The sequence below is a fragment of the Dermacentor silvarum genome, chromosome 10, assembly GCF_013339745.2.
Source record: "Dermacentor silvarum isolate Dsil-2018 chromosome 10, BIME_Dsil_1.4, whole genome shotgun sequence".
In the NCBI taxonomy this organism is placed as follows: Eukaryota; Metazoa; Arthropoda; class Arachnida; order Ixodida; family Ixodidae; genus Dermacentor; species Dermacentor silvarum.
The window spans coordinates 14,526,448-14,762,658 of NC_051163.1; the positions used below are offsets into that span (position 1 = coordinate 14,526,448).

General features: G+C 46.2%; 12 protein-coding genes across 20 annotated transcripts; 6 read left to right on the plus strand and 6 right to left on the minus strand.

Moving 5' to 3' along the window:
* The first annotated feature begins 447 nt into the window (after window positions 1-447).
* On the plus strand, window positions 448-22,675 carry LOC119465853 (uncharacterized). The gene is made up of 5 exons (XM_037726330.2): window positions 448-695; window positions 1,580-1,762; window positions 13,924-15,769; window positions 19,051-19,677; window positions 22,367-22,675. Exons 2-5 carry the CDS (start codon window positions 1,593-1,595, stop codon window positions 22,673-22,675), a joined length of 2,952 nt encoding a protein of 983 aa, XP_037582258.2. The 5' UTR covers window positions 448-695; window positions 1,580-1,592.
* Window positions 22,676-23,482: 807 nt separating this feature from the next.
* LOC119431353 (protein NLRC3) lies at window positions 23,483-51,562 on the plus strand. 2 transcript variants are annotated; one of them, XM_049657847.1, is made up of 3 exons: window positions 23,483-23,699; window positions 30,622-31,044; window positions 49,050-51,562. In XM_049657847.1, exons 2-3 carry the CDS (start codon window positions 30,637-30,639, stop codon window positions 50,679-50,681), a joined length of 2,040 nt encoding a protein of 679 aa, XP_049513804.1. In that variant the 5' UTR covers window positions 23,483-23,699; window positions 30,622-30,636; the 3' UTR covers window positions 50,682-51,562. The 2 variants fall into 2 exon arrangements, with proteins under 2 accessions (XP_049513804.1, XP_037554767.2); XM_037698839.2 differs by lacking the exon at window positions 49,050-51,562 and having other exon boundaries at window positions 23,561-23,699; window positions 30,622-34,766.
* LOC119466636 (uncharacterized) lies at window positions 23,497-44,213 on the plus strand. Of its 2 annotated transcripts, XM_049657848.1 has the most exons (4): window positions 23,497-23,579; window positions 37,017-37,136; window positions 37,958-38,026; window positions 42,516-44,213. In XM_049657848.1, exon 4 carries the CDS (start codon window positions 42,531-42,533, stop codon window positions 44,076-44,078), a length of 1,548 nt encoding a protein of 515 aa, XP_049513805.1. In that variant the 5' UTR covers window positions 23,497-23,579; window positions 37,017-37,136; window positions 37,958-38,026; window positions 42,516-42,530; the 3' UTR covers window positions 44,079-44,213. The 2 variants fall into 2 exon arrangements, with proteins under 2 accessions (XP_049513805.1, XP_037583083.2); XM_037727155.2 differs by lacking the exons at window positions 23,497-23,579; window positions 37,958-38,026 and having other exon boundaries at window positions 36,941-37,136.
* Window positions 51,563-64,143: 12,581 nt separating the features above from the next.
* On the minus strand, window positions 64,144-88,105 carry LOC119431115 (tRNA (guanine(6)-N2)-methyltransferase THUMP3). The gene is made up of 8 exons (XM_037698589.2): window positions 87,821-88,105; window positions 85,469-85,702; window positions 80,792-81,081; window positions 79,891-79,960; window positions 77,963-78,087; window positions 71,066-71,153; window positions 68,452-68,589; window positions 64,144-64,591 (listed from the first exon to the last, which is right to left on the minus strand). The coding sequence occupies exons 1-8, from the start codon at window positions 88,061-88,063 to the stop codon at window positions 64,481-64,483; spliced, it is 1,299 nt and encodes a 432-aa protein (XP_037554517.2). The 5' UTR covers window positions 88,064-88,105; the 3' UTR covers window positions 64,144-64,480.
* Window positions 88,106-88,683: 578 nt separating this feature from the next.
* On the plus strand, window positions 88,684-96,247 carry LOC119466283 (uncharacterized). 5 transcript variants are annotated; one of them, XR_007464144.1, is made up of 4 exons: window positions 88,684-89,047; window positions 90,634-90,744; window positions 91,114-91,290; window positions 95,505-96,247. XR_007464144.1 is itself a non-coding variant. In XM_037726760.2 (3 exons), the coding sequence occupies exons 2-3, from the start codon at window positions 91,287-91,289 to the stop codon at window positions 96,134-96,136; spliced, it is 636 nt and encodes a 211-aa protein (XP_037582688.1). In that variant the 5' UTR covers window positions 88,727-89,047; window positions 91,114-91,286; the 3' UTR covers window positions 96,137-96,247. The 5 variants fall into 5 exon arrangements, 1 of the variants encoding a protein (XP_037582688.1); XR_007464143.1 differs by lacking the exon at window positions 91,114-91,290 and having other exon boundaries at window positions 94,835-96,247; XR_007464146.1 differs by lacking the exon at window positions 91,114-91,290.
* A 6,468-nt stretch (window positions 96,248-102,715) lies between these two features.
* On the plus strand, window positions 102,716-110,850 carry LOC119466637 (uncharacterized). The gene is made up of 2 exons (XM_049657464.1): window positions 102,716-104,567; window positions 108,949-110,850. The coding sequence occupies exons 1-2, from the start codon at window positions 103,784-103,786 to the stop codon at window positions 110,667-110,669; spliced, it is 2,505 nt and encodes an 834-aa protein (XP_049513421.1). The 5' UTR covers window positions 102,716-103,783; the 3' UTR covers window positions 110,670-110,850.
* Window positions 110,851-123,307: 12,457 nt separating this feature from the next.
* LOC119431360 (uncharacterized) lies at window positions 123,308-134,825 on the minus strand. Of its 3 annotated transcripts, XM_037698847.2 has the most exons (5): window positions 134,523-134,820; window positions 133,088-133,248; window positions 132,338-132,423; window positions 127,320-127,400; window positions 123,308-123,591 (listed from the first exon to the last, which is right to left on the minus strand). In XM_037698847.2, the coding sequence occupies exons 1-5, from the start codon at window positions 134,652-134,654 to the stop codon at window positions 123,398-123,400; spliced, it is 654 nt and encodes a 217-aa protein (XP_037554775.1). In that variant the 5' UTR covers window positions 134,655-134,820; the 3' UTR covers window positions 123,308-123,397. The 3 variants fall into 3 exon arrangements, with proteins under 3 accessions (XP_037554775.1, XP_049513808.1, XP_049513807.1); XM_049657851.1 differs by lacking the exon at window positions 133,088-133,248 and having other exon boundaries at window positions 134,523-134,825; XM_049657850.1 differs by lacking the exon at window positions 127,320-127,400 and having other exon boundaries at window positions 134,523-134,821.
* A 19,144-nt stretch (window positions 134,826-153,969) lies between these two features.
* On the minus strand, window positions 153,970-175,264 carry LOC119466638 (phospholipid-transporting ATPase ABCA3-like). The gene is made up of 17 exons (XM_049657465.1): window positions 175,114-175,264; window positions 174,081-174,253; window positions 173,087-173,297; window positions 171,708-171,870; window positions 169,752-170,011; window positions 168,160-168,353; window positions 165,439-165,745; window positions 163,288-163,441; window positions 162,983-163,174; window positions 161,946-162,203; window positions 161,327-161,568; window positions 160,368-160,526; window positions 158,744-158,944; window positions 157,067-157,248; window positions 155,805-155,978; window positions 155,494-155,716; window positions 153,970-154,218 (listed from the first exon to the last, which is right to left on the minus strand). Exons 1-17 carry the CDS (start codon window positions 175,201-175,203, stop codon window positions 153,988-153,990), a joined length of 3,414 nt encoding a protein of 1,137 aa, XP_049513422.1. The 5' UTR covers window positions 175,204-175,264; the 3' UTR covers window positions 153,970-153,987.
* Window positions 175,214-178,485, minus strand: LOC125940854 (phospholipid-transporting ATPase ABCA3-like). Its single transcript, XM_049657466.1, has 4 exons — window positions 178,364-178,485; window positions 177,776-177,893; window positions 176,727-176,881; window positions 175,214-175,270 (listed from the first exon to the last, which is right to left on the minus strand). The coding sequence occupies exons 1-4, from the start codon at window positions 178,466-178,468 to the stop codon at window positions 175,214-175,216; spliced, it is 435 nt and encodes a 144-aa protein (XP_049513423.1). The 5' UTR covers window positions 178,469-178,485.
* Window positions 178,486-179,132: 647 nt separating this feature from the next.
* On the minus strand, window positions 179,133-188,597 carry LOC119466641 (phospholipid-transporting ATPase ABCA3-like). The gene is made up of 7 exons (XM_037727159.2): window positions 188,588-188,597; window positions 186,965-187,311; window positions 185,724-185,975; window positions 184,311-184,614; window positions 181,711-181,959; window positions 179,836-180,024; window positions 179,133-179,380 (listed from the first exon to the last, which is right to left on the minus strand). Exons 1-7 carry the CDS (start codon window positions 188,595-188,597, stop codon window positions 179,154-179,156), a joined length of 1,578 nt encoding a protein of 525 aa, XP_037583087.2. The 3' UTR covers window positions 179,133-179,153.
* Window positions 188,598-198,876: 10,279 nt separating this feature from the next.
* LOC125940992 (uncharacterized) lies at window positions 198,877-206,444 on the plus strand. The gene is made up of 6 exons (XM_049657849.1): window positions 198,877-199,297; window positions 200,662-200,771; window positions 201,893-201,913; window positions 204,342-204,395; window positions 205,070-205,223; window positions 206,245-206,444. The coding sequence occupies exons 1-6, from the start codon at window positions 198,996-198,998 to the stop codon at window positions 206,258-206,260; spliced, it is 657 nt and encodes a 218-aa protein (XP_049513806.1). The 5' UTR covers window positions 198,877-198,995; the 3' UTR covers window positions 206,261-206,444.
* Window positions 206,445-209,996: 3,552 nt separating this feature from the next.
* LOC125940856 (uncharacterized) lies at window positions 209,997-213,213 on the minus strand. Its single transcript, XM_049657468.1, has 4 exons — window positions 213,205-213,213; window positions 212,936-213,112; window positions 212,314-212,436; window positions 209,997-210,352 (listed from the first exon to the last, which is right to left on the minus strand). Exons 1-4 carry the CDS (start codon window positions 213,211-213,213, stop codon window positions 210,158-210,160), a joined length of 504 nt encoding a protein of 167 aa, XP_049513425.1. The 3' UTR covers window positions 209,997-210,157.
* Between the last annotated feature and the right edge of the window lie 22,998 nt (window positions 213,214-236,211).

Consider the following 236,211-nt stretch of genomic DNA (forward strand, 5'->3'; position numbering starts at 1 on the left):
TTCTCAATTCATCCACAACTAAGTTTCCTGGCAATGACACTCGCCTCTTTAACTTTTCGTGCACATTATAAAATGAAGGTAACCATAAAAGGCTGAATTCCCTGCATAGAACATCATTGCAATGGACTGTTACTAACCACAGCTGTTCAGACACCGCATCAGTCTACGTCTCTCAAGCGAGCTCGACATACGTTGCAACGACACCTGCATACGGCCGACGCCTTCAATGATTGCCACCGACGTCCTTTTCAACTTTCCCGCCACTATCGCTGAACAAATTGACACAGAAGCGAAAAAGAAAGGCCGGGTTGATTGCAGCATTGACTCCAAGATCACACGCACAACATCTCGAAGGCCATTCTGACAGCTTTACTGTTTCCGCCGCTTCCGCTAGATAGCGCCACCAATCCACGGTCACGGAGGGGGGCGGCTCTTCATTATGCGGAGTGCTGGGTTTTTACTCGCTGATTCATCGAGCATGTGCGAGCGAGTTGCCGCAGTTGCATTAGTGTTGCAGACGTTGCAGCACCTCAGTGTAACGGCTGCGCAGGCTGCTTAGTACAACCTGTGGGAGGCCGAGCGCTGGACATGTGTTCACCTGCCTGCATCTCGTAGTCGTGGAGACGCACTGCTGCGTCCAGTCGGGCATCACTTTCGAGCTTGGGCTGCAGCCGTTGTTTCGTCGTGTGTGTTTCGTAAGTGGTCGTGTCGGTGTTCTTGCTTTTCATGATCATCCCCGTGCGCGAACTGTCTTTGTCGGGAATTATCTGTGCGACTCGCGATAACCTATATCTTCATAATTGTGAGTTCGGCCTCTTTTACGTGGTGGCAGCCCGTTAATAATGCGCCACATGACTGTAGAAACGTTGTACCAACGCCGAGTGCGTTCCCTGCGACCGTGTAGAGGCTTCGACTTGCCTTGCACTTTCACACTTGAGTTATAATCACTTTACGCTTGTCTCCTGTTGTCAGCAGTCATGCCGCGCTGTTGGGTTATTATTCTTGTCTGACGTTATATCTCCTGATGAAGCTTATGCTTCTCACTTGACCGAAAAGCAGGAGGCTTCAATATACAAGCAGAAAAAAAAAGGAAGCCGAGCTGTCGCCGAGTGTAAACAACACGCGCGCGCAGTTTAAAACGCGTACGAGTGTTTGAATGCGTTAGAAAGCGCTTCGCAGATCTTCATCACAGTGAAAAAGCGATGAGCAACCCCCTTTATTTACGGCTATTGCACGGAAACAGAAATAAACGCGCAAACAAAAAGGCAAGCTTACTTCAAAACAACACGTTGCAACAGAAGCATGCAGATTGGTAAAATCTGCATGCATAAGCAACAGTAGACACGTAATCCAGCCGCGTGAAAAGCGCGCGTAATCTGATGCTTACGAACATACAGCAAGGCCTCTGATTCGATGAACTTCCTGTGTGTGAAAGAAGTGTCGCTCATCCTCATCACCCTTCTTGGACTGGGCCGGCTGGTGGATTTGTTGGTGCCGGCTTTCAGGGCTCACCTTGGCATAAACGTCTCTTCCTCTTATATTGACGGCATAAAGCACTGCGGGCCAATTTTCATTGCAGACTAGCCGATGACATGGAACCTGAGTCCACAGGGGTCGGCGGCATGGCAAGTGCAATCCAATCCCTGGATTCTACGCGGCTGCTGCTCATGGCCGAAAATTTACTTGGCAAGCTCAAATCTCGGGGCGTGGACCTACAAGCGCCCTGCAGCGACACCCTCGGCAAAACCAAGTGCTGGCTAAGGTGGCACCTGCCCGCTTTGAATGATGTTCTCTGGAAAGTCTGCATGCAGGTCGTGGAACATGCACCCGGTGTGTTCACGCTGGGCAGCGTTCAAGGCACCGATGTGGACGCGGTACGTACGGACGCCTCGTTTCTGGACGGCGGCCTCCTTTTGTACTGGCTGCTCAAGCATCACAGCTGCATCAAGCGACTTCTTCTGGTCGCCACGGCTGTTCCGCTGTGGCACTTTCCTTCACTGCTCGGCCGCGCACTCCATGCCAGCCGATGCATCGTAGAGGTTGCAGGTCTCCCTATCGACATGACAGAATCGTGGCGGGAAATGCGTCAGTGCAGGGTTCTGGCCTGCACCCTGGGAAAGCTGTCGCCTGGGTTCAGCTGCTTAGACCTGACGTCGCTAAAGCTCGACCACATCGCAGCGGAGTGCATCGCGGACGGAATTAAAAGGAGCAACCTGCGGCGCCTGTACCTGTGCGGCGAAATGTCAGCCAGTGTGACACGGAAACTCTTATCTGCCGTCAGCTCCTGCCAAAGCCTCACGTCTCTCGAGCTCACCGGTTTCAAACAGTTCTCGCGGTCCTGCGCGGTCGTGCTCGCAGCCGCCTTGAAGCGCAACAGAACGCTACGGAGACTGTTTGTGAAGTTCGTGGAGGATGACGTGGTCGGTATCATCCTCACCTCACTGAAGCACAACAAAGCGCTACAGGAGATGTCGCTCGACTATTCGCTAGACTTTACTCGTTCTACAATGTGGGACGGGCTTCAAGCACTTCGCGACAACAGGGTGCTCAAGCGCCTCAAACTTACTGACGCCTACTTTTCTAACAGCTGCGCGATGGTTATAGCTGAAGTTCTACGGCACAACAATGCGCTCGAAGAGCTTTCGCTTTCTTCAAACCAGATCAGCGACCTTGGTGCTCGAGCACTGGCTAAGACACTTCAGGAGAGCTCTTCCTTAAGGCGTCTCGACATCTCCAAGTGCCGATTGACCGCCGGTGTGGTGTCGAAGTTTGTAGAAGCAATTTCGCGTAACAGCGCGGTCGAATGCGTAGAACTCGGCAACGTCGACATTCCTGAAGAGTGGACTCCGACCGTGCCTCTCACAGCGGATGTGTTCGCTCGCTTGCACGTTTCGTGGAACGGCCGCACACTTGAGGAATGGGCTGCGTGTTTGCGACATGAAGGCCACCGCTTCCCCCGACCGTGTCTTGGCTGGAACAAAGATGCGAACTGCTCTGGCATTGTGCAGTGGTTTTCCGCAGCGTGCGTCAGTAGTGCGTCTCTCGTGGAACTGGTCATCGAGTGTCCCCGCTTAGTGGGTGCAGACTGCACTGAAGCCGTCGTCTCTTTTCTAGAGACGACACATACGCTCAAAAAGCTCATCGTGCGTCCGTTCGAGTGTAACTACGTCTTTTCCACTGCGGTTATTAAAGGTCTCGCCCGTAATAAGACTGTCTGCGAGGCCGAGTTCGACCAGACGCTCCGTGCCCACTTGGATGTGAAGGCTATTGAGGCCCTGCTGCTCGCAAATGGAACTCTACACCGTCTGAAGTTCAGGGACGACTCTCTCCCCAGCAAGGCTCCCACTTTGTTGGCACGTGCGCTGGAGAAGAACTTCGTGTTCCTGACGCTGGAATTCGAGCACCACTATGCGCGAAATGACATGTACCCAATAGTGAGTGTCCTGAACAGGAACAGGTCACTTCTAAACAGAGCAGTCGAATGTGTCCTGGACGTTGCTAGGGATGAGCAGTCGGTACGAGCCCTTCGCCTTCTCTCGGCCACCGAATCGCTTCTCGATGCAATCACTAACGTTTCGGGCAAGTCGCGCGAGGAGTGCCGGTGTTTGGTACTAGAAGCAGTGCACCACCTCAACAGTCAACCCTCTGAACTTATTGTTACGAGTGGCTTCCACGAAGTAGATGAAGACTGCGATCGGTCGAGCGCTCTAGTGTGTGTAAATAGTCTTTGTATATAAAGCTTCCGATAGATTTTACCCACTTGTCACCTCGTAATAGACTGGTAAGTTTGTTATGTCGCTATAGGACAAATGAAAGCGTGTTAGCGCCCCAACGAATATGTATATAAAAGCTAGCCTAGCCAACCACAAATCACTGTGATTATTAGCGGTGAGAGAGGAATCGCGATATTCTCGGACAGTACGGGTTCATAGTGACTAGCTGTGACAGCGCAGGCGAGACATGCTGTGCTTCGTTCGAGCTGTGGAACTTTGTAGCCGAAGCTGACCTCATGAAGCTGACCTGAAACAACACACCAAGACAAATATTCACTTGTCTTGATGTGTTCTTTTCCTTGTCGCCACGATCGCCTCAGGCCACCCTCTGCGATTACACACGTATTCATTCATTGTGGACATGAACCTTCAACACATTAGGAAAAGCTTACGTCCTAAGGTAACCAAAAATCCGACGGTTGTGATGTGCTTTCGGTTCTACTCCACAACCGTAGGTCACTTTCTATTAATTTGTGTAGAAATAATTTATTAGCCCCTTTCAGGGCATTGAGTAAGAAGAAAAAAAAAAACTCAGCCCTTCCACTGGGGTGGAGATGGAAGACCAGCGAGGCTGTACTATGGTGGGAATTATGTATTTCCAATTATGACTATTAAGATGTGATGGTGTAATTGGTGCCAACCTTTGCCGTACACCGCCATAGGGGTACGGAAAAGGTTGGCAAGTTTTTCATTAAACACGTCACCAATGCCGCGCGCGTTCGGTGTGAACGCGGGAAAAACGCCGCCGCCGTCGACAACCCTTGTACGGAACGGCTAAACGCTTAGAGAGAGTCTGCGGCACAAGCGGCAGTGGTCGGCAGGGCTGCGCGCATGCGCCGCAGTGGGAGAGCGGGCATGCACACGCACAGTCTAGGGTGCCTCCATGCCCTCCTCGCCCACCGCTCCCCTTCCACTCGGAAGTCGCGTTTGCTCTCCGCCGTGCGTTCGCTCCCCGTGAAAGCGCGCGTTCCTGGCCCTCGCGCACTTTCACTCGCACATACAGCATACGGCCAATGAGAGTATTTTTCTATTACCGGACGCGATCATCGAAGAGTGAGCCCTTAAAAGCTTCGCTGTAAATGAAATCAAGTTAAATAAAATACGAGAAGTGTGTTAGAGCAAGACTGTGGAACAAACACGACGAAATATGTGACTATTTGAAGATTATCGGCACAACTATACCAAGCAAAGTGTTAACAACTCAAACAAGAAGCATTATTACCTCACTTTACCTGTTCATATAGTGTCTTAGTGGCTCACATTATAGATAGCATCTGAATATGTAAAACCCCTTATTTCATGATTCTAATTAAGCCAAAAGTATCCTAGGGCGGGTCAAGCAAGGAACACCGCTCCTCGTCCTTTTTATACCATCTAGTAACCGCTGGCCAATGATTGCTTCATGCCCAAGAACTTAAACCCATACATTTCAGTGGGGCGCCTAAGGCAAGGATGGCGTTAGAGTGGATTGCTTACAGTGCATTAAAGATATCCTAACTAATCACCACCAGATCGTGTTTGCTAATAACAGCTCTGGATTATTTGGTGTTGTTTCAAGCGTAGCGCAACATGCCGTCTTTGGGCCTCTCCATTTTTTTAATATAATAAGGACCTGCTTAACTATTTCTCCTTGCATACGTCTCTTTGTGGACGATTGTGTGGGGTATGGCGCCATTCTAGTCCAGCAGATAGTCAAGCCCTGCAGCATTACCTGGCCAAAGTTAATGAGTGGTGCCATAACTGGCCGATGACGCTTAAGTCAGTAAAACATCGCTAATTTCCTTTCGTAGGCACTAGCAATACGAATCTCCAAGGTATCTTTTAAATGGCGACGTTATTTATTCGGTCGCATCTCTTAAATGACTGTGTATTTACATTTATCATGACCTTAACTGGTTATCTCAAGTAACAAGCACTGTTAACAAGGCTAACCGCGCTCTTGGATTTCTCAAACGTTATCTAACTTTTGCTTATCCCGAAGTAAAACTATTAGCTATAGATAACTCACATTAGGCCATGATTCATATATGCTAGCGCCCTTGAAGTGCGTTTAGAATTTGATATTGCGTGAATATCCAGGATGCAGCAGCAACGTGGCAATGTACTACACGTAGTTCCAACTTCATCTCTGCGTTAAGCAATGAAATTCAGTTTTTACTACAGCAAACAAAAGGCGAGCGTTACTTCTTCCACATACATGGAGATGCTGCTGTTCGCATTTATCCATGGTATTTAAATTAAAAACGTTTTTCACATTTGTAACACACCAGTAAACAATAAAAACCAGCTCGAAGAGCAGTTATGTACCATAGCTGTGTTCGGGTCTCACGAGGTTATGCGGCCAGGTTTCAGTGTGGTTTAATTAGAAATTCCTATTGGCAACTGCTATAAGGGTCTCACAAGCCATATACGTATACTTATTCTTTTTTTTCCCCATATAAGCGTTTACTGCAGAAACGAAAACGGCGTGTCATCAAGGACGTTGATATGATGTACGAATTGTGGGAAATAAATTCACATGTCACGTGAAGTTTTGCCGGTCTTCTCTTCCTTCTCCCCGTTCCATTTCACGCTACTTTTATCAAGCAATGCCCCAATCAGCCGAACGGTGCATTTTTATTCAACTGCCCCGTGATTCCCTCTCTGCGTGCATCCTCATGCATGCTGCTTAATTACTGCATCGAATAAACATCACAGCATGCCATGCATCCATGTCGTATTTATGCAGAGTTACTAGTACAGTGTACAAACTTCCAGTCGTGTAAAAGAGCCATGTGAACGAGAACATTTACTCCGCACAGTCGACTATGTTTATTTGAAGCGCGATCATGCATAGTGAATGGCGTGCGTCGGCAATGATTGCGCCTGCGAGCCACATCATGAACGTCCGTTCTGCCTATCTCTGCATGATGCAACATCCTGTGCTCTCATTTACGAAGCATGCTTTTACCGCGCGGAGCCCACGCATGGAGCTGCGACGGCCCCGCTCCACGCTTGCCGCGACTAGATAGAGTGACCTACCGAAACCAGTGTCGACTGCAGCAATGGCCTCCGAGATTACGGGCGCCGTTGCGATCAGTTGTGATCTCGGAAGCCTCGCTCCGTTGGAGGGGGTAGGGAGCTGTCAAACTGAACTGATTCCATCAACGTTGGTAAGCAGGGTCATATTGCGGGGTTGAAAGCGCTTGAGTGCACACGATACCGCGTGCCATTCGCGCGTGCTAATCGTTTACTGTGGTACAAATGCTGATCTCAGAGGTAACGTGTCTTCCATTGTCCCTGTACACTCTGTATGGAGCATATACAGGGGCACTCTCCTCCATGGGTTAAGGGCGACGCTGTGTTTAAACAATACTTGAAATATCCTAGGCCCTATACTGTGTTTAAAAATAATTTTCCTTAAAGACGCGCACAATCGCCAAACCAGCCCAGCCCTCATTGGACAGAGCTCCATGATCTCTACAAGCCAGCCCTCCGAGAATGCGCCGGTTGGTCTCGGAGGCATCCAGGTTGTGCCCGCTGGTATTTTTAGAATACACGTTTGAGAACGACACCCATCGGCGGTTCAGACCTAAATCGCTATGATGTAGCAATGACATACGCACGCGTATTACCGAGAACAGGCTTACAAGCGCCGATTCATCAAACATGTGCAAGCGTGTTGCGATACTTTTGTCGCGCTTCCGTGTAAGGCCGTTTCACATGGTGCGATTTTGCACTGCGATTATCGCACCGGAAGTGCGATTTCCGTCGCATGCGACGAAAATCGCAGTCGCAGGGCCGATTCTGCGATTTTCGGCTGCGACCAACCGGTTGGTCGCAGCGTCGCAACGTCGCAGCAATCGCTGCGATTTTCCCGTCGAAATTGCGCCGAGAGGTATTTCGCGGTCTGTTTTGGAAAATGGCGGCGGTCGCTCAACGCAACGTTTATAGATACTTTTTTGTCTATAAATATTGGATCAACGAGCCTCGAACAGTGCAACTAATTGAGTGGAGCCTTGGATTGCGCAATCGGTACGTACCATCAGCACCGACACGCGAACAGTGCAGATAAAAACTCGTAGGTCAGATTCGGTTCTGTGATTTCTACGAGTTTGTTGACACGCTACGTTGCTAATCTGGCGACGCTGTTTTTTAGGTTGGCTTCGGGTGCTGATAGTACGTACTTTTGCGTGATTTTCCGCTATTCACACGCGCTGCGAGTTGGTAAATACTACGAGGTGTCCCTCACGGGAAGGCATGGCCTTCGGATGTCGTCCCAATTTTCTGGTTCTGGAGACAACTCGCGATATACGAAAACGCCACAGTTTTATCGCGGTATGCTTTTACGGACGGAACAATTTAAAGAATATGCAACTACGGACAAATGCTGTGGTCAATAGGTCACGCTATACGCGCGACCATTTAGTTGCAGTCAGTTGGTTAGGGCTTTCATGCGCATTTTCCCCAATGAATGATCTCATTTCAAGGTTCTGTTACTTCCGCTGCGAGACGCAAAGCGAACGTGCAAACTGGATATCGTAATGAATGTTCTACAATAGCATATTTCGCGCTTTGACTGGGAATAAGCAGTATTGCCAATTTATTTTCGAAGCAATATTTAAACAGTTCTTTTCTCATTTTTTTGATGCATCATTTTTCTCCTGAATAAAAAAACCAATAAACCTTCAGTGTGTTGCAGACTTTGTATCCGTACTGCATCTGTGTTAACCCTCACATTAAAAGGTAATTGCACATTTCGCTTACTTCAGTGCATCGAATTACTTTTGTTTATGCTGGTTGTAACATATCGCAGTACTCTAAGAAACTACTTAGCCAAAAACATCCTTGCCTTTTCTTGCTTCTCTGCCTCTACTTCCTGTAAAACACATGCAATAATGCGAAAAGCAGGCAGACATCTGGTTTTTATAAGTAGTAGATAACACATTAAAGAAAAGCAGATCAAAATTGTGCAGTGAAGTCAGCTGGTTGCATTCCTTCCTGTGAATGATAGGATCTTTTCAAGTGTGGGTGGGTCTTGCATGTCCACAGCTCATAAAGTGTGCAGACTCATCACGAGGCGTAGGTATAGCCCATCAAGATGGAGGCAATGTTGCTAATGAGTCTGCACTTACATGTATTACTGCATAAACTCGTATAACCATATCCCATCATTACTCAATCGAGCTTGCTCAGTCATATTCACCAAAATTCTACTTATCCGAGCTTGCTCTGACTAATATTCACCAAAATTGTACTTGGCCAAGCTTGATCTGACTAATATTCACAAAGATTCTACTCAGGCAAGCTTGCACCGAGTCATATTCACCCAATATCTACTTAGCCAAGCTTGCTCCGACTTATATTCATCAAACTTCTACTCAGGTGAGCTTGCACTGAGTCATATTCACCAAAAATCTACTTGCCGAGCTTGCTTTGACTCATATTCACTAAAATTATACTTGGATCAGCTTTCCCTGACTACCACATGACAATATTCACTAAAAGTTTACTCAACTGAGCTTGCTCTTACTCGTATTCACCAAAATTCTACTCAGTCAGGCTCAAACGAACTCAGACTCACGGTTAGTTCGAAGTCTTAGTGAGCCAACGTTTGAGTGAGTTCACCGTGCTATGCATACATTACATTATGTGACCTGTGCGGTGAATAAGCAAACATTGTCTATGAGTACGTGTTGCATCGGGTGAAATAAGGAGAACTGTAAACACTGCAGTTAGTTTTCTAGAGTTCAACTGACCGTTGCGTGAAAGCTTCGCCTCATGTCGATTCAAGCAAGTGCTTTGGATCTGCATCATATCTTTTGCCAATCCTGCTGGCTGTCCTAGTCATTACTGGGCGGCCACATTTTGTACATTTCAACACAAAGTTTAATAAATGACTGTAGTGCAATATATTAAAAAAAAACGATGCTTGCATCACTGCACGTATAACAATCAGAACATGACACAAACACATGCACATAAGATGGACACAAATGATAAATACATAAACAGATGGAATCAGATAGCCACCACCTATTGAAAAAAAAAAGAAAAAGCACAGGACTACGTATAACCATTCCCCTTGCCAGGTACATGGGCTATAGGAGAAACACACGTGCAACCTAGCAGTTACCTCGAGGTAGCAGCTAGGACGCTTTTGCATTCGCAGCTGGCCACTCAAGTGTGTTCAGTGTGCACTTGTACTTAGGCACACTTTTTATTGTCTGTATCTCAAAAATTTAATGTGGCTCCTCAAAATTTTGAGGATGTTTGGATTCTGAGGCTTGCAAAGGTAAATATTTTTATTCCATTTAGGTTCAAGGTGAAGGCTCATACAAAAGATTAGAGATATTGTCAGTGCTCCTCACTTTCTCTCAGAACATAAGTGGTCTGTTATTGAGATTCTAGCAGCTTTTCAGCAGCAAGAAAGGGAATCAGCTTCCCCTGTTTTCAGCATTGGGTTAATGCAGGCAATTCAGGGAGGCATAAAGTTTTGCCAATACAATCGGTTCGGGAATACCAGATTAGACTGTACCTTGACACTTTCCTTGCACTTTCTTATTTTGGTCAAATAACCCAGTTTGAAATGGCTCCAGTTAGCATGCTCTAACATTGGTCTAATATAGGTTAAGTACATGACTAGCTTAACAGACTGGGATGCTGGCTTTCATTTCCAGGAAAGGAATCATAGCACCTGCTCCAGTTGCATATGTTTTTGGATATCAGGGGTATTCAGCCTCACTTTAAGGATAACGTGCTGAAGCAGGTAGAAGCACACGCATGCCATTAGCGGATAGTTTGGATAGCTTCTTACCTTACACTTGCCACCTAGAATACAAAATTTTAGCGTTCGATTTTGTTATTAAACAAACAAACGTACTCCTAACAAGGTATTTTAATGTTAGCCGTGTGGCTACGCGGCTGCGCTACGTACTGCAGCATATTAACTTAAGCTTCTTGATACAGATTCACAGCACACTAACAGCGCAAGAAAAAGGACGAGAAAATAGACGACGCCCATGTCTGCCAGAATGATACGATACTACGTACACTAGTGACTGCAGCTCCTAAATAAAAAAAATAAAAAAAATAAAAAAAATGTGGTGTTGGCTTTTACGCCTTTCGAAATATTCAGAGAGCACTTGTATGAACAATTACAGCACAGGCGCCGAGACGGACGAGCCAGGCTGGCGCTAAGATAAACGTTCACAACACAAATTCCATTGCACGTTCAGTAATTACACACAGATCATTTGCGGCTTTGTTCGGGGGCAGACGTGAGCGTTTGGGTTGGTGCTTGCTGCTAAGTTTGGTGCAAGAATATTGCTAGGAGCAGGAACCGCTAATGCGCAATCACGAGCACACATCCACACACACACATCCGTTTTTCAGAAGCTGACGTTAATCACGGGTAGCGCGAGGGTCTCTGCGTTGACATGACGACTCCGCTGCAGCCGAATTCCGAATACTGCATATGCGATGACAACAGCGAAAGGGGCTTGTTGATAGGTCCTCTTGTAATTTGTTTAACCGCAGGTAGAACGACACAGGCATAAAACACACACGAGACAGGACACAACGCTGAACGACCACCAGCGAACAGCTGTTTACGTCCGCCATTTCTCCTCGTATTGAACTTCACAAACCGCTGTTGCGCACTCCAAAACAAACTAAACTTTGAAGCGTTTTTAAATTAGAAAACGCACGTATTATTTGGTCCTAATAAAGAGAGGTCAATTATATTATAACGCGCGCGTCTTTTTCATTACATTAAACGAATTTATGCGGCGTGTGCGACAAAATCTGGCAGCAAGCAACTCTGGGCGTCGCATAATCGCATTGTTGACATCGCACCATGTGAAATGGCCGTTGCGAATTTCGCATCTGCGAAAATCGCAGCTGCGAAAATCGCAGTGCAAAATCGCACCATGTGAAACAGCCTTAACGGCTGGTGATCGTGCTTAGCACAGCTTGTGCAATGATAAGCGGTGAAAACGTGTGCATCTGCCTGTTTTTCGTGGTCGTGGCTACTGCGTCGTCCTGTTGAGCATCATGTTTGACCTGACCTGCAGCCGCTGTTTCGTGTGTTTAGTAAGTCGTCTAGAAGGCGTTTTGCGTTTTCACTTTTCGTGGTCATTGCCACGCACGAACTGCATTTGTCAGGAATTCCCCGTTCGGTTAGCGATAACTTGCATCCTCAGAACTGTGAGTGCGGCCTCCTTAACGTGGTGCCACCCCTTCATATTCGACTTAGCTTGAAGCGCACTGTAGACACGGGCACGTATAGGAAGTAGACAGGACAGCGCTTGTTGCCACCATCTTGTTGCCACCCCTTCACTGCAGATTTCGCACTGCCAAAGTTAGTCGACGCATACCGCCGGGCTTACAAAGGAATCGAAAGGGCATACGGTGTAAGTTTAATTGGTGGCTTGCGTGCGCAAAGCAGCTTTGGTACGCCATTGCTAAAGCTCCAGTGTCTCTAACTTTGTACACTCGATTGTTTTTCTCCGCAGTTGTGTACACCGAGTAGAGTGTGTACACCTTACACTTTCAGTTATTCCTGCCTTGCGCCTTTCTTTCCTCCTTTTCCTCCCTTGCACTTTCAGTTACGTTGACTTTACACTACACTTGTCTCCTGCCGTTAACGGTATAGCGCAGCGTTGTTGGCTTATTATAGTAGTCTGACATTATATTGCTTGATCATGTTGATGTTCTTCACTAGACCGGCAAGCATCCGAGCACAAGTCGGATGTCAACAACACGCACGCGCGTTTTGAAACGCGTGCAAATGATCGCGTTAAAAAGCGCGTCCAGGACCTACATCTTGTTGACAGAGCGTTGGATACTAATAGTAGAGAGTCTTCGATTAAGGCACGCAGTCACCTTGGTGTATCCCAGAACCTACGGTATGCTTTTTGTTTTGCTGGAACCCAAGGCTCCTTGGGGTTCCCTGATTTATCCAATGATCTACAGCAACCGCCTACATTTACGGCTGTTTTTACGCCAACAGAAATGACTAGTAAAAGTAATAGGTCGCGGTGTGAATATTCTAAACTGTCGAAAAAAACGAAACGAATATTGTCCTACTCCAATCAAATAGTCACTCTTCTGAAATGCGACTGCTTTTCATATAGTTTGCGAATACGTTACATTGGCAGCTATGCACGATCAAACATGAAACTGAAGCAAAACATCATAGCCCTTCCACTATTGTGAAGATGGAAGCCAGAGAAGCTGTGACTATGGTGGGTCTGTTGTAGTGAATATTGCCCCCCACGATGAGAATGGGCGTATCGTCGTTGGGCATCACCCGACCGAACATGTCTATCATGAACGTTCCGATTGAGAAACTCGCGTTGAAACCTGGCCGTCGCACCGGGGAAGTTGGCGCTAGCGTTGCCGAGGCGTGCACCACCGTTGTCGGGTTCCTGGAAGGAACTTTTATACTTTAATATGTCAGCAATGTGCTTGATACATGCGAAAAAAATAAGCTAATATTTCAAAATGGCCGCCGACGTCCGAGCAAGTCTCCTCCTGCAAATAATTGTTTGATGCAGCCCTGACATGCAGTAATAATTCCAGCTATTCGAAAACACTATTCGAAAAGTATTCGATATTCGGTATGGTTCGATTCACTTTTGGCACTTTTTCAATTCGTATTCGATACGGTCTCTAAAATACTACTTGCAGTCTTCTATAAGAAGTAATCCAAACTTCTCTAAAAGTTGATGTTGCAGCAAAAGCATACGGATTGGTAAAATCTATTAGACAACTTCATCCAGCATCGTGAAACACTCGAGCTATAAACAGCAACGCACCTCATTCGCTGAAGTACATCCGTGTGAAAGGAGTGTCCCTGATCCTCATAACCGATCTTTGACTGGCTGGCTGCTGGATTTGTTGGTGCCGGCTTTCAGGGCTCACCTTGGCATAAACGTCTCTTCCTCTTATATTGACGGCATAAAGCACTCCGGGCCAATTCTCATTGCAGACTCGCCGATGACATGGAACCTGCGCCCACAAGAGTCATGGAAAGTGCAATCCATTCCCTGGATTCTACGCGGCTGTTGCTCATGGCAGAAAGTCTGCGTGTCAAGCTTAAATCCCGTGGCTTGGATCTGCAAGCGCCCTGCAGCGACACCCTCGGCAAAACCAAGTGCTGGCTAAGGTGGCACCTGCCCGCTTTGAATGATGTTCTCTGGAAAGTCTTCATGCAGGTCGTGGAACATGCACCCGGTGTGTTCACGCTGAGCAGCTTTCGAGGCGCCGATGTGGACACGGTACGAACGGACGCCTCTTTGCTGGACGGCGCTCTCCTCGTGTATCGGCTGCTCGAGAACCACGGGTGCATCAAGCGCCTTGTCCTGGGCGTCACGGCGGTTCCGCTCTGGCACTTTCCTTCACTGCTCGGCCGCGCGCTGGAAGCCAGCCGAGGTCTTGTTGAGGTTGCGGGACACCCTGTCGACAAGACCGTACCATGGCGTGAAACGTGCCAGTGTAGGGTTTTGGCTCGTGCATTGGGCAAGCTGTCGCCTGGGTTCAACTGCTTAGACGTCACGTCACTGAAACTTGACCACGTAGCAGCCGAGTACATCGCCGACGGAATTACGAAGAGCAACCTGCGGCGCCTGCACCTGTGCAACGAAATGTCACCCAGTGTGACACGGAAACTGTTATCTGCCGTCAGCTCCTGCCAGAGCCTCACGTCTCTCGAGTTCAGCGGTTTCGGGGAGTTCTCGCGGTCCAGTGCAGTCGCGCTCGCAGCCGCCTTGAAGCGCAACAGAACGCTACGGAGACTGCTTGTGAAATTCATGGAGGGTGACGCCGTCGGCATTATTCTGGCGTCTATGAAGCACAACAAGACACTCCAGGAACTGTCGCTCGACTATCCGATGGACATTTCGCGTTCTACATTGTGGGACGGCCTTCAAGCGCTTCGCGCGAACAGGGTGCTCAAACGCTTCGAGCTTACCCACGCCTACTTTCCAAGCAGCTGCGCGATGGTCATAGCTGAAGTTATGAGGGACAACAATGCGCTTGAAGAGCTTTCGCTTTCTGGGAACCGGTTCGGCGACCTTGGAGCGCTAGCATTAGCTAAGACCCTTGAGGAAAGTTCGTCTTTAAGGCGTCTCGACATCTCCAAGTGCCGATTAACCGTCGGTGTCGTGTCAAGATTTGTAGAAGCGGTTTCTCAAAACAGCGCAATTGAGTGTGTACGCCTCGGCCACGTCGACATTCCTGAAGAGTGGACACCGACCTTGCCTCTTACAGAGGATGTGTTCTCTCGCTTGCAGGTTTCGTGGAACTCCCGAGCACTTGAGCGATGGGCTGCGTGTTTGCGACATGAAGACCACCGCTCCACTCGACAGTCCCTTTGCTGGACCAAAGCAGCGAACTGCTCACACATTCTGCAGTCGTTTTCCGCACCGCGTGTCAGTAGTGCGTCTCTCGTGGAACTGGTCATCGAGTGTCCCCGCTCAGTGGGTGCAGACTGCACCGAAGCTGTCGTCTCTTTCCTGGAGACCACACGTTCCCTCAAGAAACTCATCGTGCGTCCGTTCCAGTGTGACTACGTCTTTTCAACTGCGGTTATTGAGGGTCTCGCGCGTAATAAGACTGTCTGCGAGGCCGAGTTCCACCAGACGCTTCGCGCCCATCTGGACATCAAGGCTGTCGAAGCTCTGCTGCTCGCCAACAGAACCTTACACCGTCTCAAATTCAGGGACGAGTCTCTCCCCAGCAAGGCACCTATTTTGCTGGCACGTGCTTTGGAGGACAACTTCGTGTTCCTGACGCTGGAATTTGATCACCACTACACGCGAAATGACATGTACCCTGTAGTGAGCGCATTGAACAGGAACAGGTCACTTCTAAACAGAGCAGTCGAATCTGTCCTGGACGCTGCTAGGGATGAGCAGTCGGCACGAGCCCTTCGCCTTCTCTCGGCCACCGAATCGCTTCTCGATGCAGTCACTAACGTTTCGGGCAAGTCGCGCGAGGAGTGCCGGTGTTTGGTACTAGAAGCAGTGCGCCACCTCAACAGTCAACCTTCTGAACTTATTGTTACGAGTGGCTTACACGACGTAGAGGAAGACGGCGATCGGGCGAGTGGTCTATTGTGTGTGAATAGCCCTTGTATATAGAGCTTCCGCTGGTTGTAACCGCGCATGCGACTTATGCAGTATTCTAGTCGAGCTGTGCAACTGTGAATATTAGGCGTTGTGTGTTATTGTCCTAATTGTCACGATTGTTTCAGGCCATCCTGTGCGCTTAATTATCTTATTCATTGTAACATCAAGCTTCAATCAGTCGGGAAAAAATTACGCCGAAAGTGAACTATAACCAAAAAGTTGACGTTTGTGGTGTTGTTTTTTCATGCTATTCGACAACAGGGCTGCATTATTTATTTATTTGCATATAAATACTTTACTGCACCCTCTTAGGGCATTCAGTAAAGGAGGCATCGGAAGAAAAAAAACGAAAAGCGAAACGCGTATTAAAACAAGTGTACCATTAACAACACGAGATATGCGACATTTAAAGACTATAAACAAAACCAGCCAGTAAGTCATAAACATAAAATAATAAAGCTGGGAAAAGAAGCATTATAACCTCACTCTAGTGGTTCATAAATTGGTTTTAATGGGTCGCAATAAAGGCAACATCTGAAAATATCAACTCCCTTCTTTCATTATTATATATGAAGGGGACCAACATGCCGAAGTTTCTTGTAAACACTTGGGCATGTTGGTAGTACATGTTAAAATAAGCGCTGTCTTCCAGTCAGCACTGTGTGTGTCTTTTTTAGATGCGAAGCATCTTATGGTCCGGCCTATGTCACTCCCTCCATCCATCCATCCATTCGCCGTGCGGCGTACACACCCCTACTGCGCATGCGCATCCTCCTCCCCCTCCTCTCCTTGCCTCATCTCCTCTCCTCTCGGCATTCCTCCTCTCCTCTCCGACGCTCCTCTCCGCTCCGGATTGCGCAACGAATAGCAACACCTGCGGCTCCGCGCGCGATAATAGACAGCTTAAGTTTAGCGTGGTTACCGGATAGCGGGCGGACCGGAATAGCGGGATCGAAATGCGCATGCGCAGAACGCTAAACGACCCATACCGTTTACCGTGCGCACGCTATTTCTCAGAGTTAACGTTACCGTGTTAACGTGGTTTACGTAGTGTACGTAAAACATGGTGGCGGTCCCGGTCGCCCGCTTCGAATTGAATTTGGCGTTGTTTTTGTAGAATCCACTTCTTTCGTAGCAAATGACTGCGTGAACGGCTTTTGCTTAGTCTCATGTCGCTTCGCCGAGAGAGTGTTATGACTAATCTTGCCGAATTTTCGAGATCGCTTCTCATTTCGAACGCGCCTAAGCCTAACGAGAGAAACTTTCTCCGAGATGCGAGCACCACCTGTCGGTAATGTCGGGAGATAGGCGCGACAACGGCATATGGCCTCTGAGATGGGAACATTTCGGAGGCTATGGTAGACGGCTTGTACTGCTTGTCTGCTTCGCTGCAGATCGGCGGACATGGGAAGAAAAATAGAACGCGCTCCTGGCTTTCATTGCGCTGCCTCTCGCACTTTCCGGACGCACACACGCATATACTTAGGTGCCCTATGTATGCGAAATTCAAAGCGTCATGGAATAGCGTCCCGCACGTAAACTACGCTATCACGCTAAACTAAAACTCTGTTTCTGCAAAGTTCGTTTGCGGAACGGTAACGCTATTTCCCTTAACCCCGCTATTACGCTAACGTTAAACTAAAACTGTGTAATGCTAGCAGTTAGCGCGTTAAACTAAAACTGTCTAATGCGTAGCAGCTTAGGTTGCGACGGTAGGCGCTGCATACTCCGCTGGGGGGCGCCACTGTAGCTCGCGGTATAATGACGCGCGCGCACGCTCCGCTCCTCTAGCTCATTCTCCTCCCGCAACGCCGCGATGAGTGCCACGGACAGCGCCAACGCCAGTGTCAGCGCCGTGGACAGCGCCGCGGAGAAGAGGGCTCGAGCCGCTGCCACGAAACGGCAGCGGCGACAGGCCGATCCCGAACTTCGGGCTCGCGAAGCCGGTAGCTACGTACCTCAACCTAACGGAAACGACGAACTGAAAACTAATGGGAACTTGAGTCGACCCCATGGCTGCTTCACATACTGCTCAGGGTTCTCCTACGGGAAGATGGTGTAATTTTATTATTATTATTATTATTATTATTATTATTATTATTATTATTATTATTATTATTATTATTATTATTATTATTATTATTATTCCAGGACAGCAAGGGCGTGCAGCTGCTCGACGCCGCCGAAATGGAAATCCGATGCTTGGATGCTTCACGCCTCGCGACCGCAGTCGACAGGCTGCAAGGCACGCTTGGCGAGACCGGCGTGGACCTCTGCACGCCCTGCGGAAACGTAATGCACGGCGACCGTGCGGAATTCTGGATAACGCGGCGGCTGCCTGCTTTGAACGAGGTCCTGTGGACAGTCTACATGCAAGTCACAGAGCACAGTCCCGGTGCGTTCACATGACACACGGCCTGACAGCGCCTTTCTGGACGGCGCTATTTTAGTGTGCAGGCTACTTAGACACCACCGTTGCATCAGAAGACTAGAGCTCGGCGACACGGATGTGATTGTCGGTAAATTTCCGACGTTACTAAGCGACGCTATCCAGCAAAACAGTGGTCTCGTGGAAACTCGAGTGGACGTCACGAGCGAAGTGTGGAGCGTGCCGCGCGCTCGGGCGATCGTGGTTCAAGCTTTAATGAAGATTCCTACTGGGCTCGAGCGCTTGGACATGTCGGAGATGGTAACGCTGGACTACTGGACGGTAAAATGCATTGCCAATGCTATAAGAAGGGGCCTCATACGGAACTTGAAGCTGCAGAACTCTATGTCTAAGAGAGTCGCTCGCGGTTTCTTTAGTGCTGTAGCCGCTTCAACGCAGTTGAGCTCGCTTGAACTTACAGGCCGCGAATTCCCGATGTCGAGTGCTATTCTTCTTGTGAGCGCGTTGGAAAGAAACAAGACGCTGCAAAAACTTTCGATATATTCTCTCGGAAAGGGTGTGTTTGGTCTCCTTTTTTCACCGCCTCGCGCAATTCGACTCTCTCACGCAATGGTCACTCGGGCATTCGCCGTTCGACCTGCCTCCCCAACTGTGGAACTTCGAGGCATACCAGCGAAACCGGGGCCTCAAATCCCTGAAGCTCGTGAACATGCGACTCGACGACGGCTTCGCTGCGGCCATCGCGGGTTTCGTATGAGGAAACAACACCCTTCAGGAACTGCGTCTCTCCTGGAACGAGATCGGCGATCCCGGAGCTGCCGCGTTAGCTGACGCCCTGCAGCGCAACGACTGCCTCAAGCTGCTCCACCTCTACAGGTGCCCGCTGACGGCTGATGCTGTGTCCGGCTTCGTGGTGTGCCTCGCGCAGAACGCCAAGCTAGAATGCGTGCGTCCCGGGAGCGTTCAAGTTCCTGAGCAGTGGATACCGCCCGTGCCTCTCACGGCGAACCTGTGCGCGCGACTGCAGGTGGCCTGGAACACGCGTGGTCTTCAAGAGTGGTCCGCATCTCTACGGCAAGCGGGCAGCAGCTTTCCCGAGCTCCGTGTTGCCTGGACTGACGAAGTCAGCCCGCATGCCGTAATCGACTTCTTTTCCGCGGATTCCGTGAGCTTCGGCTCGCTTACGGAACTTGTAGTCTCCTCCTCGCGTACCAGTGGGACAGAGTGTGCCGACGGGATCGCGTCCCTCTTAAGGACCACGTCGCATCTCAAGAAACTTTCCGTGTGCCTCTGGGGTCAATCCGCGGCAGAGATCGTGCGTGCTCTCGCCGAGAACGAAACCGTCGGCGAGGCGGAATTTCGTTTCACGAACGTAGCCCACAAGGTCGCCAAGGAACTTAAGGTACTCGCTGGCAGAAACCGTACGCTGCACCGATTGCACTTTTGGAATCACACGCTTAATAAAGGCGCTATCCGTTCGCTCGCGCTGGCCCTGGAAAGCAATTTCGTTCTCCTGACGCTCGACTATGAACGCTATTCCGCCCACAAGCGCATGTATCCGGTACTTAATGTGCTCAACAGAAATCGATCGGTTCTCAATCGCGCAGTGGAGTGCGTGTTGAAGCGATCCGATGATGTCGAGTCGGTGCGAGCTCTTCGTCGTCTGTCGGCGTGCGATTCGCTCGTCCGTGGTACGTGTTGCTGAAACCGCCGAAAAATCTCGCGACGAATCCATGCGTCTGGTTCTGAACGCAGTGCATCGTCAGGAACATGCCTCAAATGTGCTCAATAGAACATTGTGAAATGAAATTCCTACTGCGTCCCCATTGAAGTGTGCAAAAGATGTTCCGTCCCTTCTCTGTCTGTTTCCTTCTTATCTTTCTACGTCCCTCTCCCCTAACCATCGGTGTAGGGTAGCAAACCAGATTGTAGTTCTGGTTATAACGTCCCTGCCTTTCCTTTCTTTCATTTCTCTCTTATGCAGAACACGACATCGCTGAAGAAATTTGCCCACTCCGCAACGGTACGTGTGAGATAGATTTATTAACACCTTCCTCTCCCACGGCGCGGAAACACTCAGTTTAGACCGGAAACGCTTTTTTTTTTTTTTTTCAGAACTCTGATTCCGTTTCGCATGCTGAAAGCATTGATCAACAACGGAGAAAAAGAAAACTAAGGTCAAACTTTTTCTGTTTGAATTTCGCAACCCATACCGCTGCACCGATAACTCTGATGTCACGAACATATCTGTTTTCACCAGACTATCCGAGCATGCCATTTTCTGATACAGAGCTCACTGTTCGAGCTTTATATTACTCACGCTACAGAAACGGACACTACGGAAAGCACAAAGGTAAGCAGTAGCAAGGCCCTTCTACGGTATAGATGAACCCTGGCAATAGTAGTAAATACAAACAGCAAATACAAAACATGTCGAAACAAAATTGTAAACATAAGCGCATACAAGTACATGCACATTTTCATCAGGTTGTGGCGCACAAGCTCAGTGCCAAACACTCGTTCGTCTAACACGAAAGTTATACAATTCAGGGCCGGTATTTTGTAGCGATGCCTTTAAAGTAATAATGCCTTTTCGCGCTTATCGCGCTTTGTCAGTGGTCAGAGCGACGGTCCGCTCGCGTTATCAACGTTGATATCGTGAGCGGACCGTCGCTCTGAACACTGACAAAGCGCGATAAGCGCGAAAAGGCATTATTACTTTAAAGGCATCGCTACAAAATACCGGCCCTGGAAACATTGATAGACCAGGAGACAGGATAACGCGCTTTACTTAAAAGCTACGGAGAGTTTGGCTGGTAAAATGTTCAACTACATCTATAGCGGAGCGCAAGAGCTTAATATTTCATTCTTAAGCATGCCGTACATACATACGTAATAAACTCGCGGAATTGCGACCTTTTGCTGTAAAAACCGTCAAGCTTCTCGAAGAATCTAAGCAAGGTTGAATTAGCTCACGCAGATTGGAAAAATAATGTGATTAAAGGTGTCATTATTGCAATGTGTTTCCGTTTTTGAGCCGCTTTTCTCAGCTACACACAATATAGAAGCTGTGGTTCCATCAAAAAAAAAAAGTTAATTTTTTCTTGTTTACATTGGGAATCGCACAGAAAAAATACTGGATCACACTCGATAAAGACACAGATCAAAGACACAGACCACAAGCATGTTTTAGCCGTGACAAGCAACGTGTCAAGTAAAACTGGCACTTGCGAAGCGACCCAGCCGCATGCATCATGCATATACAGTGAGGTAAACAGCCTTCACAAAACGATCCCAAGTGCGCATTACACTGCTCGAGTAGCGCCAAATAAAACGTTTGTGTGATAATACGGTTGAGCCACAGATAACAAATTCTGTGCTTTAACCCGAAGGTGTTGCGAGTGACTTTTGAAAAATTACGCGTTGGAAATAATACACATGCTCTTGCGGAAAAGACGGGTGCAAAAACAAACGGGTGGCTCCACGGTAAACGGGCGCCACGGTAAACGGGCGCCACGGTTAGTAAACTATGCTACATGTACAAAATACGCTCATCTAGCATAACAAACGTGTTGCTAGCAATGTTCTTAACGCAAGAAGCAGCAAAATTATTTATGCAGACAAAATGAAACAGCTTACCGTAATACCGAGGCCACGCGTTGAAAAGCGCGGTGGGGTGGGCATAACCAGCGGCACATGGCGCAGCATCAACGTCTCTATAGAAAAGGGACGCGTGACACAACCTTGTGGATGTATGATAAGCTGTCTACCTTCGAGGTGAAGTGGAAGCGGACATCGCTACGCTGCCTGGCGGGTGGTCGCACCCTTACTTGCTCGGCCGCGAAACGGCTCGAGTGGCCGCTCTTTACGCAAGTATGCTCCCCTATGCGAAGCGTGCGAAAGCAGTCGTGTCTTTTTTGGAATCAACAAGTTCTCTGAAGAAGACTGTCGCAAGTCCGTTCGAGTATTTCTTCGGCTTTGCGACCGGAATTCCTTAAGGCTCATTCACACTAGGCCGACGCGACACCGATTTTGGTCTGCCGACTGTTGGCGACAGCAGTTTACAGGACGATAAATGCTGTGGCCAACAGTTTAAAGGGGCGGGCGGAGGAAGGCTGTCGCCAATAGCCGGCAGACCAAAATCGGCAGACCAAAATCGGTGTCGTGTGGGCCTAGTGGGACGAGCCTTAACGGGCTCGCCCGCAACGGGTCTGTTCCGAGGGCGAATCAAGTTCCGCCAGGCCTTTCGGATCGACAACCACGTCAGGGTTCTTGAGACACTGCCGAGGGCCAACCGAGCTTCGCACCGTCTCATATTCGACGAAGACTGCATGAACAGCAAGGGACCCCCAAAGCTGGCTGGCGCTTTGGCGGACAATTTCGTCTCCCTGTCATTCTAATTTGAGCGCTATAGCGCGCGGAATGACGTGTACCCCGTACTGAGTGCTCTGAACAGGAATCAATCTCTTCTTAATCGGGCGGTGGAATTCGTGCTGAATGCTGATGCCGATGGCCAGCCTTAGTCTATTGTGCACGTGTGACTCGCTTTTTCGATGCTGTCGCTGACGCGTCTGGGAATGATTGGGACGATCGAGTGCGTGTATCTGATCCTCACAGCGGTCCAATGTCTAGACAGGCGTCAGGATGGAGAGCCTAAACCTAGCTGACATTTCGAATTCGAAAGGCGATAATAAGTGATGTAAGCCTACTTTGTAAAGAATTATCTGATGGCCCATATTTCAATCTACAAATTGTAGCCATGGAGTTCGCAAGGCTGGATCCGCTTGGAACGAATTCTCCGGATGACACCAGTTTCGAGATATTAATTCTCGAACTTTGCGGAGAAATGCATTGGCGTACCAGTTACGTTTGTGCTTCAATGCGTAAAGCGACGTTTTTTAAAGCAAGTAACTGGAACGCCAATGCATTTCTCCGCACGGTACATCATCTGCCACCCGTTATAGAATTCGTGCGTCAACGCTTGCACTACTCGCCTTGTTCAAACGAGTGTACGAATTCACAAAAGTCGCTTTTAAGATTCCCGCCAGGCGTCTGCGTCGTTCCTCTCCCGAGCGACGAGACACACCTGACGACACCAATCTCTGAGGCAATGTCACTGCGGCCACTGCTTCTCCCCGCATACGCGCGATGGCGCAACAGCATCCGCTGTTGTTTACGCTGTGGCCATGCTGTGGCTCCGGCCGCGCTGTACAAGCACAAGGCTGTCGTGTTCGGTGGCGTTGCGCACCCATCGCAGGATTGCAGTGCAAATTGTGTAAAGAGTGACGTCATGTAGCCATGTAGGTTGATCTGTGCGATGCTGAACGCTTTTCACTGCTATCTGTCTATAATCGTTTGGTACGCACGGGACCAACATCGGCCGTGTATTTCGTGCGTGGCCTCCTGCAGTTTTCGCTGAGTCTGGTCAGTATTGCCTTTTGATTGCCGTCGCTTGCTGTGCAATACAACGTCAACATGCTCTTTCGACCACGACGTTGGTGAAGAGTCCTTAATTGGTTACAACCACGATATATAGTTAGCGCTGTATGTACTTCAGCCGACGGTCGAGAATATCGTGCGTGTTTTAGTCAATAGTGGTCATAATGTCGCCCTTTAACGCTACTGCGACAATTCTGTGGCTCTGTATTATCGCAAGTGTGTTTTTCTGAATTTTATAGAAGTACTGTAGGAACTCTTATCGTGCTCGAGCTCGGCTATTTGCTTCGCGTTCCGTCGAAAAAACAACACACGAAGAGCACAAATTCGCGAGTGCCGGAGCGCTGCTGTCACGTCGATGTGGCTGGCACCGAGCAGGTGCGGCGCGCGTTTCAAATGCCTGCAAGCGACTGAACAGCACAGAGGTGGGCGAATAGTGATTTTTAAACCGAATCTAATTGTGCCAGAAACTAATCGAATCGAATATCCAATACTTTTCGAGAAAATTCGAACGATCGCTCTACAGCCTGTAAAGTATGACTACGTAATTCATGCCGCCTGCTCCACTACGCAAGTTTTCGTGTTTTCAGTCTCTGCTATGCCCGCGTTGGTTAAAACTTACCGTACTGTTGCTCCAATTCGAAAAATATTCGCATCTACGAATGGTGGCTATTCGATTCGAAAACCCAATCGAATAGGACATTATTCCTTTCTTTTTTTTAGAAAGCGTGGGATATTCGCACAACTAATAGTCAGCAGCATGTTAGAAGGCCTTTTTACATAAGTTACGATGGCGCCGTTAGGTCGTTACTGGCGATTGGGAACTTGCGTAATCTCCACACAAGAATGACGGACTGTGACTGACGAAGAGTGTGCTGTGTTATGTGCTCTCTCTCTCTCTCTCTCCTCCCAATCTTTCATTCCCCTCATCCCGCTCCCATGTGTAGGGTAGCAAACCGGTTGTGCTGAACTGGTTAACCTCCCTGCCTTTCCTTCTCCACTCTTTCCTTCCTTGCGTAATCTCAAGTCATTAATGCGCTTTAATGCATTCGGCCCGTAACGCATACGATGAAGCACTCCTACCATTAAATCGTCGACGCGTCGTAGATCTCATGGCGAAATTATTCTATGATGAGCCAGAGTGGCACTATGGGCACGTTGGTAATCCAAAACGTTAACAAGCTCGAACTGAACACGGACAAAAAAAGGCACATATATACACACACAGGCGCTGCTTAGAACAACTTATTCTCGCGATCCTGTTGCTACTTTTTATAAAACCGACATCAACGTAATTGTGCAGAAAAAAAAACACACAAAAGCGTCATTCGACTCATTCCACGCGAAACGCCCCAGGCCCCAAAAGTAGCCGTCACCGATTCTCTCTACAAAAAATTCGGCTAGTTGGTGACTGTGTGAATGAGGTCTCACCAAACCATTCTTCTCGAGGAAAAAAATGAAAAGAAAAAAAAATAGTAACATAAGCCCTATTTGGATTTTCCGGGAAAGTTGGAAATGATAGTCATGTGTGATATAGGCACAATGACAAATCTCGTTTTAGAATTTTCTACTGCAGTGGTTCTTTCATGTGACGTAATAGGTGAACACATTTATTAATTTACCGCGTTTGATAGCCTTAGTAAAAAAGCGGAAATCTTGCGGTTTCAGAACTTTTTACAGAAATTCAGTCATGCACATGTCAAAGTTAGTCATCAAGCGATCGCGAAAGCAATTGGTAGAAATTGTATTCACCCTGGCAGAAATATGTCTACCTTCTGAGCGAAGTCCCTCCAATTGCCCAGTCCACTGACTGGCCTGTTCTTTCCTCTTCTCGTTCCCACTTCGACGGCTGGCGATCAATTGGCGCTTGATCGAGACAGCAGTGCCTAAGCTCATTTTCCTCGATGACAGCTCGAGATTCACGGCTAAAGCAACTGTTATCATTCCAACTTGCGATACAGTAGTGGTGCAGGTCGAGGCATCTCTCCTTTATGCCTCTCTCACTTTCTGTTATCATTCCAGACCACACGATGGCATGGAGTCCGCGTCCAGCGATCTCGCGGTGGCTTGGAAAGCGAAATCCGATCCTTGGATTCCGTCCGGCTTTCGACAAGGTTTCGGAAGCTGCTGAACAGGCTTAAGCGTTGAAATGCGCAAGCCTTGCGGCAACATCGTGGGCAGCAAGAAATGTTGGATAACCGGCACTTCTCCGCGCTAAACGAAATTCTCTGGACAGTGTTTGTGCAGCTCATTCAACACGCTCCCGGCGTGTTAACGCTGAACTGCGTTCGGGGAGCCAATCTACCATACCCACTGACTCTTCATTTCTGGAGCCTGCCTGCTTGGTGTAATAATTGGTTTCTCAGTCATCACAGCTGCATCGAGAAACTCGTCCTAGGCCACAAGGCTGTTTTTCCGTTGCTGTACTTCCCTGCGCTGTTGAGCAAAGGGCTGTTGGCCAGCAAGGATCTCGTAGAAGTTCAAATTCATTCAGTGCAGAGATCGAAGTGCGAAACGCATAACTGTGCAGTTCTGGTATGTGTGCTGTGTCATCTGTCGCCTCGACTCGAGACCTATGATGTCATGCCGTTGGTACTCGACCCCCCCGCTGCTGTCAGCCTGGCCGGCGGAATAAGTAGCAGTAGCAGCCTGCTTTCACCTCGTACTCGGCAATGTGTCGAACGTAGTCGCACGGAAAGTATTTAGCGCTCTGGGTGCCTTTCAAAGCTATCGCCCACTCGAACTGTCATGTACTAACCAGTTAACGCTGGTGAATTCTATTCTCGCAACAGCGTTGAAGCGATACACGACGTTGCGGAACTGCGCACGACGACGCCGTCAGTACCATGCTCGAGTCACGGCGACGCAACAAGACGCTAAAGCACTCAGTTCGACTAGTCGATGGACTATTGGCACACCACTATGTGGGACGGCCTTCAGGCGCTTCGCGCTAACAAGCCCCTCAGGTGGGTGAATCAAGCTCACCGAAGTGAACTGTACTAACACCTGCGCGATAGTTATCGCAGACGTTCGAGCGAACGACACACTTCAAGAAGTTTCTCTTCACGCCAACTCTTATCAGCTACCTCGAAACTGGAGCGCTCGCTAACCTCGTGGAGCAGAACTCTTCCTTAAGGCGTCTCGACCTGTCCAACTGCAGATTGACCGTTGTTGCCGTGTTCAAGAACAAGCATGAGATAGATGGTTTTTGCGGACTGTGTCTCAGTTGTGACCATATTTAGAAGAAACTACCGCATTTACTGCATTGCGGCTTGCTCTGTAGCTTTAGGACATATTTATCTATTTCCTAGACGCAGCAAAACAATTTAAAATTTTTACTTTTTGGATAATTTGCTTTCGAAGCTTGCCAAATATCGCAATTTCTGTTGTAAACAGCCTGGCAACTACTCGCTCAAGGAAGCTAAATTTTGGATAAATTAGAGCTCAAGAAATTTACATTTAGGACGCAAAATTTCATTCATGTACCTTTATTAGTTTTAAACCGCAACTTCATAGCTTTAGTACCTTCCCGCAAAAATGGGCAAAAGTAGGACCAGAATTCTAAATGTTGCCCAATTTCCGTCGCATTATTAGGAAAACTTCGGTTGACATCATATATTGACATCAAATACCAATACCAAGATTTTTCTTCCTTGTAAAATGCAATGTATCTTATAGCTAAGCATTAAGGGAATGTTAAGCGTTTTGCGGAGCATCATACACAACTTCGTGTGTTGAAATAGCAGACATACTTTTTACGCAACGTTTATGGACAGACACTGCGCATATGCCCATTGCAAAACCAGTAGAACCCGTCAATGCTACATAGCTTGCGATATCCACGCCGCAAATTTTCACCACTCGCGGTTTTGAAGAATGCATGAATGAATGAATGAATGATGAATGAATGAATTAACTTTTATTTCCCTTTTTAAGAAAGGGCAGGGGCCGGGGGGGGGGGGGGGGGGAGAGACGGTTTTGAAGAAGAAAGTAGCCGCTCAGGCATGACAGTAAAACGAAGCCGGAATATCCTTCAATAAGTACGGCTCGAGCCACCAATACGAAGGGAACGAGCGCGCGCAGCAGCCGAGCGAGCGCCGTCCTGGCCGTGACGTCACTCGTAGAGGGCGCCACTCCAACTTCTCGCCGCTAATAGCCTGAAAGTAGAGTGTACTAGAATTGTCTAGTACACTCTACCTGAAAGCAAACCGGGCTGTAGGGTTGCCAGATTGGGCTATTAATAGCCAAATTGGGCTACTTTTTACGCGGCTTGGTGTCGAAAATTCCGAGTTGGCTACGTGGCTATATTTGGGCTATTTTTGTATTAAGGACTTCCCGGTCCCGGGGACCACGTCAGCACTGACAAAATTTACCAAAGCCGGTTTATGAAAACCCAAAGCTCATTGCTGCGAAAAAGTTATGTAGGCAATCTCGAAGGCTGTATTTTTAAGCAATGTCGGCGCTGAGTGGATGACGTTAAGTCATCGCTGCCATGTTTACAAGTCTTTCCAGGCTAACCTCTCTTTTTGTTTTGGTTTCGGCGCCATCTGCTGCCGCTTCACGTGTGGTTCAGTAAGAAAACTGTTCTCAAAACTAAGCATGGGCAAGTGGGCGAAATACAGCCGTGCATATAAGAAGGACTGGGAGAAGGACCCCTCTTTCAAAGGTAAATTTTACTTTATGCGCATATTTGGTTTTAAAAGCGTCTGGTGGTGCGTTGTTTCGGAATGGAGTAAGAAACTCGGCAAATTTCTTACTCTATTACAAAATTTCCGAAATTCATTCCGCATTCGAAGGCAACTCTTGCATCTGCAAATCATATAAAGCCATTCAAAATTTAAAATATTGCAGTTGAGAATGAGGATGCTTTAAGGTAGGGTCAAGGTATTGCGTGAGGCTCCTACATGATCACGAACTTCGGCACAGGCACGAGCGCACTTTGTACTCGCTTGTCGTCTGCCGTTATCTCAAGATCGGTATAGCCACGGCAAGGTGCGCGTTCAGGACCGCTGCCGTTACGTCCCCTCTTGCCCTTCTAGTCTTTGGAAACACACAGATATTGCCGGCCCACCGGCTTTATTAAAGAAAGGATAATCGAATGTGCTATAGGATATTTATTGCGTTTCCTTTTTGCAGAAGCAAGAACGCACGTGCGCCATTTTCACTTAGTGTGACGTAGTGACGGTAACGGAGGGTGCGCCAGCCTGGTCGAGCCGAGTGTGTTCGTGAAGAACGGCTTATCAGAGTACACGGGCTCGTTTCCTTTACTGTTGTTTGCCCCTGCGGGCTGACCACCCGTAAAATGAGTATTTTTGGAACGTGAGAATGCTTTCACTAGGCTTAACAAAAGTGGTTGTCTATGATAAAATAACAAGTAACTGAGCGAGAGGTATTTGCTTTTATTGCGATAGCAATTATATGGGCACTCCAAGCGCATTTCTACCGTGGTCGTGGCTGTGCGTCTGAAGTCCGAAAGCGGTAACATCGTCGCCGCGCGCGTACGTGTTCCCTAGTGGAATTACATTTCTTTATTCTTTTCAAGTCACACTGAAGGTAAGGTACACAGCCCCCCCCCCCCCCCCCCCTCGGAAATTTGGCAACACACGCATTCGTGCCTGCATTCACAGAAACTTACGCACACGTTTTGAGATTGCACGAATCTTGTCAGGGAATCCCTGTTTAGAAATTGCACAGTTCAACGCTTCGATACTAATACCACCTGGGTTATTGCCAGCGCCGTAATCCAGGTGGCAATTGAAACTGTAAACTTTAATTCACCTCTTCTGCTACGGGCCAGCAGGTCGTTACGTTTTTGCACTCAAAAGCGAAATGCAGTCACAACTTTCCCTTCTTCGCACGAGGAAAATGCGAGAAGGTTTCAAGTTTTCTCCAGAGTCCAGCGTGCCTCGAAGCGGCAGCATATGCCAACTCAGCGTCAAGCTGCTTCCGAGTAAAAAATACAAAATTGAGAAAGAGAAAGAGAGAGAGGGGGATAGAAATAACATGCTTATTTTATAAATCAAGCATAGGAAAGGCATCGCTATTCTAAAATGCATTGAGCTCGGGCCGCCTCTTGGGCACTCGACCGTGACCAGCCGAAGCTGATCCTAGAGCCTGGATACAGTGATATAGAAGTATTATATATAGAAGTATTCTAGTGCACTGTAGCCTGGAGCTGGCAGTATTTTGCCCGGCACTTATAGAAAAATGCCTCGAGTAAAGCGAGGCGTGAACTAAAGTTAGCTCACAACATGGTTCAGTAAATACTGATAACGTCATGAATCAATCGGAAACAAAATCCTTCAATAAGTGGTGTCCAAATCAACGTCTGAGTGGCAGCTCTCACCAGAATTCTTTACGCAGATCTTGAGGCCACTGTTGTGCTGGTTGCATACGGCGGAAGTAATCTTGAAGTCGGAAATACGCGGTGAACCATCTACACCATCAATAAGACACCTGCAGAACATCATCAAACTTTTGGCTATGTCTTTGGCTACTTTTGGGTCACAAAAAATTTGGGTCTGGCTATCGTTGGGCTACATTTTGAGATCATTTGGCTATTTTTTGTTGGGTCCATCTGGCAACCCTACCGGGCTGACGCGTGAAACCAGGCCCGAATTTTGCCTTCAATTATCTTAAAACGTCGTCTTTCTTGATAGCAGCCACTTCCTGCAGTCAAGCTTCAGTTCTCATAGCTAGTTCCGCCCCAGTAGGCACGGCAGGTCTTTCTCAAGATCATCAATTCTCACAGCAGGTAGCACCCATGTGTGCTGATTGTGAGTGACCTTTTCGTTTTGATATGGTTTTGACGCATACGATATGCTACAGTATACTGTGAACGGCATAAACGTATTTCGGCACTGACATTTCGATTACATCTTAAAGTAGACTGTCCGCATTTTCGTTTCAGAAAAGGAATGGTGGCATGGCGTCGGGACCCAGTGATCTCGGTGACATACAACGTGAAATCCCCTGCGTGGATTTCGGACGGCTCACAGCCAGGATCAAGAGCATTTCGCTGAAGTTGAAGGCCTGCGGGGTAGACCTCGAAAAGCCATGCAGCAAGACAGTGCAGAACGCGAGCCGCTGTTGGATAACGTATCACTTGCCCGCACTGAATGATTCGTTGCGAGTCGTTTCGATGCACATCTTCGAGCATGCTCCTGGCAAGTTCGCGCTGAGTTCCGTTCCGAACGTCAACACAGATTACCAGAAACTCGAGTGCACCCTTCTCGAGAGTGCCACGTTGGTGTACTCGCTGCTGAAAGAGCACCGATGCATCACGCGTCTGGACGTGGGTGATACAGCGGTTTTGTTCTGCTACTTCCCTAAGGTACTTTGCAAAGCGCTGCGGCAGAACAAAGGACTAGTGGAGGTCCGCGTTTGTCCCAGGGACGTCAGAGGTGTTTGGCGCGAAACGCACGCTTTGACCCTCCTGTCTTCCACCCTCTCAAGGTTGTCTCCGGGGCTCGATGTCTTGGACATCAACGAGCTCACGCCGACCGTCGAGTCGGTAGGAGGAATCGCCGAGGCGGTTAGAAGAGGCCGCTTGCGCCACCTCGTTATCTGGAACGGCACGGCGACCAAGATTGCGAGGAGATTGTTCCGCGCCGTCGAGTGTTCTTCCTCCTTGAGCGTCCTTGAAATCGGGGGCACCAGGAGATTACCACTATCGAACGCCACCATCTTGTCGGATGCTTTGAAGCACAACAAAACGCTGCGAAAGCTTTCCATAGAATGGTTGGGGAATGACGCTGTCGGAACGCTGCTCAAATCCCTGAAAGACAACACAACCTTGGAGGAGCTGGCACTTGTCTACTCGTACGACGAACCGAACTCCATCCTTTGGGAAGGCTTCGAGGCTCTACGTGTGAACCGTGGACTTAAGTGCCTGAAACTCGTCGACGTTAACCTAACCAGCAGCTGCGCGATAATCATCGCGGATACTCTGCGTGAGAACGACGCGCTCCAAGAAGTCTGTCTTTCCCAGAACAGGATCACCGATCTCGGAGCTGGCGCGCTAGCCAAGGCCTTGCAACAAAACTCGACTTTAAAGCGCCTGGACATCTCTGAGTGCATGTTGAGTTGGGAAGCCTTATCGAGCTTCTTAGAATCGCTCTCGCTCAACACAACGGTCGAGTACGTTCGACTCGGGCTCGTTGACGTTCCGGAAACGTGGACACCGAGTTCGCCACTTACTGCGAACCTCTGCGCTCGCCTGGATGTCAAGTGGAACACGCGTGCTCTCGAAGAATGGGCTGCGTCGCTACGACAAGGGGAACACCACTTTCAGCGACTCTTTGTTGGCTGGACTGCGGATGCCAAGTCGTCTGGCGTCGTTCACTGGTTCGACGCGGTGCGAGCGAGCGGCGTCTCAATCACAGAACTCGTCATCAACTGCCCCGGAACAGTCGCTCAAGAGTACGTCGAGACTACGGTGTCACTTCTGGAGAGCACGAGTTCCGTGAAGAAGCTTACCGTGCAGTTGACGCACCGCTCCTACAGCTACATGATCGCCATTATCCGGGGCCTTTCCCGTAACAAGAGCGTGAGCGAGGCCGCGTTCAACCAATCCCTTCATACAAACCAGGATCTCAAAGCGCTGCAAGAATTGATGCGCAAGAACCGGACCTTGCATCGTCTGGCCTTCAAGGCTCACTATCTCACAGAGCACGCCGTCCGGTCTCTGGCGCGCGCTTTAGAGGACAACTTCGTTCTTCTTGCTTTCGACTTCGACCTATCGCCTCCCGTCAGCTTGTCTCCGATCCTTAGCATCCTCGACAGGAATCAGTCGCTTCTCAATCGCGCCGTCGACTGCGTGTTGAACTCTTCCGTGGACGAGGAGTCGATACGGGCACTGCGCCTTCTCTCCGAAAAAGACTCGCTGCTCGATGCAGTTGCTGACGTTTCGGGCAAGGGACGCGATGAATGCAGGAGCCTAGTGCAGGCATCAGTTCGCCGCCTATAGAGTGCGTTGAAAAATGTGTAACGTCGCCAGTTCTGAGGCGAGGTTGTGTAGAAAATAGAGTGCCAAGTGAAAAGCGTGATCTATCTTTGGCAGCCATTCACACCACCCTGCATATAAACGCGCAGGACTTCATTTGAAGTGTCCTTTGAATTTACTTCGCCTCACTCACTGTTGCGGAAATCATGCATCACATACGTTTGCGTTTAAACAGAAAATATGTCGAATGCAACAGTAAGTCAGTAAAAGCGCGACAGAATTTCTATAGTGACTGTTGTTAGGGCTCCCACTTCCCCACGGTTTTCCTGTCAAGTGGATGTTCTCTCCTTAAAGCTTGCTGTTCGGCTACTTTGCATCTTCAGAAAAGGAATGGCTCAGAAATATGCAAGGGCGAGAAAAGGCGATGTTCGGGAGAGCCGCAAACTGTGCCAGCTGCCGAACACTCGTTACAGATAGCGGAAACGGAGCAGCCGAAAAAAATGAAATGAAATTGTCTGTTTTGTTTTTTATTTGAACTCGGCGCAGTAGCGCAGTGGCAATGGCATTGCGCGGCTGAGGTCGCGGTTTCGATCTCGCCGATTTGCATTCCGATGTGGGCGGAATGCAAGAACGCTGGTAAGTTAATTTAGGTGCACGTTATGCAAAGGGCCCCAGGTGGTTAAAAAAAAACGAGTCATTTACTACGGCGTTCCCCGCAATCAAATTGTGGTTTTTGCTTGTAGCACCCCAGAATATTTTTCTTTCCTCAGTTTCCGCTACATGATTTACAGACTATATGAGGGAACTTGTGTGGACCATCGTTATCACCGCGCGTTTTCGCGTCATGTGTTCACAATACGGTCCACGGAAGTTATAACTCGGCTTTCGCGTCCCTGGTGTAAACCCGTGGTGTAAACGAAACGAAACACTTGTGGTGCGAAGTCTGAGCAAACAGCGAAGCTGGCGGCTCTTCCCTAGTTCTAACTTGGTTCTCTCTTAGCTTTAACTTGGCCTTTTCATTAGCTTTAACTTGGTTCTCTCTCGAGCGTCGTCGTTTTCATTCACTCCTGGCACGTTGGCGCACCTCGGCGCAACCGCGCGAACTCGCTCGTGGCATTGCTCCCGCGTTCGTCGTCGTCGTCTTTGGCTCCGTTGCCGCTCATCATTCCAGCGTAGAATTTCACTTCTGTTGGGTAGTGGGACGCGCAGAGCTGCTGCCGACGCCGACCGCGTTTCCCCGCGTTCGCGCCGAACGCGCCCAGTGTCCGTCACTGCAACCGATGCCTCTTGCGGCGGACTTTCGGTTAGGTATTATTTTATTAGATGCAATCAAGCGGTAAACTATGAAAGAGTAGAACGAGGTGCATAACTTTCTTGCGCGCGGGCATAGGTTCAATAAACAAATGCGTAGTGTTTGACTCGGAACATACTCCAACTGTAGCTTCATGTTCAATTTCGACCTTTATTAAAAAATAACAGTCGTGCAAAAGCCAGAGGACAGTAAAATGAAAATAGCAGCTCATCTTATCGCTCAGATAAAAAAAAATGTCACAGTTTCGCCCTAAGGGCGAAGCAATGAATGCGATAGCAATGAATGCAACACAGCAATGTCATACGAAGTAAGGTGAGCGGCTTTGGTAGCAGTATGAATTGTAGTAAACATGAGCTAATTAAGTAAGCAGGTGTGCTGCGGCGTAAGTAGACCGACATGAAGAGAGACTCGATGACCACGAGAAGGCGCGTGTGAAACGGTGGTGTTGATGAGAAGCGCTTACCGTGGGCAGCGCGTGCGAAGGGACACACCTGTAGCGCTGCACTGCCGATCTGGGCAGCATTGCATGTGTAGCGTACGTTGGAAAATGTGGCCCGACTATTACTAACTGAATGAACAAGCGTGGTGTGAGCGCGCACAAACAAACATGAATAGATCACACTGAATGACTGCAGCCAACGACTGTCAAAACGCTGGCAGCGAGCGCATACGCCGCGCAGCGGGCGAAGGTACGTGCGGTCTATCGCTTCAACGGAAACTGAGCGGCGAATGCACGGCGCATAAAAGTCAGCGAGCCGTGTGGAGATAAGAGACTGTGCGGGCGAGCGAGCGACGAGCGCGGTTGTTGGCAGAGAAGTGCGCCCTCCCCCCTCCGCTATCTCCGGCGCTGGCTTCCCGCTTCCTTGCTTGCGCGTGGGTGATTGAGTGCGTTCGCTCTCCGAGATAGCGCGCGTCCCCGCACGCTTCCGCTCGAGCATACGGCGCGCGGCGAAGATTTTATCTATAGGGAACCTCACGGCGACGGCAGAAATCCGGTTGAAGTGTCCATATAATTGCTATCGCAATAATAAAGCAGGCGTGCGAAAACAAACCGTCCTTCACAATATGGACATTGCGCCAGTACTGCAGCGTGCACATCATCTGCCGCCCGTTACCGAACCCGTGCGTCACGCTTGCGCTGCTCGCCTTGTTCAAACGAGCGTACGAATCAGTGTTGTGTTGTACGGACGGCGCGCCTGGAACTAGTTCCTTTTGTGAGGAACGTAGGAACGTCACCGTTCCGTTGAGGGTCGGTGGCACTGTAACGGCAACTCGTTATTTTTATGAATGAACGGCAGAGGGAACGGCGTTCCTTCTGTCACGGCCACTGGATATCACTTGATTTTTTATCCAGCGGCCGTGCTTCTGTAAATGTTCCACGGCACTGTACAGACGCAATCACGTGCGCAGCACATCATGCAGGGCGGATGGGCGACCGCGTGAGGCGCAAAAAACTAACGCTTGCCTGTCACGTGACTATTGTGCATTTTCTTTCGTGAGTTCTCGGCTATATTTTTTTAATGAGTAGGCTTCAAGATTGTCACGTGACGCTCCCTCCTGTACTTTCTTTCCTCCATGTTGGCCTGTCGGACACTAACATCGAGATGTAACTCTTGCCGAGTTCAAACAAGGGTCTTTACTAAATTGCGAATATCTATTCTGGACATTTCTTTTTTCCACTCATACGCAATATTGAATCAGTATTCATTAAACGCCTATGTATTGTTCCTTTCGATGCGGATTCTTGTACAATACATTGCCCTTCAACTTTTTTTTTTTTTTTCGTAATTCACTCGAAAGTGATTACGCAAAATATGCACTCTTGTTATGAAATACGGCGTATGTGTAACTGTAAAGATGTGGTTTACTCTTGTTCTTGTCATCCGCTTTCGAGAAATTTGACAATAAATTGGTCAAAATTGACAATAAAGCCCCCCTCCCCCTCCCCCTGGCAGAGATCCTGGGTGCTCTACTGATGGAGACGGAGCTTTGGGCACCTATCCGCGGTATTCAAATTTCAAAAATTGTTTTTCAAGTTCATGACATAACAGTAGACAATAAAAACCACCTTGAAGAGCGATTATGTCCCGTTGTTGTGTTCGGGTCTCAGGAGGATATTGGTGCATGTGAGTAACTTTCGATTTGCAGATCTGAAGCGCAGTATCCATGACTGCGCATTTGAAGACCCAAGTGGAAAGTGCCTCTTGTGTTGCATTTGGAATAGACCAGCACCAAAGTTGCAGTTAGGCATGTCTGGAGTATGTCCGGTGCTGCCTGAAAAAAGTTCGTCTAGGAGCGTTTCTTTGGATTCTTTTTATCTCCATATAATCTGCCGCCGGCGATGTTCAAATTCGTATAATATACGTAGTTCGATGTTAGTTGTAAATTGCTCTATTTATTTCGCCGCAGGATTATCCGAGATCATATTATAATTTTAAAAACTCGAATGTAACGTTAATGTAACGTGATTTAAGTGCACGTTAAAGAACTCCAGGTGGTCCACATTTCCGGAGTCCCCCACTACGGCGTGCCTCATAATCAGATCGTGGTATTGGCACGTAAAACCCCATATTTTTTTATTTTTTTTTAATGTAACGACAGGTTCGAATATTAGAAGTGTAACTGGAACGCGTTCCTTTCGCATTAAAGTAACTTGTAACGGGAACTAGTTCCAAGATTGGGAAGGAACGAGCTTTCGTTCCTGTTTTAGAGCAACATGTTCAACACTGGTACTAATTCACAAAACTCGATTTTAAGCTTCCCGCCAGGCGTCCACATAGTTCCTCACCCGAGCCAACGCCTCCTAAAACTTCTAGAAGGCGTTGCCCGAGCGACCAGACACCTGGCGACACCAATCTCTGAGGCAATGCCACTGTGGCCACTGCTTCTTCCCGTGTACGCGCGATGGCGCAACCATACCCGCAGTTTCATCATCATCATGCATGCAGTTACTCTAATCCGCGCTGCAGGAGACTGTCGCGGTTGCGCACCTATCGCAGAATCTCGGTGCAAATGGTGTAAATAAGAGTGACGTCAAGTAACCATGTAGCTTGATTTGTGCGATGCTGAGCGCTTTTCATTGCTATCCGTGTATAACTGTGTGCTACGCGTGGGACTAACATCGGCTGCGTTTTTCGTGCGTGGCTTCCTGCAGTTCTCGCTTGTTCTGGTCAGTATTACTTTTGGGTTGTCATCGCTTGCTGTGCAGTACAACGTCAACATGCTCTTTCGACCACGACGTTGGCTAAGAGTTCTTGATTGGTTCCTAGCGCATTAGATAGTTAGCGCTGTATGCATATCCGCCGACAGTCGATAGTGTCGTGCGTGTTAGCGAGCGTTAACAGTGGTGTGACACTTCGGCGGATCTGCATTATCACAAGTGTGTTGTTTGAATTTTATAGAAGTACTCTAGGGACTCTTGTCGTGCTCTAATTCTGCTATTTGCTTCGAGTTCCGTGGGAAAAACAAGACCACGCTACGGTGGCTTTTTAGCCACCGTAACCACGCGAGGCACCAATCTCGCGAGTGCCGGAGCGCTGTTGTCACGTCGATGTGGCTGTCGCCGAGCAGGTGCGGCGCGCGTTTTAAATGCCTGCAAGCGACTGAACAGCATAGGGGTGTGCTATTAGGGATTTTGAAGACCGAATCGAATACGAATCGAATAGTGCCAGAAAACAATCGAATACTTTTCGAATAATGAACAGCCGTTATCACAATATCGAACGATATGTTCACATCCCAGTATTCTTAAAGTTCGCAAGTTTCTGTCATTACACAGTACGCTTTGAAATATTGCTTGTAAAAGGCACAAATGGAGCACTAGGAACAAACAAGTAGTTTCTTGCCATGCGCATGGCTTCTGAGAAAATTCGAATGATCGCCGTACAGCCTGCAAAATATGGCTACCTGACTGATGTCGCCTGTTCCACTACGCACCGTACTGTTGCTCCAATTTAATGCTTATTTGGACCAACATCGCCTGGTGAGCAGGGACAAACAATCGGCTCAGGCCCACGGCATCCTGGTCTCGGGACGCCGCCCACCTCGGACGATTTCACGGTCAGCTCATTTCTGTAAAGTTTACTCCTCCTCCTTGGCCGCACATGACGTTTTTGCGCCCAAACGTTAAGGTATTCGAAAAATATTCACATTTACGAATAGTGGCTGTTCGATTCGAAGACCCAATCGAATAGGACACTATCCTATTCGTTATTCGAAAGTTTCGAATGTTCGCACGCCCCTATAGTCAACAGCATGTTAGATGGCCTTTTCACATAAGTTACGATGGCGCCGTTCGGTAATTACTGGCGATTGTGAGCTTGAGTAATCTCAAGTCATTAAGGCGTTTTAATGCATTTGGCCCGTAACGCATACGATGAAGCACTCCTGCCATTACATCGTCGACGCGTCGTAGATTTCATGGCGAAATTATTCTATGATGAACCAGACTGGAAGTTTGGCCACGTTGGTAATTCATAACGTTTTAAAAGTTGTAATATTACATTCTGGGGTATTAGCCGCCAAAACCACGATCTGATTATGAGGCATGCCGCATAGTGGGGAACTCCTGAATAGTTTCGACCACCTTGGTTTCTTTAACGTGCATCCCATGCACAATACACGGGCGTTCTGGCATTTCGCCCCCATCGAAATGCGGCCGCCGCATCCGGGATTTGATTGCGGCTGCGGTATCATAATCTATAACGTTAAACCTGGACACGGAAGAAAAAAAAAGCACATACATACACACACAGGTGCTGCTTCCAACAACTTAATCTTGCGATGTTGTTGCTACTTTATACACAAATGACATCAGCGTAATCTGAGCAAATCAGTGCGCAGAACTGAAAAGAATACACGTCCCAGACCTCAAAAGTGACCATCGACGATTCGCTTGGACAACACTTCTGTAGTTAGCGACTGCGTGAATAGGTTTCACCAAAATATTAGTCTCGATTTTTTTTTTTTTTTTTTTTTTTTTGCGTAAACGCTCTTTGAATTTTCCGGGAAGAAGCAAACGTTGGTTAGAGGTTTTTCTTTTTTTTTTTTTTTTCTTAGTCAAGTGTGAAACTAGGTACAATGACAAATCTCGTTTTAGAATACTGTTACGACGCTTGCTTCACCGTCACTACTACGTGACAATATTATACTGGAGTGTTCTTTCGTGTGACATAATAGGTGAACACATTTATTAATTTTCCGCGTTTATTTGGCTCAGTAAAAAAAAGCGATAAATTGTGAGTTTTCAGAATATTTTTCAGAAATTCAGTCATGCACTGGTCGTCAAGTCGTCAAACCATCGCGAAAGCAACTGGTAGAAACGATATTCACCCTCGAATAAATCTGTGTACCTTCTGAGCGAAGTCCCTCCAATTGCCCAGTCAACTGACTGACCTGTTTTTTTCCTATTCTTCTCGTTCCCACTTCGACGGCTGGCGATAAATTAGCGCTTGATTGAGACAGCAGTGGCCGTAAGCTCATCTACCTCGATGACGGCGCGAGATTCACTGCTAAAGCAAAAATTAACTGTTGTCATTCCAGACTAGATGCTGGCATTGACTCCGCGTCCAGCTATCTCGGCGACTTGTGGAAAGCGAAATCCCATCCTTGGATTCCGTCCGGCTTTCGACAAGGTTTCGGAAGCTGCTGAACAATCTTAAGGCCCGAGGCGTTGAAATGCGCGAACCTTGCGGCAACATCGTGGGCAGCAAGAAATGTTGTATAACGGGGCTCTTCTCCGCCCTAAACGAAATTCTCTGGACAGTGTTTGTGCAGCTCGTGGAACACGCTCCCGGCGTGTTAACGTTGAACTGCGTTCGGGGAGCCAATCTACCATACCCACTGACTCTTCATTTCTGGAGCCTGCCTGCTTGGTGTAATAATTGGCTTCTCAGTCACCACGGCTGCATCGAGAGACTCGTCCGAGGCCCCAAGGCTGTTCCGTTGCTGTGCAAAGGTCTGTTCCCTACACTGCTGAGCAAAGGGCTGTTGACCAACACGGATCACGTAGAAGTTCAAACTCGTTCATTGTATAGATCGGAGCGTAAAACGCATGACTGTAGATTTGGCCCGTGTGCTCTGTCGTCTGTCGCCTCGACTCCAGACCTTGGATGTCATGCCGTTGGTAACCGACCACACTGCTGCCGTCGGCAATAAGTAGCAGTAGAAGCCTCCTTCGCCTCGTACTCGGCAATGTGTCGAACGTAGTCGCACGGCAAGCATTTGGCGCTCTATAGGTGCCTCTCAAAGCTTGGTGCTCACTCGAACTGTCGTGTCCCAACGAGTTATTGCGGGCGAATTCTGTTCTCGCAGCAGCGTTGAAGCGCAACACAACGTTGCGGGACTGCGCACGGCGACGCCGTCGGTACCATCCTCGAGTCACTGCGACGGAACAAGATGTTAAAACATGTGTAGTTCGACTAGTCGATGGACTATTGGCACACTACTTTGTGGGACGGCCTTCAGGCGCTTCGCGCTAACAAGTCCCTCAGGTGTCTCAAGCTAACCGAAGTGAACTGTACTAATACATGCGCCATAGTTTTTGCCGACGTTCTTCGAAAGAACGAAAAAACTTTTCTCTCACAGACGTTTATCAGCGACCTCGGAGCTCGAGCGCTCGCTAAGCTCCTGCAGCAGAACGCTTCCTTAAGGCGTCTGGACTTGTTTAACTGTAGATTGACGGTTGTGGCCGTGTATGAGTTCGTGCAAGCCCTTTTCGAAACAGCACGGTTGAGTGTGTGCATCTCGGCAGAGTTCCTATTTCCGAAGCCATGGAACCGCCGTTACCCCTCACAGCGGACGTGTTCACTCGATTGCACGTGACCTGGAACCCCCCAAACACTCGAGAGAGAGAGAGAGAGAGAGAGATTGTGGTTGTGAAGAGGAAGAGGCGCTATCGAGGAATGGTCTTCATGTCTACAGCGAGAGAACTGCCACTTCCTTTCACCCTGCGTTGCCTGATACGATGTTGCCTACTCCCAACCCATCGCGCAGTGGTTTTCTGCGGCAGCCGTGAGCAGCACATCGCTCACTGAACTCGTCGTCCATTTTCCTCCCATGGTGCATGGGACGGAGGCCGACAGAGCGCTCGTGTCTTACACAGAAGTTACAGACTCGCTAAAGAAGCTTACCGTGTTTTCACTGGCCGAGGCAGCGGAGGCCGGCTGAGGCAAGAAATAGACGCATCGATCATGTGATCAAACATGGCGGAGCCCCCGGGGAGTGCGGCGAAAAGCGTGTATAAAGAATCTGTTTTCGTTTGAATACAGATGTAATTAATTTTTATTATCGAGCAATAAAATGGTCTCGCCGGTACGTTACCGCAGTCAGTGACGTCTCGAAGTGGTGTAGGAATTCCGAGGTGCCTTTGTGACACGTACCCCCATTTCAACGACATTTTCTCGCTCGTCAAGTGCATAATTGACGTCGTCACTTCACTGTACTCCGTGTTTCGGACTCCTCAAGTGCCGAGATAAAGAGAAAGCTTTGTTTGTATTATGGTGGGGTATCACCCTTCCCTTGGCCCGCGCCGTTCTGCGAGCCCACTAAATAAGCCATGCGAAGCGACATGACGATCAGCTCACGCGCTGTCGCTCAGAATGAGCCTTTTCATGTTTGCAGAGTTTCCAGCATACTTCCGGTTATAAGCCCTCTGGAACTACACACGTTACGATAGCCTATATAATTGTAGAACTCTCCAGCTGGCACCAGTTCTGCGGTAGAGTTGGAGTGTTCTACAAGTTAACATTTATGGTTAAGTACAAAAAAAAAAAGCCCATGCATGAGCTCGACCCATGGCACACAATCTTTATATCTGAACACACCAAGAATGTGTGACATGTGACAAAATGCTTCTTTTTTCTTGGCTAACCTGACTGTCAAAAATGCAAGACAGCAAGTTTTCTAGGGTCCTGAACGCACTGCTGCCACTGATCGGAGAAAAATGACTTTGTTTACTGAAGTGAATAACTGTTTTTGACTGCACAAAGGGGAAAAAAAGAGTGGGGAAAAGAGCAGCGATGCGTACAAACGGTGAAGTGTATAGTGCAGATTACCAGTTAATACATGAAGGTTGTTTTTTTTTTTTCCCAGCGCAAGATTAGTAGAAGATATTGCATTATAGTTAAACACGCTACAACAATGCCAACAGAGTATAAGCAGAACGCAAGCGGAACACGCACAAATGGCACCAAGGAAGTGTCGAAACTGTCTGTGGCTGAGTGCCAGTACTCCGTTGAATGACAGTTCGCGCTTCTTTCAGGCAAAATGGGAACGTCCTGCGCGTTTCGTGCAGAAATGGGGGCAATATACCGTAGTCGGCGCGTTTATGGGCACACGATCGGTTGGAATAGTCAGCAGCGAAGCGCCGCAGTTTACCCGACCCAAAGCGTGCCCAATGCGTGCCGCCGACCGCCTATCCACACGTCGACGGTGCTGCGACATCCAGTTCGATTTCCGCGGCAGATACAATGCTGTGAAAAGCATGAACGCATTTCGGCACTGACATTTCCACTAAGCCTGAAAGGGTATGTCCGCGTTCTCGTTTCAGAAAAGGAACGGCGGCATGGCGTCGGGGCCCAGTGATCTCGGTGGCATCCTAAGTGAAATCCCCTGCGTGGATTTCAGACGGCTCGCAGCCAGGATCAAGAGCATTTCGGTGAAGTTTAAAGCCTGCGGTGTAGACCTCGACAAGCCGTGCAGCAAGACTGCGGAGAGCGCGAGCCGCTGCTGGATAACGGGGCATCTGCCCGCGCTGAGTGAAGTGATACGCGTCGCTTCGATGCACGTGTTCGAGCATGCTCCTGGCAAGTTCGCGATGAGCTCTTTTCCGGACGTCGACCCAGATTACCAGAACCCCGAGAGCACCCTCCTAGAAAGTGTCGCGCTAGTGTATTCGCTGCTGAAAGAGCACCGATGTATCACGCGCCTGGAGGTGGGTGATACAGCTGTTTTGTTCTGCTACTTCCCTAAGCTCGTTTGCAAAGCGCTGCGGCAGAACAAAGGACTAGTGGAGGTCCGCGTTTATCCCGGTGACGTGAAAGGTATTTGGCGCGGAGCGCACGCATTGACTATCCTATCTTCCGCCATGGCAACGCTTTATTCGGGACTCGATGTCCTGGACGTCAACGAGCTCATGCCGAGCGCCGATTCGGTAGGAGGAATAGCCGAAGCGCTCAGGAGAGGCAGCTTGCGCCGTCTCGTTATCAGGAACGGCATTTCGAGCAAGATTTCCAGGAGATTGTTCCGCGTCGTCGGGTGTTCTTCCTCTTTACGCGAGCTCGAAATCGGGTGTAACAAGAGACTGCCACTATCGAACGCCGCTATCTTGTCCGATGCGTTGAAGCGTAACAAAACGCTGCGAAAACTTTCCATAGAATGGGTGTTGGGAGAAGACGCTGTTGGAACAATACTCAAATCCTTGAAAGACAACACAACCTTGGAGGAGCTAGCACTTCTCTACTCGTACTACGAACCGAACCACGTCCTTTGGGAAGGCTTGGAGGCGCTACGGTCGAACCGTACACTCAAGTGCCTGAAGCTCGTGGAAATTAGCTTGAGCAACACGTGTGCTCTAATCGTAGCAGATATTCTGCGGGAGAATGACGCGCTTCAGGACGTCCGCCTTTCCCAGAATAAGATCACCGATATCGGAGCTGGCGCGCTTGCCAAGGCCTTGCAGCAAAACACGACTTTAAAGCGCCTGGACATCTCTGAGTGCACCTTGAGCTGGGAAGCCTTGTCGAGCTTCGTAGAATCGCTCTCGCTCAACACCACGGTCGAGTACGTTCGACTCGGGGTCGTTGACGTTCCGGAGACGTGGACACCGAGTTCGCCACTTACTGCGAACCTCTGCGCTCGCCTGGATGTCACGTGGAACACCCGTGGTCTCGAAGAATGGGCTACGTCGCTACGGCAAGGGGAGCACCACCTTCAGCGACTTTGCGTCGGCTGGACTGCGGATGCCAAGTCGTCCGGCGTCGTTCACTGGTTCGACGCGGTGCGAACGAGCGGCGTCTCGCTCACAGAACTCGTCATCAACTGCCCCGGAACAGTCGCTCAGGAATGCTGGCGACGCTGCTGTGTCTTTTCCTCGAGAGTACGTGTACCTTGAAGAAGCTTACCGTGGAGACTGTCGACCGCTCTTACGGCTACGTGACTGCCATCATCCGGGGCCTTGCCCGTAACAAGAGTGTCAGCGAGGCCAAATTTCACCAGTGCCTTCACATAGACCAGGACGTCAAAGCGCTGCAAGAACTGATGCGCACGAACCGGACCTTGCATCACCTGGCGTTCACATCTCATTATCTCAGAGAGCACGCCGTCCGGTCTCTGGCGCGCGCTTTAGAGGACAACTTCGTTCTTCTCGCTTTTGACTTCGAGTACTCGCCTAGCGTTAACATGTTTCCCATCCTCAGCATCCTCGACAGGAATCATTCGCTTCTCAATCGTGCCGTCGACTGCGTCTTGAACTCCTCTTTGGAACTGGAGTCCATACGGGCCCTGCGGCTTCTCTCCGCTAGCGACTCGCTGATCGATGTAGTTGCGGAGGTTTCGGGCAAGGGACGCGAGGAATGCAGGTGCCTAGTGCAGGAATCAGTTCGTCGCCTATAGACCTACTGCAAAATTACGAATGAATGGGGAGTTGACGTACGTCTGAAGATGGTTGGGGTCTTTGTGTCGCCGTCGACTACTGCTGTTCAGTTCGGCCGATCGCGTGTTTTGGAGAGTCACTTTTACCTACGGCGCGGAAATCTTACTAGGTTAGCGTCGAACGCAGCTATTTCGAAATATGTCTAGTCTTTATTACGAATATGTCACTTTTTCGTATTGCGCAGGCTTTCTTAAAGGCTTGGGAAAAACACTTTCGTATTGAGCAACAGAACGCTGGATCGGGAATTTTTCAGCTGAAGATAGTATACAGTTTTCTCAGTGATAAATTTGCTCTGAATATAATATGCGAGCAGTTTATTAATGAATAATAACTAATTAAGTAATTAGGCGAAATACGAAAAATTGTCTCACTTGATCCAATCGACGTAAAACAACAATTACCTTGGTTCTGCCCAATTACGTGGCACTTGCATATCTTTAAAATTTGGCACAAGTTACGCGGGACACACCGTGTGTCCCAGCTATAACGATGGCCAAAATAGTAGAATAAAAAATGGCGAAATATACATGGTGCAAGATGCAATTATATCTACGGAGTTCGTTCGTCATAAGTGTGACGATCGAACACCGCAGATGTTATAGCAGTATTTTGCCCAGTGTTTCTTACAGCGAAGCTGTCTATGGCCAGGGTTCTATGCATTTTTCGTGTCCGTCAACAGATTTGCGTGTGCAAAAACTCAGCTCCCGAATATGATGCAAAATCGCTTCATTCTAAGCAAAACCTTATACGTCTCATCACTTGGATATGCATTTTGATTAAATTAGTTATCTATAGGCACCATTTTCAAGATCAGTAGGCTCTCTTGTAGATAATAAGCGTTTCTCAAAGATTTACAGCTGTGCGGTCCGCGTCGGCCATGTCTACGTCCACACCGCCCTCTCTTTTCGTCGTTCCATGCTCGTGCGTGCGTAGTTTCCTACCGCTGTCCCGGGGTGGCGGCCCCGTCGTGCGTTGTCGGCATGGAGGAAGGCAAACAAGCTGCCGTTCTCCATTTTGAATTTCACTTCTCTCGTCGTAATGGGGAGGCCGCGTATAGCGCGCACTGCCGAGGAGCAGCGCGCCTACGAATAGCAACGGCGAGAACAGATGCGAGAATGCAGTCAGCGGCGGCGGGCGGCAAACACCGATGAAGATCGTTCCCGAGAGGCCAACCGCATGGAAGACAAAGTGGAATGGCTCATCATTTTTTTTTTCTTCCTTTCTTTCTCATAACAGCTTGGCTAGTTTGCTTGCTTGCTTGCTTGCTTGCTTGCTTGCTTGCTTGCTTGCTTTCTTGCTTGCTTGCTTCCTTCCTATGCCATGGCGCATACCCACCACGGGGGATTGGCCAAGAAGCCGGCGGTTAAAAGATGGGTTGAAATTATGCAATGAAACTGATGCTAGAGCCGCATTTTATGTTATAGGGACTTAGTGTGCTTTTTGGAAGGAGATCAAGGTAGAAGGTCATAAATTTCAATCAGTTTAATTGTAATTTTCGAAATTAATAAATAATCAATCAATAAATTAAACGTAAATTGGAATTTTGTAAAATAATAATAAACAATATATCAGTAAATTAACTTGGTATTCTCCTTGTTTCTCCGAGGAACTCGCACACGGCCCTGCATACGTTCCTGTGGACTAAAACCCAGTGTATATGCCCCGAAAGATAGAATATTTTCAGCTGTTTATAGCGATGCCTAATTTTCGGAACGGAATTTCGCTAGTGTTAGCTGAGACACCCTGTATACGCTCTCGGGGGAGGTTTCTTTTTCTTTCTTTCTTTTACATGTTCTCAGCAGTGAGTACGCCCATGCGCCACGTCAAGTGCATCAAATTTCGCTTGCTTCTTAGTTATTGGAGCGTAATTTAACCAGAGTTTACGTTGCGTCATAGTTATAGTATTGAATTACGCTATCGACGCCTCGGTATGAATTTGCGTATAGAGTTCATATCCTCAGTAAAAATATATATTTATCGGCAATGTACAAGTTCAACACCTGTTTCAATGACCTGTAGATTTTGAAAACCAAGGTTGAATAAAATTGCTTTCACGATGAGCCGTGTCTGCGTGTAGTGCCTGCGCTATGCGAAGAATAAAATACCGAAAGTTCGAAGCGATTTTGCGTGTTTTGTCTAACTTGGCGCGGCTATGTCGCATGTTATGCTCCACTACTCTCAGCTCGTCATTACCATTTCTTTTTTTTTTCTCGCTTTGATTGCCACGCGGCATAACGCCAGTATGGAACTAAATCTCAGCATGCAGGCCTGTTTCATAACGATACTGCAACAGTGACTTATAAAATGTGCTTCTTCTTCTATGTTGGGTTTTACGTGACAAAACCAGTTCTGATTATGACGCACTCTGTAGTGGAGGGCTCCGGATTAATTTTGACCACCTGGGGTTCTTAAACGTGCACTACAACGCAAGCACACGGGCGTTTTTGCATTCCGCCTCCATCTAAATGCGGCCGCCGCGGCCGGGATGTGTTGTCCATAATCCATCTTTCATAGTCTTCGGCTTGGTCACTGTTCAAATTCACACCGGAAAGTACACTTTCGCGAATTGTCTTTAACCCAGGGCACGTCCAAAGTAGACTGGCGGGCATCCGCTGCAGAAGCAGGAGCGAAGCCTTTCGGACACTGTGCAATGTCTTCGTATGGATCACCCCAAAAACAGGCGATGGCTGGTGTAAGTGTCGCCACGGCCCGAAGTCTCCGGAGGGAGACGTCCTCCACCCCAGAAAGAGTGTGGGGAAAAGAGCAGACACGCGGGGGGCTCAGGGCACGCATGTCACGCCGGAGAATGGATTTTCTGGCAATGAAAACGAGCGGGGGTCAGAGGGAAGAGAAGGAGGAGGATCTACGGATGTCGAGAAAGAGTGAGCAATGCGGTCCAGCAGGGTCATTGTTGTGGTCATGGCCATGTGCCCGTGCCCAGTGGACAGTAATGTTCACGTGTAGAAACGTGAATGTCTGTATCTGCTCGCAAATACACAAGGTTTTTGTTACTTGTTTGAGATGCTTAACTTAGCCGAGGCTGTCAGTATAGATGTGTGCTTCGTCTTGCCGACGTACGGGGGCTGAAGCCCTTTCTTTGAAGGCTAGCGATACAACGCTGGCGGTTGAGCAAATTTCTGTATCCTCGAGGAAAGCCGTACATCTACAAGTGCCGGAAACACGTACGGACAGTTGCAGCAGCGGTCCGCGAAGTTGGCCTCACATATTCATTAAATTCCTTAATACGCCAGTCACTATTTTTGCAGCCAACTACTGCACACGTCTTCAATCCACATGATTCAGTCAAACATGATTGGAGCACAGTGCGTCAGCGAAAACTCGGTTGCATTTCTGACAGCTGATCGCACTGAAGCAAGGTAGAGGCGGTAGTGGTTTCGTATTCGTGCGCGGTCGCTGAGGCGACGTACGGCGCGCCGCCGAAAGCGCCGTCTCGTTTCTCTAGAACGAACTGCTCCGCGAATTTTATTTCCACCGTGTTTCGGGACAACCGCCAGCGGAGTTGCCCATTCACTTCTGCTTACGCGCTTCACTACTCCATCTTCTTCCAACGCGTCTAACTATTCTGCTACAGGCTGCCTAAAGGCAAAATGAACCGAACGGGCAGAACACTGGCTTGCTCTTTCGTTGCAACACTATACGCCTGCTTTATAGTCTGAAAGCAAACCGGGCTGACGCGAGAAAACAGGCCCGAATTTTGCCTTCAATTATCTTTAAATTCTGCTTCCTTGATAGTAACAATTTCTTGCCAGTCAAGCTTCAGTTCCCATGGCCAGTTCCGCCCTAGTAGGGACGGACGCCAGGTCTTTCCCAAGTTCAACTGTCACAGCAGGTAGCACCCGTGTCTGCTGATTGTGAGTGACATTTTGATTTTGATGTGATTTTGATACATGCTATGCGTGCTACAGTATACTGTGAACGGAATAAACGTATTTCGGCACCGACGTTCCGCATACATCTAAAAGAGATTGTCCGCGATCTCGTTTCAGAAAAGGAACGGCAGCATGGCGTCAGGGCCCAGTGATCTCGGTGGCATCGAACGCGAACTTCCCTGCGTGGATTTCGGACGGCTCGCAACCAGGATCAAGAGAATTTCGCTCAACTTCAAGGCCTGCGGCGTAGACCTCGACAAGCCGTGCAGCAAGACCGCGGAGAACACGAGCCGCTGCTGGATAACCTGTCACTTGCCCGCACTGAATGAAGCGTTGCGCGTCGCTTCCATGCACGTCTTTGAGCATGCTCCTGGCAAGTTCGCGCTGAATTCCTTTCCCGAACGTCAACACAGGTCACCAGAAACCAGAGAGCACCCTTCTCGAGAGTGTCACGTTAGTGTGCTCGCTGCTGAAAGAGCACCGATGCATCACGCGTCTGGACGTGGGTGATACAGCAGTTTTGTTCTGCTACTTCCCTAAGCTGCTTTCCAGAGCTCTACGGCAGAACAAAGGACTCGTGGAAATCCGAGTCCATCCCAGGGACGTCAGAGGTGTTTGGCGCAAAACGCGCGCTTTGACTCTCCTGTCTTCCACTCTGGCAAAGTTGTCTCCAGGACTGGATGTGTTGGACATGAACGAGCTCTTGCCGACCGTCGAATCGGTAGGAGGAATTGCCGAGGCGGTTAAAAGCGGCAGCTTGCGCCGTCTCGTTATCTGTAACGGCACGTCGACTAAGATTGCGAGATTGTTCCGCGCGGTCGAGTGTTCTTCCGCCTTAAGTGTGCTCGAAATCGTGTGTACCAGGAGATTACCGCTGTCGAACGCCACCACCTTGTCGGATGCATTGAAGCACAACAAAACGCTGCGAAAGCTTTCCATAGAACGGTTGGGAGAAGGCGCTGTCGGAACGCTGCTCAAATCCCTCAAAGACAACACAACCTTGGAGGAGCTGGCACTTGTCTACTCGTACGACGAACCGAACTCCATTCTTTGGGACGAGTTCGAGGCGCTACGTGTGAACCGTGGACTCAAGTGCCTGAAACTCGTCGACGTTAACTTAATCAACAGCTCCGCGGTTATCATCGCGGATATTCTGCGTGAGAACGACGCGCTTCAAGAAGTTTGTCTTTCCCAGAACAGGATCACCGATCTCGGAGCTGGCGCGCTAGCCAAGGCCTTGCAACAAAACTCGACTTTAAAGCGCCTGGACATCTCCGAGTGCATGTTGAGTTGGGAAGCCTTGTCGAGCTTCGTAGAATCGCTCTCGCTCAACACGACGGTCGAGTACGTTCGACTCGGGCTCATTGACGTTCCGGAAACGTGGACACCGAGTTCGCCACTTACTGCAAACCTCTGCGCTCGCCTGGATGTCAAGTGGAACACGCGTGCTCTCGAAGAATGGGCTGCGTCGCTACGCCAAGGGGAACACCACTTTCAGCGACTTTTTGTTGGCTGGACTGCGGATGCCAAGTCGTCAGCCGTCGTTCACTGGTTCGACGCGGTGCGAGCGAGCGGCGTCTCAATCACAGAACTCGTCATCAACTGCCCCGGAACAGTCTCTCAGGAGTACGTCGAGGCTGCGGTGTCACTTCTGGAGAGCACAAGTTCCGTGAAGAACCTTACCGTGCAGTTGACGCGCCGCTCCTGCAGCTACATGCACGCCATTATCCGGGGCCTTACCCGTAACAAGAGCGTCAGCGAGGCCACGTTCAACCAATCCCTTCATACAAGCCAGGATCTCAAAGCGCTGCAAGAACTGATGCGCAAGAACCGGACCTTGCATCGTCTGGCGTTCAGGGTTCACCAACTCACAGAGCATGCCGTCCGGTCTCTGGCGTGCGCTTTAGAGGACAACTTCGTTCTTCTCGCTTTCGACTTCGAGCTCTCGCCTCCCGTCAGCTTGTGTCCCATCCTTAGCATCCTCGACAGGAATCAGTCGCTTCTCAATCGTGCCGTAGACTGCGTGTTGAACTCTTCCGTGGACGAGGAGTCGATACGGGCCCTGCGGCTTCTCTGCGAAAGCGACTCGCTGCTCGATGCAGTTGCTGACGTTTCGGGCAAGGGACTCGAGGAATGCAGGAGCCTAGTGCAGGCATCAGTTCGCCGCCTATAGAGCGCGTTGAAAAATGTGTAACGTCGCGACAAAGTTGTGTAAAAAAAAAAAGGCTGCTGCTTAGCTCAGCTAACCATGGGTATTAAAAGCGAAAGCTTGGTTTAGCCTGGTTAAATCTTGGTTTCACTTGGTTAACCTTTGATTAGGTTAACCTTTGATTAGCGTAACCAATGTTGTGGTCCCGCCTCCGGCGTTTTGCGAGCCGAACGGCTCGCTCTTCCTCATTTACCGACGGTAGCTTCGCACGCTTGGCATTCCGGACCCTCTCCAGTGAAGCAGTTCGCCGGGCGGTATCCGCCAACGTTTATAGATACTTTGTATCTTCGGGGTCGTCAGACGCCGCTTGCCATGGAGGAAGAAAAATATAGGAGGGAGCATACCGCAACGCGATTGTCGCCGACTGCGGCGGCCCAACACGTGATGAAAACGTCAGAACACGGAGGACACGTCAGAGCGCGCGGTAGGTTTTAGTACTCCCGGTTGATTTTTTTTTTTCAATGCCCATTCGAAACCATTTGAAACTCTTGAAATAAACAAAAACAAGGGGAAAAAACAAAACAAGCAACAATCTTTTTCCTTCCTGCATGTGAGCAGCTGCTGGCCGTAGCGCGTACCGAATAAAAACTACTGGTAACCAAACGTCTCGGCAAATCTCGATTCTCCGTGATCTCGACGCAAGAGGTCACGTGTTGGGCCACCACTGCTGGCTACACGAAGCGTTCGCTTGCCAAGGCTGGTTGCGTGACGTAATGCTCCCTCCAAACCCAGATTCCAGAGGACTGGCGCCACGCGCTGGTCACCCATCCTCTGCAACAAACCATGACTAAAGGAACTCACGACGGCCGACTTACCGCGCGCGCGATGGCTTTGCAGGAACGCTATGGGTCCCGTCGCGAATAGATATATCAATTATCAAGGGGCTTTAAGTTCGACAGGGTGCCTTGCTGCCCGCTCGCCGACGCGCACGGTGGAAGGTAGGGCGCGTGCATCGAGGCACCCTCGGTCCAAAGAACAAGGCACTGTTGGCTAAGCCATAGAGTAAGTAATTAGAACGAAGAAAATTCCCGTTGGATGGCGCGAAAGCACTATGAACCTCATCTACAAAACAAAGGTGATTAGGATATAACGAGCTCGTACTGGTAAGTTACAGTAACGTCGGTGATATATAGAAGAGCAATGCAATCCATAAAATTAGAACTGCCGTCTGGACTGTATGGCCTCGTCGACAGTTGCGGAAGGCGTAGCAATAGCTTCTGCTCTGCGCAAACTAAAGACTCTGCCTTCGCAGAATGTGGTTATCCTTACGGACTCAAAGGCCGCGTTACAACAACTATACCGCGGTCTGCCATCCATCAAGTTCCCCCACACATCACACATCACTAGCCCTTGTGAAAGAACTCAAGAACAAAGGCTTCACGGTAAAGTTTCAGTGGATTCCCTCCCACATTGGTATTACTGGCAACGAAAAAGCTGATGCGCTTGCATACGCAGCGCTCTATCGCCCTCCCAAAGTGAAGGCTCCAAAGAGTAATCAAGTGAAAAAATCGGACATTCGAAATCACTTTGCGTCGCTTTGGGTTCCACCACATATGCCCTGCGTAACCAAGAGATTTCATCGAAAGGAAACCTCACTTTTATATCGAATCAGGACAGGATCTGCTAGTACACCGGCCTGGTTATTTAAGACGAGGACAAATCAATTCTCCGAACTGTACGGCATGTGACGAGACAGGGGATATTGAACACTTTCTGTGGTCGTGCCCGCAATTCCAAGTTTAAAGGGACGCTCTCCTGGATAATCTACAAAAAAAGGACCTTCCGCATGCGTGCCTGCAACACCTTGTATTTCCCGAGGGGTCAGTTATAGCCCGCACAGAAAATTCACGTCTCCTTATGGAATTCGTAAGAGAGATTGGTTTGATGGACATATGGTGAAACCCTACAGCGATATTGTAAGAGACGCTCAGGCGGAGCAATTGCCGGCCTTGATCGCCAGGCTAAACCCGCCTGTTGCTACAATCCACCACCACCACCACAGAACTGTCTAAGTGGGTGGAAAAAAATTATGTACTGGGGGAACTACAGAATAGGCTCAGACCACGTTGTAAGATATATACTCTTTAGGTGAGGACACTCGCCAGACTCGATCGACCAGATAAAGTAGCAAAGGCGCGCGCCGATCGGCCCGGTCACGGCAGCGGATACCTATCGGCAGTACGACGCAACTTCAACACAACTTTTTATTGGTTTAATCTCTCGTTGTTATAGCAACCGGCGGTTCGCGGGAAATCCGAAATGATTGAGTGACGCACGAAAGTAGGTCACCGGGGAGAGGGCATGCGCGCGTTCCTTGTCGGCGCACGCTCTCGCCTGCGTTCTAACTGAAGTTGCGTCGTTCCGCCGATAGGTATCCGCTGCCGTCACCGCCCCGATAGACGCGCGCCCTTGCTACTTTATCTGGTCGATCGCGTCTAGCAAGCAAGCCGAGAAGTGTCCCCACCTAGAGAGCATATATCTTACACCGTGGCTCAGACCAGGCAGGCGCTTACAGGGCCGGTATTTTGTAGCGATGCCTTTCCGGTAATAATGCCTTTTCGCGCTTTGTCAGTGGTCGGAGCGACGGTCCGCTCGCGTTATCAACGGGATCAGCCGGCCGTGAGCGGTGGGTGATAAGACTAGAGTAGAATAAGTCATAATGCCTCGCTACAGAATCGCGGCCCAGGATATGTTTGTACTAACTCAGTGCATAGAGATTTCAGTAGCTCAGAACAGACCTTTACGGATAGCGTTTCTAGACATTAAAGGAGCCTACGACAGCGTATACAGGGAATTGTAATAGGGTATTCTCAAGCACGAAGGCAGAGATCACACACACACACACACACACACACACACACACACACACACACACACACACACACACACACACACACACACACACACACACACACACACACACACACACACACACCCGAGTACAACTTGTATGGGAAGGCCGAGAATATACTGAAGTGGTGGAAATTCACCGAAGACTGAAGCAAGGATGTCCTCTGTCTCCATTGTTCACGTTTTATGTTAAGGGCATAGAAAGACGATTGGAAGACAGTGAACTAGGGTTTGATTTATCCTACATGCGTAATGGACAAATGTTGCAACAGAAGGTCCCCGGACTGACATATGCGGACTACGTAGTGCTTGCTACTAGTGGACAATGTAATAGATTTACAGACATTTGCGAATATCTGTGGCAACGCAGCGACACATCTAGGCCTTAAGTTTAGCACAGATAAATCGAGAATTATGATCTTTAATGAATTGAGACAAGTGATTACGTGGTGTCAATTCCACAAGTCATACGTAGAGTCGAGCAATATAAGTACCTCGGCGTATACATAAACGAAGTAAATACTTAAGCACCCACCAAGATAATCTGAAAATAAAGGGGAAGCGGAATGCAGCAATAATGAAACACAGAGCACTGTGCGGCCACAATAAATATGAGGTGGTGCGTGGAATCTGGAAAGCAGTAATGGTGCTAGCGCTAACGTTCGCAAGTGCCATTCTGTGCTTCGAATCGGATACCTTGCAGGGGTTGGAAGTTAACCAAAGGTCGGTAGGCGGGTTGGCTTTGGGAGCCCAGGGTAAAACCACAAATTAGGCAGTGCAGTGTGACATGGTTGGCACCTCTTTTGAAGTCGGAGAAGCATAGGGCGAAATTAGTTTTGAAGAAAGACTCAGGAACATGGATGAAAATAAATGGCCACAAGTATCTGTACCCGTGGATAACGTACACCTTCCAGAAGTGCTTGGGTTTGAAATTAAATTCTATGGCAGTCGGGCAAGGTAGCTTGACATCACGGATCGAAGTGCACCTGCCTTATTATACTATCTTAGGAGGCGTTGGGCGGGCCCACTGATCTCTACTCCGTGGCCGGCATTGACGAAGCCATAGAGTGGCGCAATATCCCAGAGCGAGCTGAGCTTTTAAAGGACAGCTTTCTCTCTCTCTCTCAACGCCGCATGGTCGCTTGAGCTCCTTGCCGAGCCCCACCCCGCGAATACGCCACGACAGGTTCACATTCGGCAAACATCGTCCAAGGCTGTAGCAGCAGTTCATAGCTTTTGCCAATGGCCCACGCCCCACTTAACGTCACAAGTTTAAGTCAGTCAATAGGAGTTAAAGCGTGCCGAAATTAAAAAATTAGCGTAGCTTGCCTTGGAGGCGCAATGCTAAAGAGACAGCGGAGCTGATGGGCACCTATAATAGCTAGTCCTGTCTTTTGGGCTAGGCCAAGCACTACAAAGTCATCCCCAGTATTTTTCGGAACTTATTGATTATTGATCGATTAGGTATTGATTGGCTATCGCAGGGTATTTGGGCTAGGCTAAGCAATACTAAGTCATCCCCAGCATTTTCCGGAATTTATTGATTATTGATCGATTATCGATTAGCTATTGATTGGCTATCAATTGACAATGTATTAGCCATGTATTTGGGCTAGGCTATGCACTATACCAAATCATCCCCAGCATTTTCTGGAATTTATTGATTATTGATCGAATAGCTATTGATTGGCTATCGATGACTGACTAAGCTTAAGTAGTTTCAACCATGCTTAGCTAGACTTAGCACGGCTCAGCTAGACCGCCAGGATCGGCCCCATTTTTTTCGGACGCATCACGGACTTATGGCCGGCTTAAACAGCTCCGCTCTTAAAAAAAAAAAAAAAATACCTCTGCCCCTGAATTCATTTTCTGCGACAACAGCATGATCACACAGCGGACACCGCCATCTTCTCAAAAACATCTTTACCATGTTTACGATGTCGTTCTCGACTGCCACAAGCACAGCACCTGCCCTTCGGAGCATGTGTCCACGAAGAGCAAGCAAACTTCGAAACGTCCACGCTGCCAGAACACAATGTGGCGCCCACGAAACAAGCTCCCTCCCCAGAAATCTCCAATGGCGGCAAAGCGCGGGAAACGCTCGATCCTCTTCCACTTTTGTCTTCACGCTCGCTTTCGCGGCCGAGCGCCCTGCGAGCTTCCTTAAACGACCAAGATTCTTACTTTCCTTCAATTCATCGAGAGTTTCAATAATTACGAAAGCCACGCCGCAACCAGCTGCCTTTTCTGCGAGATACATGCGAACACCGCGACGCCAGAGTTCGGACAGACGATCGACAACAGCGAATGAAAATGGTTTCTCTCCATCAGTACTCACATTTATGGGCCCTCCCGTGCGTGCACAGCAGGTGGTCCTGGAAGCGCACTTCCCAGAAGGAACATAACCACTTGTGGCACACCGACGTAATCCGCCGAGCTTGAAAACAGAGACAGAAATGTAGTCAAGAGTTCGCCAGTCCGCGCGACGAGGCACAGGGTCTCACAAATCCCGCCAGAAAAAGCTCGTGAAGCGCCCACTGAGCCACCGCGCCAACACAGCTCTCGGATGTCGGTTGTGTCAGTTTCGTCTATCTTCTCGTGATGCAGTCTGACCAATTAGAGAACACGTGTGCACACGGCACGTGGGAGCAGCCGGGCGGACGGACCAATAACCAACTCTCGAGCTTCATCCCTAGAAATGGGGCTCTTGCGTTGCCCAGGGGGCGCTGCAAAAATGGTGCTAAAAAGCGCCCTCAATCCGAAACTGGGTAGTACCAAGCTCGGTCGTCTGCTTCGGCAAGCACGTTTACAATATGGACCCGCCACTTTCGGTTGTGTTGTACCACGGCTTGCAGGGAATATCGGGCGCCTAAGATTTTTCCATGGGTGGCATGCTGCGTAAAGGCAAGAAATTATGCAACCCGAATACGTGTACGCCGTTCAAGCAATAAGCGGCGAAGTTTTCGCGCGGTGTCAATCGCAAGTGAAGCGAGTCACGCTCCTGCGAAGTTGAACTTCAGGTAAGGTTTGCACGCTGCTAGATTCAGGCGCACAAACGCGAGGAAATGCTTTCTATAAATGAATTCACAGCAGCGATAAGTAGACATGTGTACGGAACTGCTCGAGCGCACGACGGTACGCGCCGCGACGGCAGCGGTCTTTCAGCATGCCGCGGTGTACGAACTGCTCGAGCGCACGATCGTACGCGCCACGACGGCAGCGGTCTTTCGACATGCCGCGAAACGGCAGGTCTCCTGCAATCTTTGTTGACTGCTTGCCGCTAGACAAGTAGTTATGCCTGCGCAGTAGTGGCCATCTGTCTAGCAATTGATAAATAACTGATACAATGCATATAAGCTCGCACTAACGTACGTACGTGCGGATCGTGCTGCAGCGCGCGCTCGTGCACTGCTCGCTTGATGTAGCTTTTATTGACAGCGCTCGAACATCGATGTGCTGTAATCAATACTACCTTGCTGTGCTGCCTCAACGTGCTGGCTTGAGGTCAAGGATGAGCACATTCAACTCTCTAACCTGTGCTGCTCGTAGTGGGGTAGTGAATTGTCACCGAATCAGCCCGACCATTTGTGGTCATTTGCACGCACTTGGTCACTTAACCACTTCGCACCGGTCGAATTGTTAATTGTAGCTGTGGCCGGGTCTCGGATCGTGAATCACCAGCCATGCCTGCTGCTATGTCGGTCTTCCATTTCGCTTACCCAGCGCGACGAACTGCAGATATCCAGCGCGCCCGACGCTCCGCAGCGTGAGGCCTTGAAGGAAAACGGTAGAATCTGATGTTGGGATTCAGGCCGTCTTGTTCATGGCAGCCCACGACGCAGCAATAACGACGGTGACGCTTTTTCGAGGCTGAGCTAGGTCTCTCCGGATCGGCGTCGCCGATGTCTTCTGCTTCCAGCATTACGTCCCACGGCACACGGAGAGTCCGTTTTTGTAAAACTATAGGCTGCGGCCAGCTCGCAGCCTGGTCGCCATGGTCTGTGAGAAGTGACGAGCCTTTTCGCACTCGAAGCAGGGCAGAAAAAAGTGCGAATCGACGCAAAACGCGGGCTAGAAACGTGCTTCGCCACACCCAGGGCTCAATACTATCCAAGCTGGTACTACCCAGATGACGTTTTTCGCCGCCACCAGGCGCCGCTACTATACCTCAAACTCCAGTGCAAGACGCCCATAGGGTTTTTGAAAGCAAGTTAGGGATTTGACATCTTTATGGTAATGTCTAGAGATTTTTTAGAGAAGCAGAGAGCCTTTAAAAACACACATATACACACACGGTTTGCCATACGGGCATATTATATAGTTAAATAAATCCGTGCAGTCCTTCGTGAAGCTCGATAAGTGGCCTGTGGAACACATATCGTCCATGCGTTGCTTTCGCATATACTTCCCAACAATGGATTCATGCATACAGCTGGGACCGTATTTTGTAGTCATTCGTTTCACTTCCACTGTTTCTGCCCTTCGTAGTTTGCTGGGACACCGTCGTTATCGGCGGAATCGGCCACTTTGGGCTATAGATGCCCACTTTGCTTCGTATCTTAATTATCGAACACTGTCGTTCGCGGTAATCATAGCCACTCTCAGGAGTTCCGCAAAATTGCAAACGAAGAATGGTCTCAGGTCTGGAATATGCGCGTCATAGCTTAATGGCCGCTCAAGACTGTTTTCGTGTTGAATGCTGCCGTCGAGTGCTTTGTCAAACTGAAGTTTGTGCAAATTAGAAGTTGGTTAATGAGGAGTGCCAGATTCACTAGTTAACTGATGCGTAAGAAAACGACGAAAATTCATAAGAACATTGACTCGTAAAAACCGTATACGTCGATTTCAAAGCTGGGGAAGTTACATCACACTGGGGAAAGCTGAATGTGTGTCAGTCGTTAGATCTCACCGGCTTTAATTTGAAAGGGTGATAACGAAATAATAGGCGCACTTTCGGGAAAACTGACAAATAATATGTCGCCACTTGAAGCACGTAAGCAATGAAAACTGACTGAAACTTTGGACGAGTTGGAGTTTAATAGCAATGCCTTTCGCAGCATGGTGAGAAAGGCTTGAGCTACACAAAGGATTTAGCGCGTGTCGTGTATTTTGGAGGTCTTGTCCTCGTTTTTCGTGCTGGTACAGGCGTTATGAAGCGAGAAGTATTAGACTGGGCTGCCACCCTAAGAAAGAAAAAAAAAAAAAAGGAAAATTCATACGCGATTTAGCGGTGTATGCGAGAGGAATTCGCTCGCATTACGTCGTACCTCTTTGATATATATATATATACGTACATAGAATGTGTGTGTGAACCACATAAAGCCAACAAACAATGACAAGAAGGTAAGCATAGGGGAATTATTTGTTGAATTGAAAATTTAGAAATTATAAATGAAAATGATTTAGATATACAGGGCGTTGCTACGAAGACTTTTAATAATGTTTAAAAATAGCCGTTATGAAATAAAAATTCGGCAGAGACACGTAAGACTGTTTACGTGTGGGAATGCAAAAAACATTATAGCGTTTGTAGACCTCGTAGCGTCATGAACGCGCTCATTTTATACGCTCATGACGTGGCGCCACCTCCTCCCCATTGTCTGCGCCGTGAAGGAAAATATAGGAGGGAGTATACCGCAACGCGATTGTCGCCAAATGTGGTGGCCCAACACGTGATGAAAACTGAACAGCACGGAGGAAACGCCAGAGCGTGCGGTAGGTTTTAGTACTCCCGGCTGTTTCTTTTTTTTTTTTTTTTCTAGACCATTTCGAAACCACTAGAAACTCTTGAAATAAACAAAAACAAGGAAAGATCTTGTCGCTTCCTGCATGTGTGCAGCTGCCGGCCGAGCGCGCACCGAATAAAAACTACCCGTAACCAAACATCTCGGCATATCTCGGATTCTCCGTGAGCTCGACGCAAGAGGTCACGTGTTGGGCCACTACTGCTGGCTACACGAAGCGTTCGCTTGCCAAGGCTGGCTGCGTGACGTAATGCTCCCTCCTATACTTTTCTTCCTCCATGCCTTTAGTCAGCCACACGGCTGCGACGTGACGTGTGCAATGACGCAATCACTAGGCACTTGCCTAGTGATTGCGTCATTGCAATGTACATGTACATGTTTAGTCAGCAAGAACCGTGGAGCCGCCGTGGCGTCGGAGAAGCATGCTCGTCTCACACCCCGGAGGGCCGAGTTCTATTCCCACTAAGACCGAAATGTACCAAATTTTATTTTCAAGGTCATTAATTTACTTCGCTTACAGGAACCTCCCTGAGAAATGTGACGTAAATCCGAGCATTTTTTGAAGTGTTTTTACTCTTTGCGGCATCGGCCATTTTTTTTTTTTTTTTGTACCATCTTTCGGTCACGCCGACGGATTTTCGCGTAATGGGGCATATATAATGCTTTCGTAGTAATAAAAGGTCGGTTCCTTCGGAAAGATGCCATCAGTGGTGGCGACCACGGGGTGAGAGGTCATACGTGGTAATTAATCGCTAATTAACAAAAATTCACTAGTTAACATTAAATTTTTTGTTTCAGCGGGCTTATCGTAATTGCGAAATTGAAACGAGCTCTCCGTACAAGCCACACCAACTTTTGTATCTGGAAAAATTGGATTACCCGCGGAACTGTGGCACTATCAGAGCGTACCAAAACCGAAACTGCAATGGGGGGCTGCAGCGAGCGCAAAGCCGCGTCCCTCGAGACTACGTTCTATTCATACCACTACAGCCGCTATTCTATTCAGCCGCTATCATTCATACTTCGCCTTACACTTCTGACCGTCTGACGCGCAGCGGGACGCGCTCAGTCTCGATATTTCCTCGGTTGAACTTTGGAATTTGATTATGAATATCTCGAATTAAGTGCGATTTTCAAGATTTTTAAACGACGGGTGCGCATGAAAATTTCACTGCCTCCAAATTTGTCATTTGCACAACTGCCCCCAAGGCACTAATAAAATGGTTAATTAATGAATCTCTGTTCATTAGTCTTTTCACGCTATTCGCAGCGGCAAAATATATCCGGCTCGCCTAAGAACGTGTCTGCAAAAACGTCACTTTCGCTGCGCTGATTACTTTTTTATAAAACACCGGTATGGTAAAAAAAAAAAAAAAAACTGTGCCTGCACACACATACACACACACACACTCTTCTAAGCTATCCCATCCCCATTCTACTTCTACCACGTGACCAGCTTCTCTCACACTTCACGCACAAATATTTTTTCCACTGCTAATGTATTAAAATAAACAAACACCTATAGAGTTTTCCTGCAAATTAGTGATTCTTGAGGATTTATTTTAGGGTTATCATGGCACGTGAGATTCAAAGGTTGGCATCATTGCTGAACGAGCAGCTGAAGTGTGGATTAGGTGCGACTGAGGCTCACGGGGTTTCATAAACGCAGTGGCTAGTACTGGCATGGCGGCAAGCCGCAGCCTCGCCACATAGTTTCGTCGAACGTAGATCCGTCTCGTACAAAACCCGACCTTATGATAAAGCGAAGTCTGCAGCCAGATGTGTTTATTGGTTTTGGCTGTTCTGTGCAGTGCGATTTGCATGGCAGTTCAGAAAAGTTTACTGCCTTCGCATTTCATACGCTTCGCGAATAATGCGAACGGCTGCGCAGTGTTACATACGCATAGCGCAAGAAATCGTACACGTAGGTTTCCAGTGTTGCCACTTTACGAACGCGTGTGTAATTTTTTGTCGTTATTAGCTTAAAGCAGTGCATATCTTGACGGCATGGAATCACATAATTCACTATTCTGCATCCGTTATTGCAGGCCAGGGGCAGTCATTACCCTCTCGCCCAACATATGCGAACGCAGATAACTATTATAACAGTTGAAAACCTAGATAAGGGCAGAAATTGCACATTACCCACGAACAAAGCAAGTGAGATGATCCCGAATATCCAGTGACTGCACAACTCGATGTGCTAAGCAGACTACAAACCCAGCCGACTCGTAGCTCCCCGCCATGCTGCTCAAGGGTACATTTGATTGACTCGTTGGGTTCAACGTCGGGTTGCGAGTCTTAAAACTCTACTGCAAAAGCCTTATAAGATCTGCCTCTTCAGGTACGAACATTCCAGGATTAAGGGCGCATGAATTGCAGAAATGTGTGCTGCAAACTATTGGCTCCCCAAAGCACAACTCGAGTAACTGGAAGTCGTGAACACTGGTGCAGAGAGGGCAATTACCGGCCTTCCTAAAATGGCGCCAATCAATCTGTTCGTTCAGTATGCCCAAGCGAACACTATCGCAGACTTGCTGAAGTAGAGGAGACACACAGCTTGTACACAAGCATTGGGCATTGAGAACTAGGACAAGTTTGTGAGGCTACACCCCTCACACAAAGATCATCTTCTGGGTTCCTACGCACAGTGGCACTCCAGGGAATGAACACACACACACCTTGGCCAAAAGCATTACAAACTCCAGAAGAGTTGCGCTACCAATTGAACGGAGCTACTGGCTTGAACTAAACGAAGCGAAAGAAAGGCACAGGCACACAAAGAGCGCATTCCATCCTGTCAAGGCTCGCTACCTCCAAGCCTCACACGACGAGACTCCATTGCCAGTTAAAGAGAAATTCCTAGGACAGCAGCTGTGACCTATCGATGACGAGAAGTACAGAGCAGTCCTGCAGCTGGCACACAAGAAGACAGAAGAGCCAAGTTCCCCGTATGTGGCCGTCAAACCGCACCGCATTTAAAGCATGTTTTGAGAGAGTGCCGATCGTTCGCCATACAGAGGCAGCAGGCTCCTCCATGGACTGTCTCTTCAATGATGCAGACGATGAGGTCTACAAAGAATAATGCACATCTAACATTAAGCCCGTCTCCACGAGTTTCCTTGAATCTATAGGGAGCAACGAGCTTTATAAATTTATATAATGCCTAGGTCCTGAGGACATCTGTAAACTAAATTTTTTCGTTTAGTTTTTTTTAGACGTTTCATCACTCACTCAAATGCAGAAATGTTCTCACTTAACCGATTTTAATGAAATTTGTTGCATTTACATCGATTGTGGCAAGCAGAATTTTCATGTAGTTTTTACAGAACATTGTCTAAGATCAATAATATAAAGAAAATGGAGCAGTTTACAATTACAAATGCGTAACTCTACATAAAGGACGTATGACAGTTCGGTAAACTGCATATGTTTGAGCCTCTGAAATGGACAAAGGTGATAAGAGTTTACACCTGACATAAAATAGTTACAATGATCCCGAGGGTTTTTTCCGAAGTCCTACAAGCAGATTAGTGGTAGTACATAATACATCAATTTGTTTGCTTTTAGATGTCTCAATAGGTGCACAGTTTACAGAATTCGTATCGTTTTTTTATTGCCGAGTGAGAGTTGTGAGCTTCATACTTCACTTTTCCAAAATGTTGTTGATTGCCAACAATATTTGTAAGAAACTTTATGGCATAAGCCAATATTCTTGTTTCCTAAAGTCGGTAGATTTTATCATTTTCCTTTAAAGGAAACAAACCTCATTAAATTTGGTGCGGCAGATGGCGGGCGAAACAGTTTGTTTGTTCCCAGGTATTTAGATATGAGCTGTCGAGGTAAAGCTTTCTCAATCATTAGTGCATTGTCAGTCTCACCGACACACACGACTAATTAACATCCAATTTACAGGCTTGCAAGAACTACCCTGTCAAGGGGCTATCAAATCTGACATGAAATTCCGACATTATCAAAGTGAAATGCGAAAATACCTTTATCTTATTATTGATAATTACGTCTTCATCAGTTGGACAAATTATTCTGAGGTTCATCACAATGAAGCCCTCCAGATACCAACATTCAATGTTCATCGCTGCTCCTGCTGCCCACACCGATTTTTACATGTTTGGCTTTTTCCCTACAGCCATCAAGAAGTGGGATTCCCTCTCTTATGTTGCTGTACTTGCATACGAGTCAACGCTTTTATAAACAGCAATTCGTACCAGTCTTGTATGAAACAATTAAACAAAATACCATTGCAAATTGTTCGTTGGTGCAGCTGTCATTGTTTCTCTTGGGTTTTGGTTTCTTAGCGTTACTTTCATTGCTTTTCTTTGTTGTTTTGCTTTTCTGATGCATGCATTTGTTAGTCAACTAGATAAAGGCATACATACCATTTTGATTTGATCCGTGGTGCTGCTGCCATTGTAGTACAGTAGACTTTCGTTCTAAAAAATCAGGTGCGCATTAGATTTCTACTTCTTTTAGGAGCTTTAATGTAATTTCTACCTTAGTTTTCTAATTTGAAACAAAGTTGGCGTGCATTTGATTCAGGGGCGTGTTAGACTGGCAAATACTGCCGAATGGATTGGCGGTGTGTTTTGGCATTTTTTATGCATCTCGTTCAATTCAACCCGCTGGATAATTCGATCAATTTCGTTGGTCTTGTCACGGCAGTCGACTATATACATGCATTCTTATCCACTCCTGTAAAAGCCCTGTACAGGGCTGATGGTATTAGTAAGCAAGTAGTAAAGTAAGTAAGGTAGAGTAAATAACTAAATAAATAGATAAATATCCACAGCTGATTTACACATGCAGAAAACCAGTGAGCAAGAGCAGGTTGGCAAGTTTTACTGCACACCAAAAGCAAACGCATGAACTTGTCCTCTTGAAATCAACAAGGTCGTTGACCCGCAGCCCGCTTGCTACCTCGTGACAAAACCTCGTGGTTTTGAGAAGAGCAGAGTGGGAACACAAAGAAAAAGTCACTGATTGTCACGACTCTTTTGTGGCTTGTCACACTGTACGCACACATGGCCCTTGTGTTGCATCTAGGAAGTCGTCGAACCAGCAGGTTGGCTTGACTGGTAGCCTTCCTGTCAAACAAGTTGGTGGTTGCCAGCAAGTTGTGGCCAGCAGTGGCAGTTGGAGTTGCCAGTGGTCTCACAGGGCAACGTCAGTGCGCCGAAGAACGTAGATGGCCGCTGCCAGGCCGCCCACATTGACGCCGTGCACACGCAACTGCCTCCACAGCCGGCCCAGCCGCCCCACGGCCTGCGTACATGCGCCATTGCGTGTGACCAAGGGTGCAGGTGGACTAATAACATGGAATACCGCTTAACCCATGGCTGCCTCTGTGTTATCACACTCAGCCTCTGTGTGATACAGAAAGTCCAGCACAAAGCGTGCACACACTCTCACCAGACGGACTCTGCAGTAGCACCCCGATAACAAATGAACTTCGTTATAACAAAGCCTAATTCAACACCGAAACACTTCATCATATTTGATATTCGCTGTAAGCATATATTTGTCACACGATGATATTGGCAAGAAATATTTCTGTAAGAGATAAGCATGGGTTGATGGGTATTCCACCAACCCTGGCGTGGTTGCTTAGTGGCTATAGTGTTGGGCTGCTAAGCACGAGGTCGCGGGATTAAATCCCGGCCACAGCGGCCCCTTTCCGATGGGGGCGAAATGCAAAAACACCCGTGTACTTACATTTAAGTGCACGTTAAAGGAGTACTGACACGAAAATTTTCAAACTTATTTTTTCTGCTGTAATAAGTAGCTAATGACCCAGTAATCACGGTGCGAAACCTCATTTGCTTCATAGCGCAACAGGTAATTATTTGGAGTCTTCTTTGCAGCGACCAGTCCAAGTTTCGGTTTCAGAGAGTAACGAGATGGGAGAAGAGGGATTGTAAACACAGTGAGCATGTGATCGCACAAAACTGTGATGTGTTCAAGTCAGCGCGCTCGCAGGCGAGCGACCTTCATGTTGCTAGTTCGTCTGCTACGTCTGCATGAGCTTTGCGATGTCGTCGCCGTCCTCGTTTTCGTCGTCCAGCGGCGACTATTTCCTCCAGGCGGGAGTCGCCACCGTATTAGACGTGGCCAACCACTTTTGATTCGACCCACCACAGGCGAGCTGGCAATCACTGGGAAACGGTATAGGCCTAGCTCTCTGGCCGTCTGATCCGGGGCCGACGGCCCTTGCGATCCGTCCGCAGCTCCTAATAAAGCACCTATATTCGTCAACACAATCAACGTCTGCACATTTATGACGCTCATAACTGACAATACAATTAGTTTTGCCGATGGCGTTGGTAGCGATGAGAAAACACGTTAGCAAGGCGAGCCGCTTTGTAGAGACGATTGCTGCAGCGGCTGCACTGACCGCTTGCGAGCCAAAATCACGCCAACGATTAACGATATCGCACAACGTTTCATAACATGCACACTTTCGAGGTAACTTTACCCTTAGAGTTATCTCGTGTCAGAAACAATTGAGCCGATTTTTTGTGCTGCCGTCAGCGGCGAACGAGGCCAGCGTCTCAACCAGGAAGAAAAAAAAAAAGCACCGGGACGATCGGAGCGGCGAGAAACTTGCTCACTGGCCCCGCCCCAGCGGCAGCGCAAGCTCGTGACGTAGCATTTTCTTGGTTATTTACAATCCTTCCTTGATGTCCATGTCGCGAGGTGCTGCCCTTTGCGGGTGACTGCGCGCACATACTTTTAAAATTCATTTTAAATATGTTTGAAGCTATATTCGCCGCTGATATTTTGTAGACGATGTGTGTGTGTCCACTTAAATCGATCTCACAAGTTATCTCCACTTCAAATTTTTGTGTCAGTATACCTTTAAAGAACGCCAGGTGTTCCAAATTATTCCGAAGTCCCCCACTACGGCGTGCCTCATAATCAGATTGTGGTTTTTGCATGTAAAACACCATAATTTAATGGCTATTCCAACAATTGATTCTTCTACTCTCTCCTTCCTTCTCCTTTTTCCTCCCAGTCATCCCTTCGTCATCTGCTGTGCAGTGATTCTAGTCTGCTTGTTGCGATAACTTCACAATTTTACATTTAGTACTTTGTTAAAACTATGTGCATTATATTGACGTTCGACTGCACTAGAAAGATTTAGCTTATACCTTTCCACATGCCCCGTTCTCGCCCCTCAGTTTGCGTTGAAGAGATACACAGCATGAAGGTCACTTCGCTCGCTGTTGCTGATGCGCTTCCTCATGCCAACGTTTTGACAGCGAGTGTCCGCAGTCATCGATTGTGATGTGTTCATGTTTGCCTGTGCGTGCTGACACCATGCTTGTTCATTTACATAGTTAGCGAATGTTTCCAAGTTTATACAGCCGATAAAGCTACTATCTGTACTTCGTGTAGCTGTTTACGCAATCGATGGTTCGCCTTTTTTGGGCGAAACCATTACTTTTTTAGAGGTTGTTGCGAAAAAAAGAAAATCGCTCAGAATTTTAACCCGCATAATGAACTTTGCGCATATATTTCGGGAAAAAAGTGTGTTCATTATGCGAGTAAATATGGTATTTGACACGTGCAGGGTGCTGCATCTGCACATTAGAAACACATACGTTAATTCTCATACTTTTGTTATTTGTTACTCTACACATGGGGGCGAAGTGCACTCGTGAAACAAAGGTGCGTGAGCCAACGGCGGCAGCGTTACTCAGCACAGCAGGTGAACTTGCCAAGCAACTGTACCTTTGCAAACTAAACAAGCACAGGGACACAGCGTTGCCCACCTAAACACTGAAACCGAAAGCAGGTAAAACATGTACGGGATACAACAGTCACCGGCACAGGGGCTGAGAAACTGCTTCATCATATTGCGATTGATTTGTGGAATTTAAAATCCCAATGCAAATCTCTGGCCATGACAGACGTGCATCGTGGTGTGGCCAACCTCTGGATTCGCAAAGCATTTGCAAATCATGCATGCTGACACGTACATTTCCAGCACTCGTAAGCAATGTGATATCATGAAGATGCAGTACTGCTACTGCACATTGTGAGAAATTGGAAAACTTCACGCTCTATTCACTTGAATTTTCTCAGAAGGCGTACAACACATATGACCAAGTTTACAAAAGTTACTTGAAAGAATACTGTCGCAAAGCAAGCAACAATGAAGAAAAGTGTCAACGTAGTTGTCTGCACTTTTTGCTTCCGCTAGGCAGACTTGCCAACTTTGACGTTTGAAAACGCTACTATGGTTTAAGCCAAAAAACGATAAAGTTCGGTGCAAAAATACTGAAAGGTGTTCAATTACCCAAATGCTGACTGCATATTTATAGAATTTGGAGATTGTTCTGTAGAGACACTCCACTCTATAGTCCCAAGAAGAACGGTCTACGCCACAAACTAATGGACATACTCAAAAAAAGTTTATGCTTGAGATTTATTGACAGCCGAAAAAAATTCAGTTGCCTTTGTGCATTGGTTTAACGAATGGGTGGCGCTGCTTGGGTAGGTCTGAATAAATCAGTGGATAAGAAAATCAGCATGATAAATCAGTTGGGGACTGTGAGATGTATTCCTTCAAAAACAATTACACCTAGATGCACATGAGAAATATTAATATTACCAGTGTAAACACGATGATTTAAGAGGGTTCTAAAAAACAGCCCCCCTCCCCCTCCCATTTTACGGTACGATCATAAAAGTTCACAGTTCATAAAAGTTCCATGAACTTTTTCTTACAAACATTCAGCTTGTTTACACGCACGCTCGCAACCAGAAATTTAGCGCCGGCAATTTTACCACTCATATCGAGGCATTCACCCAGTGTCTGAAGCGACCGGGCATTGGTGCATCCTAAGCGTAGGAGCGCATTGCAATTCTCGAAATGCTCATGGACACAGACAGAGCTTGGCTGGACACGTCGCACGTTGGCAGTCTTCGCACGAGTCTGTTATCGTTAAAAATGTTCGGTGACTTTCGTGGTGTCACTACCGAACAGCGTCAGCAAATTTTAGATGCACACTCGTATCGCCGTACCGTCTCCTGGCAAGCGCTGGTGCCCTATACTGCGGTAAACAACCTTCCGAGGACGCTCTCAATTCACTGCAGTGGTAAAGCATGCACATGCTTACCAGGGACAGGCTCTTCTTGTCCTGAGTGAGGAGCACTGCTCGCCCGGTGCGAGGACGGGCAGCTCGAGCCAGCTCCTGCAGCAGCTTGGGGTACAGCAACCGGTTGTCTGGTCGAGAGCCCATTCGCTTGCCGAAAGGCTGCACGAAAGACACAGGCACGAATGTCCCGCAGGTCTAGCAATGCTCACTTGCGGAGCGCGATAAAGAAAACGGAAACCCCTGAAGCTGCGCTCGTGTCAGTGCTTGGCGATGCCGGCGTCGATACAACAATTGTAAACGAGCTCTAAATATTGGGCATTCTTACAATACAATCTCAAAAATTCACCGGTATGGCTATGCATCGCCGTGCTTCCTCACTCACAATCTGTCTACCAATCCCACGGTAGTTCAATAAAATGCCCGTCATTTGCTGTCTGCCCTTTCATTCTTCAACATCTGTAGCGTTGCTACCACTGCAAAACAAGTAGTGGGAGCTAGCCAAACCTTTCTTTGAGTAGCGTCTCTCTGCCAAGATCACCTGGTAGGTCACAATGTCTATGGCACCTTATGTAACTTCTTTCAACAGTAATGCTTTTCAATGTTGTTCAAAGATTATCATCAGCAGCAACATCACCATTAGCCTCCTTTTGTTTTCTGCTGATCTTTGCAATTTTATTGTGCCTACACATTATACATGGCCTGCCAGCGCACATGCCCCTTCATACAAGAACAGCTCTAGTGGGTGCAGAGTTGTTAATAATGATAATGATGATGATAAAAAACACTAAATACAAAAGTGGGCCTATGGAAGCCATATGGGAGGCTTGAGCAGCCCTACCTAACAGCTGGACACATGAGAGAAAAATCACACCAAATTGACAGAGGATCGCAGCATTATACAGAGAAGAACATCAAATACAGTTATTTTTCTTTATTTTCTTTTGCTAGTTTTCTAGGCATTCAAAGTAAAAATACGGTCAGGGAAGTCACAGAAAATGCCCTGTCGCCAAGGGTTGATGTAAATGCCCATGCCACGGACACCATAATTATCTCACTCAAAGCTAGGTGGTCGAACAACCTTGTTTCGGAAGGGTAGCAGCTGCCAGTACTCGTTCCCAGGTGGTTTCCATCACAGGGACTGATCGTGTGAAATGCTGCTTCGCTTTGATGATCTAACGTGAAGCAGCATATACAGCATGACATGGTCAACGGGAACCACAGTGGTCAGCAATTATGCCGATGTCTACCTCTTTTAACACGTGATTATTCTTTGCTATCTCCTCCCATTAAGGCTAAATCTTGATGTACATCTCGCTTGTCCATTAAGTAAAGTGCTGTCCACTGTTGAAAGGAACACTCTAATGTGCAGCTTTCACTTTGCTGGTGCTTTAACTACACATGCTGGCTGAAGTCATGTCAGTTTGCTGCACAGGGGTGTTGAAAAGTGCCAGCGTTAAAAATCACAAATCATCTGCTGCAAAGCAGGGCAACCGTAGACTTGCAAGAGAAAAAAATTTGCATGTGCTCTACACAGAAAGGGAGAATTGTCATCTGCCAGAGAGTAGCTACAAAGGAAATCCATATAGGCTTCAACTGCAAAGCTTTCTTTTCTGAGAAAGCTGTATTGTGTTTCTTTTGTAGCTTCGATGCAGCTGTCAGAAGCATTAATGACAGTGTAGCCTTGCGAAAAACCGTGATGATCTTGTACAGTAGAAAGTGGCATAAAAAAGCATAATGCGGTGCTATGACAAAGTAGCCCATATGGGTTCTCAGCTGCAAAGCTTTCTTTTCTGAGAAAGCTGTATTGTGTTACTTTTGTAGCTTCGATGTGGCTGTCAGAAGCATTAATGACAGTGTAGCCTTGCGAAAAACCATGACGATCTTGTACAGTAGAAAGTGGCATAAAAAGCATAATGCGGTGCTATGACAAAGAAGCCCATATGGGTTTCAGCTGCAAAGCTTTCTTTTCTGAAAAAGCTGTGTTGGGTTTACTTGGTATAGCTTTCTGCTACCCTCTGGTGGATGACAATTTGCCTTTTCATGCTTCCACCACCTTGTGTATTTCTGAAGAAGTGACCCACTGTGCTCTACGCTCATGCGTAGAGCAGCGTAGACAAAAAAAAAAAAAAAAAAAACACATGCACAAAAAAAAAGTTTATATGTCAGATAGTGATGCACAGGCTACTTTTCCTGGTGTGAACCATAGTATCGTTAAATATTTATCGTAGCATAGCACAAAGTTATGTATGACAGTGTCATGCTGATCTGCCACCAATGAGTGAAACCAGGATATCACTTCTGCGTGAACAGCAATCTGCTGCCAAAATGTTGCCCTGCCAGAAACCGTTAAGATTTTGCAGCGCAGGAAGTGGCACAAATAAGGGTTACTGTGGTGCTGTGACAATTTCCTAAGAAAGGGTGGTTCACGTACGAAGAAACAGCCCATGCACCACTCAATCTGACATGAAAAAAAAAATGAAAAAATTATAAATGTTTTTTCCCTGATGCTCATGTTGCATTGAAATACTAATTGGAAAGTTATTTTCTAGAAGCTCCTCGTAATAAGTTTGGCCTCTTATAAGGCTTCCTTGTCTAAGCAAACCAATAAGGCCGAGATTCAGCGAGAGCTACTTACCAGGTCGGTGATGAAGACATCAACAGAAGCAGTCTTGAATGGCAGGCAGCATGCATCCCACTGGCACACATCTAGGCACAACTGGCCGCTGCAGCAACATCACGAGCAAAACAGCCACCATAAGTAATTTCTTGTAGCAGTGTTGCAGCAGATATAAACATAAGAAAACCAAGAATGGATGACAGAGAGAGCTAACCACAACTCAGAACTTGTCTAATGCCCCAGGAATTGTGGTCAGCACTCTGTCCTGCTCCTTTTTGATTTTTCCAACATTTATATGTGCTGTAGCACTGCTACAAAGAATGTGTCACCAACTAGCCTTGCAAGCAAACATTATTGAAGTTCACCATCAGTAACACATTTCCAGCACTTAGCAGGAAAGAGGAAGGCAATGGGATATAAAGCAACCGGAGCGTTCCTTCTGTCCTGTTGCTTCCTAATCTTTTACCTTCCTCTTTTCCACTAAGCGCTGCAAATTTTAAAAGCGAACCTTTCTATGACTCACTGATTCGTCTGTGAGCTCCGAAAATTCTGCAGGAAAGCCAACTTACAGAATGGAACTATCTGGCGCACACAATAGAAACGGCGCACGACATATGTATCGTAGAACTCTACAGTTTACATTCGCAGTTGTACTGATAAGAACAATGGGAACTGCAACACCATGCTACCCAGATGATCTGTATATAGTATCTGCATTGCATTACACGCGTCACACAATGCATTCCCAGCCATCACCATGGGTAGGCCGCGGGTGCAGCGCATGGTAGAAGAGGCTGCCGTACGCGAACGTAAGCGCGAGCGCGATCGTGCCAGTAAGGCTGATCCCGTGTATCGGCAACGGCAGAGCCTCTGACCATCTACCACAGCGATCACAAGGCAATACTGTGCTAGTGTAGAGTCGTCCGTGAAAGTGTGAGTGTGTGCGTGTAATCAATGACTACATGATCTAAAATAAAGGCTGTGCAACTTAACGAAATGTGTCTTCATTCAACTCCAACGTTCAAAAAATACAAGTAAAAAAGCAATCAAATCGCATATGCATCGCATTGGGTCACTCAGCATTTCTTGGGTTCATGGCCTTCTAGTCTTCTAGTTGGCTTTGGACTTTCAACTTTGATTCAGTTTCCATCAGAGAAAGCTTCACGTTCAACCATCTTTCTTAAAGATGGTTGAATGGCCGGCTTAAACAGCGGAGCTGTTTAAGCCGGCCGTATGTTGTGCCGCGAGCTGCACAACATAGCTGAGCGATGAGTCACCTGGGCTGCCTAGCAACCACCTCGCAGAGCGGCGTGTGCTTCACTTCCTCTCTGTGCCGTGCACATGTTGCCTTGACATGGGACGTTAAGGAGAGGGAAGGAAAGCATGCGCGCAGCGCGCACATTGTAGCAACACCAATGAGGCAACGCACAGAGCTGCTGCCGACGCCGCCCGCGTTTCCCCATGTCCCCGCGTTCGCGCCGTATGCGCACGGTGTCCGTGACTGCAGCAGGGTCCTCAGGCATTGGCTCTGCAGGTTTCGACCAGCCACGCCCCAGCAAGTGTGGAGCATCTTAGTCGTGGAGCATCTTAGTCGTGACATCACCGGGGAGATAAAGCTCAGAGCCACCGCGACGGCGGCAGAACTCTCGTTGACTCTGTGGCGAGTACATATACCCTAAATATGGGGGGACCAAATAAGATCCGGACACCCCAGAAGCCGCTCATCTTGAAGCGCATCGCGTGGCAAAGTGAGAATTTGCGCGTCGGCAGCAAGCCAATTCGGAATAGCCTGCCTAGCAGCACTTAGCATTTCCAAGCCAAACTTAGTAAAACCTGGAAGAAAAGCTAGGTCGATCACCAGCTCCGCTGTTTACTCCAGCCTTGCACAACTAGTGCAAGCTGCCCACGTTTCCTCTTATTAATGTCACAATTCCAACTAGCCCGGCTTGCTGCATAGATCACAGACACCATCAGGTATTGCAGCCAATACAGCTGCTATTCACAGAAGGTATGAGCCCCTAAGTTCAAAGGGCAGATACTGCCGTACGTGGACTGAAATATTTTAGGGTCATTTATGGAAAAGATTCCTTTCTACATAACAAGCTGCAAAGGAAAACTCATGCAGATCCCACACACGGTGGGAACGAATGTTAAGCATCGGCAATGAGGACACAGGGCCGCGCTATCCACCAGTTGACCGGATCCTGCCACTTACCAAGCCCCATTTCCAAGTGTCTTCGGCATTGGAATGATATTCTGAGTGATCACTTTCACAAGATTTCAAATGACTCGGCACAGGACACGTTGGTGTATACAGCCAGCTATGACAAGCTAGCTATCTTCCAACGTTACCAAAAAACGTGGTTGCCTGTATATTTCGACGCATATGATGCCAAATCATGTGAAATCTCTTGAAAGTGATATAGTACCCTCAATGTGATTGCTCAAGAATACTGCCTATGGGCTATTAAACAGAGCCAGGTGGCCAGGTTCGGTAAAGTGGCTGCACCTACATATACAGTAGACGTCCGTTTTTTCGACTCTTGTTAATTCGATTTTTCGGTTGATTTGATCCTGGCCAAAGGTCTCAGCCGGCACCCATGCATTTCTATGGGCCTACACATTCGTTATTTCAATCCTAAAAATCGGCCTTCACTGAATAATTCCAGCTTGAACCAGTCAGCCACCCCAACAGCGATTTCTTTAGTGGCAGTATATGTCTCGACACAACTTAGGGGACAGTGAATGAATTGAACACCCCCCCATGTCATCTCCCGTTAAAAATGCTTATTTTCAGCCTGCCCTAGGAAAACTTTTAAGCAATGACAGTAGCTGACAACGTCTGATTACGTTATTTACCCGATTCTAACACGCACCTTTTTATCTCTTTCAGGAAAATAGGCCGGAAATCGCCTCTGCGGTACAATCAGACATGAGACCAAAAACCACAGTCGCTGCGCTCGTATGCTTTATTGCATCAAGGCCAACCATCATGGAGTGAACTTTCGCGAAGAATGTTGTGCAGCTGAAAATCCTGCGCAAAGTACTGCCGCATATTCATCACTCCACACTCCAAGAAAGCAAAGAGCGGGCAAACGCTGCCAACCATGCCACCAACTGTGCCGACAACGCAGCCCGCGAGGAGTCGCGGTTGCCAAATGAACTTGAGTGACCGACGGGCCAATGGCTCTACTACAATCTCATTGGTCCGCATTCTCCGCTGCATGCGACCACTTCCGGTGGCGGTGTACGCTGGGCACCAAACAACTGGGGAGGGTTGGTCCGTGGCGAAGAGCCAATTTTTGGATGTTGGGCGGCAGACGCCAAAAACTTTTTCTTCTTCTTCTTTCTGAGGTTTTACGTGCCAAAACCAGTTCTGATTAAGAGGCACGCCATAGTGGAGGGCTCCGGATTAATTTTGACCACCTGGGGTTCTTTAACGTGCACCACAACGCAAGCACACGAGCGTTTTTTGCATTTCGCCTCCATCGAAATGCGGCTGCCGCAGCCGGGATATTTAGCTTTTCGCTTTTTCGCTAGCTGACTTTAAAAAACCGTGTGGCAAAGTTGACTTTAGGAAACTCGCCGCAGTTGTGCAACACATATTAGACGCCTGTCCATTTTTCTAAATAAGAAATCGGGTGCGCATTATATTTTTGCTTTGTTTAGGAGCTTTAATGTCATTTCTACGTTGGTTTTCTACTTTGGACACATAGAAAGTGGGCAGTCATTTGATTTGGGGCTGTGTAAGAATCGGAAAAATACAGCCAAATGAATCAATTCGGCCGTTTTTTCTGCACCTTGTTTAATTCAACCCTCTGGATAATTGAACCAATTTCATCGGTCTCGTCAGGGTTGAATTAACGGAAGTGGACTGTACTATGTTCATCACAGCTGTTGCTAGCAACACCATACTATACACTTCATTGCAACTGCGATTTTACAACTACCAACTTCATACAACACAGTGTGCAGAGCGCATTGCAAGATTTGGCGGTGCCACAGAGCGGCACTAGATTGTGCAACCCATAGCCATCGCTGACAGTGCATCTGTTTGCGTCCTGGACTTGGTAGTAGTACAGGGAATCGTATTCACTTGAATACTTTTCTGCGGATACCCAGCATGCTGTATGTTATGAGAACTGTTGCCAGGGCTGGGCAGTGTTGAAGATGCATGCATCTTGGATACTATCTATACAATCTTTGGGTATCTTGCATATGTATCATGATACGCCTGGCAAGACGTGTATCAGTATCTATATTTCCGATACATTATAGAATGTATCGTGTATCTTAAGATACAAGATACTGCTATCGCAACATCACCGTGCAAAACTATAAATGTTGGCTGAACTCCGCTTCTCAAGCTGATACTGTGGCCACTAAGCCACCTGAATAAAACTAAAGGCAGCGACATTCTTTTATCTGTCTGCCAGAGCCCTCCAACAAGGGCAGGTGATGAGACCTGTGCGTCCGTCCTTATTGATGGAGCAGAGTAACGTGGTGGCGCTCGCGCCGTCTCGACAAACAGTAATATGTTTACGGACAAGGTAAAACTCTATAGCGGCATTTGTGCCATCGTGCAGAGGCTTCTTATTGACGTTCTAGTAATTAGATGGTGACCCGCTAGCTGGTCAGCTAGCAGAGTAGCGACTTCCATCAATTACAAAAGCGACAAGCAAAAGCCGCTGACAGCGCAGCGTATTAAGAGCTGTCATGTTAAGCAGCTAAAGCAACCCAAATAAATTGCTTCGAAATGAAAATATTATACTTTGGCAAGAAAGACAAGAATTTTGAGATACTAACAGACATTTCATTCAAGTGAAACAAGGTTGGTCGGAGTGAAGAAATTTCCAAGCAAACATTTTTCTGCATATGTATTTGCTGCTACATTATATAGATCTATTAATAAGAAATTTGCGAATGTATCGAAGTATCTTAAGCTACAATGGAAAATATCGTATCGGATACAATAATTGCCGTAGTACAGTATAGACCACTTATAACATAACCGCTTATAGTGCAGGACCGGATATAGTGCGGTCTTTTCAGACTCCCGTTAATTTTCCCATAGCACTCCATGTATACACGTATCGCTTATAGTGCAGTTGCAGGAAACGAAATACCGGTTACAGTGCGGCTGCCTGGGAGTACGGAAGTCAGCGGAGACGGCAAACGCTCCCCTCAAACAGGCGCCCCAAAAGTGCTCGAGGAAGAGAGACGAAGTGGAGGAGAAGGGCACGTGGTGCGAACGAACAGCCAGTGAGGCTGAAACTGGAATCTTGAGTGCGAGTCGTGAAATATCATGGCGCGCATAGCGAGCGAGGGCTGCGAAACTGCCAATGCCATCCAACGCACGCTTCATGATAACAGCAGGTAATGAAACTTCAGGGAGCGGGCGGCGCCGGCACAGCACGGTGAAGGGCGCACGCGGAGACCGTGGAATGTGAGGGAGGAGGGCGACAGGGAAGCGGATTTCGCCTTGGCAACTCCGCCGCTTCGGTGGCTCCCCTCACCCTCCCTCGTAGCTCCCTCACTTTTGACTGTCACCGTGCGCACCCGCCGCCGTGCAGGCGCCGCCGCTCCAGACGGCCCCGGCGCCAGCTCCCCGAAGTTTCGTTTTCTGCCGTTATCGGGAAGCGGGCGTTTGCCGGCGTGGGCAGTTTCGTTGGCCAGCCTGGGACAGCGCCGCTGCTTCCCTCTGCGCCGTAGCTGCAGCGTGCAAGGTCAACACGTGACTAGAAAGTAGAGGAAGCATAAAGGAGAAAGAAGAGTTCACTGCCATTTTCTACGCGTGGCTACGGTAGCGTGGCTGAGACGTCGGCACGTACACGCATGTTCCGGCGCAACACAGAATCGGCGACCTTGCCATTTTAGAGAGGGTGAAATTTCCGCCGCGTTTTTTCTTTCTTTATTTTTTGTTTTGTTCGCGCGCGACATTGAGGGGTCTCTCCTAAGCTTTTACTCTATGGCGGTGCCGGAGCAATGCCGGTCGGAGGCGCCGCCGCGTGATTTGGTTCAAATTAACGAGATTCGACTGTAAATTAAATGCAAACGTTCTAGCTGCATTCCTCTACTGTTGCATGCGCGTGGCGGCTCAGTGCACATGTTTTGCAATTGTTGCTTTGGTTATAGTGCGGTACCGCTTATAGTGCGGATATTCGCGACTCCGGCGACTTACGTTATAAGCGGTCTACACTGTAGTTTGTATCTGTATCTCAAATACTTGGTGCCTGAGTATCTTGTATCGTATCATGATACACCTGCAAAGTATCTTTGCCCAGCCCTGACTGATACAGTGATATGGTTTTCAGGACCTCGTCAAGCTGCGAAAAATTCAAAAGATCTTGCTCTCTCAAGAAAGTGAACTTAACTTGAACTGAACTGGAAATGAGTGGTCATTTATGACTGGTTCAAGTATACTATACTGCCCTCCTCTGTGCAGCTGCATAAATATGCAACTTTGCAACTGGATAAATTGAATTTGAGGTTAAAATTATTCACCACCTGATGAAGGAACATCCTGAGAACAGCTAGGCTAGTGTTTTGATATTGTGTTTCTTAAGCCTGATGTATCTTCTCTGTGTGTATGTGTCCCACAAGGAACATTCAGTGAGAGCGCACTTTAGCATCGCTAATAGCAGAAACGTGTGCGTCATTCAGTGCGTGCATTCAAACACACATAGCATTTCTTGGTTGCTTACTCCCAAAAACAGGGAGGGTTTCTGGCTGCAGACAAAAAACATTGACGACATGAGATAAGGCCGAGCAACCTCACTACAAATTATTTTTGTTCGTACATTCCCAGATAATTACATTGATGCCCCTTGTGAGGTTCGTGTTTATATGTGAAGTCAATCACGCTAACAAAAATGCCCTAACCAGCCCGCCAAGGTCTCCTAGTGCAATACACACCTGCCCTCCGGGCTTGCCTTGGCACGCTTTTCGTTGAGTGCAGACAGGTTGGCAAATGTGCGCTGCACAGCTAAAGGGTGGTTGTCACCACACACAAAAACAGTCTGGGGCCAATTCACACAGCCCTGCAAGAGAACACACAGTGTGCTCATTACAAACAATAATCACACAAAAATACAGCGAACCCTAACCAGGACACTGTGGGCAATGTTGTATGCCGGAGTACGTGTTAGGGAGTCTGGCAGCAACACTCCCAAACGTGTGCCACCTTGACTCTTTGACTCGAATGAGACTTCAGTGCTGGCCCTTGATTGAACTAGTCACTCCACTTCCATATCACTCCCATAGGCCAGATCCATGTTTGCCCTCTCCTTTATCCAAACGTCAAATTTCCACATTAGCGAGCAGTGAACTGGACAAGATCAGCCTGATGAAAAAGCTGCATGCTAATGTTGTTTACCAATGCTGCAGCAGAGAGCAATACTGTTCCTAGAGAGTGCGGCTACACCTTCAGTTGCCATGATTTGCTGACGCACGATGGTTGGCTAACGCCATCCTCTGTAGCTTATCCATAAATTAGAACAGAGGTGAAAGTTCTAATTTAAATAAAGGAAGTAGTAAGTAGCGGATAGGAAAGAGGAGGAAGGGGCTATGTTTTGCCATTTTACCATCACTAGGAAGAGTCACTCCACAAACGAAGACGACTCAGACTAATGTTTTCTTTTGAAAAGGAGATGGCTTGTGGGCATCAGCAAATGTTTACTCCGACTGATGAAGCACAAAACTGTGCAAGACTAATAATAATGTGCCAGCTATTGAGTCGCTGCTTCGCACTATTGGCAAAACTGAAACATTTTCTTCCCATTGTTCCATTGATAATGTTTACACTCATAATGCTGGGCCACGATTTTCTACAATGCTTTCCACTCGATCTTATGCCACTCTTATCCACCATTCACTGATACTAATAATACCACTGATAAAGTAAGCAGAGCATTAATCTGACCACTGATGAAGTGCAAGAAGTGCGAAAAGGAGTAGCATCGTCAGAGGCATCGCTACAAAATTGCAACCCTGTACAGGCCGCCGACGGATTTTTCAGACTCCAAAACTTCAGATTTGTTGGATATTCCGGACTTCATAAATGCACCGTCAGGGTTCCCATAGAGCTAACGCGTTTTCCCGACCGATTTCTCGGACGAATTTAGGGCCGAAAGTTCGATTTTAAGGACTAGTTCCGAGCCACACTACTACAGTGGCTAGAAGCGATCTCCGCTAACGGAGATTGCCATCGCGGTGATGCTCTTGTTGACTGTATATGCAGACTACGTTCGTCTTGCGCAAATCCACGCAAATCTGATCTACTCCAAGTGTAGTATGAGGCAGGGCATTGTTAGAGATTTTTTTTTATGCCACTCTAAGCTTAATAGAGTTTTTTTTTTTTGGGAGGGGGGGGGGGGGTGTGAACGCGTTTTTCGGACTGTTCGATTTTTCGGACTATTTTTCGGTCCCCACGAGGTCCGGAAAATTGGTCGGCGACTGTAGATCCTTTTGCCCACATAAAGACCGAGCAAAGCTGGTGAAAGAAAATGAAGGACTCCAAGTAGGTGGCCAAGTGAAAAGCAGTTACAGTTGATGTTATATTTTTAATCTTCCATGCGAACTACAATGAAGTTGCACAAAGGTAGCACACATAGACGTAGCTCCAATGTAATGAGAGTAGTGCTAAAAAGAGGCAGCCATAACAGTGAAAATGCTTCACAGACTGCTTTTTAATCCTTTTAATAGGCTCGGAAAGTTGCGTTTCTCATTGCACAAACATGGAAAGTGGTCCTTCCAAGAAATGGCAAGTAAACAGTCCTGTTAAAAAAACAAAATCAGCCAGCAAGAATCTGAGAGTGGCAAGCAAATGTAGAAAAGGTACCCACCTCCAGTGGAATGGACCCTCCGCCAACCATGGGGTCGCACACTATGTCACTCGGCTTCAGATCACACAACCTGCAGCGGGGCACACACAAGCGATATGTACCATCATTAACAACTGTGAAAGCACTGCAGAAGTCCAAACGGCACAAGAAGGCACACCACGTGCGAGCAAACCATTGTTCACTTTATCGCAGAAAAAATCTGCACCTGGGTGAATACGTTTCGGTGATAGCGAGTTATGTTATTTTTTTCACATGTATCTGGTCTGCGCTGCAAATGTTGCCTATACCTTTGTCTTTGTTTAAACTCCACAACGCAAACACATATATATATAGTACTCATTAGTAATAAAGATCCTCAGTTGAAAGACAGCATCTGTCCTTTGTCTGCTCTTCGATTTATATTCTTGTCCCAAATCATGCTGCTACAGCTTGGCACATGTACCATCATAAGCAAGGCTTTGGAGACCAATGCAGCAGCCAAAATTTTTCATTTTCTTCTGGCATGGCCGTCGTGCAGCCTGGAGTTGGGACATGCACTGCATTGATCAGATGTGTACATTTTCCTTGCACTAACTAAATTTAAGGACATGTGTTTAGGCTGAAAAACACTTTCTTTTTTCCCAACACTTAGGTTTCCGAAACTTCGTTCGCAACAATACAGTCCTTGACAAAAATTTTCAAGACATTCTGTGCATGACCGAAGCTGCTGTTAGACTATGGCTATGACTATGACTATGGCAGAATGCCATAGCCACTCAGCTACCATGATGGGTCGGTTAGAATAAACACGCAGGTTGCTGTAGTACTGTGTATTTGAATAGCAAAACTGGAGTTGGGTCCAAGGTAAAGCTACTTCTAAAGCATTCTGAAATTAAAGCAAGACAGGCACAACAACACTTGCCTGAGCATGTTGTACGCAATGGTGCAGCGAAGGCTGGTGGGTCCAAAGTGCTCCAAGTGCCGGTGGTGCAGGCTGGCCTGGGTGAGTGTCAGACAGACGTACACGCAGCCAGGGTCCACGTGCAGCACCACTTCCAGATCGTAGTTGCGCATGTCCACGCCCCAGCCGAAGAAGTCGTTCACCGCACCCCCGAACACGGCCGCCGCCTCCATCGAGGTGAACTTGTGAGTCTCGCCCGACCGGTGGCAGGTCACCCGAAACTTGGGGGCTTCCTTCTTGTCTGTCTCTTTCTGTTTCAATCGTATAGTAACGTGGCGGATTTGAGCGTGGGAAATGGTGCACCTGCGGCCCGTTAAGCCGGATTCACACGACAAACTGAATTACCATTTGAGATTATGGATTGCACATCACAGGATTATATATGTCAAACATTCCCGCATTGTTCACTTCGTTCATACAAAGAGACTCGCGATATATGGCAGCAAGCCAAATCACCATTGAAATTTTTGGCTAGAAATTCCAATACTGCCAAATTACCTTAGTGTGAAAACAACTACAGTGGAACCCCGATCATACGACTTTGAGAGGACCATGCAAAACCGTCGTATAATCCGGGTGTCGTATAATCAAAAAACTAAGAATACAGGCAGTGACATGCTCTTTCGATCACATGCTCTGGCTGTGCCCAGCCATAGAAAACTCTATGCTTGCCACAAAGGAACAGTGGGAGGAGTTCCTAAGAAGCGACCACCACCACATCCAACTCCAGGCAGTCCAGAGGGCCCACGACATCGCAACGGGATTTCGCCTCCCGGTGCCATCGTGGGCGGAGCCACCGACTTGACCTGAGGGAGCCTTCAGCTCCCCCTGGCCAGTTTCTCAGGACCAATAAAAGTTCTTGTCACTGTCACAGGCAGTGACACTCAGTCTTTCCCTAAAAAATGGGTACAGACCACCTGAATAAGCCCGCGGCATGAACCTGCACTGCTACCAAGGCTGGTAGATGAATTTAAAAATTACTGTATTTATTCAATTGTAACGCGAGTTTCTTATTTCATGATTTCGTTGCTTGAACTCAACCCTTGCATTACATTCGAATAACGACAAAATTGACCATTTTAAAACAAAGCATCTAAATCCCACTATCTTCAGTGTTACTTTGGCAACCTGCAACTTTACGTCTCAATCCAATCCATAGACCATAGAGTTAATATAACCAACTAAGTTACTATACTAACTCTATGCCATAGACAAGTCGACCGAAGTCAGGATATGTTTTTGGTTGGAATTGACGCTGTTTTCACTGTGCTTGTGGCTGGTTACGATGCTGCAATGCTCTACGGCATTTTGCGGTTCGTCTCCGTTCATTTGTGACATTATGGCGACGCAGCGCATTTGGTATGATGGTCGCTTAGAGAGACTAGCAATTTTGATGACCGAGTAGCTGGGAAAGTCCGCCGCGGCTTGGTGTCTCGACATCAACGATTTGCACATGGCAGGATCAGCGGCATGCCCACTTTAAATTTGAGGCCAGTCGAGAAAGCTCTGTATAACTTGAAGTGGCTTGGTACTGACCCCGAACGAAATGATTGTACGGTCTTTTAAGAAGTACTTATATCTCAAGCAAGCTCGATGGCACGGAAGAAGACGATTCTCAGGCGATCACTTTTGGAAATAGTTTCGCTTTCGCTAGACTCGGCCCCTCCCAACACCGAGCCCCTCAACGTATACAGCTGACAGCTCTCTTGGTGCTGCTAGCGAGCTTAGGACAGCGCCTGAAACACTTGTCAAGGATGTTTTTAGTGCCGAGCCATGCGAAATTTCGCGTAAGTGAAACTATATACAAAAGCGATCGCCTGAGAAGACTGCCCAAGGAAAGCTCCATCTCCTCTTCAGACGACCATGATGAGTGAAGAGAACATTTCCGAATTGCGATTCCTTGAATAAAGGTACCATTTCGTTTTCCGTTCATCTCGCATTACATTAGCAGTTTTATTTTTTTTGTTTCGCATGACTGGAAAGTCGCCCCTCACGTTAAAATCGTGCTCGCGTTACATTCGGGTAAATACGGTATTGTGCACCCCATTATCAGCCGGCTGCAGTGTGCTTACGTGCCAGAATTCGTCTGCTTATAACTTTTTTTTTCTCAGACAGTACCAGAGAGGCGTCGTACGAAGCGGGTCGGCGTAAAATTGCGTCATATATAATCGAGGTTTTTAATACATAAATTTCTATGGGGGTTTTGCCGGGACCAAACCAATTCGTCGTAAAATGCGGGTCGTTGCATGACCGGGGGACGTAGGTATAATCGAGGTTCCACTGTACCTTCAATCTAATCCAACCAACTCTTAATTTAAATGTGCTAAACAGAAATACGTGGCTGTGGTTCTTAGTTGGATGAGTGCAAGTGAGAGAGCACAGAGCTCCTGACACATTTGCGCTTGCATTTGTTCGTGCCTGTGCCTTGGGGAGCAAGACTAGAGTTAGCTTGCAGTCTCTGTGATGTGTGTCCCATTCTGTTTTGAAGTAATATGATTTTGCACAAAACAGAACTTCTATTATAAAATGAAAAGGATTAGTTCATCGGTGTAGTTCCCAGTATTTCTCCTCTGTCTTGTGAATGCTAGTTGCGAAGTGATCCGGTATATGTCATGTCATGCGACTATTTTCATCCATAATCACGTCAGTTGTGCGAATCCAGGTTTACACGAGGCCGCAGCAATAAATTGCACTTTTTGATTGGCTACTCGTTTACGTTTGGATTGATACATATTGGTGCAATAAATGACAGCAGACATGCAAAATGACAGAACATCTGTTTCTCTTTCTCGTGACTGCTGGCATACCTTTCAGCATGGGCGCTTCTGTTCTTTGCCTCACTGAAGGCAGTATTGCTGAGAACCTTGCATTCAGTGCCTGAATGCCATAGCTTCTCGGCCACATCATGATTGCTAATGAATGGTACTGCTGCATTACTGGCGCAACAAATTTGCATTGATTTAAAGGCTGTTCTGATCAGAGAGAGGGAGGGGTGGGGGACCAAATGAAAGTAGAACTTGGAGTAACAGCAGTGCATCGCAGCAATTCTGAAACAGCCAGTTAACTGCAGCAATCAACAGTGATGTGTTAGAGCCATTATCTGATGTTTCATATGATGAGTGCATTTTAGCCTAAATGACAATTGGATGTTCATGAGAGTGGCTTGTTGGGCTAGTTGGTACATGGTTATACTTGGAATGCCAGCAAACTTGGAAGTAGAAAAAATCGAGAAGAAGACATAGACAAAGTGACAGGAAGGTGGCTTGGAAGTAGAAAAAATCGAGAAAGACATAGACAAAGTGACAGGAAGGTGGCAGCCACCTTCCTGTCACTTTGTCTATGTCTTCTCGATTTTTTCTACTTCCAAGTTTGCTGGCATTCCAAGTATGACAATTGGATGTGTCTGTGCAGGTGTCATTTACAATTTCACAATTGACCGGTACAAGTTCACAATGGCATGCGCAACGGCAAATGGTCAACAAAGAACAAAACAAGGGAAGCCTCAGGCTGGAGCCACCATTTCGACAAGGGGACTTGTCTCTGTTAGGGCCACATGTTTTCTTGGGGGCGTTGGTGTATGCATTGCATACCTGCTAACTCTCCCAATTTGTCCGGGAGACTCGAATTTCGGCCAATTGAACGGACAAGGCCACAAATTTTCTGAAAGCCTGCTCTAACTCCACTGGAAGGAAAAAAAAAAAAAAAAGAAGTAAGCGCGTTGCGCAGCACAGTTGGCATCTTAACTGCCATTATGCACTATGTAGCTAGCTGAAGTCAGATTTAAATCCAAGCCATTTGTGTATAGGCAGTGTAAGCGTAACTCAGTTTGCTTCAGATAAACACATGCATTGAGGAGTGTGTGTGAGGCAAAGGTCTAATATGTGTTGCATTTTGGCCCGTTTTCTCGAGCCAAAATGCTATGCTTTGCTTCACTGCTATGCCACCGTGTCCTACGGCGAAGCATATTAAGAGTTGAAAGGGGCCATTGTTACGGGCCATAATATGCATTCCTTAGTTATACATGTGTGCATGCTCACTCTCCGTCCACAGTACGAGCACTGCGATGTCCAATAACTGTATTGGCAGCCATTCAGAGCTGTTTCTAATAATTCTGTGCCCCCCCCCCCCCCCAAAAGAAAAAATAAGAGCAATTTTTTTGTTCTCTTTGGACAAGCATGCATACACTCATATGCAAGATGAAAATTATAAGTTTTCATGCAAAAAGGGTATGGAAGCATTTACCAAAAAAAAAAAAAAAGCCAGGGATAAATGTGTAGGTACGCCTTCTTTGGCAGAAGAGAAGACAGCCTTTGTGCATGAAAACTTCTAATTATTGTGTTGTAGCAGTGTATGCATGCTTCTTCTGGGCAGACTATAAAAGGCTGGCAATATCTGAATAGCAATTCATCCGACAATCAGTGCTTGTCCTCTGGTGCATGCTTTTTCCGCGTAATCTCATTTCAGTTGCACTGTTCCAGCTTATATTGAAGGTGGCATCAATGCACAGAGACGTGTCCCGAATACATTCGTATACTTGGGCTCAAACCTCTCCTCTTATTCATCATTAGACTGGCTTCAATGCTTGCCATAATTAGAACACATACAATGACAAAGCAGAAATGGCAAAAACTTTGTCACCTCATCACCAGCACCGCTGTTGGGCTCTTTCTGGCATTGGCGGAAGAAATCAGCCAGTTCAAACTTCGCAGTTGGGCGCATTCGCCTCCAGACCTCGAGGCCCGTCTCCCAGCGCATCTTCTCTACTAGTGGGACAAGTGCTGCCTCCATGTCCTCCTTGGATGAGGGCACCTCCATGCTCGAAAAGGTTGAAATCACCACATAGAGGTTGTCCACGCCTTGAAGGCGCCACACCTGTTGTCAATCGACCACCATCACTCTGTCAACCGACAAATAAAACATGATTAAAGGTACACTAAATAGCCATAATAGCATTAGTGTGTACTAGTGAACTATGCTTTCAAGGCTGGTTCCCTTTCAAGAATTTCAAGACTGGACTTGCATTTGTGGAGTTGATGTGTAGTCCGAAAAATGCAACAACGGTTGTTTACATGGCACACACAGCTCTTCACTTGTTTGAACATTACCTTTGATATTGCTGCACATGATGAATTGATAAGCTATGTATGTCTATTTTATACTACATTGAACATGTACAAAGTACAGACTGCACATTTTTTTTTTTTTTTTTTGTGTTGGCAAAGAGGTCTTGTCATTATGACAGATTTGTTTGCCCTGTTGTCTTTGTAAATGAAGGGATCCAGGGCCCGCCAAGCTCATTGTGACTTTTACCCTCAACCCTCTCATTCTCACGGCGAAAAATAAACCTTCAAAAAGGGTCACCTACAAATGCAGCAAACTTCATATCAATCTTTAAAGGCTGCTTAATGAAGCAATGCTAGGCAAACTATCCACAGATAAAGCGATGCAGCGGGCAGCATAGTCTATCTTACCTTTTTCCTGTTCAGTTCCTGTATCTACAGGTATACTTTCCTGATCAATGTACTTTCTGCTTTCTTTTTAACTGTTTTGATCCTGGAATCCGAAAATTAATTTTGTTTTGTTTCAGTGCTACTGAATGACACTTTGTACTCTTGGAATAAAGATGCTCTACAATGAACACCACAATCCTGAATCTTCCGAAGACGCATGTTGTTGCGTGAAGAATCGTCGGAACTGTCGTAAGGCTCATTCACACCGGCGAATTGAGGACGTCGCGCGACCATTTGCGACTCGCGACCAAAAAGCGACCGAAGGCGACTGATGTTCACACCGGCAAGCCCTGCCGAGCGCGACCGGCAAGTCGCAATCCCGGAGATTATCGTTCTTAGCGAGAACTCTAGGAATCTACGCAGCGCTACGCAGTTCGTGCGCACTTCGGTACTGGCACTGTGTAAATTGGTTTCGCGTTCCGGCAACAGCCATGGATTTTGATTCGAGCGATGGCTGGATTTTGATTCGAGCGAACAGGAAGACGTCGTCCCTGTGCTGATGTGCTCTGCCGTGGTGTCAGCTGTAGCAGCGCGGAAGCCTCCGAAGAAAACGTGACGCTGGTGGGTGCGCCCGTGCCTCCGCTCGCGTAAAGTGGCCGGCCACGCAAGCCGTCTCCTGCCCAAACTTTGAGCGGATGACAACGAGTATTATCGAGAGTAACTTGTAATTTCTAGTTCGCATTGCGTGAGGTTCGGTGCATAATATTAAAGCGAAGCTGTTTACCCGCTGTTCACCTTTGGGTGGCGTGCTCATCCAACGAACGACAGCTGGAAAAAATGGTTTGTGTTGTGCTTTCTTTTCCTGCTGTTTAGCTTCCAGCGAATGCGACCGCGTCCATTCGACACGTTGCTGCAACTGCTGCGTCCCAGCATCACAAGACAAGACACCAATTGCCGGCCTGTAGTCTGCATATGGTGGCGTGGACATTGCATTTGGCGTGGACGACCGCCGGTTAAAAACACATAACATCACTTTCGGCGCGGCGCTGATTGGTTGAGCAGCTTTGCGACCACGGTCGCGCGACTGAAAAATCGAGCAGCGAGCGACTGGCCCAAGATGGTCACGACCAACTTGGTTGCGCGACCACTGCTAGTGGCCGGTGCGAATGAGCCATTAAAAGACGCGCCGAACGCAACAGCTCACACGCAGCCAAGCGCTGTTGGCGTCCCCCTTCCGATAGACGGATTCTAATTACCATAATGTTAAGTATTCTCGTACACAACAATAAAAGTTTCGTGAAATCGACGTATACTGTTCTTTCGTTTATTTTTTATATTTTTCTTCTTTTGCGTTCACAGTGGAATGCCGAACGCGTCCCACTGAATGGTCAACAAGCGGGTACGCGTGTTGCTTCCAAACGCGCACGCGACGTCGGATACACTGTGCTCCTCATTTCGTACGCGCCCAGTTATTTACTACAATTTACAGGCAACACCGTGACGACAATACCGGTGGTTTTTCTATGCTAATTAAACCCACCTCAGTGACGCGGTCGACAGGCAGGTCGAAGAACACGCGGCCGCGCGCCGTCTCTGGCCGGACACCCAGCTTGTCGATACATTCGTCGCGTGCGATGTGCTCCAGCCCTGTAACCACGGTCGCCTCGATCCGGCAGACTGCGTCGAACGTGTGCTCGCCCGCTGGCGCAGTCGACGCACCGTCGCAACTGGTTTCGCATACTTCGGTTTCCATGCGCATGCTGCTGTCAGACGCGGCGGCCATTTTCAAACCAATGCGGTTTCGAATCTCTGGATTGACCTCGACCTGGCACAGTGTGAGGTGGCGAGCTGGTAAATGAGATGGTAATGATCCTCGCGGAAAAAAAAAGTTGAAGTAGACACGGTTGAAGATTCGGTGAGCTAGAGTAAATGTAAACGCATGTGTTTATAACCAATACAATTAATATACAAATAGCACATTAACACGTACTGCAAGGTGACAAAGAACGTTCATCTAAGCGCTTTGTTGAGCGCGTTCAATGCAAGTGTTCACCCTTTTATGTCTTTAAAAGTAGAAGTAAAAGCTATACCATATAACGGTATAAACTTGTTGGTTTAACGTTAACTATCCAGAAAAATATTTTTTTTTTAAATTTTGAGGCACTGGATGGATAGATGGATGGATGAATGAGGCTGAACCCTTTAAATCGAACGGTGGCATACGCCACCTAGCCGTGACTATTAACATATTTTGCACTTTGTGGTGGGTGAAATTTCACTCTGCCTTGATTTTAGCCACCAATCAGATAACCTCCGTTTGGTTATTTCTACCCGATTAAAGTCTATTTAAGTCCATTTGTGACGCATGGTGACGCATGGCACTGCGTCACAAATGCAGCGCCATTCCTGTTTCTCGCTTGTTCTACGATCGCGTCGGATATGGTCGAATCCAATGTCGTATGTTCATGGTACGCATGGTAGCGTGGTAGCGTCATGGTATGGGATGGTATGGGTGTTCTGTGGTGGTACATACGTAGTTGTTTCGTGTGTGCTGTTTTCACACTAACTCCGAAGTGTTACTGCGTGCGCATTCATGACAATCGTGTGCCGTCATCTTCCACCGTGGTGTGAGCTCTGAAGCAGTCCTGAAGCGTTTCCGTTCGTCAGAACCGTGGACGTGTATCTTTAAATTTGTGCGCGAAGCAGCGCTGTGTATAAAAACTTGGACCTGTCAATCGAAGCTTAGCTGCTGCAGTGTGGCTGTTAAGTATGAATCCTTCAACCTCTCCCTCATCCGTGCTAAGAACGTCGCGTATAAAAAGTGTCATTTCGCAGTGTTTGTTTAGTACCGCGTTTGGACGCAAACTTCACACTAGTAGAGCTTGCAGAATGTTTTTGCCCGTGCAGAATACGATGGCAAAACTGCCACTTCAGACGAGGCGTCTGCAGCTTGTTTGTTAATGTGGTTATGAGGAGTCGATACTGTTTTTCAGAGTCAACATCACACAAACTTACTGATAAATGCATTATTGCTGCTTGAGTTACATTGCACTATAATGTGTTTGGCAGTGAAGCCTTTTATTGATGAACTCTTATTGTTTCATGAGCCTTTTTTGTTCCAAAGTTATTTTCCAGCATAGGAAGGATGAATAGGAACAGCATGAACAGGAAGCAGGAAGGACCCTAGCAGAACAAACATTAATTGCTAATAGCAGTGTTAAAGTATAGAATGGTTAAGAGGAAAAAAATGAACCAACAAACAGTCTCTGGATGCCAGCTTGGCATATTGCAGAAGCCATTGCAAAATATTTCCAGGGCATATTCAACAACTCCTAAGCAGTTCCACTGTTGAAATTGTGCGGGCACTTAGGGCAGTCTGATAGGGTGTTCCGTCTCTGTTGATGCACTAATGGCTGCTATGATTACAGATTGTAAGTTAGTGCAGCCTTTTCAGTGCATGTGCGTGTTCTCGCAAGTGTTGTCATGCATTTAATGTACACATTTTGCATACCTCTTGGAACTGAGGCATACCAAAGCGACCACTCTGGTGTTTTGTAACACACATTCATGCACTCAGATCTATGCCTCCATCTCGTGCTTTTTCTTCTTTCTTTATTATATATATATATTTTTTCACTTCTCACTGTTTCCACACGAGATAGAACCCTGTGTGTCACTAGTGGAAATGTGTGGAATATTTTAGTGGGGTATGCAGCACCAGTAATAAATGTTGAATGTACTGCATGAATTCTGCTGCAAGAGAGAATGAGCACCATTAGGTAATACTTTTTCTGGAGCCTTATACATTAGATGATGCTGATAAGAGATATCGCCCTAGGTTTCAGTGGGGGAACTTGAGGGTGCAAGCCAGCTCCATAAAGATGTAGGGCAATAGCTGCTAGGTACTCATTTCATAGAAGCTTTAACCCCTTAACCGTTTTATTATTTTACAATTTCTATGCCCAAACTGCTTATTTTTAAAAATCTGATATTGAATATTTTCCATCTAAAAAGCAAGTTTTCGATGTTTAAAAAAAACATTCAAGCACATACTAAGTCAAAGTCGCATAATAAAGTTTATTATTGCTCATGATAAAGGAGGCCAGCTACCTGCTGATAATAAACAATAAAAAACAGAGCAATAGCGCAGTTTGGAAAGTTTTGTCAAGTCATCAGGTGATGTTATATTGAACGCGTTACCAGGGATGCTCAAAAACGGAAATCGAGGAGGCTTCGTGGGGATGTCATTCATGTCAGTGCACCGCCACTGACGTGCACTCGCAATAATGTCTTCTGAGCAGTATTGTTCATCTGATGAACTGCTAATTTCCAAGTCGCCGCTTTTGCTTCCAGAAACAAAGTAAACTTCAGTGTCTGAATCGTTATTGTCTGAAGAGCTGGATGACGGCGAAAGTCTTCTTTTCTGCGACGACGGACCAGCAACACATGCGTCGCCTCCACCAGGTGCCATTTTTTGAAACAGGAGCTCCCTAGGCACACTCCAGCTCGGTCGCGGATGTGGAGTACAATGGCAGTGCTGCTATTTGTGTTCTCTCTAAGGCAAAAAATGAGCCATCAGGGGTGCCTAAATTTCTTGATTGCACAGGTAATTTCATTGTAGCGGTCTTACCTGTATAAGCATTCACAATACATACGAAAGACAGGAGTTCGGCCTGGGCACGTGGAATCCTTCGTTAGATAGGTCATTTTATTGTAGAGGCTTCGTTGGCAGAGGCGTTCTACTGCATACATCATTCTAAAAATCCACCCCCTTTATTTAAACCTGTCGGTGCATCAGTGGCCATGGCGTTTTGCTGCTGATCATGGTTGCAGGTTCGACTCCTGGACCTGCTGGCCACATTTCGTTGGTCGCAAATTGCAAGGACGCTTGTGTACTTAGATTGTGCACATGAAAGAATCCCATGCAGTCCAAATTAATCCAGAGCCCTCCACTGTGGCATGTCTCTAGACCCAGTGAGCTTTGATATGCAAGACCTTATGAATCAATGAGTAAGTAATTTACTTATTTCTTCACGTACTGTCTGGTCCTAAATGCATTATAGAGAGGAGGGATTAACTGCCAATATTGTTTACTTCCATTTTGAATGTGGCAGAGTCCTAGGGTTGCAGTGACACAGGCCAGAAGGTTGTTCCATTTGCTCTTGTTTGTGTGTGTGTGGGGGGGGGACACAACCGAAGAAGCACAGCTGATGCTAGGGAGATTTTAGTTTGTCTGCAAACTTGTTACCGTTTGTGGATTACCAGTTTACCGAAGGCGTAAACGTGAGTGGCCTTGTTTGTGGTGCAGCACTCAAGCAGGCAAACACAGCTATTATTGCAGTAACCAAGTGTAGTCTAGTAATGTGGTTTGCTGGGCCAGTTGTACACCTAGTGTAGTCTGCTTCGCTGCTTGTGTAAATTTGTGAATGCGCTGCCTTATTAAATGTCTTTTTGACAAGAACACTCATGGAACTCAAAAACGTGTCCATAAGGCATTGTGGTTAGATGAAGCGTCACAAGGTGTCCAGCATTGTTGCTGCCAGTGCACCTCTCCAGTAACCCTGTAAACTGCTGACAGCAAGAAGTTTGCGGACAAGCTAAAGCTTGACCGCAGAGATTAATGTGGCATGACAGAATGTACATCTTTAAATACTGAATTGTTCCATGATAGCGGGGCTACTGGGAAAGATAAGTTCATATTGTTAGAATTGGTTTTGTTTGGGAAATCTTGTGAATGAGGCTTCAGGTATTTCTCATGCAATAAACATGTTGACAGACCTAAGTTGAATTTAATTGACTAAATGCTGGTGTAATGGGAATATCAAGAATGTATTCAAGGAGCAGTAGACTTTTGAAAAGATTAAAGGGCATTAGTTAGCTATTCTTCAAGAATTCCAGATAGATCGAGCATATAACATTGTTGGTGTAACAAGATTTGTACATCAAATTGGAAACGACAAAAGAAAGTTTTAGTGCTGATATGCAAGTGTGCGATTAGCGTTATTGAATGGTTGTTCAGCATGTATATTTCATAAGAGGTTGCGAGTTGCATGTAATTCCGATGTACCTGTGTGATGTCACAGGGATTGTAGGAAATCTATTTTGGGTCTGTTTGTGGTGCTTCAAGCAGTCGCAAGTTGTGTGCACTACTCGCCAGTTTTACTTTTGCGACTATCTTGTGAGTTGTACAAGCTATTTTAGAGAAGCTTGATGTTCTAATTCTTTTGTTTCTCAGCCTTCCCATTTTTCTTAATTTAGCTATGCATAAAATTACTTTAAGATTTCTGTTTATCAATGGAATGTATACTTCAGCTGTCAGTTCTGATCTTTGTCATTCTGATTATTTTCAGGAACTTGTTTCAAGACCATATGCAATCCTCGAGAATCAAGCATATCTTCAGCTGACTGTCAATTTGTGTAGTAGTTGTGACACTTGATGCGACATCAGCATATTATCATTCTCAGAATTCTACCTTTATGCTATATCCACAGTGTACAGTCAGCATCAAATGTTGAAGAACTGTGGGATCTGAAAAAATGTTGAACTTCCGAGTGGTTTTAGACCATAGCCAGTAAAACCGTACAGTACGATATGTTGCTCGCAGTCTACATACTTGTATGGGCTGAAAAGCAAAATACCAGGCTGTGGAAATGTTGAGCTTTTTCTCAAATCATTATTGAGTAAGCTTTCAATTGCCAACTGTGCATTTGTTTAAAGGGTGCCCCAGCTAAAGTTAGCCAAGTGTTTGACGAAAGAAAATATTAAGAAGACACATTGCAAGACGTGATTTTAAGACCTACTGTTCTTGGTTGTCAATTCTCTAACGACCGAACACCATAGGTCTTATAATTGTATCTTGCACCGTGTTTTTAAATCTTTCTTTTTGTTGAACAGCTTGGCTAACGTTAGTTGAGACACACGGTACATGTGCAAGCTTGCATAGACATTTTTAGCTGATGCCCATTCCTGCCAGAGCAGCAGCTGTAGGACATTTTATTTGGCAACATGAACAATGTTACCTTAAATACCCAAGATCAGATTTCTGGCCAGAAGATGAAGTACCTATGGCCTATAAACTGCCAGGTTTCACGGTATCACTATTCTTAAATCAAGATAAATTGGGCAATGTAAGAATGCATGTTTGTGTTTCTAACCTAGACCCGAGGTAGCATAGATAGGACTGCCAGGTGTACATGACTGTTCCCACTAGACCACTGGCTGAGGTCAGCTCAAATTTCACACAAAGGTACCATAGGTTACGTTAGGTTAGGTTTTATTCAAGTGGGTGTCATCTGTCGCAATGCCATAAAAAACTTTACATTCTGCTGCAACGAAACCGTGGCACCATCTGTCATGGCCAGTCAAGACTTCAATGAAAACTCTGTGTTCAACGTAGCCGGGACAGATGGCGCCACCATTTCGTTGGTGTTAGTGTGCCTCGATGTCAGAGACGTGGTATTGAGGCACCTTAGTTGCGGTGGAATCGGCATGTTTTGAGTTCCGCCACCCACTTGCATGGCACCAACTTCGGACTTATTGTGCATGAAATTGCCAAGTAATGCCCCAAGAACATTGTAATAAACTAAACTTCATGTAAAGTGGTACCTGAATAAGGCAAATCAATTCTCCAAAAGCCTGCAAGGTGAAGGAAGTATGGGTCACAATTTTTTCTCTCACAAAGTGGTGCGTTTGTGTGAAACTTGAGCCGACATCAGCAAGCGGTTTAGCTGAAAGAGTCATGTTTACCTGGCACTCCTATCCATGCCACACTCCGACACTCGGTACAAGCTGCGTTTATTCTGCACATTGAGTGTGCTAGCAAGTGCTGCTTAATACCGAAGTAGTTAAGCATGGTCACTGCTAATAAAGGAATTATGAATTCGTTAAACAAATCATTTTTTGCCGTATGTTGACATGTGATGAAAATAGGATTATGATAGCTTGCAATGTTTTCTTTTGCTCCAGCTTGCTCGTAAGGATCCATTTGATCCTCTAGTACACTGAGCAGGGTGTGAACTTTATGAATCTATTGCGTGTGTCACAGTTAGAGTGGCTAGCTAAAAGTCATTTGAGGTAAAGAGGTCTTCAATAAGTGTGTTCATTACTGAAATGTAAAGCAGCAGTGAATTACCGGCTGCTTTAGTTCGGGCCTGTGAATTGTGTGCCTTATCAGTTGCTTTATGATCTTTGTACACTGTCCGAACTTTACGATGAAAAATGTGTTCTGTGGCATTATACCTCATTTCCTTGAGTAAAGTACTATGTACAGCCTCCCGCATTTCTAGCTATATCGCGCGAGCGTCCAGCACGCGTCATTTCAGCGCCTTTCAGCGCCGATAATCAGCGAGACCAGCAGAAGTACTCTCAAGTGCACTAAGCACTCTCCTATGCAAGAGCCATCTAATGCGATGTTCCCTTCAGGACGACGTACAGCCATATTATAGCATTCTTGCGCGATATAGCTAAAAATGCGGGAGGCTGTACATACACCTTATAAATTTTTGTACAGCTTGCACATTCTCTATTGTCTACTTACCCATTTATCCCTTGCAGGTGCCATGTACACAACTGTACACGCCAGGATAGTGTGAATCAACAGCAAAAGCATTGATGAAAGTAATGATATTTAAAATGTGCCGCATACGTCTTCAAACACTTCAGATCGGAGTTGATCAGAGATCGAGCAAGTTTTATTGACGTTTGTAAAATGTTTTAGTAAAACGAATGGGAAGGTTTGAGTATGCTGTTGTATGTAGCGGGTTTACTTCTTTAATTATTTTTTACAATGTGTTGGACTACTAATAATTCTTCCAAGTGGCTGGATATATGCTTTCCAAACCTGCTAGACATGAAAAAGTTATGTTCTCATATTTGATGTTTTTGTAATGGGTTTTCATATGGATTAGGTTGTTCTGTAAACTTGACAAAACTCACTAAAGAATTGAAAACTCTTAATCTATTCTGCAGCTGTAGCCTTTTTTACGATTCTAAAGATTCAAGAAATGCGGTGAAAGTGACTTTTCATTCAACAGAATTGGCGCCTGAAAGGGATATTGTCCTGCCTGCCTATAGTATTATTATCATATACATACCTTGAAATGCTTCTGTACTTGTTAAAAGCTTTTGTATTGTACCAACTGCAACATTGCCGTTGTGTGCATTATATCTGTTTATCTGAACTTGGGTAAACCATATCATTAACCATTGTTCTACAACATTGCAGTGCTGCCTCACAAGCATAGCCACGGACCTCTGCCCACAAGAACAACATCGGAGGTGTTCCTTCTGGAACCTGGTCCTCACCAGCCTGCAGAGTCGTCACTCAGTTGTAGCATTCTTCCATCTGGAGACATTTATGTCAGCCTCCTGCCTGCTGACAGCGATCCACTGGCTAAATTAGTGGCTTCTGGCAGAGCTACCATAGGGGAGCCCAGTGCAGACAGTCGTGCCATAGGGCCAAGCACATCCGCACAGTCTCGCAAGGTAACTTCAGGTTCGTCAACTGAAGGTCATCGTGCAGCTGCAGGTACGGCGTCACGCATTACTGACAACTTAGATGTCAAACTGTGCGCTGAGAACAGTGGCAAAGAGAAAGAACAGTCATGCAGCATCCTACCACCTAGAGACACTTACCTCTACCTCCTAGGCGATGGCAACGACCCACTGGCTAAATTACTGCCTTCTGGTGGAGCCATAATAGAAGACTCCAGCATAGACAGTCTCACCACGGTGTCACACGCGACTGAACTTTCTTGTGAGGCAACTTTAGGTTCGGCGACTGGAGGAGTTCATTCTCCAGCCATAGACAGCGCATCGCACATTGCTGACAACTCCGGCGTCGAATCGTGCTGCTGAGAAGTGTGCGAATTTCGATGAGCATTCCTACTGCGGCAGGCGGGGCACTTTGCTTCAGAGGCAGGAAAAGTATTTCTGCCACCTGTGCCCGTTTACGACCAGGTATCCAAGCCGCATGGAGCGTCACCGGTCACTGCACACAGGCGAGAAACCACACAAGTGTCAGGTCTGCGACCGCAGTTTCCGGCTGCACACTACGATGATACAGCACCTACGCATACACACGGACGAGCGCCCGTACCGATGCAAGACGTGCTCACGCTCATTCCGCCATGGTTCGTCCCTGCAAAAGCACGAGCGCATGCATACAGGAGAGCGACCCTATCGATGTGAAACATGCAACCAGGCCTTCAGCGCCCTCGCTGTACTGAAGCGCCACAAACGCACCCATACAGGGGAATGGCCCTTTGTGTGCCCAGTCTGTGATAAGTCATTTGCACATGGAGATGGTAGGAAACGCCACATGCGCCAGAAGCATGCGATTGAGAAGTGACCCTTCGGCTTGGCGTGATCGACCATCGTCTTGTAAGGCAAGAGATCTTGTGTTTCTTTTTACTTAGGGAACCCTTTGATCTTTTTGCGCCTTAGGAGATGTCATTTTCCAAATGCCAAGTCACCTGGCAAGATGCTACGGTACCCAATCAAACATGGAGATCATCTGCTCAATCAGCACACACAATCTATGGTTTTGCTGGTCACCACCTGCGGTTTGTGTCTGTGCCTGTGTAATGAAAGTGTGATGTGGGTGACTGGGAGTGTTACAAGGGGAGCTGTCACTGTCCTGTGTTATTCAATTGGAGTTCTGTGCCACTAGACATAAGAATGATACTGTAAGTCCAGCATTTTATGCACTGATACAAGATTTGTATCACGAATGTGTGTGACAGCGTCGAATATCTTTTCATGAAATTTACCGGTTCACGTTCATTCTAAAATGTTTACATGTCCATTGTGCCCGTAGCACACTAATTCGGAGGACATTTTGCACTTATGTCACTCTGTCATGCGTTTCAAGTTGGGACATGAATGTTGTACCTTGTGCTACATTACTCACCCTTAGCACTAATGCTGAGTGTAACTTAAGCAGCATATTAGTGGTACTTAAGGTTTGTGTCTGCTCAGTCTGAGGTTCTGAGTGTACTCCAGCCTCTTCTGGCACACTTTTGAAGATTGCGTGTCTGTGGCAATAAGGTCATTGCAGCTTGTTTTTACATTTCAGGTTTGATGTTCACATTGGGTTCCATAACGAAACTGTTTGAGAGTTTAACAATAGCAGCGTGTTCTTAAATTTGAGGTTTGATGTTCATTGATGTTTCATGGTGAAATTGTTTGAGACTCATATTTGATGTTCATTCATGTTTCATGGTGAAATTGTTTGAGACTCTCATAGAATTCTTCTAAATTTAACAGCCTAGTAATCACCTAACCTTTCTGTACAGATTCGTATAAGAGTGGATGCAAACTGTAAAAACAAAATTGAAACTGCAAGCTGCAAGTTTTATTTGAACGCATGGTAATTAAGCCATGTCTCTACTGTTTTTATGAACATGGACATAATTTTGTGAATATGCTTAGAGCTTCTGAAGTCGCTTTAATGACCCAATCAATACTTGTTGATGTTGCAATTCAGTTATCACAGTCCTTTCATTAAAGGTGAATGTGGAGAGCCCATATTGTCTTTCTCGCTTATATTTTTACACACATGAGGTGCAACTTATTTCAAATGATACAAGAGATGGACACAATAAGGCTTGATGTTTAGAAGTAATATCCACTTGAATTTTTTGCGAACCCAATCTAAAAAAAATTTTATATCAAAGTTGCATCTAGGCGGTTTGCAATTTGTGCTTGGAGGATCCTGGGAACTGATTGAGCAAGCTTTGCATAATGTGTTGCCAAATTGCGACTGTCACGGAAGATTTTTTAATAAAAGTGATTGTATTGCAGCAATTATAAAGAACAGAGGAGCTACACCTGTATGCTGTCTAGCAAACCTGGTCTATTTCTTTTTAACACGAAACTGTTTTATGCCGGGCTTCACGAATGACTTCCCGCAACGGATGTGGCATGCCACCATCTAGGAGTGGTGAAGCGAAGTACTGCATCATGACATTAACGAGCGCTGACAGGGAGCGCTTCGGTAGTCATAGCGCAGCGGAGGCTGCAACGCAGTGTAGCCCCAGAATAATGAACCAAATGTAAAAGGCGTTGTGACTTTGTAAACTTGTCCTTTTAAATGAAGTACTATGTAATAAATAATAAAATAACCATTATTAAAAGTGTCCAACGGCACGATTCAAATCCAGGACCTCTGGTACAGAAGTTCGACATTGAAACCATTACGCCACGTATGCATGCATCGACACGTGGCTTAGAATGCCCTTATCAATTTCTCACGGGCAAGTCAGCGCATTGAGATGCCTGGCACGTTTCAACGCCGTTCACCAACAGGACACCACACGCGAAGCAAACATGCAACATGGTCGGTGTCCCACAAGTAGTGCACCTTTCGCTGCCGTGACCGTGAGCTTATGAAGCAAACACACACCAGCTTCTGTGAAGACACGTTTCGCTTTCATGTTCTACCAGTTCCTATGAAAGAGGGATCAACCATAATTTTTTTTACTAATATGATAAGCCTTGCTCATCTTAATAATGGCAGATGCTCAATTAAGAGACAAATACTGGTTGTAAACATCCTGAAGAGTTCATGGTATGTGCCACTTTTTCTATCGTGATGCAAAGAAACCATCGGCCTATTGACGTGCGCCCCTTTTTGTGATATTTTTCTGTGTTAACATAGATTGCTTGAGCTGTGTATGCATATCCTGATTGAACAAACAAGCAGTTGTGATTTCTGTACAGCTTGCCAAGAAGAAAGTACAAAAAAGTTTAACCACACAACATGATAAATGAAGAGAGATATCAGGCATTAATACATCGTATGTTCTACGAAAAATTCTCGGATAGTTTTTGGGTCACACTCACAACGTAATCAGGCAAACAATTCTATGCTTCAGTCGGAGGCTAAGAACAACTGGTTGAAGGCCTTTTGTAGATCTGTGCAAGTGTTGTATGCTGATACAGTTGAAAAGGCAGCAAGATGAAGAAGCTTGAGGCAACAAAAGTGCTCCTCGTAGATTGGGGATCAGGAATTGAGCTTGTGCAAAAAGAAACAAAGCTAGCCGATTTTTGTGGCACAAGAGCAGAGGGGTAAGACCAAGGGTTGGTTTGACAGTCATGATACTGGTGTGAAGTTTGTAATTTAAGGAGATTAATTTATCGTATACCTAATGAATATTGAATGTGCATAGTTTCGCAGCATTTGCTGAACCATATGCACTTCCAAGCACACTTTCAGTGTTTTTCAAGGTGTGTTCAGCAAAATTATTTTTTAGTTAAAGGAGAATCGGGATAATAGTCTAAGCTGCACGAGAACACTGGGACTGAGGCATTTTCCCAACAAATGCTGTATAGGCTACTATCCATCTAGCATTTGGCAACATGAGAAGAGTAGAAATAACATTTTTTGTGCTGCATAAAATTTTCTAAAGTATGCTTATGCAATAGAAAGCTGGTGTATATCACCAACACTTAATGGCAGGCGGCAAGCATTTGTTGGTATAGAGCAGGAGCAAAGGAGAAGGTAGAAGTTGTTCGGCACACAACTTGCTTTCCTTTAAAAGCACGGTCCGAGGAGGCAGACCGATGCAAGATCTCCAGCTACAGTGGTGTTGCATTCTTGATGTAAAGCAAATGAAATGTAAACATATTATTTACATATGACGAAAGCTGTTTGTACAAATTTCAAACGAAGCCATAGGTGGCTTGGGGTGAAGCCCACTTTCAGTTGCCTACCTGGGGTCTTCCCCCTATTGCTAAACAAGTTTTGCAAAAGATTTGTTGTTGATTTTGCTTATTCTCCATGAGTTTTGCATATTTATATAGAAAATAAACATTTTGGGGGAGTATTTATGTGTGCCGTCACTAATGCGTTAACAGACATTTCATAAACAACTGCAGTGCTAAATAGTATGTGATCACTTGCAGTTTACAGTCTGCATTAAAAGAACTTGAACTTGGCCTATTTAGTATTTGCTGCATGATACCCTTAAAGACAGATGATGACAGCGTAAGAAACATGAACGACGACTTGGGTGGTATCGTGTCATTCGTGTTTCTTTTGCTGCCCTTGTCTTTCTTTAGCAATAAATATGTCTTACAGTCACCATTTGTGTTGCGCCATTGAACTCTTTTGGCAAGTTTCATCTTGTACGTTCCTGTGCATTAGCCACTTCACCTACAGAAGGCTCACAGCAGCCCTTTTACGCCAGATCAGTGGTTTCCTTTCTGTTTTGCAATTCCTGACTTTGAGGGTAGATTGCCACGAAGCATCAGTATTTCTTGCATGAGTGAATTTCTTTGAATTATTGGTTTATTTTCTCTGTTTTCCCAAAATTGAGTTTCCCAAAATTGAGCTTTGAGTGTTCCAAAATCAACTTCCGTTTGTACCCTTTTTTTTGCTTATTAGTGTTCCGTAACATTGCAGTGTTGACTGGAGAGCACAGCCTCGGATTCCTGCCCACACTAAATCAAAAGGTCATCATTCTCGAATCTGGTTCCCGACAGTCTCCTATGGCATCACCCAAATGTGGTGTTTCTCTCTCTGAAGATTTGTACATCTGTTTGCACCACGACGATGACGACCCATTAGCTGAATTGCTCGCCCCTGACGTAGGTGATAACCATAAACACCGGTGAGGGATTCCTGCCTGCAATAGATAAGTTCCTCCTCCTTGATTATGGACCTCAACAGTTGTCTTAGACAAAGCTTGCATTCCCTCCACTACCCTCTGGAGACATTTGCGACCACTTCCAGTCGAAGAAAGTCAGTCCACCAAACGAATCAGCCTGTGGTTCTAACGTAGCGGAGTCTAAGCTAGCCAGTTCTGTTGGAGTGTGACAAGTTGCCACGCTTGCAAGCCACTTGAAGACCACAGATTCAATGAGTGTAGGGTGTGATCACGAGCCGCAGAAGCTGCAGTGCATGTTGCCAGTGATGACGTCATTTTCGCATCATACTTAGAGGTTGACAGAAAGCTTCAAGAGCATTATTGCAGCGGACGGCAGGGCACATCACTGCAGTTCCTCAAAAATCAGTGCCTGCCACTTGTGCTCATGCAAGACTACGAGCACTACGTCTACAAGGATACATGAGCAGCATCACGTGCCACTGGCGGTTTTAGCGCATGGGCAAAAAGCAGCAGGAGCTCAAGTTTTGGAAGCAAGACATCATGCGAATGCACCTACACACATAGGCGAGCTGCCATACCGATGCAAGATGTGCCTGCAATGCCTGACAAGCTGCCTGAGCACTGGCACAAGAGCAGTCATTGTTGCAGCCTGTGCAATGCGACCTTTGTGGCCTGTTGTACCTTGAGGCACCACACATGCTAGCACACACAAAAGTCGACAAGCTGTATGTATGTGACATTTGCAGAATGCCGCGTTTGAACAGAGCCACCTGCAGAGGTCGCTCACTGCCAGCGAGTATGATAGACTGGTATACTTGCCTGATTTTAATGCACACCCAGTATTTGTGAGCAGAAAGCGGAAAAATAATTTGCGTTACTTTGTTAATCAAATCTGGTTTTTATTGCCAGAAGCTAAAGTAATGCCAGCACTTTGCTGTGCTTATCTGTGTACTACTGTTTGTTTTCTGTTTGCTAGCTCTTGACACTACAATTATGCTCTACCTGTTATAGTGATGCATTGGTACCTTGTGACTGCAGAGATGGCATTGAAATTGCTTGAAAAGTGTGTTATAGAGAATACAGAGGATTGGGAAATTGCCCTATGTTTACCGCAACCATGTTTTTGCAAGTTCTCATGCCATTTTTACTATTCAGCAAGTTTTTTGTGCCGTATGGCCTGTTAGTAGAGGTATGCTAATATTAAAAACTTTCGAATAATGAATCAAATAGTGTCCTATTCGATTCTGTCTTTGAATCGAATAGTGAATGTTTACAAATGCAAATATTTTTCAAATACTGTTAGAACATTTCACTATCTCAATTGCGCCCAAATAAACATACAGTTCGAGCAAAAGTACGGTAAATTTTCACCCCCGTGGGCATAGTATAGACATAAAACATGAGAACTTGCGTAGTGGAGCAGGCTACGTCACTTAGGTAGCCATACTTTACAGGCTGTAGAGCAATCATTCCCACTCTCTGAAGAGCCCTGTTCATGCAAAGAAACATGTTTGCTCCTAATGCTTCATTTATGCTTCTAATAAACAACACTTCATAACGTACTATGTAATGACAGAAACTTGCTAACTCTAAGAATACTGGGATGTGAACATTGTTTTATATTAATTGTGATAACGGCTATTCAAAAACTATTCAAAAAGTATTCGATTCAATTCGATTTGCTTCTGGCATTATTCGATTCTTATTTGATTTGGTCTTAAAAGTCACTACTAATGCACCCCTACTTGTTAGATTTGCTTTCAAAGCCACATATAAATACATGCTTGATTATTATCAATTGCTTTCACCCTATTGCCACATTACTGTTCATGTGCTTCGCAGCCCTCGCACTCACTGGCAATAGCATGATATATGGCATGGGCTTGCGAACATCAAACAGCACATTGGTGTACTGCCTACTGATCACTGCATCTAGCCCTAGGATCACTTGTTACATGCAAAAAGTTTTGTAGTGTGCTGGCCGTGTGTTTGATTTCATATTATTCTGGATGACACTGTTTTAGATAAATTGCTAACTGAAGTAATCTGGGAGCATATAGTAAGCATGTTGACAGTGCTACCATGTACTTGGTCTGTTGTGGCCAGTGTGTTGCAATTCAAATAATATCCAAGCTCTGGGACAAGGTGTTTTTGGTGTCATTTATGTTATATCTAGTGCCTTTTCATCATGCCTATGTTTTTCTTTGTCATTCTTGAAATGTTTGCCGCAGCGTTAGTGCTTGAAAGGTAACGAGGCTGTATTTAATCATATTTTTTGGCTACACATTATTTGCACCTGGTAGACATCAGAAATTGTGATTCACTCTAGAAAAAGAAAAGGTTTACAGCTAGTTATCTTGGTAAAAACTTTACCGTAAATGTCGTCATTACAGTATTGAAGGCAGTCGTGGGCTTAATGCGCATTTACTTAGTCTGAGTCCTGTCATGTTGCGAGATTTTCAAGAACATGTCTCTAATTTCTTTGTTTCTAACATTATGCGGAAAAAAAGAAAGCCTAATATAGTATAGGCAATCAAATGGTACCTACACTCATAAAAGATTTTCCAGTAGTATCTGTATTCTTGTTGCTACATCACTTTGATTGCCAGTGCACAGCGCAATTTTGATTTCAGTTCAGTGTTTTTCGTGTAATTTTAAATTATTTTGTGTATTAATATTACATTGTAAGTTAGCATACTGAACGGAGTGAGCTATGCAAGAAATATAGTAACCATTAGCTTTGAGTGTTAAAATCAACTTCTGTTTGTACCCTTTCCTTTGCTTATTGGTGTTCTGTAACATTGCAGTGTTGACTGGAGAGCACAGCCTCGGATTCCTGCCCACACTAAATCAAGAGGTCATCATTCTCAAATATGGTTCCCGGCAGTCTCCCATGGCATCACCCAAATGTGATGTTCCTCTCTCTGAAGATTTGTACATCTGTTTGCACCACGACGATGACGACCCATTGGCTGAATTGCTCGCCCCTGACGTAGGTGCTGTCGAAGAGTGTAGTGCAGACGGTGATACAGCAGCTTTGAAAGCCTCCGCAGCTCTGTGCCTGGATGCCGTGGATTCTGGAGGTGGCAACCATTGCGGAACTCTTGAAGCAATGGTCCACTCTACCAAGGGCAGCGTCAGTGCTGAATCGGGCACCGAGCTGTACAGGAAAGCAGCAAGTGCTTTGAAGGAGCGTGTCTACTCAGTTGGGAACGACATCTTGCTAGAGAGGCAAGCAAAGTATGCATGTCACCTTTGCCCATATATGACCAAGAGCAAAAGCAGCATGATCGCTCACAGGCGTCAGCACAAAGGCATCAAAAATCACAAGTGCACCGTCTGCGACCGCAGCTTCCAGCAGCGTTCAACATTGCTGTACCACTTGCGCACGCACACAGGAGAGCGTCCGTACTCCTGCAGTATGTGCTCAGGCACCTTTGCCTGCAAGAGCACCCTGACAGGTCACGAGCGCACACATACGGGCGAGCGGCCGTACCGCTGCGACATGTGCGACCAAGCCTTTGCAGGGCTATCTTCACTGAGGTGCCACAAGCGCAAACATGCGGGTGGGGGGGACCCGTACGTGTGTCCCATGTGTCCAGCGACATTTGTAAAGCAAGGCATGCTGAACGACCACATAAGTCGCCAACACGCAGCCTCTGAGTACCTGCCCGGTTGATATGCTCGGCTGTGGGCAATGTCGCCAGCCGAACTAGCGTGCGTGGCTGGCTTTGGTGGGTTCCTCGTGCAGGCTGTCTGAGTGTCTGGGCACAGCGATGTGTCTTTGCACAGAAATACGGAGCATCAAGGCAAGGTTAAAAAGTGCACAAAATTGGCATAGTTGCACGGTGTGGAAGATGCAACACAGATGCACACATCTTCTGTACCGTCGTGTCATGCAACACATCATATTTCTTGTTTTTCTGATTTTTAAGCTGTAGCTATGTTATTATGTGTTTTGAATACCTGTGACTGGTTTTCAAGGAAGCATTAGGAGCTTCGTTTTGTCATGTGTGCCGTGCTGGTAAGTGTGCTGTAATTTTGCTATTGTAACTTCTAAATGGACAATTCAGATGGATCGGTGTGTTGGGCCCATTCGACAGGTTCTGTAATTCCTGTGAGATTACACGTGTGTCAGCATCTCATGTGCCATGCCGACAGTGGAAACATTTAACTTTTGTTGTTTAATAATGCAGAATGTGTGACTTCTTATAGAGTTAAAAAGTTTGCATCAGTGCTCAATTTTTTTTATTTTTTTTGTACTGTTCTGTACATACTGTAGCACTTAATTTAAAATTCACAAATTCTGCTGTCTCCCCTTCATGTTTGACAGGGAAATTGTTGGCACCTGTAGTTTGTGTCATGTCAACTAATTTCCTGCTGGAGCAGTTTCCCAAGTCTATTCTCACTAGTCTGAGAATTTCAAATCCTGTCTTTTTATGTGTTTTAAATGGAAATTGAGATTGCCGGCAGAAAAAAAGGTAGCTATGTGGGAATGTTTCTTTTTAGCATATTGTGAGCTATGCATGCTATTGTTCGAAGTGTCTTCTCTGATGTGGGTAGTTATCGAAGATAAAGCAAGACAGTTTTTTTTTTTAGTTATAGTCTACCTCTTTGTCTTATCTTGAATGTTAAAAGGAGCTTAGTTCTTTTCCATTGAACAAGCGTTTCAATTGTACATTGAGTGGCTTATGGGAAGCAGAATACACCCAGTTGATTCACTTACCATTGTGTCAAGTTGGGACATCATTTGCTTGGGTGTGTTAAGATATTGTAATGTCTAAGGAGTGCCACAAAAAGTTTCATCACAGTGCAAACATCTAACATTCATCTCTTTGGAATTCAATTGTCAGGCATTCCACTATGCTGACTGGTTGTGTACTGTATTTCACATGAAACAGGTGTGGTATATATGATTACAACAAGCTGCTTGATTAGCAGCTGTATGAGTGGTTCTCAGTTCATTTAAAACCTACAAGTGGAGGCTGAGAGTAGGATGTGTGTATGGCCCACAGTAGTAACAGGCCTGACTTTTGCTTTGTTTTGTTCATTTGTTGAAACACTTGGAATTTTTCACATTGTTTGCAGTCCGGAAGTCTGTAGTAATTTTTTCTGTTAATGTCTGATGAATCAGAAGTTTGTTGTGCTTTCAAAACACTTGCAGTAAATCTTTCATTGCACGGTTTGAACAGAGAGCACTGGTATGTTCCGCCAGTTCTGTATCGTATAGCATTGCATTTCACTTTGTGCATTTTGATACTTGCATGAAATAAATGTTAAGCTTGGAATCTGCAATGCCAGAGGTACTATATTGGGATGCAATGTGGTATCACTTTGTCATCTTGTAAGCTATCTATTTGCAGCTCTTATCTGTACTCAACAGGATTGTGTCAGATCAATATTTCACATGAAAAGACAACTCTAACCTTTTCATCACATTTGCAAGTGCTCTGAATCAATTGGCAGAGAATAGGACATATGTGCGTACGTGTACATACAAAACACCCACAAAGTTGATTTGTAAAATTTAATTTCAATTCTCTCAGTTATGCATTTCTTATGCATTTTTATTTCTTGTGCAATGATGTCCACCTCTTAAAGTAATCCAGCTCACTGAGCAGATTTGGGCTATAAGCCTCAGGCGCTTAAAAAAAAAAACAAAAACAAAAAAAACATTCCGTTATGTTCAACTTATAGCTTAAGGTCCAAGCATTGTATGGCAGTGATAATACGTTTTTTTTTGTTTTTTTTTTAACAGAAGGATGCAATTCAACTTTAATGCCTCTGCTGGCTGCTTGCTTCTTATACATAAAATTATGTTTGGGACCAGATATACCTTGAAATAGGTTGAACTCTAGAGAATTGTATTAAGTGAATGTGCAATGAATACCGACTGGCCCAATTCCATGATTTCTCAGGTAATCGAAAACGTAATATTGGCCCAAGTGCGTGTGCAGGCTAGAGTTGAACCCACATATAACGATCTGTTGGTTATAACGGCTAGATTGGAGTTACAGTACAAATTCGAGGCCCTGACCTATTGAAAGTACAGATATATGGACCCAATTCCTTTTTTTTTTTTTTTTCAAAGATCGTAGTTTTACTTGGAATATTTCAGACTTGCTTTAGGCTGATAAAATACAGCTTGTGCAGTTAAACAAAGGGGTGCGAGACCTTCCCCAAAGCCGCTCGAAGTTATTTCTTATGATCATGCTACTGAAAGTGCACTGGAAGAAACCGTAACGGGGATGTAAAACACGGGAAAAATTATCTCCTTAGTGTGTTATGCCATTTCGTTTGTGTTGTGATGAATCAGCATTGGTTCTTCCGCATGCTGCTAAACGCGTAAGGAGGTACATTACCTTCTACCACAGATGCGCTGGTTATGTGTTCATTCGTATTTGCTGTGGCCGCGTAAAGGTTAGATCGTTGATTGGGTGCACTTGTGCACTCATGCCCCCCCCCCTTTTTTTTTTCTATTTGTATGTACTCGCTTTGCCAACGTGAAAGGGAACACCTGATCTGTGTTCAAAGCCGGTAAGTTTCCTTGTGCGTGCTTGTAATACGGAAAAGTACCACGAGTGGAAGTCTTCAACAGGGGGAAATCATGACAAATAGCAGTGAGTGAGGCTCTGACATGCACATTTGCAAGAATCGCTGTTTGAACACAGATGAAATGTTTCCTTTCATATTGGCAGAGAGCGTGCATTTAATTTGACAAAGTGTGTGATTTGGCCTAGTGTGTGACCAAGCACGAGCTGCAAAAGTGCCGTGTCACGATGAAACTGTCTTTGCGAAGAGCCACATCAGCTCGCTCTGCGAATGCAGAGTAATTTGCATGCTCATTCCTTTTTGCATTTTTTGCAACTGCACATCGCACTATTTTCTAAGTATACATTTCACTTTTTTAGTGGTTGATCCCGACTGTAGAGACTGCATCCGAGCCAGTCACAAAGGGCGATAAAATTTGAAAATGGATCTTGACAAATTACATGGCTCAGTATACGTGCCCATGATGAAAGGGTGAGAGGAATGAAAAATGTAGTCTTGCAAAATACAGCTCCTGGAGCCATATTTTGTAAGATTCTACTTTTAAAATTTCTGCACTTCATTATTGGCTCGGACACCGCTGTGTTTGCTGAGATTGGCAACTTGGGCAATAGATGGCAAGAAAAATGCAAAAAAAGGAACATCTCGTTACAAAAAAAAATTCAGTAGCAAATTAGCGGTAAATGCAAGACAAATGCATTAGCATTATGTTGCACATCTTTGAAGTCTTGGTTCCATGATTTAAACTGCATTCATCACATTGAAAAGTGTTCAGAAGCTCACGCTACACACGTCCTTCCTCTTCAAAGACAGAAGTGGTCTGGAGCAAACCATCGCCAGTTGCACTAATACACACACACGCATTCACTCTCTCTCTCTTCTAAACTCCCATTCCCTCTCTACTTCTATCACATGACCAGCTTCCCACACTTCTTCCTGCTATGACACTTCTAATGCAAATGCATTAATACGGAACTAGAATTACATTTTGTTAACAAGCTTGGTGAGGAGTACGGGAACTGCCTGGAAAATGCTACTCTAGGCAGTCAGCGCTGGTGCAAGCAAATTTTATCAAGTTCATGTATAGTGAAGGGGTAGCTGATATTGCAACTTTGCATTTCGTGCGTTTATTGTGTCTTAAGTCAGGGTATAGCCAAGTACTGATATAACGGCCCCATTTCATAGATGTATCACACTGTCTATAAGTGTGTTCGACGGCACACGCTATGGCACTGTTCATTATTTGGGCCCTTTTATGAGGCTAAGTAATGGTTGGGCACGCCCTTACTTGGAGCTCCCATCTCATTGTTACCCGATATGACGCCTGCAGTGTTCAGTGCCCTTTGTCATTTCATTTTGTTCACATGGTACAGTTTCGTTACTGTATGTTTTCATTTTGTTTTTTGACCTCCTATTTGTTTCCTCCCTTTGGATGTTCACTTAATTTGATCTGCACTGTGAGTTGAACACGGGCTAAAGTCACTCAACACCACAAAGGACTTTGCTGAATGATGTCTCTTAATTTCGCAGTGCCTGCCAAATGCCGTCGTCGCTGGCGCAGAGTGACACCGCAGCAGTCTTTCGAGACGTCGGCCAATTGCCGCTTCGTTTCATCTGGCAACGTCTGTCTCTTCTCCAAGCCCGGAAAACGAAAAACGACCATATCAAAAACTGCACCTGTAGGCTGCACTGTTGAAGGCGTTACAGGGAAAGAGCAAACCTATGTACTGGTTGCTGATGCTGCACACCAGGGTACAGTGGCCAGCTCGGTGACTGGTGCCGAGTCAACCATAGCTTTGACTCATTTCGGCAAGTACAACATTGCTGGGGCTGTGGGATCAGAACAAGTTTATGTTCTAGCCAATGACTTTTCACCGTCGGATCTGGTGACTGGTTCAGTAACAAGTGCCGAGTTAACCACAGCTTCGAACGACTTTGCCGAATACAACATAGCTGGTGCTATGGGAGAAGCACAAACTTATGTTCTAGTTCCTGACGCAGCACCCAAGGCTGCAGTGACAGGTTTAGCGACTGATGCCGAATCAATGACAGCTGCGACTGTCGGCGCTAAAGGCGCAGAGCAGGCATACATACTAGTAGCTGAATCTTCGCCCCATAAGTCATCCGCTGGCTTAGCAACCAGCGCTGAGTCAACCACATCTTCATCTTCGGCTGTGTTTGCCCAGTGGAATGAGGGCAGCACTACTGGAGCAGAGCAAACCTATGTACTAGTAGCGGAGCCCACACCTCGGAGTGTGTTGTCTGGTGTACAAGCAACAGCAAGCTCGCCGACCGTTGGTAAGTCTAGCTTGGTCAATGCTACGAGTCTAGAGCAAGCCAATGTCCATGAATCTGTGCCAGGTTTTGAAGCAGCTGGCTCGGTGACAAGTGCAGAATCAGCGGCATCCTCGATGGCCGGTTTTGACGCATTTGATGCTACAGAAGTCGATGAAGCGCTTGCAGCATTCGTTAAGCGCGAGTCTGAACATTCCGAAGCCGCTCCAGGGACTAGTGGCACGTCGTCGGGGGCTGCCGAGGCGCTGCGCGCAGACAGTGCCGACCGAGTAGCGGTGTCGCGCCTTGAGCCCGTCGACATGACCGAGGAGCACTCGTACAGTTGCCGGACTGGCATCTTCGCCGTCAAGCAGCCGGTCTACGTCTGCCCGTTGTGCCCGTTCAAGACACAGCACCGGAGCGCCTTCAGGCCACACCAGCTGCTGCACACGGGTGAAAAGCCGTACAAGTGCGAGCTGTGCGGCCGCGGCTTCCGCCGGCACTTCAGCCTGGAGACACACATGCGCACGCATACGGGCGAACGCCCGTACCATTGCAAAGTGTGTGACCGCAGTTTCTCCGCGAACAGCTCCTATCGGATCCACATGCGCGTGCACACCGGCGAGCGACCGTATCCCTGCATGATGTGCGACAAGGCGTTTCTCTCGAGCTCTGCGCTCAATCGCCATACATCGGTACACAGCGGAAAGAAGCTATTCAAGTATGAAGGCTGTGGCAAGGCGTTTCCCCATGCGGTCTTGTTGATGAGCCACAAGCTCCGCTACTGCCACCCTCAGTTGGCCGGCGGGTCACCTTCCAGTTCTGGCGAGAACGACCGCCACGCCGGTGAGAAACCATTGGTTGAATGTTCAGACGCTGCCAACGTTGGCGAAAGGCCGTTTCTAGGCCATGCCCAAGGCCCGGAAGGTTCGAGCAGGGATGACGGCATTATGTAACAATCTTCAAGCGAATTTCAAAGAGTAGCATGTACTAAGCACACAGACAGGTTCGGAGCAAGCATTTTGACACTGGCGAGTGTGTACACCTTGATTCACCATGTCTTTGATTTGATGTTTCATGTGTATTGCTGCAGCCTATTTCTATTTCGTATGTAATAAACGTTGGAGCATAAAACGGCAGTTTTTCTTTTTCTTTTTTTTTTTTTTTTTGCTTCAGACGCATGCGCTGTTCTATCTGTTCACTGGGTACGTACATGGCCTAGGCATATCCTGCATTAAACAGAAAACATTACGTTAGCCATTTGCGGGCACCTGTTAGCCATTTGCAGGCGCGATAGCGTTAAAATCTGTGTATGTATGTGCCATGCCTTGCTATATGACAAGCCGTATATGTCACGCAGGGTGTCTACCAACCGGGAAAACCGGGTATTCTCAGGGATTTTGAATATTCTGGAAATACTCAGGGAAAACTCAGGGAATTTGTGCCTCTATCAGGGAAAATTACAAAATTAGCTGTAATTTTATTGAAAGGGAACGAAAGTTGCGGTAATGGAGGGAGGGAGGGGAGGCGAAGTTTAGCTGCGGCACCAAATGCGTATGTATATATAAAAAAATGTCAGTTTCGCCCTAAGGGCGAAGCAATGAACGCGATAGCAACACAGCAATGTGACACGAAGTAAGGTGAGCGGCTTTGGTAGCAATATGAATTGTAGTAAACATGAGCTGATTAAGTAAGCAGGTGTGCTGCGGCGTAAGTAGACCGACATGAAGAGAGACTCGATGACCACGAGAAGGCGCGTGTGAAACGGTGGTGTTGATATGAGAAGCGCTTCCCGTGGGCAGCGCGTGCGAAGGGACACACCTGTAGCGCTGCACTGCCGATCCGGGCAGCATTGCATGTGTAGCGTGCGTTGGAAAATGTGGCCCGACTATTACTAACTGAATGAACAAGCGTGGTGTGAGCGCGCACAAGCAAACATAAATAGATCACACTGAATGACCGCAGACAACGACTGTCAAAACGCTGGCAGCAAGCGCATATATAGATCACACTGAATGACCGCAGACAACGACTGTCAAAACGCTGGCAGCAAGCGCATATACGTCGCAGCGGGCGAAGGTACGTCAGTTCTATCGCTTCAACGGAAACTGAGCGGCGAATGCACAGCGCATAGAAAAGGTCAGAGCCGTGTGGAGATAAGAGACAGTGCGGCCGGCGAGCGACGAGCGCGGTTGTTGGCAGAGTAGAAGTGCGCTCGTCCGTGCCGGTGCCCAGAGGCACCGGCATGGGCGGAAAGTTATTTTTCCGGGGAAAGGGGGAGGGGGACTGGGGCCCGACCAGCTTTCCGAAACCTACCTATGTATGTATGTATGTATGTATGTATGTATGTACGTATACCATTTGCTAACAATTTTATATTTCTCGGTTTATGGCGAATGCAATTGCACCGACACTCCAGGCAAATTTTTGCTGTTGTCGTCGCCGTGATGTTCCGTATTAAATCCAAAGTCATATAAATGAGCGACCCATACACTGTGGGTGCGGGAAAAAGCACGTAACCGTGAGCCGAAAAGTATGGCGGCTTGATGGGCATTATCTTCTCACGCGCTCAATATTAGGGTTAGTTGTAGGTCACGTCATCAAACGCGAATGGGAAGGAGAGCACGCGTCTTCTCCTCTACCACTCTAAAAACAGTTGCACCCTTTGGGGCGTATTTTTGCCACAGAACAATAATCGTAATCGTCAACGCACAGCGTTATTTAACGCTGTGCGCCCGGCACTTCTCGGTCACGAACGACAAGAGCGTTATCAGCGTGACACAGCGTTCTCGACAGGAAAGTAGCAAGTGCAGAGTTTTCAAGATAGGAAACGCAAGCAAGACAGATGATGATTATTGTTGTATGGCAAAAATGCACCCCAAAGGGTACAACTGTTTTTAGAGTGCTGCCGTAGCTGTGAATGACTGTGCGCGGCTGACGCTTATGCGGCCCGCGTGCCATATCTAACTGCTGGTAATCATTGGTGGGTGCAATGATAAGGGGCGAGCAGGGATGGCTGCTAATTTCATACGTGCTGTTTTCCTTGCCGGGCTAAAGCCCCTTGATAGAAAGTAGCGACACTCTCCCCCACGCGCGCGCTTTCCTCCTCAATTCTCCTCGGATTTCTCCCCCTCACCGGGCCGGCGCGGCGCTGAACCCTCCAGTGGCTCGCTGCAGCCGCATTAGAATCAATGCGCGCGCTTGTTTATTCGGCCCTTTCAAGTGTTGTATGGGAATTTATCCCTTGTGAAACTGTCATGACGAAAGTACGTTTCCGATAGAACGTCGTGACTTTTTTTTGAGGACGCTTCGATAAATACAAGCGGAAGCGCTCCGAAAAAATGAGTACCGAGCAGTGGCTGAGCTGTTTACCTCTACGTCGCCACTTGGGTTGTCTGTAACGCGGAGGTGTATTGGGTGCGTACAATATAAGCAGCGTAAAGTATAAACGAGTATTTGGTTCACTATCTTCGCTCTTAAAAGGCTCAGAGAAGGTAACCAAGAAGAAATGTGATAGTTTACTCAAAGTGAATTCGCCAAAATGAGTGGGCCAGAAGCCTTTGTACCAATGCCACTGTGCGAAATACGGGCTGTGTTTGCGAAACAGCCAACATAGAACTTTACACACGCGCCTGTATTCCGTCACTATGAAACGACGAGAAATTACATTCCATCACCTCTGGGAGTAACCTAAGTCTCTCTCTCTCAAAAAAAAAAAAAAAAAGGCTGATTGCTTACACTGAAACTGCTAAGACTGGCACTTGATAATTAACTTACAGACTTCAAGATGTCAAGTTTATCAGAATTGAGGGAGATTATCAGAAGCGCGTGGCTTGTACTTAATGAGCATGCGCGAATAATACATAATACCACTTATCTACCTATATATTGCGGTTCATGCCTTCGCAACATAAAGTACATAAAGAAAAAAAATGCTCGCAGTATTGAAACTTTGCAATGATACAATAAGCACGCAATAAGAGTAAAATAGTTCCTTGGCTTCACAAGTACCAGGCGCAAGGATCACACGCACACACACACACACACGCGCACACGCATACATGCACACACATACACGCACACAAGCACGCACATACACAAACACGCACACACACACGCACACAACTACAAAATATGAGTTACAGGCATTAACTCACACATTACATACATTTGAAAACTAACGCATGCGCGAAAACACAAAAAGCTTTGTCACGGCTCGAAGAGTCAACGAAAATTTCAGCCGACTCACTTAAAAAAAAAACTATATGCACAGTTATCGGTGATCTGTATTAAACTGAACGAAGAGTCCGGCTATGCGAAGAGCATTAAAATCTCCATGCAACTTCATCCACAAATATGAGGAAAGCTGCAACATTCACCTCGCAAAGAACGGCGTGCTTAGAAGGGGCGAAATCCCTTCTCCCGATGTTATGGAGCCACTGCTTCCGACGCACGACATTCCGTTCACCTCGGGGGATATAAAATAAGGCTTGCCCTTTCTCTGGCCTGCTGCTGCATTGAAACGCGCAGCAGCAAGGCATTTTCACGGAGAACGAATCTCAGATTCCTACGAAAGGATGGAAAAACTTGGGAAACACACGTTCGGAGCGGCAGGGCGACCACCACTTGGACTGCTCATGGCGAGCGGGAGAAACTAAAGGCGCGCGAAAGCAAGTTTCGCGCCGTTTTCGTGACGTCAGGGTCACCTGACGGGGTAGTCTCGAGCGCCGCAGCCATTCAGCGTGGCGGATGCGCTGCCTCCGCGAAAGAGGGGGAGAAAAAGAGGAGGTTGACCGCGCCGGCGAGGGCGTTGCGGCATAGATCAAAGCGTGTCGCTACTTTCTAACATCAAGGGGCTTTATGCCGGGCTGTCTTTCCGCGCCCCTAGTGAGAGTTAAGAGACAGAGGTCATTGCAGACCACTGACAGAGGCTGTCTGTAGTAGACATAAAAATAGGCAGATAATGATGATGAATCTAATTTTCGGAGTTGCGGTGAATCGCGCGGCTGTACGAACCGTTCGCCTCCGCTGCCGGCGTTCTCCATAATGCTTGCGTTGTGAAAGCGAGTGCTCGAGGACATCCAGTGAGGCGTTTACAGGTTTACATTGTCCGTGCATTGCACTATGCTTGCTATTTCAATTTTAGGTGAATGTTTACTACAGTTTATATGGCCACTATAACTAAGCGAGGGCCGGTGATAGCTGCATCAGCTCCCCTTCATTTGCTGTGACTACGAATTAATTTCGTATATTCCCGAAAAACTAGGCACACATTTCGGCTTTCTATACAGCGCTCGGTCGTGCCTGCCTGTCTCCACCTTCGCTGCAGTATTGTTTGAACAACATCAGGTCTACATGCACCAACAAGGATGAACTCCCTTGTAAGATGTGGTTTAATATGCTGGATTAAAAGGTGAATTTGTCTACTTCTGCTAATTAGCTTTTCCGTCAACATTTGTTTAAAAAATCGCTAAGCCTTAATTAAATAAAACAACGTGGTAAAAAGAGAGCGCTCGCCCATTGAACATGTTACCGCCCCCCCCCCCCCCCCCCCCCAAGTCAAAATTCTGGATAAACCCCATGCGCCTACAAAGAGAGGCTGTGAGCACCAAATGCAAAAATAAGCCACAAGCAGTCCCAATCGATGCATTCTAAACCATAACGAAACAATTTACGTGTAATGCTCCATAAAACAAAAGCAGCACAATTGCTTTCTAAACCATGACAGAACACTTTATGCGTAGATTAACAGCACCGTAAAACATTACTAAAATCGCCGTCGGTCGGCCAGATGTAGACTGACTACTTCTTTCACCTTGGAGCCGTCTCCTTGAGTAGGCGTACAGTCCTTCCTCCATCCGTACGCGCTCTGATTTCTCGCGCGTAGGGCACGTGGAAGAGGCAGCGGAATCAAGCAGAATAAAAGGTTGAATTCTAGGCATTCTAGGGAGGTAAGAAAAATGGAGGGAGCAGTGTGCGCAACCGATACCCCCCTACGATAATGCCGTACAGGCAATGTAGGTATGCCGAATAAATAAATAAATAAATAAATAAATAAATAAATAAATAAATAAATAAATAAATAAATAAATAAATAAATAAATAAATACGATTGATGTCAAGCGAGTCGGCCGAACACGTGATCGTCGCGTCAGAGGGCGCGGTAGATTTTAACAAACTGGGAACTGGCGCGATGCGCCGCTGCTGGGCCGGATTAAGGGACCTTGGGATCCGTGCGCTTTCTGCGCCCGGGAAGCGCGGGGAAATCGGGGGGCGTCTGCCACGCGCTGTATTATTTTGCGTTAGTTTGTACGCAAGACACTTGGAGGCTATATAACTTCAATGGTGCTGTACGGCATGGAACTTACCCATCTTTAAACGTTGTCTTGGTGCTGGGGCAGCAAGATACGCACAAGGAGAGAACGAAAACAAAGTTTTTTCGCGTGGGTATAGCGGGCAAAAGGGTGATGCATGCAGGAATTAAGAGTAACGAAAAAAGTAAATTACTCGCGCAGCCAACTGCAGTACTTACGTGCAGTGACAACGTCGCTCACCGCTACGAGTTTATCAGTCACGGTCGCTAGTGGTGTACAGCCATATCCACATGTCATTATTCGACAGTTTGTTAGTCTCGACTGGTACTTTATTATGCAAAGAGCACAGAGAAAGGTCGTAAGGGAAACTAGAGAAAGAGTAGAGACGGCCGTAGCGCCGTAGTAATGTTAGCTTATTTCGCTTCAGAGACAGGTAAGCAAACTTTTTTCCACAAGTTTTTACACTGAAGGTGTCCCACAGAAGGAATTTACAGATAGCCAGATAAAGGTAAATAAAGATATAAATACCAGAATGTTTGCAGCATAAATTAAATAACTTCCGAATAAAAATACGGTAAGCAATGTACAAACGTAAAGGTGTTATTTCAATCACTTCAGAAAATTGTTCAGGAATAAAATCCTGCTCTATGTAAATAATAAATATAATCAACAAGTACAGATATCTCCTACATATGGGCTGTGCTTGACAAAAATATAACATGAGACAACAAATATACATTAAAAACAGATACAGACTGGATGTTTCGGAGTCAGCTGGGGTCACTCATGCAGTGGCCTTGTTTCTATCTACGGAGATCACTGTACATCAATATGAAATCTTCATGCGAGATGCTGGGACTGCTTCAGCATAAAAAGTTCGATAGATGAGACTGTTTTTACACAGATTCAAATACTTCAGTCTCACGTACCGCGGCTTAACTTGAGGTATATTGAAGATTCACGGCGGTTAGCGTTCGCGTGGTTCAGACACATTAAAAAAAAATTAAAAAATGGAGACGAGTAGTTACATAGAAAGCAATCATTTCCGCGGCAAGTATGAGTGCGCGTGAAAGGCTGCACCCGACCGCAACTTCCCGCTTTTTCCTGATGAGCTCAATAAAGTTCATCACGCTTTCGTGTTGAAGTTCCCGGGTACTGAAACAGCTTGTAAAAAGGTTTTCCAAATCCCTAATAAATCTGAAGAGATGGCGAGACGAGTACGGCACGCGCCTCCCTTCTCCCACAGATGTCCCACAGCTGACTAAAGTATTCTTTCTTGGTTAGTAGAATGGTTAGTAGAATCTTGTAGTAGAATGGTGGTTGCTTAGTGGATATGGTGTTGGGATGCTAAGCACGAGGTCGCGGGATCGAATCCCCGCCACGGCGGCCGCATTTCGATGGGGGCGAAATGCGAAAAAACACCCGTGTACTTAGATTTAGGTGCACGTTAAAGGTGGTCCGAAATTTCCGGAGTCCCCCACTACGGCGTGCCTCATAATCAGACAGTGGTTTTGGCACGTAAAAACCCCCATAATTTAATTTTTAGTAGAATATCGCGAAACTGTTCACATTTTGCTTTCAGGAGAAACTTGACTCACGTTGTCGTATGCAAATGCATGGACCGCCGATAAATCACTCATGTAGGCGTAACCGTAATCAGTTGTAGGCGTAACCTTTTGCTTAACGTATGATTGTTACATAATCTAGCTGGCATTTATGGCGCATGCCGGTGTTATGTGTGTTTGCTACTATTGACGTAGTACGTAGTGGTGGTGAAAATTACCACCTTTGATGCAGTACAATTATTGCTATTAACTTTAAATATCAGTACTTCTATTGCCTTCAATGGTAGTAAAACATGAAAAGCTTACGTCGTTGTAATCCTTGTAATAAGTTGTCTCTTTTCATTGTGTAATTACAACTAGGGATAATTAATTGATCAGCAAGTATATTTTCTATGTACGAACCGGCGAGCATACGGAATAAATTTCTAAATTTACTTTCATGTTAAGAAGGAAACAGCAGAGCGTGGGAGGCAGTCTTGTAAAGCAAATCGAACGCATGAAATAAAAGGAAGTAAATGAAGGGCGCACAGCGTTAGCATGAGCAAGCCGTTTATATCTGCTTCCTTCTCCTGGTTATGCTTATTCTATTTTGCAGCACGTTTACGTTCGTCATGCCACACTTAACTAAATTAGAATACCTCCGCTCACGATGAAGTGCGCGCTGAAAGTGTGCCTGAAACAGCCGCCTAAGTGTGGACCATTCCGGTGACAAACCTGTAAGCATAGCAGGAAATATACAGAATCCACGTACTTACAACACACAAGCTCGTGCGGTGAGTCACTGCAGTATTATCTTGTAGTAACGTAGTATTTTATAGGAGCTAAATTATCGCAATCCTGGCTCACAGCGACCAAAACATCAAGCGTGTGTAGCAGACGCCCGCCGCTTTGCCGCAACTTCCAAAGCAGAGAAAGCCCACGCGATGATGATTATGACGATGATGATGATTTAATGGCCTCCCCTTTGAAACGGGGCGGTGACAAATAGTCACCTAGCCTGCGTGATTTAGTCAGGTATGCTATACATGTTTTTTTTTATCTAGCATTTTTGTATACATTTCATAATTTTTTTTTCTCAATATCCACCTTGTACCACTTTAAACCCAAGCGCTTCTGGAAGGTGTATACGTTACCTACTGTTTTCACATGGGTGAATCCTTTCACATTCCATTAGGATGTGTTGAGTGGTCTCCGGACCTTTGCTGCAGCATACGCATGCCTCATCTAGTTCCGAATATTTGTTCCGGTATGTTTTGGTCCGTAGGCAACCGGCTCGAGCCTCAAATGTAAGGTTGAGGCTCGATGTAAGAGATGCAAGCATGGATGGATAGATGGGATGAGGCTGAACCCTTTAAACCGGGTCGGTGGCATACGCCACCTAGCCATGACGATTAACATATAGCAGGTACGGCACAGCAGCGCCGCGGCGTGGCAGTTCCCGGAAAAGCTCCACGCACCCCCGGGTATTCGCGCGGTGCTTTGGTCACTCTCCCAGTATTCTGGGTAGAACTAGCACGTGTAGAGATGTAAGCGGTTGAAAAAATTATTAAAAATTTTAAAAGAGCAGCAACTCGCCTTCGAAAAACTAAAGTCATTGTTGACGTCAGAGTCACTTTTAGTGCATTTCAATCCTGATGCACCCTTAATTCTGTCTTGTGACGCATCACCCGTGGGTGTGGGAGCTGTATTAGCTCACAGCGATGCTCAAGGTCACGAGCAACCTGCTGCTTATGCGTCAAGATCACTCACTAAGGCGGAACGTAACTACGCCGTAACTGCGAGCTCAGCGTCTATAATTCGTAGATTGAAAGATGTGCCATAAAATAATTAATGAAAATGTTAATTAGCGTAATTATGTCTAATATTGAATTAGGCGTTTTGATTTCTCGTGTATGTGATGGCCGCCTCATCGAGTAGTTTAGATCAAGGATTATAATTGTGCTATCTGCGACAGGCAATTTTTATAAATTTGGTGCAACTAAAATGAAACATCCTGTAGGTTCCACCGGCCGCTTCTGCAGCCTCCATGGGAACTGCAGCATTAGACTTCCTTGTTGAGCCTCATTTTGCTGCATCAGTACTGTACTGCGTTTTCTGCCTGCGTCTCTCGCCTGAACTTTGTAGGACATGCTATTTTTGTTTGCGTGCATACGAGCATACACTACCGGCTTAAATGAGAGCGACTTTTCTTGCCACGGTATGCGCAAGCACCCAAAGAGCGGTACAGGAGCGTTTTTGCATTCCGTTCAAATGAGAATTTTTACATCGCTGCCACCGAACTGAACCCGCGATCTTTTGCTCACTAACAGGAACGTCATCGCCACTGAGCCATGCACTTTGGCGCGAGACAAATTTTCATATGGCCATCCTACGTGACTGCTGGAAACTTCAGTTTTTCTTTCTTTCTTTCTTTCTTCTTTCTTTCTTTCTTTCTTTCTTTCTTTCTTTCTTTCTTTCTTTCTTTCTTTCTTTCTTTCTTTCTTTTGACTGAGTGCGTACAGTGCGTCCTTTGTCATCAACGGCTCAATGCAGAATGCTTAAAACTAAGTACTGCAGTCGAGCCATGCGTTCACGCATAACGACTGAGGGGCCAATTCTCCCTTCATTTAGCGAAAATGTCTTGAAATTTACGAGGCGTTTTCTTTTACAGCGTGTTTTTGCACCTAAAGAATTTATTCGCGTACATTGCGAAAAAAGGCGTATAGCTAGGGGAGTTTTATTCATAAAGGGACAAAGTGTATTTACATACCATTTCGCGCGCTCTGTCCACGCGGACATATTTTGCCATGCACGGAAATTGGTGACGGTGCCGAGATACTAGGCGAGTACATACGTTCATGCAGTTTTATTTTTTGAAGGGAAGGTCTTAGCTGACTTCACGCGGATTTGGCGTATCTGGGATCTGGGTATCTTGTAACCACGCCCAGGAAAAAAAAAACTCTTTCGCGCCTCCAAAGCATCGTAAAGAGTCGCAACAGGAATCAAGATCTAGGTCTCAACGAGGCAACATGCGAAAACTAGTCGCAGAGTAGTTAAAATTAACGGTGCGGGCATAATTGGCGCCAGTATAGTCGAAAATCAATCGCATTGTTATTTACCCCTGTAAAGGGTGCACCGCCATAGATATAGATATGTTGGGTCAAAGCCGCCGTACGACACGCTTTTGGGAAAATTGAGTGAGTTCGCTTGGACTAAGCAGGGCTCGCGCGAGGCAATGGTGGCAATCGCCCTCCTTTATTTGTGATACATAACTTCAGATGCATACCGTTTTCCCAACAAATACTAGGTTTAACAGGATGTCACCACTAAACCACTACGTCCTCACTTATAAGTCCAACGCGACCAGTGTGACAACTGGCATACTATACAGAGAGTGTTTCATGGTATATTGCTGTCTCGAAACCAGCAATAATACTTGGACGTTTTACTGTACATGTACATGGTCGGCTTGTGAAAGAAGACGGAAGCGTTCCATTTGTAAGGCTGGGGATGTCCATATTGAGTGGCGAACATCTGCTTCCGTCACCGAAAGGGGACACTCTGGACCTGTTGCGTTCAGTGGAAAGTTCGGAAAGTTCATGCTCAATATTGTTTGCGGTAGCCCGCGTGACATGCGGCTATTAGCGGACACGTTCTGTTTTCTTCAAAACTATAGATGTCTCTTTCGATGACGTCACAGATTATCGAGTGTTCTTTGTCACACCGTGATTTCAGAATAAAGATCGTGAGTGATCTGGGTTAAAGAACACTTTTACTGCGATATCATTCTTTCGACACTTCAGGAACTTTTCAGTCTGGCGATGTCAACCTCTCTGAACTGCACCACGACCACGCGCTAAGAAATATGTTGCTATCTGGATGCAAGACAGGACATCGACCCGCTGGATTCAATTTACGACTACTGCACGCATCGCCCTAAATGTAGAAACCTTTAAAGCTGACTTTGTGTAGGGCTCTTAATTTAGATTGTTTAAGAAAAAAAAAAAGTATTACAGTAGCAAGTTCTGGTGCTAGTTTGCTTTGTGCGATAAGTTGCGATTTTTCTCTATGTTCTTGCAGTACATTTGCAAAACATAGAAGGGCGTATGGCGCGAATAAAACAAACTAGGCCATAAATAGCACCGCTAGCTATTAAGTGTGCGATAGGATAATTAAATTGTGACGTTTCGACCGCTCCGCGCGCGTACGCTGTGGGCGACCGCTGCACACTTTCATTTATCAAAATGATGTTTCCATTCAAGCTCTTAGACTGGGAAGGCTTAGGAGTCAGAATTAACTGCAAATATCTCAGCAACCTTCGGTTTGCAGATGACATTGCCCTATTCAGCAACAATGGGGACGAATTACAATAAATGATTGAGCACCTTAACTGAGAAAGTGTAAGAGGGGGGTTGAAGATTAATATGCAGAAGACAAACATAATGTTCATTAGCCTGTCAAGGGAACAAGAATTCAGGATCGCCAGTCAGCCTCCAGAGTCTGTAAAGGAGTACGTTTATCTAGGTCAATTACTCAAAGGGGACCCTGATCACGAGAAAGAAATTTACGGACGAATAAAATTTGGTTGGAGTGCATACGACCGGCATTGCCAAATCCTGACTGGGAGCTTACCACTGTCGTTGAAAAGAAAAGTGTACAATCATTGCATTCTACCGGTGCTAACATATGGGGCAGAAACTTGGAGGTTAACAAAGAAGTTTGAGATCAGGTTAAGGACCGCACAAAGAGCGATGGAACGAAAAATGTTAGGCCTAACGTTAAGAGACAGGAATAGAGCGGTGTAGATCAGAGAATCGCCGTATATGTGCAGGTGGTGAGTTTGGTGAGGTGGAAAAAGTAGATGTTGCGCTCTTGATGAAACCAAGTGCAGCAGAGACTCCCAGGCGTGCACATTTCGTACTTCGTCCTCATATGAATGTTGAATGGTGCCCATATTAGTTGGGAAAATGTGCAGTGAGGGAGAGAGAGAGAGAGAAGTGCACAAACGAATTGAAAAAAAAAAAAAGGAGAGCCTATGGTGACTATAAATGCATGGTGGAAAATGTTCACTTAACATGGCGACGAAAATGTTTAAGAAAGCCCATTAAAGTTGTCTATATGAAATTAAGGGAGATATTGGGAATATATGAGTAAATGTTGATGTGCAGGAAAAGTTAGAAATGTGTGCAGCATTTAGAGCTAGCTGTAATTAATTACTAAAGTTCCTGTTAATTGCGTTTTGAAGCTTTGCAGTGCATTCAACACCGCGTTGTTTGGAAATTGTCTGGCACATCAAAATAAAGCTTTGTTTGAAGTGAGAAGTGGGGAACACGCTGGAACTAGATCGAAAATCCAGAGTTTCGAGGCGCCATAGGTCGGAATTTTGATATTTGTGGATCTTCTCGGTGCTTGCCGGAGACTTACACTTGCTGTTCAAGAAGTACCTTGCGTATTAGGACGAAACTCTGTAGGAAAAAAGCATGTGTAGAAAAAAACAAACAAACATTTTCAAGATTGCAAGTATCTAGGAGGCCTGCAGGAAATTCCGGCCTATCGGGAGGTCTCTAACAAGGGCGTGCAAGTCATAGAAGACTCACTTAGGTTGTGGCACTTCCTCTAAATCTAGCGTGCAGTTGCGAGAACCAGCAGCAAGACGATGTGCAGACGGCATAGACATTTACTGACATTATTGTGGCTTTATTAATTTCTTTTGAAGGATATATGTTGCTACGCAACGTGCTTGCTTAATTATTATTTTTATTGTCAACTAAATATTGGCACCAAATACATTTACTCCTTGAAACCGCAAGAATAGCGTCGCAGGGGTTATTGGGGTTCCCTTTTCTGTCCAACATTTGGTCTCTTCGTATTCTCCTTATAGCTTCTCATCTCCGGGCACACCTTCCAGTCATAGACCACGTGACGGATGTCTTCAGCAGCGAGCTGATACGTAAGCGTGCACAAGTAAGGCATTTGTTCTTCCTTGAGTAGGTGGTCGAGCTTAACCCACAGCATGGTACCTTTCAGAAAGAATCCGAGATTAGGACAAATGAGCAGACGCAATTAAAACGAGTTTGCTTGTTATCGTGATATTATTTTTTTCTGAAACCATACTTGTGCGTAACAAATTACGTGTAATTACTTATTTGTGGTAGACTAAGTTTTCGTAATTTTGTAATTGCTGAATTAATCATTGCACGCCCGTAGTGCCCACTATAATTCAAATACGTTTTTTTTTTTCAGTAACCAATTACACGTAAAGCCGTATTGAGAGATGCAGCTTTGAGGACTTCAGTTTGGTGGTTACTACTGCACAACGCCTTCTCCGAGCCAGAACAACGAAGTACTAGAGGACCCAGACGCGAGCATCATGGCATTGCCTGTAAGGAGCTTGTGCTCAATCTGCTCGAACGTCACAACAATGCCCTATCCTACGGCACGTGGGTTGGGAGAGTTTACAGTGTTGTCCTGATGTTTTCACACAAAAGTGAGGAAGATGACTAAACAATAATTCAAGAGCAACTGTTCGTGCTGCTGCGGCAATTCTTAATTATTCGAATAGTACGTACTGCCGCGCTACATTTTTCTTCTGAAAAAAGAAAAAAAAATGACTCGAAAATCAGCCTCTTGAATTGCAGCACTGCTCAATCTGGCACGAACGAAATAGAGGAGCCAACGCAAAAGAACGTGCCTATGACGGTGTGCTATACAGGCTATATGAATCACCGTTAGGCCGCTCTGAAATCATTTTAATCACCGATCCAAAATTATTTTGCCGTTCATTAAGCCAGGTTTCATACATCGCAAGTCATACTTCTTCAAACATTGCTTGAGCCACTAAATGTTCAAATTCGCGATGTGCTTTCCATGAGTATGTATTTCAACTCCCCAGAAATTTCGACTGGGAACATTTTTCCAAACCACGCGAAACTATTACCTTACTGGCATCTTAATCGGAATTATTACAAGAACATCTAAATGCACTAGCAACAAAATTTGTCATTGCGACATGATGCATCGCAATGCGAGGGAAGGTCTGGCATTGGAATATCTTGCCCTGCACTCGACTGGTCTTTTTCTTTAGAGAAGATTTTTCTGCTTATATTTCTGGCTGAATTTATGACAGTGGTTCTAGCTCTACGTAAACTAAAGCATTCAGGCTACAATAGCTGTTATTGATACCGACTTACTGTCTACGTTCTCTTCCCACGTCTAGTGATTCGCCCATGACTAAACTATTTAACTTGCTAGTTCCTGTCCATCCTGCAATGTCTTCGTTCGATTTGAGTATTAATTAGGCCGTTAAGGTTTGTTTTTAAACGAAAATGCCGATTCACTGGCAATTACGCCACTTTGCGGCCCAGTCCTTCCTGTTCTACCACTGACAGCACAAATCACTGCGGCTACCTTTCGGTTGCATTCGGTTATGAAAGCATTGCCAGACCCACTACCGACTGACTTCTACAGATTATAAGCACCTGTATTTGGCCTAGCATAGCGAATTCTGCAACACAAGGAAGTTTGAGGTGTCCCTTAAAAATTACGTTGCGACATTCTCTCCCTGAACTTCTACTTACACAAGTCAGGTTTGGTGTCCTTTCCGCTCTATTCTTTTTGTAATGAGCCAAGGAAGAATTCATCACTTCCTTCTATCTTGTTGCCGATTTACTGCGGCAAGAAGAGAATATTGGAACTACCTCTTTGAAGACTTGGACTGGACTTAACCTGTTACTCTTTTGTTCGGGGCCTCCACGCTGGGATTCAGCCACAGGGATGCTCGCTACGCTTTTCAGGAATTTCTCATTTTAAATTGTATATTCCCCTTTTTTTTTACTTTTCAAGGAAGGATTTTTAATCATATCTTTCTATTATTGCTTTCATTTTACCACATAATTTCACCTTCCACATTCTTTAGCTCATACCAATGGTAAAATTTTATTTTTCATTATAAGTTGGAATAATCCACCCATTTCTCGGTCAATTCCCCATAATCGATAGTAGCTATATTTTCGATAGGCAAGAGCAAAAGCAATTCGCCACCAAGAGTCTCCAAGTTGTGGGCCCAGGTAGAAGGCCGTTCACCATCACTCAAATGAAAAAAAAAAAAGACAGAAATTGATTATTTTTCATACAGTTCACATTCCAGTTTTTATTTAGCGAAATATATCAAGCTCCGCGCGCAATTATTCACGCCATGACAATACCCGCCGCTGGTGGGGTGGATCAGATGATAGCCACCGATTGCTGTTAATTCGAAACTGTGTTAGTTTTAAAAATTCGGCAGAGACACTTAAGACTGCTTGCGTGTGGGAATGCGAAGGCATTATACCGTTTGTAGACCTCGGAACGTCATGAACGCGCTCATTTTATACACTCATGACGTGGCGTCACCTTCTCTCCATTGGCTGCGCCGTCACGTGCCCAATGACGCACGCACTAGGCCCCGCCTTTAGTCAGCCAGAGCAGTGGAGCCGCCGTGGCGTCGAGGAAGCGTGCGAGGTGAGCACGCCGGAGGCCCGGGTTCCATTCTCAAGCAGACCGAAATGTACTAAATGTTCTTTTCGAAGCCAATAATTTACATTGTTTAGAGAAATTTAACGTCAATCCGAGGATTTTTTGAAGCGTTTTTACTCTTTGCGCCGACGGCCATTTTTGGTACCATCTTTCGGTCACGCCGACTACGACGGATTTTGCTGCAAGGGGGCATATAATGCTTTCGCATTAAAAAACAGACGACAAGTTCCACCGCGATGCGAGGAAATTTGGTACTGTCCTATTCAGCTGTGCAAGAATTCATCTGCTTAATCTGGCTGGAACCGGCGCGGTAGCTTAGTGCATTTTATGTTGCACTGCTATAAACACGAGGTCGCGGGATGAAATCGCGGCAGCGGCTGCGGCATTTCGATTGGGGCGAAATGCAAGAAACGCGTTTGTACCGTGCATTTGGTGCCCGTTAAAGAACCCCAGGTGGTCGTAATTAATCCGGAGTTCCCCACTACGGCGTGCCTCATAATCACATCGTGGTTCTGGCACGTAAAACCCCACAATTTAATTAGTCTGGCAGGAGCGCCAGTTTTACAAACGCAAATTTTTAGCATCTCCGCTGGAGGATGACGTTTTGTGGCAGAGCATGACGACTGCTCCGCATCAGCCGTATGAATTTAGCGTCACGTGATGTATCTAAAGTCACGGAAAGTATAGCAGGAATTACGGAGCATATATGCTCTCTGAAAAGAAGCCGTCGAGAAAAAAAAGTCACCTGCATCTGCAGACGAAAACGTACGCAGAAATGACAGCACAAAATATCGTTCTGCATTACGTAGCTTTTAAAAAGGAAGGGCATCAAAATGTTGATTGGAACGGGAGAGTTAGTAACTGTGATATTTATCGCAATTTGTCATGCGCGTAGTTTGCAGACGCTATGATCTCCACTGATTGCTTGTAAAGCCAAGTGCGAAAAAAAAATTACTTACACATGGCATACGCCTTAAAATGCCAGAAATGTAATCGCAATTAATGCAGCTTTTACCTAACAAGAGCACATCTGTTACATCCGTGCACTTGAGAAGGAAAAAAATTGAGTAGAACTAGACGTGTAACGTTTTCTTATGCATGAAAGAACAAAAAACGCTGGAAAGCGAGGGAAGGAGGCCCAAAAGTCTGCTTTCTACAATTCTAAATCAAACTAGTCTTTCTCTGCAAATCGACATGTCTACTTCAGCGGCCGGCTGTGGACCAAGCAACTCACCCAACAGTGTCGAGTTAAGGACCACACAGCTGTAATAGTCTGTGAACAGGATCCTGATTATTTCTCTGTGAAGGTTATAATCTGAAAATAACAACAACAAATAATGAGGTAATGTTAATGATAGCAGATATGGGTGCGCGAATACCGAATAGTAGATTACAAATCGAATATCGAATCTAATGAAAAAAAGAAGAAGCCGTATATCGAATCGAATATCAGAAATCTTATCACAAAGTTTAATGCTTACACATTTTGGTCAAAAGAAACGCGATGATTAACATACTCGGGAGTCTCCTAGCATAGCATAACAAGAACGTAGCAAACTAGCTATCAGTAATTTGAATTCATAGAAATCAAGCTATGCAGTACGGTATACGTTTATTAAAAAGTTGTCGCAGTTTCACCTGAAAGGCGAAGCATCAATTGCGATAGCAAATTTGTAGAGAGCTATACGGAGTAATGATATTAGCTTTATCAGCTGTATAAACTTGGACATGCAGCAGCACCGGCAACACGCAGAACTGTTGTCGACGCCGTCGGCGTTTTGCCCGCGTTCGCTCAAAATGCGTGCGGCGTTGGTGACTATTGCCGGGGCCTCTGATATAAATAGGCACTTGGTGCCGCAGCTAAACGTCGCCTCCCTTACCTCCCCCTCCCCCCCCCCCTCCCCCCCGGCCTCTCGCGCGTCGGAAGAAGGCGCGTTTGCTCTACATATATGGTGATTGTAAAGGAGGAAAGAGACGCCTACTTCTGCTAACTTCTGCAGCCCTTAAGCGAGCGCGGCGCAGAACGCGCGTTTGTTCTCCGCCGTGCGTTCACTCCCCGTGAAAGCGCGCGCCCCTCGCGCCCTTTCACTCGCACATACAGCGTTCGGCGCGCGGCGACGATTTCATCTCCATTGACGTCATACGGAACCTCACGGCGACGGCGATGGCGACGGCAGAAATCTGCTTTTGAGTGCCCATATAATTGCTATCGCAATAAAATGAACTCCAAATCAGTATACCAGCACTGATTACAGCTAGTATAAAGGAATCGAAAGTATCTTTTTATCAATAGAATGTCAGCGCTACAGAAGCTAAACACCAAATCCGCACCAGGACCGGACGGAATCACCAACAGAACTCTCTGGAACCTAGACGATCAAGCAATAGAGAACACCACGCAATATATAAACGAATGTTGGGCCGAAGGCGTCATCCGAGCACAATGGAAAGATGCTAAAGTAATCCTTATCCCCAAGCCCGGAAAACAACCCGATCTGTCGAACTTACGCCCCATTTCACTCACGTCCTGCGCTGGAAAGCTGATGGAACACGCTTTCTTCAATAGAATCAATAACTATATTGAGGAGAAGGAAATTTACCCAGACTCCATGCTGGGGTGCCGCTCCCAGCTATCCACACAGGACGCCATGCTGCAAATTAAACAGCAGATCCTAGACAATAAAACAAGATCGACTAGGGCGATACTAGGATTAGACCTCAAAAAAGCCTTCGACAAAGCAGCTCATGCAGCTATATTAAATCAGATAAGCCAATTAAGCTTAGGATCGAGAGCATATAATTATGTCAAGGACTTCCTAACGGACAGAATGGCATCCCTTGTAGTGGGAGAACTCAGATCTGAGGAGAGACACATGGGTAGCGCTGGCACTCCGCAGGGTTCAGTCATATCGCCCATGCTGTTCAATCTAATAATGATAGGAATCCCGCAACGGCTCAACTCTGTACATGGAATACATCACTCCTTGTATGCAGATGATATCACCATCTGGGTGTCTGAAGGTAGCGACAGAGAGATAGAGCAGAGACTACATGAGGCCGTCGACACGATCGAGGAGTATCTCGAAGGTACTGGCCTCGAGTGCTCGCCGGATAAATCCGAACTCCTCCTCTATCGCCCCACGCTCAACGGCAGACCACCCAAGGGCTACAACCGGAACCTGAGCCTACGAATAAATCCAAATTCGCACCAAAAAACTGGCAGGACTATCCCCATAGTGGAACAGATCAGAATCCTAGGACTCATCATCGAATTCAAGGGCACTAACGGAGAAACCGTCAAGAGGCTAGTAACTAAAGTCACCAACGCAATAAGGCTAATCAAGAGAGTCACAAACAAACACCAGAGAATGAAAGAAGCTAACGTCGTCAGACTTATATATTCCTTCGCCATAAGTCACATTATATACGTGGCGGCATACCTCAATTGGTATTCAGCCGAAAAAGCTAAGATCAACACACTCATACGAAAGGCGCACAAGCAAGCTCTAGGCCTTCCAGATAGCACCAGCACCGAGCGACTACTTCAACTGGGTGGTACACAACACGTTAGAGGAGCTGATAGAGGCTCAACAGATTGCTCAGTTGGAGAGACTAGCCGGTTCGCGCACGGGCAGGAATATCCTCAGCAAATTAGGGATAACCTATCACCATCAACAAGGATGTGAAGTGTCGGCTTCCCAAGGTAATCAGGCAAAAGATCCAGGTCCCCATTCTGCCTAAAAATATGCACCCCGAACTTGATCAAAGAAGGAGAGAAAGCAGAGCTAAAGCTCTACTCAAGGCATACGGTAGAGACAAGGAGGCGTTGTTTGTGGACGCAGCGGAGTACCCGAGTCACGAATCCTACGTCGCAGTAGTAATAAACTCCGACCACGAATGCATAAGCGCATCCTCGATACGCTCTAATAACAGTGAAATTGCAGAAGAAGTAGCTATCGCTCAGGCCTTAATTTCCCCCAAATGTAGATACGTCATCCGCGACTCGCAGTCAGCCATCAGAAACTATGCGCGAGGAAGGATATCGACCGAGGCCGCTAACATACTCCACGGGAAAGCACAGTTCATATCATCAGAGGAATTCGAAGAAAGATACATCATTTGGTTCCCAGCACACACCTCCTGTGAGTCCCTCACTCCCAACCTCAACGAGGAAGCCCACCGCGTCGCGCGAGGTCTCATTTACCGCGCTCGCGAAGAAGCTTCCCCCGAAGGAACGGGAGGGGAGACCTGAAGGAGAGGGACAGAATGCTCAGATTCTGCGACGTCACCCGCTTATACCAAAAGTCGCGGTGCATATTCCCACCTCCTAGCTCCAAATTATACAGATCTCAGGCGGTTGACTGGAGGTGACTTCAAACTAGAACCTTCCCCAACCCGGTGCACCTACATCGCATCTACCCCGAACTATACCCAGATGACTTGTGCAAATTATGTAGGACAGAACACGCCACCCTAGAACACACTCTATGGGATTGCGCACATGTTCAGGATGAATATACAGTCTCCCCAGAACAGCTTGGGGCGCGGTGGAAAGCCGCGCTGATCAGATCAGATCGCAAGATCAACTATGGGCCATCCAGCGACCTCGAGAGGCGGCCAGAGAGACAGGGTCTCTCTACCGCCCCTGGCGCGGCCTAGGCCCAGGCCTCAATCCGCTGGTTTAAATAAAGTTGTTTCACTCAATAGAATGTCAGTTTAAACGAATGAGGTGATTTTTTTCCCTCCCTGAAGCTAAAGAATAAGTGTTGTTTTGTACTAAATGTTAATGAGCTAGGTTCTTAGTTTAATAGTGGACCTGTGTTTTATGGCAATCTTTTATTGCATAGAAAGTTTTGCTGTCCAGTTTTACTCCAGAATACAGAAAGGCTTTCCCATCATTGTGGCAGGTGGGTTATCGTAAGGTCAGTCTGTGCGACTGACGAAAGAGCGGACTGCGCATCACGTGACTCGATCACCGCTCCGCGCGTAGCGGTCGCTGATGCTGTGCGGGTGGACCGCGGTCTGCCCCAACGGCGGAGCAGGCACCTCTTCTTGTCAGGTTCAACGTGATTTGCCAGCTGTCAAAGATTTGAAATCGGGAGGGTCAAGGGAAGTTCGCGCTAATAGCGTTCGGATAACAGCGTGACACGGAAGGGGTTCAACTACGGTACAATGGTGTTTCTGCCCACCATTTTCTTAGGCATTTTTTTTTCTCTCCGTCCCATTCCTCGCAGAGTAGCATGTAGGCGAATATAACACCGTCTAACCACTCTGCTTTTCAATAAAGAGTTTTCTTTCTCTATTTTTCACTCTCTACACTATTGTGATAGGAGTGTCTTGGACGTGAGACACGTCTGCGAAGAAGGTGCGCAGTTCTTCGAACTCTGGAAAGGGCGCAGCGTAAATTATATATACACAGCTAGACGATCCGGACAATAGTGCGCCATGTGTATCCTCTTATCCCGCAGGCAGTGCAATCGAAGGCTTGGGTGGGCAGATGCTGATCATGCTATCGCATCCCAGCCACTCAGGTGTAGCATGTAGAACCTAGCTTTTTGTATCTTTCTCCAGATTTCGTGACAGTGTCTCTCCGAGTAGACATAGAAAGGGGTATTCCTAACAGCCGAGGTGGGAGAGGGAAAGGGGGACGTTAACATGGAGGAGTTTGAGGGGAAACGCTTGGCCGTAGTGGCGCTCCTTCATACATCACAAGTTCATTGCCACTCGAAGGGACATGTGAAAATGCAGCTGTAGTTGCAGGTGCAGTTGATCATCGAAAATGAAGCTGTGGAAATTCTTCACTTTATTGAAAAAATCCAGGAGTTAGCTTAATGCGTTCTCGCGTGTTGTTTCGACTCAAACAATGTCATTCGGTCACATTCATGACATCAGCATAGCACCTACGTAACGTAATAATGACTTGCTAAATGACGCAACATGCTATCTAAATTAATAAAACATCACCTAACGTCAACATATTTAGCATTAAGCAAGCAACTAACATCAAATAAGCTTCGCATTCACCGATTTCCACAGTGCGTGGTATCCTGCATTATATTTTAAGTCGATGCGAATTCTCTAAAACTCTGGTTCACTAATTCGTCAGGTAGTCGAACAGCAGTCTGTGCTGGGCAACAACGGTACATACAAAATGATCTGTGTTTGGTAAACGTGACAAGAACTGTTAGCCTTACAGGCAAACATGGACATTATATTAATGACCAAAATAACTGCACGATAGTAAATACGTACCAATAACGTACTTAATAATGATCTGGTTATCTACTGGGTAGGCTTTATCTGTTCTGTTCGTATGCGCTTGTGCTACTCCAGTGTATCTGAAAATTAAACACATGACTTGAGCGGAATTTTCAGTGCTCTTACTTGATACCTGGGAGCCTACAGATGAGAAAAAAAAAGTAAATTATCTTCAGTGCTAAGTTAAAATGCTTCCAATGTTGCCATTCCCCTTACACGAATTCTACTGGTACACCATGCATCTCCGCCATTTCACGTGTGAGAATTACCAGCCTTTTAAAACTGCGTCCACTGTGACACGAAACGCCACAACAATTTTTGAAAAATTCAAAAGATCGTCTATTTACAGGGCGTGTCCGCCACATGCCCGTCCGCCGTACACACAGTCGCATATTTGTTGTCAGTACTGCAAGAATTATCCCATTCAGTAGGAAAATAAATTTACATGACTGAAATTTTCATACTAACTAACGTACATGTACTTTATTTAAGATCGGAAAGTGGAGGCGTTTCGACTGGGGACGGTTAATCTTTGCTCATTCAAGCAGTTCGTTCAGTCGATGTCGGCTGATGGGGTATTTTAATGCATTGCGCACACGCTTATAGCGGTTTCACAAATTGCAGTGCCAGCGGATTGGTATAACGGTCGTGACTACGGCCGAGCCGTCTTGCCGTAACATGCACACCGTTCGCATTCAGAATTACATGCAAGTTCGTCCCTCGCGAGTAGAGAGCAATACTTACAGGTGTGTTTTGTTTGGCGAGTATTGGTACAAGAAAGTGAGGCTTTCTGCCGATGTCCCACTGAACGACACGCGAGCGCATAGGCAGGGCATGTTGTGTCTGAAGTTTGCGTCTGCGGAATGGTACACCAAACAGTACAACGACTCCGTGTGATTGATCAACTGTAAAGAGACCGCATGCAGTGGCGTCGCGTAACCAGTTTTCGGACGCACATTTGTTTCAGTGTTAGCTATACAAGCTCATGCGCAAATTGTGTGCTCAAACAAAATGCTGCACGTATACAAATAACTGTAAATAGAAATTACCGCGCTGGCAGATATTACCAGAACCATAATTCGGAGATAAGGCGCAGTTTCATAGCCGACACTTCTGTTAAATATTTGGCAAATTTCTGTCACATGACACGATGACTGATTTATGCATTGGCCAAGAGCCGTGCACCCATGTGACAGCACCCGCTTTAGTACGCCGCGATACGTGATGTTCATTCGATGCTGAAGACGTTGATGCTGTTTAAAACGGCGTCGCAAGTGTCCGCACATGTTGCAGTGGTCAAGCAGCAGCATAGGCGTGTAGCTGCAAGAGCAAACGTTTAAGAGCATCGCTCGGTACGTGCTCATTGGGCCCACCGTAAAACCTCTGCTTCCGTTTCAGTGTTGTTGCGAAATCCATGGCTCTGCCTCCGCGGTCACGTGTAAGTGAAGACAGATGTTACGCGAAGCAAAACCTAGCGCTGCTTTGAGGTGGTCGACCTATAAAGTGGAAACACATGTGCGTCAGAACCTACGCTCCGTCGCACGTCAAGTCGGAAAGATGGCGGTTGGACTCCTGAAATATGACAGGACGGTAGATAGCGGCGCCAGTTCGTATGTATTGAAGGCATTGAAGCCCGTAAACCGGCACAGAAAACCAAGACTAGCGCTTACAAGCTCTTGGGGTATGTTGGAGTCCGTTGAAAGCTTGTCAAATGTGGTTGTTCGTACTTGTACGTGGATTAATGGACATGGTTTTTGGGCACATTTGTTTCGCTTCTTTAAAGCTTTTTGTGTACAACTTGTTCACTCTTACGTGCAACTCGAGCAAGAAACTGAGAGTCCTAGAGCGGCATTATGAATAAAAAGAAGATGTTTCATTCGATTCTATTCATTGCTTATCACCCGTCGTAGCGATTGGTCGACACTATAGCGATAACGAAGAGCTGGCATCGTGCCAGCCAATGCCGAATGGCAAAAATGATCAAAAGTGAAAATAATTATTATAGGCCGTATTTTGTATACAGGACATATCCTGCATACAGTACACGGCCCAATATGGCGTCATTGCGAGCCATCACTGCCCTTATCGCATCCAGCATGCAGGCCTAGGAGAAAGCCCATTTCCAGCTTTATGGGCTATGTTGACGAAGCGTATAGAATAATGAATTTAAAAAACTTACCTTTCTAGCATTAGGATATTGTCGAAAATGGCTGGCAATGCTGGAAAGACTGTCTTCTGAGCTGCAGGTGTCGATAGTGTCGCCGCAAGCGAGCGGAAACAAAAGAATAAACACGCCCGGCGAAGAAAACATTTTGAGAGTTCGACGCGTTTCTTGTGTGCGAGCATTAATAACGAACTTGCTTCCCCCTACTGCGCGACTATAGGCGTGAAACTCCGGGCTGTGGCATTTGTTGCTAAATGTCGTGGGTACAAGATTTATGACCTTATTGCGCGTCGAGGTGTCGGCGAACTTGCATTGAAACAAGTCGCGGTCAATTCCCAGCGCTCGCTACGTGGTGTCTATTCGTTTAAAGGTGTCTTGAAACAGCTGTTTAGACGAACGTGACCTTCACGCATGGGATCAACATAGTGTGGCCTAGGGATGATCGATTAATTCTTTTATTCGACTAACGATTAATCATTCATAATTTTAGCCTTTAATCGACTGATCGCTTTCGATGAATGGTTTTTCATCAATTGAATCATCGAAATTTCTGCGGGGTACATTTTTTTACATGATTATAGCAGCGCGAACGAAAACATATACAGAAAGAAAGGGACACATGGGGACAAGCGCTAACTTCCAACTATACATCGGCTTTTGTTTATTGGCCGGATTTATACCCAGTGGAAAAGGAAATTTGGAAAACTAAAACAGAAAAAAAAAAAAAAACCATGAGACCATCTAGGTGCGCATGCCTGTGCTTTCTAAAAAGAATAATTCTTTTGCTGACAATGCAACAGTTATCTCATTTTGTAGGACCCTTTTTTAATGTTTGAGAGGCGGAATCAAGTTAGAAATACAAGTGTATAACGTTTGATAAATAATAATGTTTAATTTGTTAACGACTAAATAGAGTTGGCACTAGGGGCCTTCGAAAAGATAAACAATATCGTTTATAAAATGGCACTTAGAGCAGAATTAAACGAGATACGTAGCACTAGTTAAACAAGAAATAAGAAAAATGGCAAAAATAATAGGTGAAGTCCAGCTAACATATGCAATAAATTGCAACATGCACACGGGAAAATAAAATTACTGGTTTAAGATTTTAAACCACGTGCTCTTCTCTACAGAGCGAAGGAATGTCAATTGGCTGGGTTGTTTGAGTGGCACCGACACCTTCTTCGTTGCCACACAAACAGCATGCGAGAATAGACGCTCGGAAGGTATACAGATTTGCTGGAACCGACATGAACTCCATCGCTATGTCAAATGAATGCTCCAAACCGGCGCGAACGCTGTGCCATGTCTTTGGTAGACTGGGAGTGACACGACGATCTACGGCTGGATTGCTATAGTACATCTTGAATTGCGAGGACATTTCCAGCCTCCGGCTTCGGGCGGCGTGGTGGTATGTGGGGGAAGAGAGGGGAAGCGCTCGGCTCGGCATCACTCGGGACTCGCAAAAACTGTCGACAGTTGCTCTACCACAGCCGCACACTCAATGCTCGTGCTTCGTCATTCTAGTACAATACCCGAGTGCTCTTTGCAAGTTATGTCAGGCAACTAGAGCGACGCTGTCGCACATGTTGTGGGAGTGTCCTGTTATAGTAGCGAAAATGGCAGTAGCTCCGGAGGCTGTTGCGTCGAAGTGGGCTGCCACTCTGCGCAGCTCCAATCTCAAGACACGAGTGTGCAGTCCAGCGGGCCCGGGAGGCGGCGACGAGGCAAGGCCTCGAAGTTCCCTCATGGGAGACCTGAGCCCGGGTCGTTAAACCTCGCCGGATTTTTAATAAAGTTGTTTCCATCCATCCATACTACGATTTCAAAATTTTCGCGCCACTCCTGTCAAACTCTAGAAAACGATTAATCGAACATTGTCAATAGATTAAGTCAAATAAATGAAAGGTGGACATCAATGAAGATTAATCGTTTTGTGGGATAATTTTAATCGATTAATCGTTCACCGGTATTACCAACCCTAGTGGGGTGTCGATTTTACGTAAACTGGGATCATGCAATTTGGGATCATACAGAGAGAATCTATCGTATCTACTTTTGCGCAAATGAAAGAAAAGTGTTCATCTCGTGGTCCAATGGTGACAAACGATTGTTTTGTCACGCTGGCTATTCATAGGCTTCCGGGCATTTAAAAGTTGCTAGTGTGCGCTTTGTCCGTCGTGTATTTCTTGCCGCCCTTGCATTTTGCTTGTATTTGATGATGATGTGAAGAAGGAAGCCGTATGGATTTCTACATGTAAACTTTAGCTGCCAGAATGGTCATTGGCATGGACTTTTTACTGTTGTTCTCTGCATTTTATGCATGTAATACTTTTTGTCTCTCATTGCCCTTTTATTTCATTTTCATCAAAATCAACGCCTCAATTTTAAGTTCGTAACTTAGATAAATTTTTTTCGGCAGTCACGTGGAGTCACATGGAGTTTAGGCTGCGCGTTTAACCAAAATTATGGAGCCTAAATTGTTTCAGTTACGTCATGTTCAGGTATACCATAAAAAGTGATCCTCCTGGTTCTGATCATGCCTAGCAATAAAATTGAGTCACATAAAAAGCCAGAACCTGTCGTAGGCAAGTCTAAATTGTGCTGTTGCCACGAGGAAATTGATGCGCTCTGAAAGTTTGGCAGGCGCGCTGGTGTACGGCGCAAGCAAACAACTGATTGTGCTGAATTTTGAAATTTTGTATCTAAATGCGAGTTGTAAGAACTTTACTGTCTGTAGAGCAACGTATATCCATAGCGGGTTCTTCGTAGCAAGTGTTTGATTAATGAAAAACAGATATTCGCCACTTCCAAATCAAACATCAAGCTTTGTATAGCTGTGGCATTTGCCATGGAATCATATGCGGTTACATATTGGAGGCATTTAACCTCGTCGAAATAGGCCAAAGGTCAAATGAACGGAAGTCTGCTGAATATAGTTGGGCCTAAATTTTATTTCAGTGAAAAACTTTTCTTCCTTTAATGTGTATGAATGGCCATTAAGCGATTTATTTATGGGCAAAATGCTGTACTTTTATAAACGTTGTTGCATTAAGTCTTCGAAGAACCCGAATTAACAGTGCTACAACCCACTGGTTTAGAAAAAATTTCTGGTTCGACCTGCACGAATGATAGAGTTGTTTAAATAGAACAGTTTCCACACGTAATTCATTAGTCTGTTTATATGTTAATGGCTGCTGAAACATAATAAAAAGCTATAAGCATAACCCCACTGTTGGAGAACACGATATTCTTTTTCAAAGTGCAGAGATTTGTGAATATATCGAACTTTTGAGAAGCATGCCGACATTTATTTATATGACAACGATGAACTTGTCATTTGGAAGCCCGTATAGCCTTTAGAGATAAAGAAATAGACATGTAGGCAGCTAAATATTGACTTATACACACATTTGGGGGAGCAGTGCAGCCTTGAATAAACAGAATAGTCTCGATATTCATGATGCCGACACATGTGTGCTTCGTTATATTGTGCCCCAGTGAACCAACAATAATATCACACTTCTGAGATTCTTGACACTATAAACAAGAAAAAATCTACAGAACCTGAGAAATTGGTCTAAGGAGATGTACTAAAGACAACCACACATTAGTTTATCACACGATGGGCGTTATTGACACAATTTATTAATTCCTTCTATGATCAAAACTCTGGCAGGTGAGATGACTCGGTAACACGCGGCAGCGGGCTGCGGTTACACCGCAACAGTGAATATACGTATGCGTGTGAAACGTGCGTTTTACGGCACAACGTGGGGACGTCTTGAAATCCAGACGACCGTGTATGAAAAAAGTGTCACGTTCTTCGGCGGCGTGTCTTCCTGCGCGCCATCCTCTTCGGCACGTCAGTGGTGACCGGCAGTAATGGCTCTGTCTCGTTTGCGGTTAAAACTGGAAAACAGAAACGTATTGACTCTAGGTATACGAGATTTATAAATTGGAAATATGGCAGCACGATAGGGACGTCGATTATTGCCAATACGCGATTCGAGCTATCACAGTCACGAACACTATAACAATTCCTGTGTAAGCATAAAATAAGGACCTTTAATCTGTAGGTTTTAATATTAAATTGGTCGTAGTTCTCCTTCATATAAAGAGAATGTGCACTCATGATTACTCGGCGTAATAGTCAGACATTGGGGGACAATATTAGATTTCATTACGTCTCTTGGGAAAAGAGTCGAAATAAAGCAATTCTCTCGCACTTTTTGTTTATTTTTCGCAGACTGACTTCAAAATTTAATTATTGGAAAATATACTCTTTAATGTATCCGTTCAGCAGCCAATGCTCATGGTAACGAGCAATGATAGGGACGCACCTGTGGTCGTTTCCACGGCGACTGCTTGCTGCCGGGAACCTCCAGCATCACGTGTCATTCCAAGGAATACATTCTCTGCGAAATCCACCAAGACTTTCAGCTAGCCACTTTGTAAACTATAGGCTATAATATTAGGATTCTAAACTGTACCTGTATTACAGCATCACTGTTACAAGTTAGACATGTTTTAAAATTCTTTTGGCAACTGCAGAAAGAAATTGAACTGCGAATTTCATTCCCACGTGCAATAATAAAAGCCGTTGTTAGTGCTTGTTAAAGATGAGGTAACAAAACTATCCCACTGCCGCCGACACTGTAAATGTATTGCTCAAGGTGGCCAATTTAAACTATTCTGCAGCAGGAGAAGAAGACCGAAAGCGATGTCAAGTCATACACTACGACGTACTTCCGTGCTCAGACATACCTCTTGCCCGAATTCTCACCCCGCCTGTTCTACAAGCACGTGTACAACCACTCACGCTCAACAATCAAGCACAGCTGCGCACATCACAACGCATCATTACGCAAGCCACGACAAGGCAACACAATTGGTCCCCCCCCCCCCCGTTTTAATGCGAAATCATTATGTTGCTCATGAAGCGGGAAATCCGGCAGCGTGCTCGGAGATGGTACAAAAAGTCGCGTGGTGACAGCCGATCAACGCGAGGCGCGCGCCGCATGGGCGCTGGGTTCCTTGAAGAACCACCAGATGACGCTCACCTCCGCAGCAGAGACGCCGCCAGCCGTGCGGGGGAAAAAGTCACAGGCCTGCGCTGCACACGCAGCAGAAGAGTAGCTCCAATTTCGACACCACGCACAACAAGGTATTCGCGGCAAAGAGTCTTCGCCTCGATTTTGACGAGAACGATCTGAACTGTCCGCCCGGCGTCGACGGCGAGCTGCGGCGTGTAATGCTCTCTGCACAGCACTCTGCTGAGCCCTATGATGCCTGGTTGTAGCCGCGCACGTAGCTCTACGATTCGCTTCTTAAGCAGCGGTTCGTACCTTCCGAGGAGACGCCATAACGTGTACCGAAGAGGTACCCAGAATACGTGGCGCACATCTAACATCGGGTTAGCGTTGATTGCGCGCCTCGTCTGAATCGCATCGCGTCTGAATCGCATCCCGTCACACGCGGCGGTTGCAGGCACGCTAACTAGATGGTGCCACCATACTGGCTGAGGCTCGGGTCGTCTGGGCCTGCGCGCCGGCCTGTAGGGCGCGTATAAAGGGAATTTTTCTTCTGCACCTGATACCAAGCGCTTGTGCGGCTCAGTGGTAAAGTATCCGACTACCAGGCAGCTGGCCTGGGTTCGATCCCGGCGCAGAGCAGGTACTTTTTTTCTCATTTCCGACGATAGCGGTTACGGGGCGGCGGCGGCGGCATCATCGCGACCAGAAACGGCTATTGGAATGAGCCCATAACAGCTTACGCTGTAAAAAAAAAAAAAAAAAAAACCACAAAGCTCGCCTTCGCGCATAGCGTTCGCCGCAAGCGTTTCATTTTTTTTGGGGTGAGCGGGGAGGTGTGGAGGGTTGGGGGCATTCTTTGGTGGTGGTGGCATAAACATATTTATTCAAAAGTGGCCTCAGGGCTTGCTTTCAGCTTTCTTTCACAACACTGAATCTAGGCGAGACTTTGATGTTGGGCCCATGGAGTCTCGACCTCCATCGCTCAACCTCCATCTCGACGACCATCGATTTAAGCTAGCTGTCGTTCGGGAGCCCTGAACCATGTTTCGCTCACCAATGCCTGCGGCAAGGCATACCCGCTACACTTTGGAAAATTAGGTTGCATCTTACCGCTGGATGAGAGTGAGGAGGTATGCCACTATTGCTGCCTATATGACACAACCCGATCAATTTGGTTACAAAAGCCTGGTTGAGCGCCAGATTTACAAACAATGTCCGTTACTAACACGTGACGAAAGGCCCACGTCTCGCAGCCTTTCTGCCTTCACGTAGCTTAACAACAACAACAAAAAAAGTGAAATTCAGTTCAGGGCAATTCACCTGGCATGAACATTATCGCGTAGATGGAAAAAACGGTAAGGACCAACGCAGCGACGAAGACCACGGACGACACGGGCGACAGCTCCAGGCGGCGCTCCTTCATGGCTCTGCAGGCAAGAAGGAGCTCACATAATCAGCGTTGGTCCAGGCATCCTCCGTCCTATAATGTGCAAATAATTGCTACCAATCTCGTCATTTTAGCTGGTTTTCGTTACAGCCGGCGGATTTTACTCTTGCATGGCGGCGAGAGTGCGCCTTTAATTATAGCGAATGTAATGTTTTTCTAATCAACTTCGAATTTGCAGGTTTGCATATTTATTTTGCAATTTATTTGCAAAGTTTGCAATTTTATTTTGCAGGTTTCTCGCGGATTCGCAGATATACTTACGAGATGATAGCGCACACTGCATGTTCTTTTATTCAACTGTCTTAAAAAATATGGCGATTGTAATTTATAATATTATAAATCAGAATCGCCATAATTTTTTTTCTTGTAGACAGTTGAATAAAACAACCTGCAGTACGTGTGCGCTATCATCTTGCTGAGTATATCTGCGAATCCTCGAGAAATCTGCAAAATAATTTTACCTATCTCAATCTGGATGTCATGAGGAAATGAATGTTCGCAAAGTATTCCGGTATCTTTTAAACAAGTGTCACAGTGTTTAAGTCTAAATGTCGTAGATATATCTTTCCATGCATTTGTGGCGTCGGTATAAGGGCACCTAAGTTGAATGTTAAGATGAATTGATAGACTGCCTTCTGGCATACTTCAGTTTTACGACGAGAAAGTTCTTCGTAAGTCAGAAAAAAAAGAAAACATAAAAAGGCACGATGGGCTTGAAGCTCTCGCACTAGCTCTTATTCCCCTCATGACATTTGTACTGAGTCTGCTCTGGGTTAATTAATAGCTTACAATAGGCAACACAATTCTTGCATGTTAAATTAACCAACGATTAATAGTGATAAAGAAACAGACAATGAAGCCAGAGAAAGAGTCATGCTAGTTGCTTTTATCTTTTTCTGAACAAAAAAAAAGAAAAAAAAAAGATGAAACGGCCCAAACGTGTTGAAATACCGCGCAATTTGGAGCATTGTACTGACTTAACCACCGGCGTAGAAGTTTTTATAACCCAGAGGAAAAACTGGCGCTGCTGCGTTTTTGGATGTGTAGTGCTGCCGGGAAGTGGTGAGGGTTTCTGATTTGCATTTTCTTGGAGGGCCAGCTCACCATGAAGACATGTGTGGCTGCGTCTGACGAACAACGTTGAATGATCGTATGGCTACTGAAGCAATGCCTAAAACGAATTATTTTTCTGTACTGTACTATTATGTAAAAGGCACTTTTAAACAGAAGAAATTGTTCTTGTCTGTACAAATATATCAAACATGAACAGCGCCTGCGCGGGCGGCTGAAGCTGGGAGAAAGATTGCGACAATGTCGGCGTTCACTGTGAGTCAGCTTAAGTCTTGCAATCGTATTTGTTTTATACGCTTACTTATACTATATCCGAGTAAACTTTATTTAAAGATTAAGTAGGGTGAAGTCAAAACCTTGCATGCAAGTTTCGTTTTAAGAAATAAACCTTTGATTTCTGCAGTCATGGCTACGTTTTATGCCTAGCCACGTTCGAGACATGCCTCGCGCACTCATATCTCACAGCGGCACATTGACAGTTCGGGAACTCGGAAAGATGTGGCGACAGGTTTTCCTCTCGGTAATATTGTGAGAAACTCGGTGCCCCGAGGCTGGCGCGTAATTTAAAAACGCAATGGATGCCCTTCAATTTCTTCGTTGGTAACCAACGTTCCCGTCAAGAAGAAATGCAAATTAAGTCCTGTATAAATCAAGTTTACAACCCCGTAACTCAACAATGAAAAATGATATCACGATTCTGTAAATTGCACCTAATAGTGCATCTAAAGCGGACAAAATTAATATATAACACGTGGCTTTCCAAAAAACGACTAATATGTGAGTAGAACGCTTGCAAAGCCCTTGTAAACAATGTAACAAACTCACCTAAGATATAATCGACTTATCGAATTTGACCGCTTTGGAATGCTCTAATAGATGCAGTTTACAGAACTGCGATATCTCTTCTAAGTGCAGAGCTACGAATTTGTTAACTTCGGGCTTTTTTTTTTTCGGACTTACCAATTTTTGAAAATTCCATAAAAGAATTCAGGTTCTAAATCGAAAATTCGCTTCCGACAGTCACTAGAATTTAAGCTCCTCTCTCAAACGCACAAAAATTCATTAAAATCGCCCCAGTGCGGTTATCTCAGAAAATCGTTTTGCGTATTCGAAAAGGGGGCATCGGAGTTGGGCCGGAGCTAAAGCTTTCTCTTAATAAAGCTTTTTGGTAAAAACTGCCTACGGGATGCGCCGATTCTGGTCCTCCGTTGTGAAGCGCGTTCCTCGAGGTCTGCCAGCCGTCGTTCTCTCTGGGCTGCCCCCTGCATGGTGCGATCTCACGCTGCCGACACCGTGCCGCCTAGAGCCGGAATTGGCTTCGCACGACTCCCGGCGTTCCTGCAATAGTTGATTGATTGATTACTTGACTGAAGCTTATTAATTTCTCTTACGATAGAAAGGAGGGAAGAACTAAAGATATTAAAAGCCTGAGCATGATTAATAGTATGCGGAGAGAAAATCTAACACTGTCACTAGGTCGGAGCCAGTTTAATCCAGCGAACAGAACCAACATGCTGCGCAAAAAATGTATACATGATTTGTCATGGTTGTACGAATTGCTCAAAATTCCGGGCTTTTATGTGTCAAAACCACGATTTGATTATGATGCATGCGGTAGTGAGGGACTCCGGATTAATTTTGACCACTTGGGGTGCTTTCACGTGCACCCAATGCGCGGGCGTTTTTTGCATTTCACGTCCATCGAAATGCGGCCGCCGCTGCTGGGATCGGATCCCGCGACCTCGGGCTCAGTAGCGCAATGCCATATTCACTTCCCCCCCACGGTTGGTGTACGAACTTTGGTGTGCGGTCCAGGGATTTCAAAGACTGCATCGGCAAAAAAAAAAAAAAATGTACTACTATTAGTATCTTCTTATGTAGATTGCCCCAGTCACCACGCGAAGGCGCCCACTAACCACTATTATCATGCTCGTAGATGGTGAGGCCGCCTTTGATAAACACAGGCCCACCTATATAAACAATCGGGTCACCCTGTAGCTGAAGCACCTTTCTTTTAATGCCACGGTTACCGAAGTCACTGATGGCACTTCACACTACTGTGTCGGCGATATTTGCGTAAAGCGCGAGCTGCCTCACCATTTACGATTTCATCTGTGACAAAGTTCTCTTTCATATAAAATGTTGCAATCTTTGAATATGAGCTAAACTCCTAAACTGATTCAATGTTTGTGTTCCCTGTATGCGATGCATCTTAAGTGCCACTAAAGAGAAATCAATCCGTCAATCAATCAATAAATGAATAATTAATGCGTTTATTATGAGATAAACCACGATTGCAGCTCGACTCCGTCAAAATCAGTTACCAGTCAATTATTATTGAAATTAAATTCTGGGAATTTAGGCGCGAGAACCACACTATGACTACGAGGCACGCCGTAGTGGGGGACTCCGGAATAAATTTTGCTACCTGGGGTTCTTTAACATGCACCTAAATATAAGTACACAGATGTTCTTGCATTTGGCCTCCATATATATATACGTGGATTTTTTTCAGCGAGTGTAAAATATGGGTCGATCTACAACAAGCAGTTTCAGTAGCACGGGAGCAGAAATACGACCGTGTAGCTGCCTTTTAGTAAAGTCAATTGTGTTCCCATGTGTGTTACGTCAAACAGAAACATTTTAAGCCGTGCTAAGTTCCTGTAATACGTACAAGAATGAGTTATACTAACTAGGCGTTTTGATTTTATGCAGTTATATTGCGGCGCTCTAACAGTGACAATTGCACAATAAATATAGAGATATCTCATTGCGAAAAGAAAGTTGAATGAAGTAGACGAAAGAAATAAAGTTGAAGCTACAGAATAAAGGAAACAGACTGTGAAGAGGTTAACTGAAACTGAATTAATTTGTAAACCAAACTTCTGGAATACGAAAAACAACAAGCTTCTAGTCTCCCGTGCTAGCTCTTCGTGATGGCATAAGATTTGGACAACGTCACCGCGGGAGTAGAGAACAGTTTATTGACAAAAATAAATGTTCACAGTGCATTCTAAACGAACCACAAACCCTAACTAATGGGTTTTGATAACGATTCCTGAACCAGAATGGCGCAGATATGTGAAAACTTATGACACAATAAGATATATAGCTGCGGCGATTTGAGTGCGAAACTTGAAAATGGAAATTATGTCCTTCATTTTATCCGCTAGCAATAAAAAAGTTTCCCGCCAATAAATGTAAATCAAGTCTTAAAAATATACTTTGCCCGATTTAACTAACCTAATGTTGTCATTTCGCGTCAAGCTAAACGTTATTTAATGCTTTGAGGTCTTTAGCGTTCGTGCAGGTTCGACGTAAACTTAATGTCTACATTTGTAGACAAAACACGTTCATGCATGGCCTCCCAAATCTCAGAGGCCATGATTTAGAAGTAACAGTACCCGTGATCGACGTCGCTCGGTGCCGCAGTTCTTCTGCGAACGGCTGCGCATGCTGTCTTGGCAATGACGGGGGCTGGGCCGTGAACGCGTGTTGGCACGAGACCGTTGGCTGCCTTCGCGCTGTGGTTTCGGCACTGCGGGAGCCTCGATTCTGGCGCCGGTTGCCCCCATTTGGTGCGAAAGAGGCGCGCCCACTAGTGCAGGGGGCATCGCAAAAGGCGGCCGGACCCAGAAGCCGCTGGAGTCCAGGACCTGGGATTCGTGGCCAGCAGTGCCCGGATCGGCGAAGATCTCCGGTTCCATGGTGGTGCCTACCGTACTGTGAGACCGAATAGACAGCATCAGCGGCATTGTCATCATGAGATGCCGCGCTGACGATTGCGATATTCGCATTATAACATAACATAATGACGATGTTCGCATTATGTCTCAGTACAGCTGTGCCAAGTCGTCCAACGTCACGTCAAGTTGCCGCTCCGTGCCTGGTACCCGTTACCTGGTGGCGGGAACCGCGTCGGTCGAAGTCCCCCTCGAGACCCGGGAACCGAGCGATTCCCTGCATCGGGCACAGCCGCGTCTGCTGCTAGACCAAATCAGCTGAGGGGCCGCAGTTGGCAGCCCGGGACGACGAAACTGAGGACGCGGAGACAGCGCCAGCACCCGCGGCGGCGACCTGCAGCGGTAGCGCGTTGGAGCAGAGCGAGCGGCTCGCCTTGGCAGAGCATGTGCTTGTGGCCAGCCCATTGGTCGAGGCGCCCGTAAGCCGCAAGGCGGTGGTGGCAACGGCGCTTGATTCGGACCGTTCGAGCATCCGGAAGGCACGATCGGAGGCTGGGGAGAGGAAGGGGGGCACAAAAACCTTGCACTCGGCCGCGCAACGCTTGAAACAGCGAAGCTGGGCGATCGTAGCCCAGCATTTACCGGAAGTGTGCGCGAACTTTTCATCTTATTACTCATGATGCTGGTAATCTCTTATCGCGCGTCTCGGAGTTACGGCCGTCACTGCGCGTTGCATAGCGCAGCTTGCAACACCGACACCGCATTCCACCACGTTGCAATGCCGACACCGCGTTCCACCACGTTGCAATGCCGACAACGCGTTCTAGCAGACCCGCTCCGTGAATGCGTCTCTCTCTCTCTCGCTCTCATTTTCTTCATGTCTCTCCCGAACATAGCGCGCAGAACCTCTTCTTCACCTCGCAGAGCACGAGCGTGCGAACGCGCCAGCTGTGGACGAAGACGACGACGCTCGAACGCAATCATATGGTTCGCATAAATGCATGCTCTGCAAGCATGGCTGTATAGCCTAGTGGTTGCGACGCTCGCCTTGGGACCGTGGGTACGTGAGCTCGAATCCGGCCACTGCAAGCAAGTTTATTCTTCTTGATAGTTTCTTGATACGAACCACAAATTACGGCTGGCCTAAAGAGCATCGCTGTTAAAAATCATAGTGACGTTTCACTTCGTGAACGCGCGAGCGTATGGGTGCTGTTCCGGAGCTTCTAAGCTATGCCGTCTTGCCTGACACACACGCATTGTCGAAAGCCGCCTAGCAGGTTCTTCGGGAGTCTCCTCGGCACGCCTAGCCAGCGCCTTTTGCCGGTCTTGTTCCGCTCGTGCCTGGCGCTTACCGACGACTTCGGGGTCGGTCGACTCGCTTTCGGCCTGCCACCGATTGCGTTGCTGCTCCGTCCTTCTCGCTAGACGCTCGGCGTCTCGATCGCCCGACGAACCCGGTACATCCACAGCGTACACATAGCCCATAGCAACTGCCAGAGGTGGTGAACCCAGCGCGCCTCCACCTACCCTCCTCCTCCGCGAAGCTCCGCCTCCTTCCCCCTTCCCCTTCGCTGCACGCTCATCCGTACATTCCCCGGCGCGCGCACATAATCTCCACCTCGAGGCGCCCTCATCCTCCGGCGCTCGCTTCCCTCTCCCAGCTCTACGGCCTCCGACTTAATCTCGCCGATTTCAGAGACGGGGCATGTACTAGGCGTGAAAAACGTACTGGCGTGTCCAGCATAGCGCTACACCGGGACGAGATAATTAATGCTCCCTCTGTAACCTTATGCTGGCCGAAACAGTACATACGCCCAAACTATCTGCTTTGGAAAAGGCCCATATGCCCCGTTTCATAATCCTATCCATAGGGGTTTATGTGAGAGCACACAGGTTAGTTTTCATACATGATCCTATAAGATTACGGATACAGGGAATACGGGTCAACGTAGTTGAAAATATTTACACAAGTTATCTTTCGCAACGAAACGCGTTTAATAACCGTTGCGATCACTATGTATAGGCCGGGCTTAATGCGAGGCTAAAGAGAGAGAGAAAAAAAAACAAGTTCAGCTGTAATAATAAGTTATTTTTCTACAATACCGAAAAAATTCACTCTTTACAGTTATAGGCGGCTTCGTAATCAACAAGATAAGCATTAACGAGAGACGGGTGGCGACGCCGCCTTCAAGTTTCCGCGCCAGTTCGCCGTGACGTCATAAATTTTGACGGCGTCCGCTCGGGCCTAGTTAACATTTTACCGATAAAGATGAACTACATTTTATTGTAAAAGAGCCAAACACTGAACTTAACACGTTTGAATAAATTTTATTAATGCGAAAGCATTATATGTCCCACGAGGCAGAAAAGCCGGCGTTGTAGGCAACGAGTGGTACCAAAAATTATTATCATCAGTGACGTCATCAGCGACTTGTATGAAGTCAGCAGTAATAGAGAATTAAAGTTAGAACAAGTTAGAGTAAGATGACTTAAGGTGGAGTAAAGTGAATGAAGGTGAACGGATTAAGGTAGATTAAGGTTGGTACGAATTTGAGCAAAGTGGATTAAGGTGCAAGGTGGATTAAAGTGAATTAAGGTAGAGTTGTGAAGGACACGTGACAATGTATGACTTCACGTATCATGGACGTAACCAATTAATTAGAGACGTCATAATGCTTTCGCATTCAAAGCACGTGAGAATACTTAAGCGACTGTCACTTTTGATCCAGAATGACCCAATACGCGAAAATAGTTTTAAATCCGGGACGTCCCACTGACGCACCAGCGCAATTTGGTTGCATAATTTAAAAAAACTAGAACCTTGGCCTTCATTTTCTCTTGTAATAGTAAACCATGCACTCAGCACTCAGTACCGGGAAACTGACGACAATAGACTTTTTGGAAGCATACTTTATCAGTCTAAACTGATAGGGTGTTCCTATTTAGTGTCCCTCTAACTTCACTCTCGATGCATGTCCTAAAGTTTCGATCCCTTAAGGTGGCTCCAAGGACGTACCCTGAAGAACACAATGCCAAGCAGACCCTTGACTATCTTTTTGGTCAGCAGGGTGTCACGCTGTGGCGAGTTTGACCGCGGTGTGCTCTCTTTCCGATCCCCTTCTTTCTTGGGTGGGTCTTTCTTCTTGTCTTCATCAGCTGCAAACCGACGTACGCATGCACAGAGGATACTGAGAGCACAGAAATGCCGGTATTCACCGAAAAATAGTAATTTCGTAATTTATTTGGGAAATACAAATACGGAGGTTTACCCGCAAGGCAAGGCAAAAAGAGGGCGCGTAATCCGTCTGGCTAAGGCCTTTTACCTCGCTGGAGCAGCGAGTCACTATTAAAAAACCTCGGGCTTCTTCAGATGCAGGTGTTGAAAAGAAAATGTGTAAGACTGCTTGATTTAGCTGTGTGAAAATTGCTTAATTGGCGGCGCGACTTCTTCTCAAATTGTAGTTTGCGAAGTCGAAAGGGTCTTCGAGAGAGTTTTAAAGGGTTTCGCGAATACCAAGTTCCTAGCTGTCATAGACATTCGCTGTCAATGGCGCGTATCAGGAAGTCTTGCAAGACAGTGTGGGCGTATATCTGCGATTATTAACCATGTTAAAGCGCACAGATTGTATATGTGCGATTATTAACTATCTTAAACCGAATATCTTTCTTTTGGCTCTTTCAGACATTTTCGTGATTGGTCGGTGGTCGGTCGATCGTCGGTACTCGGGCTCAGCAAGGAAAACGTTCGCTCACTCTTTCTCTTGCTCGCTCTGCCTCTCTCTGTCTCGCTTGATCATTCATTCGTTTGTTTGTTTGTTCGTTCGTTCGGACCATTCGCTTACATTGAGAATTATCGCGGTTTCTGCGCAATTTCTTACGCTTATTGAGATGAAACTGATAACACGGAAAAGATCATATTACTGAATTTTGTCTGCCACTTCTGCTGCTTTCAATGCAAATTGAAGTTAGCAGCACCCTCACCTCCGGCTGGCATGACTTTTCTCTTGTATCATATACCGCGACATAGCAAGCGAGACGTTAGCCAGATAAGTGGTTATTGTCAATGCAGTGCATTAATATGTCAGTGCAGTGACATATTGAAAGACCCTGAGCTAGCTAACTAGGGAAGTGCATTTGCGGGAATATCACAGTTACTCAGTCGAATAAAGTGAACGGAACACATGGTTAACGTTGGAATCGCAGCACAGCGGCCGTCTAGAAAGAACTCCCGTGTACTCCGACAATCTCTGTAAGCAAGTAGATGAAAAAGCATCGAAACGCTTTTGCATCAAAAAAGCAAGAGAGAGACTTGTAAGCACCCCGTCACAGCTATACAAAAGAAACTGCCTAACCGGCAAGAAAGCCTATACATCAATGTATATTTGCGTGCCTATCATTGCAGGAAAATCAAAGCTGCTTATCTGCGTCAGGGCTCAGTGCAACTTTTCGTTTTTATCTAGAACGCGCGCGGAGTATCAGTTAAAGTCTAACGTCGTGTTTTGTGTGCCTCTCAATTTGTTCCTGCGCACTTTTAGCTATGGTTACAAGTCCTAGCGCTGTTAACAGACACTAACTAGACCAACTTTCTTCTCTATAGCTGTTCTTGCGAGAACTTTGGCCAGCCGTGTACTTATTCTACTAAAAATGTTTATGTCGTTCGAAGAGTAGCTTGTTCTGAATTTAACCGTGGTCAGAGCGAGTACTAAGTTAGTTAAACATGCGGTTTTTGTGGTTAGGAGTAGATGAGCTTACTTACGCTGTTTTCGTTCCATTTCTTCACTCACAGGGAGACGACACGGTGCACTACGGATCGTTGGCCTTCTTCTTCGTCTTCCTCAAACCCTTGAACCATACTTCAGTTATTTGTCATTTGTAGATTGCGCGTTCACACAGGGATTGACCATGTAGTTGGGTAGTTGGTTTGCCTTTATGAATGGCGCATACCAATGATAGCGGATTGACCATGAATCGGATGAGTGGAAAAGATAAGTAATGAAATCTAAAAAAAGAAAATTTTGTTGTTGCTGCTGCTGTTCGTTGTTGTTAATGTTGCCCTCTGCAAGAAATGACACGTACGCAGGAAGAGGGAGTTGGCCAAGGTTCGCCGTGAAAACCAAGGAAAGACCTAATATACCAGATTACTTAATAATACACCATTACGAACATACGCATATAAAAAAAGCCATCATAAAGCAGAGTAAAGTGAAAATACTGATTTATGACGGAGACGCCATGGTAAGAGAAAAATGAAAACTTCAATACTATTGCATAAAACGTTTATTTACCACGTCAAGCTCGCTGTAGCCACCACGTAGTCGTCAAACACACACACACACACACACACACACACACACACACACACACACACACACACACACACACACACACACGCACACGCACACGCACACGCACACGCACACACACACGCACGCACGCACGCACGCACGCACACACACACACACACACACACACACACACACACACACACACACACACACACACACACACACACACACACACACTTCTTTCTTATTTTGACCTTGTACTTATTTCCCTTCCACTGCCTTATCTAAACGACACATTCCCGCGTCGAGAGTGATGCAGACCATTTTGTTTTTCTTTAGTGAGAGTGTCTATATTTATGGGTACTTGCACTGTGCCGTCGACACGCCGCCTAATCTTCCACACGCGAGTGCGCTTCCGTTCTCTTGGCAAACATGATTGTGCACCGAAGACGACACCACATGTTTTTCTATAAATGACAACAGGTTTCGTGCACTGCGAACTACATTTGCTGTTTAATCTGTACTGCACTCTTTTCCTTATTCTTGTAACGTTAAGCCTGCTAACTTTCATTCCATCGCTCGCTGCGCTGTTCTTTGCTTCCTTCCAAGATTTTTTTATTGCGATAGAAATTATATGGACACTTCAACCGGATTTCTGCCGTCGGCGTCGCCGTCGCCGTGAGGTTCGATGTAGATTCCAAGGGTGGTAAGATCGTCGCCGCGCGTCGTATGCGCGAGTGAAAGCGCGCTAGGGACGCGCGCTATCACGGAGAGCCAACGCACGGCGGAAAGCAAACGCGACCGTCGCGCGAAAGGCCGTGGGGGTATGGGGGGGAGTGAGGCGGGGCGACGCTGTGCTACGGCACCAAATGCGTATCTTGCAACCGAGCGCAAGGGGAACTGACAATGCAATCTCCCACGCGAAAGCAAAAAAGCGGGAAGGCAGCGCGGGAGGGAGGGGGGAGGGGAGCAGCTTCTACTATGCCAACAAATACGCTTGCACAGGCTGTGGTGGCGGTCGCCCGCACCGTCTCTTATCTCCACATGGCTCTGACCTTTGTATGCGCTGTGCATACGCTGCTCAGTTTCCGTTGAAGCAATAGACCGCACGATTCTTCGCCCGCTGCAGCGGCTGCGCTTGCTGCCAGCATTTTGAGAGTCGTTGTCTGCGGTCATTCAGCGTGATCTATTCATGTTTACTTGCGCGCGATGACACCACGCTTCTGAATTCAGTTAGAAAGCGAATGTGTCCAAGTTTATGCAGCCGATAAAACTACTATCCCTACTCCGAATAGCTCTCTACCAATTTGCTATCGCAGTTGATGCTTCGCCTTTCGGGCGAAACTGCGACATTTTTTTATTCTCCAGGTTTTGGCGCCACATGTTAGTAATGACGGAGTATATGGATTATACACTTTCTAAAACAGTCCTTAAGCTGCCGTTCATCACTTGGTAGTGGATGCCAGATAAATGCTCTGACACCCATTTTTATTTTTGAACAGCTTTATTTCGTTCTTTCTCCCGTTTTCGTGGTCGGAGCAGTACGTGGCCTCAATCGCACGCCTACTTATCTTGCGCCAACGACAACTAGCTTTTTGACACGTCCACAGGCCCCGGTCACACGGGACACTTTGAATCGCGATCAAGCCCAATCGGGATCGAATTTGTCGATTGCGATCGGAACCCTTCCAGTAGCTTGCGCTCAGCAGGCAATCGCAATGAAGAAATCCAGAAATTCGATGCCGATCGGGCTCGATCACGATCTAAAATGCTCCGTGCAACTGGGGTACTATAGATACTGTGTTCGGTTGTGGCGCTCTGTAGAGTTTCTCCTCCGCCTTCGCTGACGGCTGCGAGACGGGTTCGTCGCCGAAGTGGCTGCGCGTCTGATGATGATGATGATGATGATGATTCTATTTTACGGTTCGTGCCCACTAAGGGGGATAAGCCAACAATCTGGCGGCAGGAGATAGCTCAAGGGAATTCTTATTTGAAGAAGAGAAACGGGTGGCAGATTAAAAGGAAAAACAATGAGATACTGGAATAGTCTCCTGACGAGATGCGCCGCTTCGTCTTGCCGGCTCACCAAACTTTCGCTTAGAGTGACTCTTACAGTGCGTAGGATCTTCACGATTTTGTCTTAAGATTTCCTACGTTATGGTGCTGTGCTTAGCCAGTCGTCGCGCTTACAATTTCCCAGCCACTGGAGCCGCAATCCGCCAGCGCAATCCGACAGGGGTGGGTCGTGGCTCGTGTACTGAGCTTTCGTGTACCCTCGTGAACCCTGGTGGTCAAATTATTCGGAACGCACCACTACGGCGTCATTCATAGCCCTAGCAGTGTTGATAGTCGAAATTTAACCATGTCAGCCGTCATTTTTTTATTACAATACCAACATCGCACGCTGTTTCGTGCTATTTTGATGTCGATACACAATTACCTCTAGCGCAGAACAGCGGCATCTCATTTTAATTTTAAATGTGGCCTTGTTAAAACTCGTACACCGAAGGAACGTATTATTGCGTGCACGCCTAGTCTTCCGCTACCGCCGCGCACAGTCCAACCTAATTAGGTCATTGAAGGCAACATGGTGTGCCAGCACCGTTGCCACTCGTGTAATCTCGGTAGTCTAAAAAATATCTTTCGATTTCAGTTAACGTTTACTAAATTTCTTTTTCAATTCATTTCGTGCTATTCAATTCTTAGCCAATCACTCATTATGTACATGTGCCACTGATAAGAGTAACTATACCCTGCTGCTGACAACTAATACTATCATCACCACCACCATCGTCATCTCCTAAGGATGCGTTGTTCGCCCTTTGGGCGACGGTGCACTTTTCAAACTCGGATATCCACAAGCTTGTGTTGCATTCGTGTAATTTTTTCCTTTTCTGGAGTAGTAAAAAAGCAATCAAGCAGACGGAAACTGTGGCCACACCCATGAAGGCAGCGCCTTTATATTATCCCCAGTGCGGCGGGCGCTATGACCGGACGGGCGCCCGGCGCTATCGCCGCGGCCGCGGCATCGCTGGCCTCCTTCCGCGTGACGCTCAGGAAGATCTGCTCCAGCGACGTGTCCGTGATGAAGAAGTCCTGCAGCTTGAACCTCTTCTTGATGCGTGCCATGCGCTCGAACATCTCGCTCCACAGCATGCGAACCTGAGACATCCGAAATTCCAGCAGGCCCTGCAAAAAACAAACCGCGAGACTCTCGTACATAGCAATGTCGAGGAACGACGACGACCCCGTTCGTGCATTGACAAACCATATTCCGTACAAACGCTGTTCGTGCGTCGACGCACTAACTTCACCAAGAGCCAGTAGATCGTCAAACATCATGATCATGACGTTTGATGACCAGAAAGGTACTATTTCCTATGCTACAAACTGATTCGCCGATGCGACGCTGTTGCCACGTGGTAGAGTCAACTTCGAGATAATGCGCAGCAACATTTTTAATTACCTCCTCTGCACAGTGGACCGGCGTCGCTAGTTCTGACAATCAATACGATGCCGCGCTGGTCGAGAGATGAGAGAGAGAGAGAGAGGTTGCTTAGATGAAAAAAGAGCCTATTTTGCAACTTGAAAGGGTCTGGGGGCTCGCAGAGTAAGCAAGGTAACTTAAAAGAGTCTAAGGCGAGCTAGTCTGTCCGTGTTTTTAGCGCTGTTTTTTACGCCATGAGCCTATTTTGCTTAAATGTACCGGGAACGTCATCGTACGGTGTCAGAAAGCTGCCGGGCTGAAAAAACTGCCGTCTGCTTCGTTATCTGCTTGCTCGGCCACCGCTGAACTGGCTCCGACGTGCCTCGGCGCCGTGTTTACCGCTTGTGTGACGAGGGCGTACAGATTTGCTTCCAGTCATCATCGACTGTATAAGTGAATGTCTGACTGCAGTGGCACAGCGAGAACGCGACTTCGTGGAATGTTTTCTGTCTGCATGTGAGCTGTTCCTTGATATTCTCACAATGTTTAATAAAATTAAAGATGGCGATGCAACACCGATGAAACCCACCAGTGAACTTAAAGCCACTGCGTTGTATTGAATGTATACGCGTATCGTAAAATATTAATGCTTTCCATTAAGTGCTGTACATTAGATATCTGGGTTGACTTGGCTTAACTGATAATTTAGTGCAAGCTTTTTGATACTTCAACAATTGCCATTGTACGAGCTCTTCCATGATATGTTGCCGCGCTTATGCTACAATAAAACAACTCATCGGAAATATAAGAGCTTGATGACAACTTCGCAAACACTTTCCGTTTCTGCGCATTTTTTTTACAGCGTAAACACCGAATAATATCTCTGGTGCTCTATAAATTGCAATGTTCAGTAGTAAAGGATCTCTTCTCACTTGCAGTTAATGCGATGGTTAGGAATAAATATATTTTTTTTAGAAAACCGTCGCTAAAGAGGAAGCTGTGCCAGAGAAAGGGTTAACCAGTAAGGCGGCGCATACCTCATAGCTGTGCACCAGCTCGGCCTCCTTGAAGTTCTTGCGCACGTCTTCGGCCACTTGTCGCTGGTAGAAGATGTCCTGCTTGCGGTCTGGGTACGTCTTGACGCTGATGGTGTAACCCTTGCCGAACTTCTCCTTGAGGTGCGCCAGAGAGCCGAGGCACTGGAGGTGGCCGCCGCCCAAGATGGCGATGCGGTTGCATAGGAACTCCACGTCGACCAGACTGCGATGTGCGGCGTGACACAACGTTATCGATTTTCCGCAGCGCACGCGACAATGGACGAGCAACAAGAGCAGCGAATGTGCCTTACCTGTGCGAACTGAGCACGATGGAGAGCTTGCTGACCTTCTGCAGTGCGCAGATGAAGTTTATGATTCGCTTTCGAGACGTTGTGGCGATGGCGGCGTAGGGCTCGTCGAGCAGCACCAGGCGGGGCATGCCCAGCATCGATAGGCACAGCGATAGCTTGCGTTTGTTGCCGGCGCTGGAACGCCGTGCAGAGAGCGAGGTATTTTACTTGTGATAGCAATTTGAACTTTGTAAATGTAAATCAGTTCTGCGGTAGCCCGCAACGTGGAGGACAGTACAGTCAACAGCAAAAGTTTCTGGGATGCGGTTTCCACTGCAAATGTGAATTACTGCACTGTTAAGGCATGGCACTTCTAATTTAATGAATCGACTGTGTAGGTGGCGAAAGCTACTACATGCTGGAATATTTAATTTGAGGCTGTGGGACCACGCCTCGCGAGAATTCAGCTTCTTGGCAAATCCTGCGCCCCGTAAACTTTTGCGGTTGACGGTACACGAAAGGGAAAAACTGTCCTGGTTAGCTCAGATAGGTAGAGCGACCGCCCCGGCAAGGCGTTGGTCCCAAGTTCGAATCCCGGACCAGGACGAATGTTTCTTCAACTGAGAGGCTTTCTTTCTGAGAAACCCGTATGGGGGCTTCCTGTGTTGCTTCATTCCACAATTCGGGTGGATGACAATTTTAACGCGACAGCGTTAAGGGCCCCGTGTCACAGAAAATCCGGTGTCGGTGTCGGCGTGAGCGCCGGTGTCGTTGGCGGAAATAATCATGCCGAACATCATCCCGAACCACCCTGACCGGGCAGGCCCTTCGCGTGGCGCAAGGCGTTGGTCAACAAGCATTGAATTTCTCAAAGTAAAATCTATCGAAAAGTTGTAAAGTACAACTTAACCAAAACCTACAGACGTGATAGCGTCGAAATGTAATTTGAATATACGAGAAAAAAGCCTGATAAGCAGCCAGGGATCTTTGAATGCTATCGCGTTCCACTCTTAAGACGAAGCTTAAGCGTCCTCCAATTTTTTCCCCTTTTATTAATTTACACTTTGTGGTTACACCGATCCGTAAAGTTTTTTTTTTCCTTGTTGCGTTACAAAGTTCACAGGTTCTCTACAGACAATTGATAGACTTCGCAGAAAAAGAATCGTCTATAGAGTTCTCTAAATGATTCTTTAATGGTGCATTTTTCCCGTTTCTCAAATGAACGGGTGCATGTTCACTTTGCCAGCTTTAGCCCCTTTGCGCCTCGCATTACAAGAATGTACCTGTAGGTAGAGACGAGCTGCCCTCCAATTTCGTCGAGGTGGAAGATGTCCAGAAGCGCGTTCACGTACTCGGCAGTCATGGAAACGCCACTGAGACGACCAAAAAGCATGAGCGTCTCTATGCCCGTGAACATATCGAGCAGACCGTCCCGCTGCGGGCAGTAGCCGATGAAGTGCTGGAACTGCGTTCGCGTCGATGCAGAGCAGTGAAATGGTCAATCTGCTGGTCACTCTTTCATGTAAATGGCCTAAATTACAGCAGTTTTTTCAGACCAACGACTGTATTACAATGGCCAAATAAGATTTGGAAAAGAAAAAGAATGCACAAACTCCACTGGAGTTGTCTAAGTATGCGTAAGCATACCCCCAAATTTTAGCTGGCCCACCCCCAAACTTACCGTTGCCAAATTTACCAGATTTCAGTTGACCCACCCCGAAATTTCAAGTTGGCCCACCCCCAAACTTTAGTTGACCTACCCCAAATTTTAAGTTGACCACCTCCAAACTTCAGTTGGCCCACCATCAAATTTAAGTTGGACCACGTCCAAATTGCAGTTGGCCTACTGCCAAATTTTAAGTTGACCCACCCCCAAAAATTCAAGTTGGCTCACCCACAAATGTAAGTTGGCCCTCCCCTACTATAAGCTTCCCCATGCATTTTCTATCTAGCCCTATGTATCCCTATGGATTTTCGCTGTGATCCATTTTACTTTATTTTGTTTAAATGGTTCCTTATTGCTTATAAAGCTACCAGTCATCTACATTTACACTCTTATAACGATTACATTCCTTGTCTTTGCAAATTACGCATTTTTGGGCACATACAAGGCGTGACAGGGCTGGGGTACTCGCCAAAGAATGCTTACGCTTTAAAAACGGAAGAAGCGAGTGCATAAACCGATGCAGTATGCGAAGCGAGTGCTAAACAGCTATGTTTATGCTTTACAAAATGTGACAATCAGGATCAAGCGGTGAACATTGAAAGTGATGTGCGATTGCTATAAAAATTGTAAATTATGCGAGAACTTTCGGGTGGTTCCGAGCTGAACTTCACACACTAAGATAGACGGCCTCTTACATAATTCTGCTGGTGCTCACGATAAAAATACAGTTCACGCTACCCTCGCGATATTCTTGGAGGAGATGGACAACACGGCATGCACCCCAAAGCTGGGGATGGCAGAGTGCGCGACAAGCTTGCGTCAGCACCTATATATATATATATATATATATATATATATATATATATATATATATATCGCATGCAGGGTCTTCACCGTTAAATTAACGGTAATATTATTAAACGCGCTATGACAGCTACACAGCATCTGCTTGCACAGGTGGTTTATGCACTTTGGCAGACACCATTTTCGCGAGAAATTCGAGTCATCAAACGCATTATTAACGGAAATGTCTCATTTTTTGCTATCACGATTATGGTACACATTTATATTTGAAACTTATAATTGTGTTTGAAGACAACTTCAATTATCCTATAGTGCTTCTGTTCCGAGATATTCGTCATTATATTTGACACTCAATGTATGTGTGGTTCGTCTTTTAATCTTTCCTCATCTACCTCCACTGTTTGGCCGTGGGACAGTTCATGTGTCCACTGTAGCAGGCGAGGTCATCCTCCGTATCTCGTTTCTAAACAATAAAACAAGAACAACTCACCTGCCGTCTATCGCGTACAAGCGAGAAGTTCGAGGCGACAGCGTCCCCTTGGTGCGGCAGTACCTCGCCCGTCAGTACGCGGAACGTGGTCGTCTTGCCTGCACCGTTGACGCCCAAAAGGCCAAAGCACTCGGCGGAGTGGACACTGAAACTCAGGCCCCTGCGCGCGCAGATAACACTTACTCCAGCAGCTGAACAAACCTGAATACAGGTTTGTTCAACCCTTTAATGACAGCACATGTAAATACCAGAAGAAAAGGGTTAATTTTCTATATAAATGTGCAAAACACATCGAGAATAAGCATAATCAAGGTAAAGAAAAAACTATTTCGCGGAATATTTTTCAGCAATTAGGGGGAAACCTCAGGCAGAAAACTGGTAGTGGGCTTCACCCCAAGCCACCTAAGGCTTCGTTTTCAATTTGTGTAGTCAGCTCTCGTCACATGTGAACTATAGGGGTACATTTCAATTGCTTTACATCAAATGTATGACACCACTGCAGCTGGATATCTTGCTCTGTCTCATCTGACCTTGCTTTCAAAAGGCAAACTTCATCCTCGTCTGGTGTTTCTGCTCTAAACCAACAAATGACGCTTGGTGCCTGTCATTCAGTGTTGGCCAGATACATTTAGCCAGAAACGTCGTACTCATTACCGAAACTCGGCAAGAATTTTTTTTTCTGGTATGTTGCCTGTAGGCAACAGTCGTCAATAAAGGGTTAAGATCGCCCTTGCTTTCTATATATTTGTTTGCGATTCATACTTTGTACATATCCTGCAGAAATTACGACTGACGACACTCAGACTGTAAACCTGCGATTAAACACAGTCTACGCATGGAGCTTGCATGAGACTGTCTAGCACCAGCACGTTAGCATGACGTCACTGATTTCAAAGTATTTTGTTGTACAGTCGACTCTCATTGATTCAGCCCTTGCGGGGCCGCAAGATTTGGTCGAAATAACCAAAAGGCTGAATTAAGCAATGGTGCAAAAATAAAGGCAATGGAATCTTTTTTGGTTGCTTGAAGTAGTATCAATATGTCGTTTTGCTTCATGCTCTTAAAGTGCGACTGAACCAACTTGCGTTGAAAAGCGTCGACATGTTTAAACGCTTTCTCAGTGTGACACGACACGAAACAAGCGGGAACGGATGACTTCGTAGACGGAAAACGTATTGTCTACGGAAATATAAAAATAAAACAGCTTCACGCCTGCAGGCTACTGGTCCCCATGGGAGACCAGTAGCTACGCCTGCTGTATTTCTTGTGTTTTCAATCTTTTAGTAACCCTTGCGTGAATGAGGGTGCGCCGGTAAGGGTCGAGTCAACCGAAGCCGCAGTTAGCGTTCTAACTGAAGCAGATTTCTTTTATTCCAATGTTTTGCTCCTCGACGGGACATTCCGGTGTGTTCGAATTAAACGAAAAGTCGAATTAATTGAGGTCGAGGTCTAAATTAAGGGAGTCGACTGTATTCGAGCTGTTATGACACAGTGTAAAGTTATCGAAACTTGCTAGGGTCTTGGTTTCTTCCAGAATACACTCTGTACCTAATAAAAAAAAGACTATGCCAATTCAAAAGCTGCGACAGTTAATGACGTCGCGACGGAACCACGAAGTACTTACCTGCAGTACTGCGTGGTTGTCGACGTAGCCGTAGGCTTTGTAGAGTCGGTGAGCGTACATGAACGGCTTAGTAGTGGAAGACGCCAAGTGACCAGCGGCGAGTTCGTCGACAAGTTTGTTCTCTTGCCGAACGTCCGTGTCCTCTAGCTTCGAGAGGTGCTGCACGTAAGCATTGCCACAGATATTCGCGTCGTTGTACCTGACGCACACCCAAAAAATGCGGGCCATAAGGCACGAGCGACGCCTAGCATCCTCTCTCGGCGGGCACAACTACGTTTTTTTTTTTTTTCGACATATTGCATTTTTCAACTGCTTTGCGCTGTGTGGGCAACCACTGAGAGAAGGGCGCCAAGCCTCTTGAGCATCTCTTGCCCCGCATTTCTGAGCATGCACGTTTAACTTATCCACCATGAAATGCGGGATGCTGTGCAAATGACGTGCTGAACACGCGGTAATTGACGCCAGTGCACGCCAACGTTGTATATTTACCGAGCTTAATTACCCCGCGTTCGTTCGTTTATTTTTTTATGTGTGTGCATCTTAATTCGCAAGACTAATTTTGCGGGTGATGAATAGAAAAAGTTGAATTTCTTGTTCTCATGTTCGCTATCATGATTACGGACCCAATAGAAATTCTTATTCTCTCTTTCATGCAAGAAAATAAACTAATGATGATATTGATAGATAGATAGATAGATAGATAGATAGATAGATAGATAGATAGATAGATAGATAGATAGATAGATAGATAGATAGATAGATAGATAGATAGATAGATAGATAGATAGATAGATAGATAGATAGATAGATAGATAGATAGATAGATAGATAGATAGATAGATAGATAGATAGATAGATAGATAGATAGATAGATAGATAGATAGATAGATAGATAGATAGATAGATAGATAGATAGATAGATAGATAGATATGCCAAGCATTGAGGTATCTGTCTATACCTTTGCTGGGGCGAGGCCCTGTGCTACGTGTGGTGTGGCCGGCTTCGGGACTACCAAGCCATGTGGGTGTTCGGGCATGCTCATCCAGCGGTCTACCGAGAGCCGCCAGGATTCGATGCAAAGCAGCAGCACGAACACCACCACGCCTTCGATGGACAGCGTGAGCACCTCGTAGAAGGCCGAGTAGGCGTTCGCGTCCAGCGGCTGGATGGCGTACTCGGAAGGGTCCGGCTCGTGCCGGTCTGCGCAACACGGGCTCGTGTTCGTGATCGATCGCTTTCGCGCACACAACGACGACATGTTCACTAGACCCTTTCCCGCAGGAATTATTTTTTGTGTGTGTGCTGGTATTTTATTTCTATCATTCTATTGCATATTTGATACCAATATGTTGCACATGTAGGTCCGTTTAGTTGCCTCCACAAATGTGAACTCTGTGCATGCTTTAAGGTAGCACCTCAGTTGCAGGAACAACTGGTCGACTGTTTCACGTAAACTCTAATTGAAACCCCCACCCAGCCACTTCAGAAGTTCATCTAATATGAAGATTACTTTAACACCGAGACCGACACCGCCACTCGTGGTCCCTGCTGCAAATTTAATCGGGATGTATACCCACGCTGGCAGCACTGCAGAAGCGACCTCTGGCGATGGACGTCGGCGGCGTAGCAGTAGCTCTCGAGCTCGGCACCGCCGGTGCGGCACAGCGCGTTCTCACTGGCCAGTTCCAGGATCTTGGTCATGCCTCTGGAGTACGAGTAGGAGGGCAGCAGCCGCAGCACGTACAGCGCCGCCCGGATGACCGCAACGAGGCCGGAGCTCTTCCCGTCTTCGGCGTAAATCTCCACGAACACCGCGCCTAGGCAGCCCGCCGACGCTGAGGAAGACGTTCGTGATAAATGAAAATCAAATCAGTTTATCCGGACATGAACATGTCTACAAAGAACATGCCCACGGGGCGTGTTCTATGTCAACGTGACACAGATCGTGACAACTGACAGCAAGGTGACAACTGCACGCAAGCGCGCGAGTGGGCTACACGCAGGTAAACGCGCAGATTGGGAACAAGGTGCCATGTAGGAGCTGAAACGTATGTTGTTCTTTCTTTTAAACTTCCAGGCCCGTATTCACGAAAGGCTATTACGCTAGAATTGTTCCTAAGAGAAATGTTCAGCCAATCTTAATGCTGGGGACAATTGTTAGCGGAAGCGGCCGCCCAATGGCAAAGTTTACCTACGAACTAATTGCTTCGGGATTTCGGCGCCTAGTGTTTTCATGGCGCCGGTGCCTGTGATTGTACACAACGGAGAATACGGAAGCACACCGGCTAGCCCCTTCAGACTTTACACAGCATGCGTACCGCGTTACGCAAGACGTTGAAGCAATGTTCATATGGAGGGCTGTCGACCATTTTAATGTAGCCCGAAAGTACAAAAAGGCAACCTGAATGAGCTCGTACCAACATATATGGGCTGAAATTCAGAGAGGAGATGTTGGCATAGGACCCGTTGAAGGTATTCTTATATTAAGAAAAGGCGCAGGATTCTCCTATCAATGCCTCTAATTTTTTTTTTACTCATCGATGCTAACGGCTTTTTCCCGGCACTTCCGTCGAAAATCTACAAAACAGAAGAAATTAAAAATGTTTTTGCTCACAGATAATAAAAGTTGAAATAGCGAGCGTGGAGAATCCGACGTTGGGATTGTCGAACAGGAATGAGCATGTGTAGACCATCGGAAGCGCCGCGTAGCCGTGGAGAAGGTTGAGCATGAAAACGAGTTCTGCAAAACAAAGATTGGGCCAAAGGGCGAGTTCGCGGTTGTGAAACAACGACAGAAACGGTGATACTGAGAAGAAAAGAAAAAGTCAACGAAAGAAGCAAAGAAAAGAAAGGAAAAGAAGCGAAAAGAAAAGAAAACTTAGACAAACGAAAAAGAAAGGAAGAAAAAACGCTGCTCACGGATGTCGCTAATCCTGAGCGATGTATGTGAGATGAAGAACAGCGGTGGCAGCACCATCATTGCAGTTCCCATGTAGAACATGAAGTCGAAGACAAAGTTCGTCATCCAGTACAGCAGAGGAGTCATGCCCGTGATCATGTGCAGGTGCTTAACCTGCATGAATGCGCGCCGGCACCACGCCTGGCGTGTCGAACTGAGAGCCGCATTGCAAATCTGCTGCTCGCGGCACCCTTACATTCCATTTTGGTTAGCATTTGTATATGTTTCTTCGCAGTAGAACACTGCATGCATTCTTCATATTTTGGGGCGCTATGTTACGTAGAAAACACAAATAATTGGTTCATACATTTTCGATTAGATTACACTGTCTTCAAAGCCACTGCTACGTTCGTGTTTATATATATATACATATATACATAATGTACTCAACCAACCAAACAACCAAATAAAAACGATGGAACAAACAAACTAGCGAACTAAATAAATAAGTTGCAGCTGTCATTGGTGGTTGTGCATTAGCGCACAACATCATGGTCGATGAACACCAGCATAAGAGAACGTTGTCCTCTGATGGACGTAATTTTTCCTTCCTGGAGAAAAATACTTCGCGTACTCGTTTTCTTTCCTTGCATCAGAACATTCCTTAACATATCTCAGCCTATTTGCCGTATCAGTGTAAAGTGAGTCCACTCGCCAAGTATGACCAATCGCAGGCATTAACTGAACAAAGGGCCCTCGTATAATTTGCTTATCTCACTATGTGTCTTCTTACTTGTAATGCGCATCGTCTCATACTTCGTTAAAGCTTCTAGTACAGTTTGCACTGTAGAAAGTGAATCTAAGGAATTGCCCATTAACGAAGATGGAAGTGTTTTCTTTGATTGCTCATGCTTACTCAAAAATGCGTAAAGCTTCATTCTCGAAACAGCAGTTGGCAATAGGGCAATATATTCGCTATAATCTAAGAATCCAAGATTCACTCGCTTACGCGTCCCTGCCCGGTGAACACATAGTAATAGTGTACGTGTGACGTGGGGTGAAGGGTTATGCCCAATTAATGTTCAAGCTTATACGCTTCAACATTTATTTTTGACCAATATGGCGTCGATTCTCTACTGCAGGTCGTTTATTTACAAACTTACGCTGCTATGAGTGACTTAACATTAACCAGACGCTTCTTCTGGCGTATAACTGGTCATTTGGCGCTGCGAGTCGCAGCAATATCACCATATTTAATTTTCGACAAGATTATTTTAACAGTCAAAGCGACGTGCCTCGCGTCGTCTCGGACTGCGCGACAATCCGCGGGTCTCTTGCATAAGCTGCAACTACGTCACCGCTCGCGTGATGGCGCTACCAACGCGACAAGTGACACTTTGGTATTAATGGAAAATTGTGACCTAAACTTATTTCTTGCCCAGACACATGTGACAACGGCGTGATAACGTATGTGCGACTCTTCCTTCTCTATGCTGTAAATCTGGTTTCTCATTTGTAAAGGTAATAGGAAGGCAGAGCACGCTTTACAGGAGACGCAAGGAGGGGTCGGACACGCACTTTGTGCAGAGCCACACAATGATCATGATATCACTGTGTCTTCTAACTTGTAATGCACATCGGCTTATACTATGTTAAATCTTCTGATGCAGTTTGCAATGTAGAAAGTGAATCTAAGGAATTGCCCATCAACGAAGATGGAAGTTTTTTCTTTGATGGCTCATGCATGGTCAAAAATGTGTAAAGCTTCATTCTCGAAACGATAGTTGGCCATACGGCAATATATTCGCTATAATCTAAGAATTGAAGATACACTCGCTCACGGGTCCCGGTATGGTGAATTCAATTAATTTCAAGTAATTAAAATGAGTTAACTTTAATTTAGAGAAGTATTATTAGGGGAAACCATTCTGGACAAATTCAAGGATGTCCCTCTAAGCTTTAAAGCTAGGGTTGGGTTCTTGAGGGCTGAATGCTACACACAAAAGGCATGCAACGCAGATATTTCGCTGCCACTGCTTGCACACCGGAGAGACGATAGAACGCATAAGGTGTTCGCCTTATGTGTTCACCTTATGTGTTAGGGAATTGCACCTAATAAGGTCCAATTCCGGAACATGACTCGATTCGGCATGTCTTTCCAGGAGGCGTACCTGCAGCTCCCTCTCCGTGATGGGGAAAAATACGAAGTTGCTGCACATGAGGCTGGAGACGAGGGGAAAGAAGATGGAGCGCAGGAACTTTGGCAGCATGCTGCGGTAGGCGTTATGGCTGCGGACGTCCTCCTCGAGGCTCGCTTGGGTTGCCGCCCCGTGCTCTACCTCGATGCCCCTCGACGTGACGTCAAAGTCGAACTCGGCCGTCTCCACGTTGGTCACGTTACGAAGCCGAGCCGTGTTGTACAGCCTCAGCACGAGGGGCGCCATGTGCTGGATCTGGCCGTTGTACCAAAGCACGTTTCTGCGAGGATTCAGTTTGCTTTGAAATTTATGATACCCTCTGGGGGGGGGGGGGGGGGGGAGAGAAGGGGAGGCGTCGCACGTAATTAAGTAAAGAATTTTTAAGAGAATACAATATAGTGTAATGAAAGGAAACATTGTGAAGAAATCATCTAACAAACGAAGGAGCAAGCGAACGTCTTCTTTGCCGCGTCCGATCATCGACCGACCCCGAAAACAGCCGCTGGAGCCAAAGAAACCTTTCAATTTTTCTTATTTAGTGGACTTGCAGCAAGACATGTGCAAAACTACTTAGCAAGAGACGTAAAATAAATACACGCGAACTTGTTTGATGCAGGTACTGCAGCAATCAATTCGCTTAGGAATGAAAAAAGAAAACGGGGATGCTTGAGCTTCACCTTTAAGAGTGGAACGCGATAGCATTCAAAGTTCCCTCCCTGTTTCTCACGCTTCCCGGCAAATACAGCCTACGTAACCTTAATGTATACCGGGAAACGCTGGCGGCGAACGCTATGCACGAAGGCGAGCTTTCTGGTAGAAACGCGGCCTCTTGCGTGGGCCGATTCCGGAGGTAGTGCACAGCCACGCCAAACAAATAAAATCATTTTCAGGTTTCTGTTATTGTTTCGCACTTTTAATATTTAAGTCTGAGAGGATTTAACATAAAAGGCATGCGCTGTCGGTGTTTTGTTTCACGACATTCCGAGGAATAACTTTGTCAGGAATGTAAGACAAGGTGCCAGCAACTTTAGTGATAGAATGGTGTGCCAATATGACCCGAATATACCGCATGTCATATAACAAGGCTTGACATATACATATACCTAAATATATACGGAAATTTTCGCTCACGGACAAAGACGCCGACGCGGGCGCAGGATTTTCTGCGACACGGGACTCTTAACGCTACCGCGTTAAGAATAAACGTGCAAGACACATCAGCTGTAGTGCAGTCACATTGTTTACAATGTGGATATGTGCGTTCATACGTTCGGTTTCGTTATTAGATAAATTAACTACAACTCGGCTTGAACCAAAATTACTCCGTATTTTGTGACTGTCCCAAAACGCTGCTAGAGATGTTTCTGGGGAACACGAATCACCACGAATATTTCTTTAGAGTTGTCCACGCTGTTACGCATACCTAACGCGCAAATTAAAGCGTTCTGACGAAGAAATTGCTCGCGTATGTAGAGCCCTTGCCTCCCATTAGACTGCAGTGCACGGTCGGTGCCTCTTTTCGTAGCATGACTACAACGATTATTTTATAACATCGAGCAAGGAACCAACTTTTGTGGTGAAAACGTTAGTAATCATAGATTAGAAGTCTAAATATACTCGCATCAAAGTTGCTAATTGCTGCTGTCAGTGCTTTACCACTGTTACGAGCGCAGAAAACACATTTAAACAACAGTGCACGCAGATAAGCGCAAAAACTAGGAATGTTATAAAGTGTTTAGAAAATTTTCTTAATTTTTGCGCATCCTACGGACATACGTGCAAGTCGTGGGCTAAAAGAATTCCTAACAGATACCGCTGCAAGAGCTTTCAAGGCAACGGAAAGCATTCGTCGTAAATTTACTGTTCAAGAAATATCAAGCTTCATACTCCGAACCCGTAGCCTGAGTCCCTTCGATGCGGTATCTAGTGCTCCAACAGAGTGCACATCATCGGGACATAGACAAATTGTAACCTCTGAGGGGGCCTAACGTCTCGCAAAGCTTCAGGTTCGAGCCCAGGGAGATTGTCACGTGACGTAAGCACGAATCTTATGGCAAGATTAGCGAAAAAGTTCAATAAAAAGGTGTCGCCAGAAAAAAGTTGACACACTGGCGCAACACGGCCAGTTGGGAAAGGAATTGTGTTTTGTTGCAAAGCTTGACATTTCGCTATGAATTATAAACAAGCTACACTTTCCTGTAGACAAGCGCATACAGTAGAGGCAAAAACCGAAGATGACCACTGTGACACTTCGCCACTGATCGTCGCTCCGAACAGCAATATTTACAAAATAACTTTCGAAAACGTCAGCGCGTCCATTACCTTTGCCTACTTAGAAGTTGCACACCAATAGACCTTGTCAAAAAAAAAAAAAAATGGACGCACGGAATGCACGGTAGCATACCCGCATCTTCGTGACGTCACATATTAGAGTTTGCCGACAGTTGTGGCAGTGGAAGGCAGACGGTTACACGACTTGATTTTACAGCATAAAAATAGCGAGCAAAAATGGGCACGGACAGATGAGGCGAGACACTGTCCGTGTCTCCTTATCGCGCTAACTATTGCTCTATTGTTATGTGCCAACCAACTCAAATTGTTCTCATCAACTTGAATTTACAGTTAATTGCGCGAGCCAAACATTCGGCACCACATCAATGTCCTCACAAACCAAGGTAAAAATGTGCGACTCACCCGGCTTTCTTGGTCATCTGCACGCCGAAGTGGGTGTCGAAGACGTACGTGTACAGGGACTCCCTGGAAGCATCAAGTAGCATACGGGTGACGTCGACGCTTGCGTCGATCGGGGTCACATGGAAGCTGGGTCCGAACATTGGCTCCAGCCAGCGTTGGCGGAAATTGTCTTCTGTGTCCGCCTGAACAAAACCCTGTGCAGGCAGGCCAGCAAGAGCCTCAGTACCATCAAATTATCGTTCTAGTACAATGCACACTCAAAAGGAACATTAAAGTGAAACACAATATAGGTTTGTGTTTCTTCAGTACACCACAAGGTATTTTTGGCCTATTGGAACCTGTTAGCCTATTATTGCTTGTGAGGCATGAATGCTCGTATTCATGAGCCTCAGAAACTTTTGCATCGTCTATGAAACTTCTCCTTTTTCTTCGGCCTACTATCCGTTGCTGTAATTTTGCGGGAAGAGGCACCTTGTCAAGCTATTCAGTGTACACTGCTCTTTTCTTTCGTCAGAGAGGAAAATAAAGAATTGAATTAAAAGCGGTTCGACACTTTTTGGTGGTTCCTACGACGACAGGCTGCTTGACCTCATTTACACCAGGTACTGACCCGAAAATTGAAGTTGGCAATTCGCGTCCTCTGTTTATTGAGTCTCCACATTTGTTTGTTGGACAATACATTATGGCTTTACACTGTGTCTACGAAAACATGTAAAACATTCGGTAACAGCAGATACGTGACTGAAATTGTATCCGAACAAAAAACAGATGTGCACAAAAAAAGGAGACGAAATTATAAACAGTGGCCGAACAAGCGTCATTTGCACCAGGTACTGACTCGAAATTGAAGTTGAAAACTCGCGTCCTCCTGCGTATTCGAAGCAATGTTCCTTCTCCGCTCAAAAGCAGAGGGAGTTCCGAAAGACATTCACTCCAGTCCAATTCAGCGCCGCTCTACACGTCAGTCGGGCGCGACTTTAAGAAGATTAGCATTAGTCTAAACTTAGCGACACTGTGCGGCCGGCGGGAGAAAGATGTGAGGTATTGGAAATATTGTCCACTTCAACGGGCGCTACCCTTTATGGCTGGTCTGAGTTAACTTCAGTATACTACGCCACCTCCGTTTATTGAGTCTGCGCATTTGTATGTTGGAGCATAAATTATGGCTTTACGCGGTGTGTACGGTTAACATGTAGAACATTCAGTACCAGCAGGTATGTGACTGAAATTATGTCCAAACGAAAACTTATGTTCACAGAAAGGAGACTCAATTATAAACAGTGGCCGAACAAGCTAATACTAAGCCTGGAGCCAAGGTTTCTACAAGCGGACTTCGTAATTATGTGTGTGTAATCGAGTGTGGTTATTAACGATTCATGACATTCCATTTTGACATACTCTGCAGGTCATATCAAGGCCTGTATAAATGACGGGGCAAATACGGAATGCAGTGAAGCTTTTTTTTTTATTTGTTACCAAAGGTCATCGTGAAGAGGAAGTGTAATTATATTGACCAGCTAACGCCACCGAAACGCCGGCAGGACGTTCAAACTCGGCAGGCCATTTAAGGACGCTTCATGTGTCTCGCTCACCTGTGGTTGGGTGACCACTCGAAGAAAAGTGTAGGGGAGCGTGTTCCCCACGTGTTCCAACGCGCCGCCGCTGTTCTTCATGCCGAGGTACTCGAGAAAAACTAGCAGCATCAGCAGCAGCGGTGGCATTATCCAGCTGAACAGTGGCGCCGCCTTCTGGCGCCACACGTGCGTGGCGCGCTTGGTCATCATGGCCACCACGCGAGCCGTGAACGACGGCTCTCTGGTTGCCGTGCTTGCCATCGTCTTCACCAAGCTCACTGCGGCGTGCCGAAATTAGCACGTTGAGCGCTGGTTGTCTATAGTCCGCGGCAATCTAAGAATCCCGTGGCAAATATGTCAACATCATCATCGCCATCATCATCGCTATCGTACGTCATCCTATTTTTTATGTCCACTGAGAATGAAGGCATCCCCGAGCGATCTCTACTTAAAAAAATAATTATGGGGTTTTACATGCCAAAACCTCGACCTGATTATGAGGCACGCCGTAGTGGGGGACTCCGGAAATTTGGACCACCCTGGGGTTCTTTAACGTACTCCTAAATCTAAGTACGCGGGGCGATCTCCATTTACCGCTCAATTCTGCCGTGTGGCGCCGAATAGATGTCGGCAAGTTTCCCAATTTTATCATGCCACAAAAATACTCTGCCATCCTTGTTCCTGGCCAGACATCCGGCCTGACAGGTGGACTATTTCTCTCTGGGGAACACCTTCCACGAAAAAGCGTGCTATGTGTCTTCTATCGTCGATCGGCACCCTCGGAGGCATTTTGAAACCAGAATGATTGGGGATCAGGTTATACGGGTTTTTCTAGATATCACTAGCCAATCAAATTGAACAACTTCGATGGCAAAGCAAAAATTGCACGTGCGCGTCACCATTATCAGGACTTGTACCCGTCGTGATAATGGTCACACGCAAGTGCTAATAATATCTTTGAGTCGTTTCTTTTACGCTGTGAGTTCTCCACGCTTTGAGTTGAAGCGTGCGGCCCGAGTTCCTCTGACGATAGAAGCTTTTCATTGCAACGGGCAATTTTGGGAAACGAAGCGTCTATCGAAAGCAAGAAGGAAATGATAAATAAGATTATCAAACGAAAGCAAAAAACAAAAAAAGAACAGACGGTGCTCCACTTCTCTCGTAAAAGACGCGAGATAAAACCAGCGGGCACTGCGAACAGTGCCGTTGGGTTAGTTAACTGATCACGCCCCGAGAATGACGGCCGCACGGCTCGAGCCGCGCGAGTAGTGAAAAGCGGCTGCCCGCGCTCGAGCGCAGCATAAGCTGCTCATGCGAAATCGGCGATCGGTGAGCGAATATTGGACGCGCATGCGCTCAGTAGTCGTCTGACGTAGCCTCGACTGAAGTTACTGTATATGCTACCAAGCAACTCTAGCCTCGACACGCGCACTGCACCGCCTAGTGTCCAAAAGGCGGCTTTCGAACGGCGCTCCTGCGTCTCGAAATATTTTGTCCGTGACTGTATACGTCATTTTTTGTTGCAATGGAAACAAATTAATTGTTGCCGCCGACGCAATTACACAAGCAGCAACGTAGAACGTAGTCATCTCAATTTTCATTCTTCGAGCCCTTGTTGAACTCGGCATCAAAAGATGACATACCAGCACAGCACCTTGTGACGCTTTGTCCAACCACAATGCACTAAACACCTTCTTGTGCTGCATTCATATTTAAGGGGGAAAATAAATGTAAATTACATGCACCCCTGTATGTATGTAAACGATTACGTCTTCGTTCTTCTGCTTTTTACGACATTTACCATCAGCAACCAAGTAGAATACGCAATAATGTCGCTACAATAATGGCGTTATGTCCTCCCTGTCGAAACTGTGCACCACAAGATGACGCCACCAACGCGGCTGCCACTGTCTGCGACTCCGGCAACCTGACAGAGTACGTTTACGGACGAGCTGAAACCATACAATGACTCACTTCTTGCGTCGATTACTGAGCCCTCGTCGCTGAAGATGTCCGGTTGCCGGTGGTGATGGTGAAGGTGGTGCTCTTCACCCACACGAATGAGCACATCCTCGAGTGACGTCATTGCCAAGCCCACGGATTCGATGCCCAGCTCCTCACTTTGCTGTTCTATGTCCTGCGGGAGGCAGCGCTCGTTGACAACGTATATTTTAAAGTGATCACAAATTACTGTTTGCGAACACGACAGAACTTTCTGCGGGAAGCTTCACGCCTTATCGCCATTTCATAGCTTTCTTTCGTCAACGTCGTGACAGAATCGCCCTTGTAGCCTCGACAAGACGTCAAATCCACGGCAAACTGCTGACAAATAGCTCTTTCTGTCAACAAGATATCCGGACGGGCTCCAAAAATCTTCCATGTCTGCCACCATTCTTTAGCAAAATGCCGCATTTTTGGGACAACGTTTGCGATCCCACTGTATCGTAGCGACGTCTTTTATTTCAGCAATTTCGCTACCAGCAGCGCAACATTTGCTTTGACCCCTAATTCCACGACACTGTGATAAGAAACTTCGAGTGCCTTTCAATCTTTCACTCAAGGGTTACTCCTCACTGTAACAATTGTGTTGTGAATAACGGGAATACTGTCCCAGAAGGCTCACAGACCTTTCTTATATTTTTTTATGAGGGCGACCATTTTGGGTTTTAGTTCGGGGCGCACTGAAGAACAGCTGGTCCCTTTTGGGCGCCGCGAGATCGTAATTTCCGTAGCATTGCTTTATCATTCACGCCTGCACTTAGGAGACGAAAGTGCATCTTTAATAGAGCGCGTCTACTTCCGAACTACTGCACGAAGGCACAGCTCATTGGATTTTTTGGAGCTTCTTTCTCGCATCTTTAGCAGACGACCGCTCATCATCATCATGTCATTTGCTCCTCCCGAGCTGTTTGCGCGCGTTAGTATACAGCGGTGGCTTGCCGATCCATTAAACCGTTAAATGTGTGTGCTGTGCCGTTCCACCACGCGGTGTACTTCAGCTGTCATGGCAACGTAGTAGCCGGCGGACTTAGAGATCCACCGCATACATATCACGCACCAATGGCAGTCCTCTACTTATTCCAATGGTGACAGGCTGTCATTCGGATCCTCACTAACCATAAAGTTAGTATAACTAATCACGGTAGCTGCATTTTCGGAAACATTTTCATTCATTCATGCTCAAAAACGTGGTGCGACCTATCTACGGCACCAATGGTTTGGCGAATGGACAATGTGGCGCGGCGCATTTGCGAAATAAGAAAATGGCGCGGCGAAGGCAGAATTCTTCCGCGCCCGAAAAGGAACGAAACCAATGAAATCAATTTTCAGTCGACTGAAAGTTGTGGTCGCACCTTGAACATCGTGACAATCTTCCGCGAGGCCGCGATGTGACCAACAATGAACACCGCCTCGTTGTCAGAGTTGCTTCGCAGCTTGGCTTTGGGCGCGTACTTTGCCAGCAGTTTCTCGATGCCCGGAATGTTGCACTTCGGCAGCTTGTTGATCCGCATGTGATAGCCGGTGCTGAACCGCTGCTTCAAGAAAGTCGGAGAACCGCTGCACCTGCGTGAGATTGACAGGTTGATTGAATCGGTCGAATCAATGAACGGACGAACGGAATGGTCGAGCTACTGACTGAAAGCCTCTGTTCAGGCTGCAGATTCATTTCTAACGATCGCTCACAACTTCACCGTGTTAATGCGAGTCAGTATAAGGATCGATCTCCGGTATTAGTTCGCGAGTTCGGCCAGGTAGCCTCAAATTTACGCATTATGCCACAGACGCCTTCGTGGCAACCCTTGCCTTGCGAACTCCACGGCTAGAGTTTCTAAATTGCAATATGGGCCATAAGGTAATTAGTTAAAACCTAATTAGCTGACTTTTGTTAATTAGTCAGCCTCTAGAGTCAGTAAAAGAGTTCGTTTATCTATATCAATTACTCACAGGGGACCCTGATCATGAGAAGGGAATTTACAGAAGAATAAAATTGGGTTGGAGCGCATACGGCAGGCATTGCCAAATCCTGACTGGGAGCTTACCACTGTCGTTGAAAAGAAAAGTGTACAATCATTGCATTCTACCGGTGCTAGCATATGGGGCAGAAACTTAGAGGTTATCATGTATGTGTGTGTGTGTGTGTGTGTGTACGTGTGAACGCTGCGTGCATGCAGGGATACTATATAGAGTACTCATACTTGATGGTGGACGTGTTCCGTTCTGGTGTTTTGAAATTAACATTTCGAGAAAGCTTCAGGCGCACATCAACCTTTCACAAGCATATGTCTCGTACAACGGTTGACTCGAGAAAATGCACCTGCTGTACAACTACCGCTGTTATCGTCCAACCTGATGCGGCCGTTGGCCATGATGACGATTCGGTCGCCGAGGATGTCAGCCTCGTCCAGGTGCTGCGTGGTGAGGAAGATTGTGCAACTGCGGCGTATCTTGAGCAGCAGCTCCCACATTTCTCGCCGACTGTCGGGGTCCATGTTGGCCGTCGGCTCGTCCATGATGATCACCTGCGACATCCCAGGAACCGCAACCACATCTAGTCCTGAGAAATGCGGACTTTGTCGGAGAAATACGCCATTGAGTACCTAGGTATGTGCCACAGGGAATGCACCGCTCTACAACGACTGAAAAAGATTCCTTAAATTCCTCCAATGCTGGGCGGAATCGAACCCACGTCACAAGGGTTCCTCGAGGACACTGACCGGACGCATTAGCAGGCTGCGCCACAAATGCACTAGGTATGCGCGGTTTTCAATGAACGCCTTTCAACGCCAACGTTTTAGCGAGCTGCGCCATGAATGTCCTGGTATGTACCGCTCTTCAATGAACCTCTTGCCAACTTTGGTCACTCGTTGTGTGTCAATGAGTGCGCTGCAAGCCACGGTACAATTATCAGCGTTCGCAGCCACCGGCGCGCCATGCGTCTCGTCTCGAGGCCACGCGCGGACTTCTTGGCAGTGCTGCTAGATGGCCCAGCGTAGTGCATCCAGAAAGAAGCGCGAGAGAGGAGTCCGGTTGCTGTATTACGGGTTTCTCAGCATTAGCACGCACCGGTGCCGCCTCAAAAACACGTGTAGCTTACAGCCATCGAGGATACGCTGTCGTCACTCTAGGTATAGTTTACTGTCACTAACGCGTGGGGAACACGTAAAAGTTTCACCGCATGGAAGCGGTGGCGGTTTATCCGTACACGCTATGTACGCTAGTGCGATCCTGCATGCATAGGCTACGACAGACGCTGACTACACCAACGACGGAGAGATCATAGCAGTCATCGCTGTAAAAAAAAAAATATGCGTTGCCCAAAATAACAAGGTGCAATATTTCGAAGCATGCAGTGTGCGAAGGACAAGTGAAGCCACCTCACCTTCGGTTTACCGAGGATGGCCATCGCCGTGCAGAGGCGCCGCTGAAGGCCCAAGGACAGGTCCACGGCCAGCACCGAGCGGTACTCCATGAGGCTGACGTCAGTGGAGCAGGGTGACCACCTCGTAGCGAACGCTTTTCAGTGGTATCCCCTTCAACTAGGGTTAGATAATGAGACGCACCTGTTAAACGACCCTGCCTTTCCTCTCTGAAACTGTCTCAATATATGAACGAATGGGCGCATTTTGCACAACGCCTTGTCGCGATCGTTTTGACTCAGCATCAGCAAAGTTTTGATAAGAACGTATAAGAATGCACTTTGGTTCAGCGGGCGTGAAGCCACCAAGGAGGTTGTAAAGAAAGCCTTGGAAGCCACCCACATGAAGCGTATTTCCAGAGCATTTCCCACGTGGCCTCGCCCGGCGTTCATTTCACAGCTACAGATAACCACGTCACTGTCATTACGGAAGTACGCAACCTCGAGTTCCCGCTTTAGTGAATACCTACACGAAACACGTTTCTCCCGGTCATCGCAAAGTGTCCAGCGATTGCACAATGCAAAGTTGAAGCGCAGACACTGAACTGTCACAAAAAAAAAAAAAAAAAAAAAAACGCGACGTGCATGGTTGTCGCTTTCAGTAGTGGTGTACGGTCACAAGCACCGCCGTAAATCGCCTGGCCATTCTATCCTGCATTTCAGTCATTCTCATTCCTAATATAACGTGATCTTTGTGGAGTCTCGATGCGCGCTACACCACCACCATTCGTTCTTTCGTTTGAGTGGCTGAGCGGCAGAAGTGAAAACTTAGCGAAGTATAGCTAGGTCACTCATTATACTGGTCTAGTAGCACGAGCTACGCACGCCTTGCAGTGAACCAGTGCGTATCGAATAATACGAGACTGATTCGCCGATTCCTCGAGAGTCTATACTAACGTATATTTTCAAGGAAATAAGGGCTAGTATGAAGCGCCCTTGGAGATTCTTCCCAAACTTCTCTCCTTCGCTTAACCCGTATTTTGCCAACGAGCCGTCCTTTTATGTAAGTGGCTAATTAAATTAATAATTGAATGATTGGATGATTCAGTGAATGATTGGTTGGCGAGTTTGACATCTAAGAGCTGTTGTGGTTGTCAGCGCCTAGGGCCGACTAGGTTTCTTTTCCGTACGCCCGAAATTTGACACACCAACATTTTGCATTCTGACACTCAGGGAAGTGACTGTCTTGTCCGAAAATTGAACCTACCAGCCTACGCTCAGCAGCTGCTCAGCAGCATAAGGTTAAGCAGTCACTGCGGTGGGTATGAAACTGGTGTAGAGGATGGAAGCAAAGAAAGGGTAAACTTGGTAGAGGAGTCACAAAGCTTAATTAAATTATGGGGTTCTACGTGGCACAATCCCCATCTGATTATGAGGCACGCCTTAGTGGGGGACTGCGGAATAATTTTAACCACCCGGGGTTCTTTAACGTGCACCTAAATCTAAGTACACGGGTGTTTTCTGCATTTTGACCCAATCTAAATGCGGCCGCCGTAGCCGGGAGTCGTCGCAAACCTCAGTACAATACTACGGGAAAATAAGTGAGCACTACGAAGGCATATCGAAAACCAGCGTACAATTGCGAAGAAGACTAGATGCTCCTCGACCGTGAGGTCCTCGATGAGGATGTTGTGTTGGGCACAGTAGCCGATGCTCTCGCGCGCGTCCCTAGTGCAGTTCTTGATGTCGTAGTTGCCGATAAGAATGAGGCCGGACGTACAGTCCAGAAAACCTGCGACAAATGGAGCAGAAACGGTATCACCCGGGGACGAATTGACGAAACTTTTAAATTCGTAAGTGCTGTTTGGCATTGGCCAACCACCTTCTCTAATGATATGTCTAGCATCAGTATTGATACGAATTTGCTCTTACAAAACAATTCTAGCGTAAAAATTTTTTTGTGAATTCGGGCCCTGGTTCTTTGTAGAGCGCGATTAGATTTCCGCACTTTATCTCTCATTGTTCCTCCTTCGAGGCTCTTGGCTGTCCCATATTTCGTTATTTAGATCTCGAAATTTTATTACCACTTGCCATTCGTGTGATGTTCTGCAGCACCACATTTTATGGTTGTGTACAATCATAGCAGCGGCAGTATAAAAACGGCAGTTAATTTGTTCGAGTTTGAGAGCCGTTTCTCTTTGCTGTGTCCTAGCATGCGGAAGCGTATTAAAGTGGCAAGGTTGGTATTGCGAGGACATGCATCTCGACCTCTTAAATGGGGCATGTGTTTTCTGTTGCCATGTACTCCTGGAACATAAAGCGAAAGAGCGCAGACGATGGGACAAGGTCCAGCTGCTTGCGCTGCTTTCCTTCGTGTGTCTTAGTGCACGGCGCATGCAAATCAGCACTTGTTATTGTGTGATTTTCAACGAGAACGTGCATCGAGTCAAAGTGTGCTGTCGTCAAAGGGCCTGCATCGCGGGCACACTCTATACCCAACTCTGCAGTGGTCCCGAACTGCTTCATGATCATTGTCAAGAACTTCAATAGTACTCGAATCAGTCACGTGCTTTGAGCAGCGATCTCAATTATCACGCACCGGCGTCAATACAATGACCATATTAAGCAAGTATAAGGTAAACAAAAACGAGATAACGTTTTAAACACACATGCGGCGTTGTATCACCTGTGATCATGTTGAGTAAAGTTGTCTTGCCCGCGCCATTATGGCCAAGGAGCACGGTGATCTGGGTATCGTATATGCGCATGTTCACGTCATGCACGGCCACCACGCCATCGTAGTCCTGCAACCGCAGTGCCGAGAGGTGTACTTACTACTAGAGAGTGTGACACTTGAGGATCTTTATACGTCGCCACGTCATTGAAAGTGCTTCGTTAAAAGTGCTGTCATTAAAAGAACTTGTGTTCCCATATCGCCAGTGTTGTCTTAGTTGCAATAGCGAAATTCGAGACAAACTCCAAAAGAAACTTGTCGCGCCTGTCTATACGTGTCCCAATTTCTGCAAACAAACTCCGTTGACTGCTTCGAGATCTAACTTCGAGGCCGATAACTCAATTGCGACATTTTAACATGGAGCAGTGAGCACTCCGCGATCACATACCACGCGATCACATACCACGCGATCACACGCAGCCAAGATCGCCGAGAAGAAATAACTAGACGTGGAGGCAGGCACGGCAGTGCCTAATGGCAAAAACGGTTCGCGGAGTTTTTATTCCTCAGGAATGGGGGAGTCACGTTAAAAATGTTTACCTTGCTCGCGCCGACAAGTTCGATGGCGGGCAGAAGATGTCCGGGCTCAGGTTCGAAGTTCTGGACTTCTAGGACCACCTTCAATTGTGGCTGGATGAACGTCATAGACGGCACCCAGTAGTTAACCTGAAGCCAAAAGTGACGGGTTGAAGACGTCACGACCGGGTTCCTGTGAAGACTAGGTGCGCGTTTAGATTCTTATAAACATGTACTAGATTAGTGCGTGAGTTTTTTTTTTTTTATGGCACCTTTTCTTTTTTTATTGAGACTTTTCAAGTGCACCATGGAGGGAGAAAATAGTCGCCCACCTGAACTAGCATGAAGCTAGAAAGAAAATTCATTCGGGTATCTCAAATCCTTGCAGTTGAAAATCTTGTCCTGGTCCGGGAATCGAATCCGAGACCAGCACCTTACAGGGTGGATACTTGACTATCTGAGCTATCCAGGAAGCTATAAGTATATGAAAATTCATCAGGAGAATTATCACCGAACCTATTTGTAATATACAGTGACCCTGCGTTTCGAGTTGTAGATTAATTCGGCCAAGCTTTGCGATCTCCTATCCTTGTGGTTAGCTCAGGGGGTAAAGCGACCGCCTCGGAAAGGCGTTGGTCTTACGTTCGATTCCCGGATCTTTAACTGCGAAGCTTTCTGAGAAAAGGTAAGGGCGTCTTTGTAGCTTCGTGGTGCACTTAGGTGGATGACAATTTTCCCCTTTCATAAGGATTCATCAACCTTGCGTATTTCTGCAGAACTAGTTTGCCAGAAGTATGTCCTGTGATTGAAAATGTTATATGTCAGCGGTAACAGCGAAGTCGTCTCGATTACTCGCCTTGAAAGGAAACAGGTACGACTTCGGTATTCCCGGGCCCTTCGGTAACACGTTGTCGAGGTACCACACGGTGATCACGATGGTACAGTCGGTGAGAATTCCCACGAACACTATCTCGGCCAATGTCACATTGTCGGGTGTGGCCGCGCGATCGAAGAAGTTCTTCCAGCTGGCGCCATTTTCAACTGGGCATCAAAGACATGCTTATCGATGCTTATAAAAGGACATTCAAAAGAGATGCTCCAGAAAAATATGTGTAATATCATTAGATATTGCGCTTGGTCCAAAGTAGGCTTTTTCCGCATGTCTAGTCTGACCTCAACAAGATGGCGCACCTCAAACTAGAATAGTTAATGCGTGAACGTGGGAACCAACGACCTCGGTTCGTCGCAAGATTTAAGCTTTCAAAAGGTGTCTTTCAGCTACTTCCGTAACCTCGGTCACCTTGTTGAGGGCAAGTTATATGCATGCGAACGCATATTGTTTGACCAATTTTAGAACGAACGAAGCCCGTTTTCTACCAATCTTAAGTTTGTTCAACAGTACCCCGTACCGTAACATATCTTTATAGCATCTGTAGGGGCACAGCTGGTGGTTTGTTGGTTGATCAGATTACACGTAACGCCACGCGTAGACCTACCGAATTTCTCGAAGCGCTCGAGCACCCGAAAGCTCCAGTGCAAATTCATGCCGGGAAATATGGATGTCCAGAGCTTGTGCTTGCGCTGTATGTAGTAGTAGCCCTGGCCGCCGGCGTACTCCAGCGTCAGGAAGGGCATGACGCAGCTGAAAGTCCAGTAGAGCATGGCGCCGGCTACGGCCGATTGAGCTGCACGCAGCACGCGAGATGCCGCATTTGCAATCATTGCCGATGGTCGAAGGCTTGTCGGGCAAGTAGATGCACTTAAAAAGGCACCAGAACAATACACCAAGTCGCTCTTCGCGAGTCATATCTGCCACACAACATCATCAAATGGACAGTTGTATGAGTAAGTGTCAGGGCAAAGGTCCCTCCCAGAAGTGTGCAATTACCCATACCGTGCGCTGAAAGGGTAGTCTGCTTTCTGGAAGGGCAGCGCATGCATTCTGCAAAGGCCAAAGCTGAGAGGTGTTTTTAACGTTTTTATTAGAGTTCACGAAACTTAGCTGCTACGTTGTTTTCCGACGCACTTGTTAAGGGTAGCACTCGCGTGTACCATGGTCGCGAGGCAAGCACACAATGCTATGTATGCAGTTGTCGCGACATCCTCGCGTAGGAGCTGCTAAAGCGAAGGCCGATCATACCGCTGTCTTATCTGTACTTCACTCTTTGCGAAATGCAGTGAATGGAGAGCTTCTCTTTGTATACAGAAGTATAGAATGTATAGCTCTGTTTCTCAGTACTGTGATACACTGCGTCAAAGGGCTAGAACGTCACAAAAATAATACATGATCTGAGCAGTCTTACCACAACGATGAGAAGGATATCTATCTATCTATCTATCTATCTATCTATCTATCTATCTATCTATCTATCTATCTATCTATCTATCTATCTATCTATCTATCTATCTATCTATCTATCTATCTATCTATCTATCTATCTATCTATCTATCTATCTATCTATCTATCTATCTATCTATCTATCTATCTATCTATCTATCTATCTATCTATCTATCTATCTGCAGCCCCCGATAAGACCCCACTTGCTCCATTTCAACTCGTTATCTGGTATACGTCAACGCTTAACGGGTTCCTTTGTATGACAAATTAAACACAAGGTAATTCAAATTCTTGAACGGTTTTCGGAACAAATAAGCTCTATGAAAAGCGTCGTACCATTCGTGGTGGTACCATTGCGATTGCTGTACAACAGGCAACAAGATAGTGTATTTTTTCACTTCAATAAGTTTTTTTTCTGTTTTTTTTTTTTGCCTGCCAGCGTCTTTTTATCTCGCACCAAAATGTCCAGACGTTTCCTGTGTGGGAGGAGGTTGCAACGTGAGCGAACGCTTGCTGCGCTGCTGAATTATAAACCCCCTCTTTTTTGTTCCATTTCAAATTTGTCCATTTCATATTTGTTCAGGAAAACATGCAACGTTGCGCCAGGTCATCCGCACAAGACAATCTCCGTGGAATAGGAGCCGAGAAGTGTTCCAAACTGCAAGGAGTGATTTGTGTTATCGTTCTGCTCTCGGCCTAAATGTAATTTATCATCAAGGCGGCACTCCGAACAACTTAACCAAGCTCCATACCTACAGATATGTGTACAGCCTCGAATAAAAGCAAACACGAGACTTGCCAACTTAACAAACCAGTTGCCACATAAACGTTTATTTTAAGACGGCTTAAATCGACAAGCAAATATATTGTCCGCGTAAATATACAGCACAGGGTTGTCATTCACGCTATGATAGTCGCATATGCGTGGCCTACACCTGTATATCTAACAGAGGAGATGTGTTCGAATCGAACTATATAAGTCCTTCAAGTCGTCATTCGCAAAACGTGCTCACTGCTCGCAGCTCACTTACGGCTCGCGAAGAACACGGACAACAATATGGCGTGCATGAGGCACGAACTGCAGAAGCACATGAGTATGGCGAAGAGGAGCGAAGGGTCGCTGAACTGGACGAAGGCGCGCCCCTCCTCATTGCGCTTGACGCTCACGAAGAGCATCATGAGCGTCACGATGATGATGTGCATGAAGAAGCCGCTCAGGTAGTGGCTCACCCAGTACACCCAGTCGCCGAGCCCGACCATACGCAGCATCTCCTTCAAGCCTGTGCGAGGATCGAGGAGCAGCGAAAAAAAGCTGTAGCCAAGAAACACCCGCGAGAAGACGAGGTTGCATTACATCATAGGAAGGCAAGCACGATCAGAGTGGCTAGCAAGAAAAGCTTTATACGGGAAACTTTACAGGACTGCAGGTCATCGCTTCAAGAAATGACCAATTAGAAGTACAAGTCCGAAAATAGTTAGCTTTCTTTTTATCGGATATCATAAGACTAAATAGTACAATGAAGTGTAACACTAGGTTTATGGCAGTCAAATGTACGAGTTATTTATTTATTTACTCATCACAATAACCACAGGGCCTTGCGGTATTAAAGTTAGGGGTAAGGCAGCGCAACACGATCGATAAAAAGCAGGGAAAACGAAAAAAAATAAAAGAAAAACAAGTAAGCAAACAAACGAATATACAACCATGAACAGAATATGCAACCATGAACAGACCCATGAAATATTGAGTACCATATTTTCCGGACTATAGTCCGCGGAAATATAAGTTTGAAAGTTGAAATTTCGCTGGGCGCGGACCATCTATGGATGCGGACTATACATGATTTTATTTCTATGATTTGAGGCGGCGCTTGAAGACAACTACGCCATATTGTGCCTGCGAGCTTTTGCCGTACTCAACGTAGCAAAAATCTGCTCCGCAATGGCCGCCGCTGCGTACGAGCGATATTCCCATCTCATTATTCTGGCAGCTAGGGATATTGTCTGGGGTGCGTGAAAAATACGCCGTAAAATATGAAACATCGTGAAATATGCAACCGAATACTGCACCTTCATGTCATTGTTCAAACTCAGCGCAGTCGACTGTACGAAAATAACTAAATATTTTGAAGGGAGATGAAGACATCGAGGACCCATTCATGGAATCCTAGTATGCTTGACTTGTTTTGTTCTGGCATCATACGACGAGAGTGATTTTGAAGGCGTTTAGCATTGACTCCTATGCAGTCTTAAAAGAACCCAGGTTTTTATTGGCTGACAACAAAGGTATTGCTTACCTACTTTTTACTGGTTGCCGGCAAACTAAAACACCTAATTCCGTAGAAGTTCGCCTAGGCTGAATATACAACGGGTACGGACTATATAAGTAATTTTTTTAGCCCAAATTGGCCCCTGCGAACTATGCATCGGCTGCGGACTATCGTCTGGAAAATAAGGCACACATCTCGTGCTGCAAGGAAAGTAAATAGTTTAATGAAAAACGTGCACTATATCGACGATATTAACAACAAAGTAGGGGCTGAACAGGCCCATCTGAAAGCGCCTAGCACAGTTGGCGACTTCATTTTATCTAGCAGAAGAATAATATCATTGGCATTTCTTTCCGCATTTGTAGAGGAGCCTTTTAATCATGCCAGTTACGAAAATCTCCTTCGGTACCATGTTTCAATATTCTTGATACAGTCATATGGGTGAAAAGTTAGGGCTTTGACCTATTGTCGCTTCATCCATAGTAAAAAAAAAAAAAAAGAGTTAAACGCCCCTTAATGAGAACCCAAGCAAGATACAAAGTCCCTTAGATGACAAATTTCCAATCAGCTTTTTTTTCGGATTTGTCATTTCAGACACTAAATAACAGGCAATAGGCGAAGAGACATCAGAGGGAAGTTTCAGTTTGTCATTCATTAGTGGTGAGTTAGATTGACACCGTGGGTCCTGTTACGGACACTGTCAGATTCCGCCATAATGTCGCATTCCGCCACGTTTAGCTTTTGAGCCAATCAGCGAGGTCGTTGCCGCGCTTCGAGCCAATCAGTGCTGACAAGATGGCGAACACGATGTACAATATGTCCAGACTAGCACCTACTGTGCACACCTGGAGTTTGAAGTGGAGTTCCGCAAATGGTATGACTGAATAACTCTAGTTTCTAAATAACACTGTCATACGCGCTGCGGCAATTCCGGTTCGTGATACCTGATACCTCCTCTCTGTATCACTAGCGAATGCAGAGAGGGGGGAGGTGGCGGGAGAGGGGGAGGGCGTGCTTTCTCTTCTCCATTCCGACACTAGTTGGCACTCCAATGCTGACGAAACTGAGCGTGCTGTAAAAATGTCCCCCTCCCACTATCCCCAAGCTTCACTGAACGTTTTGATAAGCCCTTCCTCAACCCCATTTTTCTTCGAAGCAACTCTTGATGCTCCCTCTATTACGATAAAGCAGGCACCGCATCCATACTTGTTGCTGAGCTGGTTGGTTCATTTTTGTAATCGGTGTAGTTGGACGCGAAACAATGCGAAGAATAGGACAGTAAAAGCCGCTCCTTTCTGTATTGTTCCTCAAATTGTTTTCGCGTCCTGTTACACCAATATAAAAACACAAGCACCGCTCACCCGTGGACTTCTCGTCTACCAGCCGGGCGACGAACACGGAGAAGGGCACGAGCATCCCGATGCAGAAGCGGGTCAGCACGAGGGCGTAGTTCTTCGTGTCCCGGTACTCGATGTACGTGGGGAACGGGAACCGCTGCAGCTTGACCGGCTCCACGGGATGCGGGTACTTGAAGCGCTGCGCCTGCATCTCCAGGTGGCGCTGCTGCAACGCCCCGATGATGGGGAGCAGCGTGTTCATCTCGGGCAAGCGCTCCTCCACCACGGGACCCTCGGGCATCGAGATGAGCCGCTGCGGGTACTCCACCTGCACCGAGCCAGACAAACAGACAGGAAATTATAAAGAAATTGAAAGATAAAAATAAATGTTCAAAAATCATCGACGATGATTTGTAACTAAATAGCCAAACGCTTCGAGAAAGCTGTTCGCTTCATTAAAGCGACTTCATTAAAACTGTCGTCAACCAAAAAGTAGTTCAGAAGGACTAACTGTTGGGCTAGTTTGGTCTGACATGTTGACTGGAAACCTAAGCGCGAATATATTACTCAAGTTCATTTCATGAATTTTTAAGATACATCAGTGTGGTAACCTTCAAAATACTCCCTATTGGACACAATGCACAGGTTCCACCTCTTCTTTTCCTTGTTAGGCGCTTAATTCCAGCTCTACGGCTCGGACCGCAGGTAAACCTAGTGTTCTTGTATATGGCTTACTCAATTTTTTTGAGTTGAGAGAGCGAGAGAGGTGCGGCTACACCATCTCCCACTGTTTTTTTTTTTTTTTGCTGACTCACTGGGCGCACTTTAGGGACAGCCGTCGTACATTTACTAAAAGTTTTTTTTTTCTAGTAGCTTTGTCTCCTTCACTCGGCTTTCACTCGGTGGCAAATGTGGGACCTACCAGTGCCATCGAGACGTTTATAGCGATAGCTCTACTACTCCAGGTACAAACCCAGAAAACGCCCGGTTCAACCCAGAAAACGCCCAGCCAAGGTCAAGCTGGGACTTAGCCTGCCTAATGCGTTTTGGACACGCGCGCGCCTCGGGGCAACAGCAAAGAATTAATAAAATAATAAAAAATGTCGTAGGTCCATTGTTTGTAGAGCGTCGAAAGAATCGGGTAGCAGTGGCGCACCGACGGGGAGGGGGGGATTAATCCCCCCCCCCTGAGGCCGACTTAACCCCCCCCTTTTGTTTAACCCCTTTTCTTTCCTTACGCATTTGAGTGCTGCAACTAAGATGTAAGACGCGAAATCGTCTGCACACTCGCGAAAAGCGCATTTTTTTGTCAATTTCCCGTGAAGAAATCGAAATTAGTGCTGTTTAGATGGTAATGGCAGACTGTCACCCCCCCCTGGCAGAGATCCTGGGTGCGCTACTGTCGGGTAGCCAAAAACGCGAACGATGACGGCGCACCTTGATGTCGAAGGGCAAGCGTCCCGCGAAGAATGTCACATGCAGGCTGATCGGTTGGGACTCCGTGTCATTGCCGACGCCTGTGTAGAACAGTGCCACCTCGCGGGCGGGCAGCGACGTATTGGCCGCCCGGTGCGCCGCCATGAACAGCTGCTTCTCGGTGTCGACGTTGACTACGCGTCGCACGCCGAGGTCGGCCATCGCGCTGCGAGTCAGCCGGTCCAGGTACTTGTTGTTCGGCGCGAAGTACACCTGCGCGTGAGAGGAAACGAGCGTTGTTTTACTGATTTCGTACCACGTGCAGTTAGCCTTCCATGAAAATCGCTTTACGGCGAGCGTATTTTTGTGCACTCAATAAACACATGTAATTATACATCTTCGCACCGAAGCACATGCGCCAACTTGCGCCTGGTAGTGTACATTAGAAATGTACACTTTCCTCCGACTGAAAATGAGCACCTTTACACCCTTGAATGGTTCTTTCATCTTCGCATCGTGCGACAATAACCGTGTAGTCATTATCATCATCACCACTATCACCACCAACGCCATCGTCATGTTTAACACTATTATCATCATATTTCGTGTCCGCTTCCAAACTAAGGACCTCCCGGCGATCGCCAATTATTTACCTTGAGCTACGCTGCCTTCGCCTCATGCCTGTGAATTTCCATAATCTCACCACAACATCTGATTACCTTCCGTCCTCGACTCCTTTTCTTCCCATAGTACCCATTCTGTTACAATAGCAGACCGCCAGTTATCTACCGTAGGCATTATGTGACCTGCCTGTGACAATGTGAAAAAACACGACACAAGACTGAAACCCTTAGAAAGCTTTGAACTTTGGAAGGTAGAGTTGTCGCCCACTTTACAGTATAGCGGGAAGCTACAAAGAAAATTCATTCGGGTTTCTTAAAAGAAAGCTCGACATTAATTATGTACGGTAGTAACTCTGTATACCGTTATCTAAATAGCTACTACTACAACTGACATTACTGCTACACTACTACTGCTAACAACTACGAACTACTAGTACTACTATTAATACTACTGTTTATAAAAAGCGAGAAAAATAAGACGATCCGAGAGGCCTGATTTTTCGTCAGTGACACCCATACGAAGTTAAAGACATTGAAGCAAGAGAAATCGTAGGGAAAGTGAATATTTATCTTTAATTAAAAGGCTGAAACAATCAGGTATAGAGGGAAATGCTACTTCTACAAAAAACGACTACACACCGTGCGCACGTGGGCGACGTCCGTCTGCGTGTTCCAGAAGGTGCCGGTGCGCGTGACCGCGAACGTGGTGTCGCCTCGTCGCACCAGTGGTTCGCGTACCACGGAGTCCTCCTGAATGCCCAGCAGCAAAGTGACCATGAGCGCGATCTCCAGCACCGTGGTCGTGTAGTGGCGACAGAGGCGCTTCAGGTAGATGTTCTTCCACAGGATGATGTACAGCTGGTGCGCCCACAGGTACGGCCGGCCCACGTGACTCGCGCCGTCTGCGGTGGGGTGTACGACTCCGGGTGAAGCTCTGGGTGAGGGTCCGGGTGCGGCCCCGGGTGCGGATCCTGGTGCGGCTGCGGCTTTACGAACGAGATGGTTTGCGCGGCGATAAATGGTAGGCGTCCGGCGCCCCTACTGGAAATTATATTTCAGCGTGCCTTCGTCGTATATATCGATGTCAAGGCATTTAAAAGACTTGTCCTGCGTATCAACCTGAGTAGCGCACAAGTAGTATTGTCCAGGGTTAATGCCGAGTTACGCAAAGTGGACACAGTTAATGACGAGATCACCACAAGATCACCGGAGGTTTACGCAGAATGCATCAGGTTTGCATTAACATACGGTAACGTGGCGCAGCTATCGCTCCGGTTTTTATTATCGCTTCGCTGATTACTATAGTATTATTATAGATTACTGTATTATTAGCTAGTAGTACTAGCTAGTATACTAGCTGTTACTACCACGACCACTACTACTAGAATTAGCGGTGGCTGTCTTGTCAACTACTACCACCACTCCTTCACTACCAACTGCACGTATTGCTATTACTACTATTACAGGAAGTAGCGGTGGTAGGTTGCTGACTACTACTGAGACTGCTACTACTACTAACTGTACATATTACTAATACTACAGAGTCATCATCATCAGCCTATATCTATGTCTACTGTAGGACGAAGGCCTCTCCCAATGATCTCCAATTACCGCTGTCTTGCGCTAGCTGATTCGAAATTGCGCCTGCAAATTTCATAACTTCATCACCCCACCTAGTTTTCTGCCGTCCGTGACTGTGCTTCCCTTCTCTTGTTATCCATTCTGTAACTCTAATGGTCCACCGGTTATCCATCCTACGCATTACACGGCCTGCCCAGCTCCATTTTTTCCCCACTTAATGTCAACTAGAATATCGGCTATCCCCGTTTGCTCTCTGATCCACACCGCTCCCTTCATGTCCCTTAACGTTAGGCGCATTTTTCGTTCCATCGCTCTTTGTGCGGTCTTTAAATTGTTCTCGAGCTTCTTTGTTAACCTCCAAGTTTCTGCCCCATATGTTAGCACCGGTAGAATGCAATGATGGTACACTTTTCTACTACAGAAAATGCTACAGAGTACATTCTACTAAAAGTGTGGTCTACTGCTAGCACTACAATTCCGACTGTACCAGTCCTACACTGCTAACTGTACTTGCTACTACTATTACTCTATGAAGGGCTATTAGTTCAGCCCCATCAATGCCGACTCGCCTCTCAGCCCCGCATAGCAGTCCGATACACGAGTCGGTGGCGGCTCGCCGAAATAGTTCTAGGACTCCCAACGAACCGGGAAGGGACGTGACCAATACGTCCAAATACTCACGGTGGGGCATTTTTCGAGTTGCCTCTTGGGCTTGCGCGGTGAGATCGTGGCGGAGAACAGTGTCGAACGGCGCCGATCGCGCGTCGGGAACAGGTGTCGTCTTCTTCTGCTGCTGCGCGAGATGCGGCTCGTGGCACGAGAAAGTGCGCGTGAGCTTCTTTTTCTTTCCATCGATACTCGCTCTCAGATTATTATAGGGGTGTGCGAATAGTGGTTTTTGGGACCGAATTGAATGCGAATCAAATAGTGTCAGAAGCTATTTAGGCGCAGTTGACGTTTTCAAATCTTCGAAAAGTATTCGAAAAATATTCGCATTTGCGAATACGACACTATTCGATTCGTTATTCGAAATTGATGAGATCTATGTTGTTGTTCATCAAGTCATTGCAAGAAAAAAGAATCTTGGAAGACTCCAAGCTTGAGCCTACCCATACAGGACACTGCTTCAGGCCATGCATCTGGGGGCCTACGGGTGGAACTGCCAATTCTGCCCACCGGACTCGCCCAGCACCCTGCACCACATGGTGCTGGGGTGCAGGAATAACTCCGACGTACTACCGTCATCACCACCACCAGGCGATAACGAGCAGGAAGAAGCGGAAGCAGGTGAAGAATGGGAAGACCAGCGAGAGGCTCTGTTGGCGACGCAAGACCCTGAAAACCAGCTACGGTTGGTGAACAGGGCTCGGGCAGCGCTGATAAGACAACCCTTCTTTGTGCTCAAGTCGAAGAAGCCTGGTCAATCAAAAAAGTTTACTTCTCTCTCTCTGAAACTATCTCTTGGAAGACATGGCCTGAACTTTACAGAGATAAAGGCAAATGTATTTTATCAATATATCATCATCATCACTATTAGCAGCAACAGCAGCAACAGTAGCCTGTTTTTATGTACACTGCAGGACGAAGCGATCTCTAATGACCCATGTATTACGCTTGCTGATGCCAACTTGCGCCAGCAAATTTCCTCCTTTGATCAGCCGACATAATCTTCTGCGGTCCTCGATCGACTGTACTTCCTTACTTTCCTTGGCCCTCATTCTGTTATATATATATATATATATATATATATATATATATCGATGAAGGCCGGACCCCGGCCGAAACGTCAGTAAAGTCTTATGTTTTTCCAACGTGCTTCTATTTTTTGAAGTTCTTCTGTGCCGGCTCCTGTTACTCTTTACTTCACTGATATATATATATATATATATATATATATATATATATATATATATATACATAAACAAACTACAGAACTAAACTAAACAGAACCTCTCATTCTGGCGTGAGATTCAGTCACAGGAATGTTTGCTCCGCCATCAAGAATTTCTGACCGAGTCCAACCAACTGCCCTGTTAAATTAGTATCTCTTTTCATTTTCCTTGTGCTTTTCAATGAATAATTATTGATAATACTGTTAATATTGTCATACATATAACATTTACTTTCACCTTCCAACAAAATTTACTGTATAGCAGTCCTGAAAATTTATTTATCATAACTTGGATTCCATAGTGAGTTCAGATATCATAATCCGTCCATTTCTTGGCCAATCTTCTATAGTGAGTTCGTCGGTCAACAACAACAACATGAGAATAGAGGCTACTTCACATAGCGCCAAAGGCTCAGCTCTGAAAAATTCACCATACATGTCGCATAGAAATTTAAGACACTATGCGTGACTTCCCATCACGAGTTCTTGCCCTCACAATTTTATATGCTAAGACATTTTTCATCGTCGTAATGATGACTTGACCATGATTATTTCTTGTTTTGGACATCTGGTAGCGCCAGGCGGTGGCGTCCCCGTGTATTCTTGCAAGATGGCTCCCTACACAAGGTGTTCATCGTGAGAATTTCTATTTCCAGAGATAGACATTTATTTGTGTTATAAAAAAGATGTGGTTGGCTTACAGGCATTTAGGTAGCGTAGATATATTTTAGAATACAATGGAGTAAAACGAAACTTCAGATGCTTCCATCGCTTGTCGACCTTGCATGACAAGGAGGAAGAGAAAGACTATGAAAGGTGATGTGGATTGCATTGACAAAGAAGCACGTGCTACAAAATGAAATGACCAAAGCGCGATGTAATCAACTGCAGATTCTCGTTGCGAACTGGTTACGACTTCGGACTCCAGTGGTTTGAAGCCAAGATACACCTGTCAAAGCCATCGATGCCCAGCTGTGCAATGGTTGCAGAGTCAAATTACTGTGCAGGGCGCACCGGCACTCACCGCAGCCGTGGCTCAATGGTTAGGGCGTCCGGCCCGGCTGCGGGAGGTGCTGGGTTCGAACCCCACCGCTGGACACCCACCGGTGAAACGGGTACAAGCGATTCCCCGCCAGGCGCCCGGTTACCAAAGGTGAATCAATGCTTGGGAGAAGCTCCCGCCGTCGGCATGCAGGTCCTTGTGGTTCTGTGCTGCGGTGGCTAGGTAGCGCCGTAGCCCGCCTACGCCGCAGCCTGTCTTTCGCAGTGCGGCTGCAAACCCTGTACACTGTGCGAAGGCGCAGTCGCGCCGAGGGAGCTTCTTTTGCTTAAATTTCAGATGGGCATGACATATAAATTGGTTGTTTCGCGCCCGCTGTGTAACATGGAAAGTGTTCTTTTTTTGTTTGTTACTTCTAACATTAAAAAGAAGCCTACAGAATTTATTTCAATTATGTCACTGTAGCGGACATATAGTTTCAAAAAAAAAATAAACTACTTGCGCTGGTGGCGCAGTGGCTTTGGTGTCGCCCTGCTAAACCCCGATGGCGTGGAATCAAATCCGGCCACAGTGGTCACATTTCGATGGGTGCGAAATGTGAAAAATTGTGGGCAGCTTGCACTGGTGGTGCAAGGCTGCAGTAAACAGCGGAGCTAGTGATCGACCTAGCTTCTTCCAGATTTTACTAGGCTTGGCTAAGTTTTCCTAGGAAATGCTAAGTGCTGCTGGGCACGGTATTCCGAATTGGCTCGCCGCCGACGCGCAGATTCTCGCTTGGTCGCGCGACGCGCTTCAAGATGAGAGGCTTCTTCTTCGGATTGTCCGGATCTTCTTTGATCGTTCCATGTCAAGGCCCATGTACACATTCGCCACAGAGTCAACGAGAGTTGTGCCGCCGTCACGGCGGCTCCGAGCTTTATCTCCCCGGTGACGTCACGGCCAAGCTGCGCCTCCTCACTTGTCGGGACGTAGCTGGTCGAAACCTGCCGAGCCGCCCCCAGAAGCGCCGGCTGCAGTCACGGACACCGCGCGTGTTCGGCGCGAACGCGGGGAAATGCGGACGGCATCGACAGCTACTCTGTGGGTTGCCTCGTTGGTGCTGCTACAATTTCTTTCTCTCTCTCGGTCTCATTTTCTCTTTCTCCCTCTCGAACATAGCGCGCGCTGCGTGCATACTCTCCTTCCTTCTCCTTAACGACCCATGTCAAGGCAACATGTGCACGGCACGGAGAGGAGGCGAACCACACGCCGCTCCGCGAGGTGGTTGCTAGGCAACGCAGGTGACGTACGTCATCGCTCAGCGAGGTTATGTTGGCGACACACGGACTGACGGTCGGCTTAAACAGCTCCACTGTTAAAACATCCGTGCACCGTGCATTGGGTGCACGTTAAGGAACGCCAGGTAGTCCAACCTAATCCTGAGCCCTCACTATTGCGTGCATTGTATCATATCGTGGTTTTGGCACGTAAAACCCAAAAAAACCCGACAATGCTTACGCACACTTAGACAACTCCAATGGAGTTTCTGCGTTATTTTTTTTTCCTTAACGAAACAGTATAGTACATGTAGCAGCACTATACGCTTTACGGCTTGTCGTCGGCGGTTGCGGAACGAAGTGGTACCACAAGGAGACTCACAATAAGCTGCATCCGCTGTCAACATCATCGTTGCCGGTCATGTGAGGTTGTCGACTTATAGAGCCACAACGCTCTATAAGTCGCATTATGGTAACTGGCTTAATCCCACAGACATCTACTTGCATCTACCTAGCGTGAGCTTGCACCCCTCTAAGACAATAAATTGCGAATTGTGCACATGCAGTTAGGAAAGCTTACAGCACTTTTGATAATGCTCCATCTTGAGACAGAATCATTTTCGTTAGTCGCCTGTATCGCTATCCCGAAGCAGTGCTCTGGTTCTCTCTTGTCGACAAAAATGAATCGCGAGTGCCTCGGCTACTGCTGTCATGGAATGTACAATCGTTAACGACGTGTATACAGCCAGTTCGTTTTCGTTGCTGTTGCCTCAAAAAATGGCTCGTAACCTCAAGGGGGGTTGGCCACACTGGATGGATTGAAACGTACCCCCAGCAACATACCAAAAGGTCTAAAATGATTCAACACGAATCATTAGGCAACTAAATGATGACACACATTTTGAGAAGACCTATACATAAACTTAGGACAAAATAAAAATTTAAAATAAAGTGTCGCACGATCGGTAGCCTAGCAACGCAACCTTCCGGACGCTTCAATGAAATTGTTCAGATCAGTTTTTATCCACCCTTGGCTCGCGCCTGATTGATAGGCACCGAACGACAAAATGTTCGGTGTTGTAAGTGCTAAACCCAGATTACCAGTTAAAAATATGTGGAGCATTTTGGGAAGGGAGGGTAAGCGGCGACAAGAAAGAAAGAAATGAAGAGTTTCTTGTTCCTTACAAAAAAGAGCAGAGGTTAGTTATGTATAAACTAGATCTATGAACTTAAAAATTTTGCCGGGGAACTCTACAGCAGAATCTTGATAACGTCATCTCGCATTGGCGTGGAAGGGATTTATTTACTCGTGTTCCGCCGAAATTTTAGATGTCGAAACTCATCTGCAGGAAATATGGATGATTCATTACAATTTAGTACTAAAAGGCGTTTAAATCTAGCTGCTTTTACAAAAGAGAATTCAGGAAGAGTATTTAAGTGACGACGATACGAGCGATTCAGCTGATTCATATAAAAAGTGAGCTGACCATCAAAGTGAGCTGACCCTATGGAACATTAAGACCTAAATCAGGTTTGTCTCGAGAAGAGAATACCCTGAAAAAAAGTAAATTGATTAAGCCGGACAGGGATTACGTTTTCTAATATTTTGACTAGATTCGTGTAAGGGCAATCGGCCGAATGTTGTCCAAGACATATCCAGTTTTTATTTTGAAGTGAATGCACAATTTTTGCAATTTTCCATGAGGTCGGAATCCATGTATATTACAGTGAACAGTTGCCGTTATTCAGAAGCTCATTAGGGAAAGAGTTAAACAATAGTTTAATCATAGCAGTTGTGACGCGATTTGTACCAGGAGCCGGTTGTGTGCAGTTAAGATGACATCGGATAATTCTGTCATGGTAACCTCCTAAAAATTCTGATCATCACCCGGTCACGTGAGGTTGTCGACTAATGGAGCCACAACGCAGGGCGAAGGCCTCCTTCCACAGGCATATGTTTGCCTCTATCTGGCGCCAGCTTGCAACCACTCTATGAATATAAATTCCTAATTGTACACAGTTACGAAATCTTACAACGCTGTTGATAATGCGTCTTCTTCAGACACAAATCCTTTTCGCTGGTCGTTCATATCACTATTACGAAGCAGTGCTCCGGTTTTCTCTTGTCGACAAAGATGAATGGAATGCACAATCTGTTGTCGTGGAATGCACAATCGATAACGACGTGCATACAGCCAGTTCGCTTTCGTGTCACCATCCGCCAATGGGCATAACTTCATTGTATCTTAGCCAGCGCTGCTGACCGAAAAGATGTCAAATGCAATATTGCCGCTTTTTTGTTTGCAGATCCATTTCATGGACGTATTATTGGTACCTTAGAATCAGCCACGAAGGGTAAAGAGATTGCTAGTGTAAGAATGATAAAACAATCAATATTCAATTTATTTGTACACATATACACACAAGGACATAAAGGAATTAAGGAGGGAGCAAGCTGACAACTGCCACCAAGAGGGGCACAACGCCTGCCTACTCTTTTAGGAGGAGGGAATAGAGGAAATGAAAATATGAGTAAAAAAAGAGGAAATAAAGAAATGACGGAGAAACAGACAGAACAAAACAAAATAAAAATAATGTCTTTAAACGGGAGGCCAAGTCAGTGTCCTTCAGAAAAGTTAGTAGGGCTCGATGGGCCTGGTCACGTCGAGCAGCGCACCCCCTTGGAAATAGGCAATCGTCAAGGGTCGCACATTGTAGCCCCATAAGTCTATATTCCTTCATTAGCAATGCGCGCTGCCCAACGAATGCGAGCCACTCTAAAACGAGATGTTCAAGTGTCTCACAGGAGCCACAAAACGTACACGACGGGCTGTCCACACGTCCTTGTCGGTATAGGCGTTCGCGCACCAACACCGACCCAGTTGAGTATTTCAAGGAAATTTCAAGGAAATACTCAAGAGATAAGTCAATACTCAGTCATTAGTAAAGAAATGAGACCAGGATAAACAACGTGCACGACTTCGAACGTGGTCAACCATTAAGCTATGCGATGCCAGTAGTGGAAATTTATATCACGGATGCACCTACGAAACCACATCGCATCGAAGCCACTGGCGGGAAAATATCTTAAATGATTGTCAGAGTCTGCTTAACTTGGTATAGTGCCATGATGCCTGTTTCTTCCAAACTGTGGCTTGCACACCATTCGGTGGCAGTGGCGATTCCTATAAAAGAAGGTCCGCAGTCGTAACGGAAGCGCCTGATCCTTTATGCGAAAGAATAACCTCGCAAAGAAAGAGCAGACGAATAACGCACAGGACAAGAGCCTTTGTCCTTACTGGTAAAACTATTTCTAAGTTTAAACAAAGATTTTGTGAACACCGCTTCGTCATGTGTGGCCAGTACCCGAATGCCGACCAATGAGGAAACGTTCTTTTATAACACAAGTCTTCTGTATATGGGCGCAAATTACTGAAGGAATTTTGTCGCAAATTCTACGCTATAGACGGCGCAACGCTGATCAAGGGCTATCGAGTGAAACATTTCGCATGCTTGGAATATGTGTGAGAGCTTGTCACGCATAATAAGCACGCTGTATAGGCGTGAATTCTGTGGCACCTAACGCGTTTGTCATGAGGTTTCGCACGCATAATTTGAATGGGCGTATTGGCACTCTCGCGCATAACGGCTGCCAATTGTTAACACAGATGTTATATTATGCTTGATTTATTTGTGGCTTGGCTGGCGGCATGGCTTGATTATTCGTGTACGCTGGGCTTGTAGCAGCAGGATTGTTCAGCATTTTTCCCGGACTGCTCCGGCGGAATACCCCTTTTTATGCAGCCACAATATTGCTCGGCAGTTCTCGCATTATATCTAAAGCTTCAGGCTATAAACGTTCCTTCGTTCCTTCGCAGAACAAGTGATTGTCGTATGGAAACATGAGGCACTATGCGTGACTTCCCATCACGAGTTATTTCACTCTATGCTAAGACATTATTTTGATCATCGTAATGCATGATGACTTGACGATGATCATTTCTTGTTGTGGACATGTGGTTACGGACATGTGTGGCGCCCGTGTATACTTACACTAATTATTCCTCGTAAGAATTTCTATTTCTACAGGTAGACATATATTTGTGTTATAAAAAAAAGATGTGGTTGGCTTATAGGCAGTGAGGCTAGTTTAGTTATATTTTAGAATACAATGGAGTAAAAAGAAAGTTTAGAAGCTTACATCGCTTGTCGACCTTGCATGACATGGAGGAAGAGAAAGACCATGAAAGGTGATGCTGATTGCATAGACAAAGAAGCACGTGCTCCGACCACAAAATGAAATGTCCGAAGCGCATTGCTACACAACTGGACATTGTTTTTGCAAACTAGCAACGACTTATAGAATTCCTGTGATTTGAAGCCAAGGAGGACCTGTCAAAGGCATCGAAGCCGAGCTGTGTAATGGTTGCAGAGTCAAATTACTATTCCGGGCGCGTCGGCACTCACCGCAGCCGTGGCCAAATGGTTAGGGCGTCCGGCTCGGCTGCGGGAGGTGCTGGGTTCGAACCCCACCGCCGGACACCCACCGGTGTAACGGGTACAAGCGATTCCCCACCAGGCGCCCGGTTGCTAAAGGTGAATCTATGCTTGGGAGAAGCTCCCGCCGTAGGTTAATGCAGGTAACCGCAGTCGGTTAATGCAGACGTTTAACCGCAGTCGGTCAATGTGCTGGCCTTTGTGGTTCTGTGCCGGGGCGGATGGGTGAGGCGTCGGCTACCTAGACGACGCCGTAGCTTATCTGTCCCAGAGCGCGTCTGCAAAGCCTGTGTACAATGTGCGAATGTGCAGTCGGACCGAGGGAGCTTCTTTTGCCATTTGATAAATCAATATGGCATGCATGGATCACACATGATTAGGAATGGCTTTTTGCGCACACTGTGTAAAAACAGTGTTTCTTTGTTTTTTCTTGTTTCGAACATTAAAAAAAAAACTACAATATTTATTTGAAAATGCCACTGGAGGTGAAAGGCAGACGTCGTTTCCAAGAAAAACGAGCCCGCCATAGTGGCTTTAGTTTTGCACTGTTGAGTCGTGGAATCAAATCCCGGCCAAGGCGGCCACATTTCGATGGGGCAAAAGCGACCGCGCACCGTGTATTGGGTGCACGTTAAAGAACCGCAGGTGGTCAAAATTATTCCGGAGTCCCTCACTGCGGCGTGCCTCGTAATCGCATCGTGGTTTTGGCATGCAAAACGCAATACGTTATTGTAATTCAAAAATACCAAACCAATTTATTGAATAAAGAATTCAGAGCTCTTCCGCTGTCGAAAAAATGGGGGTAACCGAAGCTTGTGGCAAAACGACACAGTCGCAGGCGTTCCGCTTTGTTTGCCCTAAACTCAGGGCCGGCGGCTCTTCACTGATGTTTGGCCTCAACATCGCGCTCCCGCAACTCGGGGCCCGCGGCTCTTTGCTGACGTTTCGCCTTGGCTTCGGAAGCCCTCAAGCTATAGAATCAGCACGTTGACAACCAGCCATTTCCCGAGCGCGTTTATGGCGCCATTGCTCGAACGCAGCCTGCTCCTCGGCGGAACGCACCAGGCGAGGTCTTCCCATCCGGACGCCGAGACTGATCTGAAACGAGGGAAGCCCAGTGGAACGCGCGCCAACCCACTTTCCTTCCCTTTCTCTCCCCGCGACGCACCAAACGACCCTCATTGGTCGCGCGCGTCACGTGATCCGGCGCCGGCTCACTTTCCCCGCAGCTGCTTTATTCTGGGAGCAGCCGGGTTGTTTAGCGTGACACCACCGCCAGCCACCGCCGGCACATGTGAGGCAATACAAGCTTCGCTTGAAAAGCAACTCTGGGCGCACGAATGTCAAACATCCTAACGGAAATAAGACAAAAAGATAGTGCAAATCCCACGCAGTGGTGGGAACCAATTTTAGACGATGTATTTTGTGGGTTTCTTAGTATCTAGCATTCTTTCGGGTTCCTCGAGCAGTTGCGTTTTCAGCGCGAGCGTGTTTGTGACGACAACGGCAAGGCAGTTTCTTTAATGGAAACTGGAAAGGTGTGCCTATAGTGACAGCCCAACATGCTACTCCAGGTGAACGCGAATACAAACGAAATAATGCACACAGGACATACCGTATGATGACTCTTAACACACACATACACTTAACCGACGTAACGCAACATACAAGATTGAAGTATCTTGTTGAGACAGAGCTGTCAAGAAAGGCCTCACTGCTCTCTGGCTTTGCGTCAGGGAGGCGAATATATTCCCATTGTTACAAACATCCCCCTGCCACCCCCCCCCCCCCAGACATTTTTTTTTTCACCAGTCATCTACGACGACTATCCAAGTTTGCGAATAGCCGAAACGCATCGCGTATGAGGCATGTGCTGCAGTGATGCAGCTGAGCTCCTCTCTTGCGCTTCCCTTTAAACACGTTGCGCCACCTGTAGGCGCCGCTGTTAAGTGCGCACATCATCATCATCATCAGCCCACTCATGTCCACTGCAGGACATACCTATTGGCAAATACACAGTTACCTAAGTTGGCATCAAAGAGGTTCATTGAAAAGCGGAACATACCCAGCGGCAGATACCAACGGGATTGGCCCACATTTCAGACTGCACTATACGCGAGATAGGCCCACATTTCGGGAGGTATAACTATAGATAGCCGAGACGAAAACTGGTCTGACAATACAAATAATGCTGTTCGCATTAAAAATGCTCGCATGCAGGTCACTAGCCATACTGCTACTGCTGTTCATTCATTCATTCATTCATTCATTCATTCATTCATTCATTCATTCATTCATTCATTCATTCAATGTCGCCCTAGCAACTACGTGCACCCATATATTGATATTGTAAGGTTTAACTTAGCCTAGTTGATATTCGCGCAGTTAAACACCGATTTTATCGGTGTCAGTAGTGGGTAAGAGTCATTGCTCGGGAACAAGAACATGATCGGCTCGTCAGCCACGACCAGGGCCCCAGTGGTCCGCTTGTCCTGCCCGGCACGACAGATCCCCAGGGGGACACCCCGGTCTGCCCCTCCCAAGTCGGCTTCGCCGCAGCTGAGGGGAAAGGACCGCTACCAGCGCCTGCTCCCTGCTACCGCGGGACCGAGTCGGTCTCCTGCACGCGCGCTTTCTCCACACAGCGTAACTCCCCTGGGAGGAGGCTTCGCCCTGCCAGCCTACGGCGAGCTAGGACACCCCGTCGTCGAGCAATTCGAGACGACCTTGGACGAAAGCAAGACGTTGTGAGCCCATCGCTGTTTTGTAGCAGAGTTTTCCACATTGCACCCTCTTGTTAGTAATACTCATGCAAATTATCGTTGTGGCGCGTTACTGCTCGCATACTATATTTAGGCGCACGTTATAAAAACCTCCTAGAGTTGAAATAACCCGGGCAGCAAACCCACGCGGTATCGCTACGCCATGGATGCCCGTGGTCAGCGAATAATTAATTCTGAGCGTTAGCGCACGCCGGCGTGTCCCGTGCCCGCCAAGTCCACGCAGCGTGTCCAGAGAGAAGCGCGAAAGAGGAGTCCGGCTGTAGAACACGGTTCACACATGACGCTTTTCGGCGGGGGCAATATTGTGTGTCGCTACATTGTTTGAATGCTGATCACCTTTACGTCGACAGTTATGAAGCCAACAAGCAATGAAGTAACGCAAACAAGCAGGGCATCAGGGAAAATATCAGAACATTTAAAACGGAGGGAACATTTATAAGCGAAATGGTCACAAGAGTTTTGGAAAAGACAAATTGTGGCCAGGGGGAGCCACCATGGTGGGAGATAGGCCTCCCTATGACATGTTCTATGCTATATATATATATATATATATATATATAATATATATATAATATGATACATCAGAAGCACAATGCTCGGTTAGCTTAGGTTATTATTTACCAAACAGTTTCGGTCGGTGGGCTGGACTTTTTCAAGGCGTATATATCTATATATATATTTATATATATCTTGGAGGCGAATGAAGACAGAGGGGCTCGATTTTAAACACGACCATATTAAGCCAGCAGGCTATGAAGTCAAGTAAAGCACCAGGGTAATTAGCTGTGGTCGAATTTGAAATGTTGAAAATTAAAAAAAAAAAAACAAATAGGGGCAGCTTCACACTAGTGGTGCGAAGACTGCGCAAACAGCGAAGCTGGCGACCCCACCGAGCTTTATCTCGGTTCGGGCAAGTTTTTGAGAGGTTATGCTTCGAGTGCTTCGAGACTCGGCCACGTTTTGCGCAAAATCACTCCTGAATCATCGACAGCCTAAGAGCAATGAACACTCGGTCATTAAAGTATCGGGATGCTTCTGGGCGCTCAAACGCTTTTGCTCGGTTTCGCGGGCTCGTAACTCCGGATCCTCTGTGTGTGCTTGTGTGTGTGTGTTCGTGCGTACGTGCGTGCGCAGTAGACTATAAATAGCTTTCTTCACCACGATACAACAGCAGAGTGCTGACCTGCTCAGCGTCATAAGGTATACGCAGGAGCCATGAAAGAAAATCCCTGCCGTAATTTGCGAACGTTTTTCGTGCCCTTAAAAAAAAAAAAGCATACGTGCTCTTTAACCCATGCACAAAGATATCCTCGCTTCATCGATTCCAGGTTTTTCGTGAGGCGGGTATCCATTTTTCAAGTCTGGCAGCTGTTTGTCATGTGGCTGGCGCTCACTGGCACTGTGGTCTTCATCGCCAGCGTTGTAGGCTTCCGACACAGTGAGCGTGCTATAATATTCTAATTCATTTTTAATGTATATACGTTAAAGGCCCATTCGGTCATTACATAGAGGGGGAGTCAGTTGCATTAACAAACGCGCAAAAAAAACAACATTGGTAAGATACAGAAATAGAAACATAAGCAAGTAAGCACTGAACGTATTAAGGATATGTTGAATAGGCTTAGCGAGGAGGAAGAAATAGCCAAAGGGGAGTTGCCAACGATCGCAGATTCATTGCAGAAAGTGTGACGGAAGTCGCGTGTCCTTTTAGACTTCGTTGTCCTTGCCTATGGGACAAATAATGCTGTTATAAGCAAGCAGCTTGCTCTTTCGGATGTGGCCTTGGTGACGGGTAGCATAGACTTTTTCATAGAGTTTCCTGCCATTTCACCAGAACTGGCACTGCACCGCTGTTGTATTCACGGAAATGCCGGGATGTAGTGGCTTTGGATTGGCATCGTTCTCCTTTACAGACACAAGGAAATGGAGAAGAGAAGCGTTCACTTTTAGAATACGTTTTCCTTTCCTCTTTCTCCTTCTGTCAATAGAGGACTTCAGTACTCTATCCTTTACATAATTGAAAAATTTTCCTAACATGGATCGAATCCACAGCCTTAAGCTAATTATCGTTCGAAATTAGAAATGATATAAAGGCAAGTTTGGACAGCAGTTGGAACAAGTTCGCAAATTAATGTAAACCATCTATAAAGAAAAGCGCACTAAGATAATACTGAATAATAATATAGATTTTGCAGGGAAAGGGAGCTATGCAGAACAATAAGGCTAACCAGATCCTTAACGGACGCAGAAGCTGAAAAATGTCGCCGTGATGACGTAATGCCACATCACCCTTCTCGCATTCCCAGGAGCACCTGCGGAGTCTGCAAACACGCGAGTAAGGAAAAGGCGCAATTAAAGTAACGAAGGATATTCCTTTGTTTCAAATGTCTGTGGCGCGTCTGGACACATACGTATAGACAGCCAGTCATGTTTATATCAGGAGTAACTATGATCTTCGTTCTTTTGAACATGTTTACTACTAAACCAGCTCGGTACAAGTACCTTTGAAAGCCTTCCATGACATTCAGAATATAAATCTTTATTTTTTATTTTTTGCAGTTCTGATACGGCAGTCACAAAGTGAGTACCCGAAATGATCTCTAATTTTGTAGCAGGCCGATCGATATTCATCAAAAAGTGCAAATTCCTGACAGCAGGAATTCTTAGGTGCCTATAATCGCAGAAATAGAGCCGCGCTATTTGCGATGTTTCGACTTACTCAACGGTCTTGCGTCCGTATCATTGAAGGAAAATCGACGGAAAATAAATTGTGCGTGCAGAAAAACCTTGAGTCAGTGTTTTAAACTGGATGCATTCGTTATCGCCAATAGTATGGTAAATTTCATTTATGTATGTGTAACCATCACAATGTCATATATACAAACGATTTAAAATGTAAAGCGCAGATGAGTTAAAGCGTTTTCATGTCCCGCTAGCATTATTTCTTGGTCTCCGCGTCAATATTGATAAGTATTCACTGACACTAAATTAATGCCACTGGCATACAGAAACACTCAAATTCCTCGGTACTTGACATATTTGATAGTTTGCATTATCAATAATAAGAAAGGCAAGGATAGTGAAAGGAATTCAGGACGGCTAGCTAACAGTGGGATACGAACCCGCGACTTCAAAATGACGCGCGCGCTTTTTTTTTTTTTCATTCAAGATGCCTCTGAAGTTGCACGCGACGTCATCACCTTCCACTTACCTTGAGTATCTATGTACAGATGCGTGTGAGTTGACCTTGAGTGTGTTAAAAAGCGTCACCACAAGGCTGTGGTGCAGTTTCTTTGTTTAACGAGCTGCTTAATCACTTAATATCAATTATCTCATTTGCTAAGTAGGGTAGCACACATAGGCACATCGAATTACAGATAAGAGATGCGTGAAGGCCTTCATAAATCAATCAGTCAGTCAATCAATGAATCGAAATATACAATATCCGTAGGCAGTAGTCTATCAGCAAAACATATTTAAGACTTAATACATTTGACTTCAGTCAATAAATAAATAAAAAATTGCATTGTACGAAAGCACCACCCTATCAACAACGCATTTAAGTTGTTATATCGCATAATCGTTCACTGAATCACCAAATACATTAATCGTAGGCGTTCACCCATCAATAACAGATCTAAATCATATTACATCGCGTTTCATTTCATCAATGAATCAACATATACATTATTCGTAGCCACTATAGATCATTAACAACACATTTGGGTTGTATTACAGAGCACTTGAATATCAATAAAATGTCCATCTGGTACTGATAACCTTCTGCGGTTGCTTTCTGAAAAAAAAATCGCTCGAAATTTGCAGCATTTATGACGTCACAATAATTTAGTACACAATTAGTAATCGGGGATTGGATGTGAAATTCGAGTATGGGAAGTCCAGTTTTCGTTTACTAAGGTAACTATCAAACTTTTGCACAAGGGGATATAAAACTGCAGTTCTTATCGACCACTCGGTCAGTCTGACCTTTTTTACTGAATACTTTTGGCGTACTTCTAAGCGTTAGTGCACCCGCCATGGTTGCTTAGTGGCTTTGGCGTTGCGCTTATAAGAACGGGGTCACGGTTTCAAATCCCAGCCGCGGTGGCCGCATTTCGATGGGGGCGAAATGCAGAAAACACCGCTGTACTTAGATATAGGTGCACGTTAAAGAACCCCAGGTGGTCGAAATTTATCCGGAGTCCCCCACTGCGGTGGGCCTCATAATCATATCGTGGTTGCGGCACATAAAACCCCAGAATTTAATTTAATTTTAAGTTGTAGTGCACATTAGGTCGTATATCTAGGCTACTTAACTGGACGACGCGAAAGTAAGGAGCCAAACGAAATGATAACCTTTAAGGACGTTCTTTGCAGTAACGTGTCGAATCGAATACCTCATCCCGTGTACTTTGTCTTTCTGACCTCTCTGCCTTCCTCTAGCGCAGTCACGTATTTGTAAGTGCGAAGTAATAAAGTTTTCCTCGTTTTTAGCCAAATCAGTGGTGCTGAGCAGACGTCACTAAAATTTATCACGTCCTGGGCCGATGCTGTGGGAGTACGAAAGTGGCGTCAGTACTAATGTTTCGTCATTTCCTCCACTCTTCATTGCTAACCATCTGCCACGATAACAGTGGACCGCTTCCAATCCCAAAATTGATCTATTCATGATACCAATCCAACAAGCAGTGTATATCATCAGCACGTTCTTCTTCGTCATCATCATCACATATTATCTCCATTCTAGAACAATGACCTCTCCTAGCGATCTCAAACGGCCCCTAATCTTACGTTAGCTAACTGCGTCCTATTCATTCAAGTTTTCTAATTTCATAGCAGCGCGCATAATCATCAGCCATCCTCGATTGTGTTTTCCTTCTCTTAGTACCCATTTGTAACGATAACAGACCACCGATTGCCTGCAGTATTCAACTGCAGCGTACTTCAAAAGTGACTTTGCGATATAAAAGACGATAAACCGGCAACTAATATCGTATGTATCCTGCAGGTACCACAATGCCGCCGTACACGCACGTATTCAGACCACCTGGCTTGCCTAAGCGTAAGTAATGAAGATACTGTGTGGGTTGTGAGCGAACACTTTCGAAAATTTTTTAAAGGTTGCCTGTGGCAGATAGCACAAGTTTAGTTCGTGAGCAGGTCTACCCGAAGAGGCGGACGTGACTTGCACAAAAAATTGAAATGCATAATCGACTAATTTAAAAATTCACTAATTAGGTTTTTAACTAATTACCTTAGGACCCATATTGCAATTTACAAATTATAGCCTTGGAGTTCGCAAGGCGGATATACTTGGAACGAATTCCCAGGATAACACCAGTTTCGAGATATTAATTCCCGAACTCTGCGGAGAAATGCATTGGCGTTCCAGTTACTTTTGTGCTGCAATGTATAAAACAACGTTTTGTTAAGAAAGTAACTGGAACGCCGATGCATTTCTCCGCGAAGTACGGGAAGTAATATTTCGAAACTGGTGTTATCCTGAGAATTTGTTCCAAATAAATGCGCCTTGTGAACTCCACGGCTGCAATTTGTAAAAACAAGACCACAAAATGGAATACGCATTGTGTACATGCACGCAAAGTGTGTGTTCCTTTTCTGGGCGTCTGGTTCGCGCAAGCGTATTCTTACTTGCAGAAAGAAACAGTGTTATGCCTGCGCTAACCATGCATGCTTGAAAAAAATTGCGCAATACTGTATCCGACCACCATGCAGCGGGTGAGGTGAACGGCACGTGTGACGTTCTGACCCCGTGTCAGGGTGAGGCCGAGTGCGTGGATGGCCGGTGCATCTGCAGCCCGCCTCTGTCACTAGCAGTCGGAGACGTCTGTGTCAACTCCACGGAATCGACGAGACCAGCGGATGTCGCGTACGTCAACTCACGGTGAAAGTAGTTGAGACAAAGCGAACAGTGAAACGCCGTTTGCACTGCAAAAACATCTAATGAACATACCGAAGCATTCGCTCCCCACCGAAAGCAGGGAACGAACGCTTTGTTCGTTCTTGCGAACAACCGCCCTCTTGCTTTACCGCGTCTCGGAAACTTAAAATTACGCAACCCTCCCAACACAAAGCGTGCCCGAATACAAAGCACATGATTCCACCAGCCATCTCGGCACACCCTAAACATTGCACTCACCACGGACTGCGTTCAAGATACGGCGCGCTCCATGGCCTCGTATGCGCTCAGCTGTGCCGAAAGTCATGTGCAGCCATGGCCGGGCTAAAGGAGACGCACGCTTGATCAGGTAACGTCGAACAATTGGTGTGCAGTAAGACTGAGCGCATCAAACCACCATCCTTCTCGACACCTCCTAGCACTCCTAGCATAAGGGACCCGGGGCACCATCTTATCGCCCTTGGACTTCATACGGGACAGCACTGCGATGGTGACAACGACGGCACAAATTATCCCGGAGTGTCCTTACAATTGTTATTTTTATACAATATTAGTATATTCGCTATAACGGACGTATGCGCTCTGAGGAGGCTAAAGTGCCAGTTCGCTTCCAGCTGTCTACGGTGCTTGCGAGTTAAACTTAGTGCCTGTATTCTAGGCACTATAGCTATACTGTGATAGGCAGGCATGCTACTTCACAATTTTGTGCGTGCCTATCTGTTCCCCTACTCAACTTTCTCATCTTTAAGATCCATTTTCCGTTCCCTCAACAAAGTAGTAGACCGAACTTTAATGTTGTTAAGGTCCTTGCCTTTCCTTAATCTCAACGTGGTATGTCGTTCTATGTCGTATATGTGGTGGTATGTCGTTCAAAGTGCATCGCCAGTATACGTACTACTGCGTCAACGTACTACTTTCCTTCATGTTCAGCGACACTGTTTTCGAAATGCGCTTGTTTTCTTTTCTGACAATTCGTTTTCTGGCTTTGCAGTATCCTGGATGGATAAACCATGCTGAGGAAAGAGCCACCTCCTTTACAAGGCGTGTGAATCTCATCCAGACATCTTGAAAGTGAACGTTTATGGCCATGTGATGCTAATGGGAAAATCATTCACCAACGTAGTGTCGACTTTCGTCGGCGTTCTGCCGTTATCTCAGGGCTGCTAGCGATTGATTTCGGTAAAACCTTGATTAAACAATAAAAATTGCCCGACAGAACCAACCTTGTGTTGATTGATATCGTTGTAAGCGGCAGCTTTCGCCATTACAAGAGACATGCTGCAGATTTCAGTGACGAACGAACGCTTCCCTCGGCCGCGATGATGGACCATGTAGAGAAAGCGGTGCCTTTGTTGTGCATTAAAATGTGTTGAATTAGAATACACGACCTGCTAGAACATCTAGAAACACGCCACAGCGCCTCACTACGATGAGAGACGCGCAGCAAATTTCGGCAACTAACACTTCCCGTGGCTTCTGTTAAAGCGAAGTTTTCTTTGTCTATTCCTTCGACTTTTGCGCTGCTGATGCTGTTTCGTTGCACTCCGCGTTGGTTGGGGAGGGGGGGGGAGGGGGGGGGGAAGGGCGGAAGGCGGAGTTCATAGCTTTGTATATACATGGCAGGAGCGTGGCAGAGCGTATAGGGTGCGTGAGAAACTCGTTTGGACCTTTGCACCTAGTCGAATGTGCACAATGCCCTTTACAGCTCTCTGGGCGGGCGTCACCAGAATACCCTCTTGACGGCTGTAATTATCCGTTGCCTCCGGCAAAAGCATTGCAGAAACTGCAGCGCTTACTTTTCTACTAACGTGGTATCGTCCAGAGGGGAGGTATATAGAATGGTAGAGAGGAGGAGGGAGAGGAGGAACAAAATGGGTAGAAGATACGCAGCCACGAAACTCTTGGCACATTTCGCTCGAAACTCGCATACATGAGGGGGGGAGGCGACGTGAGAAGGTGAGAAAACGCTACTACTTGAGTGTCTCGATGCGCGCGCCCCCTAGGCACCCAAGCTACTACTAGACACGACAGCGGTTGCGGACAAACTGGATAAATTGAAGTTCAAGGTATACGGTACGGTACGTTTCTGCTATGTCTGAAAAATAAACAGCATGCAAATTTGTCTAGCGGGCAACTGACGCACGGCGTGCCGACTCGAAGCCGCATTGAAGCACCATAGCGTATAGGCGACGTCGTAGCACCATAGAGTCTAGGCTTCGCACTTCAATTCAACACTTCTGCCATGGTAGCTTTGCAGCAATGGCATTGCTCGAGGTCGCGGATTCGATCCCTACCACGGCAGCCACATTTCGGACGGTGGCGAAATAAAAAACACTCTTGTACTTCGGTTTATGTGTTAAGCTAAGGAAGTCCAGGGGGTAAAAATTATTCCATAGTCTGCCACTCCGGCGTGCCTCCTAATGCGATTGTGGTTTTTGCTCATACAGTCATGTAATTCAAGTAAAGCTTAACGCTTCTTCCCCGATGTTGTGTGTGAGGAAATCAAAATATTAACTTCTCGGAGGTCATGAACAATGGCGCACAACAACGCCTCAAGCAAGCACGCCTCGCCCTGTGTTCTGTGTACTACGAAGACAAACAGCAGTCGTGCACACGTTGCATCATTTGCGCTCTTGTATTGCAATAAACGCTGAAGAAATGAAACATTCGCCTTCAACATGACCGCTAATTATCGCCAATCAAAGCAAACAATGCAGAAAGCTTTCCTTTTTTTCGTCGTGAGCTAAACTATGTGCGCATCCTTTTAATGCGTTAGCATTAGCAGTGTCAAAGCGAAAACAAGTGTGTGTGTGTGTGTGTGCCGCTGAATCCCCATTAAATTCAGCGTGCTTATTGTGCGTGAAAAGCTCTCACACATATGCCAAGGGGGCGAAATGTCTCACTAGATCATGCTTTATCCGCGATGCGCGGTCTATAGCGTAGAATTTTCGACGAAATTCCTTTAGTAATTTGCACCCATATCCACGAGACTTCTTTTACAAAAGAGCATTTCCTCATTGGCCGGCGTTCGGGTGCTGGTCACACATGCCGAAAGAGTGGTCACACAATCTGGACCTAACGTCGAAATAACTTTACCAATTAGGGGGAAAGAAAGGCGCTTGTCCTGTGCGTTATTCGTCTGCTCTTTCTTTGCGAGGTTATTCTTTCGCATAAAGGATGAGGCGCTTCCGTTACGACTGAAGACCTTCTTTTATAGGAATCGCCACTGCCACCGAATGGTGTGCTGCACACGGTTTGAACGAAATAGACATGATGACACTATACCAAGTTAAACAGACTCTAACAATTATTTAAGATATTTTCCCGCCAGTGGCTTTGGAGGCGAATGCGATGCTGTTTCATTGGTGGATCTGTGAGATAAATCTCTACTACTGACATCGCATAGCTTATTGGTTGACCACGTCGGAAATCAGGCACATCGTTTATCCTTGTCTGATTTTTAACAGCGGACCTGTTTAAGCCGGGCGTAATGTGTCTGCTGAATCCAAAAATTTGGGCCGATCCTGGCGGTTGAGCAGAAAGGGTCCAAGCGCAATGGCACATACCCCTGTGAACTAGCGAAGCTGAGCCTGGCTAAGTCTAGCTAAGCATGGTTGGGACTACTTGAGCTCACTCAGTCATCGATAGCCAATCAATAACTAATCGATAATCAATCAAAATCAATAAATTCCGGAAAATGCTGGGGATGACTTGGTAGTGCTTAGCCTAGCCCAAATACATGGTCAATACCTTGCGATAGCCAATCGATAGCCAATCAACAGCTAATCGATAATCGACAAATAATCAACACATTCCGGGAAATGCTGGGGATGACTTCGCAGTGCTTAGCCTAGCCCAAATACGTGGCCAATACCTTGCGATAGCCAATCGATAGCTAATCTATTAACGATCAATGATTAAATTCCGGAAAATGCTGAGGTTGACTTGGTAGTGCTTAGCCAAGCCCAAAATCCAGGACTAGCTAGGTGCCCATCAGCTCCGCTGTATCTTTAGCATTGCACCTCCAGTGCAAGCTACGCTAAGTTTTTTTACTAATGATTGAATATTGATTTCCCTGTTGATTATCTCGTTCAATATTGATTGTTTGATCATTCCTGCGCTAGCAATTTCTTTACACATCGCGACTAATTCTAAGATGCAAAAAAAAAAAAAAAACATCCATTACGTGGATCTTCAAACAGAAAAGCGGCATATTGCATTTTCGGCCAGCAGCGCTGGCTAAGAGACAACGAAATTATGCCCATTGGCGGGTTGGAACACGAAAGCGAACTGACTGTATACACGTCGTTGTCGATTGTGCATTCCATGACAACAGATTGTGCATTCCATTCATCTTTGTCGACAAGAGAAAACCCGAGCACTGCTTCGGAACAGCGATACAGACGGTTAACGAAAAGGATTTGTGTCTTAAGGAGATGCTTTATCAACAGCGTTGCAAGCTTTCCTGACTGTGCACAATTAGCAATTTATAGTCTTAGAGTGGTGCAAGCTCACGCTAGGTAGATGCAAGTAGCTGTCTGCGGCTCTATGAGTCGACAACCTCACGTGACCGGGTACGATGATGTTGGGAGCGGAGACAGCTTCTTGCGAATCTCCCACTGGAACCACTTCGCTCCGCAGCCGCCGATGGCAACAAGCCGTAAAGTGTTTAGAGTGTATGAGTGCTGCCTTACTATACTGTTACGTTAAAAAAAAATACGGAGTGCTACTTTGATTATGACATTCGTTTAATATGACACAGTCACTCTTTTTTTTTTTGCGCGTAGTATAACAAGACAGTGTCATAACGCTGCGAAGATTCTCGGACAGTCACAATTAACACAGGCGACGGGCTACGCGTCCGTCTCTGCGAATTCATAGAATACGAGTCCGGGCCGACGCTGCTACTGCAGCTTCAAGCACTCGTCGTAGTCGCTCTCCTCGAGGAACTTCTCGTTGAAGAAGTGCAGCAGTCTCTTGAGGAAACGCAGGCGCGAGTACGCGCCCTTTCCGCAGACGTTGTGCGGGTCGTCCAAGTCGGCGTCGTAGGCGGCGATGCCGTACTTCTCCTTGAATATCAGCATCTTGCCCTTGCACAACTGCGTTCCAAGAAAGAAGAACAGAATCTGCGACCCCGAGTCATGACTCGTTGTGCCTCATACTTCAAGGACGCCGTCAAGAGATGTCGGGCAGCGGCTGTACTTACTGGGACTTCGGATTGAGCGGTAGCACATTCTGGGTGGATGCATTTTACAAGTGCATTACACATTGTGTACGATATGTGGATAATAAATAACCTTTAGCAGCGCGTGGATGCATTTTACAAGTACATTACACATTGTGTACGATATGTGCATAATAACCTTTAGCAGCGCGTGGATGCATTTTACAAGTACATTACACATTGTGTACGATATGTGGATAATAACCTTTAGCAGCGCGTGGATGCATTTTACAAGTACATTACACATTGCGTACGATATGTGGATAATAACCTTTAGCAGCGCGTGGATGCATTTTACAAGTACATTACACATTGCGTACGATATGTGCATAATAACCTTTAGCAGTGCGTGGATGCATTTTACAAGTACATTACACCGGTTGTTACATAAAAAAACGGCGATTTTAAAACGCAGGTTAAGACGAAGAGACGATATTTTAAGCAACAATGGTCTTTCTCGACAGTGTACAGTATGTCTCGAATGTTGATGCAACAAGGGTTCCACGACAAATATGAAATTCTTGTCTAGTAAATCCACCATGGTGGCTCGGTGACTAGGGGGCTCTGGCGGCTAGTTCGCGGATTCGATTCCAAGCCACAGCGGCCGCATTTCAATGTGGGTGAAATGGGAAAGAAACATTCATGTACTTAGATTAAGGTATTTGTTAAAGAACTACAGGTGGTCAAAATAGTCCTGGTAGTCTTAACAGGAGTCTCATCGTCCTAGTGTTATATTGGGACGTCAAACGCCACGAATCGATCTCATCTGTTAAGGCATGGGGCTTCTAATTTAATAGATCATTGTGTAGGACGCCAAAAACTTACTGTAGATTCAAATTGAATTCGAGCCTATATGCCCACGAATTGTGGGCATTCAGCTTTTTCGCGAATTCCGTGTCCCCGTAAGCTTTTGTGACCAACTGTACAAGTTCACTAACACGAACTCTGTAAGAAGGAGAACGAACACCTACCCTGTCATTCCAGGCGTGGGTAACAAAAAAATGTAAACAGGGTGCGAGAGCTTGGACTAACTGTGCACGACGTAAGCGAAAGTAGGAAACGCGAGGGACTGGTGGGAAACAGCTTAGCTCACACGTAGCGTACGAGGTCCCTTCGGCTTCATTGGCTTATCGTCTTTGACGGCCCAAAGCAATACAAAGACTCATAGAAGCGCTATATACGGAGGACTCCGAACTATTTTTTACCACCAGTGTGGTTCAATGAACTTGCATTCATCGAAACGTTGCCGGGAATGGAATCAACGATTATGTGTTCAGTGGTTGGACCCAGCAGTTCAAGGGTCACCACGGTGACCATCACAACAACGGCTCCATATTTCTTCAATGTGCTGTGTAACGAGTGCTATAGATCGCAGTGCCGTGCTCCTATTAGTTTTATGTCTTCTTTAGCAAAGCAGGCAGAGAGGCTGGCTTGCGTCTTGCCTTTAGTAACTGCAGGCGCATCAGGGAAGCATCGTGATAATCAGAAGTTGGTGCGCTACCCCACTCTCCCAAACACGTTGCACAGAAGTGTCACTTCACTGCATTGGCTTCAATTGCACTTTTATTTAATTATCTATGCTGTTGGAAAAGCAGTTTTGCGGTCCTTCAGACAACACGAGGACATTCTGCCAGGCCAGGGCCCCGAAACGACGCCTGTTTCTAGGGACCACAGAGACTTTGGAGGACGCCACCGAAGCTCAGTGTTGAGACGAGACTGCTTCACTTTGAGCTGAAGAAACACACCAATAACTAGTCGCAAAACTTATGCGACAGTATATGGCAGTACGCAAACTCAAAGCGGCATGCAGTCTCCGGAAGAACAGTCACTACTTACCTTTAGCCGGAAAGACATCTCGTCATCGTAGGTCACTACCCTGTCTATCTTGTCGTTGTCGTAATAGCTGCCAATGGGAGTATCGTTACGAAAAGCCCACACCCAGTCCTGGCTCTTGCAGATCTAAAGGCCGGAGAATAGAAAAGGGTAGAATTACGACGTTCCGTAGTAACGTTATATCCGAGCTGTGTGCCATTCGAAATGGCAAAACGACAGAGAAGACAAATACTTGGCGCTACTAATGGCTGATGGATTGGGTTGATGGTAGACGTCTTCGCCTCGTTCGCACTGTACTTCACGTAATCCGATACCAAGTAACCCATCAGTCTGTTCTTTTGAACTCCTAGAATCCCAAGTAGCGCTTCTTAGAATACCAGTATGGCAGACCAACTAGACCGAATTACTGCATTGGTCAGCACTTCCCAATTACCGCAAGGCCTACATAAGTCCGGTCCCATATGACGTCACATGTTTCCACTTAAAATTGAGAGTGGCGGCAACGTGGAGGTGTTATGAGCAGTTGCTACTAGGCTTGCCAGCGTCCCGGCGAGTCATGCAGCAGATCCTTCTTTCATTTATCTGGCATATTTCAGCATCCTGAAAGTCAGGTGATGAGGCTTACCTGACCAATGTCGATGAGGAACTGCTCGTCGACGAGGTAACCATTGCGGGACAGGAAGGTGTGCTTCTCTCCTTTCGTAGGGGTGTAGTAACGGCCACCGAGCGACACTGACAGGAAGAATTGGGTGTAGCCCAGCTTCTTGCGCGGCAATTCTCGAAGCGCCCAGTGCGCCGTGCGCTGCAGAGAGAACGTGCGTAAATTGAGGTCTTGCTCCTTCTCTTACGAGCAGAGTTCTTCAATCACACCAGCTCCGAAACTCCGCTTCAAACTCTACGCATACTCTCGGTGCCTTTGTGCGGGAAATTAACTAACGCACTACCACTAGGCAACAAGATGAAACTGGTCGTATCCCCAGCAAAAGTGTTGGGAATGGCTAATTAGTCAGATTAATCTGACTGAAAAAGAATATGCGGATCCCATGCACTATTTGAATCGGTGGACGCGAAGCTTATTTGAAGTATTGGCTTTTGTTAATGCAATTGTTGACGTTATGTGATGCTACAGTGACGTAGGTAGTACCTATATTACGTTACGTAGATGTCTTGTTAACGTTATGTAGATGCCATGTTGATTCCACTTCAAACTGTCTGTATAATGTCTACAGATATCTATAGAGAAACGTCGTCAGTAAGTCTTTCCGTAGGGTGAATGCGTAACTCATAGACACTTGAACGAGTTGCTCGAACAAAACCTACAAAACGTAGCCGACATAAGTTCGGAAGCAGTCTGCAGACAATCTGTAGAAAAAGCATTGTATAGACATTCTAAGTAAATTTTCCGAAAGATTTATCTGCCGAAACTTCCAGAACGCGTTGGAACGCGTAGTGTAAACTTACTAGATTGTACATGTATGTCTTTGTATCTATGACGGTCGAGTTCCAAAAGGACGGCGGCAGGATCTGTCCTATGCTTCGGTCGTCTGCAACGATGTGGCCGTACACGACGGCACCGTGCACGTGCATGCGTTCCCTGCGCGTATGAAAAGATAGACAGCAGAAGCGGGTCGGGAAGCTTTATAGAGGGACACTAAAAAGGTATCTCCTACAATCATATGCGATTGGCAGCGCATTCACTGAGCTAATTGAAGCACTAAAAGGGAGGTATATCTCGGGGCCAATTACTATTTTCCTAGCAGTATCCAGCGCAATCAGGATCTAAACCTGAGTTCGATGTGTAACGCTGAAGCGACGGGATCAAACCTTGAAGCGACGAAGGTACAGAATTTAAGCGCGTTGGCGCTTAGAATCTATCGCGGTGTCTACAGCGGTAGTAAAACACAAACTATTGTTAATGTAGAAACAAAAAGAAAAGAAAGATTCTCAGTCGGTGCCACCCATCGTTATCGCGATATCAAACTGTGGTCGCAACTGGAACTACTGAGTATGCAATAATTCTTAGGCCGGCTGGAAAGTGAGATAGAATTCAGCACTTTCTCTATATAAAAGAAAACACCTATGTGAAAAGCTTGATACATTTTTTTAGTATTAGCGTATTCTCCATCCAATTATTAATTATGAATCATCACCTCTCGCGCTGCATCAGCGGCCGTGGCATTCAACTTGATTAAAACGGTCGAGTACCGAGCCAAAAAACCTGCACTATACAACATCACTCTCAGCCCGTGTGTTGCTTTTGGACGTTGACTCACACGAATGAATCGTCCAGTGTTCTCATCCTCTTCTTCATGTAAATACTTCCATATTTGGCCAAACAGTGCTCGGATGCCGGCATTCATGACTTTTATAAGAATATTAGAGGTGGGCGAGTATAAACTTCTTCAAATACCAATCGAATGCAAACAGTGAGTATCGAATATCGAATTCAATATCGAATAGTCAAACGCAGATGCATATACTTACAGCAGGAATATTTATTTCGGCATGATTAATTATGTGCCGCGCCAGTACCGACTATAGTGCAAAAAAATACAGCTATCAGAAATAAAGGATCAGCTTCATACACAAGTTCACTAATTGTCATAAAAAAACTCTAAACATAAGAACCTGGTTGCAAACAAGCATTCAAAAAATTAATGGCTGCTGTATGACCAGCTTTTCAAAAACCTTAAATTTTTTTTTTTGCCAAAATAGATTATAAGTTGCGAAAAAATATTGCTGCTGAAGGACTTATGCGCCGTAAACACATGTAAAGTGGCCCGTTGCGAGGAAACCTTGACCAGTTGTGGCGTAAAAGATAAAACTGCTACATGGCTAGACTTCTAAAAACACTAAGTTACACACAAAAAAAATCGCAGTTGTCATTAGGCTTCCGCCACGCAGGCGAAAACAAAGCTTGCATTACCCCTTTTGTATTAGAATCACATTTAAAATTTTTGCCATTGTTTAACTTCTGATAGTTTGCGATATTTGTTTAACAGACAGAAAACAGTATCAAGAGTTTACCAGTCAGTTGATGCGAAATTATTCATTAGTTTCAAGTATTCAAAAAAAGTGGTATAGTTCCTTTTCGAATACGAATACAAAGATTTAGTGTGTAATATTCGATTGGTATTCAAAATTTCGAATAATCGCCCACCTCTACGGAATATTAAAAAGTACAACACACGCAAGGCTTTCGCATAAGGTGCACTGAATGAATACCGCTGATACCGAGACGATAGCTGCTGTTATCGCGAGTATAATAACGAGATGACCAAGACCATGATTAGTAGGACTGGGTATTGCCACGTTAGCGAAGTCGAGGAAGTTTCACCGAAGGTTCGCTAGGTTAAGTTATACGAATTTAAAGCGATTCAGGTACGTCAAGGTTACGTTGGGCTAGAATAGACTTCTCGGGTTGTCATTTGAATGATATCTGCATCAAGCAAAACGCTTACCTGATATTATTAAATCCAAGGTTCATCCAAATTTTATTGTAGAACGCCTCGCCGATGAGGAAATAGCTCGGCCGTTGGGGTTCGACGCCTTTGTGGAGGATATCTTTCACCTTCTGCAGTGGAGAACCGGCAAGAAAGAAGGTATGTATCTATTTCAAAGGTAAATTTATATACGTGCTACGAGCCCTCTGAGTGAGACATTCAAATATCTGCAATCGGAAAGTAGAGTGTATTAAAGCGTCGACATAATATGTCATTCATTTACGCTCAAAGCGACAGGTCTTTAGGATGGTAAAACGTTTCTTGGGCTTTTCCGGTGGGAGAAACGGCCCCAATACGGCATAACACTTTTGAAATCAGTGACGTCACAGTGATGTACCGGCGCTGTGCATGAGTACGGTGCCAAATTTGAAGGAAATAAAGCAGAAAGCACCGACTTCCATTTTCTTCGATAATTACAAAGCTTTTTTTTTTCTTCGCCAAATGACTGAAATTAAGGTAAGTATAATCTCTTTAACTGGTACCTCAAGGGACTGGATAAATATGTTTCAATTAACAGGACTTCCATTTACTGAGACAGATATTGAGAGGTGCAGCACTATATGACATGCAGCCTCTTAACATTGTGATATGGATTAAGCATAAACGAAGTGAATGTAGCAGCTAGTTCTTCCTGTGGTTCGGAGGCTGATCGATGGTTCCTCTAATGACTACACTTCGCTTTTCCCGGCTTAGAAAAGGCGCCGGCGACGTCTGAAAACGAAAACATATATCTTACTGCAACAATGGACGGTCGTGCACGGAGAGTCCAAGTTATCGAATGCTGATCTGTAAAACATCCGGAATTTCTGTTGGCCTTATTTTGATTTGTCTGTGGGACTTGTCCGAGCCGCAAAGCTTCTGTACATGCTATGCAATAAAAATCTATCAAATTTCTGCCTGCTTCACATTTTGCCGCCGCTTTTAAGAATGGTTCTGTTTATTGTATTTCCGTTTACCGAGGTTCTACTCTATTGGAAGGATGCCAGTCTAAATTTATTTAGTGCGTCGTTCTCTTGAGACCATTTAAGACCACCCAAACACAGAAACGTGTGCGCATAGCAACAGACTGTGATTTCCAGCGTAATAAAGTTTAATGGGGAAAAAACAGACAGATAGGAAAGATGCTGAACTGACAACTGATGTTCACTGAAGCAGTAAGTTCTGGGCAAGAAAGAAGGCAACAAAATAAATGGAGGAAACAAATCTACCGAGCGTGTGTGTCAACCAAGGGAATGATAATTCAATTAAATCCTCCTTCGAGATATCAGCTGAGGACATGCCAATGTAGCTACTCTTTCTTGTTGCTTGAGGGAATCTTCTTACACTTATCTAGGTACTCTTTTCAAGTATGTAGTTACAGAGGACGCGTGTATCATTGAAAAGCAGAAAGCATCCACACCTCCGGCAATGATAGGCCAAATGCCCCGTTCCGGGCAATCGCCTGTGACCACCAGTCAGCTCGCGTTTCCGCCTTAACGGAACACTAAGGAGAAACGCAAGATCAGTTTAGACTGATAAAGGACTCTTTCGAAACTCTATTTTAGTTAAGTTCGTGGTAAGAGGTGGTTTACTTGGAAAGAGCCCCAGATGCAAATGCGCCATACGTCACGGATTTCAAAGTATTTTCTCGCATTTAGGTCATCATAGCCCAATAAAGGTTCTTAAAATGTGCTACCTTCATTATCTGGTGGTTTTAGGATTCAATGTAGTCCATGTGCCGTATAAAGTCAAATTATTTCATTTTGAGTTTATTCCAATGAGTTTACTCCTGAGGCCAAATTTACGTAACTGTTGACACAAGCATGGGGCGGTGACCCGCAGCGTTGTTTTAACGGTCCAATGAAACGCAGTCCTCGTTCATTGGATGTAATGTTTGTTTGCTTTGAAAGAAAATAGTATTGCCTGCTTTGACAGGTTTTTCTTATCCAATTAGCTGACAAGAGACGAGGAGCGCACAGAACTGGAGTCCATGCGTCCACGCTAGCGTGGTGAAAGTAGATAACCGGATGAGGAAGCCGTTGCCGGCATCGGCGATTGGTCAGTTTCCCCTAGCTTAGCTTGCAGTGGCTGGTCGAAAATCGAGGCGCCTCGCAGCGGAAGGTTAAAAATGCCGCTAAAATTGATCCTCAGCTAAGAAAAGTTGGCAAAGCGATGTCGTATACGTTCCGGAAGGTCTCAACAACGTTATACCGACACGCAATATGCCTTGTTGTGCGCAATTCATTCTCCATGGTAGCTCCGGGTAGTCAGTGAAGAGCGATTGGCTGGCAGCATACTTTTTTTCCTTTCAGAACTGGGAAGTCTCCTGCTATACCAAAAAAAAGTCTTCTTTGGTTGTCATATTAGTACATCTTCAATGCGTACAAATCTTTTTTGACGTGGCGAGGTTTAGTTTCTTGTGACGTCGTGGAACAGACAGGCGAAGCGGGCGCCACCCGGAAAATTTTTGACCTATAGCGGAGGGCTAACGGCGAGAAAGGTGTAGGATCAAGAAGAATAGCTTTTCTTTTATTCGGTCTAATCATGTATTTCAGTACGCACACGTCATACCGGATGGCGAGTTTTCGCGGTTTTCGTGACGTCGCATGAAAGGCAGGCAAAGTGCGAGTGGCACGAAAATTTGTTTCACCAATCATGGAGGGCTAGTGGCAGAAATGGACTAGAAGAAGATTGGAATATATCTTTACGCTGTAGCGCTCCATGTTTAATGTCCATCTTTAACAGCAGTCAAAAATTGCACTAGACCGGTGGAGACATGGTCATAATTCATGATGTTACAGATATCTGGGCCAGTATTCACAAAAAGCTCTTACGCGAATACTGTTTGATCCAATCCAGATGCCGGACATATTATTATCGAAGGCAGCCAGCCAATGGAAAACAGCACTTACGAATGAAATGTTTCGTGAATTTGGCCTATGGTGCGGTAACTTCAATGTATTCTCACCACGCGTACTTTCTTCTTGCGTCTTTTCTGGCTTACCCAGCCTCATTTCATAACAAGAACGACATCTTCGTCTTTTAGTAGTGTAATTTACCAATACAGCGTCACACTTATTACTGCGAAGCTGTATAGCTCTACCTCGCAATGGGTCTTTAAACTCCGTGGACAAACACTGGGACAAACACTGGGACGCCCGCGCCGCTTGGTTCTTTGCAGCACCAACAGATGTCGCTCGCCTCAGCGCATCCGCTGCAGCGGCGGCGCCGGCCGTGCGGGGGAAAGAAAGCCGAACAACCAGAAAGCTCGCCTTCGCTCATAGCGTTCGCCGCAAGCGTTTCACGATTAAGATTACGGTTGCGTAAGCTGCAGTTGCCGGTAGGCGACAACAGTAGCATATGAAGCAAGGAGTGATGTAACTACACTTTCGCATGCAAAAGAAGAACCTGCTTAGCAACTGATTTATGTTGATGCAGTGCTATGGGAAGGCCATGTATAGAGAGGACTCCTAAAGAGCAGTGTGCATACGAGGCGCGGCAAAAGAATCGTTAAGTGCATTTCTCTTGTCTCTGGTCCACTATTTGTAGGTGCGCGAAGTAGCGGCGCAAGCCAAGTCGCAGGCCCTTAATACGTCTTAGGCTAATAATTAACTAAAGTGCATGCGAATGTCGTCATGTGAATAATTCCAAGCTATGTCACAATGTGTAATCGTTCTAGTAGTCGTTTAGAGCTTCTCTGTCCAACCACCTTCAGAGCGTGGATTGGGGACAATTTCTTTTTTCTATTTATTGTAAAAAAAATGTGCACATACCTGCAGGTTGTGGAATACTTTTCTGTACTCCTTCATTCCCAATCGATCGTGCGCGAGGAGAAGGTAGGCGTAGTGGTAGATCTTCTTCTTCCACATCTCATCTAACGTTTTGCTGGCGACCTCTTCAATGAGCACCTTCTCTGCGGCATCCCTGCATCTGGAGAGAACCAGCTATATGTGGTCTCTTTGCTGCTAATCTGTATGAACTGGCGGCCGATATTTTAGACCGCAACTCTTAGGTGCCCGTTCCTGGGTTGAGCGTCGACGTCCCTCGCGCGTTCGTCTTCTTTCACAGCTGGCTCCGATGCCGCTCATCATGCCAGCGTTCCCACACTGCCCCTCCCTCTGCCAAGGCGCTGACGGCCCTGGCTCATTGCCCATCGGTGCGTTGATTTCGGTATGAAATTCTTTGCCACAATATATCGTGGCATGAATAGTATGAGTATACAGCTGCGCTCAAATTTCACATTAGGGAGTAGCGTAATCGTGGGAGATTTTTTTATTATTATTCATCGTAATGAACGTGTGTGCATTTGCAAGTGGAACACAGGCTGTTTCCATTTATTTTCTCGTTTCCTTTCTTTTTCTTAAAGGTTAATTTTGTGCTGCAGAAGTTTTACTATTAAGTGTGGAGACTTAGTCAAATGTTCGTGGCTTTGTGTCAATGCCGCATCATCGTTCTTCTTCTTTTTTCATAGGAAGACATGAAAGAAACCCAAGAAAGAATTGAAATATACAAATGACATAAGAAAAGAACTAAAGTGAAAGAAAAGACAGCCTCCCATCGGTGGCAGCCGACCCCACAGCTTAAGTTCACCTGACGCCGGTAAGTTAAATGATGTTGCACATCAGCCGCCAGGGACTTGAAGGGACCCAGAGCTAGGCTGGGTGTACATGCACAAATACATCTAGAGCTTCGCACCAGTGATGCGGATGTTGTGGGTTCGGCTCCCATTGACGGCAAGTTGTCTTTTCTTCCATTTTCGTTGCCCTTTTCCTTATAATTTGCACATGACAATTAAAGAATACAGTTAATTCTCCTTATTCTCTCATAGATTTGACCGGTGGCTTTATATGGTTATCGCTAACAAGAGTCCGACCGAGCCCTTCGTTTCCTCTGTTCTATTCACTCATAGCATTGGTATAATTGGTATTTCAATCTCGATAATAAGTTCCTTTCGTTCGCGAAGATTATGGGCGCCTTTGTGACGAACATTAATTTAAGGCTGCTACAAACAACGCGACGCTTTTCAAGCTATCGCTCGGGCAACGGCGATAGTTCGGACTGTTATAAAAATCTGACAGAACCCATCTTACAATGAATGCCGATGTTAATGCATTCAGCATTGACACAATGTAACGACATACCGCATTGACAAACTCTTCACTTCTGTGTAGCCGACTTCGATTTTCTGTTAACCACATCTTCTTCACTTCTATGTAGCTCAATGCACGATCTCCTCCGGTTCTGTTCGCTTTTTCCTCCACGCTCGGCTATCTTTTGACGCCGAATTTTTCCCTTCCCTGTAGCTGGCTTCTTTATATTCTGTTTCTGACTTGTTCCCTTCTTGCCTCTTGTTCTGCTTGTCTGTCCAGGTAATCACCCGTTGGCAGATATCCAATCTGTACCATTCGCCAAGAATGTTTGCATACCTAGTTTCACACTCCCTAAATAGCCCAAGTTGTCTATTCCCAAGTTGTCTACTCATGCACATACCCAGCGGCCCAAGTTCGCATGGAAGAGCTTAGATGCAGACATACCGAAAAGTGCGTCAAGTTCCCAAAGAATACTAATAGCAACAAAACACCCAAAAGTCCAGTGGTTCCAGCGAGCGTAAACATGCCCGCTTGCATCGACGTCTGTGTACGCCTTTGTGTGCCGATGCGAAACCTTCTCGGCTCCTCTCTGCCTGGGCCTTTATCCGCTGATCGACCTGGTCAAGCTCCAGGCCACTGGGACAGCGCTATCCGAGATACTCGAGAACCCCATCGCAATAGCACCCATGCTCACCGGTAGTCGAAGCTGAATCCATACTCGGTCTTCTTGTGCTGGGCGGCCGCCTCGAAGACGAGAAACAGGCTGGGCGCGTAGGGGCCCCCGAGACCTTTCAGGATGACGTGATCTTTCTCGTACGCCTGGTAGAAGCTGAAGTCGCACAGGCCGTCCTCGGGAAGCTCCGAAACCTGTCTCTGGCTCATGTTGCCGCTCAGCGTGCAGATGAGGGAGTTGTACGGCATCGGCTGCACTGTGTGAGGGAAAGAAATACGCCGAGCAACGTTCACATTCATCCATTCGCACTGCGCAGAAGACGCATCACTCATTCCTGGACAAGAGCGAAAAGTCGCCATTTTCGAAAATCGAAGATAGTCTCTGCCCTAATTTCACAGCAGTTAGCATTCCAAGGTACCCCCATACGCATAATGGCAGCACTCATACGTCGATTTCTGAAAAATTCGTTTAGCTTTCCTCTGTGTAGATTCGTGGTATAGTCTAGGTGGATGCCAATTTTAGCCTATCATCATGCATAAAATATTATTTTAATTATACAAAGCGATTTTGTACACTGAGAATAAAAAGAACTTTCAGAAAAATGGTTACTGAAATAACATACATAGCCTGTAGTTTTTCTCGACATGATGACAGCCTGAGATGGCATGGTGAAACATCGTCCTTAGAGTTACAGGAGAAAAATAAAGGGTGTAAATTTGGACCACCAACACACTCTTATTTTCATTCCTCCTTTTTCGTAATTTTTGAGCAATCAAACAAATTATTTATTGCAACTGATGAGAACGTATAGTAAGGCTAACAGGTTCATTATAGTGACAACTAGCCCAATTGTGGTATCTTGAGATAAAAAGGTTGGGCGAATTTTGTGTCATCATGCCCTCTGTTAAGATATCAGAGAAGGATATCTGCTTTCTTTCGGGTTCTGTTGTGCACACGCAGTAAGCTTGTTCTTGTTCTTTTTCCTTCTTGTACTTGTGCGTGTCTTCGGTTCATTCTTGTACAACCAGTATTTATTTTGCGCGTTCAAGGAATACATGTTTAGTTATCAGTGCGCCTTGTGATCGTCCCCGTCTCATTTTCTTGTCAGTCATGTTCTCTGGCTCTGGTTGTCATTACTTATTGCTGTACAGCGCAATCCAAAACTTTATTGGCAGCGTAAAACTTATCGTAGTCAGCGTATATACACATCCACCGCAAGCCGAAATCTTCTCCCACTGATTTCAAACTACCCCTCTCTTGCGTCAGCCAATTATACTGCAAATGCAGGGTAGAGTCTGCAAACATAATCTCATCACACAAACTCAATTACCAGCCAACATCAACTGTTTTTCATTCTTTCACCCTGTATTCTCTTACACTAATGGACCACCGTTTATCCGCTCTACAAGTTCCATGACCACGCCGAAAAGAATAAACACAATTTTATGACACAATACTGAAACCATAATACAGCCAGAGACTTTACCTGAATTCATAGAAAACTCTTGCGCTAGAATTGCTCCTAAGAGCAAATTACAGCCAATCCTGATGATTGACACTTACACTGTTTATTAGTGAAGGTAGCCGTCCAATGGCGAAGAAGTACTTACGAACAAAAAGCTTTGTGAATTCGGCACCTGTATTTCATTTTCCTTACCTCGAAATTGACGGCCCCGCTCTGTCGTCCCATCTTTCTTTCGTTGCGTTTCACAGTTCCGGTTTTCCTTTTTAGTTTTTTTTTTATTTGTGTCAACTTATTTGCACTTTGCAAACAAGCAAATGCGAATTATCGACACGCATGTCTGTCAGTTCATCTTGAAGGCTGAGCAAATGCTATGCAAGGTCGGCGAGAATTCTGAAGTACATACATAACCATCCTAACTACGAGTGGCGTCATCGTACATAGCTAAAGTATTCACATGCTTGACACATGCGTTTAATGTAATTTAACTAATGAATAGATTTTGTCTAAAGCAGCCATGGAATCGCACTGCCGGTACTTACCTTTCGGTCCCGTTGGTTCTGAAAATTTTTATAACCCTGGTTACACATGTACAAATTTAGATGCGCCTAGATCATGAAACATGACATAGAACAAAGTTCTATGTTATGTTTTCATTTTTCAGAGAACCTACGACTTTCTCTCAAAGACCATGCAACTCTGAAAAAGCGTCATCTCGTTTTTGCAGCACTATAGCGAGGAAGTGTTTTCTACGAGAAGCCTCTGTACAACCTATAGACCGTTCACAATTATTTATCCAGGGGGTGACGTTAAGCTGACTCTTCGACAACTAGAACATCGAGAGCGGACTAATAACAAGCGAGGGTATTCAATTTTCGTTCTGGTATTTTCGCAGGAACGAACATGGCAATGGCAGGGTAAGATTACTACTGTTACTTCACGGACCTGCATGACCTTTCGCTAGACCAAGTATGCGCTTGTTAGCCACAACTGCTTCACCTAGTCAGGCATATGGTTGACGGACCCCGTTTTAACACCGTTGCATGTCAATCTCATCAAAGCGTTCACAAAACAGTACAGCAGTTTTGGTCTTAGGCTACATGCAGTTGATCATTTTGATGTGAGAATTGCCACACGATGTAACTTACCGGTGTCCGTGATCTCCTCCTGGCTTTCGACTAATAAAGAACGCGAGAAAAGAAATGTCAGCCAGTATCCTCCATAAAAAATTGCATGCCATCGCCAGGCGCATATGTCATCAGGTGTATCTGGAGATGCTATACAACCTTTTCGGGTACAACTCGTTCCTTCAGTTGAATAAAAGAAACAGCTTAACTAAGCTCAATTGCTTATCTACTAAGCACGCAACAAAATTTGTTCAAAGTAGCTCAAGACGACCGCGAAAAATATATCATCAGCCACAATCGCCTACGATATACCACTTCTTTCTTGCTTAATTTTAGTTCATTTGTTGTTTGTACATGTTATTTCAGTTACATGAAGCAACATCTATATCTGACTGCCAAAAAATCAACGTGTGAACAAAGACACAGGACACAACACATGACATGATACATGATACAGGTAGATTAAAGCACTGCGTTTACTATTATGTCAAACTAAGCTTACGTGTCGTGGTGGTGCTTGGCGTCGTCGGTTTTTCGTTCTCCGCTGTGGGGGGAAAAAAAAAAGCTTTTTTTCTTTCCGCCTATTTGAAACAAATGTCGTGTTTGTGTAGAACGAAAGTTATCAACCCCAGTACCACGTGATACGCACCGATGACGGTCTTCCTCAACAATATATACGTTTCAACTCTATACGCGTAGGCCTATGATCTAAGCACAGACCACGTATGCGCAGTAGGCGTGAAAAGTTTAATAATTGCGAAACCCGGGTCGTTTATGATCGCAGCCGTGTAAAACCGTACAGCACTACGGTTGTTCGCTTATACTAGAACAGGCTGGAAATACCACTAACAGGCTGGAAATATATCCAGTTTCTTTCTGCGGTCTGTAAATTTTAGACGCCGACTGTATGCGCACTTATTCCGCTATGTATTTCAATACGCATGTCCAACTTCGTCAGTAAATATATGTGCCGTCTATCAGTACTATATACAGGGTGTTTCAGCGAACACTTTCAAAAATTCGTAAAGGTTGCCTGTGACAGATAGCACAATTCTAGTTCATGAGCTGGTCTACTCGAAGAGGAGGACATTACTTACACAAGAAATTGAAATGCGTAATCGAATAATTAACAGAAATTCACTAATTAAGTTTTTAATTAATTACCTGATGGCCCATATTGTATTTATAGCCGCAGAGTTCGCAAGGCGGATCCACTTGGAACGAATTCTCGGGATTACACCAGTTTTGAGATAAAAATCCCCGAACTTTGCGGAGAAATGCGTTGGCGTTTCAGTTAGGTTCTTAACAAAACGTCGCTTTATGCATGGACGTACAAAATTAACTGGAACGCCAATGCACTTCTCCGCAAAGTTCAGGAATTAATATCTCGAAACTGGTGGCATCCTTAGAATTAATTCCAAGTGGATCCGCCTTGCGAGCTCCACGGCTACAATTTGTAAATTGCAATATGGACCATCAGGTAATTAGTTAAAACTTAATTGGTGAATTTTTGTTAATTAGTCGATTATGCATTTCAATTTTTTTGTGCAAGTAATGTCCGCCTCTTCGAGTAGACCAGCTCATCAACTAGAATTGGGCTATCTGCCACAGGCAACCTCAAATAAATTTTGAAAGTGTTCGCTGAAACACCCTGTTTCTACGATGTCTGTTTAGAGAAAACGGACAAACACGACTTGCACTGGAGTATATGCATACACGTGGGGCAATGCGCTCTTTTTTTATTACTTTTCAGTGCTGATGAGGGGATAAATACAAGGTCATATTGTGGTCTGGTTTCATTTCTGTATGCGAAGTCACCGTACATTTTAAGCCCTACTCGGGTCTGTATCTTGAGGCGTCTGGGAGCTGTTTCTACTTTGCTCGCAAGCTGACGCTTGTGGCTCGCTGCCAACCCAACGTACCTGACCATGCACGCCTCTGATAAACGTTGAGTTTTCTTCATAACCAGCATCAGAAAGGGAAGAAAAAAAAATAAAGACAATCCTCGTAATTTCTTTTCTCTGAATCTCGCATCTGCGCCAAATAAGTGAAATTGATATGTTTTCCTCGTTTGCATGCCCTTGGTGGCCTTACGTTAATTGCTGAGAACAGTAAATGGCCTATATCCGTAGCAAAAGTATAGCGTGGCCTCAAGTGTACCTCAGCTAAATATATCCTGAGTGCAAAAAGAATCAATAGAAAGGTCCTGACGGAATTGCTGCAATTTTTGTAGTGGACTTACTGTTTTCCTTCTCATCATCTGAAACGAGGAAAATAAAAGTTTAAACATATTTATAACTTGCATGCGCTCGTTGTAACAATTTTATTTATTCGTCACATATCTTCAAGAAAGAAATATAACGTGTTCAAGAGGAGTCATTGCCCTGACGAAGACAAGTGCGCTTGCCGAAACTTTGACTTCAGCTTGAGACAGCACTAGCCCACGATTAATCATCTTCAATAAAAGTAGTTTGATTTTTTTAAGATGGCGCATGCCTGCCTACACTAGTACTCCTGCCTCTTATCATACTATCGTTTTCCACAGGTGAAACCCTCCGCGTTATTTCTGAAACCCATTGCATACCACGCCACTCCTCTTTTCATAGAATGTATGCGGTTCTGGCATGTGAGCAAGTGACACAGATCACTACCGTGATGCAAAGCGCAGCAGCGAGTTCCAACGGCGATTATAAAAGGAGCTAGTGAGCTCCGACAGATAGGCCTAATCTTCCTGTGTTATTGTTGCACATGCCGGTCGAACGTTGAATCTGCTTTAAACGCAGTTAGTACACTTCGTTGCAGCAGTACTGTACCAGGGTGCTGTTATCGCTGAAGGAGTGTACCGTAAGGTCACGGCCACAGGTGGACTCGCCACAACTTCCCTTGCTCTGATTCTGAACCATGGGGCACCGCCTTTAGGTAACATTCACATTGTAATACGAACCGTGATTGCTAATCCGGATACTGCCGAATTCCAGCATGCCTGAGCTTTGAGCCAATCAGATAGGGCGACCAATGAAAGCAGATAAGATGGCTAATTCAACGAGGCTGCGGACTATCATGGTGTCTAGTGTAGCACTCCGGGACGCAATTTCTGTGTAGCCCTCGTTGTAGCTCACCTGGCTTCTTACTCTGTCCTTTCGTCGAGGCGTCGTTTGTCTTCCCCTGCTCCTGGCCATGGTCGCCCCCACCTGAAAACGACGCATAAGACACACTTCGCAATTGCGAAAGCCGCGTTGAAGACTACGCTCTGTTTATGGATGTGCTGAAGTGCATCCCAAGAAAAGATGTGCTGATGAGGGGCCTCAACAATTACATCTTTAAAGAGAACAGCGCAAAATACGGGACATGCGAAACGTAATCACACATACGCAGAGCACTGTGTTCGTACCGTCTTTTGCGCTAGTTCCTTCTAAGATGTAGCCTTACCAACTACCTCGGATTCAGGTCTTCGTGCTGAACAATTGCAGCACGTGCCGGAAGTATTGGAAGAGCATGCTATACAGCGACATAACGTTCACCTGTCTTGTCTTCGTTCAAGCCGTGGGTAATAAATCCTCGTGGCTCAGTCGAGCATGGCTTAACTTCGAGTAGAACTTACTTTTCGTTGGAGTCACTTTCGTAGCGTCCTCGCCGCTTGTGGCTGCAAATGGCGTGAAAAGTTTTGCGTCATTTCATGAAAAAAAAGTACATAACATATTATAGTGGTTCCTGTTATAGAACGTTTTCTTGTGGTAACATCATACATTTCAGTTGACAATAATAAAATTTTTTAAATGCGCAGAAACCATCGACGATGATTGTCAGTTTAAGCAAGTAGCACGAACAAACGAACGAACAAATGAAGGAAGGAGCGAACGAACGAACGAACGAACAACGAACGAACGAACGAACGAACGAACGAACGAACGAACGAACGAACGAACGAACGAACGAACGAACGAACGAACGTTTTTCTTGCCGAGTCAAACCACCGACCATCGACCAACCACAAAAACGAGCGAAAGTGGCATTTTGCACCGCAATTGTACAACACATGCAGTTCGCCAAGGATCATCACCATCAGCAGCAGCAGCAGTGGCGGCAGCGGCGGCCACTGCCGCTGCTGCCACTGCCCGTCCTTCAACGCATTCACCACATAGTCGATCGTGGTTCTAACCGTATAAGTGAAGAGGTAGTAGTTCGTGCGCGTGTGAAGGAAAATGTGGTGACAATGTGCGAAGCAGTGCAAGGGTGGGTGGGTGTGAGTGGTTTGTGCAGGAATGTGAAGGGGAATGGCGGTGAGGAGCGCTATGGTGGAGTACTGCGGCGCCAGCTCAGTTCCTTTTGCGTAAGAGAGCGAGTCCCTACGTATCACACCACCCTCTTTCCTAATGTGTCGCGCGCTTGTCCTTGACTTCTCCTTTAGTTGGTTTACATAATATTTTGGTAGAAACAGCCAATAATTATTGTCATCATAGTTTTGGAAAAGAAGCTGTCACAAACACTAAACGGAATTCCGGCAGATTTTAAGAAAACTATAAAACTCGGTCTTTGACAACAATTATCGATGATTTCTACAGGGATTTGACCTCACCACTGCATCTGATCCTCCGTAGCCTACAACAGTGTTTTCTTCCCTTCGCCCCAATTATTCAAAAAGAATAGCTTGCGGGTTCGCGTTCATTATTATGTACGTGTAACCCCATTGTGATTCGTTACCTTCTCGTATGTTTGTCGCCTTGTACCCAACAACGCTCTTGCAGCGAAGCTGTTAAGGGTGGTTGTTGCAACGTTACTAGAACTTAATCTATTAGTAACGTTGAGTTTTCGTGCTGCAGTGATCACTGTCGAATGTCAGCTTGAGAGCGGCCAGCAACGCAGTCGGCGTAGAGCTCCGAAGCGGCCGTATGACCTTGGGCACAGCACAAACAAACAAATAAACATGACCCAGGGTCGTGACAAACCTATCGAACGCCAGCAGCGTTCGGGTGCTAGCTTTCGAGAGCGGCCGTGGCGCAGCAAGCCGGAACATGCGTATAATATAGCGTAAATTATCGAAGTAGTTAGCTCGGACTGAAGAACTTGAAAAGAACCGGGTATAGCGCAGGAATCGCACCGGATATAGCGTAGGTTTTTGCAATGTTTTGGGCAGATTTCGGGCAGTCGCAAGCCATAACCCTATAGGACTTTCAAAGTTTGTCATAGTTTTTGTTTTGAGAGTTTCTCGGATGAACATTTTGCCCTAGCGAAACAGAAGCTTTGTGTTATACAATTTCAGGCGCATCAGGCCCCTGTATACTTTGTCTACACTTATAGTGCACATAATAAGTTGAAAACCTGCATTGAAAATGGACTCCCATCTTGTCTTTTGAGAGTGGTATTAGGTTCGCTAAAATTATCGACCTTTTCAACTATAGCGCCCTGGGCGTCGCCATAAGAGAGCGCTCTGGGCTGTGGCAATCGCGCGTGAGCCCTCGCGCAAAAGCATTGCAGACGCTGCCGCGCGGGCCTGCGTATTCCGCGCCACAGTCGAGAAAGGACGTTCTCTCTCTCCCAGATGAAAACGTCTGTATTATGCGCAAAGCACCATCACGCAGCTGCACCACTTGTATGTCCAAGGAACGTACCATGCAAGTAGAATTGTATTTAGAAACTCCGAAAAACAGCACTGTACTCTTCACATCAGTGATGGTTGTTATTTCACTGTTCACATTATGCCGCTCTTCATTAACTGGTGCTATCCGCAGCTTCCACTTCAATGCCCCGTTATCTTGAAACAAATCATAGGCGGGATGCGTCTCCGAGGCATATATAGGACATTCACCACTGCCAACTTTCGTTTGCTTTAACGCGATAGCATTAAGGGCCCCGTGTCGCAGAAAATCCGGCGTCGGTGTCGGTGTCGGCGTAAGCGCCGGCATCGGTGGTGGAGACAATCATCCAGAACCGCCCCGACCACACAGGCCCTACGCGTGGCGCAGAGGCGTTAGTGAACAAAATTGAATTTCTCAAAGTAAAATCCGTCAGAAAAATTGTAAAGTACGACTTAACTACAACCTACAGGCATGATAGCGTCGGATTGTAATTTGGATGTACGAGAAAACAGAATTCTGTTACGAGGAAACTGAAACACAACAGCCTTTTCCAGCATTTCTACCATACCAACAGTGGCGCGCCCGGTTAGGTTACTTGCGAAAACCCGATCCAGATGGCGCTCGCCTCCTCGTCAGCGTTATAAAACGGCAGCGGCGCGCCGAGGCGAAGGTGGAGAAAAAAGACAGCTGCAGTTGCCGGGAAGCCAGACAAGCATTCAGGAATCTTTGTATGATATCGCGTTCCACTCTTAAAGGCGAAGCTTAAGCGTCCTCCAAATATGTTAGTGTCTCTTTATATGTGCACTATACAGCAACTATAGAGTTGGTGCCTGTAGTGACATTTTCATCACCCTTAGATCGGGCGGCATCAATGTGAATCGAGTAGGTTTTGTTGATTGATAGACGATTCTAGAATCTATTATTCGATTTTTCAGACAGCGTAAGAAAGTTTCAATAGGACAATTGGGACATCAGTCGTATACCCCAAATTTCAATACCAACAAGTCGTTATGTCGATAACTTACCTTCCTCGTCCATCACCGAGACAGGGACATCTGCATCGGAAGGGGAAGAAATGGGCTGGTTAATTTTAGAACGTGTAAGTACAATGTAGAGTGAAATTCCTGCGATGCTGCCGACAGCCGCTAGCAATACCCATAGGCCAAATGCTAAGAGCTAGAAAGACAATGGCGGCGAGCTACCCGAAATCGGCCATACAGTTTCCTGGAAAGATTACAAAAGAGCATTCTTCTGGTGCTACAAGTTTGGCGGTTGATCCAGCACGGGAGTGATGGGTAGTGCATGTGGATTTGTCTAAATTTCGTCCTTCTGGCTTCGAATGGCTTTGTGACTTTGTCAGTTGATCGTCTTGAACAAAATATTACGTTATAAATGGAACAACTCACAATAATTAAGCACGTGTACGGAGGGTTATTGGCTTGCTGTACTCTTTAAAAAAATATTATTGCCCGGATATAGTTTCGAAAGTAAAGCGCAATAAAGCGGCATGCGAAAAGGTCTGTAGCCACAATCACGAAGATGAGGCAAGGCCTGTTATTCGCGTGAGAGACCCGCCGTCGGTGGCGTAGTGGCTACGCCGTTGGGTTACTAAGCCCCGACGGCACGGGGTCAAATCCCGGCCACGGCGGCCGGGATTTGATTGGTACAATTGACCTGCCACGTACGGCGGCTGGTCAATTGTAGCACTGCAGCATTCATTCGACAGGCGCTGGAGGTGATTTTATTACCAGTGGTGCCTTGTGCGGGGCAATTCTAACTTTCCAATTTTTGAATAAATGATTTAATTGCGATTCATTGCTTGATGTGGCCCGGAGTGAAGGCGGGTCCCCGGCCGAAACGTCACTAAAATTGTGGTATTTTCCCCACATGCTTCTATTCTTTGACATGTTGCATTGCAGTATCCAGTGATTCAACGCTTCACTTACGTGCGTATATATATATATATATATATATATATATATATATATATATATATGAGTGCGTGTGCGTACATAAAGGGTGTTTCAGCGAACACTTTCAAAAATTTCTAAAGGTTGCCTGTGGCAGATAGCACAATTCTACTTCATGAGCTGATCTACTCGAAGAGGCGGACATTACTTGCACAAGAAATTGAAATGCTTAATTGAATAATTACAAAAATTCACTAATTAAGTTTTAACTAATTACCTGATGGCCCATATTGCAATTTACAAATTGTAGCCGTGGAGTTCGCAAGACGGATCCACTTGGAGCCAATTCTAGGGATGACACCAGTTTGGTGTATTAATTCCCTAACTTTGCGGAGAATGAATGCATTGGCGTTCCAGTTAGTTGTTTAACAAACGCCGTTTTATGCATTGAAGCACAAAATTATCTGGAACGCCAATGCATTTCTCCGCAAAGTTCGGGAATTAATATCTCAAAACTGGTGTCATCCTGATAATTAATTCCAAGTGTATCCGCCTTGCGAACTCCACGGCTACAATTTGTAAATTGCAATACGGGCCATCAGGTAATTAGTTAAAATTAATTAGTGAATTCTTGTTGATTAATCGATTATGCATTTAAATTTTTTGTGCAAGCGATGTCCGCCTCTTCAAGTAGACCAGCTCATTAACTAGAATAGGCAACCTTAAATAAATTTTGAAGTGTTCGCTGAAACACCCTGTGTATATGAGCGCGCCATACTGGTTGCCGCCCAATGAGGCCCCCCCCCCCCCTCCACTGAAGGGAGACATTAAGCCCTGTAGTGTGCTCGTGCGGGTGTGCAGCAAACCGCAGATAAAATCGATTCTAGGCAATATATAAGTGCTTCGGAAACTTACGTTCTTTGCTCTGGGATGCAGTGGAAGTGGAGGTGCTCGACATGGGGTCGTCGGTCTTTGCAATGGCATCGTTGGTGCCGCTGGCGTTGAAGTCAACGTAGCTGACGTTGACCAGCGGCACGTGGTGCACGTCTGGGGATACGAAAAAGAGAAAAAAAAAGAGAAAAAATGGAGAAAAGGAAGCTGAAACTTTCGGTGCTTTTAGCCGTCATATTCAAAGAAATTTACGGCTCAAACTAGACGAGGACATAGAACACAAAGGACAGAACGGGCGCCAATCACCGACTAGCTCAAACCAAGATTCTGTTCAGCGGTCGAAATTCCGAAACATTTTCTGGCGTGTTTCACCAATTCGCTGCTTTCGCCTGGCGCGATGTTTTGTTAGAGTGGCACTAATATTGAACAGAGGTCTGGTTTATAACGATTCATTTAATTTGCAACTTGCTCTTCTAACTCGGACACCACCGCGTCGTACCGTCACAGCCGGGATAAGAAATGCATTCGAAAATGAAATTCAACGTAAAAACACAGCTCCGCGCGCTTAAAAAAGCTGGGTTTTGTGTCGGTTCTTTTGACCTAAAGTGTAGGGGAGAAATCCCGCGAAACAGTATACTCTCCAAGTGTCGGGAAGTTCGTTTGTCAGCCCACAGGTGAAGACAGTGGCCGTACGTTAACCTTTATACTTGAAAACGGTGTGTTTGTACAATATCTATAAAGTAAGTGGTATTTGACGAGATATCCGAACAAGGTGGTATTCGAAATTTTTTTACGCGCAGCCGTAGATGCCGCGTCTGTCAAATCGGCGAGGTTATGTTGGTCGCCGCGAGGGAAGTGAGAGCCGGAGGAGGAAGGCGCCTGGAGGTGAAGAGAATCGCCGCGTTTGTACCCTTACCATTTGTGCTTCGAAGCCGCGGTGCTCGCGCTGTGCATGTTCGCGGTGTCCATACGCTTGCGCGTAATCCGCGTTCACGAAGTGAAACATCACTGTAACGTTTTGTTATCTGATCGTAACAGATGACGAGATAGTGGAGTTTTCTGTTACTGGGCCCCAATCTTGGCGAGACACACAGTCACGGTTACCCGAAGAGGGCGTGAGCAGGACGGCGGACACCAGGATGAAGAACGTGAGGACCATGGCGAGGCTTAAGAGGGCGCAGCACACCGCACCGGTCTTTGACCTGCGATTAGCATTGCAGGCCTAAGGACACTGGCATGTTATTAAGTAAAATTAAAGGAGCGTTTAGACTTAATTAAATTAACTAGCACAGCATCAAGCCATGTCAGAGTGGCATGTTAGTTCAACGCATGATCATAAACTTGAACGGAAGTCGAAAAGACTTCTAAGATCGCTGGTAAGGGAGAATTAATGGAGCACCCAAAAAGCAGTCAGTTAAGCCGATCTGGCAGAATGCATTACATAAAAATGTTAACTGTTCGAGAGCATTATATGCACGAAATGTTTAAAATGGGGCAGGCTATATGCGGGAAGCATTTTGAAGTGTGCACGTTCAGTTAGAGTGAATGAACGCCCCTTAGTGCAACTATTCAAAAGAAACAGCTTCGCGGAAATTCGGTTGTGATTCTGTATGGTCGCGCAAGTCGGCTAGCCGGTGACGAAACTCTGCCCTGACGGACGTTGATGCCGTGACGGGACGGAGCGGATAACGACTGTGTTAATCAGATATTATTTCCAGGGCATGGCCGCGCACTCGCCGTCGAGAACGGGCTGAATGGTATAATGCTTTCGCATTGCCACACGTAAGCAGCGTTAAGTGTCTCTGCCAAAATTTATTCAACGCTGCCCCCTGTCCGGGGCTCGGCGGGAATCACCAGGTGTCGCCCAACACTTGTTGGACGTAGAGTTACTGCATATGCTCCCTATGGCTCCCTGCGGGAGCCATATATAGTAACTCTAGTTAGGCGTGTCGTGCGTGGGCCCATAAATTTCGTGGGTCCGTAACATTCATATGGGGACGAATTACCAGCGAAGCTGTTTAGGCTACAAACATGGGCTGCACACATTATGAAATCATACATTTTTTTTTCATACGGCACCACACTACACCGACACAAGCGCCGCTGCGTTCACCGCACCTCTATAGTTCACTATGGCACCTCCCATGCATCTGCCGCAACCGCTGCTGCAGCCGCGCCGGCACCACAAAAGCTCAGGACACGTGCACAGGCGCCGTCGCCAGGCCACACTATTTCCCCCTCTTCCCTCTCCCCACCAACGCGCGTGACGTTATAACCACAGAAGCGCGGGCCATGTGCACAGTCTTGTCCAATCGTATCACCTCGATTCCTGTCGCCGATACGGACGCAAGCCGCCCAGGGTACCCCCCGTTGGAACGCATGCGCGTGATGCATAAATTTGTAGAGGTAAATAGCTTCGCTGTAATAAAACGTCAGAGCTACATCAGGCTCCCTACAAAGCACCGCTTTATATAAAGTGGCCTGACCAGCATGGATCTTCATAATTATCAACGTGCAACAACCAATCGCATTGCATATGGAGCCAGTTGCATAGAAACAGCTACCGTGCGATACCCTGAAAAGCCTCCGTGTTTCCTAAGGTTAGACTGCGGCTTTTTATCCCAATATATAAATAGCGTTTTGCAAAATAGCAAGAAATATTTCTAAATTTTATGTTCTTTAAGCTTCCTGTATATCCGTTAAGCTAACATCCACATAAGCGAGGCAAATATATGCCGTAAACTGTGTTGTCGAACTGTTTTCTACTAAAAGATACAGGAGGAAGGAGGTGTGATGTCTCAGTATGGAATCAATTTTGTAAAAGTTAGAGGTGGGCGAATATCAATATTTTCGAATACAAATCGAATACGAATAGTAAGTATAATATCCAATATCGAATGGAATATCGAATAGTCAAACGCCCACCCATATATTTAAAGAATTTTTTTACATAATTAGGCAGCAAGCTTGTACTGATTTTTGAATAAAAGACAGTTAACGGTGATGCCTAAGTAGGATCAATTTAAAAGCAATATCACTAATAGTCATTAAAAGATCTGTACTAATACCCTCTCAACATCTTAAGAACCTCGTTGCAAACAAGCTCCCAAGAATGAGTATCTGCTGTATGTCTAGCTTTTGACAGTGGAGCTGTTTAGGCTCTTGGTTAGGCCGCGTAGTGCGAACAAAAACTGTGGGCCGATCCTGGAGGTAGTGCAGAAAGGGTCCAAGGGCAATGGCACATACCCCTGTGAAATAGCGAAGCTGTTTAAGCTCGAGCATGGTCAGTCGAGTGTACGCCGCAAAACCTCCGCCTGGCGATGACGTCACCATGCGTCGCCTAGCAATGCTTCACCCCAGCTGCACCGACCGCGCCGAGCCTCGCCACAGCTGCGTGAGCCATGACGTCATCGCGCTGCCGCATCGCTTCGCCTTAGCTTTGCCGAGCCATGACGTCACCGCGCTGTGTGGAGTGGTTGCCGCGACTGCGCAGACATGGAGCTAAGCCGTGACGTCACTGCCCCTACCCATGGATATAGTTCCGGGTCGCCGGCGACACCAAAGCCCCGCCGTCTCCGCGCCGAGCACATCGCCGCGAAGATGGGGCGGCCGAAGAAGAGCGTCACTCCCGAAGCAGAGGAAGCGCGGCGCGAAAGCCGCCGTGCCACTACTCGAGAGCGAGTGAGACGA

Bases quoted from the DNA above. Each gene is read 5' to 3' on its own strand.
- LOC119465853 (XM_037726330.2), top strand. From the start codon at position 1,593: ATGGAACCTGAGTCCACAGGGGTCGGCGGCATGGCAAGTGCAATCCAA. The intron at 15,770-19,050 runs GTACTAGAAGCA...AACACCCTTCAG, and splicing joins GCGAGGAGTGCCGGTGTTTG to GAACTGCGTCTCTCCTGGAA. The intron at 19,678-22,366 runs GTACTCGCTGGC...TGTGGCCAACAG, and splicing joins AGGTCGCCAAGGAACTTAAG to TTTAAAGGGGCGGGCGGAGG.
- LOC119431353 (XM_037698839.2), top strand. From the start codon at position 30,637: ATGGCGTCGGGACCCAGTGATCTCGGTGACATACAACGTGAAATCCCC.
- LOC119466636 (XM_049657848.1), top strand. From the start codon at position 42,531: ATGGCGTCGGGGCCCAGTGATCTCGGTGGCATCCTAAGTGAAATCCCC.
- LOC119431115 (XM_037698589.2), bottom strand. From the start codon at position 88,063: ATGGCCGCCGCGTCTGACAGCAGCATGCGCATGGAAACCGAAGTATGC. The intron at 79,961-80,791 runs GCAAGTGTTGTT...GCCCCGCTGCAG, and splicing joins ATTGCGTACAACATGCTCAG to GTTGTGTGATCTGAAGCCGA. The intron at 68,590-71,065 runs GTAAGTAGCTCT...TCTTTCGTGCAG, and splicing joins ATGTCTTCATCACCGACCTG to CCTTTCGGCAAGCGAATGGG.
- LOC119466637 (XM_049657464.1), top strand. From the start codon at position 103,784: ATGGCATCACCCAAATGTGATGTTCCTCTCTCTGAAGATTTGTACATC. The intron at 104,568-108,948 runs GATATGCTCGGC...GACTTTGCTGAA, and splicing joins CTCTGAGTACCTGCCCGGTT to TGATGTCTCTTAATTTCGCA.
- LOC119431360 (XM_037698847.2), bottom strand. From the start codon at position 134,654: ATGTTTTCTTCGCCGGGCGTGTTTATTCTTTTGTTTCCGCTCGCTTGC. The intron at 133,249-134,522 runs GTAAGTTTTTTA...GTCTCTTTACAG, and splicing joins AATATCCTAATGCTAGAAAG to TTGATCAATCACACGGAGTC. The intron at 127,401-132,337 runs GTACGTATTTAC...TGTTATTTTCAG, and splicing joins CATTATTAAGTACGTTATTG to ATTATAACCTTCACAGAGAA.
- LOC119466638 (XM_049657465.1), bottom strand. From the start codon at position 175,203: ATGGAGTACCGCTCGGTGCTGGCCGTGGACCTGTCCTTGGGCCTTCAG. The intron at 171,871-173,086 runs GTGCGACCACAA...TGCCTCCCGCAG, and splicing joins AGATTGTCACGATGTTCAAG to GACATAGAACAGCAAAGTGA. The intron at 170,012-171,707 runs GTGAGTCATTGT...GGCACGCCGCAG, and splicing joins CTCAGTAATCGACGCAAGAA to TGAGCTTGGTGAAGACGATG.
- LOC125940854 (XM_049657466.1), bottom strand. From the start codon at position 178,468: ATGACGTTCATCCAGCCACAATTGAAGGTGGTCCTAGAAGTCCAGAAC. The intron at 177,894-178,363 runs GTAAACATTTTT...CTGCGGTTGCAG, and splicing joins AACTTGTCGGCGCGAGCAAG to GACTACGATGGCGTGGTGGC. The intron at 175,271-176,726 runs GTACGCTGGTTT...ATCTAACCCTAG, and splicing joins ATCTAGTCTTCTTCGCAATT to TTGAAGGGGATACCACTGAA.
- LOC119466641 (XM_037727159.2), bottom strand. The intron at 181,960-184,310 runs GTGAGCGGTGCT...ATCCTCGCACAG, and splicing joins GGTAGACGAGAAGTCCACGG to GCTTGAAGGAGATGCTGCGT. The intron at 180,025-181,710 runs GTAAGTGAGCTG...TGCTGCGTGCAG, and splicing joins GTCCGTGTTCTTCGCGAGCC to CTCAATCGGCCGTAGCCGGC.
- LOC125940992 (XM_049657849.1), top strand. From the start codon at position 198,996: ATGATCGGCTCGTCAGCCACGACCAGGGCCCCAGTGGTCCGCTTGTCC. The intron at 199,298-200,661 runs GTGAGCCCATCG...CATCGATTCCAG, and splicing joins TTGGACGAAAGCAAGACGTT to GTTTTTCGTGAGGCGGGTAT. The intron at 201,914-204,341 runs GTGAGTACCCGA...TGTATCCTGCAG, and splicing joins TCTGATACGGCAGTCACAAA to GTACCACAATGCCGCCGTAC.
- LOC125940856 (XM_049657468.1), bottom strand. The intron at 212,437-212,935 runs GTAAGCCTCATC...TCCGGCCTTTAG, and splicing joins TCCTCATCGACATTGGTCAG to ATCTGCAAGAGCCAGGACTG. The intron at 210,353-212,313 runs GTAAGTAGTGAC...CTTGGAACGCAG, and splicing joins AGATGTCTTTCCGGCTAAAG to TTGTGCAAGGGCAAGATGCT.